Source organism: Lontra canadensis, unplaced genomic scaffold (assembly GCF_010015895.1).
Source record: "Lontra canadensis isolate GAN:19392208 unplaced genomic scaffold, GSC_riverotter_1.0 scaffold86, whole genome shotgun sequence".
Classification (NCBI taxonomy): Eukaryota; Metazoa; Chordata; class Mammalia; order Carnivora; family Mustelidae; genus Lontra; species Lontra canadensis.
Window position 1 is genome coordinate 6296285 of NW_022631080.1, and position 288358 is coordinate 6584642.

Below are 288358 nucleotides of genomic sequence, written 5' to 3' on the forward strand. Positions count from 1 at the left end.
TTATTCAAACCCTGTGAATCATTTCCTTAGGTAACATACACATACACAAGATACTCTTCCAAACCAAAATGGACAATGTCTAGGATCTTGAATAAACTTTTCACTATGCCGGCTAGAAATTTAATATTAACATTTGTAGGGGCTCAGGGCGGGCTGCCCCAAGATGGGCCAATTTGGCATAAGGCTTATTTTGAGTTAAAGGTAATCAAAACCCAGCAGATGCTGGAAAAGCTCTCTGCCTTCCCCCTCAACTGCCTACATTTACATTGGAAAGGAGAGCCTGTAGCAGGAGAACTATTAAGAGAGACTCCCCTTCACCTAAAAACCTTATCTGCATCATAGGGCAACCTTTGTTTTTCCAAAAATCCCCTTTCACCTTCTTGCTAATGCTCTTTCTCCCCCTTTGTATTCTCAGACCCTACTCTTCTCCTTAACTCACTTTGCTTCCTTGTCTTTGGACTTCCACTCAGATACTTATTAAATGTGATTTTCTCCTGTTAATCTGTTTCTTGTCAATTTGATTCTAAGTCCAGCTAGAAGGACCATAATCCAAAGGAAGGTCATCCTTCCTGACAACATAGTACTCTGGACCCAGAAACAAGAAAAGGGGGAGAAAATGTGAATCTTCAATTGAAAAACCCCAGGGAGAGAAACTTGGGTATCTGACTGTTGATTTTTGGCTCAAGTCATGGTCTCAGGCTTGTGAGATCTAGCCTAGAGTCCAGCTCACACTGGACGTGGAGCCTACTTAAGAATTTCTCTCCTTTCTCTGCCCCTCCTACTCCTTTCTCCCTCTTATAAAAAAAAAAAAAAAGGAAATATCGTAGGTTTTAGATGTAGTCAGGGGTTGTAGATTCTTTTTATTTTTTTTAAGACTTTTTTTTTTTTAAGCAGTTTTAGGTTCATAGAAAAATCGAGGGGAAGGTACAGAAGTTTCCCATATACCCCCTGTCCAGTGGTTGCAGATTCTTACCACAGAAAAATGACAGGACAGTTTTTATAGTTGAATGACTACATGACAAAAGACAGAAGCTGCCTTTGAAATAAAGCTTCTCGTAGGCATAGTTTTCATTCAGGAAACCAGAGTGTTCTATCCTGGTCATTATTTAGAACAATGAGGAAAATGAGTACAGCAGAAAATGTCGAATGCTGTGAGCATTTGACACAGGCCAGACCTCTGAAGTGATTACTTATTAACTTTTTTCTTGCCTGAATTTGTTTAGGTTTGTTTTTTGAGTTTTGTTTTGTTTTGCTTTGCTTTGCTTTGTGCCTGACCAAGATGTGAGGATCATTTTCCTTCATCTACATGAAACATTAGCATCAAGGCTCCATTTCTTTCATAGTGCAGGAGAGGGTTGTGGCAGGATCCTTAGAGATGTTAATTTGGCTTATGTCTCAGAGCTTCACACTTCAGGAAAGATCTTCCTCCTTTTCTTGAGTAAAGTAAATTATAGTTAATATCTATATCTCCTGTGTTTTTGCCTGGCTGTGGGCTGCTTTAAGCAACTTCTGTCAGAGTGCGAAAGACTGGCTAGAAGTCCTATTTCTCCTTTTTGCGGAAACAAAAGAGAGATTCGGGCACCACGTTTTCTGTTTGGCCTAGCAAGTGTACCAGAAACACGTATTTTGCATAGCTGTTCTGTGGATATCTTAATTTCAAGAGCAGTATCCCCTATTAGGATCAGTTGTGGTACAAAATGTTGTCAGGGTGGTAAATTGTTGTTGCTCTTTCTTTATATTACAGACAGGTATTTATAGCTTTGATTGACGTCTCATCTTGACCTTTGGCAAATGTAAGTTGTAGCTGTCTATTCATAACGTGGTGGACTGGCAGGATGGAGCCTCCAATAGGCACATGCTTTGAGGCTTCATGGCTTGTGGGGCAGAGGGAAAGGCTACATGTGCCAGAGCCTGTGAGGCTAGTCCTGTGAGATTGGTTCCTTCGAAGATCCAAGTGAACATGACTCTAGTTTCACTGCCTCCAGTCTGGCCCCATAGTCCACCCTCAATCCAGGGTTGAAATTGGAATCAGATCACGTCACCCCACTGCTTCGCTGCTTCCCTTGGGTTTTCATTTCGTTCAGAGTAAAGACAAAGTCTTCACAATGGCCTGAAAAGCCCTCCTTGGTCAGACTGATACCTTCCTTTTACCTATCCAAACACTTCCCTACTTTTTTTTGGTTTTTTCTTCCTTTTTTTTTTTTGTTTTTAATTAACCTCTTCTCTTCTTCTTTTGTTTTTAATTAACCCTCCACTTCCCTCACTGCACTTGGATTACACTTGCCTTCTTGCTGGTCCTAGAACACATCAAGCACACGTCCTCTGCCAGTCCTTTCCATCTGCTTTTCCCTTTGCCTGGAATTCTCTTCCCTCAGATTTCCTTATGGTGCCCTCCCTTGTCCTCTCTAAGTGTCTACTCAGAAGTCACCTTCTCAGTGAAGCTTACCCAGACCACCACATTATATGATTCAGTCTAAGAGTCTGTATTTTTCTTTTTTTTTTTGTTGTTTTTAAAGTAGTCTCTACACCCTGCGTGGGGCTTGAACTCAAAACCCTGAGATCAAGAGTCATATGCTCTACTGACTGAGCCAGCCAGGCCCTTCCAACCGTCACTGCCTTGTGTGTGTGTGTGTGTGTGCACACGCAAGCGTGCACACACACACTCACACACTCACACACACAGATTCTCTTTTCTTTGCTTTATTTTTCCCATAGCCCTTTATCACTATTTAAGATTCTAGATCATTTTCCTTAATTACTATATTGTCTGTCTTCCCTTCTAGAATATATGCTCCAAGAAGGCACTGATTTTTGCCTTGTCTGCACTGCTCTTTGCTGTAATCCAAGCCCCTGGAATAGCACTCAGAATACTGTCAGGTTAAACATCCATACTGGTTTGCCAGGACAATTCCAGTTATGCCTCTTATCCTGGCATGTGTATTCACTGCACCCCCTTCACTGCACAGTGTTGGATGATTAGATTTCTGGTCACTGCACATGGGAGAGATGCTCCATAAATACATTTTAATTGAGAAGCTGGTCTCTTGGGGACAGAGTTTCTCTAGTTGGCATTTCAGGCAAAGAGTCAGTACTGGGGGAAAAAGCAGAACACCCGCCAATATGAGGCACCTGAGGCTCAGAAAGGGTGGGAGAGAAGAGCAGTTAGCATCTGGAAGGTTAGTCTTTGGACAACGGTCCATCAGTCTCTGATATTCACAGGCAGTGTTCCAGTCTCCCAACAAAGCACAGCGGAGTGGCAGTTCCTACAATAAGACTTGGGGACCAGAAGGTTGACTGGAGCTGAAATACAGAGTAGCATTGTGAGGGCAAAGGCATTTCCTCTGACTAGGAATCAAATGGACATGACACGGATTAATGGGAGAAAATCAAATTTCATTTCACACATGTGGGCAATCCACACAGACGTGGAAATCCCAAAGACAGTCAGCCAAAATGAGGCATATATGTCATCGTCAACTAAGGAGAAGCAGGTAGGGGTCCACAACTTAGAAGAAATGCAATTCACAAGAAGGTGAAAAGGAGCACATGTTTCATAAGCAAATGTTTGCTGGGCCACTCTGAAACCATGGGACACAGAGGACTTTGATCAAACAGGCCTTGTAAGGTTCCTTCCTGTCCATCATACCTAGTTTGTATCATAGTGTAGTTATTTGTGGTGATAGCTCTCTTCCTGGAACAGGTCCTCTGTCTGAATTCTTTTGAGGCAGTTGGCAGGGTGGCAAAGACCTTTTCCTGAATCTGCAGGGTTTCAATTGCTTTTTTTTTTTTTAGATTTTTTTTCTTTAATTCATTTGAGAGAGATACAGAGACAGAGACAGCACAAGCAGGGGAAGGGGCAGAGGGAGAGGAAGAAGCAGACTCCCCGCTGAGCAGGGAGCCCGACATGGGGCTCAGTCCCAGGACCTAGAGATCATGACCCGAGCCGAAGGCAGATGCTTAACCATCTGAGCCACCCAGGTGCCCCTTTTAATTGCTTTTTGACTCAAAATAATTTTCATGCCAAAGTGACCCATCTTGTGGTAGCCTGCCCTTGACCCCTATACAGGGAATGTGGGCAGCCTCCAGAAGCTGAGAACAACTCCCAGACAACAGCCAGCAAGGCAACAAGACCTCAGTACTGAAACAGCATAGAGCTGAAATCTGCTAAAAACCTAAATATGCCTAGAAGGGGAATATCTCTCAGAGCCTCAAGATAAGGTTAGCCAATAACTTGATTTCAACCTTGTCAGCCCAGAGTAGAGAAATCTGCTGATCCAACCCATACTTTTGACCTACAGAACTGTGAGATAATAAATTTATGTTGTTTTAAGCTGCTAGCTAAATTTGTGGCAATCTCCTAGGTCAGCAATAGAAAACTAATACCGGGAATAACAAAAGGCAAAGTGAAATACACATTTAAAAAGATATTCAAGTGGGGCACCTGGGTGGCTCAGTGGGTTAAAGCCTCTGCCTTTGGCTCAGGTTGTGATCCCAGGGTCCTGGGATCGAGCCCCGCATCGGGCTCTCTGCTCTGTGGGGAGTCTGCTTCCCTCTCTCTCTGCTTGCCTCTCTGCCTACTTGTGATCTCTCTGTCAAATAAAATAACTAAAATCTTTAAAAAAAAAAGATATTCAAGTATATATTTTGAAAAAAGAAAAAGTCACAGATAACAAGGTCAACAGAAGAGGAGCCACTGTCTTCATTAAGAAAAGAATGATTTTGAGTATATGAAAAGGATTCAGATAGGCTCACTCACCTTTAGGGGGCCAGGAAGGAAGGGTTTGGCCCTAGAAACTGCAGTGTGATGTGATTTGAGATTCTGCCCAGAACTGGCATCATGGCCGTGTGCCTGGTCATCCCCAGCATAGATAGCCACTGTGCACATCCACAAGTACGGTAACGGGGCAAGAAGAAAAGGGTTGCCTATTATCCCTATCAGTGGAGTTTGATGGAAAGAGATAGGCCCATCTCTGAAGTTAATCATTACTATGTGTCAAACGGTTTGGAGAATATCGATTAAGGAAGCCTTTTCCTGATTGATGAAAGATAACTCAGTTATTCTCCTCTGCCTCTTCTAGAAGGTTATGCAGTATATTAATGTAGTGCATAATAAAAACAAAAAAAGGTTTTTAAAAAAGAGTTCAAGAGTAGAGCATTAAGGATTTTTTTTGTTCGCTGAGTTTGTAACTGAACTTGTAATGGCTAGGCAGCCACCCTCCTCAGCCCCAGTTTATAAAGCTAGATTTCTGTTTTGGGTGCTGAAGGGGCCTTAGACCTATTGAATCAGAAACCCTGGGGATAGGGTCCAGGTGATTCTGAAGCAGCCTAAAGGGATTTCAAAAGTGATTTCAGGGGCACCTGGGTGGCTCAGTGGGTTAAGCCTCTGCCTTCGGCTCAGGTCATGATCCCAGGGTCCTGGGATCGAGCCCCACATCAGCCTATCTGCTCAGCAGGGGGCCTGCTTCCCCCACCCCCCCGCCTACTTGTGATCTCTCTCTCTCTGTCTGTCAAATAAATATATATAATCTTAAAAAAACAGTGATTTCAAAGGGATACCAATGTGGTTCCCCTTTCTAAAGAAGGTTGCTTTCAAGATAATGGCAGGAGAGGAAACACAAGTTTGCTCTCTGGTGGAGTGCCCTTCTATTAGTCTACCACATTACAGAATAAACTGAGACACATTATCTGAAGCAGGTAAAGATATAGTGTAAAAGTATTATAGAGATTCTCAATGACCTTCTATGCGTAACACGGTGTTAGTGATTTTCCAAGGAGATGTGCACACAGAATTATTAACTCTAGAAGTTTATAAATAAGACAGAGTTTCCTAACACCAGATTGGAACATTTCCTCTAGAAGAGGAGTTTTCACTGCCTGGAATTTCTGGGGTTATTTTCAAACTATGACAATCTAGTGTTATCTATACTTCGTGCTCTGGGGCAGGAATATTTAAATTTTGAAAAGTATTCCCCCAAGAAATTCTGATGGATTTCATCCTTTCTTCCTGGTGAAAGCCCCTAAGGCAAGGGTGTTAACGTTAGCATTCCACCCAAATTTCCAACCTGAGTTGAATATATTCCTAAGTCCTTCAACTGGAGCCCTTCACTAGTGACCCAGGGTGTGGAGGGCAGTGTTACTAAGGTGGCTGCTAAATGGCTAAAGCTGGATAAAAATAAGGGTCTGAATTGCAACATCGAGTCCTATCTCTCTACACAGGGAGCTCTTCCTTGGGTTGAACTTGGATGCCAGGCCGCCAAACTGCCCAGCCCATCAGAGAATGAACAAATTTATTGTGAGTGAATGTGGGAGGCAAAGGGAGTGGAGAACATCGAAGAGGGCATTGAAGAGCTCATCCATCTGCCTAGCTTCTAAAAGCAAGGAGTGGACTGTTCTTTAAAGAAATTGAGACTTTGTCCTCTTTATCTTTGTTTGCTACGCTTTTCACTGAGACTATATACTTTGTTTTTATTTCCCTTCGTTTTGTTTTTTGGTTGATCTGGAAGCTCTAAAATGGGAAGTAATGGCTTTTCTTGATGTCTTGACATGCAAATTTTGATATTGCCAATTAGCAACTCCTGAAACCTGTTCCTTGAAAACTGCTGAGACCCCAGCTCTGCCATTTCCAAAAACTCCATAAGCTTGGGCAAGTAAGTCACTTAGCATCTCAGTGCCTCATCTGTAAAATGTAAATATAATAGTTCTTACCTCACTGGGTACTTTTCAGGACTAAATGAGTTCATAAATGTCACACGCTTAACAACTGTGCCCTCCATAGGATAAGGACAAAACAAATGGAAATTATTATTGATATTGTGGTGACTGTTTTCCTTGTCCTGGATCTTTGACCTTTCACACTTTCCATTCCTCACCTGATATGTACCACATGCATGGTGAGTATAACTAGGGGAGAATACAGAGGCTATTGATTGGAGGTGAAATGAACATTGAGATTCCATGAAATGCCACACCCCATCTGTGCACACAGTATTTCCAGTCTTTTCTCACTGACCATGGGTTCATTAATGAAGTGGCAGGAAAGTGAAAGAATACCAAAGAGTTACTTTAATGACCTGGATATATAGCCTTTTAGCATTTAGATATGCAAAGAGTAGAAACCAGTAAAAATAAATTCTAGGTCGCACCGACATAATATATCGACTGTATCAGTCAGGATAGGCCAAGTCTTGTGTAGTAACAAAGAAGCTCAGCCTTGTGACAATGTATAAAAGCAAGGGCTTATTTCTTGCTCATATAACCCGTCTGTCATGGGAAGGCTGGGTCTCTACTCCACAGCTCTCTTCTCTGGCTGACTTAGGCTGAGAGAGAGCAGTCAGCACCTGGAGAATTTCTATACTATCACCATGGCGCATAAAAAGGGGATGAGGCTATTAAAGTTGTAGCCCAAAAATGAGTCACTTCCACTCACATTCTTTTGGCTAAAACAAGTTGGATCTTTATGCTAACTTCAACAGGGTATATGAAATCTTTGAAGTCCTATTTTAAAAACCATAAAGATGATGAACTGTTGCTTCAAAAGTCGTAATTTAAAATATTTAGCATTTCACATTGTAAAAATACAAATCAGCCAGAAATAAATAATTTCAACCCTTTAACTCAAGTTATACAAATTCAATTTTTTCAGTCTTTAAAATTTCATAATCAGTGTACTTTTGTAAAACCATGATCACAGGCATAATTACCACTCTATATAATTTTCAAACATTTTAGTTGTCTAAGACAATGCTGAGATAAGTGCAATATACCCCTGAGTGGTTTGTATTATCTTAAATTCATAGATATTTAATTCCTAAAGTACATTTTTCTGTAATGTCTTTTGTTCCTGGTATTCACTGTGCGTATTAGTATTCAGATTGCTGGCTTTAATCCAGAGTAATACCTTAAAAATGTACTTTGACTAAGAAGTATATTCTATATTTAATCTATATATAACCTATATCATACCTATATATAACCTGTCAAGTTTACTAGATTGTAAGCATGGACTATATATGTATTTTTTAAATTAACATTAGTAATACCAACTGTACAATTCAGTGTTTGCATTCAAAGCCAACTCTGAATTAGCAATAGTCATGGAATCATTATCACCATCACCATCATCAGAACAATATCTTAACTTGCTGGAATGAGCACTGAGTGTTAATAAATGCAACTGATGAATCACTAATCACTAAATTCTACCTCTGAAACAGTAATACACTATATGTTAATTAGATGGAATTGAAATAAAGATTTAAAAAATTAAAAATTAAAAAAAGGCAAAAAAATAAAAACAAAATATAAAAAAATCAGTATCTTAATTTACTAAGTTTTATGTGCTTATTTAATCCTTTCAATGCTCAGAAAGAGAAACTATTATTTCCCCTCCATTTTACACATTTGGAGAATGAGGAGAGATTAAGAGACTTAACCAGGATCACATAATAGATGGCAGAGAAAGCACTTATAACAGGTGCTTCTAAGTACTACTTATGCTCAGTCTGACCAAACCCCAGAAAGTGAAATAACACAGTTTTCTTTTTTTTTTAAGATTTTATTTATTTATTTATTTGTCAGAGAGAGAGAGAGAGAGAGCACAAGCAGGCAGAGCGGCAGGCAGAGGCAGAGAGAGAAGCAGGCTCCCCACTGAGCAAGGAGCCCGATGTGGGACTCGATCCCAGGACCCTGGGATCATGACCTGAGCCGAAGGCAGCGGCTTAACCAACTGAGCCACCCAGGCTTCCCCACAGTTTTCATTATTGAACTGAACTTACCCCCATGGAATCCCTGATAAATAACTTTTTAAAGGTTACTTAGGGCCAAACAAAATATCCCAATGAGATAAGAGTAGGAATAACTTGCCCAAAGTGTCATTTGTCACTTACCCACTAGTAGAATGAGTTCAATACCATGATGTCTACATTTAAAGTATGTAAGTAGTGAGTAGCCAACTTTTTGGATTAAAAGAATGAAAAAAACAGTTGTGCTTAAAGATAAACAGCTAAATTCTAACATTAAAGGAAAAATAACTATAAAAAATAATTGAGTTATGGGGCACCTGGGTGGCTCAGTGGGTTAAGTGTCTGCCTTCAGCTCAGGTCATGAACTCAGGGTCCTGGGATCGAGCCCCTGGAGGACCAGGGGCTCCCTGCTCAGCAGGGAGTCTGCTTCTCCCTCTGTCCCTTCCCCTGCTCATGCTCTCACATTTGTGTGCTCTCTCTCACAAATAAATAAATAAAATCTTTACAAAAAAAATAATTGAATTAAACTGAAAGGTACGTCAAAAACTTCTTTATTAAATATAGAGATGAGTGACAAAGAACATGCAGTAGCTTCAACTCACCTATTAAAAGGTGAAACTCCAGGCATGCCAGGAGACTTACAGTAGCCAGAGTATCTATTAAGCTTTTAGTTTTCAATAGGATCGGAGATGAATTACATTGTAACTCTTATTGATGCCGGCATCCTGTTAACTGAATGCCTTGACAAGACGGTTAATGAAACCATTGACAGAAGACTGTTAGATCAATTGTTTTTTGGTTTTTTTTTAATTAAAAATTTTAAATTTTTTTTATAAACATATAATGTATTTTTAGCCCCAGGGGTACAGGTCTGTGATTCACCAGGTTTACACACTTCACAGCAGATCAATTGTTTTTTAATGTGGCTTTTCAGTTTACATTCCCTTCATAAAGAAAAGCTGATAAATTGCATTGCAAAATCAATTTGCAACCAGAAAATAAATTGCTATTTCAATAACTTTGCTGAGGTGGGTAGCCTACGGTATAAAGGGCATTTGTTTGTAGGTGAATTGCTGGTGTTCAAGAATTTTCTATTTGCAAGGCTAGCTTCGTTAGCCACTGTACAGAAGAACAGTTAAGATACCATGCTTGAGGGCCACCTGGGTGGCTCAGTGGGTTAAGCCTCTGCCTTCGGCTCAGGTCATGATCTCAGGATCCTGGGATGGAGCTTTCTGCTCGGCGGGGAGCATGCTTCCTCCTCTCTCTCTGCCTGCCTCTCTGACTACTTATGATCGCTCTCTCTTTCTCTGTCAAATAAATAAATAAAAATTTAAAAAAAAAAAAAGGTACCATGCTTGAGACTGCTATCTGAAGAACAGTCTGTTTATGACGTTGGATCTTGACTGGCATCTGGGAACTTGGATTTCAGGAGGGCTCCCACCATTCCCAGAACTGATAAGAGTAGCTTGCTGGGACTAAATTATTCATGCAAATGATGTGGTTTATGCTGAACTCCTGCTTCCCTTCTGGGAATCTGGAAACTTGATATGTGATTGGTAGAGAGTACCTATGTGACCAACCCCCAGTAAAAACCCCAGATGATGAGTCTCTAATGGGCTTCCCAGGGCAGAGACATCATGTACACATTGCTCCATTTTTGTTGTGGGGGATGGGGCGGTGCTCTGAGGGGGCCAAAGAAAGCAAAAGGAAGTGGGCACATGGATTCTTCCAGATTCTGCCTGTGTTTTTCCCTCATGATCTGGCTGTATATCCTGCTACACTGAAATACACTATGCTGAAATAAATCTTAGCCATGTGTACAACTATACGCCGTGTCCCATGAGTCCTCTTAGTGAATCTCTGGCTGCCGGGGTGGTCTTGGAGATGGTGGGCATAGCCACTTTCCAAAGGCAGTTTACTTCTACAGGCTTTAATTTAAAAAGCAGTACAGCGTTAATGTGTTTCATCATTCAGAAAGTTGTGGAAAGACTTGGCATTTCACTCCTATTCTGACAAGATAAACAAAACGCCAAATATATTTGCAATCTGTGATTTCAATACATCAGCTTGTAACAAACATTTTACACAGTAAGAAATTCTGGAAGGGAATCAGGAAGGCAGGGGAATGTACACAGCAGAAACAATAGTGCACTTCTAAAGAAAAATAAGCAGAAGTGTCATTGTTCCTTTAGCCTTGAGGCACAATTATTCTTTGTTCTGAGAATTGTGAGGAAAAAAAAAATCCAAGAAGCCACAGGAAGATCTCCTGCGGACTTCCAAAAACAGCAGCCATGGGAGGAAGTAAGCAGAGAGCAAGGGATCATGTTATTAATGAATGTCATCTTTTTAAATTATAGTAACATTACCTTTACTACAACATCAGTCTGTGTTTTGTCTAGGCTTCTTTTTAGGTGCTGGAGGGCTGTTAAATATTTGTGAACAAAGGGAGGAAAAATATTCACACAGTATGTTCTGAAATTGAATTGAAAACAAAAGAACAAAGCAGTGTTCATTGAGGTCATCACATTAAAAGAAAAGATCCCTGACATCAGATAGAATTAAAATGCCAATGCCTGACATCAGATAGAATTAAAATGCCAATTCCATAATAAATATGTCATGAAGAGCTACTGTAACACAATATAAAATGTTGGAAAACAATAATGCAATGTATATCTTCTAAGCACCACTGTGAAGTTTTCTCATCCTTTGAAGCAATGTGATTTTTCAGAATGTATAAAATGCAATGTTATGACAGTGTGTAACCCATTTTATATAGCTTCACAGGGTGTACTCAGAAAATGAGTAATAATTTAAGGAAGAGTTTTCATCTGTTCATAGTACGCCTCGAGATTCTTTCCCCTTCCTCTAAGAGTCCTGTGACATTTATGCATCTTTAGCATCTGACCTCCCCTTATCTTTTTTTTTGCCACCCACTTACTACTTGATAATTTATTTTTTTCCTATAAACTAAATGGTTTCTTTTCTTTCTTTTTTTTTAAAGATTTTATTTATTTATTTGATAGAGATCACAAGTAGGCAGAGAGGCAGGCAGAGAGAGAGAGGAAGGGAAGCAGACTCCCTGAGCAGAGAGCCCGACGCGGGGCTCGATCCCAGGACCCTGAGATCATGACCTGAGCCGGAGGCAGAGGCTTTAACCCACTGAGCAATCCAGGCACCCCGGTTTCTTTTCTTTTTTTAATTTTTTATTAACGTATAATATATTAGCTCCAGGGGTACAGGTCTGTGAATCGCCAGGTTTACACACTTCACAGCACTCACCATAGCACATACCTTCCCCAATGTCCATAACCCCACCACCCTCTCTCTACCTCCCTCCCCCCAGCAACCATCAGTATGTTTTGTGAGATTGAGAGTCTCTTACAGTTTGTCTCCCTCCCGATCCCATCTTGTTTCATTTACTCCTTTCTTACCCCGCAAACCCCCCCACATTGCCTCTCAACTTCCTCATATCAGGGAGATCATATGATAATTGTCTTTCTCTGATTGACTTATTTCACTTATCATAATACCCTCTAGTTCCATCCACGTCGTTGCAAATGGCAAGATTTCATTTCTTTTGATGGCTGCATCGTATTCCATTGTACATATATACCACATCTTCTTTATCCATTCATCTGTTGATGGACATCTAAGTTCTTTCCATAGTTTGGCTATTGTGGACATTGCTGCTATAAACATTCGGGTGCACGTGCCCCTTCAGATCACTACATTTGTATCTTTAGGTAAATACCCAGTAGTGCAATTGCTGGGTCGTAGGGTAGCTCTATTTTCAGCTTTTTGAGGAAACTTCATGCTGTTTAAATGGTTTCTTAAGAGAAGAGAAATTAAAAGACTGGCCTTACGGAGAAATGGGGTTTGAGAGAAGGTTGTGCTGGGAACCAAGAATTTCCTGTTTCTCTTCACTGTCCTTCTAGATAAGGAATGAAACAAATTACCAGGAGAAAATAAAATTTAACAGTGTATCTACAGGAATCCACCCAGATGTGGAAATTCCAAGGACAGGCAAAACGAGGTATATATGTCATCATCAACTAAGGAGAAGCGGGTAGGGGTCCACAACTTAAAAGAGAAGGAATGCAATTCACAAGAAGGTGAAAAGGAGCACATGTTTGGTAAGCAAATGTTTGCTGGGCCACTCTGAAACCATGGGACACAGAGGACTTTGGTTAAACAGGCCTTGCTAGGTTCCTCCCTGTCCACCATACCTAGTTCATATCATAATGTAGTTATTTGTGGTGATAGCTCTCCACTGGAGCAGCTCCTCTGTCTAAATTCTTTTGAGGCAGTTGGGGATGGGAACAAAGAGCTTTTCCTGAATCTGCAGGGTTTCAGTTGCTTTTTAACTTGAAATAATGTTCTTGCCCATGGGGCCCATCTTGGGGAGGCCTGCACTTGGTCTCTACAGTTGGAAGATGATAGGATTAAAAGAAGAAAAGTAGTGAGAATGATGAATAATTTGAGGACTGTGTATAGGTTTTTATCACTAGCAGAGAGTTACTCTAATGTGTAAGCCTATTGAATGACGTGTCATTAAAACAGAAGTGAGGGGCACTTGGGTGGCTCAGTCGTTAAGCATCTGTCTTTGGCTCAGGTCTATGATCCCAGGGTCTTGGGATCGAGCCCCACATCTGGCTCTCTGCTTGGCAGGAAGCCTGCTTCTCCCTCTCCTACTCCCCCTGCTTGTGTTCCTGCTCTTGCTGTCTCTCTCTCTCTGTCAAACAAATAAATAAAATCTTAAAAAAAAAAGAGAAGTGATATGACAAATAACTATGTCTATTAGAAAATTTCAATATTGTCACAGAAAGGATTCTTTTCCCATACTCTCAGTCCAGTTAAAATATGTAAATAATTTGTAATGAAGACATTTTTGTTTCATTTCTCATAATGAAGGTGAGTGGATTTAGCTTCACAAATTTTTTTAAAGATTTTATTTATTTATTTGACAGAGAGAGATCACAAGTAGGCAGAGAGAGAGAGAGAGAGGAGGAAGCAGGCTCCCCACTGAGCAGAGAGCCCGATGCGGGGCTCGATCCCAGGACCCTGAGATCATGACCTAAGCTGAAGGCAGAGGCTTAACCCACTGCCACCCAGGTGCCCTCATAATTCTTTACTTACATTTTTCTCCCCACACCCTCAGACTGTTCTCACTGTTTACTCCAGAATAGGAATTTGGAGAAAAGGGTACGGGGTGACGGAGAGTGCCTTTCTCCTTCTGTTGCTCTGTTATGAAAAATTAATTTTACTTTGTAGGTCATAAGTAAGAGTTAGACTGGAACTTTATATGATTTCAGTTCTAGAATTTCCACTGGATTCTTTTTTTATAGTTCCTATTTCTTTGCTGAGATTCCCTGTCTTCTTATATTCAGTGTGGGGATATTTTTATTCACTTCCCTGAACATAACTAAAATAACTTATTTCATACTCTTGACTAATAATTTGGACAACTGGGTCATCTTAGGATTGATCTTTGTTGATTGTCTTTTTCTTAAAAATTGGACCATGTCTTTTCTGCTTTGTGCTTTGCTTTGTTCTAATCTTGAATTTTACCCAGGATATTGTAAATGTTCTGTCATGGAGACTCTACATTCTATTATAGTCCTGAAGAGCTGATTTTGACATTGTGTTTGTTTGTTTTTAAATCAGGTGCATCATTTGGTTGGTTTCAGGCTTCATGGTTTGAATCTGAGGTGACAACATCACAAATTTTCAGGGTTTTTTTAGATTTAGCTGTGTAATTGGAGCTTCCCCTGGCACATGTATGATTCCGGGGTCAGCCACAGAATTGAGCCAAGTTTATAGGGAGAAACTGGCACATTCCCCCTCTGTCTCCTTTCCAGTGTCACCTCCTTGCTATCCAGGAGCTGTGATTGCTCTGGACTCTGGCCTCTGGTTCTTCAGGCCTGAAATACTGCAGATTTTCTATCAGAGTTTTAGCCACTTCATGTAGTGATATCTTTGTTCCATCCTCAAGGTGAAAGAATGGGAAACTGGCACTGTGCCCTGTTTCTTCTTCCAAGTTTCAGATCTCCTCCGGGATCTACCTGTTTTTGTTTATTCTGCTATGCCTCTCAGCCACTGTTTTATATTATTTTTTAATATTTTCCCTGAGTTTTTAATTACTTCCTGTTGTAGGGTTGGATCTTGTAGAGCTACTAAGCTAAGCTAGTAGCAAAACTTTATAGCTCTATGTGATTTCAGGTATTACAAATCTCAGACAAACTTCGTGACTGTAAAAGTTTCTATGGCGTTTTTGCTAATGGGATATTATAATACAAATATTCTAGCTGGTGAAGATGAGCCTACCAAAGATGACCATTCTATAAGCTATTTAAATACAGAAGAAAATAGAATTTCTCAGAAGGCTGTAAAATAAAAATAACGAGTAATTAGAAAGATAATTACTTAGAAATTCAGATTATACATTAAGGACATTTGATGAAAGAATAAATGGCATTACAGAAAGCATAAGGTAAGAGGCAAATACAAACTCTGTGGCCTTGATTCTAAGTCATTATATATAAAGACATTGGGCCTTGGTATATGTTTTTCCCCTCAAAGTCTGATGTGTGTTGGCAGGGGCTCTCTTCCACTTAATGACTCAGGGATCTAGTTGCCCACCATATTGTGATGTTGCCAGGTGAATGTGGGGCTTGCATATCTGCTACAGGGAAAGAAAGAACCAGAGAGCTGCTTACCTACAGGTTTTCCATACCCAGACCAGGAAATGGCATGCATTTCTGTCTATAACCCTTTGGCTAGAACTCAGTGAAGTGGTCCCAATCCGTCTGCAAGGGAGGTTGGAAATGTTCTTTCTGTGTGTATCCAGGAAAAGAAAGGTGTATGATGAACACATGTCATTGTGTGTACCGCATTCTCCTTTTAATCAATGCTATTAAAAAAAGAGGGAGATGATTTTTTTAAGAGAGATGTGATTTTTACTCCGCATTTCTCTTCTTAATAAGAGAGAGATAATACTTTCCACATTGCTGCTACTTGCATATTTCAAGAATACCAATAGGACCAGGATCATCTCATTTATGCAGTTGATCTAAACAAGCAAAAGGGCTGACTTACCATGAAGAATAATATCTTTATTTACAGACAGAATGATATTTGGGGGGTTTCTGGTATTTTAGATGTTATATCTACTTCCCTTTCTTAGTAGTCTTAGCAACCTGCTCTATATTATAAGGATTATATAGACTGGGGGTTGGTGTACAAGAAGAGATACAGTACATGTAGTTTTTATATACAGGAGGGAGGTATTCCACAGCCTAGATGGAGGGTAGGAGCACAGGGGCCCTGTCACTGAGGGTTGCTGCACCCGGGGCTGCCTTCATGCCGATTGCCCTTTATCCCTAGGAAGGCTAGTAGACAGAGCTTTGACCTTCCTCTGTGGGGGCTATCTGCCCTAACATGTGGGAAAGCACCACAGTGATGTCCATTCAGGAATCCCAAAGCCTGAAAGGTTCTCCACTCATTACCGATTCTCCCTTTAAAAGTATTTCCTACCTTGGATTTTGGACTTACTAGGCACAGATTGTTTCACTGTTATAGTTGGGTTTTCATTTTTTTTAATTCTTCTTTTTTTAAGATTTTGTTTATTTATTTGACAAAGAGAGAGAGATCACAAGTAGGCAGAGAGGCAGGCAGAGAGAGGAAGAAACAGGCTCCCTGCTGAGCAGAGAGCCTGATGTGGGTCTCGATCCCTGGACCCTGAGACCATGACCTGAGCCAAAGGCAGAGGTTTAACCCTCTGAGCCACCCAGGTGCCCCGGGTTTTAATTTTTTTTTAATTTACGATATCTTACCTAATCTTTCGTAGTTTATCCAGTGTTTTTCTTTTTTCTTTATATTTTTGAAACTAACTTCAAACTCTTTCTTCAGTTTTACTAAATTTTTAGCATACTTAGTTTTATGTATTTTTTAGCTCCTTTCATACATATATACAGAGAGGGAGAGGAGAGAGACTACGATATACAGGAATAGACTAGACTTCTGTACACAGTGCAGTATTTTTTTTTAAAAGATTTTATTTATTTATTTGAGAGCGAGACAGTGAGAGAGAACATGAGCGAGGAGAAGGTCAGAGGGAGAAGCAGACTCCCCATGGAGCTGGGAGCCCGATATGGGACTCGATCCCGGGATCCCGGGATCAGGACCTGAGCTAAAGGCAGTCGTCCAACCAACTGAGCCACCCAGGCGTCCCCACAGTGCAGTATTTTAAGTGCAGAAATCATCAAAAGCTATTTTCTAAAAGAATCAATATCTCTATGACCGTAGGTAATTTTAGCAAAATAACTATTATTTTAATAAAAGATATAGTATTTTCTAAACAGATATACATTATATATAAAATTATAATATAATATAAATTGACTTACTAAATAATTAATTTATACTAATGTACATTACTATATTAATACTACATTATATTATATATAGTATTTTCTAGAATATATACACTATAAAGTGCATGAAAAAATACCCCAGAGTCAAAAGAAAACAAAAATCACTGAGTCCTGTCATTCAATCTCCGTTCACAATTTTAAAGCTTCTCACTGAAAACTTAATGATGTTTTTAAGTAGATAGAGAGCAATCCACTACAAAATCATGAACAGCTGAGGAGGCCATATGTAGAAATGGAGAGAATGGAAGATTTGAGACATTGACATTAGAAGAGCATAAAATAAGTAAATGGAGTAAAAATATTATAAAGGTATAATTTTAACATTTTTAAGGGGAAAGAAAGGAAGTGATAAACCACAAGCAAAATCTCTTAGATCAAGAAAAATCCCTAATGCTAGTTTCTTGATAGGAAAGAGCTAGAGATACTAGAGATAGCTTATAAGCCCCTAATGTAGAAAAACTGATGTCACTCTCAAAGGCTAATAACAGTAGCCCTAAGAGCCCTGTGGAACTTCAGAGTAACCAGAGTGCTTCCAAGTGTTCTTCCTGATGGAAATAAACAGCATGAGGTAAAACTAATTAATCTGATTTTACAGCCCAAGTTGGGAAAGAGCAATCTGGCAATTTTCCCACTAGAAGCAGAAATGAAGAAATAAATAAATAATTCCGTTTGTATTTATTTTGGCTATATATATATATTTTTTTTTGGCCATATATTTTGTACATAAGTCTAGCACCTTTTTTTTTTAAATAAGCACTGCCCTTCCATTTAGGATTTATACCAGAAAATGCATATTCAGGCTGGAGGTTTATTTATTATTGAGTTCCAAATTGAATAAGAAATGATTGTAAAAGCTCAAGAACTTATATAGAACCATTAAATAATTTATGGAGGAGCATAACTGAGAGAAGGAAGGCGAGAAGACTAGGGAGAGGCTAAGAGCAAAGAAGAGAAAGAGGGAAGGCAGGTGGGAGGGAGGATTTTTCCTTAAGTTTTAAATAGATTTTGGTTTTGAAAGAAATGGGCCATGTATGCTACACATTCCCAAGTTCAATCTAAAAGTCTCCATTCCCAAAGTTCTTAAATTGCTTTTAAAAGTTAAGTTGCTGTTTAATTTCTCATAGTTTAGGCATTCTAGGCATTCCTGTTGGAAACATTGACCTGATTAGTTTTTCAGTTTACTTTTGGAAATTAGTTCATTAGTCTCTAATTAAGCCAAGTATGGTAAGCTGAATAATGACCCCCAAAGATATCCATCTCCTAATCTCTGGAACCTGTGACTATATTCTCTAACAGGGCAAAAGGGTCTTTGCAGAAGTGATTAAGTTAAGGATGGTGGATGGGGAGCTTAGCCTGCATTAGATAAGTGGGCCTTAAATGTAATCACAAGTGTTCCTGCAAGAGGGAGGCAGAGGGAGTTTTGGCAACAGAATAGGAAGTGTGACAATGGAAGCAGATGTTGGAGAAAAGGGAGAGATTGGAGCTGCAAATGTAAAGGAAGATGAAAGGAGCCACTAACCAAACAATACAACTGACCTCCAAAGACGGAAGTGCAAGAAAACAAGTCCTTCCCTCAAGTCTCCAGAAAACACAATCCTGACAACACCTTGATTTTAGACTTTTTAAACATTTTAGACAGTTCTGCGATCAAGAACTATAGGAAAATAAATATATATTGTTTCAAGTCAAGTACATAAATTTGTGGTAATTTGTTACAACAACAATAAGAAACCTATTATAGTGAGCCAGTTTAAATAGATATGAAAGCTAAAGAAAAGGCTCTTTCCATATATTCATATATATAATATATAAAGGCTATATATATAAAAGCTATTGACATGAATATAAAAAACTATGCATATATATGTGTGTATATATGTATGTACGTACATACATACATACACACATATATATGAAATCAAATATCTGATATGTTAGGCGTTTAATAAAAACAGAAAATACAGGTGCCTGGATAGCTCAGTTAGTTGGGCATCTGCCTTCAGATTTGGTTGTGGTCGTCAGCAGGGCGCCTGCTTCTTCCTCTCCCTCTGCCTGCCACTCCCCTGCTTGTACTCTCTCTCTCTCTGTCTCAAATAAATAAATAAAATCTTTAGAAAAAAACAGAAAATACAACACATTCCACTGGAAACATATGAAGGTACTCTTCAGACATATAACATCAGGGGCATCTGGATGGCTCAGTAAGTTAAGTGTCTTACTTTTGGTTTCAGCTCGGGTCATGATCTTAGGGCCCTAGGATTGAGCCTTGAGTAAGGCTCCACGCTGGTTGAGAAGCCTGATTAAGATTCTCTCTCTCCATTGGGGAGGGTATGTGCTATGGTGAGTGCTGTGAAGTGTGTAAACCTGGCGATTCACAGACCTGTACCCCTGGGGAAAAAAATATATGTTTATAAAAAATAAAAAAAATTTAAAAAAAAAGATTCTCTCTCTCTCCCGCTGTGTGCCTGGGTGGCTCAGTCAGGTAAGCATCTGCCTTTAGCTCAGGTCATGATCTAGGGGTCCCAGGATTGAGCCCCACATTGGGCTCCCTGCTCAGTGGGGAGCCTGCTTTTTCCTCTCTCTCTGCCCTCCCCCCTGCTTGTGAGCTCTCTCTCTCTCAAATAAATAAATAAATAAAATCTTTTTTTTAAAAAGAGAGAGCTGCCCCTCCCCAGCTTTCTCTCTCTCTCTCTCTCAAATAAATAAATCTTTAAAAAAATACATAACATCATTATACTACTTGTACTACACTTGGACTCAGCTGAAAAGCCATTACTATATCACTTGTGATTGTGCTAAAACACAGATGAAATTGAAATGTGGCAGAAACTCTCTTAACTGACCTCCTCCTCAAGTAGTTATAGATTAATTGATAATCTCCATTTCAGCTGTAAAAGATACTAGCCGATGTCCAAACCATATTGAATATTCCTTGGTAATAATACTCATGCCTACTTCTGGTCCCACCAGTTAAGCTGTCTGCTCTAAAAATAGCTGTGCTTTTCCCCAAACAGATTCATTTCAATAAATTATTTCAATAAATAATATAAATCCAGAATTTGATAACAAAGATTGTAATTCTTGTTTTTTTTTTTTAAAGATTTTATTTATTTTTGTGAGAGAGAGAGAGAGGGTGAGCACACACACAAGTGGATGGGAGGGGCAGAGGGAGAATTAGACTGCCCACTGAGCTGGGATCCCAACCAGGAACCCCATCCTAGGACCCTAGGATCATGACCTGAGCAGAAGGCAGACACTTAACCAACTGAGCCACCCAGGTGCCCTGCAAGTCTTGTGTTTTTTTTTTTTTTAAGATATTATTTTCAAGTAATCTCTATACACATTGTGGGGCTCAAACTCACAATCCTGAGATCAAGCGTTGCATGCTCTACCAACTGAGCCAGCCAGGTACCCTACAAAGATTGTGATTGTATCCATACAGTTTTTGTTTTGTTTTGTTTTAGTAAGCTCTATGCCCAGTGTGGGGCTTAAACTCACAACCCCAAGATCCCAAGTCAAATGTGACTGACTGAACCAGTCAGGCACCCCACACCCCTATATGTATAGTTGTAATTTCACACTTTGACCAAATGTTTCATAAGTTGATGCAATATATATTGGGACAAAAAAACCCTTGCTTTCATGAAGATGCTTTGGAAAAATTTCATACAAATGAATAGCTAATAAGAACTGCTGTTAAAGTATGAATGGGGGATACAACTTAAAAGTTTTGAAAAAAATCATAAAAATATGGAAGGATTCTTAGATTGCTTCATAATTGTCTTCATTTTCTTAAAGCCCTTCCCTAAGGACATTCAGAAGTGGAGACTAAAGATGAGGGTGCTGGTTAAGAGTGTAAACTTGGGAGCCAGACAACCTGTGTTTTAATCTTATCTCTACCATTTACTGACTGTGTATCCTTAGGCAAGTTTCTTAACCTCATATAAAAAATGAGAATGATAATAATTGGTGCCTCCAAGAGATATTGGGAGGACTGATAGTGCCTGACACATAGCAAGTGCCCAACTATTATTAATACTATTACTGCTACGATATATGTGGTTTATTCGAGAATGACTATCTGGCCCATCTATTGGTAGAACCGTAGTCAAAGAAGAGTCCTAGGCTTTATGTCAAGAGACTGATAACTAAATGTTCATACAGTTTTATGTTAAAATAAATTTTTCAAGAGGCGCCTGGGTGGCTCAGTCAGTTAAGCATCTGCCTTTGGCTCAGGTCATGATCCCAGGGTCCTGGGATCAAGTCCTGTGTTGGGCTCCCTGCTCAGCAGAGTCTGTTTCTCCCTTTTTCTATCCCTATGCCTCTCTCCCCGCTTGTGCTCTCTCTCTCCCTCTTTCTCAAATAAATAAATACATAAATAAAAATAAAATTTTCAATTCTCTACTTTAGCCAACTTTGCCAGTTAACCAATTCTAATCCTAATCGCCTCTAATGAGGGATTCTCCCATAGGTTGGTTTCTTTTTCTGTAAGTTAATAGCTTATAAATACATATATAAGACCCAAATCCTATGAAAATTAAAAGCTCCCATGACATACAAGTATCACTTGACTCAATCCTTTCTTCATAAACATTTTTTTTTAAGAGTAAGCCTAAAACAATAAGACAATCTGCCTGTGGCCCATGGCATCCTGTACCACACTGGTTTTGCTGTTCTGTCTCTGTGTTATGATAATAAGGGCTAGGGTCCTTTCAAGCTGAGATTGCCTCCTGTAGCTGGTACAGAAGGATCCATTAGCATCTGCTTTCTAACATTTCAGTGTTGTTGCATCTCATGGTTACCTACAGAATCATATTGAAGTAGATGGTATTAGAACTCTTCTGAGACCTAGCCCATTGTATTGCCCTGGGTCACCTAGGGAGGCCTACCCACCAGAAATGAGAGAAGTGAATCACTGCCTTCTGACAAAATAAATGGAATTTCCTTTTTCTTTTCTTTTTTTTTTTTTTTAAGATTTGCTTATTTATTTGAGTGAGAGAGAGAGTATAGGGGAAGGGGCAGTAGGAGAGGGAGAGAGACAATCCTTTTTTTTTTATGTTTTATTAATTCATTTGAGAGAGAGGCAGAGGGAGAGGGAGAGGCAGGCTCCCTGCTGAGCCAGCTAGGAGCCCAAAGTGGAGCTCATCCCAGGACCTGGAGATCATGACCTGAGCAGAAGGCAGACACCCAACCATCTAAGCCACCTAGATGCCCCCACTTTTTCTTTAAAGGTTGTATTTAGAGGCACTTGGGTAGCTCAGTCATTAAGCATCTGCCTTCAGCTTGGGTCATGATCCCAGAGATAATAGATTTATGAAAATCAATTCAGATTGTGATGAAACTAAAGGTATATTTGAGCTGAAGACAAAATGGCCAACAAACATTCACACTAAATAGAGAGCAAATAGAAAATCATTAAATGTTGCCTCTATTTTTCTGTCTAAAACCTGGATGTTTATTTGACTAAAGGAATTCAGGATCCATCAAACATCTTAGATTAAGAATCATGACTTCTGGCATTAATAAGGGATACTTAGAGGAAAGAGCACAATATGAGATGTCCAAAGACCTGGATTCCAATCCCAGCTTCACTAAGTATTAAGGTGAAGATACATAACCTCTCAGAGATGAGTGAACTGGAATCAGACACTTATTGATCCTGACCTTTATCAGCTGTGACCTTGAGCACCATGCTTAACCTTCCCTGGCCTTGGATTTGCTATTTGTAAAACAGAACCAAACTCCCATGGGTAGAAGTAATAATTACATGGAATAACATGTAAAGAGCATAGCACTGTGTCTGGCATACAAGTGCTCAACAAATATTAGCTGTGATTTACTTATTCATTTGTTAAGGAGGAGGTGAAGGACACTGGCAGGAAGGAAAGAGTGTCAGAATTGGTGTCATTAGCTTATTGAAAGGGAGCTACTTTTAAGAATTCTTATTTACAGTTCTTCAGTCTGTAAAGAAACGTTGGTACTCTAACGTAACCACATTTTACTCTAACGTAAAACCCCGAGTAACCATACCCTAGCCAATCAAATCTTTCATCATATATCTTGCTCTTTTATAGGTCTGTGAGTATTTTTTATGTAGTAAACATCTTGTCAAATCATAAACAATTAGCCTTGGAAATAAAAGAATATGCAGAGAGGCAGTTCATAGTTACAGCAATTGTTTTAGCTTTTATTCTAATATTAGCAACACTAACATTGATTATACTTCCCCAACAATTAAGAACAGTTTAGCCACCAAAAAAATTATCCAAGTCCAATGAGGTTAGGACTTAGAGTACCTGTTTGGGTCCTCCAGGGAGCCAACTCTGACGTAATCAGGATTACAGGAGGTTTGGGGGAAGAATGGAAAAGAAACATTTGTGAAAGGTAGATGGGTAAATGTAAAGGTAAAAGGACTGGGCAGAGAAAACCTTGAGCCTGAGATGCTGATTTGACCCTTTCGAAAGGCAAGTGGGGAAAAGCAGGTCAGAGAAAACCTCGGATCAAGATGCAGATCAATAAAGTCTCAGCCAACCCAAGAGGGAGCTCCAGAACAAGGATTGCTCCTTAGAGGAGTGCTGCATTGGGTAGGAATGGCCAGGTGCCAGTGGCCCCCCCCCATGCCCAACCACTTGGTGGGGTTTGCCCATGAAACATGCATCACCCTCCCTGCCCCCCATCCAAAGTTGAGGCCCATCCTGTAGGTGATATAGCATGAGGTTGCCAGCTAACTCTGCTCCTCGTATCTGAATAATTTTATTTTTTGAAGGAAGATTTGAATGGTATACCAATGAGAGCTCCCATAATATATAAATCCTCAATGTATTTTATTAGGATAAAAATCTATTTTTCATGCCCTGTATAAGTTAAAATTTTATAATTTAAAGCTTTTGTATCTTTTTTTGAATATATTTTACCAAATTCTTGAGTTGTTAATTTTAAATCAATTACAAATTGTAAAGGATTTAAAAATATATATATTTAAAAGTTGATTTATTTTCTTTTTACAGGCAAGTAAATATTCATTCCTGTGTTCCCAAATATAACAATAAACTTGGCATTTAAAAATGCTGACATACCTAGCCATTAAATTTTACTCATAATTTACATTGAACTAAAATTCATAATTTTGAAGTCAGAGTTGTGTTACTGTGAGCACATGTTAGATACAAAAACAGCATCCTCTATTAGTTTTCAAGTTCTTTGAGGGTAAACATAGTATCCATATTGCCAAGTATACTCCAAGAGGTTCTATACTGCCTAATTATAATGTAATGAGGGATTATTTAAAATATACCTTTCAACTACTCTATAATCCAGTAATTACACTACTAGGTATTTACCCCCAAAATACAAAAACACTAATTCAAAGGGATACATGCACCCTTATGTTTATTGCAGCATTATTTACAATAGCCAAACTATGGAAGCAGCCCAAGTGTCCATCGATAGATAAAGAGATAAATAAGGTATAATATACATATAATGTGTGTGTGTGTACACACACACACACACACACACACACACACACACTGGAATATTATTCAGCCATAAAAAAGAATGAGATCTTGCCATTTGCAATGACAAGGATGGAGCTAGAGAGTATAATGCTAAGCGAAAAAAGTCAGAGAAAGACAAATGCAATATGATTTTACTCATATGTGGAATTTAAGAAACACAACAACAGAGCAAAGGAAACAAAAAAGAGAAAGTGAGAGACAAACCAAGAAACAGACTCTTAACTGAGAAAAAAACCTATGGTTACCAGAATGGAGAGAGGCGAGGAGAATGGGTGAAATAGGTGATGGGAGTTAAGGAGGGCACTTACTGTGATGAGCACTGGGTGTTGTATGAAGTGTTGAATCACTATATTATACACCTGAAACTAATATAACACTGTATGTTAACTATACTGAAATAAAGTAAAAACCTTTCATGTCCATCTGATATATAAAACATTCATTGAAATTGAATAGGTTTTTTTAATATATCCTTTTTACTAAATTCAGGAGGATGATAGACTGTGCTTTTGAATTACTCCATAATCAAAACAAACCATGGACATTAGAAATGTAAAGCCATGCTGAATTCATCATGACAGCAAACCAGAAGACGGTCTCTCACATATATTTTTACAGAGTTATATGGACAGGCAGCTTGAATCTTGTGGATATATACTGGAATTTCAAATTCGTTTTTTAAAAGATTTATTAAGGGGCACCTGGGTGGCTCAGTGGGTTAAGCCTCTGCCTTCAGCTCAGGTCATGATCTCAGGATCCTGGGATCGAGCCCTGCATCGGGCTCTCTGCTCAGCTGGCTGCCTGCTTCCTCCTCTCTCTCTGCCTGCCTCTCTGCCTACTTGTGGTCTCTCTCTGTCAAATAAATAAATAAAATCTTTTAAAAAAAAGATTTATTAATATTATTTATTTATTTGACAGACAGAGATCACAAGTAGGTGGAGAGGCAGGCAGAGAGATAGGGGGAAGAAGGCTCTCTGCTCAGCAGAGAGCCCAATGTGGGGCTTAATCCCAGGACCCTGGGATCATGACCTGAGCTGAAGGCAGAGGCTTTAACCCACTGAGCCACCCAGGCACCCCTCAAATTCATTTTAAGACATTTTAAGAAACATGAATATTGGTTCCCTGGATAATCTAAAAATTTAAGTAAGTTATTTCCATATAAATGGCAGTCATAGTTATTATGTAACTAACTTTGGTACTCTGTAGCCAAAAGACATTCCCTGTGTTCTCATGAGATCTAGTAAATATGTGTAACAAAAAGGGGAGTTCATTTATTTAACATCTCCTAAGTATGCTACACTTTATTCAATCTTTTCCCCACATTTTACTATACATTTTTCAAACATACAGAAAAGTGGGAAGAATTGTATTATGAACACTCCCCACCTCGATTCTACAGATAACATTTACATTCACTTGCTTTATCACATTTCTCAGTCTATCCATTTCTCTATCCTTGTATCAGTCCAAATTATGTTTAATGTATTTGAAAGTAAATTGAATACATCATTATATTTCCCCAAAATACACTAGATTTAATTCAAGTTAAATATTTGGTTGTATTTTTTTGAGGTAAAATATCTATACAGTGTAACGCACATGTCTTGAGTGTTACCATTCAAGGAGTTTCCACAACAGCATAAATCTGTGCAATTAGAATACAGAATGCTAAGTTCACCTCATAAAGTTATCTCCTGTCCCCTTACTACTTCCCAGTCTTCCAGCACTCCACAGGAAAATACTGTTCTCTTTTTTCCTGCCACAGATGAGTTTTAACTGCTCTAGAACTTCACGTAAATACATACTCTTTCATGTAAATACATACTCTTTCATGTAAGGCTTTCTTTTTTCAGGATATTTTGTTTCCAGATTCATCCACATTGTTACTTTTTTTCAGTAGTTCTTTCTTTTTTATTGCTGAGTAATATCCCATTGTGTGAAGATACCTGAGCTTGTTTATCCATTGTCTTACTGATGGGTGCCTATGTTTCCAATTTCAGCCTGCTATGAATCTTCTTGTACTAGCCTTTTTTGGTATATATTTGTTTTCATTTCTCTTGATGAGGGGACTTGTTGGGTTATAGAGTAGGCATATGTCTTGTTTTAGAAGAAATTGCCGGATCTTTCTCCAAAGTAATTGTATGGTATTACACTCCACCAACCATGCATGAGTGTTCCAGTGGCTCCATATCTTCACTAACATTCAGTGATGTTAGTTTTTACAATTTTGACCAAACTTGTGGGTGTGTTTTGTTAGTTGATTATGCTTTTATTGTGCATTTCCATGATGACTAATGATGTTGAACTCATTGCCATGTGCTTTTTTGTTCATTTTCTTTTTATTTAAAAAAATTTTATTCTTTTTTTGAAGATTTTATTTATTTACTTGGGAGAGCAGGAACGGGGGGTGAAGAGCAGAGAGGGAGGGAGAGGGACAAGCAGACTCTGCACTGAACATGGAGCCCAACATGGGGCTTGATCCCAAACCCTGAGATCATGAGCTAAAACCAAGAGTCCGATGTTCAACAGACTAAATCACCCAGGCACCCCTTTTGTTCATTTTCAAAGCATTTATTTCTTTTTATTATTTCCAGAATTTTTTGCATGCATATTGATACCAGTATTTTGTCAGATATATGTCTTGCAGGTATTTCTCCCTGCCTGAAGATTGTTCATTAATTTTCTAAATAATGTCTTTCAATGAGCAAAAGTTTTAAATTTTTATGAAGACCAATTTATCATTATTTTCATTTAGGTTATTGCTTTCTCCCATGTTAGAACCTTTGTCTACCCCCGAGTAACAAAGATAGTCTATGTTTTCACATAAAAGATTTATAATTTTGTTTTTTACATTTAGGTCTATGTTCCATCTCAAATTAATTTTGTTTATGGTGTGAGGTAGGAACTACGTTTTATTTCTTTGCATATGAATACCCAGTTGTTCCAACATTACTCATAGAAAAGGCTTTTCCTGTTCCCAAAGTAGCTAATGGCTTTAGCTATTATCAAAATCAATGTCAAAATCAATGACCAGGGATGCCTGGTCAGTGGGGAGCCTGCTTCTCCCTCTGCCTCTGCCTACTGCTTCCCTTGCTTATACTCTCACTCTCCCTCTGGCAAATAAATAAATGAATTCTTAAAAAAAAATCAAAGATCAGACAAGTGAGAGAACATTTCTGGGCTCTCTATTCAATTCTGTTGATAGTTTTATTGATCTTCATGCCACATTATCTTGATTACTATGACATTATAGTAGGTCTTAAAAGTCAATTATTGTAAGTCCCATAAGTTTGTTCTTCCTTTCAAAATTGCTTTGGATAATGTAGATGCTCCCATATACATTTTATAATCAGCTTGCCTATTTTTTTAAGTCTACTGGGATTATGACTGGGAGTGTGTTGATGCTAAAATCAAAATTGGGAGAAATATATCTTAACATTACTGAGTCTTATAATCCGTGAACATGGTATATCGTTCCATTTAGTTAGGACTTGCTGAATTTCTGTCAGCAGTGTCTTGTACTTCATAATAAACAGGTCTTGCTCCTTTTCCTAAGCATTTAATAGTTTCTGATGTTATTGTTAATCAAACAGCGTTTAAATTTTATTTTCTAATTGTATGATACCATATAAAACATAATTGATTTTTCTATTATTTAATTTCAAATATAGTCGATCCTTGAACAACATGAGCTTGAACTGCACAGGTCCACTTGTATGAAATTTTTTTTAAATGCACATACTTTTTTTTCCTTAGATTTTCTTTTCTTAAGGTAATCTCTACACCCAGTGTGGGGCTCAAACTCACAACTTTGAGATCAAGAGTTGCATGCTCTACCAGGTACTCCACAATTTTTATTTATTTTTTTGATAAATAAAGGACAGTACTGTAATTGAACTTTCCCTTCCTTATGATCTTCTTAATAACTTTATTTCCTTCTGCTTCTTTTATTGTAAGAACACAGTATATACATATAACATGCAAAATGTGTTCATTGACCATTTTATGTTATTGGTAAGGCTGCTGTTCAACAGTAGGCTATTAATAGTTTAAGTTTTGGGGGAGTCAAAAGTTATACTGGTTTTTCAACTACACAGTGTGGGGCTGGTCAGTGCCCAACCCCCTGTGTTGTTCAAGGGTCAAGTATATGTGAATTTTGTCTGGCTATCATATTGTATTTATTCCTAATTTAATTCCACTGTAGTCAGAGGACATGCTCTGTGTGATTTCAGTTCTTTTAAGTTTATTGATGCTAGTTTTATGGTGTATCATATGACATATCATGTTACCTGTGTTTATGAAGATTTTTCAAGACAAAACAGAAGAAATACAAAATTAAACCCTTTCTTGCAGTTTATCAACCACTTGGGAATTAACAGTATAAACACGTGGAACAATAGGAGAAAGATAGGAAAAGTTAAAATTATATCATTAGTACGGATTAAGCCATAAGTGTTGAAAAGTTCTAAAGGAAAGGATTTGTTAGAGTAGGGACTCGATCAGGGTGTATACCCCTCCACTCTTTGTAGACATGAGTGTTGGTTTGAAAGTTGTATAACTAATAAATGAAATGACTGTTAACACAAGGGGTTGAAAAAAGATTCGGCAAGTCATCAACAGAAAATAGCATGGAATCTCCCTCTTCCTTCTATATGTTTCTTCTTCTTTTTCCACAAGAATTTTTTTTCTGATCTACTATGTGTCAGGCTTTGTGATTAATATCAGAGCTACACTGTCCTTCCTCTCAAAGAAGTCTCAGTAAAGAGGGAGATTCAGGCATAAGTGCATTAACACATAAGCCTTAAGAAAAAGGGGGATGCAAATACTATGGTAGCAAGGCTAGTGGGATAACTGATTTACTTTGCATGGTATGCCACTAGGAAGACTTTACACAGTGGGTGTCTTTTGAACTGGGTCTTTTTTTTAAAGATTTTAATTTATTCATTTGAGAAACAGAGCACAAACAGGGGGAGCAGCAAGCAGAGGGAGTGGGAGAAGCAGACTCCCCACTTCTGGGAGCTGGGGGCGCATCAACATGGGGCTTGATCCCAGGACCTGGAGATCATAACCTAAACCGAAGGCAGATGCTTAGCCATGACCTGGGTCTTTAAGAATATGTCTGCCATACAGAGAGAACAGAAAAGTCATAGCAGCATGAAAATGTAAGATAAATATAGAGAGTAGCTTATCATGTATGATTAGTAGGGGGGTGAGTTTGCAAAGATGTGCTAGAGCCAAATAATTAGAAAATTTGATTGTGGTTAAGGAGTTTGTATTTTATGATAAAGTAGGTGGGAGTCATGAAATGTTTTTAAGAAGTGCAATGGCTTAATCCTATTTGTGTTTATAGAGCTATCTGGTATAATTCAGAAGGGTGGGTTGGATTCAGAAGAAACTAAAGACAGGGAAACTAGTTGGGAGACCATGTCAGACAATTGATAATGAATCTGAAGTGAGGCAGGACAGAGATTAATGTGAGACGTGTACAAGGTAGACTGAATCAACTGAGGATAGAAAAGAAGGGGTCATGGGTGACTTCACTGTTTCTAATGTGTGTGATGGGGTACATTGTGGTTTCATGAAGAGGGAAAGAAAATGCAGAGGAAAAGGCAGAGTGTGGAAGAAAAATTGAGTTTTGTGTCTTATAATTTGAGGTGGCAGGATCAATTCATCAGCTGTAACTATAGATCTGAAAATGAGGAGAAGGCTGAGGGCTAGAGATTTGATTTGCAAATCGTTAAGATTTACTTGACATTAGTTAAGCTGAGAACTGGATCTGTACCCAACTGGTGTGCCCTGGGGAGACTAGTGAATGAAGATTAGACTGAGATAACTTGTGAGGCCTCTCTGGGCCTTTGAGTAAATATTAAGAGGAAGGAGGATTTGAAGAATATGGGATAACCAGGAGATGTGCTAGTGACGTAGACAGTTCTGGAATTCCAACTCTGACAGTTTGGTTCTTCAACTTGCCTTATTTCTTAAACAAGAGGTATATTATAAAAAAATAGAGAACTATTAAGCTCACATCATGTATTAATTAGAACATTTTGGGCTTTATGCGAGAGGAAACAATTCGAACTAGCTTCAGACTTTCTTTTTTTTCTAATAAAATAATATATTTACAGATAAACTTTAGAACCACTTTGGCAACTCTCTCATCTCCTAATTTTGTTGCAATTTCTTAATTAACATATAATTTATTATTTGTTTCAGGGGTACAGGTCTGTGATTCATCAGTCTTACACGATTCACAGCACTCACCATAGCACATACCCTCCCCAATGTCCATCACCCAGCCACCCCATCCCTTCAACCCCTCTCCCTTCCAGCAGCCTTCAATTTGTTTCCTGAGATTAAGAGTCTCTTATATTCTGTCTCCCTCTCTGGGTTCATTTTGTTTCATTTTTCCCTCCCTTCCCTATGATCCTCTGCCTTGTTTCTTAAATCCCACATATCAGTGAGATCACGTCTTTCTCTGATTGACTTATTTTGCTTAGCATAATACCCTCTAGTTCTATCCACATCCTTGCAAATGGCAAGATTTAGTTTTCGATGGCTGCATAATATTCCACTGCATATATACATAACACACCTTCTTTATCCATTCATCTGTCAATGGACATCTGAGTTCTTTCCATAGTTTGGCTATTGTGGACATTGCTGCTATAAACATTGGGGTGCAGGTGCCCCTTCAGATCACTACATTTGTATCTTTGGGGTATGTACTCAATAGTGCGATTGTTGGGTCATAGGGTAACTCTATTTTCAATTTTCTGAGGAACCTCCATGCTGTTTTCCAGAGTGGCTGCACAAGCTTGCACTCCCACCAAGAGTGTAGGGGGTTCCCCTTTCTCCACATCCTCACCAACATCTATTATTTCCTGACTTGTTAATTTTAGCCATTCATTTCCCTGATGCTGTGTGATGTGGAGCACTTCTTCATGTGTCTGTTGGCCATTTGTATGTCTTCATTGGAGAAATGTCTGTTCATCCCTTCTGCCCATTTCCTAACTGGATTATTTATTTTTTGGGTGTTCAATTTGATAAGTTTTTTTTTTATAGATTTTGGATGCTAACCCTTTATCTCATAACACATTTGCAAATATCTTCTCCCATTCAGTAGGTTGTCTTTTGGTTTTGTCAGCTGTTTCTTTTGCTGTGTGAAAGCTTTTTATCTCAATGAAGTCACAATAGTTCATTTCCGCCTTTGTTTCCCTTGCCTGTGGAGACACATCTAGAAAGAAGTTGCTGCAGCTGAGGTTGAAGAGGTTGCTGCCTATGTTCTTCTCTAGGATTTTGATGGATTCCTGTCTCATATTTAGGTCTTTTATCCATTTTGAGTCTATTTTTGTGTATGATACAAGGAAATGGTCCAGTTTCATTCTTCTGCATGTGACTGTCCAATTTTCCCAACACCATTTATTGAAGAGACTATCTTTTTTCCATTGGATATTCTTTTCTCCTTTGTTGAAGAAATAAGACTTTCTTATGAGAATGTAGTGATACCTCATAGAAGCCACGGGAAAGAATGCTACTGTAATCAAGAGGCAGACAGCCATTGAGGATCTAGGCTCAGCTCCACTCTATCTACTTCTTTTCTCTGTCTCTTTTCTCTCTTCTATCCTCTCCAGACTTGTTTTTTCTATTTCTCCTGATGGCATAGCCCCTACATTGTTGTTATAGCCCAGACACCCAGTCTTACCAATTCCCTCTCCCCATTCTAAATCCCTAGGGAAGTTCTCTGATTGCCCTAACCTACCTGAGATACTCCCTCCCCATCCATCCTGATCCAGTCAACTGTGTGTGTGTGTGTCTGTGTGTGTGTATTTAGAGGGCTCGTGGACTCCAGTCTAATGAAATAATAATAGATGGGGGTGGTATCCAGATAAGACATCAGTATTTTTTATAAGCACCCCAGACTGGGAACCAATGATTTAGGCTCTGTTGTTTTTATGAAAATAAAGACTGTGGTAGGAATTATAATGTAGACCGCCCCCCTCCACCACAATGCTAATATCCAGGACATGTGGAAATATTATGTTACATAGTAAAGGAGAATTAAAGTTATAAATGGAATTAAGGTTGCTAATCAACTGACCTTAGAATAAGAGTATATGAGATTATCTGGTTGGGCCAAATATAATCACAAAGGTCCTTAAATGTGGAAGAGGTAGGCAGAATTGTCAGTGTGTCAGAGTAATGTCTTTGCTGGCTTTGAAGATGGAACGGGGCCATGAACCAAGGAGGTAGTCTCTAGAATGTGGAAAGTCAAGAAAAAGGATTCTGCCTGGCACCTCCATAAAGGAATTCAATGCTGCTGACACTGTGATTTTAGCCCAGTGTGACACTTTTCAGACTTCTGATTCCTAGAGCTATAATAAACTTGTGTTGTATTAAGCCATGAAGTGTGGGTTTTTTGTTTTTTTGTTTTTATTTTTACAGCAGCCACAGAAAACTATTATTAAGAAGAATGGTTAATACATGAATAAGAGAGGTAAAAGATAATCCCAAGGCTATATTCCTTAAATACATTTGTTCCATTGTGAACTTTTTTAAAAATCTGTCTAGCACTTTTCTCTTGTTCTGAAAATGGCAACTTCCCCTATTCTTTTTCCCCCCCCTCCAACTAAGTGGTTCTACTGGGTGTACCATTCTTACGTCACACATGTACTTTTAATCCAAGAATGATTATGTTACTTGATCTTACCCAATCATGCTCTTTATCTGGTGTTCTAAAAATTGGAACTGAGGGAAGAGAGGCTCATTCTCTGTGGTAACAGCTTGATAGGTATGAACCCACAGTTTGTCAGAGGCCATGGTTCTAAGCCTACAGAACTTGCCTTTCAGACATTCTCAAAGAATGACCCTGTCTAAAAGAGGCAGGTTTGAGAGCCTAACCTGGAATTTGAAGCATTCCCTTTATTTGTTCCATTTATTATGAAAGTCATTCATATACTTACCCTTTTCACAGCTTGGGTTACACAATAACTTTCTCTTTTTGCCTAAGCTACTTTGTTGGACTTTTAGTCACTTCCATCAAAATATCCTGACAGTTTCTGTAGTGTAGTGGTTATCACGTTCACCTCACAAAATATCCTGACAAATTCAGACACAGAAGAAGAAAATAAACCCAGTAATCAAATGAAAGTTCATGCACATATATACACATCTATTAAGAAAGCAGACATTACCTTTACTAACCTAGTGGGGGTTTTTTAGGCATCTTCTGTATGTGAAACATTTTCAGTGAAATGAACAAGACAAAATCCTACTTCCAGGCATTTACAGATTTATTCATCCTACAGTCTGTGTTTATATTTACCAATACGCATACCCTCTTCCAATATGGCCTCACTACAATCTCCCATACTTATTTGACAAATGCAAAATAGAAATGAGTTCAAGAAAGTCTGGTTTGTAAAATACACAAATGGAAGAACCACAAAGGTTAATGGGAAGAATTTCAGGATATTCAGATCTCTAGGGGCAGTTACCAGACTCTCCCCAAAAATGCTGCCATCACAGTCAAAACAGTTGCTGGGCAGGACTAGGGGTGTGGCCCTGTGGCAGTTCTTTTATTCTTAGCCAAATGTTTCTCAATTCCATCATAACTAAAGCAAAAAGAAGAAAGGAAAAGTAATTTGGAATAAATCACTTTAGGCCCACAGGCCTATTCACGTTGGATGCACTCAGGTGTGTTTATTTTAATAGCTGATCCAAAGGCACGTGAGATAGCACAGCTGACCAGATTTTAAACATAAAAGCATAGAACTTAAAACTAAGCACGCATGCATCATGGAATAATAATCAAGTTGGGCTTCTCAAAATGCTAAACGCCAGAAAACCCGAAACCATTAGGGCAAAGTCCATACAACATAGGCTGAATATTCTGTTTCTCCGAGGGGCTTTTAGAAGGCTCAAATTCTAAGGTGGCTACCTAAAAAGCAGGATCAAAGATGCCTCTTCTTGGAAACCTGTGTTCTTCTTCCCAAGAAATTCAGGTAGGCTTACTCAAGAATCTTTTTAAGAAAAAAGTATATTATTGTCACCAAAAGTGCAGAAACAAAAGCAGAGTTTGTTCTCAGGAAAACCAATGCGTTTTGGGTTAGTACACATCAAAGAGACACGTTAACCAGGATACGCTGCATAGACGGTATGTGGGTGAGAAATGTCTAACCCCTCACCTCTGGAGGGCTGAGGATTGCGCGTGCGAGAAGGAAAAATGCGCGGAGGGTTGAGGTGGGGGAATAAGACGTGGGGAGATAGGCGTGCAAAGAGTGAAAGACTAGCTAGGGAGGATCTAGGGTGGCTCCAAGGAGAGTCCTTGTGACTCCCGGGGACTGGCTAGCTTGGTTCCACGCCAAGCGGGCTTTCTCGAGGATGAGTGTGAAGGTGCACCGAGGGGACCAGAAAACTTCTCTGACTACGTTATCAACAGACCTCGAGAGTGGAAAACTCCAGCCGTGTGTCCAGAGCACTAGGTTTTCCGGACTAAGGCGGCGGAGGCTCCGCCCGTCGGTTTCCCACCCCGCCTGGCCACGCCCCTCCTCTCCTAACACCGCCCGGGCCCCGCCCCCTCCGCTTCCCACCACCCTTCCCATCTGCTCCTGGTTCCAGTCTCCAGGCTCCTACTAGGTTCGTCGGCGGTGGGAGCGCGCAGGCGCGGCTGGCAGCTTGCAGAGCGCGGAGTAGCGGCGCGGAACGCGCGGTGAGTGAGGTGGAATCGTGGGGCTGGTGGCCGGAGAACCTGGTTCCCGCCGAACATCCCGGGAGGGTTCGGGGAGTGCGCGGGTGAGTGCCCGGGGAGTCTTCGGTCCCGTGAGTAGGCACTGGTAGGACGTGAGGCAGGGGAGTTGGCCGCACTGCTTAAGAGTGTCCAGCCCCGGCCGCGTGCGGAGCGGAGTGCGTGGTGGCGGGTGTGGGTGAGCGTTTGTGTAAGGAGGAAAATAGAAGGGAAGGGCTCCGGAGACTGGAAGTCCTTACTCAGGCTTGGCAGGACCGGGAGGCTCGCCAAAGGCGCTGGAGGGTGTCCCAGCTTCAAGTTCAGTATCCCCCGCTGGGTGCCCCTGAGCGTCGTCCCGGGCCCATCCCTTCCCCGGCGCTGCGGTCTTAAGAGTGCGGAGTTGCCAGGAACATTCCTTGTCGTGGGGAGAGAGGATTTGGGAAAGGTGGGCTTTCACCCCAGGCTAGTGCCAAAGAGGGTGTGGCGTTCGTGTGACTTTCCTTCACCCCGCCCCCGGGAATGTGTCCGTCTTCTGGTACATTGTGCTCATGGACATTTTAACAAAGGCTATGACTGTTTTCTAGGCAGTGGCGGGTGGCAGCGGGGGCGGGTCGGTGGAGGGGGGAGCGTACGAGGTCGCAGTGTGGCCCTGGTGGGGGGGCGGGGGCAGGCATGGAGGGAGTGGAAGGAAGGGAATAACCTTCCTGCCTCAGCTTTTTCTTTCTTCCTGGCCCGCTGATTTTGATCAGTGGTAGGAACAGCCTCGAGAGGGATCTGATTGGCAATCAGTGTGTGTGTTCGGACTCTGGCTGCACCCATTGGTTTTTATAATTGTGCTGTTGATGTATTTTTTAAGTGTTCCTTCAGTAGAAAAGCGAAACTAATGAAATTGAAGAGGAAATAATTGAGCGAAAGGGTGGAGAGGCGGGGTGTCAAAACTTAGAGCTAAATTACTACCTTCTGATAGTCGTAGTATAAATAAAGCCAGATTCTGAAGGGTGTGAAGGTGCGCAAGTGGGGTAAGTGCAAAGTTGATTAGGGTGCTGTTGATTGGGTCAGTCAAGAGGGGATTATTGGATGCGTGTGTGGAGGTGCTGCCAAGTTCTTGGGTAGACTCACTTTAGAACCTTTAAAAATGATATCGGGACGGGGCGCCTGGGTGGCTCAGTGGATTAAAGCCTCTGCCTCTGGCTCAGGTCATGATCCCAGGGTCCTGGGATCAAGCCCCCCACATCGGGCTCTCTGCTCAGCGGGGAGCCTGCTTCCCCCTCTCTCTCCGCCTGCCTCTCTGCCTACTTGTGACCTCTCTCTCTCTCTGTCAAATAAATTTAAAAAATATTTTAAAAAATGATATCGGGAGTACAAAACACTGGGGCAAAGAACTGTAATATTGGATAAAGTTCCAAGGCTTTCATTTGCAAAATTAGGAACTTTAGGAAAGGCGGTATATGTGTTTTGAAGCATAAATGTTGATTTTTTTACTCATCTGTTTTAACTGAATACAACAACTTCTTCCTCCTCCACCCCTTTCCCTTGATTGTGAATCCTGTTTTATAAACATTTAACTTTCAAATCTGAAGTGTGTTTAAAGGCACAATCCTCCCCCCGCCCCATGAAGTGAATAGGATTTCTTGTGTTGTCATTTTACTCTTTCTTTTCCTGTCATTTTAAGTTAAATGCCATGAACATTACCAGTTTGGGGGAGAGAGGTGTTAGTAATACCTTTTCCATTTTCTAGTGCCTAATGAACCCTATTCATCCTTTCAGATTCAGCCCGTTTGTCTTGGAAAAATTTGCCATCTCCTCCAGAATGAATTAATCACCCTCTTTTCTGTTAAACTGTACCACTGGTCTTATTTTTCTCTTGCAACTAGAATCTCAGTCTTCTGTGTTACCCCAATACCTAGGGCTGCTGGGTATGTACTAAATGCCTAATAAATGCACTTAAAATAAAGGAACTATAAATAATAGTTCATGGGGTAATAGAAGAAATTCAGAATGCTGAAATTATATATCATATTTGAACAACATTATGTGGAATGTAGATTAGAAAAAGTATGGAAACAAGTCTCCATGGTATTAGTCTGGTTTATCCTTCTAAAAGAGGTGCAAAAAAAAAAACAACAACAAAAAAGAGAGATGCAAAATCTTTGCATATATAGAATATATAGACAAGGTGTCATGAAAAGGCCAAATTTTAAAACAGGTCAACTTCTGATACTGAAACTAGCGAAAAGTTAAAGTGAAACAGAAGATTAATCATTTGTAGACCAACACTAACAGGGCACTGCTGGAATTTAGGAATTTACAAGTGAATCAAGTTGGCCAGATGGTATCCTTGGAAGGCTAATACAATTAAAGAAACTGTAACATGTTAGACCAATTAAAGAGACTAATTAGTTGCATTATACTCCTAAATCTTAAGGTGGTTTGAGCACTTGGCTAATGGGCCTCTTTATGTTATAGTGTGCCCCATAGGCTTGGCCAATTTCTGCAGCCTTATCTCTGACATCTGTCCTAACTCTACCAGGATCGTTGGCTTTACAGTCACCTTTGGCTCATGAAGGGAATTATTTTCCCTTTGCTTCTTACTACTCAAACTCATCACCCCCACACCTAGGGTGGTTTTACCAACTGGAGAAAATATCATGAGCAAATGATCACTCAGTTTATAAGTGAGTAGAACTCAGTCTAAAAATGAGTCAGGATTGACTTCTTGGTTAGTCTACCTGTGCCAGCAAAGCAGAGAACTACTTTGGGCTATTAGTAACTTATGTTTTTCTCCTCTCAATCTATCCCCTCTCTACCTAAATGTAAAAGCACTTTTTCCCCACATCTCTCTCTTTTTTTTTTTTCTTTCTCTTTTTAAAAAAAATTTTATTTAGTTATTTGACAGCTCAAGCAGGGGAAGCAGCAGGCAGAGGGAGAGGGGGAAGCAGGCTGTCCACTGAGCAGGAGCCCGATGTGGGACTCGATCTGTAGACCTGCGACCATGACCTGAGCCGGAGGCAGATGCTTAACTGATTGGTCCACCCAATCACTCCCTCCACATCACTTAAAAAAAAAAAAAAAAAAAGAATGTTAACCATTGTTCACGCCAAAACACTTCAAGTTAGTGCCTGGTTTTTATGAGAAAAACTTGGGTGTCAGAGAGGATGAATAGTCCATAAAACTTCTTTTTTAAGAAATTCTACATACATCCTCTGTGGTCTTTAGATTCACTTACTGAAAAAGATATTCCAGACCATTGTGGTTAAGGCTTCCTTCTTAAACTTCCCTCATCTAGACTTCCTCTTCATATTTCTGATTTTTTACTCTCATTCTTTGACAGCTACTTCCTCTGAGTCATCTTCTTAGGGTTCTGTCCAAGACTCTTTCCCAGTCTATGTAGGAGACAATAATATGGCAGTCAAGGGCATGGAATTTGGAGGCATTTGTTAAACTTCTTTAAGTATCAGTTTCCTCATTTATAAAAGTAATGAGTATAATATTTACCTCATAAGTGAGATCAGGTATATTTACTGCTTATCATAATATTTAGCATATACTAATTGCCCTAAAAATGGTAGCTGTTATCGGTAATTGCCATTTCTTATAAGGAATGTAATTTCAGTAGCAGTTAATTTCAAAATGGGAATGTATTGGCATTCCCTACTCTTTTCAAACTCTTAGTCCTGTATTTGTAGATTCCTCCTATATATCTAAAACAGGTGGCTTTGCGCAATCGTTCTCAAACATCAGCTTGCACAATAATCACAAGAATGTTCACCTAATTGAAGTAGGATTGGCCGGGGAGTTTGACAAAGGATGAGTCAAGGACTCATGATGCCAAGTGTTTTGGTCTGAGCAACTGGAAGGATAGAGTAGCCATTTAGTGAGATACGAAAGATTACAGGAGGAGAAAATTTGAGAGGAGGATCAAGAATTCAGTACTAAGCTTGCTGAGTTCAAGATGACTTTGAAATCTGGGTAGAATTCAAGAGAGAGGTATGGGTGGGCAGGAAGCTCTGGGAATAGATCAGATCATTACAAGGGAAGAGAAGAGGTCATTCCTTTGCTTTAAAAAGTATTAATGAACTATTTTTAGAGGATTTTAGGTTCACAGCAAAATTGAGAAGTACAGAGAGTTCCATATGCCTGCTTTCCACCAACACAACCACCCCCATTGTTGACATCTTATAACACAGCGGTACATTTGAACTTACAATGATACATTTTTATTACCTCAAGTCCATAGTTTGAATTAAGGTTCACTCTTGGTGTTGTACACTTTGTGGGTTTTGACAAACACTTAATGACCTGTATCTGCTATTGTGGTGTCTTACAAAATAGATTTATTGCCCTAAAAAAATCCTGTGTTCTGGGGTGCCTACATGGCTCAGTTTCTTAAGTGTCTGCCTTCGGCTCAGGTCGTGATCTTCAGGTTCTGGAATTAAGCTCCACATCTGGCTTCCTGCTCAGCGGAAGAGAGTCTGCTTCTCCCTCTGCCCCACCCCCCCAACACTTGTGTGCTTGTGCACTCGCTCTCAAATAAATAAATACACTCTTAAAAAAAATCCTGTGTCCAATTATCTATCTCCCCACCCCCCCCAATCCCCACAGCCACTGAATTTTTGACTGTTTCTATAGTTTTGCCTTTTCTGTATTGTCAGTCATATCATTGGAATCATAGTATGTCGCCTTTTCAGATTGACTTCTTTCACTTAGCAATATGCATTTAAGATTTCTCCATGTCTTTGCATGGCTTGATAGCTCATTTCTTTTTAGCACTGATTAATATTCCATTGTCTGGATGTACCACAATTTATTTATACATTAACCTACTGAAGGGCATCTTGGTTACTTCCAAATTTTGACACTTGTGAATAAAGATGCTATAAACATCTATGTGCAGGTTTTTGTGTGAACACGAGTTTTTTTTTTTAACTCTTTTGGAAAAATGCTAAGCATAACTGCTAGATCATATGTTAAGAGTATGTTTGCTTTTTTAAGAAACAGGCAGACTTTTTCAAAGTGGCTATACCATTTTGCATTCTCACTTGTACTGAGAATTCCTGTTGCTCCACATCTCCACCAGCATTTAGTTTTGTCATTGTTTTGGATTTTGGCCATTCAAATAGGTGTGTAGTGGTATCTCGTTTTAGTTTGGAATTCACTAATTACATGATATTAAACATCTTCTCATATGTTTACTTGCTTTGTGTATATCTTCTTTGATGAGGTATCTTTTCAGGTCCTTTGCCTATTTTTAAAATCCGGTTGTTCATTTTTTATTGTTTTAAGAGTTCCTTATATATTTTGGATAACATGCCATTACATGTCTTTTTTTCTCTCAGTCTGTGGCTTGTCCTCTCATTCTTTTGACATTGCTTCTCACAGAAAGGAAGTTTTAAATTTTTTAAAAAAGATTTTATTTATGTATTAGAGAGCGAGAGAGTGAGAGAGCAAGAGAAAGATCATGAGCAGGTGAAAGGGTAGAGGGAGAAGCAGACTCCCTACTGAGGAGGGAGCCCAACATCGGACTTGATCCCAGGACACCAGGATCATGACCTGAGCTGAGGGCAGACATTTAACTGACTGAGTCACCCAAGTGCCCCAGAAATACTTAATTTTAATGAAATCTAGCTTATCAGTTATTTCTTCCACAGATCATATCTTTAGTGTTGTGTCTAAAAGTCATCACCATGCCCAAGGTCAGTTAGGTTTTCACCTATGTTATATTCCAGAAGTTATAGTTTTGCATTATATGTAGCCTACGACCCATTTTGAGTTAAAAATTTTGAAGGGTGTAAGGTCTATGTTTAGATTCTTTTTTGTAAGTTGTTCCAGCACATTTGGTGAAAGGACTGTCTTTGCTCCATTGTATTGCCTTTGCTCCTTTGTCAACAATCAGTTGACTGTATTTATGTGGGTCTCTTTCTGGGCTCTTTTTTCTGTTCCATTAATGTCTTAGTAATCTTTACCAATACCACACTGTATTGATTACTGTACCTTTATAATAAATATGTAAATAGGGTAGTGTCAGTCTTCTGACTTTGTTCTCCTTCAGTGTTGAGTTGGCAATTCTAGGTCTTTTGCCTCTCTATATAAATTTTGAATAGGTTTGTCAATATCCACAAAATAACTGGCTGAATTTTTATTGGAATTGTGTTGAATCTATGGGTCAACTTGAGAAGAGCTGACATCTTGACAATATTGAGTCCTTCTATTCATGAACAGGGAATATTTCCCCATTTATTTAGTTCTTTGATATCTTTCATCACAATTTTGTAGTTTTTCTCAAATACTTTATATACTATTAGATTTCTACATAATTCATTTTGGGGTGCTAATGTAAATAGTAATGTATTTTTAAAAATATTTTATTTATTTTTTTGACAAAGAGAGATCACAAGTAGATAGACAGGCAGAGAGAGAGGGGGAAGCAGGCTCCCTGCCGAGCAGGGAGCCCAATGTGGGACTCCATCCCAGAACCCCAAGATCATGTCCTGAGCCAAAGGCAGAGGCTTAACCCACTGAGCCACCCAGGCGCCTAGTAATGTATTTTTAATTTTGAATTCCACTGATTTATTGGTGGTATATAGGAAATCAATTAATTTTTATATGTTAATCTTATACAACATTGCAGTAATTGCTTATTCTTGGAATTTTTTTGTTGATTCTTTCAGATTTTCTACATTGATGATAATGTCATCTGGAAACAGTTTGGTTTATTTCCCAGTCTTCTATAACTTTTATTTACTTTTCTTGTCCTATTGCATTAGCTAGGACTTCCAATATAATGTGGAAAAGGAGTGGTGAGGGGACATTGTTGCCTTGTTCCTCCTGACAGGGAGAAAATTTTGAGTTTCTCACTATTAAGTATGATGTTAGCTGTAGGATTTTCGTAGATGTTCTTAACAAATCGACAACTTCTCTATTCCTAATTTGCTGAGGTTTTTTTTTTTTTAAATCATGAATGAGTTTTGAATTTTGTCAGGTCCTTCGCTGGCATCTTTTTTTTTTTTTTAAGATTTTGTTTATTTGACAGACACAGTGAGAGAGGGAACACAAGCAGGGGGACTAGGAGAGGGAAAGTAGGCTTCCTGCAGGGCAGGGAGCCCAATGAGGGGCCCAATCCCAGGACCCTGGGATCAGGACCTGAGCCTAGGCAGCTGAGGCAGACGGTTAATGACTAAGCTACCCAGGCACCCCTTTTTTGGCATCATTTGATGATTTTTCTTTTTTAGCCTGTTGATGTGGTGGATTACATTAATTGGTCTTTGTTGAAACAACCTTGCATACCTGAGAAATCTCACTTGGTTATGGCATATAATTCTTTTTACTGATTATTGGATTTGATTTACTAATATTTTGTTGAGGATTTTTGCATGTTATGTTCATAAGAGGTATTGATTGGTCTGTAGTTTTCTTGTAATGTCTTTGTCTGGTTTGGCATTAGGATAATTCTGGCTTCATGAGTTAGGAAGTATTCCCTTGGTTTCTATCTTCTGGAGACTGTAGAAATTTGGTATAATCTTCCCTTCAGTATTTGATAGAGTTCACAGGTAAGCCCAACTGGGGCCCATCACGTTCTGTTTTGGAAGGTTGTTAATTATTGATTCAATTTCTTTGATATAGACCCATTCATATTGTCTTTTTTTTTCTTCTGTGAGTTTTGGCAGATTGTCTCTTTCAAGGAATTGCTTCATTTCATTGAGGTTATCAAATTTGTAGGCATAGATTTATTTATAATAATCCTTTATTAACCCTTTAATAGCCATGTCATCTTTAGTGATGTCTCTGCTTTCATTTCTAATACTGTAATTTGTTTCTTCTCTTAGCATGGCTAGTGTTTTATCAATTTTATGGATCTTTGCAAAGAATCATGTTTTGGTTTTATTTATTTTCTTTATTGATTTCTTGTTTGTAATTTCATTGATACTCTAATTTTTATTTCCTTTTAATTTGCTCTTTTTCTAGTTTTCTGAGGTGGAAGCTTAGATTGTTGATTTTAGATCTTTCTTCTTTTCAAATATATGCATTCAGTGCTATAAATTTCCCCCAAGCACTGCTTTCATTGCATCCCATAGTATTTGATAAGTTGTATTCTGATTTCATTTAGTTCAAAATATTTTTTAAAGATTTATTTGAGGGGCTTCTAGGTGGCTCAGTCGTTAAGCATCTGCCTTCTGGATCAGGTCATGATCCCAGCTCTGGGATCAAGCCCTGCATCAGGCTCCCTGCTCAGCAGGGAACCTGCTTCTCCCTCTCCCACTCCCCCTGCTTGTGTTCCCTCTCTTGCTGTCTCTGTCTCTTTGTCAAATAAATAATATCTTTAAAAAAATAAAGATTTATTAGAGTAAGAGTGCATGTGAGTGAGCAGAGGGAGAGAGAGAGAGAGAGAGAATCATCTATGTGCACTTTGTAGGATGAAGTAGTCTGTAGATACCAGTTACATCCAGTTGGTTGATAGTGCTTTTTAACGATGTATTTACTGAATTTCTACCTGCTGAATCTGTCCATCTCTGTTGGAAGGGTGTTAAAGTCTGCAGTTGTAATAGGGGATTATTCCCTTTCTCCTTAACAGTTGCATTCGTTTTTGCCTCATATATATTGACATTTCATTATTATATGCATATACATTAAGGATTATTATGTCTTCTTAAAGAATTGGACCCTGTATCATTATGTAATGATCTTTTTTTATCTCTGATAACTTTCCTTGCCCAGAAGTCTGCTGCATCTGAAATTCATATAAGCTACTTCTGCCTTCTTTTGATTAATTGATAACATGGTATATCTTTCTCCATCCCTTTACTTTTTATCAATATAGCTCTTTATACTTAAAATGTTTTTCTTGTATACAACATAGAATTGGGTTTTGTTTTTTCAACCAGCTCTGACATTCTCTTTTAATTGGTGTATTTCAATCATTGTTGGGTTAATATCTACCATATTTGTTACTGTTTTCTATTCATTGCCCTGTTCTTTGTTTTTGTCTTCCATGTTGTTTCTGCCTTTTGTGGTTTTAACTGAGCATTTTATATGATTTCATTTTCTCTCATTTCCTACCATATTAATTATGCATCTTTTTTTAAACCTTTTTAGTTGTTGCCCTAGCATTTGCAAAATGGATTTTTTCCAACTAATCCAATTCCACTTTTTTTTTTAAAGGTTTTATTTATTTATTTGACAGACAGAGATCACAAGTAGGCAGAGAGGCAGGCAAAGAGAGAGGAGGAAGCAGGCTCCCTGCTGAGCAGAGAGCCCGACGTGGGGCTCGATCCCAAGACCCTGGGATCATGACCTGAGCCGAAGGCAGAGGCTTTAACCCACTGAGCCACCCAGGCGCCCCTCCAATTCCACTTTTGAATAATACTGTACCATTCATGGGTAATGCAAGTATCTTATAATAACAAAATATTTCAAATTCCTCTTTCCTGTCCTTGTATCATTGTTGTCATTCATATCAGTTCTACATAAGTATATTATAAACATAACCAGTCATAATTGAATACATTGTTGCTGTTTAGAACAAACTGTTCTCTTTTTTTAATTTTTTTTTTCAAACTGTAATTCTTTAGGTCAATTAAGAATAAGAAAAGGTTTTTTGTGTTTTTTTTTTTAAGATTTTATTTATTTGTTTGACAGAGAGATCACAAGTAGGCAGAGAGGCAGTCAGAGAGCGAGGGGGAAGCAGACTCCCCGCCAAGCAGAGAACCCAATGTGGGGCTCGATCTCAGGACCCTGAGATCATGACCTGAGCCAAAAGCAGAGGCTTAACCCACTGAGCCACCCAGGTGCCCCCCAAATAAGAAAAGTTTTGAAGTGTTACCTTTAGCTATTCATTTTTTGATGCTCTTTCTTTTTTTTTTTTTTAATGTAGATCTGACCTATATTATTTTCCTTCTCTCTAAACTTCTAACATATCTTGCCAGGCAGATGTACTTGGCAAAAAATTCCCTAAATTTTTGTTTGTTGAGAAAGTCTCTTTCTCCTTCCTTTTCAAAAGATAATTTTTCAGGGTACAAAATTCTGTGTTTGTGGATTTTTTTCTCCCAACACTATAAATACTTCACTCACTCCCTTCTTGCTTATGTGGTTCCCGAGGGGAAGTCAGTTGTAATTTTTACCTTTGCTCCTTTATAGCCAAGGTGTTTTTTTCCCCTCTGGTTTCTTTAAATATTTTTTTTAATCTTTGATTTTCTGCAGTTTGACTATGATTGCCTACTTGTAGTTGAGTTTGTTTGTTTTAGCATTTATCCTGCTTGGTGTTCTCTGGGCTTCCTGAGTCTATGATTTGGTATCTGACATTTATTGGGGAAATTCTCAGTCATTATTGCTTCAGATATTGCTTCTGTTCCTTTCTCTATTTCTGCTTTCTGGTATTCTGAATATGCATATGTTACCTTGTATACTTGTCCCACATTTCTTTCTTGGCTAGTTTGTTCTTTTTTATTTTATTTATTTAAAGATTTTATTTATTTATTTGACAGAGAGAGATCACAAGTAGGCGGAGAGGCAGGCAGAGAGAGGGGGGGGAAGCAGGCTCCCCGCGGAGCAGAGAGCCCGATGCGGGACTTGATCCCAGGACCCTGAGATCATGACCTGAGCCCTAAGCAGAGGGTTAACCCACTGAGCCACCCAGGCGCCCTCTTTTTTTATTTTAAAGCCTCTTCTTCCCTTTTCATTTTTGGAAATTGCTCCTCTTCCATTTTCAAGTTTAGAGACCGTTTCCTCAGCCATGTCTGATCTACTAATGATCCATCAAAGGCATTCTTTATTTCTGTTACAGTGTTTTTGATTGGTAGTATTTTTAAAAATTCTTTCTTGGAACTTCCATCTCTCTGCTTCTGTTACATTTATTCTCACATGTTGCTTATTTTTTCCACTAGTGCCCATAGCATATTAATCCTAATATTTTAAAATTCCTGCTCTGATAATTCCAACATTCCTGCCATATCTACCTCTGGTTCTGATGTTTGTTCAGTCTCTTCATACTGTGATTTTTTTCCTTTTCATATGCCTTGCAATTTTTGTTGAATAGTAAGTACGATGTACTGGGTAAAAGGAACTGCTGTAAGTAGGCCTTTAGTAATGTTGTAGTAAGCGTGGGGGTAGGGGAAATGTGTGTGTCTTTTGTCTCGTAGTTTGGTCCCAGTGGTTGGTGAGCCTGTAATGCCTGGACCGTGAACTTTGCCAGTGCTGCTGTTCTTATTCCCCCTTAGGTGGTGGTATGATTAGAGGGGGCTGGTATTGTGTATTTCTCTACTCCCGGGGAGGTGTGGCTCTTTTAGGCTCTGGTAAAATAGGTTCTCCTGAGGGAAGTCCTTGTTACGAAGAACAGAGTGCTCTGGCATATTTCAAAGACTCCTTTTCCCCTCCCTGCACTGGAAGCACAAGGGAATTTTCCCCCACCATTTAATGTGAGAACCAGTTCTAGCCCCTGAAGGTAAATCTCACAGATATATGGGGCCCCCCAGGACCTGTTCCGCCTGAGGGGTTTAACTCTTGTACTTGTCTAGATGCATCCCCACCCAGCACTCCATCACTTTCAGTGCAGGTTGTTCTACCTTGGCACTGGTTCCCTTTGAGGTTTCTGCTCTTGGGCTTCTGCTTGGTTAAGCTGAGATTCTCTTTTTCTGCTTGTCTTTCCAGTTTGGGGGCAGTGGTTTGTCCCGTCCTCTCACTTCTCTGATGGATTTAAGAAAAGTTGTATTTTCAGTTTGATCAACTTTATACTTATTAACAGAGAGTCGTGATTTCTGAGCTTGTGTGCCAGTCTGGAAGCTAAAGTCCCCTGTTGCTTTTCATTAGACTTTTACCATCTAATTGTCTCCATATATTAGTTATTGTTTGCTTGTTTTGACCTTTATGTGAATTGGATCATATATATACATTTTTTTTTGCTCATTACATTTGTGGGATAAATTCATAAGTTTGATACTTCTCAAACATTGCTGTGAATGTGCATCCTTTGGGAATTTTGTTAAAGTGTAGATTCTGATTCAGAAGGTCTGGAATGTACCCTGGAAATTTGCCTTTTTAACAAGATTTCATGTGATGCCGATGTTGCTCTTCTGTAGACATTACTTGGAATAATAATAAGGCTCTACTGCATCCCGTTTTCAACTGCTTCATATGCTTTGAATACCTCAGGTAATTTACTGTATAGACTTTTTGCTGGAGTAGGAAAAATGGGAAACTGTCCTTTGCTAAGTATCATTTTCCAGAATTGGGAGCTTAGAGGAAACAAGTTGTTTCATATTTAAAAGATATTTTCACCAACATGATTGTAAATTGAACATAATGTTTGAATAAAATATTAGCAATATAGTCCTGTAAAATTTCTCACATTGCATTTCTAGTTGTAGATAAGGTTTTGTTGATATTATTTTGTGTAGGTAATTTTTAGGTCAGGCAGAATTCCAAAGGACAAATTGGTGCACATGTGTGCATATACGTGTGCTCACTTGGGCATGTATTGGAGTAATAGACAAGGTAAAAAATTTTTTTTGAGCTTTTGACAGGAAGTAATTACTCAGATGCTCCCCTTCCCCGCCGCCGCATTCACAGGCTTTAGAAGACAGCCTCTTGGTATTGTAACACCTTTCCCACAATGACAAAGTAATTTAGTTATCCTGAAAACCTTGGGAGCCATACAAATAATATTGTCAGCGTAAGTGGACTTTTAGAGTCTCCTAAGGAAATGGCGTTATACAATATATGTCATACTTTAATTCAGCATTTACTGAACACCTTTGTTGTGTAAAGAGTGTGTTCTAGCTTTACTGTTTGTAAAATAGAAACCTGAATACTTCTGAAGAATGCTTCTTTTAAGATTTATTTATTTTAGAGAGCAAGAGTGCAAGTGCATGTAAGCGGGTTGGGGTAGGGACAGAGGCAGAGGGAGAGAATCTCAAGCAAACTCCCTGTTGAGTGCAGAGCCCAACACAGAGCTCTATCTCAGGACCCTGAGATCATGACCTGAGGTAAAATCAAGTCAGCCTCTTAACTGAGTCCCCCAGGTACCCCTCTCAAGAATGTTACTGAGAAAGAAAAAAGAGTATTATTGAGCATAATGAAGTGAGAAATAAAGTGCCACTGTCTTGTGGGATAATCAGAGCTCTTAAAAATTCTCAATGGTTGCTTTGCTTTCTCCATTATTGGGTGGTAATAACTGGTATACTTACTTTCAAGCTTATTCAGATACTAATGATGAGTTTTTCATAGCACTCATTATCTTCTTGAAAGCCTCGGCAGCTAAATGGGTTATAATTTAAATAACAGTTTGAAGTTCTTCGGTTCAGTGTCTCAGGATTTCTTTAGGAAAATGTGTTATATTTTATATTCCTGACTTGCAGTAAATTCCTTGTGTTTTATTTTTTTCCCTTCTTTCAAAAACTGAGTCTTAGAACATATGTGTTATTCTGGAGTCCTCAGTAATCAATCCCTTCCTTTTCGAGTGGCAAAGTCTTGTTGTTCAAGGCACTGTATGTTCTGTGTATTTGCTCCAATCTGTCTCCAGTTTGCCTGTTCTTTGTGGTTTGGTTTCTAATGTTATGCATTCCAGTTTTGTTAAAAAAAAAAAATCCATATGACTAACTTGCCACAGTAATCCTCTTTGACATGTTTGCTTCAGAGAGAAAGCTGGCAAAGTTAGAAACATATGCCTAGTTTTAAAATTTGCTGTCATTGGGGAAAAAAAGGGAAGCTAATGGAATAATTCTAGTTTCTTTCTCTGTGTTAGTCTTACTCATGGGACCAGAATAATGACTTTGGTAAGGATATATTTATTTTCCCATGTAATTTTATCATGCCTGAGTATCTCACTCATTTTTTTTTTCTTTAGGATTAACCAAGAAAATATTACATAGAGAAGTAAAAAATACTTCTTTAGGCTCATGAGCAATCTTTATTTTTTTTAAAAAGATTTATTTGAGAGAGAGAGAGATTGTGCATGCGTGGGGTGAGAGAAGAGGGGCAGAATGAGAGGGAGAGAGAGAACCTCAAGCAAACTCCCCACTGAGCATGGAGCCTAATGATGCAGGGTTTGATCCCACAACCTCTGAGATCATGAACTGAGCCACAATCAAGAGTTGGGTGCTTAACCAACTGAGCCTCCCAGGTGCCCCCATTAGCAGTCTTTAAATGTCAGTGTTCAGATGTTTTTGTTGCATTAGTATTAATTATATTGCAAAATCAATGTGTTCTTTGAATTTAAAAATTTCTTTATTTTATTTTTATTTATTTTTTAAATTTTGTTTATTTGACGGACAGAGATCACAAGTAGGCAGAGAGGCAGGCAGAGAGAGAGAGGGAAGCAGGCTCCCTGCTGAGCAGAGAGCCCGATATGGGACTTGATCCCAGGACCCCGAGATCATGACCTGAGCCGAAGGCAGTGGCTTAACCCACTGAGCCACCCAGGCGCCCCCTTTATTTATTTATTTTTTAAATTTTGTTTATTTGACGGACAGAGATCACAAGTAGGCAGAGAGGCAGGCAGAGAGAGAGAGGGAAGCAGGCTCCCCGCCGAGCAGAGGGCCCGATGTGGGGCTCGATCCCAGGACCCTGAGATCATGACCTGAGCTGAAGGCAGAGGCTCAACCCACTGAGCCACCCAGGCGCCCCTAAAAATTTCTTTAAAATGTAAATGGTAGGTGTTAGCATTTATTATTAGCGTTTTATATATATATATATATATATATTTTATTCTCTATACTGTGAATATTCACTCAATTTATAGAACTGACCTTTGCAAAGTTCACTAGTCCATTCCCACTGCTATTATCCTAGTTCAGAGATTATTACTTCTTTCCTGACACTGTAATCATATCTCTTTTGGTGGTCTACCCAGTCATTTATTACCAGTCTTTAACTCAAATCTGCCCATCTACAGATACTCAAAGCCTCCAACTGAAGGGCACCACACTTCAGAGTGCTTTTATCTTTTTTTTAAGATTTTATTTATTTATTTGACAGATCACAAGTAGGCAGAGAGGCAGGCAGGGGAGGGGAGCAGGCTCCCCGCCGAGCAGAGGGCCCGATGTGGGGCTCGATCCCAGGACCCTGAGATCATGACCTGAGCTGAAGGCAGAGGCTCAACCCACTGAGCCACCCAGGCGCCCCTTCACACTGCTTCTTGAAAGTCCCATCCACCGTTATAGACTCAACTATTTTACTTTCTCAAGGGTTCCATATGCCTAACCTTTCTGAGTTGGCTTCTGCCTTTTCTGTTTAGGTTCCTCAGGTGCATTTTGGTTCTTAACCGTTTAACTGGGGCTGTTTCTGTGCCACAATCTCAGCCTTAGAACCAGGTGTCAGAGCTTCTGTATTGTTTTTATCTACTTGATCTCTGCCTGGTTCCCAACACCAAGAGTCAGGATGATGAATATTCTTGGACTCCTTGCATCTATATTGGGTATTCTCTAGTCTGCTTCAACAGGGCTAGTGTCAGGGCCCTCAGAAGACCATGAAGGGGACTGGGGCAAATCCTGTGTAGAGTGGGATTTTGTTTTTTCTCTAGAAGCCAAACCCATTCTTGGCCAGTCTGTTCTTCACAAGAGTATATTGGGTTTAATATTCAGAAGATTGTCCGAACTATTTTTTTTCTCATCTTTTGGCCATGGGGCTTATGTTCTTTAATAATAATAATAATAATAGCAGTAATAAGTAACTCCTGGCTACATGGGTTATCTTTCTTGATAGTAATAATTACAACAGGAGCAGTAGCAGCAATGACAATAACCCTTCTGTGTTGTACCAGATGTGTTACTTCCATTATTTTTATTACCCTGTATGGTATGTGATATTTATCTCAGTTTTATAGGAGGACACTGCATTTCAGAGAGGTTAAATGCCTCAGGTCACTTTGGGATATGTGGTAGAGCTGGAACTCTAATCTAGGTCTCCCTGACACTAAGTCTTGGAGCTTTTCTCAGGAGGTCTCATTGCATGAAGCATGCTTCTGAGCTGCCTCTTCTCATTCTCAGTTTACAGAGTGAGCACACTGTGAAACTGTGTTTAGGAAGAGAAAGTGTATATCAAATGTGAATTGTGTATGCGTTTTAAGCATCAACCATCAATGGTCTAATAAGCATTAAGTGCTTAATAAATGTTGAAGGAATGAATGAATGAGAGCGTACTAGGTAAATTACTTAGAAAGGGTAATCACCCTGTTCTTAACACCATGGCTGGCATGCAATAGGTACTGGAGAAATATTTGTTGATTTGATGAGATTATCGATTCAAATATTGTTGACTTAGATTATTTACCATACTCTTCTGTTAAAACATGATAATGAATGTAAGTATTTAAGTCCTAGATCTAGTCTTCTGGTGAAGTAAAAAATATGTTTTAATGGATGCTTTTTCCTTTGGATCCCTCAAAATATTAATTCATATCATCTGATGAACTCTACTTCCCGAAGACTTCATTTACCTACTGCATCTCACTGGGTCTCTTACTTATTGAGTCCCTAAAACTCCTTCCTTGTTTTTGCCCTTTCCTTGGTTAATGCCCTTTCCTTGGATGATGCCACCATGCCCAGGACTTCAGCTTCATTCTGCGCACTGACAGTTCCCACAGTGATACCCAGTCAGAATTTTTCCTTTAAGATCCAGGTTTGTATAAATGACAGTGTACCTTAAACTGACATGTCTTAAAACTTTTGCCCCTGCCCACTGATGTGATGGTAGGAATCTGGGAGCGAATGGTCAAGAAAGAATTCCTGAGACCTTTTCAGTGCAAAAAGTTGGTTTTATTGAAGGGAGGATGGAGGGAGGGATCAACAGGACCTGTGAGCAGAAAGAGCTCCCTGGGTTTGTGACAAGCCATTGATTATATACTTTTAAGTTGGGAGGGGCAGAGAATAAAAGAAGTTTCCAAAAGGATTTTCATATGTTAAAGAAGACTTACAGGATTCTGGAGGTCTGGCTATTGTCAAGGTAAGCTTGCTTTTTGCCTCTAGCAAAGCATTAATGTTCAAGCAGTTGTGAGTTCCTGGAGGAATGTCTCAGGTATTTGTCAGTGGACTGCAGGATGTAAGGAGATTTAATTTTGTCTGCATTTCTTTGGCCTTGGTTCTCCGCATCCCCCATTACTCACTCTCCTTTTGTATCTGCTACTTCTTTGTGTCCCACGTTGTTAAAAGGGAAGGAGGCCGTGTATTCAGAAGACGGACTTCTGGGTAAGAAGCAGCCTGAGTATAAACATGAATGTGACACTTGAGGTTTCCTTGGTCATTTCTTTGGAGAAATTGCAGTCTTGGTCTTAGCCTTCTGGGCTCTACATTAAGGGGCTAACAGGACTCTGCATCACCCTCTTCACAGAAGTTTTTCTCTTTTGGTGCTTTTCTGTACCCTTTTGACTTTCTCCCCCTTCTTGCTGATGCAATCAGGGATGGTAGGAGGAGGGCCTTGTTCTCATTATACCTTCTTTCCTCAAGCATAATGTTTGAGAGAATGTACTCCGATTACCATTTATAACAAGACTCATTCCAAATTTTATCTAAAATACAAGTCTTGGCATTAAATTCTTATTTTTCATCTAATACTTAATTGACTAAAGTAATCTTATGACTTGGTAAATTACTTTCAGTGCTTATACTGGATTACAAGTTTAACTTATCCCACTGTCTGTCGGTAGCCCTTAATTAGGACAGTTACATTATTTTGAATTTTCATTGTGGTTTCACATCACAGAACTCTCACTAGGTTTGTGTGGATTTTTCTTCCATTGTCTGTTTCTTTCTTAACTGGATGACAGACCATAGATTGTTTTGGGGGTTATTTTTCCTTCCAGTCCTCACAAAGGTCCTGCCCAGTGACATTGTACTGTTAACTTTTACCTGCTTCTCCGGGCCTATCCATGGTTTCCTCTTCTTGCGCTACAGTTACTGGACTTAAGCGGATAGTGTTATTTTTTTTCCTATTACATTACTACAATGGCATGCGGTTTCGCTTCTTTTTTCTCCGTCACACACTGGCTGGGACCTGTTTTCTAAACAGTATATGAATTGTCTCCAAACAACTTTAATTAAGTTAAATGTTGTCTCTGTATAATGTTGCCGACAAAATCTTAAACATTCCCTTCCTACATTTAGTCATATTAAAGAGAAATTTATAAGGAGTATTTCATTCTTTTTGTTCAAGCCCTTATGTAGTATTGATGGAAGATCAATTCTTTTAAGATCAAAAGTTTCTTTTAAGATTCTTTTAATATCAAAAATGGATTTTTTTAAGATCAAAAGTTTCTGCATTTCTAACTTTCATTTTTGTCTAGGTAAATCTTAGTTGCTGTATGAACTTCCATTTTCTGTCTGCTCATATCTGTAAAGAAATGTAATTCACACTCATTTTGTTGTGGTAGATTCCCCAGTTAGCCAGGACGAGGGCATGCTGTTTCAGAAAGCTCTGATACAAGTTTGTTTACAGCCTAAGGTTCCAGCACTCTCTGGTGTAAATGTTTCTGATTATAATGCACTGGTTGTTTCTGAACCACAGCCTTTGACTGACCCTAGTCTATGTAACGAGCATTTAAGCAGCATTAATTTCAGAGAGTATTACCAGATCCCGAGAATATCTTGTAGGACCAAGAGTGAGTGGTTACGGAAGTCATCCACCTGGTATCCTGCTTCCTTCTTTGTGCACTACACATACCTCCCACATACAGGCCCCCTGCTTCAAGGGTGCTTGTATATGGGGTGGTTAATTCCATTATCCTGTACAGATAGATGACAGAGGATATTCTGTTAAAAACTTCACACTCATCCTACTTCACCATGACTTTTTGTTTTTGTTTTTGTTTAATTAATTTAGGCCCCAACTGAAATACTCTGTCACCTCTTAGTAGGTGCTTCAGAAATCTTGGCATTGAACATCATTCTTGTACTTCTGATTTCCAGAGAAGCGGATAGGTTCAGCATTTTGTAGAAAAGCTTCAGTGTGCGGCACCTTGGCGGCCTTGTATGTCTTCATTCAGGCCACGGGGGCAACGTTTGACATTAATCTGACTTAAGTCTCGGCAAAACTCCCTGTGATGCCTCCCAGAACAAGGGGAGATGAGCAGTTGGTGAGGAGCTGCTGTGAGGTAGCTTCTCATACTGCATCTTGTGGGAAACTACTATCAAGACATTTCTCACCCATCTCCTGGTTTCAGCTGAGTTCAGGACTTTCCACCTTGTACCCTGTAGGGTACAACTTCAGGTGTTTTTGTAAGTTTATAAAACTGCTTGGGTTCATTTTAGAGTTAGCTCCTTGACAACAGCATGACACATTCGCTTCTAGATTGTCTGTCATCTGGCTCCTCTTGTTTGATGTCATCATGTAGGAACTAGGAAAATTGACACGATGCTGGTTTTCATTTTGCTATCTATGTAAGTAGTAAATTTTGTGAATCCATTTGAGCTCATTGTCCCTTTACCTGCTGAATCTATGGAAGTGTGGCAAGGCTGTCCAATAACTGTGGTGGTAATAAACTTGGTGGCCCCATCAGCCATGGTGTTGCTCATTTGGGTATGTGTGACTGTGTGACACACTGGAACTCTCACTGGACAAATACTCAGTTACTTTATGTACCATGAGCCTTATACTGGTCTCTGGGCAGAATGGGGTCCCTGGAGTGCAGGTGGATAGAAGCCAGGACTTTCTAATGGAATTACCCTTTTCTCACATATGCAGGCTAATGAAAATACCAAGACCTGCTCGTTAGGAAGTCTTATTTATACAACTGGAAGAACCACAAAGTTTCTGAGGCTGCCTCCCTGGCTATCCCCACCACTCAACCCTCAGTGTGGTAGGAGACAAAACATAATCACAGTATTTGGACCTCCTCAGAACTGTCTACTTAAAATGGTGCGTTCCTACTCAGGAGGTGGTTGCCTCCTGCTCTTAGATCCTGTGGTTTCTTCAGTCTGTAGTATTTTGGTTTCCAAAGAAACGAAATGTTTTACCATACAAGCATCTATAAAGCATTCGTATTCTGTCCTCAGATCTGGAAAATATAGAAGCGGGTAATTTCTGCTTACGTATCTTTGGAAAGTTTTTCATAATACTTTTTGGTTTTGCATTGTTATTTTTAATGTAGGCGTTTAAGGGTATAAAGTTCCCTCTAAGCGCTACTTTAACTGCATTTCACAGATTTTGATGTTTCATTACCACTTAGTTCAAAATATTGTCCAGTTTCTCTTATAACTTATTTCTTGGTCCAATTATTATTTTGAGTTTTATTGTTTACTTTCCAAATATGTAGGATTTTCCTGGTTTTCATATTGCTGTTTGTGAGGAAAATGCTAACACAGTGGGGCTGGTTGCTAACTCCATGACTGTGAGGCAACCTGGAATCATGGTTGACTCTTGGTCAACCCCTGGGAATATGGCCCTTTGAATGTTTTTATTTTAATGCTTGGTTTTGTTTTATACATTAGGAGCAACAGACCGTGCTCTGCCAGTTTGTCTGAATTGCTTTGTACAAACATGCAGATTGATCGATCATGTGTACCTGGTTTCATTACTGGGGTCCTGAGTTTCACTTACCATGGCTGGTTGCATAGCAGGATATGCCTACCTGACCAGCCTTCTGTAGAAGCCATTAACGCCGAAACTCAGATGCTCTTTCTGCCCTTTCGTGGGCAGAGATATTTTGTACATGTCCCTCTATCTTGCTTCTAGAAAGAAAGCAGATCTAAGAAGCTTATGTCTAGCCTTTCTGGGTTCTACCCAATGTATATCTTTTTCCTGATGCTTTTATTTTGTACCCTTTGATGTGATATATCGTAGCCTCGAGTAGAACCTGCTGTTGAGTCCTGATGAGTCATAAACTTGAGGGTGGTCTTGTGCCCTAAAAGTATATTCTTTTTTTTTAAAGATTTTATTTATTTATTTGACAGAGATCACAAGTAGGCAGAGAGGCAGGCAGAGAGAGAGGAGGAAGCAGGCTCCCTACTGAGCAGAAAGCCCAAGCTGGAGCTCTTGATCCCAGGACCCAGAGATCATGACCTGAGCCGAAGGCAGAGGCTTAACTCACTGAGCCACCCAGGCGACCTCTTAAAAGTGTATTCTAATTTAATTTTATTGTGGTCAGAGAACATACTCCATATGATTTCATTTTCTAAAAATTGAGACTTATTTTCTAACCTAGAATATGGCCTGTCCTGGTAAGTATACCATGTAAACCTGAAAAGAATATGTATTCTGGAATTATTGGGTATGTTCTATAAATATAGGTCAAAGTGGCTGGTAATGTTCTTTAATTCTATGCCTTTTTTGATCCTCCCTCCCCCCCAGTTCAGTCTGTTGCTGAGGCGCAGGGGTTAAAGTCCCCAACTATGATTGGGGGATTATCTATTCCTCTCTTAAAAAAAAAAGATTTATTTATTTTACAGAGAGAGAAGGATTGCATACAAGTGTGGGGAGAGGAAGAAGGACAGAGAGAAAAAGTCTTAAGTAGGCTCCCTGCTGAGTGCAGAACCCAACATGGGGCTCAATCTTAGGACCCTGAGATCAAACCAGAGTCAGATGCTTAACCGAACACCACCCAAGTACACCAGTCTGTTTCTCTCTTTAATTCTGTTGGTCTTGATTTATATATTTGAAATTCTGTTGTAGGATTCATGCCCATTTGAGATGATGCCTTCTTGTTGAATTGAACCCTTTATCATTGAAGGCTCCTTCTTTATCTTTAGTAATACATTTAATTTTAAAAATTGTCTTGCAATATTAAAGGTCATTCCAGCCTTTTGCTTATTGTTTGCAAGGTATATATTTTCATCTTTTCACACTGAACCTGTCTATTTATATTTAAAATGAATGTCTTATAAGAAGTAGATATTTGTGTGGTTTGTTTTACTTTGGCTCCTTGACAATCACTGGAACATTTAATTTGGTAATCTTTAATGTAGTTACTGATATGATTGGGCTTAGGGCTAGTATATTATTTTGTATTTTCTGTACATCTCTGTTTTTCCTTCCCCTCTTCCTCCTTCCTGCTTGTTTTTAGAATATTTGAATATGTTTTTAGAATTCTGTCTCGTTTTTTCTGTTGATATTTCAGCTATTCTTTTTTTATACTGTTTGTACTTTTTTTTTAAATGGTAGCTGCCCTAGGGATTATAATGTACAGACATAACTTTTCACAGTCCACTTAATTAATGTACTTCTCAGTACGTTAGTTAATAATGTACTACAAGTGGAACATGGAAGTGTTAAAGTTACAGGCACACATCCCTGTCCTTTTGTTACATTTGTTACACACACACACACACACACACACACACACACACGGCCCTGTTTTAGTTTAGTTTAGTTTTGTTTTTTAAGGTTTTATTTATTTGACAGAGACGCAGCAAGAGAGGGAACACAAGCTTGGGGAGTGGGAAAAGGAGAAACAGGTTTCCTGCTGAGTAGGGAGCCCAACTCGGGGCTCCATCCCAGGACCCTGGGTCCATGACCTGAGCTGAAGGCAGACGCTTAACGAGTGAGCCACCCAGGCGCCCCTGCACTGTTTTACTTGTTTTTTTTTTTTGTTTTTTTTTTTTTTAAGATTTTATTTACTTATTTGACAGAGATCACAGGTAGGCAGAGAGACAGGCAGAGAGAGAGGGGGAAGGAGGCTCCCTGCTGAGCAGAGAACCCCATGCAGGGCTCGATCCCAGGACCCTGAGATCATGACCTGAGCCAAAGGCAGAGGCTTATTAACCCACTGAGCCACCCAGACACCCCACTGTTTTAGTTTTAAAGAGTTACTTGGTTTATAAAGAAAAGTAAAGGAAAAAAGCAAAAAATAGTCTTTTACATTTACCCATTTACTCAGTCATTTACCATTTTGGATGCTCTTTATTCATTTCTGAGTATCTCAATTCCGTTAGGTATTATTTCCTTTCCATATAAATAACTTCTAGCATTCCTTACAGTGCAGGTCTGCTGCCAACGAATGTACTTACAGAGCCAATCTCCCAGTGACAAATGCTTTTGGTTTCTTTTAATATGTAAATATCTTTACTTCATTTTCACTCTTCAATTATATCTTTGCTGGACAACATTCTGGGAGAACATTTGTCCATGTCAGTCCCCCCTGTCTCCCGCCCCCAAGACTTTCAATAATGCTGTTCCAGTCTTTCCTCCGTGGTTTCTAGTAAAGGTTAACCATTAATTAGAACATTGTTATCTTGACTATGATATGTAATTTTTCCCTTGCTGCCTTTAAGGTTTGCTCTTTATCTTTGACTTACAGTGATTTACTATGTACTTTGGGCTTCTCTGTGTTTTTCTGTTTTGTGTTCATTTAGTATTGTGTATCTGTGAATTTCTGTCTTTCATCAATTTGGGCAAATTTTTATCCATTATTTCTTTAAATATTTTTTCTCTCTCCTCTTCATCTGATATTCTAATTACACTTATTTTTGACTGTTTAGTATCATCTAACAGATCTCTAGGCTTCTGTTCATTTTGTTTCAGTTTTCCTCCCTATTCACTTTTGTGATTTTTAAAAAAAAAAAATTTTTAAGAGGGAGGGGGAAGAGGGGCAGAGAGAGAGAGACTCTTAAGCAGGCTCCATGCCCACCATGGAGCCTGACATGGGGCTTGATTTCAGAACCCTGAGATCATGACCTGAGCTGAAATCAAGAATTGGATGCTTAACCCAATCTGTCTTTAGTTCACTTACCTCTCTGTCATGTCCATTTAGCTATAAATTCAATCTACAGGTTTTTAATTTTTCTTTCCAGAAATTATTTTTTTGGGGACACCTGGGTGGCTCAGTTGGTTAAACATTTGTCATGATCCCAGGGTTCTGGGATTGAGTCCCGCATCGGGCTCCTTGCTTAGTGGGGAGCCTGCTTCTCTGTCTGCCTGCTACTCCCCCTGCTTGTGCATGTGTGCGGCCTCTCTTCCTCTCTCTGAAAAATAAAATCTTCATTTATTTATTTATTTATTTATTTCATTTGACAGACAGAGATCACAAGTAGGCAGAGAGGCAGCAGAGAGAGAGAGAGAGGAGGAAGCAGGCTCCCTGCTGAGCAGAGAGCCCGATGTGGGGCTCGATCCCAGCACCCTGGAATCATGACCCGAGCTGAAAGCAGAGGCTTTAACCCACTGAGCCACCCAGGCGCCCCATCTGAAAAATAAAGTCTTGAAAAAAAATTTATTTTTTTGTTTTAAAATTTCTTTCTTAATTGTTTCTCTCTGCTGGGTTTTCATGAATTGATCATTCCAAATATCTCGTCATAATTAAGTATGGTTCTGATGCTTTCTCTGTCTCATCAAACTGGTTTGGTTTTGTTTTCATTTGGTTGGTTTTATTATGCCTTGGAAGTTTTTGTTGAAAGCTGGACATGATGTACTACTGGGTAAATAAGCTTTTAGTACAACGTTTGATGTTTATCTGGTTAAAGGTTAGATGGTGCTTTGTGTTTGCTGTAGCTATAGGTATCAAAGGATAAAATTTCCCAGGTCGTCTTTGTTTTTGACTCCTCTGTTTTGGGGTTCCCCTGGAGACTTTTTTTTGTCTTTAAGATTTTATTTATTTGACAGAGAGAACACAAGCAGGGGGAGCAGCAGAGGGAGAGGGAGAAGTAGGCTCTCTGCTCAGCAGGGTGCCCTATATAGGGCTCGATCCCAGGACCCTAGGATCATAACCTTAGCTGAAGGCAGACTTTGTTTAACCCACTGAGCCACCCAGGCACCCTGGGACTTGTTCTTAAATGAAGTCTGAGATGTGCAGTTCTTTCGGTTGTGTTCCTCTGTTATTATATAGGAGTCATATTGATGTGATGGCAAGGTGTGGAAAGAGAGGAAGTGTTCTGTAATCTTACAGTTGGGTCTCAGTCTTTTAATGAGCCTGTGCCCCTGGGTTATGACTTTCACAAGTGCTTCTTCCCCTTGAGTGAGACAGGAAGGTTAGATAGGTGCTAGAATTGGGTATTTCCCTTTCTTCATGTGGAAGGCTAGAGAAGGTTAGAACCAGCTGGGTATTTGGGTATTTTGAGCCAGTTTGAGTACTTGACTTCTTCAGGGTTGGTTAAGGTTTGGTAAATAATTTCTCTTAAGGGCAGGTCTTGTTAAGAAGAGAATGTTCTGAGCATGTTAAAAAAAATGCCTACTTCTCCCCCACTTGAAAACCTGAGGCAAGTTTTCTCTGATCTTCACTGGAGAACCTGGAAGGGGTTGTGGAGGTGAAACTCACAAAAATTTCAGGGGGTCCCCAAGATGGGGACCCCCTGAAGTTTTTAACTCTCACACTGTTCACACTGAGCCTCCAGCTATCAGTGATGCTAGTAGTACTGGTTCTAGACTTTTCTGTTTCTGGGTTTCTGCTTTGGTGAGTTGGATTTTCTGTATCTTCCTGTCTGTTACTACAATTATGGGGGCAGTGGTTTGCCTTGTGACCTCATTTGTCTGATGGATCTAGGAAGAGTTGTTTGTTTTTAGTTTGTTCACCCTTTCTCTTGCTGTAAGAATGGGACGATGATTTCCAAGGTCCTTATATACAGACCAGAAACTGTAAATCAAGTTTTTATGAATTAAAAACATCCCTCCTTGTATCTCATTGAGGCTAGCCAATTAACATTCTCCTCTTTTAATTACAACATCTGGTTTATCTTTGAGTTAGACAAGAATGACTTTCTTTTCTCCTGATAATGTGTTATATATTCCTGAATCCTAGTATACTGAGTACTTTTGGATTGTATCTTGGATATTATGAATGTTAAAGTGAGATTCTGGACTGTGTATTTTTTCCCCAATAAGTATTACTTTCTTTGTTTTAGAAGGTAGTTGTTTTGGCTGGGCTTGAACAGCTAACTTTTTCTAGTGCGGTAGCTCTTGTCTTTGTTCAGATCTGTTCCGGGATGGGCTTCTAAGAGTCTAGTCTGTGCAAGTATTGTTCAGGGTTTAGTCAAAGATATGGGTAATCAGGGCTTAGGGATCTACTCTTTGGCCCTTTCTCTTCAATGCTCATGATTTTCTGGATTTTTTATGTGGTTATCTAGGCCTGAATGACTGTTGTGTTGTTTTTTTTTTTTAAAGATTTTATTTATTTATTTGACAGATCACAAGTAGGCAGAGAGGCAGGGGGGTACGGGGGGGTGAGGTGGGGTGGAGAAGCAGGCTCCCTGCTGAGCAGAGAGCCCAATGCGGGGCTTGAGCCCAGGACCCTGAGATCATGACCCAAGTCGAAGGCAGAGGCTTAACCCACTGAGCCACGCAGGTGCCCCTGACTGGGTTTTTTTTTTTTTTTTAAGATTTTATTTATTTATTTGACAGAGAGACAGTGAGAGAGAGCATGAGAGAGGAGGAGGTCAGAGGGAGGAGCATACTCCCCATGGAGCTGGGAGCCCGATTGACTGGGTTTTTTAATATGTGCTCACTTCCGCTATGGACTGTATACCTGGTCCCAGACTAAAAGGCACACCATCTCCCCTCTTCACACTGAGTGCACAATCTGCCGCTTTTCATTCTCTAGTACCTTCTGGGTGGCAGCTATTGTCTAGTTCATAATTTGTTCTCATGCTTTGCATTTGTTTAACACCAGTATGGTCCAGGGTCCACTTAAAGATGTGGGTAGACAGAATTTGGGCATTGTCTCTGTAGCTCTCTAGCATTTTCCCAACTCAACTTTTCTGATTCCATAGACCTGAATAATGACTTTTTCCCCCATGTGTGCCCCTCTAACTGCTGTTCACTACAAGTGCTATACTTACCCACAGGCTAAAAGCCATGGTGATGAAAATTAGTTTAGCTCCGTGTCTGTGTTCCTCATAGCAAGTATGAGTCCCCCGTGAGAGCCTGTATGCTTTTGTTCACTGTCCAGTACCTTAAGATTGTTTTTCTTTCTACTAAAACCAGGTTTTATAGTTGCTTTCTGTGTTTATATGTGCAGGGGATGGAGAGAGTCCTATAGATTCTGTGTTTATCATACCTGTCATATTTCCTTGAGGGCAAAAAATTTTTTTCTGACTAACCTCTTAGAAACCAAGACCAGGTGTTCCTTTGATGAGTGTCTGTAAGATTGAATCTCATGATGTCCTATCCTCTTGTATTCCATACAAAAGGGAGTAGGATGCATATAGAAAACCTGAAAGATTCCACCAAAAAATGGCTAGAACTGAAAAAATGAATTTAGCAAAGTCAGAGGATACAAAATCAATGTACAGAAGTCTGTTGCATTTCTACACACTAATAATGAAGCAGGAGAAAGAGAAATTAAGGAATCATTCCCATTTATAATTGCAACAAAAACAATAAGGTACCTAAGAATAAACCTAACCAAAGAGGTGAAAGTCCTGTACTCTGAAAACTGTAAAACAGTGATGACAGAAATTGATGATAACACAAAGAAATGGAAAGACATTCCATGCTCATGGATTGGAAGAACAAATAATGTTAAAATGTCTATACTACCCAAAGCAATCTACCTATTTGATACAATCCCTGTCAAAATACTAACAGCATTGTTCACAGAGCTTAGAACAAACAGCCCTAAAATTTGTATGGAACCACAAAAGACCCCAAATGGTAAAGCAACCTTGAAAATGACAAGCACTTTAATTCCAGGCTTCAAGTTATATTACAAGGCTGTAGTATTCAAAACAGTATGGTACCAGCTCAGAAATAGGCATACAGCTACATTGAACAGAGTATAAAACCCAGAAATGAGCCCACAATTATATGGTCAATTAATCTTTGAGAAATCAGGAAAGAATATCCAGTGGGAAAATGACAGTCTCTTCAACAAATGGTGTTGGGAAAACTGGACAGCTACATGCAAAAGAATGGAAGTAGACCTCTTTCTTAAACCATACAGAAAAATGCATTCAAAATGGATGAAAGACTTAAATGTGAGGCCCTAAAAATCCTAGAAGAGAACACAGGCAGTAACTTATTTGATATCAGCCATAGCAACTTCTTTCTAAACATGTCTCCTGAGGCAAGGGAAACAAAAGAAAAAATAAACTATTAGGACTATATCAAAACCAAAAAGCATCTGCACAGTGAGGAAAACAGTGAACCAAACTAAAAGGCAGCTACAGAACAAAGGAAAATATTTGCAAATGACATATCCAAAAAAGGGTTAGTATCCAAAATATATAAAGAACTTATAAAACTCAACACCCAAAAAACAAACCAATTAAAAAATGGGCAGAAGACATGGATAGACATGTTTCCAAAGAAGTCGTACAGATGGCCAACAGACATGAAAAGGCACTCAGCATTAATAATCATCAAGGAAATGCAAATCAAAACAACAGTGAGGTATCACCACACACCTGTCGGAATAGCTAAAGTCAACACAGGAAACAAGAAGTGTTGGTGAAGATTTGGATAAAAGGGAACCCTCTTGCACTGTTGGTGGGAATGCAGAGTAGTACAGCCATTGTAGAAAACAGTGTCAGCTTCCTCAAAAAGTTAAAAATAGAACTGCCTTCTGATCCAGCAATTGTACTACTAGGTATTCACCTAAAGAATACAAAAATACTAATTCAAGGGGATACATGCACCCCAGTGTTTATAGCAGCATTATCTGCAGTAGCCAAATTGTGGAAACAGCCCAAGTGTCCATCAACTGGTGAATGGATTAGGAAGAAGTGGTATGTATATATACACAATGGAATATTACTCAACCATGAAAAGGAATGAAATCTTGCCAGTTGGAATGACATGGATGAAGCTAGACAGTATTAGGTTAAGTGAAATAAGTCAGTCAGAGAAAAATAAATTATCATATAATTTGAATCAAATGTGGAATTTAATAAAGAAAATGAAGGAAATGGGGGGGGAAGAGAGCCAGAGGCAAACCAAGAAACAGACTTTTTTTTTTAATATTTCTTATTTATTTATTCGACAGACTGAGATCACAAGTAGGCAGAGAGGCAGGCAGAGAGAGAGGAGGGAGCAGGCTCCCCGCTGAGCAGAGAGCCCGATGCGGGGCTCGATCCCAGGACCCCGGGACCATGACCCAAGCTGAAGGCAGAGGCTTTAACCCACTGAGCCACCCAGGCGCCCCAAGAAACAGACTCTTAACTATAGAGAACAAACTGATGGTTACCAGAAGAGAGATGGGTGGGGGGAATAGGTGAAATAGATGATGGGAGTTAAGGAGTTCACTTGTTGTAATGAGCACTAGGTGTTGCATGAAACTGTTGAATCACTGTATTATACACCCAAAACTAATATTACACTGTATTTTAACTAAAATTTAAATAAAAACCTAAGAAAAATAACATGCAAAAAAAATTGGAAACTTGTATCTAATGACAAAAAGAGAGAGTAGGAGAGGGAGACATTTTAGAATTAAGCAGAATTCTTTGGGGACTGTGCATTACCTATGTGATCCCACCTCACTAAGTTGTTCTGAAAATAGAGTAACATTTTGTAAAGCCTGGGAATTTTTTAAAAACATATTATGAGTTTTTTGAGCTAAATGCTAGATTCTACTTTGCTACAGTGCCTGCTGTAAATATTCAGTAAATGCTATTTGAATCCATAAATTATGGATTCACCATAACAAATCACTCATCATTAATAAATTAGGCAAGAGTATTTTGATTATGTCAAATAAGATGATTAAAGAAAAATATTTGTCACACATACATATATGTGTGTGTGTGTATTTTTTTTTAGAGAGAGAGAAGGAGTGTGTGAGAGGGAGTGTGGTGGGGGAGGAACATAGGGAGAGGGAAAGAGAATCCCAAGCAGGCTCCACGCCCAACTGGCTGAGCTACCCAATTGCCCCTGTATATGTTTCTTTTACTTGTATGGATAAATGTCTAATAATATTTCAAGCCATTTAAAAGATGAATTTGTCTATGATATACTTTGTTATATAGTGCTATATATACGAATTGTTTGGGGGAAAATCCCTGTAATGGTTATTTCTTACTTCTGTTTGAACTCATTTATTGAAGGACTATAGGCAATAGTGAGCTAAGTAATAAAAAGTTCATTTTATAGTTTCTACCTGATATGACAATCACAGTAAATGAGATTATTAACTTGAATACCTTAAAAATGCATATAGCAAGTAGGTTTATAGAAAAATAGGCAAACTGTAGGCAAACTGGTGAGTCCTAAGAAGGCTTAGGACTGCTATGGGGCTGTGGTGGTGGCTTTGCTTTTGGCTCTAGTGACCCATAACTACAGATCCCCCTGTTTGCAACCCGTTTCTTCTTCACATAACCTGGGGTGAAATCCAGTGCCCCCAAGCTGCTTTGAGGCCCTAATTGCATGAGTGAGCAGTAAATGTGAAAATAATCATAGACCAGAATAACAGGTAAGTAAAGCCAAAAAATATTTTTATGGATACTCATGCATGTTGCCAACAGGATTCAGTTTTTTTCCAAGTGATTCTCAGAGATCATTTATAATTTAACGAATTTGTGTTAGGTTCTTTTGAGCACCCTGTTGCATTTCTGTTGCTTCTGTACCAGACCACCTTCATTACTACCCTTTGTCTTACTCTCATATCTCTGAGGTAGTTGAATACTTCAGTTGAATGGGATATAAGGAGGTGTATTTTTAAGAAACTATGCCTCATGTTCAATGGTGTCTGTGTGATAAGGACAGGGAGGAAGTCTGTTTTAGAGTAAGCTGCATGAGTTATTAAAATCCTATAATGCTTATGTGAAATTTGGTGAAATGTTTTTCCAAGAAGAATTTTCTCTTTAGATTAATAACTTAGTTGGTTTATGGAAGGAGCCTTCCCTAAGACTGACTTATCGTGGTAGCTAGAACTGCAGCTAGACATTTCAGAAGCAGCTTCCAAGGAGGTGTATAGATGGTAAGGTAATTTTCTTAAGTACTTGGATCCTGGTTGTCTCCAGAGGCTTTGAAGCCATGAGTTACAAAATAGACTGATTTCATCGCCTGGGATTTTTGCCAGATTAATAACTGCACTGAGATTTTTAATACTCAAAAATGACAACATGGTATTCGTCCTTTTACTTTAAGAGAGAGGGGATTCCTAGATGATAAGGAAACAAGAGTAAGTTTTAGGTTGGAGGACTTGGAAGATCAGACTTCTTATAGGCCAAACACAGCAGTGTATCTAAGCTATAGTTCTGTAGCCACTGAGTTGTCACTACTTGTTGTTTGAGATAGCCTTGAAAATGTCCATTTGACTGTGAGCAACATGAGGGTAGGTTTAATGTCATTTTGGTAATCACTGAGTCCTGGCACAATGCTTGGCTGTGGTAGGGAAGAATGAGAATGTACTGTATTGCAATGTGCTGCATTTCTTTACTTGTTTTAGCTTAGGAACAGAGGTAGCCATGTTGGACAGAAGACAAGGTAGGATGGATATTCTGTTTCTTCTGCTTCTAACAAACAACGCATCATATTTCAAGACTCAAATGTTGCCTTGTCTGTGAAGCCTTCATGTCTTTTCTGGGTACAACTGACTTGACCACTTTTCCCTTAACGTATCCTTTGCTGCTTTTACAGCATGGATGACATTTTTATTGCATTTTTGGTGTGTATCCTTCTCTTTCTATCATAGTGGAGAACTCAGTTACTCTATTCCTAATATATTAGTAGGAATGAGTTTGGCTGCAATTAGCAGGAAATGTGGTTAATAGAAGTTTAGGTAAGGGTGTATTTATCTTAAAAGTTTTGGAGATAGACAGTTCAGGTGTAGGTGTCTTCAAGGGCACGTGTATTTCCGTTTTTCTGGCCCACCAAGCTTAGCATATGGTTCTCATTCTCATGTTCGTACAGTGGCTGTTCTCCACATCTCATATTTGTATACCAAGCAGAAGAAAGAGCAAATGGCAGAAGGGCTTGCCAGAAGTGTGTCCTCTTGAAAGAAGGACTTTCCCTTTATATCACATTGGCTAGAACTGGGTTACATGGCCACACTTTTCTAGTACTTATATTGGAGAAGGTCAGGGGGCCAAGGCAGTATGGATGGCTTTTGTGTAGGTAGTCTGCAATCTCATATTCGGGATTGGGATTGCCCTCAAAAATGTTTTGGTACAGGGGCACCTGGGTGGCTCAGTCAGTTACGCATCTGCCTTTGGCTCAGGTCGTGATCTCAGAGTCCTGGGATCGAGCCCCTCTTCAGGCTCCCTGCTCAGCAGGGAGTCTGCCCCTCCCTCTGCCCCTACCCCTGCTCATGCTTCCTTGTTTGCTCACGCTCTCTCTCTCTCTCTCTCTCTCTCAAATAGATAAATAAAATCTTTATTTTTTTTAAGATTTTATTTATTTATTTGACAGAGAGAGGTTACAAGTAGTCAGAGAGGCAGGCAGAGAGAGAGGGGAAAGCAGGGTCCCTGCTGAGCAGAGAGCCCGATGTGGGGCTCGATCCCAGGACCCTGAGATCATGACGCGAGCTGAAGGCAGAAGCTTAACCTGCTGAGCCACCCAGGCGCCCCAATAAATAAAATCTTAAAAAAATGTTTTGGTACATGTCCAATCAATTATGTCACATATTGAACGTAATTTAGCAGTAAGTTTACCATCTTAAATGTCAAGGAGAAAATCTGTTTCTTTGCTATTTCTTCAGACTCTTTGTTATCTGTTTGTTTTTTGGTTTTTTTTTTAAGATTTCATTTCTTTATTTGACAGAGAACACAAGCAGGGGGAGCAGGAGAAGGAGAGGGAAAAGCAGGCTCCCCACTGAGCAAGGAGCCCGATGTGGGGCTCCATTCCAGGACCTGGGGATCATGACCTGAGCTGAAGGCAGATGCTTTTTTTCCTTTCTTTTCAGTGTAACGGAATTCATTGTTTATGCACCACACCCAGTGCTCCATGTAATACGTGCCCTCTATAATACCCACCACCTGGCTCCCCCAACCTCCCGTCCCCCGCCCCTTCAAAACCCTCAGATTGTTTTTCATAGTCCATAGTGTCTCATGGTTCACCTCCCCTTCCACTTTCCCTCAACTCCCTTCTCCTCTCCATCTCCCCATGTCCTCCATGTTATTTGTTATGCTCCACAAATAAGTGAAATGATATGATAATTGACTCTCTCTGCTTGACTTATTTCCCTCAGCATAATCTCTTCCAGTCCCGTCCATGTTGATACAAAAGTTGGGTATTCATCCTTTCTGGTGGAGGCATAATACTCCATAGTGTATCCAGGATCTACAAAGAACTTCTTAAACTCAACACACACAAAACAGATAATCATGTCAAAAAATGGGCAGAAGACATGAACAGATACTTCTCCAATGAAGACAGACAAATGGCTATCAGAGACATGAAAAAATGTTCATCATCACTAGCCATCAAGGAAATTCAAATTAAAACCACATTGAGATACCACCTTACACCAGTTAGAATGGCCAAAATTAGCAAGACAGGAAACAACATGTGTTGGAGAGGATGTGGAGAAAGGGGAACCTTCTTACACTGTTGGTGGGAATGCAAGTTGGTGCAGCCACTTTGGAAAACAGTGTGGAGATTCCTTAAGAAATTAAGAATAGAGCTTCCCTCTGACCCTGTGACTGCACTGCTGGGTATTTACCCCAAAGATACAGATGTAGTGAAAAGAAGGGCCATCTGTACCCCAATGTTTATAGCAGCAATGGCCACGGTCACCAAACTGTGGAAAGAACCAAGATGCCCTTCAACGGACGAATAGTTAAGGAAGATGTGGTCCATATACACTATGAAGGCAGATGCTTAACCGACTAAGCCAGCCAGGCACCTCTTTTGTTACCTGTTTTAAAAGTATGGCCTGACTTGTGGTTTCAAGTTAAACTTACTTTAGCCATTTCCAAAGTGAAGGATATGGTCAGGGATGGAAATAAGGAGAAGTACAAGAGAATTTAATTCCAGGAACTTGGCTCCAGCAGCATGGAAACCATTTAATTCTGTAAGTGGTGGACTCCATAAATAATATATCTGTTTCCTAGGATTCTGTGATTTTTTTTTTTAGATGTTCTTCAGCTCTCAATTTCTTCCTCTGTGAATTGCATTTGATAGAGTGAGAGGCTGCAATTCTTGTTGTGTCCCCTTATTTATAGTGTGAGTTTATGTAATTTCCTTATCAACAAAGGTGTCCTCTTAAGCTTTACGAATGAAGTTGAGGGTAGCTGGGAACCGTTAGGGCTCTAATCCTTGCTGCTTCCCCCCACTGTTACTCTATGTTGCTTTCTTAGGGCCCTCCTTCCCTGTGATTCATGAGTTTACATGTGTCCCTTACTGTGTTCTCTAGATAGTTGTGAATGTTAATGTCTCTTGATCTAAATACAGAACATTTGTTTTCAGCCATAAATTCTCTTCTTACCACAGCAACTGAAAACTCGGCAGTCATATATATTAGATCCCTTTCCTCAGAGACCAAACTTTCCTCCACAGTCCTTCCATTTAACGGTTCTAGGAGAGGCAGGAGCTTTTCTGCAGTTTTCTTTATTTTTGAGTTACATCTAGGAAATTTATGTCCAATTTGGTAGTGGAGAATTTTTTTTTTCCTTTGAGGGCCACATATATAAAAAGGAAGAGATCAAATAAGGGCCACACATGTTAAGATCTTATGTAGAGGTTCATTCTTTTGGGTAGGAGCTTAAAGTTTGAGAGAAAATGTTCCTTATGTGTGCTTTTAAAATTAAAAACAGTGCACACACCCATAAAGAACAGAGAGCACAAAATTTTCTTAAAACTCCATGCCCAACATGGGGCTTGAACTTACAATCCCAAGATCAAGAGTTGCATGTAGTACTGACTGAGCCAGCCAGGGGCCCCAGAGAGCCCAAAATCTTAACTAAAAGCTATAGGTTAGAAGAACATATAGGTAGGTAGGTAATACATACATACATACATACATACATACATACATACGTATGTACATACATACATACATATTCAACCTGGCTGGTGATCAAGGAGTTATAAACTAAAGCATTGAAATAGCATTTTTAATTCATTGAATTCACAGATTTGAAAAACAAAATATTCATACTCATTGTTGACAAGTAGGGAATAGACAGTCTTTAAAAGTTTTTTGTAATTAAGAAAAATAAACGTACAAAGAATAGGCCAATATAATAAAAACATACATGTCTACCCTTTTTTTTCAGCTCTTTTAAAAAAAGGCCTGACCCTCCCTAATCTGATTCTTTTCTCTTTACATCATTGTTATTCCCCACCGAAGGCAACATCAGGCAACCACTCTTCGTAAACAAGCACCGTTGTACATTGGCGGGGAAAATGAAATTGCTTCAAACTTTCTGGAAAGTTAGCAATACATATCATCTTAGGAATTTAATCTCAGAAAATAATAAGAGATATGCATATAAATGTAGGTAGGTGGATTTATCAGCGTTATTTATGATAAAGAAATAGAACCATCCTAAATAAAGATCAATAGAGGACTAATAAAATCAAGGAAAAAATTATATGATGAATTGTAAAGCAGCAATGACAATTTATGTATGTTCAAAGTTGTTTGCTTTAAGTATACTTCAGTTTGGTGAATAGAAATTATTCCCCATAGATGTCATGTAAGAATCTGTAGTCAATCCAGTGTTAAAAAAAAGCATGTAATTTGGGTTTGTGTTATGGGCAGTTAAAATTAGAAAAAGAAAGGTGAAAGTGAAATTGGGAAATTGAAAGACTGGTTGAGTTTATAATGAAAGGTAGTGAAGTAGGGCAGCTGGTTGTTTTGGCTGTTCAGGGAACTTGAAGTCTCAGCCATCAGTTAAGTATTTTCTCTGTGTCAGCTGGGTGCTAGATATTATCATCACCGCAGAAAGGTCAAGCGATGGCCTCATCCGTCAGGCAGCTTATAGTCCGGGAAGAGATAATATGTACACAGAAAACCAGTGAGTAAACAAGTGAAAGTAATATTTAACCAATGAGTACTACAGATTTGAATACTATAGAAATTTAGAGGACAGAGAGATTATATCCTTTTAAGCTAATAGAGCTATATTTATTTCTAAGGAGATGAGGGTATACTGTCATTAATAATGGCTTTAGGGTAAAAAGAAGCCAAAAGGAAGGGATACCGTATTGATTTGATTGTTTATATTCAATCTCTCTACCCCACATGGGGCTCACACTCACAACCCCGATATTAGTCACACGTTCCTCCAACTGAGCCAGCCAGGTGGCCCATGGGGACATCATATTTAAATTAAGGGGAATGGTATTAACAAAGCCTTGAAAGTGAGAAAATATATAGTAATGTTTAGAGAGCTAGCCTGACTTGATTTGTAGGATTCCTGTTGGAGTGGAAAAGCAAATAAAAGAAACTACAACTCAACCTAAATGTCAATCTTGTTTGTCTTAGGACCTCTCTCTTCAGGTTTGCATGCAGGTGTATTTATTTTATTTGTTGCTTTTAATTGTAAGTTGCAAAAACAGCCATTTTAGTATTAGAAAGGACTCATGAAATTAAGCTGATAGTAAGCAAAACTTAACATTCTTGGTTCGTTACCTCAGTGGGGAAAGTATTAGAGTGCGAATCAGACCTGGAATGTGCTACAGGTTCTACCAAGTAGTGACAGTGTAACCAAACCAAGGCTTGATTTCCTCATCTGTAAGACAGGTATGATATTATTCACCTTACTGGACTCACAGGGTTCCTAATATACAGATCGAGTAAATGATATATCATTTTACTTAATCTGTATATTAGGAACCCTGTGAGGTCTTCTTGTTGTAGTGCTGACAGAGCAAAAAACCCTTCAGATAGAGCCCCCTCTGGACCCTCTGCTTCCTCATCTCAACTTTGGCGAAAAGATGTATAACTAGGAGAAATAAACCAATGATAAAGAAATTTGAACCCATCCGAAAATTGAGTACTAAAGGGATGATAGTCCAGAAAAATGTGCCCCTTCTCCAGTACCACAATCCTCAGTGCATTGTCCCCAGACAGTTGGACTCCAGTATTGTAAGGTTTTGGGTTTACTTTTCAGCCATTACTGTATCATAACAAACATCTTTTTTGGGCTGATTGATTACTTATTTGGTAAACCAATTTAGCAGGCTTTCCACAACATACTTGCAAGGAGTAGTAATTCTTAGGGACCCAAAGCTACCCATGGGTAAACTATAGTCCCTCTCTCTTAATTATTTAGAATAGAATGATATTCTGAATTCTCTTGGCCCCTGGGGTTGCTTATAAGCATGTCTTTCAGGGCTGCCACTGTGTTTTGGAGAAGGGTCAGTACGGTGAGTCAGATCATGTAGGTTTTGGGTAGGAAGTGCCCATCAGGGTATTTGCATGGATCAGCTAGGTGCAACAAGTTTCCTTTGGCATAGGTATCCCACTGGGCCTGGGGCGTTTTCAGTTGTATCTAGGCAGTTTTAGCAAGCCATTTGGATTGGGTCAATTTCTAAATATATTACACAAATGTAGGGTACGCGGCTTCTGTGCTATCTTGTCATTGGCCTATTTGAAAAAGCTACAAGAGATGTTGAAGATGCTCATTATATTTCTTCTTTTGACATTAGGAATAATTTTTCTATTTAATGTGAAAATCATAGGTAATGAGGCTTCTGGGGAATTGCTTTACTGCTTTATTTTTATCTTAGGGATACTGTGGCTCATGTAACTAATTGTGTTTTTCTTTTGGCATTGGCTGCTCGGAGGTTTATCTCTTTATTTAACGAAGATTCAACCTAAAAAAAAAAAATTCAGCCTTTCAGCAAGTTTTTTATATGCAAACGTGGGTCCTCTCTATTCCTCTGAATCCCTTCTTGATTTTTTTCCTTTGTCACATTTTCCCTCAAATCCTTTTTATATTTACATTTTATTTTATCTTATATGGTATTTTATATAAATCATCTTTATTTCTTTCCAGAACTGGGTAGGGTACGAGTAAATAAAATGAATTTGATACTGAGATGTTAAGTTTAATGTGTTGAATTGGTATCTGTTTTGCTTTTTTATCATGATTTGGTGATTACCTTGGTGCCAGATTGGGTGATGTCCAGAAGTATCTAACTATTGAACCTTTAGATAAGCTAGCATGAGAGGTAAAGCAAGAAGTGATTATGTGCCTACAATAACCCATGTGAATACCTCAAGGTGTTCCCAAGATATATCTTGGCCTTTTCCTCTCAAGCTTCTCCAATTCTCAGTTCATTTCACCAGGAAACCTCTTATAAGAGAGTGAACAAGGTCCCAGAAATGTCTTGTAGCTGGTTAAGTAACAGAACAAAAACTTAAGTGCAATGCGTAGTCTCTGGTCAGGATCAGTTCTCCCATACCCACCCTATATAATCCAACTCTTTCACTGCCAGACCATCTCCACCATAGGAAAACTCCCAATTTTTATAGTCTATTACAGCTAGGTATTAAGTAAGCTGATTAAATTAATTTATACATGTGTGAAGAGCTGGTAACCTCCTCTGATTTTCTCAGTGGTATATATTTGTTTGCCCCAAAGGATAAGATAGTTCTGTCTTTAGATGAGTAAATCCATCTTCTCCCACTTATCTGTCCCAAGAAAATATAAAAAATGAAAATAACTTTATATTTTAAGAATGCACTATTACTTATGACAGCAAGAAATAGAATAAATTATTCATGAATGCATAATTTTTTATTGTATGAGATGGAACAAAGTTTATTTCTGAATGATAGAATATTTAGGAAATGGTTAAGTTATAGTACATGAATATAATGCAGTTGTTAAGAATTATGTTCATGAAGGGGCACCTGGGTGGCTCAGTGGGTTAAAGCCTCTGCCTTCGGCTCAGGTCATGGTCCCAGGGTCCTGGGATCAAGCCTTGCATCGGGCCCTCTGCTCAGCAGGGAACCTGCTTCCTCCTCTCTGCCTGCTTCTATGCCTGCTTCTCTGCCTACTTGTGATCTCTGTCTCTCAAATAAATAAATAAAATCTAAAAAAAAAAGAATTATGTTCATGAAGTATTTAATTTTATAGAAAGATTATTGCAATATATGAATAAAGCCAGTTTGACACAAAATGGAATATCATATGAGCTCAACTTGTTAAAATACAATATTTTATTTATTCAATAAATTTTGCATGTCTAGTATGTGCCAAGTGTAGTGACGAGTATGGGAATATAGCATCAAACAAGATATACATGATCCTTGCCCAGCATTAAGCAAAATAGGATATCATTATGAAATTAAATCTCCCTTTGGGGATTGGTGAGTTCTAGTCTAATGTGATTAAGCTCATTTTCTAGTTTGTGGACGCTCCAGGACCTTGGTTTCATTTCTCTTCTGCTTTTTGTCTGAGAATTCAGAGCTCTCCAGTTCAATTAGATTGAACAGTGGAGTTTAAAAACAGTAGCAACAGACAATTCAAGCCTAGCATTCCCTGTCATCTTTAGATTTTTTTTTCCTATGTATGTGATCACTGTTGCCCAACAACATCAGTGTAATAGCTTCTCATAGGAATCCATTCTTGAGATTTTGTCTGGGCTGCTCTTATAGGAGAAGGTACTAAGTAATAAAGGAAAAAAGCATTTCTGCATAGGCCTTTTTATTTTTCCTTACAAACAAACTCATACTCATGCTTTCATAGAATGTAATTCTTATTGTTATGTAGCATTATGAACTTAATTTTGTTCTTGAGACAAATTTCCTTTAAAAAATTTGAATGGTACTTATAGGAAATGGACCTTTACTTAGGAATAATTTTTTTGAAGAAGGCTGTAAATCTTGTTTATTTAAGAAATTCATCCTACAAGGGCACCTGGGTGGCTCAGTGGGTTAAAGCCTCTGTCTTTGGCTCAGGTCATGATCCCAGGGTCCTGGGATCGAGCCCCACATCGGGCTCTCTGCTCAGCAGGGAGCCTGCTTCCTCCGTCTCTCTCTGTCTGCCTCTCTGCCTACTTGTGATCTCTGTCTGTCAAACAAATAAATAAATAAAATCTTACCCAAAAAAAAAAACTTCATCCTACAAAATATACCTTCTTCAGAGTTGAGTTTAATGTTTTGTCTGTGTTAAACCATTAAATTGTGGTTCTCTCAGCAGCTTTCATATAATGTCCTTTAACATACTCACTACAGTGATATGTTTTGTTAGTGATGCAACAGTATTACATGTTATAGAAATAATTCTTCTTGTAAAGCCTCAGAGTATATCACATTTGTTCCATATACTATTTATGGTTATTTTTCAGTGCCATTTTTTTTTGTGATGTGCATGCACAGTAGGACTGTGGGATTACTAACTATGTGAGAATGTATTTTTTTTTTCTGCTTGAATTGTAAATGTTGGGCTCTTGAAGTTATGTAAGTATATCTGATCTCATTTATTTAAAAAAATGGAATAGTGGAACTTATGTGATCACATTTAAAGCACCAGTTTGTTACATTAGGAGCTAAGATTCTGTGCTGTGGTGTGCCTAAAATAATGCATCCAAAGCCACATTATTTATTCTTCTACTTTTTCGCTCACACATGGTGTCCATTATGCATTGATCTTGTCCAACAGTATTAACTTTCTTTAACTGATTGTTCTGCTATCTGAAGAGTCTTATTAAAATTTAATCAGTAAACTAAAAATAAGCAGCTAATGCCATAGTGCATTCTGGTAACTCATAAAGGAAAAAAAACGTAAAGCCTAATGTAGCTTGTGAGGTTAAAGGAAAGTGAGTGTATATATTTTATTGGCTGTTCAAGGGTATATGTATGTTACCATTTTTCCTCTCCTCGGAAGTATGATGTAGTGGGACCTCACTTACAGGTGATACACATTTTCATTTGCAGAATATTTAGTGCTTTCCCTGTACCAGCACTGAACTGCCCTGAATTATATAACACTGCATAATAGGGTTAAAGCCCATCTGTGCCCCTTGTTTTCCTCAGAAAAGCTTTTGTAGATAGTGACTATGGCTAACGGGATCCTTGAGCTATGTCCTATGTATGCTGTACTTCCTTCCCATCCCCCAAAATGAAGCAAACCCTACCCACGTGCATCATCTTCATAATGGCCTCTCTTTTTTTGTCTCATGCCTACATTAAGGGTTCCTTTTGCTTTACTGCTTTTGTCGTTTCTCTTCTCAAAACATTTCTAAATTTAGAAGGGGTACCTAACCACATTCCTGCTCTATTAGGTTTGTCTTTCTTTTTGATGACTCTGTTCTGCTCGAAAGTACTTGTTTTCACAATTATACAAATAACTCATTATTTTAGAAAATTATCATGGCATTTTGCTGATCTTAAAAGTAATATTTCTTTAAATGAACTGATGACTTGGAACAGGCATTACAAAAAAAAAAGATGCCCAGTGGCCAGTTAATGTACAAAGAGATGTTCAACTTCACTCATTAGGAAAATGACAAAATACCATTAACATCTGTAAGAATAGCAAAGACGAAAAAGATAGTACCAAGAGTCTGTAAGAATGTGGAGCAATTAGAACTCCACTATACTGCTGTTGGGAGTGTATACTAGTACAACCACCTTGGAAATGTGTTTATCAAGTAATGGATAGAGCTGAATATAGGCATCCCTGTGACCCAGTAATTCCACTTCTAGGAATATACACAACAGAAATAGAGATACAGGTTCATAAAAAGACATGTACAGGAATGTTCACAGCATTGAGCATTGTTTCTAATAAACCTAAGCCCGAGACAACCCAAATGTCCATCAAGTGATAGAATGAACACATTAATGGGGATATATACCTAATACAGAATCAGTAGTGAGAATGAACGAGCTATAATTACATGCAGCAGTGTGGATGAACCTTACAAACATCATGTTGAACAAAAGAAGCTAGACCCAAGAGTATACACTATGATTCCATTAATATGAAGTTCACAAACATGTGAACCTCATTTTTTTTTAAAAGATTTATTTGTTTTAGAGAGAGAAATAACACGAGTGGGAGGTGTAGAAGGAGAAGAAGAGAATCTCACGTAGACTCTGCACTGAGTGTGGATCCCGACAAGGGGCTTGATCCCAGGACCCTGAGATCATGACCTAAGCTGAAAATAAGAGTGGGAGGCTTAACTGACTATGCCACTGAAGCACCCCAAATCCCGCTTATGATATAAGACATCAGGGTAGTGGCTATCCATCGTTGTTGGGAGATAGTGACCAGACAGGAGGCACAAGGAGTTGTTTATGGGGTGCTGGTAATGTTCTGTTTTGTGTCATGATGTGGGTATTAGTTAAATGAGTGTGCTCACTTGATGAAAGGTATACTCCATTCAATTTGGAGTGCACTTATAATTTGTACACTTTTCTGTATGGATGCTATATTTTATATAAAATACTATATTATATATAGTATATAAAATATATAAAATTATATACTATATTACATATAGTATATAAAATATATAAAAATACTATATTACTTATCTACTGCCACGTAACAAGTTTCACCCCAACCTGGCAGCTTAAAATTATGAACATTTATTATCTCACATAGGTTTTGAGAGTCAGCAACGAAGTAGCTGATAAGCTGGGTAGTTTTGGGTCAAGGTCTCTCATGAAGTTGCTATTAAGATGGCCTTCAGGCCAGCAGTCATGTGAAGGCTTGAATGGTGCTGGAAGATTTCATTCAACGTGGCTCTGTCACCTTTCTGTTGACAGAAAACCTCAGTGAAAACTCCTTCTATTACCACAGACTAAAATATAGAACCCACAGGTAACAGTGTGTATATGTATCTATAAAGTATATTTTTACATGTGTTTACATGTTTTTAGCAAATTATATCTCAAAAATTCTCATAATAGTTTTCTCCACTCAATATATTGTGGGCATCATTTTCTTTTTAATGGTTGGCTCATCTATATTTCTATTTCATCCTTTTCGCATATAGCTTCATTGAGGTATAATTGACATATATTATTGACATACATGCACATATTTAAAGAGTGTAGTTGGGTAAGTTTTTATATATGTATACACCCATAAAATTGTCATCACAGTCAAGGTAATGAGTAATCTATCACTCTAAAAAGTTTCCTCATCTCACCCTTTTTAATGGCTGAAAAACTTTATTTACGTGTGTAAAGTGTCTTTAAAATCCATACTTAAAATTTCCCCCTGATAGGTCTAAATTTTTTGTTTAGATTGTAAAACTTTCATGTCATTTGAAGAAAGAAATCTCCCCTCCCCAGTTACCTGGGTTAGAATGGAATCTTAGCTCTTCCACTTTACAAACCATATGAGCAAATTGCTTAACTACTTTGCCTCAAATTTCTTTATCTGTACCTCTAGTACTAATGATAGTACTATACGTAACTCATAAGACTGCAAAGATTAAAGAATTATGTACATACTGATGTGATAACCAACCAGGCACTATGTTATTGTCTGCTGTTATTATTCTCATGGTTGTTATTGCTAAAAGCTTAGATTGTCAAGCTTCTGAGTCACAACTGAGTTGTTGTGATAGGGTCCTGTGTTCTAATATTCTACCAACACTTACCTCTTCCTTTTGCTCCCATATCACATCGCTGTGAGCTCCTAACTAAAGAAGAGGAGAGGTATGTACTTAATGTTAGGATCTTTTAGTATTTAGGTAGTACCTTTGGGACATTTTGTATTCTGAGAAGTACCTAAAATAGTATGTTAAAAAAAATCCCAATAATATAGGATGATAAAGTGCCACTTACATGTCTACATTGAAAGTCATTAGTGATCACTTAGATAGTAGTGATGGTACATGTATAATAGCTATTACTTTTATACAAACTAAGTATATATTCTATAAAAGATTCAGAGAATTAAGATATTTTCTGTCCTTTTGAAGCTTACTATTAACATGAAGAAATATGATTAGATTTTGCAGTGGTGAGTATGGAAAGACTAGGATCAGTTATTAGAGATACAATAAAGGAAGACTGAGTAGGTCTTACTGATTGGTTATGTTAGATTGAGCTAAGGAGGAAGGGGGCAAGATGGCAGAGGAGTAGGGACCTCATTTCATCTGGTCCCTTGAATTTAGCTAGATAACTGTCAAATCATTCTGAACACCTATGAATTCAACCTGAGATACAAGAAAAGAATTGCAGGAATTCTACAAATAGAAAAGCACCCACTTTTTGCCAGGTAAGAGGTGTGGAGAAGTTAATCTGGGGGGATATATCATAGATAAACATCGAGGGAGGGAGCCTCAGTAGGCTGTTTTCTGCAAAGTGATAGAGCTCTAGAGTGCAAAACTGGAGCTTTTAGAACTCTCTCCAGTGAGAGCCTTCCCTGCATGAAGGGTGTTCCCAGTGGTGAAGCAGGGCAGAATCTTAGGTGGGACAGTGTGGTCTCAGGATCTTCAGGGTCATGGAAAGAATGGGGGTGCCTGAGCTGGCAGAGTTCCTAAAGATTGGAGTGGGGAAACTGGCTATGGTCAGTGAGCCCAGGAGTGGGCTCTCAGCTCAGTTTGCAAGAAACCACAACTGTGGCAGGATCGGGTAACCTCTTTCTGAGGGGGGGCAGCCTGTAAGCAGCAGAATCATGGCAATTCCCCCCAATCCCCACCCCAGGATATGCGCCGGTGAGCAGTGCAGGAGTCTGCAGAGTTTGACACACATAAAAGTGAAGACTGCTTTTCCCTGAGGGTTTACTGATGAGAGGGGCCTGCAGTCTTTCAGCTCTGAGGATGGAGATTGGGGCAGGGCCATTTTTAACATTTTTATCCTCTCGAGTAGCACAGAAAGCCTTCAGGGAACAAAAGCCACACAGAGCAACCCTCACAAGTTTACACTGAGCCCAGCTCCAGGCAAGGGACAGTGGAACTCCTATCCAGGCAAAGACACTTGTGAATCAGCACAGCAGGCCCCCTCCCCCGGAAGACCAGCTGGAACATCAGACAAATACCAAGTTTATGGAACACACATAACTGCAAAACTCCAGTGCTAGGGGAGAAAAGTATATAGAATTTGAGTTTTTTCTCATGATACTTTGACCTTTCAGTTTACAATTTTCCTTTTCAATTAGTTTCTTATTTTATCAACTTGTTTTTAAGTGTTTTTTAAACGTTCATTTTTACATTTATATTTTATAGATATATCCATTTTTTACTTCCTTTCACTATGTTCAGTTTTACTTTTCCATATATATAAGTTTTGCTGTCTTTATAATTTTGGGATTTAGTGTAATCTAACCTACAGGCCAAAATACACCCAGATCACCTGGTTTTTGTCTCTTTAAGAGATTATAGTCTCCCTTTTAACTTTTTTTTTCTTTTCTAGTTTCTGACCTCTTTGGATTTGTCTAGTGTGTATTTCGTTTGGGTCATGGTTAGTATTTTTGATTTTGTTGTCTTGTTCATCCATTCTTCTCTGGACAAAATGACTAAAAGGAGAAAGTCACAAAAAAAGAAAGAGAGCTAATACTCTTGGCACAGATCTAATCGATATGGATAGAAGTGAAATGTCCGAGCTGGATTCAGGATAATGATTATAAAGTTACTAGCTGGGCTTGAAAAAAGCATAAATGACACTGTAGAATCTCTTACCACAGAGATAAGATCTAATCAGGCCAAAATTTAAAATTTAAAATTTAAAATTTAATCAGGCTGTAACTGAGATGAATTCTAAAATGGGTGCTTTGACAGCTTGGGTAAGTGAGGCAGAAGAAAGTCAGTGACATAGAAGACAAGCTGATGGAAAGGAAGGAAGCTGAGAAAAAGAGAAAAAACCCTAATGGACCATGAGGGGAGTCCTCAAGAAATCAGTTATACCATAGCTTTATGATAATAACAGTATTAGAATTACTGGGGTCTCAGAGGAATAAGAAAGAGGGGGGCTGCAGAAGGTATATTTGAGCAAATCATAGCTGAGAACTATCCTAATCTGGGGAAGGAAAGAGGTGTTCAAGTCTAAGAGGTAGCGAGAACCCCCCTCAAAAATCAATTAAAGTAAGTCAACATTCCAGCATATAATAGGAAAGCTTGCAGATTTCACAGATACAGAGAAAACCCTCTTAAGCAGCCTAGGACAAGAGATTCCTAACCTACAGGGGTAGGAACATTAGACAAGCAGTAGGCCTAGCCACAGAGACCTGGCAGACCACAAAGGGCTGGCATGATACATATAGGGTACCAAATGAGAAAAATATGCAGCCAAGAATATTTTATCCAGCAAGGTTTTTATTTAGAGTGGAAGGAGAGATTAAAAGCTTCCAGGACAAAGAGAAACAAAAAGAATTTGTGATCACTAAACTAGCCCTGCGAGAAATATTAAAGGGAATCCTGTAAGCGAAAAGAGAGCCCCAAAGTAACATAGACCAGAAAGAAAGAGATGATCTACAGAAACAGGGACTTTGTAGGTAATACAATGGCACTAAATTCATATCTTTCAATAGTTACTCTGAAGATAAATGGGCTAAATGTTCCCATCAAAAGACACAGGTTATCAGATTGTATAAAAAAGCAAGACCTATCCATATGCTGGCTGCAAGAGACTCGTTTTAGACCTAAAGTTACCTTCAGATTGAAAGTGAGGCTGTGGAGAACCATTTTCCAAGCTAATGGACCTCAAAAGAAAGCTGAGGTAGCAATCCTCATATCAGATAAATTAGATTTTATTTTTTTAAAGATTTTATTTATTTATTTGATAGAGATCACAGGTAGGCAGAGAGAGAGGAAGGGAAGCAGGCTCCCTGCTGAGCAGAGAGCCTGATGCGGGGCTCAATCCCAGGACCCCAGGATCACAACCTGAGCCGAAGGCAGAGGCTTTAACCCACTGAGCCACCCAGGCGCCCCAATAAAATAGATATTAAACCAAAGACTGTAGTAAGTGATGAAGAGGGACACTATATCATACTTAAAAGGATCCATCCAACAGGATGATCTAACAATTATAAATATTTATGCTCCTAACTTGGTAGCAGCCAATTTTATCAACCAATTGATAACCAAATTAAAGAAACAATGATAGTGATACAATAATAATAGGGGACTTCAACATCCCACTCACAGCAATGGACAAGCCATCTAAGCAGAAGACCAACAGGGAAACAAGGGCTTTGAATGACACACTGGACCAGATGGACTTCACAGATATATAGAGTATTCCATCCTAAAGCAACAGAATACACATTCTTCTCGAGTGCATATGGAACATTCCTCCAAATAGATTCCATACTGGGTCAAAATCAGGTCTCAAACCATACCAAAAATTGGGATTATTCCATGCATATTTTCAGACCACAGTGCTTTGAAACTTGAACTCAATCATGAGAGAAACTTTGGAAGGAACTCGAAACACATGGAGGTTAAAGAGCATCCTACTAAAGAATGAATGGGTCAACTAGGAAATTAAAGAATTAAAAAATTCATGGAAACAAATGAAAATGAAAGCACAATGAAAGCTTACGGGATCCAGCAAAGGCAGTCCTGAGAGGGAAGTACATAGCAATACAAGGCTTTCTTAAAAAATTGGAAAAGTCTCAAATACACATACTAACTTTATACCTAATGGAGCTGGAGAAAGAACACCAAAGCCTAAACCAAGCAGGAGAAGAGAACTAATAAAGATTAGAGCAGAAATCAGTGAAGTAGAAACCAAAAGAACAGTAGAACAGATCAGCAATACTAGGACCTTGTTCTTTCAAGGATTAATAAGATTGATAAACCCCTGGCCAGACTTATTGAAAAGAAAAGTGAAAGGACTGAAATTAATAAAATCGTGAATGAAGGAGGAGAGATCACAGTCAACACCAAGGAAATATAAACAATTTTAGGAACATATTATGAGTAACTATAGGCCAACAAATTAGGCAGTCTGAAAGAAATGGATGCATTTTACTTATAAACTACCAAAACTGTGCCAGGAAGACATGGAAAATCTGAAAACACCATTAACCAGCAAGGAAACTGAGACAGTAAGCAAAAATCTCCCAACAAATAAGAGTCCAAAGCTAGCTGGCTTCCCAGAGGAATTCTACCAAATAGTTAAAGAAGAACTGATACCTATTCTTCTGAAGCTGTTTCAACAGAAAGGGAAGGAAAACTTCCAAACTCATTCTATGAGGCCAGCATTACCTTGATCCTATAACCAGAGAAAGATCCCACCAAAAAGAAGAATCACAGACCAATATCCCTGATGAACGTGGATGCCAAAATACTCACCAAGATAGTAACCAATAGGATCCAACAATACATTAAAAGGATTATTCACCGTGACCAATTGGGATTTATTCCTTGGTTGTAAGGGTGGGTCAGCATTCATAAATCAATCAGTGTGATACATCACATTAATAAAAGAAAGGATGAGAACCATATGATCCTCTCAATACATGCAGAAAAAGCACTTGACAAAACACAGTATCCTTTCTTGGTTAAAACTGTCCACAGTGTAGGGATAGAGAGAACATACCTCAATATCATAAAAGCCATCTATGGAAAGCCCACAACGAATATCATTCTCATTGGGGGAAAAACAGAGCTTTCCCCCTAAGGTCAAGAATGTGACAGGGTGCTCACTCTTACTACTGTTGTTCAACATAATACTAGAAGTCCTATCCTTAGCAATCAGAAAACAAAAAAGAGGGATGCCTGGGTGGCTCAGTTGGTTAAGTGTCTTCCTTTGGTTCAGGTCATGATCCCAGGGTCCTGGGATCAAGCCCAACTTCAGGGTCCCTGCTCAGTGGGGAGTCTGCTTCTCTCTCTCTCCCCCTGCCTCTCTCCCTGGCCTTTACTCTCTCTCTCAAATAAATAAATTAGATTTTTAACAAAATTTAACCCCCTTCCCCAGAAAAGCATTCAGATTGGCAGAGAAGTCGTCAAACTCTCACTCTTTGCAGATGACATGATGCTTTATGTGGAAAACCCAAAAGGCTCCACCTCAAAATTGCTAGAACTCATACAGCAGTTCAGCAACATGGCAGAATATAAAATCAGTGCATGGAAATCTTTTGCATTTCTCTATACTAACAGTGAGACAGAAGAAGAAGAAATTAAGGAATTGATCCCATTTATAATTGCATCAAAAACCATAAGATACCTAGGAGTAAACCTAACCAAAGAGGTAAAGGATCTGTGTTCTAAAAACCACTGAACACTTATGAAAGGAATTGAGGAAGACACAAAGAAATGGAAAAACATTCCATGGTCCTGGGTTGGAAGAATAAATACTGTTAAAATGTCTGTGCTACCCAGAGCAATCTACACATTCAGTGCAATCCCTATCAAAATAACACTGACAGTTTTTCACAGAGCTTGAACAAACAGTCCTAAAATTTGTATGGAATCAGGAAAATTTGTATGGAATAGCCAGAGAAATGTTGAAAAAGAAAACCAAAGCTGGTAGCATCACAGTGCCAGAATGGAAGCTGTGATGCAAGAATGAAAGCTCTCTTACAAAGCTGTAATCATCAAGACAGTATGGTACTGGCACAAAAACAGACACGTAGGTCAATGGAACAGAATAGAGACCCCCAAAATGGATCCTTAACTGTATGGCCAACTAATCTTCCACAAAGTAGGAAAGAATATGCAATGGAAAAAGGGCAGTCTCTTCAATAAATAGTGTTAGGAAAATTGGACACCCATATATAGAAGAATGAAACTGGACCATTTTCTTACAACATACACAAAGATAAAATGAAAATGGGTGAAAGACCTAGACTGAGACAGGAGTCTATCAAAATTCTAGAGAAGAACATAGCCAGCAACCTCTGTGACCTCGACTTCTGTAACTTCTTGCTAGACACTTCTCCAAAGGCAAGGGAAACAAAAGCAAAAATGAACTATTGGGACTTCATCAAGATAAAAAGCTTCTGCACAGCAATGGAAACAGTCAACAAAGCTAAATGGCAACCTACAGAATGGGAGAAAGTATTTGCAAGTAACATATCTGATAAAGGGCTAGTAGCTACGATCTATAAAGAATTTAACAAACTCAACACCCAAAAAACAAAGAAATGTCAAGAAATGGGCAGACGATATGAACAGACATTTCTCCAAAGAAGACATACAAATAGCCAACAGACACATGAAAAAATACTCCACATCACTTGGTGTCTGGGAAGTACAAATCAAAACCACAATGACATACCACCTCACACCAGTCAGAATGCCTAAAATGAACAAAACAGGAAACAACAGATGTTGGTAAGGATGCAGAGAAAGGGGAACCCTCTTACACTGTTGGTGGGAATGTAAGCTGGTACAGCTACTCTGGAAAACAGTATGGAGGTTCCTCAAGGAGTTAAAAACAGAGTGGTACCTGGGTTGCTCAGTTAGTTAAGCATCTGCTTTCAGCTCAGGTCATGGTCCCAGGGTCCTGGGATTGAGCCGTACATCAGGTTCCCTGCTCAGTGGGGGGCCTGCCTCTCCCTCTGCCCCTCTCCCCTACTTGTGCTTTCTCTCTCTCTCTCTTTCAAATAGATAAGTAAAATCTTTAAAAAAGTACTTATGTAGACAATCATCTTTAAATAATTTTTGTCTTCCTTTCCAGTCTTATTTTTTATTGGAATGTACCACTATTTGTCACAATTTAACATGTGGGACATTTTTTTTGTTTGTCTAAACAAGCACAGGTGAATTAGTTCTTCCCATCTAGATTATAACTTCCATGAGAGCAGAGATTGTTTTTTTGTCTTTTGTTTGCTGTTGTATCCCTAGAACCTAGGCAAGTAGGAGAAACACAGTGTGTGTTTGAGAGTTACACAGTATTTATTTGTTGAATTGAAAAGATGACTGTGCTGAATCTGCTGTATACTACTTAACCCAAATCTCAGGATAACTGGCAAGCAGATGGAAACAAAATGTTATTTTCTTCATTTGCATAATTTTCCTAATTTTGTTTTCTGGATTCTAAAAAAGGTAAGTATCCATGGAATTCAATAATATCTGACAGCACTTGTGATACTGCTGCCTTGTGTATATCACTGGAAGGAACAGTATCTATAAATATTAATACATTGCATATATTTCAAAAAACTTTTATATATTATATCTTTCTAATTTATTAATTTTGTCATATATTAGTACATGCTACTTACATGTTTCTCAAGCCTTTATGTCATTTGTTACACATTGAAGTTAATGGACTTGGGAAAGTGAATGGCATATAGTAAGTACCTGAAGGTTAGGGTAATTGAAGAATTAACTAAGCAGGCTTTTGGGGAATAGTTTCTTTATGAATGCAGAGGTATTTAGTGGCTTCCCACTATATTTAGAATAAAATCCGAGCTTTTCACCCAGTAAAGCTTTATATAATTTGACCTATTGTCTCTGACTCCCAGCTTCTCTCTTGCTGGTCATGCTGAAGCCATACAAAACTTCTTTCAGTTTCTTTAATACCTTTTGTTCCTTTATGTATATTTAAAAAGTTTTAAATTAGGTTTTTAAAATTTAATTAATTAATTTAATCAATTTATTAATTAATAATTAATAATTATTATTTATTATTATAAAATAATAATAATGAATTTAATTAAATTTAAATTTAAATTTAAATTAGAGGCTTCCCCAGAGCCTCTAAGCTTTATTAGGGTACATCTCTTTTATTTACCATCAAATCCCTACTGCTAACAAAATTACTCAAATGTAGTAAGCAGTAAGTAAATATGTGTGGAGTGACTATATACATGATTGAAAGAGCACTGGACTTGGTGTCAGGAACTCTAGATTAAAATCCTGGATTGTGTTCTGACTCTTAATCTGGATGCCAGTTACACAGATATGTTTGTGAAGTCATTGAGGTATACAGTTATAATGTGAGCACTTTTGATGTGAATATGTTGATAAGTTAAAGACAACAATCATGGGGTGCCCCTACTTACTAACTGTGTGAACATGAGTGAGTCACTTCCTCTGAAATTTAGTTTTATCATTTATCAATAGGTATTAGTGTACTTACCTCATAAGGTTGTTGCAAGCACTGATAAGATGATATATGTGAAGCTGCCTTATGGTTGTGGAGATATAATATATACCAGTGGAATCATTATTATTTCAAGTGGAGAAGATGCAGAGGGCAAGCACTCAGAAACCTAGTAGAACCCATCTGTTACAGAAAAGCCCTTAGGCAGCTGACCAGAGCTGGGGCTTTAAAAGTTACTGAGGGAAGGGGCGCCCGGGTGGCTCAGTGGTCATGATCCCAGGATCAGGATCCCCTTTGGCTCAGGTCATGATCCCAGGATCCTGGGATCGAGTCCTGCATCAGGCTCTCTGCACAGCGGGGAGCCTGCCTCCCCCATTCTCTCTGCCTGCCTCTCTCCCTACTTGAGATCTCTGTCAAATAAATAAATAAATCTTAAAAAAAAAGTTGCTGAGGGAAGAATGGACTTCATCTCATCTCTAGAGTATGCAACAGGACCCTTAGTCCTTAGTCTTAAAAATGAGAACGGGGTGGGGCACCAGTGGCTCAGTCGTTAAGCTTCTGCCTTTGGCTCAGGTCATGATCCCAGAGTCCTGTGATGGAGCCCTACATTGGGCTCCCTGCTAAGCGGGAAGCCTGCTTCTCCCTCTCCCACTCCCCCTGCTTGTGTTCCCTTTCTCACTGTGTCTCTTTCTGTCAAATAAATAAATAAAGTCTTTAAAAAAAAATGAGAAGGGGCTTTGGGACTTAAGGAAGAGCAGGAGACTAGGACAGGCAAAGGCTTTAGTAGGGTGGCCAGAAATTAATGTAATGGTGTATTTGAGTACCAGGGAGGATAGTGAAGTGATTGACCTACCTAACCAGTCATGAGAGACCCATGCGGCTGAAAATTAAAGCCAGCATTGAAGTGCTTCTCTACATATTAAAATGTAGCTTGCAGGGTTTCAAAAATAATGAAGAGCTAGATATATTGAATCTCAAACGATCACTAGAAAAAGAATCACTCCCAGGGTTAGGAGTTTCCAGACTATGATTGTCACTGGAAGGCTGGGAAAAGAGGAGTAAGTGCATGTAAAGGGACCTAAAAGATGGGAAGGGAAGCTCTTAGAAAACTGGTGGTACACATTCCAAATTTTAATAGTACATGCAGCTAAAGCTGCAGCTTTAAAATCAGATTTTATTGTTAAAAATTCAGCTCATAAAATATATTCTATTCTGTATCTTAAGTAGTTATCATTATACTTAATGTATTGAACCAGATTGATCAACTAGAAAATAAACTACCAGAACTAGACTGAACCAAGACATTTTAGCAGAAGAAAATTATTGTCATTCTCCTAAGTCCTGCCAAACGCATGTTTATTGTTATCAATAACTGTTCTGGTATCATTTCATGTTCTTTCAAAGCCTATGAAATTAGGGCTACCATTAATAACCCCGTTATGGATGAAGAACCTGAGGCTTAAAGAAGTTAATTCACCCAAGGTCGGGTAGTAATTGGGAAGGCAGACCCCACACCGTGGCTTGTGTGGTGACAAAACCCATACTCTGACCTGTTGATGGAACTCACATCAGGATGTGTATAAGCTACTGTTACTTAAGAGGCCCTGATACTAGAAATCAGCTTAGTGCCGGCATGCCTTCCATATATAAGAAATAACACACAGGGGTACCTGGGTGGCTCAGTGGGTTAAGCCTCTGCTTTCGGCTCAGGTCATGATCTTAGGGTCCTGGGATCGAGTCCTGCATCAGGCTCTCTGCTCGGCAGGGAGCCTGCTTCCTCTTCCTCCCTCTCTCTGACTGCCTCTCTGCCTACTCTCTGTCTGTCAAATAAATACAATCTTAGGGGGAAAAAAAAAGAAATAACACACAAAGAAGATGTCCTGTCAGTTGTAGACTAAGGAATCTTACTTGAACATACTGGAAGAGACTATCATCTATGATATTGTCTTAATGGATTTTAAGTTCCAGAAAAGCAGAGAATTTGTCTCTTTTCTTTCCTACTGTTTCTCTAAAGCAAAGTTTCTCATCCTTGACCCTATTGACATTTTGGACTGAATAATTCTTTGTTGTGGGAGGGCTGTTCTGCATATTGTAGGATGTTTAGCAGTATCCCTGTCCTCAGCCCACTAGATGCTTGTAGCACTCCTCCCCAGTTGTGACAAATGAAAATATCTCTAGACATTGCAAAGTGTCCTGCGGGGAGAAAATTGCCCATAGTTGAGAACAACTGTCCTAAAGAATAGAGCGGTGCCTGGCAAGTAAAAGACACTCAATAAATATTTTATTTATTTACTTTTTTATTAATTTTAAAATTTTTTAATAAACATATAATGTATTTTTATCCCCAGGGGTACAGGTCTGTGAATCGCCAGGTTTACACATTTCACAGTACTCACCATAGCACATACCCTCCCCAATGTCCATAACCCCACCCCCCTCTCCTGACCCCCCTCCCCCCAGCAACCCTCAGCCTGTTTTGTGAGATTGAGTCTTTTATGGTTTGTCTCCCTCCCGATCCCATCTTCTTTCATTTTTTCTTTTCCTACCCCCCAAGCCCCCACATTGCATCTCCACTTCCCCATATCAGGGAGACCATATGATAGTTGTCTTTCTCTGAAAGACAACTGACAGAATGGGAGAAGATATTTGCAAACGGCATATCAGATAAAGGGCTAGTGTCCAAAATCTATAAAGAACTTAGCAAACTCAACACCCAAAGAACAAATAGTCCAATCAAGAAATGGGCAGAGGACATGAACAGACATTTCTGCAAAGAAGACATCCAGATGGCCAACAGACACAAGAAAAAGTGCTCCACATCACTCGGCATCAGGGAAATCCAAATTAAAACCACAGTGTGAGGTGAGATACCACCTCACACCAGCAGAAAGGCTAAAATTAACAAGTCAGGAAATGACAGATGCTGGCGAGGATGCAGAGAAAGGGGAACCCTCCTACACTGTTGGTGGGAATGCAAGCTGGTGCAACCACTCTGGAAAACAGCGTGGAGGTTCCTTAAAAAGCTGAAAATAGAGCTACCCTATGATCCAGCGATTGCACTACTGGGTATACACCCTAACGATACAAACGTGGTGCTCCAAAGGGGCACATGCACCCGAATGTTTATAGCAGCAATGTCCACAATAGCCAAACTACGGAAAGAACCTAGATGCCCATCAACAGATGAATGGATAAAGAAGATGTGGTATATATATATATATATATATATATATATACAATGGAATACTATGCAGCCATCAAAAGAAATGAAATCTTGCCATTTGCGATGATGTGGATGGAACTAGAGGGTATTATGCTTAGCAAAATAAGTCAATTATGGGGCGCCTGGGTGGCTCAGTGGGTTAAGCCACTGCCTTCGGCTCAGGTCATGATCTCGGGGTCCTGGGATCGAGTCCCGCGTCGGGCTCTCTGCTCAGCGGGGAGCCTGCTTCCCTCTCTCTCTCTCTCTCTGCCTGCCTCTCTGTCTACCTGTGATCTCTCTCTGTCAAATCAATAAATAAAATATTTAAAAAAAAAAAATAAGTCAATTAGAGAAAGACGACTATCAATAAATATTTTTTGATTAATGACAGGAATGAACATTGTTCTACAAAGTGTACTGCTTGTGGTATGCAAAATAACTGTAGGAAATCCTAAAAAAGTTTGAGAATTTTAATAGTTATACATTTTATATGCATTAGAAAAATAAAATATAATCGAACCCATGCTTTCCTGTTCTATTTTATAGGACAGGACTAAAGTGGATACTGAAGTAAAAAAATAGGAAGGAAGTATAGATGATAAATGCATCTAGCAAAAATCATGAAATTGATTAAAATGGTATGTAAATGACTATAATTTGATGCAGTGATCAATACTAAGGGAAACTTAGGCAAACATAATGTGTCCCAAATACACTTGGTATGGGAGCTTCCCCTAAGTCTGGTTTGTGTAGGGCACTAGAACCCTCCCAGGGAATGATCTAGTGCCCTGCGCAAACTAGACAAGAAGTAGAAGACAAATCATTTACCCTCTGAGAATTGGACAGTCTGAGATATACTGTAATATATGCACATCTGTATGAGATAGCACCTAAATTCCATATTATACAAGAGAACAAAGGAAAAAGAGATTACTTCCTGTTCAGGTAATGAGGAAAGTCTTCAATGATGTTGAGGGATGGGTGGAATTTGAGTAGGTGTCGATAATGCAGAGAAGAGCAGAGACATAGAATTGGAACAGTTTAAAGCATATTTAAGGGATGGGTGGAGGCCAATTTGACCAGAGTATGGTGTAACAGTTAAGAGAGGTGGAACCTGGTTATAGAGAGTGTTTAATGTCAGGCTGGGTAAAACCATGGAACAGTGATTTTTATTTCCTAATGTCTGGCTAACACCTGCTCTGCTGACATTGTTTTTTGTTTGTTTGTTCATTTTTTCAAGTGTGTTGCTATTACTCTGGAATTGATGTTTGGGATGGGGACCTGAGAATCAAGTTTGACAAATACTCCTACTTAGAGAGGTATAAAAACTAGAACACACACACACACACACACACACACACACACACGGCTGAAAAAAAAAAAAAAGAAAACAGAAAAAAACAGAGTGGAAAGAGCAGGCTATACCCTGGCATCAGAAGCATGGTGGTAACCTGTGACTGCGGGAGTTCGGGGTTTGGGAGTAATGTGGACAGTAGGCCTTGAACCTCTTACCTCTGTAAGGAAGTTGTCTTTCGTAAAATAAGGTTCTGGTTGTTGGAGGTTTGCTCCTGGAACACTAGGTGAGGCAGCTGACAGGAAACAGTGATTCTTGCCTCCTGAGTTTCATCTGCTTTCGATGCCTTTCCACTCCACCATGTTGACCTCTAGAGAAGCAAGTCCTCTTTGAAAGTCCTGGCCCATGCATGACAAACCTTTCCTTTGTGGTTCCTCTGACACAAATGCAAGGGGCTTGATTCTTTTCAAAAAAGCTTTATTAAATATTAAGGAAGAAAGAAGAAATAAAATACAAGAAGTTCTACCAGATTTACCTAGTGTCTGGTATCACTGTACTCTCACCAATCAGAGCTCCTTTCCCTACTGCCATCAGAGATACTGTCTCTAAATCGAAATTTAACCATATGACTCCTGTGCTTAACTCTTTCATGATTTCTCACACAGGGATTGCGTTTTAGTACAATAGCTTTCATAGAGTTTTTCCTGGAGTGAGGTCGGTTTTGTAGTTCTTTTTACATAATAGTGATTTTATTTATCTGACTTGGAGGGATTACAATGAAAGTTAAGGTGATACTTGAGAAGGGTAAAAGACGTTCTATGAATAAGTATGAGAATTCCAGCTCTTTCCTAGAGCCTTCCCCGAATAGCTTCATCTGAAGGTTCAGGGGGTCACTAAATTTCAGACTCTGCTTCCTGTGGTGCTGGCTTTCTCATGAGGTATATCTGTGCTGCCTCAAGGAGAAATCCCAGTGGGTGGGACTACAGCTGTCCGCCTCAAGTGAACCTTCAGAGTTTGGCCCTGACCCATTTTATATACTGGTATTCTGTATAAGATTTTTCTGAGAGTGGTTTGCAGCTTTAAATAAAAGGGGTGGGGGCAGTTGTGAGAGAAACCATTAGATCTCTAAAGTTCCTTTTGGTTCCAAAATTCTCTGAGAATCTAACCCCCCTGACTTCTTTCTTCATTCACTTTATGTTAATTTTGTTCTGTACAATTACTACCTTGTTAGAAAATAATGAAATTTCAGAGCTGCAAGAGGCTTTCGTAATTGCCTTGTCCAGTTTCCCAAACTGAGCTCCAAAGAAAAGGACTCCTGAGAAATATTGATTACTTACAAATGGATTAAGTAGCCAAATACTCTTGAGAGACTATACTTTGATCACATTGCTAATTAGCATTTTTAAGACTCTGGAAAGTCTTATAATAAACCCATTTAACTTTAACATAGCATTTCTTACATTTATTTGATCAGAGCCCTGATTTTGAATAATACACTTTTAACATCCTGTGGAGGACAATTTGGGAAACACATGTAGTTCAGTGCCCTTCATTTGTAAGGAATTTGAGATAGAAAGTTATTTTCCAGCGTCACACAACTAGTTATCAGGTCTCAGTCTCATATATTTCCCTAATTGTCTCTGTTTCATATATTTCTTTTTTTTTTTTTTATTTGACAGACAGAGATCACAAGTAGGCAGAGAGGCAGGCAGAGAGAGAGGAAGGGAAGCAGGCTCCCCACTGAGCAGAGAGCCCGATGCGATGCGGGGCTCTATCCCAGGACCCTGGGATCATGACCTGAGCCGAAGGCAGAGGCCTTAACCCATTGAGCCACCCAGGCACTTTCTTTTTATAGCTTTTTTTGAGATATAGTTGACATAAAGCATTGTGTAAGTTTAAGGTATATGAGATGTTGATTTGAGGGGCGCCAGGCCTTTGCCTTCAGGTCATGTTTTCAGTGCATAGATTGTTCACTTCCTTGGTTAAATTTATTCCTGTATTTTTTTTTTCTTTTTGATGCCATTATAAGTGGGGTTATTCTTTATTTTTCAGACAGTTCATCGCTAGGCTCTGTAAACAACTTTTTTTTGTATGTTGATTTTTAATCCTGCAATTTTACTGAATTCTTTTATTCTGACAGGTTTGTTTGTTTGTTTGTTTGGAGAATCTTTAGGATTTTCTGTATATAGGATCGTATCATCTTCAACCAGGGAGAATTTTACTTATTCCTTTCTGAGTTAGTTGCTTTTTTTTCTTTTCTTCCCTTGCCTGATCACTCTGGCTAGGACCTCAGTACTATGTTGGGTAGGAGTGGGGAATATGGGCATCCTTGGGAATGTAAGACCATTCCTGATCTTAGAGGAAAAGCATTTGACTTTCATCATTAAGTATGATGTTAACTGTGTGCTTCTCTTACATGGCCTTTATTATATTGAGGTATATTCCTTGTGTACCCAGTTCGTTGAGCGGTTTTTTTTTTAATCATGAATGAATGTTGAATTTTATCAAATGCTTTTTCTGCATCTATTGAGATGATTATATGATTTTTATCTTTTTTTTTTGAAGAGTTTGAACAGGATTGACTAATTCTTTAAATATTAGAATTCACAGGGTCGAATCGGGCTCTCTGCTTAGCACCTGCTTCCCCCTGCCTCTGCCTGCTTGTGATCTCTCTCTCTCTATCAAATAAAAAAATAAAATCTTTAAAAAAAATTAGAATTCACCACAGAGACCATCTAATCCATGACTTTTCTTTTTTGAGAGATTTTTGATTACTGATTCTATCTCCTTACTCATTAGTCTGTTCACATTTTCTATTCATGATTTAGCCTTGGTGGGTTATATGTTTCTAAGAATGCATCAGTTTTTTCTAGGTTGTCCAATTTGTTGGTGTATAGCTGTTTGTAGTAGTCTCATTTTCCTTTGCATTTGTGGTATGACTTGTAATGTGTCCTCTTTCATTTCTGATCTTATTTTTTTTCCTTGGTCTAGCTAAAGATTTGTCCATTTTTTTCATCTTTTTAATGAATCAACTCTCAGTTTTGTTAATTTTTTCTTTTTTCCTATCTTTTATTTCTGCCTTATATTTAGTATTTATTTCTTCTACTAACTTAGGGCTTGTTTTTTTTTTTTTTTCCTTGAAAGTTCACTGCTATAAATTCCCCTCTTAGAACTGCTTTTCCTGCATTCCATTGTTTTTCTTTTGCTGTGTTTCTATTTTTTTGTATCTCAAGACTTTTTTTTTAAATTTTCCCTTTGCTTTCTTCTTTGGTCCATTGGTTGGTCAGGAGTATGTTGTTTAACTCCCATGCATGAGAATTTTACAGCTTTCCTCCCATTCTTGATTTCTAGTTTCATACCATTGTGCCTATAAAGGGTAGGTGATATAATCTGTTTACTTGAATTTGTTGAGACTTGTGGCCTGCCATATGATCTATCATAGAAAACATTTCATGTGTACTTGAGAAGAATGTGTATTCTACTGTTAGATGGAATGCTCTGTTTATGTCTGTTTGGTCCCTTTGGTCTATACTGTTGTTCAAATCTGCTGTTTCCTGATTGGATTCTCTGTCTGTACAATCTACTGATCACTGAAAGTGGATATTAAAGTCCCCAACTATTATTGTATTGCTGTTTCTTTCTCCTTTTAGTTGTGTTGGCATTTGCTTTATGTATTCACATGTTTCAGTATTGGGTGAATAAATATTTATGATTGTTATATCTTTTTAATGAATTGACCCTTTTTCATTATATAATGACCTTCTTTGTCTCTTGTGACCATTTTTAGCTTAAAGTCTATCTTGTCTCGTAACAAATATAGCTATCTCTACTCTTTGGTTATCATTTGCTTGCAATATCTGTTTCTGTCTCTTCATTTTATATGTGTCCTTAAAACTAAAGTCTCTCATAGACAGTATGTCATTTGGACCCTGGTTTTGTTTTGTTTTTTTTTTAATATCCATTCAGCCTTTCTGTGTTTTTTGGCTGGTGAATTTAATCCATTTATATTAAAAGTAATTATTGATAGGTAAGCTGTTCTGTTGAATTCTGCAGTTCTATTTTTAGCTGTAAGATTTCTGATTTTGATGGTTTCTCTTTCTTTGTTGTACTTCTCCTTTTGTTCATGGCATTGTTTTCCTATTTTCATGTATCTGTGTATTGTAGTTTATTAAAGTTCTTTAAGAGGATTATTCTGAATTCCTTTTCAGGCAATCTATAAATCTATTTTGTTAGGGTCACTTATTGAAGCTTTATTAGTTTCCTTTGGTGATGTTATGTTTACCTTTTTATTCATGATTCTTTGCATTGGTGTCTCTGCATTTGCTTAAGCAATCTCCTCTTTCACACTTTAAAAGTTCATTTTAGCACGGAAAGACCTTCACCAGTCACTAAAGTTTGGGAGTACTGGACAGGTCATCTGGTAGCCTCTGTGGGAAGGCAGGGCTTGCTCTTGGGGTTTCTAGTTGGGCAAAGCCATTGTCCATGCTCTGAGGTTGGGGGGAATGATGCTTGGTTGGGCTCCACAGTTGGGTGGGCCTGCTGACTGGGCTCCATGTTCAAGCAGGATTAGTGGGCAACCATCTCCTTGTTTGGGTGGGGCTATTGACTGTGCTCTGCAGTCAGGTGGGGCCACTAGCTAGGCTCTGCAATCACCTCTAGTTGGTCAACGTCCCAGGCTGTGTTCCATGGCAGTGTGGCGCCACTGGATGAACTCCTTGATTGTACAGGACTGCAGGATGGACTCTGCAATCACCCCTGGTTGTATGGGATCTCAGGTTGTGCTTCACAACCAGATGGTGCCACTGGCTGAAGTCTGTGTTTACACAGGGCCCACAGTTTATGCCCTGAAGTTGAGTGGGGTATGCTCATCTTCCTGATCATGTAATCCATGGGCTGTGCTCACCTGGAAGGCAAAGTCATTGGCTGGATTTCCTTGTCTGGTGGGATCACAGGCAGTGCTCCTTGACTGGATGGGGTTACCAGCTTGGTTTCCTACCTGGGCAAGGCTATAGGCTGTTTTCAACAATTGGGCAGGGCCAGTATTATGGGGTCCTCTGCTTACCAGGGTTGTAAAGTGAGCTCCATGACTGGATGAGATTGTAGGCTGGGCTGTGTCTCACAGTACAATAGGCTGTGCTCCCACGTTTCCCGGATCACTACTCAGGCTCCTTGGCTATATGGGCCCAGCGGCTATGCTGAACTGTTGTGCATGGCTGCTGGCTTGACTTCCTGACCAGGGCTATAGGATGAGCTCTGTGGCTACTCTAGTTCTCTGGCTGGGCCTCCTGGGTGGGCAGAGCTGGAGGCTATGTTCAGCACTAAGGTGGGGCTGGGAATTTGCGTCCCTTCTTGGGCAGGGTGGTAGAACAGTCTCCCCTACCAGTATGGCTCAGTGACTGGGGATCCAAATCAGGCAAAACCGCCAACCAAGTTCCCTAGCCAGAGAGGACCACTGGCTCAACTCTGCAGGTGGCCAGAGCTGCTGGCTAGGATCTCTGCTCAGCAGTGTTGCTGCAAGCACGAATGCCTTCTGCCAAGACCTGCTGTAAGCCCCATGCCCTTCTCCCTCTTTAGCTGATCAGTGTGGAGATTCTTCCACTGACCCCTATGAGGCAAGACATGCGTGGACTTCCTACAAAGGGGCCCATGTGCCGGGGGAGCTAGATGTCTGCCTTGGGCTCTCTTTTCCCACTGTAGTAACCATCATTCCTGGGCGGAGGTGGTGGTGGGGAAACCCTCTCAGTGTGGCACTGTAGGGGAAAGGCAGTGGGGTCAGAATGTGTCCAGTCCTCTTCTAATGTCGGATTTTCACACTGATGTTTCTATGGATAGTTGCCGGTTGGTCTTCTTGTGAGGGATATTATAGTTGGGAATGACCTATATGGCCGTCTTGATGATATCATTCTCTCGTACATGCTTAACTTCAAGTAGGTTATACATTCATTATTGGGCAGATAGATGATGTCTTATAATTTTGCCTCTGGTGCTTAGCTCCATGTTGGGAATGTGGCAGGTAAATAATAAATGTGCAATAATTCTGTGATTGAACCCTGTAAGAAAATGAAGCATTATGGTATGAATTAGCTTTTGTGTAATGTATTTTCATCTTTTTAAAAAAGAATTGCTTTTCTTCCATGCATACCTGCATTTGGATTATGTGGTTTTTTTCCTACAAAATTTCCATTGTCAGTAATTCATGGTTATTGATTCATACTGTTTATTGGTAATAGCTCTGTGGGCTGTTTTGCTTCAGGGATAATTTAATTAGGGGTACTGCTGTTTGACACCATTCAGGAAAATGTTACACTGTAAAGGGTATTGGATTTGTCACAGAGTGACACTGAAGAGAAGCCAGGGATAGGCAAACTAATAACATGCTGCTTGGTTATTAAAATTGGACCTTTCGTCATTTTGTTTAACATTTTTTGTTTATGTCACTGCCTTCCTAAGAAATGAGCGTGTGACCAATTTGATGACTTTTATTTGGCAAGGGCAGAAACTAATGCTAGACAAACAAGGACATAGTAAGTCGATACAGATAGAGTCCGTGCTTTCAGAATGCTGTGTTTCTGTTCTCTGAAGTTAGATACCTATTTGTGATGAAGAATACATTTGTGTAGGGGGCAAGATTGGAATGCACTAAAATGAAATGCTCATGTTGACCACATCGGCTTTAATGGAACTTACTCGATGTAGTGACTCAACCTCTGTGAATCTGACTGTGTGTATGTGCTGTGTTTTATACAGGGAGTCATCATCCAGGAACCTGCCAGAGACCACAAGAAAACATGGGGAAGAGTAAGTTTCTGTTTGCTTTTTAATAATTCATACTTTCCCCATGTTAATCTATGTATCCAGGAAATTAAATTTGCAACTCAGGAGTATTTTGTGGACATCTAAATTGTATTTCTGGTTAGTGTTAGAAAGTTACTGTCTGAAGCAGGGCAGTGCAGAGAAAAACCAACAGACCACATGCTGCTCATTGGCTAGGGTCTTTTGTTTTCCTTCCTTCTGCTCTTTTCTGAACGTCTCCCAGTAGAGGGAGAGAAGGCTCAAACTTGATATATATAGACCTGTCCTAATCCCAGCTTCTTTACAACTCTTAGCAAAGTTACCCATATGCTTCCAGTGGTTTCTAAGCCTTGTTGATAATTGACAGAAACAAAAAGATGATTCTGCTGTGCAGCCAGTGACAGTATTAAAAAATTCATCTGTGAGGTTGATTTATAAATGGTTTTGATTTCCCCTAAAATGTTAAAGCCTGGCATTTAAGAACCATTAGATGAATTCCTTTGATATTTCCTTTTTCATGAGGCTATTTATGGGCAGTAGACAACAGACAAATTCAAGGTCATTTTGTTATTAATATTACCAGCCACCAGTGACTCCATAAAAAATCCTAATCAACATAGACCATAAAACCATATGCATAAAGGACCTCAGAGGGAGACTTCGTGTTGTGTAGTATAACGAGAAGAGTATTGGTCATAGAGTTAGAGGCCTGAATTCAAATTCTACTCCTACTACCATGATCATGTCCTAGAGTTCCCCTGTATTTGCTTGTCCATATCCCAAGTGGGATTTATATATTCTTGGAAAGCTGTGGCTGTCATAATGTCATGACGCCTATACAAGTGTGTTAAGAACTCTATAGAAGAGAGCAGTGCAATCTGTTCTCAGCTGTCCTTATTGAATAAGTATACTTTCATTGGTTCTTTTTTTTTTTTAAAGATTTATTTATTTTAGAGGGAGAGAGTGTGTGCACAAGCAGGAGGAAGGGCAGAGGGAAAAGGAGAGAGAATGCTTAGCAGACTCTGCACTGAGTGCAGATCTTGATGCAGGGTTCCATCTGTGACCATGAGATCATGACCTGAACCGAAATCAAAGAGGCAGCCGCTTAACTGATTGAGCCACCCAGACACCCCCCCTTGGTTCTGTCTTCTAACAGTTAAAATGAAGTGGTTTGGTCAGATGCTTGTGTAGGCAGCAGTGCTTGGGACCAGGGTTATGCAACGGACAACGAGTGCCTCCTTAGGTTTTGTGCTCTAAGCACTTTGCTTGCCACTCCTTGGTATGGGCCCCCTGGTAAGCAGCCACAAGGATTATGGATCAATCATGAAAAATTTCTTCCTGAACCTTGTTGAGTCAGATTTTGCCTGTTTTCTGCAGTGATTTCCTGGGGGATTGATTAGCCCCAGGGATTCTAGTTCTTTCTCAGCCTCCACAAAATACAGCAATCTCTTGATAGTTTAGAAATGTAAAAAACATGAGTAAATTTGAAAAGAACTGGTGAAAGTTCTGGGACTGAATCCATGCCATGTCCTAACTCCAAGTCAGCTATCAACAGAAGTTTCCAGAGTAACTCACTGTGGCTTGGTCCTCACCTAATTTCAAGCTTCAGGTGGATGTGAAGAATGTTTGGATTGTTGGATTTCATCATGACCACAGGGAGAAGTTGCACTGAGAGCAACACATTCCTTATTGTGTCCTCTCTTCCTTTTCAGAATGATCGTCAGGTCATTAGCAAGATCATTAGGAGCTTACTTTAAAAGGTTCTTCAGCAAGTCTTTGTTTAAATGGTCAGGCAACTAAAAGGAGTTCTTGCTAAAGGATAGGACATGGTAATGTTATCTGCAAGGATGGGTATATTTCCAGTCTGGAGATGAGATAAGGGAAGTGCTCCAAAAAATGCTACTTTACAAACATATGGAAGCTTATAATAGCATTTTGACTGTTTGTGTTGGCCACTTTAAAAACATCCTTCACATCCTGAATCTCAAAGACTATCCTTTACTCTCTAAGCTTTACTTAGCTTGCCTGATTTCACTTGCTAATTGCTGTCACTGTTAGTGGGGGGAAAAAGATGCTACTATGTGGTAATTTTTTTTCTCTTCTGGAAACATACAATGAAGTTTTTTTTTACTGGATTTGGCAAAGATTCTCACAAACATAGCTCAATGTGTCATACAAAGGGACAGCAGAGGAAAATATCACAAAGACATGGCACTAGCCTCATTAACAAGGAGGCATGAAAACAAAGAACACAGCTGGAAAACCATACAGTGTAGGTGAAAAGTTAAAATTCATATTGGCATGAATTTCTTTAAATATTCTTTGATACTAGATGAAGAAATTATTTATGAATATGTGTTAGATGAATCATTCTTTTATGTGACATGAAAAAAGTGTGAGCCAAGTCTTAAACGTGGTGGTAGGAGGATGAGAACACACTTGTCTATTTAATTTTTTTATTAGACCACCATCTGTGTCCATTTATGTCATTGAAATCACATTTACTACAGATATATGAGTTCTGAGCTAGAGCTTCGTATTTAGGACTTAAGAATATATAATTATTTTGAGATCAACAAGTGTCTATGGAACACTTCATAACTTACAGATATTTCTCATACATTATCTTAATTTGAGTTGTCAGAGAACACTATGATGTAAATAGGGATATTATCTTTATTTTATGGATTACAAAACTGAAGGTAATCTAAACTCCACAGCCTATAAAATGGAGATCCATAATGCAAACCTAGGTTTCCTGATGGCCTGTGCAGTTTTTCTTGTCTTCTAGTAGGCCATGTTTTGAATACCTTAGTCATTAGTAGTGTATAAAGTCAATTAAAAACTTAAGAGCTCTCTGTTGATTTGATAGGTATGGAAGAAAATATTTTCTCGGATCTATGACAATGTTCATATAATCCATGGGGGACTGGACAGATGGGCAAAGAGAATTGACTCATTGTTTATCACCATTTATGATAACAGCTAAAAGACATGTATCAGGTAGTGGAGTGCCTCAAATACCAAAGTCTTCTGAGCAGCGAGGGACACGTCCCATACTGCAAGGTGCCCAAAGTAAGGGGTTTAAAATACCACTTAAGCTGGTGAAAGCCACCCTTTCTGATCAATAAGTTTTTGTCCTTGTGGTTTTTCTTCTTTTCTTTTCTTTTCTTTTCTTTTCTCTTTTCTTTTATTTATTTGACAGACAGAGATCACAAGTAGGCAGAGAGGCAGGCAGAGAGAAAGGGGGAAGCAGGCTCCCTGCTGAGCAGAGAGCCCGATGTGATGCGGGGCTGTGATGCGGGGCTGTGATGCGCGGCTGTGATGCGGAGCTCGATCCCAGGATGCTTAGATCATGACCTGAGCCGAAGACAGAGGCTTTAACCCACTGAGCCACCCAGGCAACCCCCTTGAGGTTTTTCTTAACAGGAAGAGTAGAATACATTATGGAACACCAGAATAGTAGGAGACAACAAGGGGAGATGCTGTTACAAAAAGGAGCAGCGTATGTAAATAAAATCGTGTATAACATTTAATTGGAGAATGAACATTTTCACAAGGAAGAGAATGTGGGGATTATATAAATATGTATGTATTGGCTCACAAAATATTATGTACACAATGCTGGAATATTTATCGTCTTTGGATGGAAATTAAAACTTTATTCTATGCTTTCATCCCCCACCCCCTACCCCCTGAGCAACTGGTGTATTCATGACAAAATGACACAAGTCTTAGTACTCCACAAAGCAATTCCTTGGGATTTTTCTTGCTAAAAATTTTTGGAGCTATTGTTTCATTATAATGTTCTTGTTTTTTTTTTTTTAAGATTTAGAAAGAGAATGAGAGCATAGGGTGGGGAGGGGCAGAGGGAGAAGGGAGAGAGAATCCAAGCAGACTCCCTTCTGAGTGCAGAGCCCGGTGCAGGGCTCAGTCCCACAACCCTGAGATCATGACCTGAGCCGAAATCAAGAGTTGGTCATCCAAGCAACTGAGCGACTCAGGCACCCCTGTTTTGTTACGATGTTTGTATAGAATATGATTTTTAAGTCATACTTGTTTTCCATGTGAATTTTCTTTATAACAGAACACACTTCTCTTACTGAATGTTCTAAGTGCTAGAGCAGCAATTCATGGTATGTATTAGCCTAATACAGTTATTGATGGTGAATGTCACTGTCTTTACCTTAAAAACAGAGCTTCTGGAAGAAATTCATTATGTTGTCACCATAGTAGCTGGCTACAAGATGCCCCTGTACCTGTTATACAAAATGGGAATAGTATTTAGCCATGAATCTTCAAAAGGATTAATTTTGCTTCATTGTGTAGAAAACAGTATTGGGAATAACTGAATGATGACAAGCAGACAGGGCTTATTTGTGGAGAATAATTAAAATGACGTAGCTTTGCATTTTTTGTTTCTCCTCTTTCAGTAGCCTTTAGAGATCTACCTAGCCTAGAAGAAAATCCTGGGTCTCTAAGGTCTGAATGTGAAAAGTCAGTTTCTGTCTTCATTTTCTATACCTAATGGTAACTTAATGCCCTTGATGTTCTCATATCCACGAACATAAACAGCGGCAGTGTGCCAGTTACAGTCTGTTTTTTATTAAAACGTAGCAGCATAATTTCTTTGGGTCACAGGATGTACTTGGCTCCTTTAGCCCAAGAAACGCAAACACGTTACCCCACTTACCAAGACTTAGCAGAAGGTAAGATGGTTTAGAGCCGTCACAGTAAATTTCGAAGCTCTTCGATCTGCTGCTGAACTACTGCTCAGTTGAGGCCAGTCCTAAACTTTAACTCTGAGCATACAGCTCTATATTTTCAACCAAGGAATGAACATGCAAAGTGACAAGCCTTGTAAAGTAACTTTCTCTTAGTGTAGTGTCTGCTTTTATTTGACAGCTCCTTGGTTTATAGTTCAAGTAAAGGCACACAGTTAAAGCCAATTAATTATTTCCTTTTCTGGCCTGCATTAAATTTCAGAGTCTCTTCATTACGGCAGCATGTTCATGCCTCTGCCATTTAGATGAGGTCACCAATTTATTGTAAACCCTTATCTTCATAATTTTATAACAGTAATACAGATCTGCTTGGGGTTGACAGCAGCCATTATTTTTTCCTGGCCAGTCTTTTCCACTAGGAAAATGAGGTAACTCTTTAAGAAGGGTCAAGCCTCTTAAAAAATAAACAAAACAAAGTCATTATAGTTCTGGATGCTTTTTGTCTTTGATACAATCCTCTCTGCCACAAAATAACCTTTGGTACATAAGTTAGGTTTGCACTGTTGACATTTTTTCTCATAGCATAGAATTCACCATGTTCAAGTATACAATTCGGTGACAGTAATTCACAATGTTATGTTACTATTTATTTCCGAAAATGTTCATTACCTCCACAGGAGATTCCAGACCGATGAAGTAGTCAATCTTCATTCTTCCCTCTCCCTAGGCCCTGGCAACCTGTAATCTGCTTTCTTTCTCTATAGATTTACCTATTCTGGATATTTCATATGAAGGGAATAACACAATATTAGACCTTTTGTGTCTAGCTTTGCCCTGCTTTTTTAAGGTTTTTCCATGTTGTATTCGTGTTAGTACCTTATCCCTTTTGTGGCTGAATAATATCCCATTGTATAAATATACCACATTTTGATGATCTCTTCATCAGTTGGTGGGCATTTGGATTGTTTCCACTCTTGCTATTGTAAGTAATGCTGCTGTGAACATTGTTATACAAGTTTTTGTTGGAATATCTGTTTTCAGTTCTTTTTTTTTTTAAGATTTTATTTATTTATTTGAAAGAGAGGCAGTGAGAGAGAGCATGAGCTAGGAGAAGGTCAGAGGGAGAAGCAGACTCCCCGTGGAGCTGGGAGCCCGATGTGGGACTCGATCCTGGGACTCCGAGATCATGACCTGAGCTGAAAGCAGTCGTCCAACCAACTGAGCCACCCAGGCGTCCCTGTTTTCAGTTCTTTGAGATGTATATCTAGAAGTGACTGTTGACATTTTTGGCTGGATAATTCTTTGTATGTGGGGGGTGCTGTCCTGTGTGTTATTAGATGTTTAGCAACATTGTTGGCCTGTCCACACTAGATGCCAGTGGTTCCTTCCTTTCCAAGTTGTGACAATGAAAAATGTATCCAGACATTGCTAAACATTCCCTAGGGGTGCAAAATTGCTCTGGGCTGGGAACCACTGATTTGGAATAAAGAAAAGTAAATCTTTAGAGACAAGCCATAATACACATATTATGATGTTTTTCATAGAAGTAATTTGAGTCTAAAGAAGAACATTACATGGTTCTGGAAACCAAGGTATAGCCCTGATTCTATAATCAAGCAGTTGTGTCCTTGGGTGAGTCACTTAACTTCTGGATTTCAGTTTTCTTGTCAGTAAAATGAAGGGATTGAGACGATCAGTGGTTTCCAATGTATTGCTCAGTGAAGCCCCAGGTTTTCTAAAGGGATCCCTGAGGAGCCACCATGAGGAAAAGGAAGAAAACCAAGTAATCCTGATAATTAGCACCTTCCCTTTAGGCAGAGCAAGCAAAAGGTTGCATTCTGTTGTCATTCCTGGAGAAAATTCACATATAAACAATATTAATTCCACCAGTAAAAAGTCATTTCTGGAGTCCGTGTCCTAATTACCAAAGGCACTAATTTGTCAGAGAGACTCCATTTCCTAAACCCATTATGCTCTGCCGTTGTTGGCAGGAGAAAGAGGTAGCTGAGTGTTCTCTTTTAAGTGCTATCTGAATAGCCACCTCTGCAATGTGGCTTTTTTTTTTAAGATTGTATTTATTTATTTGACAGACAGAGATCACAAGTAGTCAGAGAGGCAGGCAGAGAGAGAGAGGGAAGCAGGCTCCCCACTGAGCAGAGAGCCCGATGCGGGGCTCCATCCCAGGACCCTGTGATCATGACCTGAGCTGAAGGCAGAGGCTTTAACCCACTGAGCCACCCAGGTGCCCCTGGAATGTGGCTTTTTGATGAGCTGTAGAACATGTTCTGTTAGGCCAACCATCCACTCCTGGATCTAGATTGCAGCTAACTATCACAGAGGTAATATCATATTGTCTATGCTGACAGGTTGTAAAGCATTGAGTATAACATAGAGTTTAGTATTTAAAACCGTATTTCGTATTTGGTGACTTCGTCTACCTGCCTTTTTCCCCATTAAATGGCTATTATCAGTTACAGTTCTTTCCATATTCTTCCATATGGGACAGAACTATAATCAGTGTAGATAGGATCCATAAATTAAAAAGAAACTTTTATGTCTAAGAACTGTAAACACTAAGACAAATGATACCCTTGCTAATATAATTGAGGCACTAGTGACAGGAGAAATACCTATCTTCTGTTTTGATGATTCCACCCAATTGTGTGCTTAATTTTATATAAATTAGAGCATGTGCTAATTCTGTATTTGTTTTCTATGGGTAAGGTGTACCCCCTCATCCATAAATATCATGTATTAGAATATTCTACCTTTAAATCAGTTCTTGGGCGCCCGGGTGGCTCAGTGGTTGAAGCCTCTGCCTTCGGCTCGGGTCATGATCTCAGGGTCCTGGGATCAAGTCCCGCATCGGGCTCTCTGCTCAGCGGGGAGCCTGCCTCCTCCTCCTCTCTCTCTCTGCCTGCCTCTCTGCCTACTTGTGATCTGTCTTTCAAAAAAAAAAAATCAGTTCTTAATGATTGCTGGCAACTTGATTGCTGCCATCTACCATCTCAGAAAAATTCTTTAATAAGGAGTTATGAATTGTGAAATTCCTTCAAAAGAAAATTTGGCCTTCTACCTTTTTATGTGAGACAATCTGTTAGGCCATTTCTCTGTATCTCTTTATTCCTTATTAAGCTTAAGATCATTGGACAAGAGACACTTGAATATTCTACGCTGTAAATTTTGGTTTTACAAGAAAACCATGTTGAGTTAGTAAGACTCACTCTTGGGGACACCATGTTTGTTTTGTCTTTAGAGAATACTGACTTTATAGACATACATTACCTCTGTTGTTTTCTCTTGTAGAAATCCATTTCTGGCATTTGTGCCAGATGTATTCCTGGAAACCTGCCTGTTATCAGCTGGCATTTTGTCACATACCTCTGGAGGCACAAAGATATATATTTTTTAAGTGTTAGCTAGTGATCATAACCACCACATTGTCCTTAAGAAGCAGCTTCAGGATATTTTCTTCTCTCAAACACTGAGGCTTCCCACTCTCACTAGCTCAGTCCTGTAACTTCAAATTAATTTTTTAAATATCTGACTTCCTATATAGGCTTTAACTCCCTAATTCCCATGGGGGAAAAAAAAATATATATATATATATACACACACACACACACACACACACACACACACACTACATGCCACCCTAAGCTGTACACTTGTGACATATTGATTGGGTATATGAACACCTCGACTATACAACAAATTCTGAATTAGAAAACCTACCCCCTATGAAAAAATTAATTATAAGTTCCTCAAATAGGTTACAGAGGCGAGATACAATTGGGAAATGCCTTTTTCCGACCTTATCAAGAAATAGGAAGATGGTCCAAATGGCATCTTTTTAGTTTACATGACTTTGTTTTTTGTAAATGAAATGTCACTTTGGAATGTGAGAATTTTGTTTTTCTAGGAAAAGTTATTTCCATCAGTCTGTGATAAGAACTACTTCTTACCTTTTTCAGCCAGAAAAAACCTTGAAGGCATTGTATGCATGACCAACTGAGTAAATAATAGTGTCAAAATGGCTCAGAAGTAAGAAAACAAGGAATTCTGAATATGATGCATCATAGATTTTTTTTTAAAGATTTATGTATTTATTTGACAGAGAGGTCATAAGTAGGCAGAGAGAGGCAGGCAGAGAGAGAGTGGGAAGCAGGCTCCCTGCTGAGCAGAGAGCCTGATGTTGGGCTCAATCCCAGGACCCTGAGATCATGACCTGAGCCAAAAGCAGAGACTTAACCCACTGAGCCATCCAGGTGCCCCAATAGATTTTTATATAAATCTTAGCACAGGGTTGGGTGGGGCGGATGTGCCTTGTTGGTATTCTCTTCTATTTATTTATTTGCTTTTGGTTTAGGGGATGGTGGCTGGTTGGCTGGAAAATAGTGTATTCATATCTCAAAAGGATTTGGATACAATAAACTATGCCTACACAACAAAAATCTTCCCAGTTATAAAACTTCACAGTTACAACTGAAAAGGCCTAAGAAATAATATACAACACCTTAGCTTCACAAATTAGGAGACAGGACCAGATAAATTAAGCAACAAAATAAAGAACCATGCAGCCAGTTTAATGTCGGAGCTGGAACAGGAATCTGCATATCGTGACTGCAAATTCAGGACCTTTTCACCATATTACACTCCTCTCTTTTCTTGCAGTTTCACTAGTCTTAAGTCAGGGTTGGTGAAAGTGGTGAACAGATTATTGGCTTCGAAAAGATTGTTTCCAAAGTCAGTGTTCATGTGACAAACAGGAGGCTTATATAAGTGGATAGCTTAGCATATTCTGCAGTCATATGAGAAATTCACAACTGAACAAGGTATTAGAGATTTATTCAGAAAAGAAAAACAGCTTCCTGGTTAGTGTGTGGACCCATTATAGATTCAGTTGTTGCTATGCCAACATTTACACAACATTCTCTAGGAATAAACTTTCCATTTGAATAAATACATTTTGCAAATTGCTGATGCTTACCTTTTTAATAAGTGTTTAAAAACACTTATTAAGAAGTATTTTTTTGGAAATAGTTCTAAAACAGATCATGTAATCTACTTCCTTCCTAAACAATATCCTGAACATCATGGTCCTTTCTTGATGACTCAGATTCATCATTATAAACATAATCACCGATGCCTACAGCTTTGGGAGTTGTTAGTATGGGGGAAGGGTGAGGTTAAAGCCTATTCCAAATAATCCTCAAAGGGCCTTCTGTCTCTCTTTTCTCTTGCCTTCAGATTAATCAGCTTTCACTTCTTGTTTCTCTCAGCATGTTGAAGTAGTTCAGCCCATCCTACCCCTTCTGCTTTTCAGCTTTAATGTGCAGTGAGGCTTTCAAGTGAGGCTTTCAAGTTTTCAACCATAGCCAGGCTCATGGTTGAGAGTTGCATGAATTGATCCTTGATGAATCTAAGGGAGCTGAGGCTTCCTGCACATAAAGCGTAAGATAAATTGTAATGTGCGACCTTGGTCATCTCTTGTTTCTAAGTTCATGAGATTGGGTTTATTTGAGTGTTTTCTGCATAAATGATGTATTACAGTCAGTATCCACAATGATCATGTAAAATATTGAATAGCTACCTAAACTATCAGATAACCTAAAAATGAATAGAAAATAATTTAATTATTCAGTGTATTTTGTTGTAGCTTCTCCTGATTCTCTTCATAATAAGTCATGTGTATAATTTTCATTTCTTATTCTAGCCTTCTTAAGATCTTCTTTGTGATCTATTGTTAAAATTCTAATGATAATAGGCTGTCAGCGTACATTTGACCAAACTTGAAGTTAATAAACGTAAGCATATAAGTTATTGTAAAAGATGCTTCCTTATGATTTTGTTACAGATGTCAGATCTGTATAATAAGGACCAGAAATAGACCTTGATATACATTCCAAAGAATTTCTGATGTTTTAAAATCTCTTTATCTCCCAAATATTTATTAATCATCAAAGTATTTTGTGGCTACTACATGACATTAGATAATTGAAAGAACCTGTGAGATTCTCATAAGGCTTTAATGTGGCTAAAGATACGGTACAGCAGGAGAAAAATGGCTAAGGTGATTTTTTAGTTGCATGGGATAACTTTGTCTTCTAATTGTGAACCACTGAGATATGTCTAAGATAACCTTGGTTTCAGGGGAAACAAGCAAGGCACAAGTTCACTGGGAATCTTTGACACTCTGCCAGTCATATAGCTGAAGGGAGGCTGCATAATCAGTTAAGTCAGATGCACACCATCAATCTATTCATTTTCAATAAGCAGTCTAGACAGTCTAGTACGGAGTGCCTCCAAGGGAGTTTCAGACTTAAAATAGCACTTTATGAAGCTAGCACATTTCATCCTAAACTTGACCAGGGGGACCAAACTCCCAGGCATCCCTAGATTTAAGCATACAGATTCACTGCACGTTAACCCAGTCCTTATTCATTCTGTATTTTCTGAGTGTCTTTATTATCCGTTTGGCAGATCTCTTGTTTTTCCCTTTATGCAATAACTGCCACTGTGATGGTGACAAGTCATACCACTATTTATTGAGCATTCTTTTTTTTTTTTTTTGCCAAGCTGTGAGTTAATTATGTTATATACATTACCTCATTTACAACCATGAGATTGGTGCTATTATTCCAATCTTACAGATAAAGAAAGCAAGCTTAGGGTTTTTTGCTTTTCTCCCATAGCTGTTTGCTGTAACAACTTTTTCTTACTTTCTGAATATGTAACTGATGTGTACCAGTGAACAACCTTGGGATACCAATGAGATCACATTTGTTACTCAAACAACCACAGGCCCTGGTAATACAAGAATGTCTTCCTTCCCTGACCAACCTTGTTCCCAGGGGAAATTTGAGAACTCTAGGATTACACATTAGGTCTAGAAGAGTAGGTCTTGACTCTTGCATTGAAGAAAAGGTAATGGAATGCTAGATTAATTGTGCAAAGTTCCCATTCTCTGTTGCTCCTGATAGTCTTGCTACTGTCGCCAGGATGTAGTCTTATATTAGAACCAGGGCAAATAACCAGGTGTTCTGGTACCCAGAACAGTTCCAAGTACACTAAAGGAATCAGTTAAAGTAATTGAATAAATTGCCCTAGCTGGGCTGGTAGTAATTTTCAGCAGTTCTGGGAAAAGAAAAGAGTACCTTTCTATTTAGCATTTCACTTACCTTTGCCCACCCACTCCATAATATAGTAGGCCTGCTTTCCCAGTGTTTCAGCTATTTAATGACCTTGTTGTTTCAGTTTTTGTATTCCTGGTCTCTTCTACAGACAAGCTCATAGAACCAGAGGGGATAATTGAGAAAGGGCTAACTTAGTATAATCTACAACTGAATGATGTGACTAGGGGAACTACACTGTATTCTTTTCTTGCTACCTGTAACTCTTATGAGGGCTGCAGTAACCCATATGACAGGTTTCTGTAACTTTGGATCTTCAAAATGATTATGGTATGGTTTCCTTTCTCAGAGAAGGAACTTCCCACCCATTTAAGCTTAGAGTACCAAATAGATTTGGAAGAGCAGTGGCAAGATTCCATGTCTCCAGAACATGTAGGTCAGAGTCTCCCTCTTCCTGAGTTTATGGTGCCCTTAATTGTCAGAGTGATTTTTTTTTATAGCAGCCATAGGCCGAAAGAAGTACCTAATAATTCCATTTATTACATAATTAGGTCCAGACAACTTAATAAATATTTCTATCCTGACAGCTTAGTAGCCATATAAAAAAGTAATATACCTAAATTGAAAGAAAGTAACATTTTTATTTCAATCTTAAATAGCCATGCATAGGATGTGTGTTCCTGTTGGGCACTATCCAACTTCTCACACCTTGGAATCTAATTGGATACTGCCACCTCCATTTCCTGTTCCATATTGATTTTTCACACAGCATATTTTTAAAATCACAGCTGAAATCCAGCTTCACAAAGGAAGTGGGCATAGAACTTTCTAATGATGAAACTGTTAATTACCTTAAGCTGGTAGTTTGTGTGGCCAACAGTTGTTGAGTATCAATGCATTTCCTTTAAAAATATAAAATATCTTCACATTCTCCATGAATTTGCTGCAGCACCCTAGGGGCCCTTGGTACACAGGTTGGGTACCGAGGTGCTAGTTCTTTGCCAAGCCAAAAAGCATCTGGCTATGTCCTCTTCCCCAAAACAGTATGCGTCTAGCTACTTCACCTCTATTAGGGGAAATGAGATGGTTCTTCTAGAACAAAAAGTGCTCTTTAGAACAAAAATGTGTTCTTTTAGAACAAAAAGTGTTCCTCCAAAGGGAGCACAAATAGAAGTATTCTACACATTTCAAAAGATAGTTTCTCTTGCTAAAAAATGGATATTTAAGTGCTGTCTCACTAGAAACTTTGCTGTCAATGTATTTATTTCACAGTTGTATATTAAGTTTTCAGTACTACTTTATAATCAGAGGCACAGTCCATGGTTTCCTAGGTTCTAGTTACTTAATCTTTAAGTTCTTCCCATTCTGCCTTTTCATTTATTCCACACTTATTGAATCCTATTCTTAACCAAGTTCTTTACCAGGTGTTACAAAAGACAGGTTAGGTAGGTCAAAATATTAATAATATATGGAGCTCTGCCCTCAGGAAGCTTACCGTCTTCAGGGGGAACCAGATAGGCATACCAAAAATTACAATACAGTTTAATTAATTGCTGTAATTGGATTATTCACAAATACTGAGAGTCAATAGCACCTCTGTCTAATGAAGTGGGTAGTAGAATCTGGGGAAAGTTTTTAGAGGCTGTTACATCTAAATGGAATAGTTCATTAGGCAGAGGAAATATTAGTTACAAAATTAGGGAGGCATAAAGAAATGATGAATGATAAGATACGGTTTGACAGGGGTAAGGTGCATGGTGGGTGTAGTGGCCGAAAAAAACCACCCAGTAGCTGTATTTTTGCCATCTTTCCCCTTCTTTCCATTCCTATTACCACCACTCTAATGCATGAGCTCATTATTTCTTAATCTGGTCTATTTTAAGTAGCCTTTTACCTGGCCTTTATCCCTCCGTTTTCTCTTAAGCCTACTCCCAAATCTGTTATATCTATACATTTTTCTAAATAATGAAGTAGTATTCTAAAATCCTGAGTGCTATTGAATAGTTTAAATATTGTAGTTTAATACTGAGTGCCTCTATGACATGGCTATTGGCCCCCATTTCCAGTTTCACTTTCCACTCCTCCTCTTTTGAATCTTATACTCAGGCCCTACTGACCAAGCTCACTGTACCTTATCTATGTCCCTTGCTTTATTCAGTTGGAAACTCTCATTCAATATTTTGTTTTCCTAGGATGTCTTTCCTCGTCATTTGCACATCCTGATCCTACCAATCCTTAAAAGGCCAGCCCAGAAAAACTTTCCAAGACTCCCCCTCCAGGTTACTTTCCCACCCCCAAACATATGTACCCAGTAGAGCTATGCCTGCCTTCTGACCTTGAAGAGCATCCACCATAGTCTGTCCTTCATTAGATTTCATTGTGTTTCTTTTATCCTTATTATCTTTTACACTGAAGAACCTTGAGGGCAGAGGCCATCTGCTAGTCATCTTTGTAATTTGTCATGATCTCCTACATGGTCTATATTCGGTAAGAATGTCCTAAGAAAAAGAATTGTGTTCACTTAAAAAAATGTAAATATTTGCAACTTTAAATAGTGGCTACTTCAGTGAAATCAGACCCAACGTGAGAGAACTGGTTGGATAATTAGACATTTTTTGGAAGTGGTTCTTAATTTGCAGGCCTTATTGTCTGCTGTTTTTCAGCAAATGTTTGTATGTGACTACACTTGCGCTAAAGATTTTTTTGGCATTAAAATACCAGTTTTAGTGTCCTACAATGCATTAAGAACTATATTCTACAATGACATATTTTGTTTAAGGCAGTAATTTAGGTAGTTACTTGAGCCATTCTCATTTATTTTTATCCTTCTCTTTTGAAGAGAAGGCATAGGTGAGAGCTATTTATTTTGAAATTATGAAAAAGTAGTTACATTTTAAAAATAAATAGACTTATTTAGTAGGTACGTATGTATCAGTGTTAGATTTTAAATATTTTTACTAGTAAGGGTGTTTTCTAATTGAATCTAAAGAAAACAGTTTAGGTTTTTCTTTATTTCCTTAATGAGAGAAGTACATGTTTCAATAACACCTCAGTGTTCTAGTCTCAAAATAAATTTACATCCTGTATACTTGTCATATCATTTACTCTCTGGTGCAGGTATACAAATGATTCCAGATAGCTGTGGGCTGGCTCACACCCTTTGATGAGAAGGAAGCAGAGGAAAGTGATCAACGTTAGTTTTAAACATCACTGCCTTAGTTTTGGAAGTCCACATATAAGCCCTTGCATCTTGGGAAGTGCCCAGTGTTTTACGAAAATGTAGTCTGATCTTATCCTATAGGTCCACGCTGCTACCTTCCCTTATTTTGTTTCCACTTTGAAACACTCCTAATTCTGGTATCATCCATTAGATTTCCAAATTGCTTTGATGAGGACCTGACACAACTTCCTGTTCCTAACATATGGCAGACATAACTAACCTATAACAATATCATTCCTACTGGTCAGATACTTACTGTGGGTGGTATCTTTTACTTTTTAATTTTTTTTTAAGATTTTATTTATTTTTTTGACCAAGAGGTCACAAGTAGGCAGAGAGGCAGGCAGAGGGGCAGGCAGAGGGGGTGGGGGAAGCAGGCTCCCTGCTGAGCAGAGAGCCAGATGCGGGCCTCAGTCCCAGGACCCTGAAATCATGACCTGAGCCAAAGGCAGAGGCTTAACCCACTGAGCCACCTAAGCACCCTACTTTTTAATTTTTAAAAAAATCTTTATTTTTTCATTTAAATTAAAGTTGGTTAACATATAGTATAATATTGGTTTGATGAGTAGAATTTAGTGATTCATCACTTACATATAACACCCAGTGCTCATCCCAACAAAACCCCCCTCCCCTCCTCCCCTCCAGCAACCCTCAATTTGTTCTCTATATTGAAGGATCTCTTACGGTTTGCCTCTTTCTTTTTATCTTACATTATTTTTCCTTCCCTTCCCCTATGTTCATCTGTTTTGTTTCTTAAAACCCACATATAAGTGAAATCATGCTATTTGTGTTTCTTTGAGTTATTTTGCTTAGCATAAATACCTTCTAGTTCTATCCATCTTGATGTAAATAGCATGATTTCATTCTTTCTGATGGCTGAGTAATATTCCATTGTATATATACCACCTCTAATTTATCCGTTGATCTGTTGATGGACATCTGGACTCTTTGTATAGTTTGGCTCTTGTGGACATTGCTGATATAAACCTGTACCTTATGGGGCGCCCGGGTGGCTCAGTGGGTTAAAACCTCTGCCTTCAGCTCAGGTGATGATCCCAGGGTCCTGGGATCGAGCCCAGCATCAGGCTCTCTGCTCAGCGGGGAGCCTGCTTCCCCCTCTCTCTCTGCCTGCCTCTCTGCCTACTTGTGGTCTCTGTCTGTCAAATAAATAAACCTGTGCCTTTTCCAGTCCCTGTGTTTGGAACCTATGTTCGTATCCTTTGGACAAATATGAGTAGAGCAAATTCTTGATTGTAGGGTGCTCTATATTTAACTTTTTGAGGGACCTCTATACTGTTTTCCAGAATAGTTGTACCAGTTTGCATTCCCACCAATAGTGTAAAAGTTTTCCCCTTTCTCCGTACTCTCCTTGCCAACATTTGTTGTTTCCTGTCTTGTTCATTTTAGCCATTCTGACTGGTGTGACATGGTATGTCATTGTGGCTTTCATTTGTATTTCCCTGATGCTGAGTAATGTTGAAGCATTTTTTCATGTGACTCTGAGCCATTTGTATGTCTTCTTTGGAGAACTCTCTGTTCATGTAATCTGCCCATTTCTTGACTGGATTTGTTCTTTTTCGGGCGTTGAGTTCTTTATAGATTTTGGATACTAGCCCTTTATTTGATAAGACATTTGCAAATATCTTCTCCAATTCTGTAGGTTGTCTTTTAGTTTTGTCGACTGTTTCCTTTGCTGTGCAAAAGCTTTTTATCTTGATGAGATCCCAATAGTTCATTTTTGCTTTGTTTCCCTTGCTTTTGAAGACATGTGTAGTAAGAATTCGTTGTGACTGAGGCCAGAGTGATTGCTGCCTGTTTTCTCACTCCAGGATTTTGATGGATTCCTGTCTCACATTTAGGTCTTTCATCCATTTTGAGTTCATTTTTGTATATAGTATAAGAAAGTGGTCCAGATTCAGTCTTCTACATGTGGTTTTCCACTATTCTCAATATCATTTGTTGAAGAGACTGCCTTTTTGCTATTGGATATTCTTTCCTGCTCTGTCAAAGATTAGTCGACCATGGAGCCGAGGGTCCATTTTTGGGTTCTGTATTCTGTTCCATTGATCTAGGTGTCTGTTTTTGTGCCAGTACCATACTTTTTTTTTTTTAATTTTATTTATTTGACAGAGATCACAAGTAGGCAGCGAGGCAGGCAGAGAGAGAGGGGGAAGGAGGCTCCCCGCCGAGCAGAGAGTCTGATGTGGGGCTCGATCCCAGGACCCTGGGATCATGACCCAAGCCGAAGGCAGAGGCTTTAACCCACTGAGCCACCCGGGCACCCCGAGTACCATACTGTCTTGATGATTACAGCTTTGTAATAGAGCTTGAAGTCCAGGATTGTGATGCCTCCTGCTTTGCTTTTCTTCTCAACATTCATTTGGCTATTTGGGGCCTTTTCTGTTTCCATATACATTTTAGGATTATTTGTTCTAGCTCTGAAAAATGTTGGTGTTATTTTGATGGGAATTGTATTGAATGTGTAGATTGCTTTGGGTAGTATAGACACTTTAATTATATTTATTCTTCCAGTCCAGGAGCATGGTATGTTTTCCCATTTTTTTGTGTCTTCCTCAGTCTCTTTCATAAGTATTCCATAGATTTCAGCATACAGATCTTTGGTTAGGTTTATTCCTAGGTATCTTAGGTTTTTGGTGGAACTGTAAATGGGATCAATGTCTTGGTTTCTCTTTCTGCTGTTTCATTATTGGTGTATAGAAATGCAACAGATTTCTGTACACTGATTTTATGTCCTGGAACTTTGCTGAATTCATCACTTCTAGCAATTTTTGGCAGTCTATTGCGTTTTCTACAGAGTATCATGTCTTCTGTGAAGAGTGCAAGTTTGACTTCTTCCTTGCCAATTTGGATGCTTTTTATTTCTTTTTGTTGTCTGATTGCTGTGGCTAGGACTTCTGTTACTGTGTTGAACAACAGTGGTGAAAGTGGGCATCCCTGTTGTGTTACTGACCTTAGCGGATAAGCTCTCAGGTTTTCCTCACTGAGGGTATTAGCTGTAGGTCTTTCATATATGGCCTTTATGATCCTGAGGTATGTTCTTCTATCCTAGTTTCTTGAGGGGTTTTTATCAAGAAAAGATGCTGTATTTTGTCATGCTTTTTCTCCATCCGTTGAGAGATGCAGAACCATTATATGGTTCTTATCCTTTCTTTTATTAATGTGATGTATCACGTTGATTGATTTGCAGATACTGAACCACCTTTGCATCCCAGGGATAGAGCCCACTGGGTCATGTTGAATAATTCTTTTAATGTACTGTTAGGTCCTATTGGCTGATATCTTTTTGAGAATTTTGACATCCATGTTCATCAGGGATATTGGTCTGGAATTCTCCTTTTTTGTGGGGTCTTTGTCTGGTTTTGGAATCAAGGTAATGCTTGCCTTGTAGAATGAGTTTGGAAGTTTTCCTGCCGTTTCTGTTGTTTTGGAATAGCTTCAGAAGAACAGGTATTCATTCTTCTTTAAATGTTTGGTAGAATTTCCCTGGGAAGCCACCTGGCCCTGGACTCTAGTTTTTTGGGAGATTTTTGATTACTGACTCAATTTCTTTGCTGGTTATGGGTGTGTTCAGATTTTGTATTTCTTCCTGTCTCAGTTTTGGTAGTTTTTATGTTTCTAGGAATTTATCCATTTCTTCCAAATTGCCTAATCTGTTGACATATAATTGCCCATGATATTATCTTATACTTGTTTGTATTTATTCGGTGTTGACTGCGATCTCTCCTTTTTCTTTCATGATTTATTGTGGGTTCTTTCTCTTTTCTTTTTGATAAATCTGGGTAAGGGTTTGTTAATCTTGTTAATTGTTTCAAAGAACTACCTCCTAGTTTTATTGATCTGTTGTACTGTGTTTTTTTAAAAAATCTCTGTATCATTGATTTCTGCTTTAATCTTTAGTATTTTCCTTCTCCTGCTGGTTTTAGGCTTTATTTGCTGTTTTTTTCCAGTTCTTTAGGTTCAAGTTTACGTTGTGTTTTGGAGACTCTTCTTGCTTCCTGAGAAAGACCTCTATTGCTATATACTTACACTTATGTCCACCTTTGCTGCATCCTAAAGGTTTTGGATTATCACGTTTTCATTTTTGTTTGCTTCCATATACTTATTTATTTCTTCTTTAATTTCCTGGTTAACTCACTAATTCTTTAGTAGGATATTCTTTAACCTCCATGTATTTGTGGTCTTTCCAAGCTTTCTTCTTGTGTTTGACTTCAAGTTTCATAGCACTGTGGTCTGAAAATATGCCTGGTATGATCTCAATATTTTTGTGCTGCTTGAAGCCTGATTTGTGACCCAGTATGTGGTCTTTTCTGGAGAATGTTCCATGTGCACTCAAAAAGAAGGTGTACCCTGGTGTTTTAGGATGAAATGCTCTGAATGTATCTGTGAAGTCCATCTGGTCCAGAGTGTCATTCAAAGCTATTATTTCCTTGTTGGTCTGTTTTAATGAGTTTAAGTTTGTTATTAATTGGTTGATATAATTGGCTGCTTCCAAGGTGGGGGCATAAATATTTATAATTGTTAGATCTTCTTTTTGGATAGACCCCTTTATTATGATATAGTGTCCTTCTTCATCTCTTACTACAGTCTTTAGTTTAAAATCTAGTTTGTCTGATATAAGGATTGCTAGTCCAGCTTTCTCTTGATGTCCATTATCATGATAAATATTTCTCTACCCTCCTCACTTGCAGTCCGGAGGTGTGTTTGGTTCTAGAATAAGTCTATTGTAAGTAGCATATTTAATCTATTCTAATACCCTATGTCTTTTGATTGGAACATTGAAGTCCATTTACATTCAGAATAATTATTAATAGTTGTGAATTTAATGCCTTTGTATTACTTGTAAAGATCCTTTCTGTAGATTATGTCTGTTCCTTTCTAATCTGTTTCTTTTGGTCTCTCTTTCCCACTTCAAGGGTCCCCTTTAATATCTCTTGCAGAGCTGGCTTAGTGTTCACTAATTCCTTTAGTTTTTGGTTATCTTAGAAACTAAACTCTTTATCTCTCCTTCTATTCTGAATGACAGCTTTGCTGGATATAGTATTCTTATCCACATATTTTTCCCATTCAGCATGTTGAATACATCATAACATTTTTTTTTAAAGATTTTATTTATTTGACAGACAGAGATCACAAGTAGGCAGAGAGGCAGGCAGAGAGAGAGGAGGAAGCAGGCTCCCCGCTGAGCAGAGAGTCCGATGTGGGGCTCGATCCCAGGACCCCGGGATCATGACCTGAGCCGAAGGCAGAGGCTTAACCCACTGAGCCACCCAGGCGCCCCTAGATCCATTTTTGATATACATAATTTTAACTTCTTGACAATAAGATGCCTGAGTTAATAGTTTTGCCTGAGTTAAAAGTAATGGAATACTCTCTTTGCAGACCACCGTACAGTTACCAGAAACTTCTTTTTGGTTGTAGTGATGGTTTTAACGCATTTGTGAACTTCATCAACATCCAACCATTTTCCAGACCACTTACTTTCATTTTTTTGTCAAAGCTTATGCTCCTTTTCAAAATAGGTCTCTGCTCTTTCAAATATTAAAATATTAGACCACCTCTAATCATCTCAGTTTATGATCCTCGTCAGTTGGTTTGTTACCTACCAATAGTCTTACCTTTCCTGTTGCAGCCAGTATTGAGAAATTCTAGCAGAAACTTCTAAGTCTGGTTTGAGGGCTCAAATTGCTGGGTTTTTTTTTTAAAGATTTTATGTATTTATTTGACAGAGATCACAAGTAGGCAGAGAGGCAGGCAAAGAGAGACGGAGGAAAGCAGGCTCCCTGCCGAGCAGAAAGCCTGATGCGGGGCTTGATCCCAGGACCCTGAGATCATGACCCAAGCCGAAGGCAGAGGCTTTAACCCACTGAGCCACCCAGGTGCCCCTCAAATTGCTGTTTTGAGGTTAGCTTCCACCATGGCTCTTAATTGATCTTTATTTAAAACAGATTTGGGTCTCCCTTGAGGTTCATTTTTCAGACTCACATCTCCAGAATAAAATTTTTCAAACCAGCAGCGTATAGTCTTTTCACTAACAGAGCCTTCTCCAAAGACAGAATTGATGTTTTTTACTTGGTATGGCTGCACTATATCCTAGTTTAAATTAATATAAAAACAGTATTCACAAATATTTCAAAGATATGGTACTATTCACTTATGTAAAAAGTGATGATTTCTCTGAGTGTTTTACTTGTCCCACCCTGTGGGACAAGATTTACATGCAGCAGTCACCTGTTGGTCACACTCGGTGCATGACTTGACCAACTTCACTTTCTTGGTGTGAGTTGAAGACTTGGTCATCTTTAGCGGCGGTGACGGTGGCAGCAGCAGCAACTTGGGCTCCTTTAAGCCTAGCTAGTATTCTTATGGCTGTTGTTCTAAATTCTTGTTTAGATACAGTGCTTATATCTGTTTGGAGCAAATCCCTGGCTGTGATTTCTTCTTGATCTTTGTTTTGGAGAGATTCCTTCCATCTTGTCATTAAGTCTAGGTTTCTGTCTTGCATTTTGAAAGCTTGTTATGTTTCCTGCTCCTTAGTGTGGGACTATATTAAGGGTTCATACACTGTCTAGGGCCTGGTGCTTCAGGAAGTGTTTCCAGTGTGTGCTGTGTGCACTCAGCCATTGTGTTTTTGGCTGCTATTTCCCACAGGTCAGTCCTCTGCAGAGCTCCTCCTTGTTTACAGTGGGGAGTGTTTGGACCTTTATGTAGGTGTGCTTTTATTTGTTTGATAAGATAAGCCTGATTTAAAAAAAATAAAGAAGAAGAACGCTGATCCAAGAAAAGAGTAAAGGAAAAAGAACAAAACAACAAAGAAACAAAAAATTGTAAGCCTGATTCCAAAGAAAAAGAAAGGAAGAAGGAATAAAGAAAGAAAAGAAGCCTGAATCAAAAAATTTAAAAAAGTCAACAAGTAAAACAACATTTGAACAAAAAACTATAAGCCTGTTTTGAAAGACAAAAAAAAAAAAAAAGTAAAATAAATTTTAAAAAATTTAAAAATAATTTAAAAAAGAAAGTCTGGTCCTATTTCCACCAGAACTAAAGCTGATGCTTTGGAGCACTCTCTGATCAGTAGACTTGGTACATGCAGAGGACCTGTGTTGGTCTTCTGAGGGAGAGGCCGGCTGCACTGGCTCACAGACAGACCTGCCTTACTATGGGTGCCCTGGCCTGGTGCAGGGGCATGGGGTTTGGTGTAAGCAACTGCAGTCTCCACTGGAGGTGCTGTGTTTTTCTCTCTGAAGTCGGACCTTGCTGGTAGGAGCTGGGGTGGAAGATGGTGTCACCCACCTTCTCAACCTGGGGGGAGGGGAATTTACAGCTGCTGCTGTTCGGGAGGCCCTCACAGAAAAGCAAACAATCTCCCCTCCTTTGTTCCAGGCTTTTTTCAGATCCCTGAACTGAAAGCAGTTCTGTGTTTTATCTCTGGCCAGTGGCTGGGATTCAAAATTCCAAATCTTAAGTGACCTGGCAAGGTGCAGGCCCGCTGCCCTTCCCTAGAGGAGAGGCTTACAGCACTGCATCCAGCACCATTCTGCCCCATAAAAGCAGTCCCACGGCTGCGCTGGTGTCGGGAGAATGTGGTGAAGCACAGCAAAAAGTTGTCCCCTGCTGTTTAATGGCTGCTCTATGGCTCCTGGCAGGCCTTTTGTCTTTGGAGAGGCAATACACACTCTTGCAAATGTACCACAGGAAGGGGAGCGTTCTCTCTCAGTGTGACCCAGGGGCTCCCCACTCCACAGTGTTTTGCAGGAACCCTACCAGTCTCTCTGCTTTCTCCCTCTCTCCTTAACTTCTCTCTGCGAAAAGGGCTTCCTCCTCTCGGAGGCACAGCGGCTTTTCTCTTTCTCAGTTCATGTCCACGAACCTCTTATCTGCCCCATTCTCTTCCTCCAATTGTGCAGATTGTTTGCTTAATCCTTAGATCGATTTCCTGGTTGTTCAAAATGACGTGGTGTTGATCTAGCTCTGTTCAGGGGATGAGGCCAGCTTAAGAGTCCCCCTACTACTCTGCCACCAGAACTCTCTGGGTGGTATCTTCTAATTGACAAAATTTATTTGGCAAATGAGATAAAATCTACTTGTGAGCATATTCTACGTAGACTTCTCAGTATTATCTTACCCTGTCGCCCAGCACAAGAAGTACAAATACGATGTTTGTGGAATGCTCTTGGTAATTTGACTAGGCTGGGATTAGAGAGCTGCGTTCTGCTATACATTACCTTAGAGCTGCTGAACTTTCTGAATTAGCCTGCTTTCTGGTTACAAGGGTTGGCTGCTTTCCTTGACCCCCTTTTCCATGTAGATAGTACATAAGAACATTGTTTCTGAGGAGAATTGTTTTTTCTCTTAAAGTCCTAAACTACATCGTTGTTGATTATTTGGTTTGTTTTCAAGAAAACTGCCCCAAATCCAGGGATATCTTAGACTGTATTAAGGAATCTATTGCATTTAAAAACAAGGAAGCAGACAGTCTGGACCAGTTTTACACTTGTCAGACCACTCATAGAATACTGCACTCAGTGTAGGACACTATTTTATGAAATAAAGATGGTGTAGACTCCTGTCTATTTTATATAGCCAACAGATGAAGAATCCAAACAGGTCTACTAAGTATCAAAAGAGAAGCCTCAGCGGAAATCAGTTACTGTCTTCATGTATTAGGTGGTCTGTTTATGGAAGGGAATTGTATGTCATTTCAGAAGGCATAAATAAGACCAACGGCTAGAAAGTTGTTAATTCAGTGAAATGTCCTTTGATAAAGGGCTCTGTAATCAAACAAATATGACAAATGTATGTATCATATTTCTGTTCTAGAATTTTGCAGATACAGATTAAATACATGTTAGGGTCCCTAAAAAGTCATGCAGTGAAATATCTTGTTAAATTTGTTAATGCCAACATTCCATTGTAGTTAGACCAGCAGCACCAGCATTACCTGGAAATGTATTAGAATTGTATCTTTTGGGGCGCCTGGGTGGCTCAGTGGGTTAAAGCCTCTGCCTTCAGCTTAGGTCATGATCTCAGGGTCCTGGGATCGAGCCCCACATCTGGCTCTCTGCTCAGCGGGGAGCCTGACTCCCCCACCCCTCTGCCTACTTGTGATTTCTGTCAAATAAATAAATAAAATCTTAAAAAAAAAAAAAGAAATGTATCTTTCTTAGCTCTACCCCAGACCTATAGAATCAGAAACTCTGGGAGCTGGGCCCAGTAACCTCAGTGATAATAAGTCCTCAAGGGGATTCTGATGCTGCAAATGTGAGAAGTACTGCTAGAAAATTTCTCTGCTTTTTTTTCCCCAATTCAGCAGCACCCTTTTCATTTCTTTTGTACTACTTGCCACAGTTTTTGTTTTTTACAATTTCTTCTAATGATATTCTTTGACTCAGCAGTTCATTTTTATAGTTATCCTTATGTGGTATAGAAAGAAGGAAACTCTTATGAAAGGCTTACCATAGTTTTCAGCCTAATGTAGGTGCCATCCAGGTGGTTTGGATACTGTAAAGAATCCTAAGTAATGAATCCATATCTTCTATGAAGTGAAATACTCATTTCTCTGAGGTAAACCTTAAGTTCATTGGTATTGTTGCCATTTTTAAAAGAACGCTTATTGTTTTTCATTTACTTTAAAATGTTCTTTGTGAAATGTAGACTTTAACATCTTAAAATAATCTGTAATGTGCCCTTTCTTTTGTTAAAAATCAATAAGATTAGAGACTTTTCTGATTTCCTTGCATTAGCAGAGATTAAATTCTTGTAGCATTGTATTTATCTATACAAAGAAGTATGAATGGCACTTTCAGAACAATGAAATTACAGTTTAAAATGATTATGTAAAATTAAAAGTAATTCCCCATAGGTCTACCTATAACTAGTGCCTTATTTTTTTCAGGGGGTATCATAAATGTGTATTTTGAGTGTTTATATGAAATGCTTCTATAAGTCATATGGAAGAATTTTCTTTTCTATAGGACAGTGAAATTGGGTTGATTTATTAAAATATCACAATATATTTAACTTAAATGTATTTGGGACAAAAGTATTAGTGTTCCTTGGAATGAATTATGGCCAAATTCATCTAAATTTCTTTTTTTTTTTTTTTGGTTTTTTTTTTTTTTTCTTTTCTTTTTTATTTTATTTTATTTTTTATTTTCAGCATAACAGTATTCATTCTGAATTTCTTGATACTGTTTTGTCAGCTTTTCTTTTCATACAAGTAAGGGTTCCCTGGTTTATATTACTAGGGCAGTTGGAACTTTATTTTTATTTAGGGGGACAGAGACTGGTAGTCTGGAGATTGGATTTTGATTTGGTTGCTGGTGTCCAACAGCACAATGCCTGGATGCATCCACTTACAACACCGGGTATAAGTGGTGCACTATTACTATATTTAGACACCGACGGTTAGGGGCGCCTGGGTGGCTCAGTGGGTTAAAGCCCCTGCCTTCGGCTCAGGTCATGATCTTAGGGTCCTGGGATCGAGCCCCACATCCGGCTCTCTGCTTAGCAGGGAGCCTGCTTCCCCCCGTCTCTCTGCCTGCCTCTCTGCCTACTTGTGATCTCCGCCTATCAAATAAATAAATAAAATATTAAAAAATAAATAAATAAACACCAATGGTTGGTAGGAATGTGCTAAAGTCTGAATCTAACCACGAATTATGTCCCTGTCCCTGTCCTTGCCCAGGGCAACTGCTACTGTGAAAGGACATGCTCACAAGAGGAGGAGGGCAGCAGAGGTGGTGGTTTGGAGTTAATGTTACATCGTTGCTGACTCAGGGAAAGAGGTTGAGGATGTTGGCCGTGGTTTCTAAAGAGTACCTAGCAGTTGTCACCTTGTGCATTAAGCTTCTGCATGTTTCTCAAATTATAATTTTATGCTTATGATTTTATCTCTGCTTAGTTTTCGTCACAGGAGAAAAAGCCAATTCAGTATTGAAACGCTACCCAAGAGCAAATGGACTTTTTGAAGAAATAAGACAGGGCAACATTGATCGTGAGTGCAAGGAAGAAATCTGCACATTTGAAGAAGCAAGAGAAGCTTTTGAAAATACGGAGAAAACTGTAAGTATCTTGGCAGTTTTTAAGAAACGTTCACAGCTTTGCCTACCTTTAGTTGGATGTAGGTTTGCAATCTGCATTCCCGAATTGTGGGCACTGCTATCAGTTACAGATCAATCCCAAATTACATTTGCAAAGAACTCTGGAATGGCATCGAGGTAAGGATACTCTGTGGATGGGAGGCGGGTTCACTTCCCCGTGTGTTGGTCTGTCTTTGAGGGCCCCTGTTTCCCCAGGACCCTGCTGAGCCGAGACTGATCATCCTAGCAAGGGGGGAGGGCTTGTGTCACATGAGGCTGTGATGGGGAAAGTCACCGTATCATCACCTTACTCTGCCACATCAGTGAGAAAGTGTGGAGGAACCTAATATATACTGACACTGTTTTAAAATCTCTCACTTCTTGGGGCATTGGGGTGGTTCAGTTGGTTAAGTGTCCAGCTCTTGGATTTCAGCTCAGGTCATGATCTCAGGGTCCTGGGATTGAGCCCACATCAGGCTCCACACTCAGCAGGGAGTCTGCTTAAGGATTCTATCTCCCCCTCTGCCCCTCCTCCACGCTCTCTCTCTAAAATAAATAAATCTTTAAAAAATATCTTTTACTTTATGTACAAAAGAGAACATATCCATATTCAAACTCCTTGCCCCACTCTGAAGAATACTCCTTACTTCTTTTTACTCTAGATGACATGCTATTCAAGGAGAGCAGGAATGGGAAAGCAAAAGGCAGTGGTATAAATTCTGTGGCACTGCTCTGCAGTTGAAAATGGCATTATCAGGGGGTAGCCATTATATAAAGATCCATTTTTGTGCACTGACCAAGAAAGTAACACTAGGTGCTAAACACGTGATGTCAGATGTGCTTAGCGGGATATCAATTGTGTCTCAGAAGCAGCCAAAATAGCAGTTTTGAAGAAAAGGGTTTGTTTGCTTTTAAAGATTTATTTATTTATTAGAGAGAGAGAGAGAGAGAGAGAGAGACTATGAGTGGGGGGAGGGGCAGAGGGAGAGAGAATCTCAAGCAGACTGTCTGCTTGCCATGGAGCCTAGCCCAGGGTTTGATCCCACAACTCATGAGATCACAAGTTGGATGCTTAACCCACTGAGCCACCCAGGTGCCCCAGAGAAAGGGGTTCTGATCTTTTGTTAGGTAGAAAAGGACCCAGAAATTACGAGGAAGGAGTTCGAGGAGAGAGGATCAGGGAAGCACCATCATTGGATTCCAGTGTGCAAAGCAGAAGCAAAGTCAGTGTATAAATTGATAAGCTGTGAGCATCAGTTTTTAAATTTGTACTTATTTTTTATTGATGTATAATTGACATATTCTGTTAGTTTCAGGTATACACCATAGCAACTGGACAGTTGCATACATTACTTAATGGTCACCACCATAGTAGGCATCTTCTGTCACCATACAGTGTTGTCACAGTATTACTGGCTGTATTCCCTCTGCTGTACTTTTTATCACTGTGACTTAGTTTATATCTGGAAGTTTGTGCCTCTTAATCCTTTTTATCTATTTTGCTCATCCCCCATTTACCTCCCCTCTGGCAACCACCAGTTTGTTGTCCATATTTAGGGTCTGTTTGCTTGTTTTTCAGGTTCCATATATAAGTGAAATCATATAGTGTTTATCTTTCTCTGCCTCATTTATTTCACTTAGTTCCATACCGTCTAGGCCTATTCATGTTGTTGCAAATGACAAGATCGCATTCTGGCTTATGGCTGAGTAGTATTCCACTGTGTGTGTGTATACCACATCTTCTTTGTCTTTTTTAATTTTTATTGTATTATGTTAGTCACCATAAAATACATCATTACTTATCTGTTTGTTTATCCTTGAACACTTAGGTTGCTTCTGTATCTTGGCTACTGTAAATGATGTTCTAGTAAACATTGGCATGCATATATCTTTTTGTATTAGGGTTTTTGTGTTCTTTGGGTAAACACCTAGTAGTGGAATTACTGGGTCATATGATATTTCTTGCTTAATTTTTTTTAAAGATTTTATGTGAGAGAGAGTACGAGTAGGGGAAGGAGGTGGAGACCGAGGAAGAGGGAGAAGCAGACTTCTCACAGAGCAGGAAGCCTGATGTGGGGCTCCAACCTAGGACCCTAAGTTCATGACCTGAGCCAAAGGCAGATGCTTAATTGACTGAACCACCTAGGTGCCCCCTGTTTTTAATTTTTTGAGGAGCCTCTATACTGTCTTCCACAGTGGTTGCATCAGTTTACATTTCCACCAACAGTGCATGAGGCTTTCTTCTCTCCACATCCTTTGAAAACATTATTTCTTGTCTTGTGGATACAAGCCGATCTGACAGCTATGTGATGATATCTCATTGTGGTTACGATTTGCATTTCCCTTATGATGAGTGATGTTGGGCATCTTTTCATGTCTCTATTGGCCATCTGGATGTCTTTTTTTGGCAAAATGCTTTTTCAGGTTCTCAGCCCATTTTTAAAATTTGATTATGTGTTTGTTTAAAGTGGTTTTTATTTTTTTATTTTAAATCAAATTTATTTCTTTAGTGACAGAGAGCATGAGTTGGGGGAGGGGCAGAGGGAAGAGAGAAGAGTGCACTGAGCATGAAACCTGACTCAGGGCTCAGTCTCACAACCCTGAGATCATGATCTCTGCCAAAATCAAAGTCGGATGTTTAACCAACGGAGCCCCCCAGGTACCCCTAAAGTATTTTTAAAATTTTAAATCCCACAGTTATAAATGAAAAAAAAAAAAATCATCTCCAGTCCTGTCATGCAATCACAAAGCACTGTTGGCCTTTTAGTTTCTTTCTAGCTATTTTGCCTTGCACCTGCTTAGTTCTCATTTGTTTTATTTTACACGTTTTTATTTTTCTTCTTATGAAATTAATATATGGTCATTATAGGGAAATTTAAATTATAGTAAAACAGGAATAAAATCATTTCAATTTTTAGCACTGTCAGTTTTCAAATTTTGGCATATATTATTCTAGCCTATTTTTAATATATAGATAATTTTTAAATAACAGTAAGATTGTAGTATAAATAGTGCTTTATAGCATGCAGCCTTTAATAAAATCTGGTTCGTGTTTTTCAAACAAGCAAAGCTTAGTTTTTGATTTTACCTTTTTTCAAAAAATACAAATTTTAGATATTCTACCATCATTTTCATAAAGCTAGTGACTTTTTTTTTTAAAGATTTTATTTATTTATTTGATAGAGATCACAAGTAGGCAGAGAGGCAGGCAGAGAGAGAGGAAGAAGCAGGCTCCCCACTGAGCAGAGAGCCTGATGCGGTGCTTGATCCCAGGACCCTGGGATCATGACCTGAGCTGAAGGCAGAGGCTTTAACCCACTGAGCCACCCAGGCGCCCCAAGCTAGTGACTTTTCTTCCTACTTTATCATTCTTCTGTAATGGAAAGGTAAGAACTTTAGTGGGAAGATATTTTGAAATTATGTAAATCTTCTCTTCTTCATCAGCCTATTACTCAGTAGTTTTAACATCTTCTATTGATGGTTCTTGACCAAATCAATAAAATCATAGTTGCTAAATGGTGATTTCTAACTCCATCATATGTACATTTATTGGTTGGCATTCCACTATGGGCAGAAACTTTCCCATTATCTAGCTGTCTGTCTATCTGTCTATCTATCTTTTAGTACAGACTCAAGGATTACTTTATAACAATGAATTGTAATCTCTTACTGTCACTGTTTTGATCAGATTGTCCCAACTTTGGCTAATGGAAGTTTCTTTAATTTCAAACTGGCTTCTCTGTCTCTTTGACATTATCATTTTATTTACTTATTTTTTTTTATTTGAGAGCAAGCACATGCATGTGCACACAGTGAGGGGAGAGAGAGAGAGAGAGAATCTTATGCAGGCTACACACCCAGAGCAAAGTCTGACTTGGAGCTTGATCTCACAACCCTGAGGTCTTGACCTGAGCTGAAATCGAGTCAGACGCTTAACCCACTGAGCCACTCAGGCATCCCTGCTTAGGGCTTTTTTTAAATGCAATTTTTTTTTTTTTTTAGGTGGGCACCACACACAATGTGGGGTTTGAAATTTCAACCCTGGGATCAAGAGTTAGATACTCTACTGAATGAGCCACCCGGGTGTCCCTTCAAGTGTTTTTTCCATTTTTATTGTAGCCATAAATTAAACACATTTTATTGAATGTGGATTTTTGTTCATAGTGGAAAAGCCTTCTACACCATAGTTAGAGAGGAATTCACAGTTTCTTCTCATATACTTGAGTTTTTACATTTAGATCTCTGATTCACTCACTAGTTTATTCTTTTTGTTTAAAGATTTTATTTATTTATTTGACAGAGATCACAAGTAGACAGAGAGGCAGGCAGAGAGAGAGAGAGAGGAGGAAGCAGACCCCCTGCTGAGCAGAGAGCCCGATGCGGGGCTCGATCCCAGGACCCTGAGATCATGACCTGAGCCGAAGGCAGAGGCTTTAACCCACTGAGCCACCCAGGCGCCCCTCACTAGTTTATTCTTGAGTATAGTGTGAGTTATGGATATGATTTTTTTTCACATGGCTATAGAGTTGTCCAAAGACCATTTCTTAAAAAAAAAAAAAAAAAAGATCCCTCTTTGCTCCAGTGATTTTTCGTTGTCCTTATGCATCTTAGCGCTTCTCTGTATCTTCCCGCCCACAGAGATAGGATGCTGCATTTCAGCAGTCTCTGAAGCAAAGAGAAGAAACTCCTTCAGCAGTTGCTCAAGCAGTTCTCTGTCCTCTCCAGCATCACCTTTCTTCTCTGTAGATTCATTCTCATTAGTCTACACACCTTTAAAAAGAACTCCCTTCACCCCTCATCCCGCTCCAACAACTCCCTCATATCTTGAAACTCTGTTCTGTCTGTACTCAGCTCCCCGGTGCCATGGTTGGGAAGGCTAACGATCCAAATTTATATCGTGGAGGGCCACCCTGAACTGCAGAACTGTGTGACTCACTGCTTACTCAGCATCTCCTCCAGGATTTGAATACGTTTCTTAAAGTCAGCCTAAAAAATTCATGTCCCGGGGCGCCTGGGTGGCTCAGTGGGTTAAAGCCTCTGCCTTCGGCCCGGGTCGTGATCCCAGGTCCTGGGATCGAGCCCCACATCGGGCTCTCTGCTCTGCGGAGAGCCTGCTTCCTCCTCTCTCTCTGCCTGCGTCTCTGCCTACTTGTGATCTCTGTCTGTCAAATTAAAAAAAAAAAATTCATGTCCCTTCCCCCCAAATCTGCTTCTGCCACAGCCCTCCTGATTTCAGTGAGTGGTAACTCTGTCTGTCCATCTCTTTGCTAAGCCCCCAAACCTTGTTGTCATCCCTGACTCTTCTCTGTTTCACATGCACATCCCATCTGCTGATAGTGTTGATTCTAACATGAAAATGTATTCAGAATCTAACCACCTTTCACTTCTCTCTGTTACCACTTTACATTCCAAGCCACCGTCCCTCATCTGTATGATTTCTTGGCGCCCTAAAAACAGCAGGCCAGAGTGATCCTTTAAAGTGTCTTCTCTGAAATGTTCCGTCTTCCTCAGTTAACGTCGGAGTGCTCAGCCACAAGGCACTGTACTGGCAGTCCCCGTCCCTCTCCTCCACACCTTCGGTGTGGTTGCAGTTATTTCTTTACCACATCTCCTCTGACACTCCGCCCCTCCATCACTTTGCTGTGGCTTTCTTGTGGCTCCTTGGACATACACAGCGCACGTCCTGCCGGTGTACTCACAGTGCATGACTTTGGCACTTGTGCTTTTCTCTTCCAGATAGCTATGTCTGAGCTCCCTCACCACTCTCAGATCAAGTTCACTTTCTCAGCAAGAACGCATCCTACCTTAAATTGTAACCTCTTGCCCCTTCTCTGAATTATTTTTCTTCCGGCGCTTCTCACCAGCTGACAGTTGATTTTATTTATTGTTGCTTTCTCGTGAGAACTGTTAGCTCTACGACAGCAGCATTTCTTGTCTGTTTTAGTCATAGCTGTGGTCCTTAGCATATAGAACAGTGCTGGCATATAATAGGAATTAATTAAATATTTGATGTATGAATGAAGAATGAACGACTGGATTGGCATATTATGGGGTATGTTTATTTCATAGGAAGTAGTGATTTAAAACTTATTCACAAATTAGCTGATAGATGTGGGCTTAATTTTAAAAGCTTTTTTATTATTATACTGGTATTAGGTTCCTTTCCTTTATGGTTTATAGCTTGTCCTCTGAGTTAGTTTATGCCATGAAAGCCATACCATTCACAATAAGATGTGCCTAAAGTTTTTTGGTTTAATAAATATAGTAGAAGTAGCATTCTGGTCCTTGATCTGCTTCAGAATAGTGTTTGTTACATGTTAAGAAGGATCTGCTCTGTGTTAAGAAGTACTGAACACAGTTTCATCTTTGAAGTTCATGACTGATGAATTCTGGCAGTGCAGAAAATGATTGACTTTTGGGATTTGCATTTCGCACTTAGACTACTTATTAACTCTCTTTTTGTTTACTAAAATGTATCTCTTATTTGTACATATGTACGAATATGTATTATTCATACATATTTTCATCACCTCCAAATCTGAACTGTGTTAATTTAGAAGTATGCTTTCAGTAGGATATGGTAGGGGTTTTTTGGGGGGTAAGTCTAATTATAACATATAGTGGAAGAAAATGTAGTTCATGGTTCTCATTTTATTCTCACCATGTAGAAATTTGGTCAGATTTAATCAGATTTGTCTGCTGAGTACCTGCTATAGGAAAGACATGGGACATAAAACAGTGAATAAGCTGACCCATCGTGGCATTTGAGATATGACAGAGACAGCGAACATACACACAGAATCTCACATAGGCGGTAGTTATCAGAATTCTATGCCACAATCTTCTGCTTTGAGAGTGACGTGGACCTGATTTGGTGTCTCAACTCTGCCACCTACTGACTCTAGTGCTTTGTGCAAACATTTTACCTTTCTAGGCATCGATTTCTGTGTCTTTTAAAAAGTAGAAATTATACCTACACCATTAGGTTTGAGGCTGTGCACTTAGCTTAGTGCTTGGCACACAGGATGCTCTCAATAAATAAATTCTGTTCTAGTTTTTAAGGTCCTGCATTATAGTCACTTTATTTCAGAATCATTATTTGATCTCTTCCATTATCTCTTGTTTTCCTCTCTATTGGCCCATCAAAGTACTTTGCATGCTAGAATTTTAAATTTTGATCTAACATAAATAAAATATAAGTAATTCTTTAAAACAACTATTTGAGGACTTTTCTTCACGTATTAATTCTGGTTTATTTGTGCTTGACTTTTCAAAACGGTTGTCCTCAAACTTGACCAGATTGCCTAAGACTCAGATTGGCTACTTGTCAAAACTGCATAGTTCCACTTAGCATCCAGATCTGGGTTTCCAATACTATTTCAAGTAAAAGGAACCATGACTGTTTAGGGAAATGGCCAATTCTAGGGCTGGGGCAGGGAGAATACAAGATGAACTGGAGTATACTGTAGTATTAGAAAGTAAGGAAGTGCAAAAAACAACAAATGGGAGCATGTCCCAGGGACATAGGAGCCAGTATGAAGGAAGTCTCAGTAGTCATAGCTGGAACAATTTGAGTCACAGAGCAAGTAATACAGTATCGAATTATAACCCAAAGCATACAGTAAATGCATATGTGTCCACAATGATATGAATGAATGAAAAAATAAATAGCTATGAAAAATACACAGTACACAAGGATTCCAAATTATATATGAGATACTCCCCTTTCGAGGAGGCAGATTCTCTGCTTTTCTTGTGTGTGGTTTGGACTTAATGATCTGCTCCCAAATAACAGTATGGGAAGTGCTGGAAAATAACTACCATGGAGAAACCTGGCGAACACTACCTTGACCATGTGATCAAGGTTCGCACCATCAGTGATAAGTCATGTATAGCATGTGATGAGAAGGAATTCACTTCTGTGGTATTTTCCCCCACATAATCCCAGTGGGATCATGAGAGAATTACCAAAGACTTCCAAATTGAGAGACATTCTACAAAATACCTGGCTCCTCAAAACAAGATCATAAAAAAGAAGACTGAGAAACTGTCACAGACTAGAGGAGACTAAATAAATGATTAAATGAAATATGGGTCAAAAGGTCTTTAATGGAAAAACTAGTGAAATCCAAATCTGTTGTTAATACTAATGGATGGGTACTGGTTCACTGTTTCTTTTTTTTTTTAAGATTTTATTTATTTATTTGAGAGAGAATGAGTGAGAGAGAGCATGAGAGAGGAGAAGGTCTGAGGGAGAAGCAGACTCCCCAAGGAGCTGGGAGCCCAATGCGGGACTCGATCCTAGAAGTCCAGGATCCTGACCTGAGCCGAAGGCAGTCCCTCAACCAACTGAGCCACCCAGGCACCCTGGTTCACTATTTCTAAGAAATATACTATCCCAATGTAGGATGCTTATGTTCGGGGATCCTGGTTGAGGAGTATAGGAAAATGCTCTGTACTATCTTTGCAACTTTGCTGTAATATAAAATTACTGCAAAATAAAAAAGCTTAGTTTTAAAATTCATAGTTCAGGGTCCACAGGTCTCCATGGGGCAAGGAAACCTGCTTTAAAGAGCAGTCTTAGGTATTCTAATGCACATGGTCAGCAGATCACACTTTATAAGATCGTAAAGCACGTTGTTGAACTAAAACCACGTAGCTGGAGTACTCAGAGAGCTTTGCAGTGTGTGGTATTCTCAGGGTTGTGGATGACTGGGGTGTCCTGACTAGGAGCATCATGCCAAGTCTTTATCCCATTCCCTGTGTCCTCCATGCTCCACTCTACCCCCATGCTGTGGTTGCATCTTAGAAACTGAGTCAGTAATATCCAAGGGTTTTAGATCTAGGCCAGTGATTGCATTTTAGATTATACCTATCATTCCAAAGTGTTGCTATTTAAATTGGTCTTATATGAAAATTGCTGAAAGAGTAAGTGAAGAACTCTGCAGAGCCCCTCACTAGATGTCGTTAACAAAAGCTACACTGGAAATCTCTGAATTTAGAGCCCATGGCAAGAGGTAGCATGTGGACACCTTTGTGTGCAGACAACAATTACAAGAAGTGTTCCGTGTCTGAGGTGTTTCAGACTTGGTCACTAGTTACCCAGAGATTTCTCATCACACGTGCGGGCAGAAACTCAGATTCTTTGGCATTGTTGAGGAAGCTCCTATTTCACTAAGCCTCTGATGGCACTTGAGCCACTTACTCACAGCTTTGCCCTTTGAGGGATGAGGGCCTTCGGGAAGGAAAGGAGGTAGGAGTTGAGTTTGGGCATAGACGTGTAGGGGCAGACGTGGAGCATTGCTGCCACCATCTCCCAGCCATACTCTGCATTTTCTTTTTTTTTTTAATTTTTAATTTTTTATAAACATATGTTTTTATCTTCAGGGGTACAGGTCTGTGAATTGCCAGGTTTACACACTTCACAGCACTCACCTTAACACATACCCTTGCCAATGTCCATAACCCCACCCCCCTCTCCCAACTCCCCTCCCCCCAGCAACCCTCAGTTTGTTTTGTGAGATTAAGAGTCACTTATGGTTTGTCTCATACTCTGCATTTTCATCCACATCTTCCCACACGTTCTCTAGACCTATCCCAAGACCCTCTGGGGGGGGCCAGATGTGAAATTTCCCTTCAACCACATGAGAATCGTTTCCTGGGGCTCCTGCAGGTATCCTCACTACTTCTTTTGGGATCTCTTGAGAATAAGATAATAAGTTATGCAGGGCCAAAGTATGTTTGTGTGTATTTTGAAAATCCTCATCTTGTTCCTGGTCTTAGAGGAAAAGTCTCAATTTTTCACCACCGAGTATGATTTTAGCTGTGAGTCTGTCACATATGGCCTTTATTATGTTGAGGTGTGTTCCCTCTAAATCCACTTTGTTGAGAGTTTTTATCATGAATGGTGTTGGATTTTGTCAAATGCTTTTTCTGCATCTATTGTGATGTAAAGATTTTATTTATTTGAGAGAGCAAAAACGTGTGTGTGTGCACATGTGAGTAGGGGGAGGTTCGGAGGGAGAGGAAAGAGCAGGCTGAACTCAATCCCAGGACTCTGGGATCAGTGACCTGAGCCAAAGGCAGATACTTAAACCGACTGAGCCATGTGGTATATCATATCAGTTGATTTGAAAACACTGAACCATCCTTACAAGCCCGGAATAAATCCTACTTGATGGTGAATGATCCTTTTAATGCCCTGTTGTATTCAGTTTGCTAATATTTTGTTGAGGATTATTGTATCTATGTTCGTCAGGGATATTGGCCTGTAGTTTTTTTGTTTTGTTTTTTAGTGTCTTTGTCTTGATTTCATATCAGAGTAATGCTGGCCTCCTAGAATGAATTGGAAGTGTTAATTCCTCTTCAATTTTTGGAATAGCTTGAGGAGAATAAGGATTAACTCCATTTTATTTTATTTTATTTTTTTTTTTAAAAGATTTTATTTATTTATTTATTTGACAGAGAGAGATCACAAGCAGGCAGAGAGGCAGGCAGAGAGAGAGGAGGAAGCAGGCTCCCTGCTGAGCAGAGAGCCCGATGCGGGGCTCGATCCCAGGACTTCGAGATCATGGCCTGAGCCGAAGGCAGCGGCTTAACCCACTGAGCCACCCAGGCGCCCCAGATTAACTCCATTTTAAATGTTTGCTAAAATTCACCTGTGAAGCCATCTGGACTTTTGTTGTTGGAAGTGTTTGGACTACAAAAGTCAATTTCCGCACTAGTAATCAGTCTGTTCAGATTTTTTCTTTCTGAGTCAGTTTTGGAAGATTGTATATTTCTAGATATTTATCCATTTTATGTTCACTTCGTTGGCATAAATTTTTCATAGCAATCTGTTATAATCATTGTGTTTCTGTGCTGTCAGTTGTTACTTCTCCGTTTCTGATTTTATTTGTGTCCTCCCCCCCCCTTGGTGAATCTGGCTGAACATTTATCATTTTTGTTTCTTTTTTTCAAAGAACCAGCTCTTAGTTTCATTGATCCTTTCTTTTTCTTTTCTTAGTCTCTGTCATCTACTTCCACTCTCTGTCATCTACTTCCACTCTGATTTTTATTATTTCCTTTATTCCACTAACTTTGGGCTTTGTTCTTTTTCTGTTCCCTTTAGATGTAAGGTTAGATTGTTAGAGATTTTCCTTATTTCTTGAGGTAGGCCTCTATTACTATAAACTTTCCTCTTAGAAATGCTTTCACTGTGTCCCAAATATTTTGGACTGCTGTGTGGGTTTTTTTCTTTTGAAGATTTTATTTACTTATTTATTTGAAAGAGAGAGGAGGGGCAGAGGGAGAGAGAATATGAAGTGGATTCCACACTGAGTGCAGACCTCAATGAGGGACTCAGTTTCATGACCCCCGAGATCATGACCTGAGCTGAAATCAAGAGTTGGACACTTAACCAACTGAGCCACCCAGGTGCCCCAAGGGACTATTGTGTTTTTATTTTCATTAATCTCCATGTATTTTTTTAATTTCCTTTTTTTAAAAGATTTTATTTATTCATTTGACAGAGATCACAAGCAGACAGAGGGTTATAAGCAGGCCCCCTGTTGAGCAGAGAGCCCGATGCAGGGCTCGATCACAGAACCCCAAGACCACCATCCGAGCTGAAGGCAGAAGCTTAACTCACTGAACCACCCAGGCGCCCCTTTTATTTCCTTTTGATTAATTCATTGACCCCTTGGTTGTTTAGCAGCATTTTGTTTAGCCTCCACATTTTTGTGTTTTTTCCAGTTTTCTTCTTGTATATGCTTTCTAGTTTCATACTGTTATGGTCAAAAAAGACGCTTGAGATGATTTCATCTTATTAAATTTATTGAGACTTGTTCTGTGGCCTAACCTATGATCTGTCCTGGAGAATTTTCCCTGTGAACTTGAAAAGACTGTATATTCTGATGTTTTTGGATGGAATGTTCTGTATATATCTATTAGGTCCATCTGGTCTAGTGTGTCATTCAGAGTCACTATATCCTTCTTACTTTTCTGTCTGGATCATCTGTGCATTGATGTAAGTGGGTTAAAATCCTCTACTATTAATTTTGTATTACTTTCAGTTTCTCCCTTTATGTCTGCTAATATTTGCTTAATGTACTTAGGCGCTCCCATGTTGGATGAACACATATTTGCAATTGTTCTATCCTCCTGTTGGATTGATCCCCTTATCCTTGTGTAATGCCCTTCTTTGTTGCTGGCTATAGTCTCTTTTGTCTAATATAAGTATTGGTGTTCTGGCTTCTTTTTTGGTTCCATTTGCGTGGAGAATTTTCAGTCTTTATGTGTCTTTAGATCTGAAGTAAATCTCTTTTTTACAGAGAGTTCACAAGTAGGGAGGGGCAGAGGGAGAGAGAATCTTAAGCAGGTTCCATGCCCATCATGAAGCCTGACACGGGGCTCCATCTCACAACCCTGAGATCATGACCTGAGCCAAATTCAAGAATCGGATGTTTAACCAACTGAGTCACCCAGGTGCCCCTGAAGTGAGTCTCTTATAGGAAGTATATGGATGGATCTTTTTTAAAAAATCCATTCATTTACCCTGTGTCTTTTGATTGAGGCATTTAGACCATTTACATGGAAAGTAATGATTCATAGATATGTACTTATTGCCGTTTGTCAATTTTTTCTAGTTGTTTTAGTACTACTTCTCTATTCATTTCTTATTCTCTTGCTGTCTTTCCTTGTAATCGATGACTTTATTTAACGTTATGGTCAGATTCATTTCTTTTAATTTTTAGTGTATCTATTATAGGTTTTTGGTTTGTGGTTACCATAAGGTTCATATATCCCAAGTATATAGCAGTCTATATTATGTTGACGGTTGCTTAAATCAGAGCACATACTAAGAGAACTTTATTTTTACTTTTTCCTCCACGTTTTATATATATGTTGTCATATTTTATATCTTTACTTTGTGACTCCCCTTAAGTATTTTTTAGATATCATTGACTTTACTATTTTTGTCATTAACCTTCATACTAGCTTTATAAGTGACTGATCTACTACCTTTATCACATGTATGCTTTTACTTGTGAAATTTTTTTCCTTTCATAATTTTTTTCTAATTATGGTCTTCTCTGCTTAAAGTCCCTTTAATCTTTCTTGTAAGGCCATTTTATTGGTGATGAACTCCTTTAACTTGTTTGTCTGGGAAACTCTTTCTCCCCACAATTCTGAATGATAACCTTGCTGGGTAGAGTGCTCTTGGTTGTGGGTTTTTTTTTTTCCCCTTTCAGCACTTTGAATATATCATGCCATTCTCTTCTGGCCTGTCAAGTTTCTGCTGAAAAATCAGCTAACAGCCTATGGGGTTTCCCTACTACATAACTGGTTGCTTCTGTCTTGGTGCTTTTAAGACTCCCAATTTATCTTTAATCTTTGATGTTTTAATTATTGTATGTCTTGGTGTAGACCTCTTTGAGTTCATCTTGTTTGGTGCTCTCTTTATTCCAGAACTTGGATGTCCATTTCCTTCCCCAGGTTAGGGAAGTTTTCAACTATTACTTCTTCACATAATTTTCTGTCCCTTTCTCTCTTCTTCTTCTGGGATCTCTGTCATGCAAATGTTACTATGTTTGATATTGTCCTAAAGAGCCCTTAGCCTGTTCTCATTTTGTAGAATTCTTCTTTTCCTCATTTTGTTTGACTTTCTGTGTTTGTGTCTATGAATTAGGTAGAATATCTACCTATAAACTTCAAGAATGGCCTTGTGTAGGGACATCCCCTGTTCAGACTCTGTGCACCTGGCAGCTTTGGCTGGTTGGCTGGAGTTTTAACAGGCATGGGCTAGAAGTCCCAGGGCACTCCAGGCTGGGGCCACCCTGCTTGGACAGCTGGAACTGAAGTGGGCACAGGCTGTGGGGCCCTGGGGCTCTCTGGGTAGGGGGCAACCTGACAGCACAGCTGGAGCTGTAACAGGTGTGGTCTGGGAAGTCCCTGGGGCACTCTGCATAAGGGGTACCCTGGCGAGTCCCCTGGAGCTAAAGTGGGTACAAGGCTGGGCTGTCTTGGGATGCTTGATACCTGTGTTGCCTTGGTAAGATGACTAGAGCTATAGTGGACATTGTCTAGCAATGTCTGGGTACATGTGATGCTGGGGTCACTTCAGTGGGAAGGCTGGGGCTGATGCAGGCTAGGGGCTCAGGGCTTACTAAGGTAGCTCATTGGCAAGAGCAGCCAGACACTACTCCCATCTGTGCAGCCAAGGTGGAGAGAGAATGTAAACAGTGGTGCTTACCAACCCTTTCAACCCAAACAGCCGGGAAGCTTCCTCCTGTTTGACAGAGTTCTAAGACTGGTTCCTTTATATTCTAGTTGCTTGTTTAAACTGTGCCTTCTTTTCTTGTCCCCAGGGCAGACAAATCTTGTTTCTGATCCCTCAGTACTATCCCTCCCCACTGTAGTTCACAGCATGGGAGGTGGGAGTTCTGGTCTTTTTCTGTCCTTGCTGTTTGGTATGTTGTCCCTCTATCCTTTGTTGTGCAGAAGCTGTTCAGTCCATCCTCAGTTCTTCAGGAGGAATTGCTTTATATGTAGGTGTAGATTTGGTGTGTCCATAGAGGAGTGAGTTAAGAGTCTTCCTATGTCACCATCTTGGACCCTTTGAAAAACCTTATATGACCAATTAAAGTAAGTTTTTATTCATTAAATTGTTGATATTTTTAAATTAGTGGTGCTTTATTCTCTGGCATTTGGGCCCTTTTCTAGATTATAAATCCTTTGAAGTCCCAGTTATTCTTTTCGGGTTACAGTAAGAACTTAATCTGGAGGGTTTCAGACTGTGTATTACCAAAACAGTGGATTTGTTCCAGTATGGGTCTCTCCTGCTCATGCCAGCAGTCTTTTAACCTTGGCCTGAAGTTACCTCAGCAGGTTTCCCTTCCCAGTACAGAGTTACTCTTTTTCAGATCTGCCCTCATAGATTGGGTACTGGTGGGAGTAATGGCCCCAATTTTTTGTCACTTGTACAATCATTTGGATCATAGATTTAATGTAACTGCATGTTATTGTAGGCAACAATGTTAGTGATGCCCTATTTAACCTCTAAATATGCTGTTTACCTATGATTATACTAAAGACACATAGAAAATTTCAGAATTCATCACTGTTTCTTATTAGAATTATTATTCTTATTAGAATCTACCAGAAGATGTTCTTCCAGTGGATATGGTGGCAATCCAAGGATCCCATGACAATACTGCACCAGAGTTTCAAGTCACATAAATGACGAGTCGGGTGTCTAAAAAGACCCTGCTTTGTGTAGCTACTCTAGTTTGACAGTCTCAACCCCTATTCCTTAGTGATAGGCAGATCGCCTACCTTTCTGGGCACTTCTGGGCATAAAAACTTCTACCCATTCTCTTCCATTTAATACTTCAGTGTTGGATTTCCTTTATGCTCACTTTTTTCTCCTTTGCTTCTTCAGCTCCTGCTAGACCTTAACCTTAAGATGTGGAGTGAGGAGATGAGCATGATCTGCTCTTTAACCCTTACCCCTTCCCATCTCTCTCCTTAAGTATTTTGGGGAGGAAGGAAGGGGAAAGAGGATGGATGTCTCTAACATAACTGGTATTGCTCTGTCCCCTTTTTGGCTGTCACTAATTCTTTGGTGAGCCTAATTATAAATTGGGTAGGAAGTGCACAGTGTTCTTCAAGGGGTCCCTAAAAGAAACCTCTGTACAACATAGTTCCAGGAATAGGAGTTATAACTTCTTGTTGGCCTCTTCCACCCGCTTCCCCAGCTGGCTTCTATCCTAGTATGCATGCCTCATATCCTTGTTGTTGGGGCCTTTTGGCTGGCAGACGGCCCTCTGGGACAGAGTAGCTGCACCATGGCTCAGTTTTTCCACAGTATCCTCCTAACTGGTGAAAAATCCTTAAACCCTTTTTTTTAATCTTTAGGAAAGTTCTCTACCAGCACTGACCCTGTTCTCTACCTTGCTTTCCTCATATCCACCCTGCCCTTCCTATGTGCACAGGGGGCAGGAGTGGGGTATATCAGCCATTCCACTGCTTAAGCAGATGTCCACTCGGGGACTGCAGTGTCAGTGGTTTCTACATACATATATCCTAACAGCTGGCTTTCTTAGAGCTCCCCTCAGTAGTTCAGAGTCTTAGGGTCTAAACAGTAACTGTGACTCTGAAATGTGACATGCTAACCTAGCATGTGCAGCAGTGATTCTAGTGGCCTTGTCTGCTACCATGCTGCTGCTTTGGGATGGGTAATTGCTTGGTAAGTGGTACTATCCTTGTTAGAAATGGCTCACATTTTGTAATAGTGAGCTGCAATCATGAGAATAAAACTTCCACATTCAATTTGGGATTTGAGTAGAAACCTAGATCAGCAACTTTGCTTGTTAAATGGTTATGTATCTGTTATTTCATTTGAAAGATGATATCACATGCCTCCCATAGCATGCCAGGAGGAGGTTAGCCATGAATTCAAAGAACAGGGGTTTACCTGTTTCCCAAGGAATTATATTCCTTGGCCTAATCACTAAACCTCTCCCTCCACAAAAGGAAAAGAAAAAAAGTCAGAAACCACCCATTGTAGGATGAGACTGAAATGTAAAATGACACAATATCCAAGACAAAATGCAAATTTCTTCCTTATTAATATTTTCTCTCTGTATATAATACTGTAGACTATAGGGCCACAAATAAGTTACCAAAAAGTATTTAAAAATTATGAATATTTTTGAAAGTAGCTACTTTGATCAATGTATTCAGACAAGCATATGAAAAAAATATTAACCGCATTTCACTGATTGTCTGATCACTTATTCACATTTTAACATCTCTGAAAAATTGAAGTGCAGCTTACAATCAATGACCTGTCATGGCTTAGTTGAAAGCATTTTTTTGTTTTTTTTTTCTTTTTTAATACATAAAAAAATAGTGTGCTTTTCAGTTCATGGTATACTTGATAAAATACAGCAACAAATCACCACTCATGCCCACTCAGAGATTCCCATCTGGGTGCAGCAACCACTCTAAATCACTTTCCGTTATAGTAGATCGTTGCCGATTCCTTTAATATTTGGGGTTTTCACTGTTCCACCCACTGTTAGGCCATAGTCTCCCTAGGACAAGGCTGACAGTGGCTCTCATAGGTAGAATATCAGTAACTGTAGAAATAAGATTTTGTTTAGCTACTTCCAAGATACAATAAAATCAGTGGCAAAGGGATTGGAACTTTGCAATAGCCCTGTATTGTTAGCCCTAGGTCTTGGGTACTATCAAGCTGAAACAGACCATTTATTCTCTCACTGCACATAAACAACCGACTGAGCAAAGAGGGCTATGCCTTTTCTTCAGGTGTATGCTTTAAAGACTTGCACTAATGCCATAAATTAAAACAGCATTATTATTTGAACATTAAGGTATTGTCCCATTCCCAAAGCTAATATTTGATACCAACCACTGCTTGTCATGAATAGACTAAAGGCTGATTTTTCCTTCCATTCCACAGCTGAAGAAGGACTCATAGAATAGGCTCCAGTAATATTTATAATTGATAGGGTCCATGAAAACCAAATAGGTCAAGCTCTTCATTTGTCAAATAATAGCCTCAAGGAAGTCAATTTACTTTTTCCCATAGCAAGATACTGATTGGTGCAGCCTAAAATAGGACCCAGGTCTCCTAATTCAGTGTCTTCTCCACCCCTCCTTCCCCTTTCCTTGCTTTGCATTGAACACAGTTCCCTCCTAATTTAAGTAGTGATGGTTATGGCAGGGGTTTTACAATGAAAAAACTTACCTCTAGATTCTTATTAGACCATTTTTAGGCCATAAAGACACCTCACAATATACTTATTCAAGTTCAGATATGATTGAAATGGAAAAATTGGTGGCTGGTACCTACTCTTAGCTGGAATTTTAATTTTACTGTTTTAAAAAGCTTGAGAAAAGTACCATTTGGGACAGGCAAATCAGGTACTATTCTTTCCATCCCTGCACTAATATTGTCAATGCCAAAAAGACCAATGATACACCTGACAAGGAGGAAACCACTCTCTTATTGATAATACTTTGCCTTCCTGTTCCAAGGAAAAGCCTGTTAGTGAAATGGACATCACAACTGTGGATCAGATACATGCTAATTACATAGGTTAATCAAATGTGCCCTTTATTCCTAAGTATGCATGGACAAAGTTTTGCAAAATACTTGAGAAAAGTGCAAGGGAAGGTCATGATGAACAAACTGAACAATTTCTGAGGTTAAAAAATACAGGAAACAGAAGAGAATTTTACCAAAAATTCAAATTCATACCCAGAATTTTGAGAATATGAATTTGAATATATGTTAATAAAAAATTAGAAATTTTAAAAAAGAATATGAATTTGAATTGAATAAGACTGAATTGGAATAAGTATATATTTGAATTTAAATAAGAGGCTGTAATAGAGGGGATCAGTTAGAGAACCAAAAAAAGTACTTGGAAAATAGACACATTATCACATAATTAAAAACAGAATAAATGCTAAGTGCCCAGTGCAGGGTTGCCCTGCATCATTTAAGCTCCAGCAGAACCTGGAACACATCACTTAGGCCCCGCCCCCAACCCCACCCAAACTGGAAGCTCGCCCCCTCCCTTCCCTGGACCCCATTTCCGGTCCGATCCCAGAGCTCGCCCAACATCCCAACGGACACTTCCCTGAGGTCTCAAACCGCCTCTGGTTCTGCCTCTGGCCTCCCTTGCTTCTCAAGCTGGGGAATCTCCGAGGCCACCACCGCCTTCGGCCCCACCGCCGCCCGCCGCGCAGCCCTCGTTTCCGCACCGCCTTCGCCTTGGTGCTGGTGCCCGGGCCGCCAGCCATGGCCACCCCGCAGCTCTCCCAAGTGCGCCAGAACTACCACCCCGACTGCGAGGCCGCCATCAACAGCCAGATCAACCTGGAGCTCCACGCCTCCTACGTGTACCTGTCCATGGCCTTCTACTTCGACCGCGACGACGTGGCCTTGAAGAACTTCGCCCGCTTCTTCCTGCGCCAGTCCCGCGAGGAGACCCAGCGTGCCGAGAAGCTGATGGAGCTGCAGAACCAGCGCGGGGGCCACATCCGCCTCCGCGACATCAAGAGGCCGGACCGCGACGACTGGGAGGGCGGCCTGAAGGCCATGGAGTGCGCCCTGCACCTGGAGAAGAGCGTGAACCAGAGCCTGCTCGACCTGCACCAGCTGGCCACCGACAAGAACGACGCCCAGCTCTGCGACTTCCTGGAGAGCCACTACCTGCACCAGCAAGTCGAGGCCATCAAAGAGCTGGGGGGCTATGTCACCAACCTGAGCAGGACGTGGGCCCCCGAAGCTGGCCTGGCAGAGTACCTGTTTGACAAGCTCACCCTGGGCGACAGCGACAAAAAGAACTGAGTTGGGACTGTTTCCCCGTAGCCCCAGGCGCATGGTGACTTTCCCTGATCACCATGCCGAGCATGCGTATTGCAGTATTGCCTTTGCAAGAGGTTCCAATTCTTTTCTTCCAGTTTTTCCACGAATAAGTTAATTTGGTTTAAATAAAGTTATTTGGTTCTTAAATAAAGGTCTCTGGTTGATTTGTATGCATATCTCTCACCTTTTTAAGTTTTAAAACGTATTCAGGAATCTCTCCACCCACCCAACCCCATCCACATGCAGCTCAGGATCTCTGAAAATAAGAGGGAGAAGATACTTCATGGGCCCATGGAAAACACAGAATTAATCTTACCCTTATAAACAGTGTTGTGGTGGATGGGTGATCTAGGGCCCTGATGAATGTGGGATCCTGTGCATAGTAAAGGTATAAAAATATGGCTTGAAAATTATGATTGGGGATGATCTGGGGAAAGAGTGACGGAAATGGGTTTGGGCAGGGATTAAAGTAAAGGAGGTCTTTAGCTTTACCTGAAAACTTTTAGTTTGTTAAAATATATAAATACTAATGTTTGTTGATTCTAGATAGCAAAAAAGGGATTCCAGAAGCCATGGCAGGATACCTCTTTGACAAGCTCACCATGGACAACAGTGATAAGAGAAACTGAATATTAGGCTGGCTTCCCCCACGATATGAGAGTGATTACCTTTGGACCCCTGTGCAGGACATGCATATTGTCATTAGGAAACTTCTGTTTCCCCTTATAAACAGTGTAGGTATGTGGGATGAGGTCAGATGGGTGATTTGGAGCCCTAGTTGCTGTAGATGGGGGTATTTGACAAAAGTATAGAAAAAACATGGTCTAGAATTTATAATAGTTGCTTCTGGGAAAGAAGTGAAAAATGGGGTTGGGTAGGGATTAAAATAAATGGGAGTCAACTTTATCTGAATCTTTTTTAGCTCATTAAGTCAGACAAATGTTAATGTTTGTTGTTTCTCAGTAACAGTTTGGGGGCCCTGGAAACTGGCATAGTGGATTACGGGCTTGGCAGGTTCACCCTTGTCAGTCAGTGACTACCAGAACTGTGTTTCAGACTCTGTAGAGATACAGGTGTGATTTCAAGTGGCCATCACTGCCAGGCATGCATGCTGCCAATGCAAAACCTCCAGTTATCGATTTTTAGGTACACTTTCTAATAGTTTGGTATACAAAGAAGACCCTACCAGTTTAAGAGTTGAAAATTTAACAAAGATGCTGAACATCAAAATACTTGATACTATGAAGTAGATCAAATCTCCAAGAAAGAAATAATTCATAACAATAGTAATTCATAGTCATAAAAGGACCCTATACAACAACCACTCAGTAGAAAATCCAGAAGGAGAAAACAAGGGGTGGTTCAGAGGGAGTACACAATAATCAAGAAATAATTTTTTTTTAAAGTATAATCCAAATGCTACTATCTTATATGCTTTCTTGTTTAATCTACTAATGTTCTGAATTACATTAATAGATATTCCTGTGTGGGGCACCTGGGTGGCTCAGTGGGTTAAAGCCTCTGCCTTCGGCTCAGATCATGATCTCAGGGTCCTGGGATGGAGCCCCGCATCGGGCTCTCTGCTCAGCAGGGAGCCTTGTTCCTCCTCTCTCTCTGCCTACTTGTGATCTCTGTCAAATAATTAAATAAAATCTTTTTAAAAAATAGATTTTCCTGTGTGGAATTATTTTTTTAATTCATAGAGTGAAACTTATTTGGTTACTGTTGAGTTGTTTTACTACAGTTCTTTGAGATATAATTTAGGGATGTAACATTGTGTAATTTGAAGGTATACACTGTGTTGATTTGATACACTTATATGTTGGGAAATGATTGCCTCAAAACCTTAGCAAAAACCTCCATCACTTCATATAATTACCATTTCTTTTTGGTGGTGAGATTATTTAAGGTTTATTCTCTTAGCAATATTCAGTGATATAATATTGTTAACTATAAGGGCCATCATACTATACATTAGATCTCCAAAGTTTGTACCATTTGATCAATATTTCCCCATTTCCTTTAACCTCCAGGTTGTGGTAACCACCATTCTACTCTGTTTCTGAGTTCGGCTTTTTTAAGTTCCTTATATAATTGATAGATTACAGTATTTGTCTTTTCCTGACTTATTTCACATAACGTCCTCAAGTTTCATCTAAGTTGTTGCAAAGGGCAGCATTTCTTTCTTTCTTATAGCAGAATAATATTCCGTTTTATATATCATATCTTCTTTATCTGTTTATCCACTGACCAACACTTCCACTGTTTCTGTACATGGCCTATTGTGAATAATGTTGCAGTGAACAGTAGGAAATAGTTATCTCTTTGAGATCCTGTTTTCGTTTCTTTGGGATAAATACCCAGAAAATAAATTGCTAGATCATATAGCAATTCTGTTTTTAATTTTTCGAGGAACGTCCGTATCAGTTTATACTCCCACCAACAGTGCAAAGGGGTGTCCTTTTCTCCACATCCTTGCCAACAATTGATATTTCTTTTTAATGATGACCGTTCTAACACATATGAGGTGATATCTCATCGTGACTTTGATTTGCATTTCCCTGATGACTATTGCTATTGAGTACCTTTTCATATATGCATTAGCCATCTGTATGTCTTCTTTGGGAAAATGTCTATTCAGGGCCTCGGCCCATTTTTTAATTGTGTTGTATAAATTCTTTCTATATTTTGGATATTAATCCCTTATCAGATATATGCTTTCTAGATACTCCCCCCCCCAAGCTCATATTTATTTGAGAGAGGTCACAAGTAGGCAGAGAGGCAGGCAGAGAGAGAGGGGAAGCAGGCTCCCTGCTGTGCAGAGAGCCCAATTTGGGGCTCGATCCCACGACCCTGGGATCATGACCTGAGCCGAAGGCAGAGGCTTAACCCACTGAGCCACCCAGGCACCTGGATACTGTCTTCTATTCCATAGTTTGCCTTTTTGCTTTACGGATTGTTTCTTTTGCTGTGCAGAAGTTTTATAGATTAATGTAGTCCCACTGATTTATTTTTTGCTTTTGTTGCTTCTGCCTTTGGTGTCATATCCAGAAAATCATTTCTAGGACCAATATCAAAGAACCTTTTTACTATGTTATCTTCTGGGAGTTTTATGGCTTCAGATCTTAGGTTTAAGTCTTTAATCCTTTTTGTGTTAATTTTTGGTTTTGGTATAAGATAGGGGTCCAGTTTCATTCTTCTGCATGCGGTTATTCAGTTTTCCCACCACAATTTATCAAAGACACTGTCCTTTACCCATTCCTTGCTCCCTTGTCAAATATTAGTTGATCATTTGTGTGTAAGTTTATTTCTGAACTTTTGATTATGTTCCATTGGACTGTGTGTGTTTTTTCATGCCAGTACCATACTGTTTTGATTTATAAGGTTTAGTAGTATTGTTCGAATTCAGGAAGTACAATCCCTCCAGCTATGTTCTTTCTTAAGATTGCTTTGGATATTCACGGTCTTTTGTTGCTCCATAGGAATTTTAGGATTGTTTTTCTATTTCTGTAAAAAATGCCATTGGAATTTTGATAGGGTTTACAGTAAATCTGTAGATGACTTTGGGGAGTATGGACATTTTAACCACATCAGTTCTGATCAATGAACACAGGACATCTTTCTATTTATCTGTGTCATCTTTAATTTCTTTCATGAAATTCTTCAAGTTTTCAGTGTACAGATCTTTTACTTCCTTGGTTAAATTTATCCCTAATATTTTATTGTTTTTGATGTTAATGTAAATGGGATTGTTTTGTTTCTTTTTCTTGTTGTTAGTGTATAGAAATGCAACTGTGTTGATTTTGTAACCTATAACTTTTCTGAATTCATTATTTCTGACAGGTTTTTGGTGGAGTCTTTAAGACTTTATAGATATAAAAGCATATCCTCTGAAAAGACAATTTAACTTCTTCTTTTCTAATATGGATGCCTTTTATTTTTTTCTTGCCTGAATGCTCTGACTAGGACTTCCAGTACTATGATGAATGTAAGTGGTGAAAGTGGGCACCTTTGTCCCATTCCTGCTCTTAAAGGAAAAGCTTTCACCATTGTGGATGTTACAGCTTGTCCTTTGTGACCTTTATTATGTTGAGGTATCTTTTTTTTCTTCTTAAGATTTTATCCATTCGCTTGACAGAGAGAGATCACAAGTAGGCATAGAGACAGGCAGAGAGGCAGGGGTAGGTTGGGGTGGCGGGAAGCAGGTTCCCCACTGAGCAGAGAGTTGGATGCTGGACTCCATCCCAAGACCCTGAGATCATGACCTGAGCCCAAGGCAAAAGCTTAACCCACTGAACCACCCAGGCACCCCTATTCGAGGTATCTTTTTATACTAAATTTGTTGAGAGTTTTTAATCATAAATAGATGTTGAATTTTGCCATATCCTTTTTTCTGCATCTATTGAAATGATCGTATGATTTTTATCCTTCAGTTTATTAAAATGGTGTATAACGTTGATTGATTTATGGGTGTTGAACCATCATTGCATCCCTGGAATAAATGCCCCTTGATAATGGTATATAATCCTATTAAAGTTTTGTTTAATTTGTTTTGCTAATATTTAGTTGAGTTTTGCATCTGTGTTTTTCAGAGAGATTGGCTTGTAATTTTCTTGTGGTGTCCTTTTCTGGCTTTAGTATCAAAATGTTAGCCTTGTAAAATGAATTTGAAGTGTTCTGTCATATTTTTTGGGAATTGTTTGAAAAGAATTAATATTCTTTTTTAAATGTTTGGCAGAATCCACCAGTAAAACTGGTACTGGCCTTTTGTTTGTTGGGAGGTTTTTGATTACTGATTCAATCTCATTACTAGTAATTGGTCTCAGATTTTCTAGTTCTTCATGATTCTGTTTCGGTAGGCTGTATGTCTCTCCAAAATTATCCATTTTTTCCTAGTTTGTCCAATTTGTTGGTGCATATAGTTGAAAGGGAGTTAAGTGCACCAACCCCACCCCCACCCCATGCAGTCCAAAATCTGAATATAACTTTTGACTCCCCAGAAACCTTACTGCTATAGCCTACTATTAACCAGATGCCTTACCAATAACATAAATAGCCAATTAACACATATTTTTATGTTAAATGCATATAATACTATATTCTTACAATAAAGTAGAGAATATACAGTGTTACTAAGAAAATCATAAGGAAGAGGAAATACACTTCAAGTACTGTAGAAAGTCCACATATAAGTGGACTTTTGCAGTTCAAATTCATGTTTAAGTGTCAACTGTAATTGTAGCAGTCTCTTAAGTTCATTTGTATTTTTGTTGTAATTGTCTCCTGTTTCTGATTTTGTTTGAATCTTTTTTTCCTTAGCCAAGCCAAAGTTTATTGATTTTTTAAAATTTTCATTTCATTTTCTGAACATCCTGTAATGTAATATCCACATTTATAAATTTAAAAAATCTTCTAAAATCATTCCAAAATAAATAACATTCCATATATCCTGCCTTTTTTTTTAACTTTCAGAGTAATAGCAGTATCTTGGGCGTGTCCTGCCAAGTAACTATTGGAGGACAAAGTTCATAGTGATCCATAAGCACTGATTTGAGTGTGGGAAAGGGTCTTGTGATCTCAGATACATTTGTAATATTCCAGCAACAAAACCTATTTCCTACACTTGAGACCAGTCTTTCCTAAATCCATAGAAAGTGCTTCTGTCACAAGGTGCCCAAATGAAGCCAACTATAGGAGTATTAGCAGGGACTCAGAGTAAGCATCATCATGGACAGCAGCTGTCGCCACTGACTCCATGCAGTGGGCAGAGTTGTTCTTGCTCGAAGATCTCCTAACAGAAGGGATGAGCATTTTTCCCCCAGAGGTTTGAGAACTGAAAGTATAGATGAATGAATGAAGTGGTGGTTGAAGAATGCCAGAGGGGGTGTTCTGACCATTTGATTTTATTTATCCTTTCCAAAAACGAGCTGTTAATTTTCTTGACCTTTTTAAATTTTTTTCTGATCTCTATTTCACCTTTTTCTCCTATGATATTTTTTTTATTTACTTCTTTGTACTAACTTTGGGCTTAGTTTGTTCTTTTCTCTAGTTCCTTGATATGTAAAGTTAAGTTGTTTATTTAAGAGCTTTATATTTTGATCTTTTTTTCGTGATGTAGACATTTATCAGTATATACTTGTCTCTTAGAATTGCTTTTCCTTACTATGCAGCCATCAAAAAACAAAAACAAACAAACAAAAAAACAACCGAAATCTTGCCACTTGCAATAATGTGGCCCCGTGGAACTAGAGGGTATTTTGCTAAGTGAAATAAGTCAGTCAGAGAAAGACAATTATCATATGATCTCTCCGTTATGAGGAATTTGAGAGGCAGGGTGGGGGGGGTCCTGAAGGGTAGGGAGGGAAAAATGGAACAAGATGGGATCGGGAGGGAGACAGACCATAAGAGACTCTTAACCTCAGGAAACAAATTGAGGGTTGCTGAGCCGGGGGGGGGGGGGACTGGTCTTTGGATACTGGGGAGGGTATGTGGTATGGTCAGTGCAGTGAATTGTGTAAGACTGATGATTCACAGACCTGTACCCCTGAAGCAAATAATACATTATATGTTATTTAAAAAAAATTTTTTTTAATTTTAAAAAACTGCTTTTCCTGCATCCCATCTTTTTGGTAGGTTGTATTTCCTTTAGATATATTACTCTGATTCCCTTTTGAATTCTCCTTTGACCCACAGGTTGCTCAGGAGTGTATTCTTTTGTTGTTGTTATTTTTAAGTTTTTATTTTATTTTTTTAAGATTTTATTTATTTATTTGGCAGAGAGAGATCACAAGTAGGCAGAGAGGCAAGCAGAGAGAGAGAGAGGAAGAAGCAGGCTCCCTGCTGAGCAGAGAGCCTGATGTGGGACTCGATCCCAGGACCCTGAGATCACAATCTGAGCTGAAGGCAGAGGCTTAATCCACTCAGCCACCCAGGTGCCCCTAAGTTTTTATTTTTAACTAATCTCTACACCCAACATCGGGATCGAACTTAAAACCCTGAGATCAAGTGTTGCACACTGCACATACTGAGTTAGCCAGGCACACCAAGGAGCATGTGTGTGTTTGTTTTTAATTTCCACATATTTGTGAATTTCCCAGCTTCCCTTTTGTTATTGACTTCTAGCTTCATACAGTTGTGTTCAAAAAAGATAATTGATGAAGCGCCTAGATGGCACAGTCGGTTAAGCATCTGACTCTTGGTTTCTGCTCAGGTCATGATCTCAGAGTACTGGGATCAAGCCCCACGTTGGGCTCTCTGCTCAACAGAGAGTCTGCTTGAGATTCTCTCTTCCTCTACCCCACCTGCTCATGCTCTCTCTCGCTTTCTCTGAAATAAATAAATCTTTTTAAAAAGAGAGAGAAAAGAAAAGATAACTTGGTGTGATTTTGGTCTTAAATTTGCTAAAAATTGTTACATGACCTATCACGTGGTCTATCCCCATGTGATATGTTTTGTGTGTACTTGAGAAGAATGTGTATTTTCTTGTTGTTGGATGGAATGTTCTGTAGATTTCTGTTAGGTCCCTGTGGTCTAAAGTGTAGTTCAAGTCCAGCATTTCCTTTTTTTTTTTCTGGATATGGTATGCATTTTTGATAGTGGAAGCTTAAAATTCCCAGCTTATTGTATTACTGTTTATTTCTCCTTTTAGTAGTATTTGGTTTATATCTTTAGGTGTTCTGTTGTTGGTTGCCTAAATATTTACATATACCTTCTTTATCTTTTTATAATGACCTTCTTTGTGTGGATCATTTTTAGCTTCAAGTCTGTTTTGTGTGATAGAAGTATAGCTGCCCCTGCTTTCCTTTGGGTACCTTTTGTTTGAAATGTCTTTTTCCCACTTAATTCACTCTCTACATGTGTCCTTAAAGCTAAAATAAACCTTTTTAAAAAAATATTTTATTTTGGGGGCATCTAGGTGGCTCATTTGGTTAAGCTTCCAACTCTTGATTTTGGCTCAGGTCATAGTCTCGAGCCCACATCAAGCTCTGTTCTGTGCATGGAGCCTGCTTAAGATTCTTTCTCCCTTTCTCTCTGCTCCTCTTCCTCCTCACTCTTGTGCACATGCTCTCTCTACTCTCTCTAAAAATAAATAAAAATGAAAGAATAAAAAATTTTATTTTTAAGTAACCTGTACACCCATTGTGGGGCTTGAATTTATGACCCCCAGGTCAAGATTTGCACACTCCTCTGACGATGCCAGCTAGGAGCCCCTAAAATAAGTCTCTTATGGGCAGCGTATCTTTGGACCTTGTTGTTTTGTTTTGTTTTTGTTTTTTGTTTGTTGTGTTTTGTCCCTTCAGCCATTCTGTGTCTTTTGATTGGAGAATTTAATCCTTTCAGAATTTAAAATAATTATTGACAGGTTAAGGGCTTATTATTGCCATTTTGTTTTGCAGATCCTTTGTTCCTTGTTTTCTCTCTTGCTGTGTTCCTTTGTGATTTGATGACTATTTGTAGTGGTATTCTTTGACTCTTTTATCATAATTTTTTTTTTTTTTGTATCTAACACAGTTTTTTCCTTTTGTCTTTGGGGTTGGTTACTGGAAGATTATTGTATCCTTTGGTTGTGTCATGTTTCCTTGATTTTTTTCATGTTCCTTGAAGTTTTGCATTGCACTGTTCTCATTTGAAGTAGCAGTCTTTTACAATCTTTGCTAACTGCCTTCAGGAGAGAAATACTTGCTATTAGCCCTGATAGTGGTTCTCGGACTTTCTCAGACTTTCTATGGATACAGCTGCTCTGCACTTCTTACTCCCTCTTGTGGCAGAATTCTTGAGCTCTCTTAGGCCTTCTCTCCATCCTGCAATGCACCAGGCCAGGTGTTGACATTCTCACTTTTGTTTTCCGGAGAGTGGTACTAAAGCTTAAGTTTATGGTAACTAGCCATTTGCCCAAGCTCACTTTTGCCACTGCTGACATGAATGTGCTAATGATAATGAGGAAGCACAGAAAACCACCAGAATCTGCAGGTCAGAGACCACAAATTTGAGCTATAGTGCCACCTTTTGGAAGACCAAAGGGTGAAGCACGCACACAGGGAGCTGACCAGTGTGGCAGAAGTGTGTGGTGGAGGCATTCTGAGTGCTAGGCAGACGCATGGGCCAGTTGAGGTCATCTGTGGGTTTTACCAGCAACTCATGGGCAGGCTTCTTGATGAAATGTAAGACACAGTTGGTCAATCTGTGTCCCCTTAATACCCTCTGAGAGTCTTATGTGCTGGCTCTCCTAGCTTCTTCCTGATCCCCAGTCATGGACCTGAAGATTGGTACTTCTCTCCAGTGTGTCCTACATTTGTATTTTGTACCATTGGTGTACAGAAGTTCTCTGGAAACCTGAACTTCTATAAAGGTTCTCCAATCTGTGGATGCTTGTGTAAGTAAATCATTGTTTTCCAGGGGCTCCTGAACTGTAGCCAGGATGGACTAGAATGAGTTCACAGGCCACTGCACGGTCCATAGCTGGGAACAAATTCTATATGCCTTTACCTAATGCATAAGTGGTTGAGATTCCTTCTGAGTCATCTGGTATATGGAGCTGGATCATTCCATAGCTCTCACAAAGGCACTTCTGTCTGTGAATGGATGCCAAATGGTGGTTGGGGTGGGGCAGAGCAAAAACAAAGGGCTGTCTTAGTACACCATGATGCTGACATCACTCTTGCTAATATTTCTATTCAGGACTTTGCATCTCCCTACCTCAAGATGTAGTTTTCTTTTCAGGTGTGTGAGTACCATCTTTGTCCTATTTTGGTTTTAGGCTTATTCTGGCCCTGTAAAACAAATTGAGATTTTTTTTTCATTTTTATGTGCTCTGGAATAGTTTTCATATTATAGGTTGTCTTGTTCTAAGAAGATTTAGTAGAATTCATATTAAAATTATCTGAGACTCCTCTCAAAGATAGATGATTTTATTTCTGTAAAAAATGGCTTTGGGATTTTGATAGGGATAACATTGAATCTGTAGGTTGTTTTGGGTAACACAGGTATTTTAACAGTATTAAGTCTTCTAATTCCATGAACATGATCTGTCTTTATATGTATTTATTTCTTTAATTTTCATCAATGTTTTGTGTCACATTGATGATCATGTGCTCAACTCTCCTCATGCCCCAAGGATAAATCCCACTTGCTGAGGTTTGTTGCATCTGTATTCATCACAAATGTTGGCATGTAGTTTTCTTTTATTGTAGTGTCTTTTTCTGGCTTTGCAAACAGAATAACACTGGCCTCATAAATGTGAAAGGGTCCCCTCTTTTTCAGTTTCTTGGAAGACTTTGAGAAGGATGGTAGTAATTCCTCTTAAATTCATTTAGAACCAAGAAAGGCCACAATAGCCAAACAATCTTGAGAAAGAGGAACAAAGCTGGAGGCCTCACACTTTCTGAATTAAAAACATATTACAAACTTACAGTAACAAAAACATTACGGTACTAGCATAAAGACAGACAAATAGAACTGAATCAAGAGCCCAGAAATATAACCCACAGATACACACTCAAATGATGTTCAACAAGGGTGCCAAAATACACAATGGGGAATGTATAGTCTGCTCAAAAAATAGTGTTGGGAAAATTAGATACCCATATGTGTTAGAATGAAAAAGAAACTCTGTATTACACCAGAGACAAAAATCAACCCAAATGGATTAAAGACTTTGACATAAGAGGAAGGTTGGGCAGTGGGGATCACATTAGAGCTACTGATAAAATTATAATAAAAACTGATAAATCATAATGCGTGTTGCCATGGAGAGTCCCTTCATTACAAATTAGAATTACCACCAGCTACATCCCAAACCAATTACATCAGTCTCTGGGGGCAGGACTTAGGCATTCCAGGCTGTCAAACCAGTGTAAGCACCTTGCTCCTTAAAGTGTGCTCTATGGCAAGCAGTCACCTGAGAGCCTGTTACAAATGCAGAATCCCAAGCCCCACTCCAGACCTACAGTATCAGAATCTCCATTTTCATAAGGCCCCAGCTGATGAATATGCCCCTTGATGTTTTTGAAGCATTGCTTTATCACCCTGGTTTTCAACTGTGGCAACACATTGGGATAACCTGGGATGCTGGAAAATAGTACCCGTGCTCAGACTTAAGCAACTTACCCAGTTACATCCTTCTGGATATACTGGAAGAAACACACTAAAAACTTACTGTAACTTCAGCAGCTATCATTGAATGAGCACATATTTAAAAAGACTTGAAAACCTTATCTAATTTCCATTGATGTTGGATATATGCACACACACTAACTTTTTAATTTTTTTAAATTCCAGTATACTTAACATACAGTGTTATTTTTAGGTGTACAATATAGTGATTCAACAATTCCTTACATTACTCACTGCTCATCCTGATAAGTATATTCTTAATCCCCCTTTACTTATTCCACCGATCCTCCCCTCCCCCTCTCCACTGGTAACCATCTATTCTTTATAGTTGAGAGTCTGGTTTTTTGTCTCTTTTTTCCTTTGTTCATTTGTTTTGTTTCTTAAATTCCAAATATGAGTGAAGTCATATGGTATTTGTCTTTCTCTGCCTAACTTCTTTCACTTAGCATTATACCTTCTAGATCCATCCATGTTGCAAATCACAAGATTTCATTCCTTTTTTTTAAGATTTGTTTATTTATTTTTGAGAGAGAAAGAGAAAGTGCTCATGCACATGAGCTGGGGGGAGGGGCAGAAGGAAAGGGAGAAGGAGAGAAGCAGATTCCCTGCTGAGTATGGATTGCGACATGGGGCTTTCTCTCAGGACCCTGAGATCAGGACCTGAGCCTAAATCATGAGTCAGATGCTCAACTTACTGAGCCACTGCCCCAAGATTTCATTCTCTTTTATGCCTGAGTAATACCCTATTATTTATGTGCTACATCTTTATCCATTCATCTGTCAGTGAACACTTCGGTTTTTTCCATATATTGGCTCCAATACACTGGGATGCATGTCTCTTTGAATTAGTGTTTTTGTTTTCTTTGGGTAAATACCCAATAGTGGAATTATTGGATCATATGTAATTCTGTTTTTAATTTTTGAAGACCCTTCATACTGTTTTCTACAGTGGCTCCAACAGTTTGCATTTCCAACAGTGCATGAGTGTTCCTGTTTCTGTACATCCTCTCCAGCACTTGTTTCTTGTATTTGTAATTTTAGGCATTTTGACAGGTGTGAGGTAATATCTCGTTGTAGTTTTGATTTGCATTTCCATGGTAACTAGTGATGGTGTACATCTTTTCATGTGTCTTCTGGCCATCAGGATGTCTTCTTTGGAGAAATGTCCATGTCTTAACTGGATTATTTGATTTCTTGGTGTTGAGTTGTGTAAGTTCTTTTTACATTTTGGATACTCCCCCTTTATCAAATAAGTCATTTGTGAGTATCTTCTCCCATTTACTGGGTTGTCTTTTAGTTTTGCGGGTTGCTTCCATTGCTGTGCAAAAGCTTTTTATTTTGACGTAGTCCCAATAGTTTATTTTTGCTTTTATTTCCTTTGCCTCAGGAGACATATCCAGAAAGATGTTATGGCCCATGTCAGGGAAATAACAGCCTATGCCCTCTTCTAGGATTTTTATGATTTCAGGTCTCACATTTAGGTCCTTAACCCATTTTGAGTTCATTTTTGTGTATTGTGAAAGAAATTGGTCCGTTTTCCCAGCACCATTTGTTGAACTTTTTCCCATTGCATATTCTTGCGTCCTTTGTCAAAGATTAATGGACCATAACATCATGGGTTTATTACTGGGCTTTCTATTCATTGATATATGTATCTGTTGTCATGCCAGTACCATCCTATTAAGATTACTATAGCTGTGTAATATAACTTCAAATCTGTAATTGTGATACCTCCAACTTTGTTCTTCCTTTTCAAGATTGTTTTGGTTATTTGGGGTCTTTTGTAGTTCCATACAAATTTTAGGATTGTTTTAGTTCTATGAAAAATACTGTTGGTAATTTGATAGGGATTACATTAAATCTGTACATTGCTTTGGGTAGAATGGAAATTTAAACAATATTTTTTTCTTCTAACCAATGAGCACAGAATGTTCTTCCATTTGTGTCTTCAATTTCTTTCATAAATATTTTATATTTTTCAGAATACAAGTCTTTCACTTCCTTGTTTATCTCTTATTATTTTTGGTGCAATTATAAATGGGATTGTTTTCTTAATTTTTCTTTCTGATGTTTCATTATTAATGTATAGAAATGCAGTGGATTTCTGTACATTGATTTTGTATCCTGCAATCTTACTGAATTCATTTGTCTGTCCAGCAGTATTTTGGTGGAGTTTTCAGTATATCATATCTTGTCATCTGCAGATGGTCAAAACTTTGCTTCTTCCTTACCAATTTGGATGCGTCTTATTCCATTTTTCTTGTCTCCTTTCTGTGGCTTGGACTTCCAGTACAGTGTAGAATAGAAGTGGTGAGAGAGGACATCCCTGTCTTGTTCTTGATCTTAGGGGAAAAGTTCTGTTTTCACCATTGAGTGTGATGTTAGTTGTGGGTTTTTCAAAGATGGCTTTTATTATGTTGAGGTATGTTTCCTCTAAACCTACCTTGTTGAAGGTTTCTATCATGAATAAATGTACTTGGGCAAAAGCTTTTTCTTCAGTTATTGAAATGATCATATAGTTTTTATCCTTTTCTCTTATTGATGTAATATATCACTTTGATTGATTTGCAAATACTGAACCATCCTTGCAACCCAGGAATAAATCCCACTTGGTCATGGTGAATGATCTTTTAAATACAATTGTTGTTTTTGGTTTGCCAATACTTTGTTGAGGATTTTTGCATCTATGTTCATCAGAGGTACTAGCCTATAGTTCTTTTTTGTGGTCTCTTTATCTGGTTTTGGTATCAAAGTAATACTGGACTCATAGAATTTGTAAGTTTCCTTCCTCTTCGAATTTTTGGAATGGTTTAAGAAGAATAGGTATTAACTCTTCCTTAAATGTTTGGTAGAATTCACTTGTGAAGCCAGGGCACTTTGGTGGCTCAGTCTGTTAAGTGTCCAACTCTTGGTTTTGGCTCAGGTCATGATCTCAGGGTTGTGGGATCCCTCATGGGGCTCTGTGCTCATTGCTGAGTCTGCTGGAGAGTCTCTCCCTCTCCCTCTGCTCTTCCTCCTACCCACAATCTCTTTCTTTTTCTCTCTCCGGTAAATTTTTTTTTTTTTTTAAGAATTTACTTATGAAGCCATCTATTTTGACTTTTGTTTGTTGAGAGTTTTTTGATTACTGATCCAGTGTCCTTGCTGGTAATTGGTCTGTTCAAATTTTCTATTTCTTCCTACTTCATTCTTGGTAGGTTATATGTTTGTAGGAATTTATCTTTTTCCTATAGTTTGTCTGATTTCATGGGATATTATTTTTCATAACATTCTCGTTATAGCCCTTTGTATTTCTGTGGTGTCTGTTATTTCACCTCTTTCATTTCTGATTTTGTTTGAGTCCTTTCTCTTTTTTCTTGTTGAGTCTGGCTAAGGGTTTGTCAGTTTTGTTGATTTTTTTTTTTTTTTTTTAAGAACCGGCTCCTGGTTTCAGTGATCTGTTCTGTGGGGTTTTTTTGGTTTGTTTGTTTTAGTTATATAATTTATTTCTGTACTAATCATTATTTCCTTCCTTATACTGGTTTTGGGTTTTACTTTTTCTTGTTTTTTTTCTGCCCCTTTAGGTGTAAACTTGGGATTTTTGAAATTTTTCTTGCTTCTTGCCTGCCTTGCTATAAACTTCCCTCTTACTACTGATTTTGCTGCATCTGAAAGATTTTGGACTGTTAGGTTTTCATTTTCATTTGTGTCCATGTATTTTTTTATTTTCTCTTTGATTTTACAGTTGACCCTTCATTGTTTAATAGCATGTTACTTACCCTCTATGTATTTGTGCTCTTTCCAGATTTTTTTCTTGTTGATTTCTAGTTTCATAACATTGTGGTCATAAGAGATGCGTGGTATGACTCCGATCTTTCTGATTTGTTGAGGCTTGTTTTGTGGTCTATTATGTGGTCTATTCTGCAGAATGTTCCATGTGCACTTGCAAAGAATATGTATTCTGCTGTTTTAGAATGAAATGTTCTCAATATATCTGTTAAAAACATCTGGTCCACTGTGTCATTGAGAGGTACTCTTTTCCTTGTTGATTTTCTGTTCGGATGATCTGTCCATTGATAAAAGTGGTGTTATAGTCCCCTACTATTATTGTATTACTATCAATTAATTCCTTTATATTTAACTCTTTTATGTATTTCGGTGCTTCCATGTTGGGTGCATAAATATTTACAACTATTATATCTTCTTATTGGATTGTCCCCTTAATGAGTGTATAGTGTTCTTCTTTGTCTCTTGTTAGGGTCTTTTTTAAAGTCTATTTGTCCAATATAAGTATTGCTACCCAGCTTTCTTTTCACAGCCATTTGCATGATAAATATTTCTTCGTTTCACTTTCAGTTTGCATGTGTCTAGATCTGAAATGAGTGTCCTATAGGCAGTGTATAGATGGATCTTGGATTTTTTTTATCCATTTCATCACCCCATCTTTTACTTTGAGCATTTAGCTCATATACCTTCAAAGTAATTACTGATAGGTATGTATTTATTGCCATTTTGTTACATGCTTTATGGTTGTTTTTGTAGTTCTTCTCTGTCCGATTCTTGCCGTGCTCACTGCTCTCATGACTAGTTGGCTTTCTTTAGTGATACACTTGGATTCCTTTGTCTTTGTTTGCATCTGTGACTGGATTTTGACTTGTGTTAACCATTAGGTTTGTATATAACATCTTCTGCATATAACAGTCTGTATTAAGTTTGTAGTCACTTGAGATTGAACCCATTTTTTACTCCTCTACCTCTCACCATGTTTTAGGTATATGGTGTCCTACTTTATATCCTTTTGTGAGTCGTTTGATTGATTTTTATAGATATACTTATTTTTACTGCTTTTGTACTTCCTCCCTTTCTTACTCTTATTTCTAGTCTTTCCTTTCCAAAGAGTCCCCTTTATCATTTCTTGCATGGCTAGTTTAGTGGTCATGAGTTCCTTTAGCTTTTGTTTGATGGGGGAACTCTGTCTCTTATATTCTGAATTATAGCCTTGTTCGATATTCTTATTCTTGGCAGCAGATTTTTCCCTTTCAGGTTTTTGAATGTATCATGCCACTTTATTCTGGCCTGCAAGGTTTCTGCTGAAAAATCAGCTGATAGCCTTATGAGGTTCCCCTTCCATTTAACGATTTTCTTTTCTCTTGGTGCGTTTACAATTCTCTGTTTATCACTACTTTTTGCCATTTTAATCACTGTGTGTCTTGGTGTGGACTCCTTGGGTTGATTTTGTTCGGGGCTCTCTGTTTTTTCCTGCCTCTGAATTTCTGTTTCCTTTCTGATTTGTGAAGTTTTCAGCTATTCTTTCTTCAAATAAATTTTCTGCCTCCTTTTCGCTCTTTTCTTTCTGGGGTCTCTGTAATGTGAATGTTATTACCCTTGATGGAAACACTGAGCTCCCTCAATCTGTTCTTGTTTTGCCTAGTTTTTTGGTTTTTGTTTTTTCTGACCTGCTGAGCTTGATTGCTTTCCATTACTCTGTCCTCCAGGTTCCTGATTTGTTCTTTCACTTCTTCTAATCTACTGTTTATTCCATCTAGTGTGTTTTAAATTTTATTAATTATCTTCTTCATTTCTGATTCTTTTGCATCTCTTTGTTAAGGATCTCACTGGTTTTCTCCACTATTTCTCAAATCAAGTAGTATCTTTATGATCATTACTTTAAATGATCAGACGTATTACTTATCTCTATGGTTTTGTCTGGTTCTTTCATTTGGGATATATTCTTATGTTTCCTCATTTTGTCTAACGCTGTGTCTCTTTCTGTTAGGAAAGTCAGCTATGTCTCCTGCTCTTGAAAGTAGTGGTCTTATGAAGAAGAGCTCTTATAGTGCCCTGCAGTGCACTGTCCCCTCTTTACTGGAATCTGGCACTTCAGGGGTGCCCCCTATGTGTGTAGCATGTGCCCTGCTGTTGTGAGCCACATTTTCCTCAGTCCAGTTGTCTGCAGTGGCCTTCTTTGCCTGTTGTGGACAGCGTTTTGTCCCTCTAGTTTAGTGGAACATCTGGGGCCGCCAGGAGCTCGAGTTGAGCCAGACCAAGCATTTGCCAGAGATGCAGTAGCACCAAACTGCAGGGCGTTTACCCTGCGTTGTCCTCTTGAGAAGCTTTCATTGTGAGCTTTAATCAGACCAGCTGTCTGCTCCTAGCCCACTGCTGGGTCCACAATCTGACTGGTTTGTGTAGTTATCTTTCCCTCTCCCTAGGGCAGGAGTTAACTTTGGCGTGGTATTGGCTCCTATCAGGGCTTCCTGCATGCTGCCAGGCTTCTAGCCCTGGTTTAAATGGTCTCTGGCTAGGAGCATTCTGGAAGAGGCAGATCTGCAATGTGTGGGGAGGTGGGGGTTAGTTGGGCAGTCATGTTAGCAAGCTTCACATTCCCCAGGTGTTCTGTGAGAGGGGCCTTGCAGACTCTAGACTGAAGTGGGCCTATCTGAAAGGGGCAGATTTGTGGGTTGGGGGCTGGTATAAGTTAGGTAGTGGATGTCAGCTCCTTGCTATTTCCTGCAGGGGGGAGGGGGAGGGAAATGGTGCCTGCCAAGCTGCTTTGTTCTTGGAGACGTCCCTAAGGGATCCCTGCCCCTCCAAGACAGGCTCTGAGATGAGTAAACAACTCTCCCTCCGGTATGACTCAGGGGTTTTTCAAACTGGTGCTTCTGTGCTATATTTCAGGGGCTGTTTGTTCTGTCTCTATAAATGTGGGAACTCAGCTTCCTCTCACTTTTCAGGCTCTCCCAGAGCCAAGCCTATTGATTTTTAAAATTCTAGGTTTTAGGTCCCACTGATTGTTATGAACTTACAAAATTTGGTCCCTCTGGTTTTCAGAGTCAGATAAAGAATAATTTTTGCTGCACGGCCTCCCTGGTGTAGTAGCCTTATTCTTCTCCCTTCCCTGTGCCTAGGGGTCCCTCCCTCCTATGGTCCACTTGCAGGCTGTTTAGCTCCTTACCACATCTCCACCCTTCCTGCCCTCTTTGATGTGGCCCTTTCTCTGCGTTTACTTGTGGAGTTTGTTCTGCCAGTCTTTGGGTCATTTTCTGGGTTATTTACACTGGTATGTGTATTATCTAGTTGTATCTATGGGACAAGGTGACCTTATTAGGGTCTTCCTACTCTACCAACTTCCCCCATAATCCCATACTTTATACCTTTTCTTAACCAATGCACATCGTACTTTTCTTGCATCGAGATGTTCTTGTATTATTTTGAGTAGATCTAATTACAGGTACTATAATTCTTAAGCCTTAGAACCTTTACTTCTAATAAAAACTAAGAAGTAAGAAATTGTGAATTGTTAGACCACATTTAGAGTAGATTGGCAAATTTATGAGTAGATTTCATTATTTTTGGTAGCATGTGCTTTCTAACAGTACAAAATGTGGCACAAGAAATGTTTGCTGACACGTCCAAATATCTTTAGGTAATGAGAGCCAAAAGCAGATACATCTATGTTTAGTAATTAATGTTTCAGTATTTTATCTTACTTGGAAATGATCTATATATTCAATGAATTTCCATCACAACCGAGAAAAACTCTAAAGTTCCAGGTTACCAAAAATAATTGGGTAATTATTTTTCAGTAGGCATACCATAAAACATTGTTATTGGAAAGTACTGTTGTAAGCTTTTATCCCAATTATATGTTTAACATATTTTTAACAGTCATATTCAGATTACTTATGCAAATTTCATGAGAGAGTAAAACAGCCATCGTGACAAAGTTCGCAAAACATATGGAGTGAGCTTATTTGACTTACCAGCTCAGGTAGAATACAAGATATATGATTACATTCAATGCTGACAACTCTGACAATATCTCTATTTTAGTTAAACCAAAATAAACTAGCTTTAATTTACCAAATATTATCCCAGATCACATAAATTTATAAAGCATTTTGGTTTGTTTCTATATTCTGGAGAGTTTAGAAATACTAAATTTGATAAGTGCTTATTCTTCTGAGTCGATTAAATCAAACTTCTTTACAAAGTAATTTTGGCAGTACCATCCAGGGGAAGAAAAATATGTCACATATGTATCATACACCCACAGACATAGGCAGAAACACAGACCACCCTGTAGCTTCCATTCAAAATTTTAGCTATGAATCAGGTACAATACAAACTCCACTAGTTGATAATAACATTTGAATTCAAATTCTGTTCCAGGCAGACCAAGTTAAAGTTACCTGCTTCAGCGGCTAAGGCTTTTTACTAATATTTGTGGAAAAAATTATGAAGATGTGTATTTTTCCTTCACAAGCAATCTTTTGGAAGGTATGGACTAGATTTGGGCAAAGGAGTGTTTATAGCAGGTTGTATTTTAAAAGGCCTCTTTCCTCCACTGTTTATCCATTCTTGGGTGATTGAGGGCAGTATCTTATTTACCTTCTTGGGTATTTACATTTCAAAGATGTAAAATTTACATCTTCAAGGGACAGAGAAAGAATGTAAGTTTTCTCCTGTTAGTTTTGGTGCCATTTGGATAACTTCAGCAGTTGTAATAAAATGTTGCAGTGAAGACCCATAATTAGGAGGAGTGTCTGGTCAAAGGAATTCTCTGGACTGAGGGTCAAATAGGTCATCTTTAGGGTTGCAATTGAAGGAGGTCATTTGGGTCACTAAACACAGGGAAATGGTAAGCCCATTGGATCTTGCCCATTTTGCACAGCTGGAGACAGACTTTGTCTGAATGTTTTGCCTTCACTGTGATCCTTAGCAGTGATCACTGTGGGAAGGATGGGCACAGCACCAGGCAGTAAATTATCTATGTGAGGAGAGGAAGGCCCCTTATACAAATAACTGGCTCCCAGGGCCTTTCTTTGCCTTCTCTTTTCCTCCTCACTGGAGGCTTTGATAACCCTGTCTACTTTTTCCTTGGTTTCATGGACCCCTTATGAATCACTTTTCTTGCTTTCGCTCAGTTCATGGGAAAGCTGAGAGGGCTCACGATCTGTGGTATATCTCAGAGGAAACAAGCATATAGCTCATATGGATCTTTAAGAACATTGTGGATTTTAAAGCCTTTAGAGATGCGGACCGTTTGGACCATTTTGGCCACCATGAATAACAGTCCATAGCCCCTTCCAAAACACAAAACAACCTGCGAGAGCCAGTTAGCTTCCTTCTATCTTATGCAGTCCTGCTGCATAAAATCTTTTAAAAGTTTTGACTTCCAGTTAGCTTCTGATCTGTTTCCACTTCTTCATTTTCTCCCATTACCTCAATCTTACGTGTTGTTAATCAGTAAGTTTTGGATGATGCTACTGTGCACCCCCTTCATAGGCAGTTGCTTTCCAGGGTGTCCCAATCAACCTGTCCAGGAATTGGGTCCACTTCTACTAGCCTGATATACGCAAGGTCTTTGGGAAAAGCCCATGGGTGTCTAGAATGTAGTGCCAGAGCCTTGGCATGTTGGTATGCTGCAGCACTGAGCAATTCCCAGGAATCATCCATGGGGTTCTACATTTACCAAGGAGCTAGTGCACCTCCTCAAGGTTCTTAGGGGGTGCTGCCAATAGATGTTCAGGAAATTTATTTACTTTTTTTTTTTTTAAGCAACTTTGAACCAGGGATTAACCCATGATAGTTCATCAGGTCAGAGGACAAAGAGCAACAACACACTGTGTTAAATGGCAGCATAGAGACCATAGGCCTCTGTTACATTTGCCTTTTCATTGGGCCACTGGTTTGCTGTTGGAAGGCTCTTTCCTCTCTGGGTTAGGACGTACCATCTAGGCACAACCCACTGACTCAGCTGTTATAGACAGAGGCTGCTTATCCTCTTCAACTACAGGAATCCTTTCTTCCTGCTTTATTCCACAGCCTCTCCTTGGGCAGTGGAAATGGCTTTGCAGTCCACTCCACCCGACTTAGTTCTCCTCGGACTTGAGGCATAGAGGACCCTTGTGCACATCAATAGTCAGTTAAGGCCCTTATAATCAATGGTTTGATCATCTGGTTAGACCATTTGATCTTCATCAGGCTGCTCTGGGAAGAACATTAAATTATCAGAGCAGCTGGGATATTTTGGGTTCCACACCACAGGCAGCACATGACAGAGACAATGTGTAAGTGAAAGCACAGAGTGGAGCAGCAGACCTCCAGGAAGCAGTGTTCTTTTCTCGGATGAGGTTCCCCACTTGAGTTAGGTGGTTTTTAAGCAAGTTACAGCTAAATGGCATTCAGTTAACTGCAAGGGCAAACACTCAGTCCTGCTGACTACCTCAGTTGTGTGCAGGTCTCGGGCTACAAGTAACCAGTATGGAGGCCGGACCAGCCCTTGTGGTTTTTATTATGATTGCAGATGCCCTCAGCAAGACCATCAAGAAAGTTGGAAACAAACAAGATTTATTGCTTACAGGTTCCGGAAAGCACACAGCAAGGTCATGGAAGGAGAGAGAATACAGGGCTAGGATTTTGTGTGTTCACTCTTTATTTGTGAATTTAAAACACAGGAAGAGAAAAGCCATCCAAATGGTCAGTTATCGAAATCAGCGAAGATCTCTAAAACAAAGGAGGAGGAAAGGAGTTGTGGGGGTGGCTCTTTATCTAAATGTATAGCAGGCAATATATTTATTCAAGATAGCCATCTTTTAAAGTGGATGCCCCTGCAATCAAACCTCAAGTCAGATGCTTGCATCACAGAAAGGAAAAACTATCAGGGCTCACACTATAATATCTTAGAGGTTTCAGAATACAGGTTATCTCCTTGGTTAAATTTGTTCCTAGGTATTTGGTTCAATGAAATTGAAAATGGGATTGTTTCCTTATTTTCTGATAGTTATTAGTGTATAGAAATGCAACATACTTTTGTATATTGATTTTGCATCCTGCAACCACACTGAATTTGTTCATTAGTTCTAACGGTTTTGGGCAGTCTTTAGCATTTTCTATATATAATATGTCATCTACAAATACAGTTTTGCTTTTTCCTTTCCATTTTGGGTGCTTTTCGTTTCTTTTTCTTGCCTAATTGCTCTGCCTAGGACTTCCAAAATTACCTTGAGTAAAAATGGTGAGAATGGTCATCTTTGTCCTGATCTTAAAGGAAAAGCTCTCAACTTTTTGACATTGAGTATGATGCTAGCTGTGAGCTCTTTATATATGGTCTTTATTAAGTTGAGGTAAGTTCCCTCTAAACCCACTTCGTTGAGAGTTTTTAATCACAAATTGCCATTGAATTTTTTCCCATGCTCTCTGCATCTCTTGAGATACAGATGCAGGGATATAAGATTTTTATGCTTCAGTTTGTTAAAGTGGTATATCATACTGATTAATTTACAGATGCTGAACCATCCTTGCATCCCTGGAATAATACCTACTTATTTATGGTGTATGGCCCATTTAATGTACAGTTAAATCTTGTTTGCTAATTCTGTGTTTGGGAGCTACATCTATGCTTATCAGGGATATTGGCCTGTAATTTTCTTTTCGTGTGATGTCCTTGTCTGCTTTTAGTATGAGGATAATGCTTAGTCTTGTAAAATGAGTTTGGAAGTGTTCTCTTCTGTTTCTTGGAGTGGTTTGAGAAGGATCTGTATTCATTCTTCTTTAAATGTTTGGTACAGTTCACCAGCGAAACCATCTGGTCCTGGATTTTTGTTGGTTGGGAGGTTTTGGTTACTGATGTGGTCTTCTACCTAGTAACTTGTCTGTTCAGACTTTCTGTTTCTTGATGATTCAGTCTTGGTAGGTTGTATATTTCTAGGAAATAATCAATTTCTTCTAGGTTGTCCAATCTGTTGATGTTTAATTGTTCATAGTACTCTTTTATGATCTTTTGTATTTATGTGTTATCTGATTTTAACTTCTCTTTTAATCCTTTCAGAAAACCACCTTTAAGTTTCATTGATCTTTTCTGTTGTCTTTAGTGTCTTTTTTATTTCCAGTCTGGTCTTTGTGACTTCCTAACTTTGGGCTTTGTTTTCCTTTCCCAGTTCTTTGAGGTATAAGGTTAGGTTGTTTAGGGTTTTTTTCTTGTTTCTTCTTAATGTACACATTTAGCACCATGAACTTTCCTCTTAGAACTGCTTTTGCTGCATCCCATAACTTCTGGTATGTTGTGTTTCCATTTTCATTTGGCTAGAGATTTTTTTTTAAGATTTTATTTATTTGGCAGACAGAGATCACAAGTAGGCAGAGAGGCAGAGAGAGAGACAGAGAGAGAGAGAGGCAGGCTCTCTGCTTAGCAGAGAGCCTGATGTGGGGCTCGATCCCAGGACCCTGAGATCATGACCTGAGCCGAAGGCAGCGGCTTAACCCACTGAGCCGTCCAGGTGCCCCTGTCTAGAGATATTTTAAAATTTCTTTTCTTCTTTGATCCATTGGTTGTTCAGGAACATGTTTAATCTCTACCTGCTTGTGAATTTTTCAGTTTTAATTGATTTCTAGTTTCTTACCATTGTGGTTGGAAAAGATGGGTGGTATGATTTGTCTTCTTAAATTTATTAAAACTTGCTTTGTGCCATTATATGTGATCCTGGAGAATGTTCCACGTGTGCTTGAGAAGAATGTGTATTTTATTGCTTTTGAGTGGAATGTTCTGTATATACCTGTTAACTCCATCTTGTCTAATGTGTCATAGAATACCTTTTCCCATTCCTACACTTTCTACTGTGTGTGTGTGTGTGTGTGTGTGTGCGCTTACATCTGGAGTGAGTCTCTGATAGGCAGCATATAGATAGGTCTTTTTTTTCCTTAATCCATTCAGTTATCTCATGTCTTTTGATTGGAACATTTAATATATTTGAAGTAATTACTGATACGTATATACTTAATGCATTCTTACTGTTTTCTGGTTGTTTTTGGAGTTCTTCTTTGCTTCTTTCTTTTTCTCTTCCTCTCTTCCCTTGTGCTTTGATGACTTTCTTTATTGTTACAGAAAAAAAAATATAAAGAAAGGAATCCAAGCAAATCTGTTACAGGTTTTTTGGTGTGTGGTAACCATGATGTTCATATATCACATTCTCTGTAGATAGTAGACTGTATTTTTGTATTTGTGTTTTTCTGATGGGGTGAATTCCATTATATTTCAGCTCACTGATCCATTCTTCTGCTTTTTCCAGTCTGTTCTTGAACATCTCTCATGTATTTTTCAGTTCAATTATTGCATTCTTTAGCTCTGTGACTTCTATTTGGCACTGTCTTCTATTTTCTGCCCCTTTGTCAAAGTCCTCACTGTCCATCCATTCCTCTCCTGAGCTCTGTGAGCATCTATGACTGTTACTTTGAACTCTTTATCAGGTACAGCACTCAACTCTGCTTTACCAAGGTCTTGTTCTGAGGTTTTATCCTTGTTACTTCATTTGGAGCATACTCCTGTTTCTCTCTTTTGCTTCACTCTCTATGCTGATTTCTATGCATGAGATGAAACAGCCACCTCTTCCGATCTTAAAGAAGTGGCCCCTGCACCAGCTTTTGATGACTCTCAGACCTTTGTGACTGTCCAAGCAGCCTATTTTTAGTGCCTCCTAGTAGTTGAGGATATGCCAAGACATGCCAGTATCCCTAAGGGCAGGATGTCAGCCAGCATCAAGATCAAAGCTCACTGGAAGCAGAACCTCAGATGGCAGCTTTTAAAGTATGCAGGCATAGTTCTTTGGGACCACAGATGTAAGTTCTGCTGGCCACCAGTGCCAGGCAATAGGGCAGAAGCTACCAAAGTCAGAGCACCAGAAAAAGAAACAGTGTCCTTTCCAGGTAATACTGATGAGTTGAAACAAGGCAGAGAGAGCATGCAAAGATGTTGTCCCCTATCCTCCATCCCGAGAGGATTTCAGTAAGCCCCTAGATGCATCTTAAATTAGATGCCTGCCTCTCCTGCTCCTCTTGCCAGTGCATTAAGATTAAGCAAGTAGGGCAATTTCCTTTTTTTTAATTTTTATTTTTTTTTAAGATTTTATTTATTTATTTGACAGAGATTGCAAGTAGGCAGAGAGGCAGGTGGCGCACGGGGTCGGGGGTGGGGGCAGGCTCCCTGCTGAGCAGAGAGCCCAACACAGGGTTGGATCCCAGGACCCTGAGATCACTACCCGAGCTGAAGGCAGAGACTTTAACCCACTGAGCCACCCAGGTGCCTCAGGTCATTTTCAAAGAAAGTCTGAGTGCTTTTCGGTTGGCTGCATCTATACTCAATGGGGAGTCCATTCATATGAGCCCTTTCAGAACCTTTTCTCAATTTTCCATAGCCTTATAGGTCTTGTGGATGTAAGTCCCTTTAGCTTTCAAAGATCTCAGGTGATGTGTTAAAAACTGGGTATCTGATGTAGGGTTCCAACTTTTCACTCCTCAGGGAAAAGCAGCTCATGGTTTTGAGTTCCCTTACTCTTGGTTGCGGGTCACAGCACCACAGGTCGGGTTTTATGGTGCTTTCATGTGGGTTTTTTCTCATTTGCCCAATGCGTACAAGGTGCTGTTAGTTTTTAGGTGTTTTTCATAGGAATTTTTTTTTCATATGTAGCTATAGATTTAGTGTGTCTGTGGAAGGAGGTGAGTTCTAAATCTTGCTATAAGTTGCTCTCTTGAACTAGAGCCCTGAAAGAATAAATTTTTAACAAATTTTAATACTGGGCATTAGGGGTATTTTGGATCTTGAGATTGCTCCTGTTGCCTCATATGCCAGGACGACTATCCATTTACTCCTCAAGTATCCTGACTCGTGACTCTAACAGTTTACAAAAAATTACATGTAAATTAAGAGGGTCTATTTTCTGTTTGCCACCTTGCAAAATAATAGTCCCCATAATTAATTTTAAAAAGACAACAAAACTGTACCATCTTCTTTCTCCCTCAGCTATACCATTTTCAACTCATAGTAAAATAAACTGAATTGGGGCACCTGGGTGTCTCAGTTGGTTAAGCATCTGCCTTCAATTCAGGTCATGATCCCAGGGTCCTGGGATTAAGCCTCACATCGGGGTCCCTACTCTGAAAGGAGTGTGCTTCTCCCTCTCCCTCTCCCTGCTCCTGCTTTCTCTCTCAATCTCTCTGTCTCTCAAATAAATAAATTTATTATTTTTTTAAGATTTTATTTATTTATTTGGCAGACAGAGATCACAAGTAGGCAGAGAGGCAGGCAGAGGGAGATAGGGGAGGCAGACTCCCTGCAGAGCAGGGAGCCTGATGCGGGGCTTGATCCCAAGACCCTGAGATCATGACCTGAGCTGAAGGCAGAGGCTTAACCCACTGAGCCACCCAGGGGCCCCAAGAAATTTACTTTAAAGACTGAGTTGACACCATACTCAGCAGAAATATTGTTTCTCAATAATTTGCACACTAGTGGCAGTTTCAAGATAATGCCTTACTTTTCCTAATGTAATTTACAGTTTATAAATGTTCTACCTTTTCTTAGAAGTTATATCCATATATTCCTATCCTATTGATGAAGGAATTAACACAAAGATGTTAAGTGACGTTTGTGTAATGCCAGCTGTTTTCTGTAGAACATCAATCATCCTTGGTAAAGCATCTCTTGCTGGAGTGCCCCAACTTGTTCTCACTTGAGGCAGCTTTTGGAGTTAGGATTGTGATTTTTGTCCCACCTCTCTGATAGTCTTTCCCTTTCATACTGCAGAGACATTGTGGGTTCAATTCCAGACCACCATAATAAACTGAATACTTCAATAAAGCTAGTCAGAGGAAGTTTTTAGTTTCCCAGTGCATATAAAAGTCATGTTTACCGTACACTGTAGCTTATTAAGTGTGAAACAGCATTATGTATAAAGAGATCATGTGCACACCTTAACTTAAAAATATATTATTGCTAGAAAATGCTAACCATCATCTGAGCTTTTAATGAATCATAATCTTTTTGCTAGTGGAGGGGCTTGTTCTGATGTTGCGTGCTGACTGATCAGGATGGTGGTTGTGGCACACTGATTGACTCTTCCTTTCATGAACAGTCTCTCCGTAGTATGTAGTGCTGTCTCATAGTGTATGACCCACAGAACCGCTTTCAAAATTGGAGTCAGTCTTCTCAAACCCTAGTGCTGCTCTATCAACTAAGTTTATGTCCTATTCTAAATCCCTTGTCATTTCAACAATCTTCATAGCCCCTTGAGCCGTAATTCCATCTTTAGCAACCACGTTTTGGCTCATCCATAACATAATCACGAGATTGCAAAAATTCAGTCACATCTTCAAGTTCCGCCCCTAATTTTAGTTCTCTGGCTCTTTCCACCATATTTGCAGTTACTCCGTCCACTGAAGTCTTGAACGCCTCAAAGTTATCCGTGAGGGTGTACTTTTTCCAAACTCCCAACATTGTGGATATTCTGACCTCTTCTCCTTAATCACAGATGTTCTTACTGGCATCTAGAATGGGGATTCCTTTCCAGAATGTTTTCTTTTTCAAGTTTCAGTGGTAGAGTTTAGTGATTCATCAGTTGCATATAACACTCAGTGCTTATTATACCACATGCCCACCTTAATGCCCATCACCCAGTTACTCCATTCCCCAACCTACCTCCCCTCCAGCAGCCCTCAGTGTGTTTCCTATAGTTAAGAGTCTCTTATGGTTTGTCTCTCTGACTTTGTCTTATTTTATTTTTCCAGCCTTTCCCCTTTGTTCATTTGTTTCATTTCTTAAACTCCACATACGGAGGAATCATATGATACTTTTCTTTCTCTGACTTATTTCACTTAGCATAATACCCTCTAGTTCATCCATGTCATTGCAAATGGCAAGATTTCATTCTTTTTGATGGCTAATACTCCACTGTATGTATGTATGTGTGTGTGTGTGTATATACACATCAATCACCTCTTTTTATCCATTCATCTGTTGATGGACCTCTGGGCTTTTCCCATAGTTTGGCTACTGTGGACATTGCTGCTATAAACATTGGGATGCATGTGCCCCTTTGACTCATTAAGTTTATATTCTTTGGATAAATACCTAGTAGTGCAGTTGCTGGGTCATAGGTAACTCTAATTTTTTGAGGAACGTCCATACTGCTTTCCAAAGTAGTTGTACCTGTTTGCATTCCCACTAACAGTGTAAGAAGGTTCCCCTCCAACATCTGTCATTTCCTGAGTTGTTAATTTTAGCCATTCTGAACTGATGTGAGGTGGTAGCTCATTGTGGTTTTCGTTTGTATTTCCCTGATGCTGGATGATTTTGAGCAATTTTTTTCATGTGACTGTGGACCATTTGTATGTCTTCAGAGTCTTCTGCCCATTTCTTGACTGGATTTTTGTTTTGTTTTGTTTTGTGGGTGCTGAGTTTGATAAGTTCTCTATAGATTTTGGTTACTAGTCCTGTATCTGATAAGATGTTTGCAAATATCTTCTCCCATTCTGTAGGTTGCCTTTTAGTTTGTTCACTGTTTTCTTTGCTTTGTAAAAACTTTTTCTCTTGATGATGTCCCAATTTTTGCTTTTCTTTCCCTTGCCTTTGGAGACATGTCTAGCAAGAAGTTGCTGCAGCCAAGGTCAAAGAGGTTGCTGCCTGTGTTCTCCTCTAGGATTTTGATGGATTCCTGTCTCACACTTAGGTCTTTCATCCATTTTTGAGCTTATTTTTGTGTATGGTGTAAGAAAGTGGTCCAGATTCATTCTTCTGCATGTGGCTGTCCAATATTCCCAGCACCATTTTTTAAAAGATTTTATTTATTTGCCAGAGAAAGAGAGTACACACAAGCAGGCAGAGAGGCAGCGAGAGAAGCAGGCTCCCCACCGAGCAAGGAGCCCGATGTGGGACTCGATCCCAGGACCCCAGGATCATGACCTGAGCCAAAGGCAGCGGCTCAACCAACTGAGCCACCCAGGCATCCCCCCAGCACCATTTATTGAAGAGACTGTCTCCCCCCCTGCCTTTGGATATTTTCCTGCTTTGTCAAAGATTAGTGGACCATGGAGTTCAGGGTCCGTTTCTGGGTTCTCTATTCCTTTTTTTTTTTTTTTTTTTAAGATTCATTCATTTGACAGACATCACAAGTAGGCAGAAAGGCAGGCAGAGAGAGAGAGAGAGGAGGAAGCAGGCTCCCTGCTGAGAAGAGAGCCCGATGTGGGGCTTGATCCCAGGACCCTGGGATCATGACGTGAGCCGAAGGCAGAGGCTTTAACCCACTGAGCCACCCAGGCGCCCCTGAGTTCTCTATTCTGTTCCATTGATCTAGGTATCTGGTTTTTTGCCAGTACCACACTGTTTTGATGATTACAGCTTTGTAATAGAGCTTGAAGTCCAGAATTGTGATGCCTCCAGTTTCGGTTTTCTTTTTCAACATTATTTTGGCTATCGGGGGTCTTTTCTGGTTCCATACAAATTTTAGGATTGTTTGTTCCAGCTCTGTGAAAAATACTGATAGTATTTTGCTAGGAATTGCTTTGAATGAATAGATTGCTTTGGGTAGCACAGACATTTTAACAATATTTTTTTCTTTCAATCCAGGAGCATGGAATGTTTTTCCATCTCTTTATGTCTTTGTCAATTTCTTTCATAAGTGTTCTGTAGTTTTCACAGCACAGATCCTTTACCTCTTCGGTTAGGCTTATTCCTAGGCAGCCTAAGGTTTTTGGTACAATTTTAAGTGGGATCAATTCCTTGATGTCTCTTTCTTCTGCATCATTGTTAGTCTATAGAAACGCAAGTGAATTCTGTGCATTGATTATATATCCTGCCACTTTGCTGAATTCTGGTATGAGTTCTAGCAATTTTAGGGTGGAGTCTTCTGGGTTTTCTTCATGAAGTATCATGTCATTTGTGAAGAGTGAAAGTTTGACTTTTTTCTTGCTGATTTGGATGCCTTTTATTTCTTTTTGTTTTCTGAATGCTGAGGCTAGGACTTCCAGTACTATGTTGAACAACAGTGGTGAGTTATGAAATTGAGGTGTGTTCCTTCTATCCCGACTTTGTTGAGAGTTTTTATCAGGAAAGGATGCTGTATTTTGTCAACTGCTTTTTCTGCGTCTGTTGAGAGGATCACATGGTTCTTTCCTTTCTTTCATTAATGTGGTGCATCAAATTGATTTGCAGATGTTGAACCGCCCTTGCAGTTCACGACTAAATCCCACTTGCTCGTGGTGAATAATACTTTTAATGTACTGTTGGATCCTTTTAGCCAATAGCTTGGTAAGAATTTTTGCATCCATGTTCATCAGGGATATTGGTATATAATTCTTCTTTTTGGTGGGGTCTTTGGTTTTAGGATCAAGATAATGTTGGCCTCATAGAATGAGTATGGAAGTTTTCCTGCCATTTCTATTTTTTGAAACAACTTCAGAAGAATAGGTATTAAGTCTTCTCTGCTGGGAGGCCATCTGGCCCTAGACTCCTGTTTGTTGGGAAATTTTCAATTTCCTTGCTGGTTATTGGTCTGTTCAGATTTTCTATTTCTGCCTGTTTCAGTTTTGGCAGTTTATAGGTTTCTAGGATTTTACCTATTTCTTCCAGATTGCCTAATTTAGTGGTACATAATTGCTCATAATATTCTCTTATAATTGTACTTCTTCGGTGTCAGTTGTGATCTCTCCTGTTTCATTCATCATTTTGTTTATTTGGGTCCTTTCTCTTTTCTTTTTGGTAAGTCTGGCTAGAGGTGTAGCAATCTTGTTAATTGTTTCAAAGAACCAGCTTCTAGTTTCGTTAATCTGTTCTACTGTTTTGTTTTTTAAATTTCTGTATCACTGATTTTGGCCCTAATTTTTATTATTTCTCTTCTCCTGCTGGATTTAGGTTTTATTTGTTGTTCCTTTTCTAGCTCCCTTTAAGTGTAAGGTTAAGTTGTATATTTGAGACTTTTCTTACTTCTTGAGAAAGGCCAGTATTGCTATATACTTCCCTCTTAGGACCACCTTTGATGCCTCCCAGAGGTTCTGAACTGTCATGTTTTCATTTTCATTTGCTTCCATGTATTGTTTTAGTTCTTTAATTTCTTGGTTGACCCATTCATTCTTTAGTAGGATGTTCTTTAACTTCCATTTACTTGTGTTCCTTCCAAATTTTCTCTTGTGATTGAGATAAAGTCTTAAAACATTGTGTTCTGAAAATATCCATGGTATAATCTCAGTCTCTGTGTACACATTCTGTAGCACCCCAAAACAATTACAATAGTGATATCAAAGATCAGTGATTACCATAATAAATATAAGTTTGAAATATTCCGAGAATTACCGAAATGCAAGAGACACACAATCATTGTTGGAAGACTTGCTCCGTGCATGGTTGCTACAAACCATCAATTTAAAAAAACACGGTATCTATGAAGTACTTAATAAAGCAATGTGCATTACAACGAAATATTGCCTAGACTTATTCAGAAAAGGAAGAAGCCACGTGAGTGCTGTGTATAAAGACTGCTCAGCCCTTTTCAGCAATACACACCCACTGAAAGCATCACCCACTTCCAGATGATTAATCAGATTGTTAAGACATGTTTATCTCTGTTCCTTCCAATTATGAATAGAGTCCTTCAGGTCTTGAGTCACAGTCTGAGTGACTGGAATACAGTTTGACTGTTCAAAAACAGAAGTGAGAAAATTCTCAACCGAAAAGCACACATGGCCTGATAGAATCTTGTACATACTGAATTTTGTTCTGAAACCCACCTGTGGTGAAACATTTACTTTGGGGCTCCTCCCTCTGAAATGGTTCAGATCTCTCTGGCAGCTTCAGATTACATTCATTATTTATATAATTTGAACCTTATCTAAAACTACTGAGACCCTTTAAGGATATTTTATTCATTAAGCAAATTTCCATTTCCTCTAAAAGCACTGCTTTACCAAGTATTGAAATCATAAGCTCTTTCTGAATATCTTTTGGCTGTCTTCTGTATAGCTTACAGATCTATATAGATATACAAACTTGGATTTTTTGGTTTGAATAACAATTATAATATTAGTCTTTATTTCATGTAGATTTTCATGTGATTCTCTAGGAAAAGGGCCAGACAGGTTCAAAATATCTTATAGATCAAGGCAAATTGCTTTTTGGCTTGTTCTAATGCCTGGCCTGTTCAAGTTCTAGTCCAACGTTTATTATTTTTAAAAGATTTGATTGACTGAACACATGAGCAAGGGGAGAGGGAATCTCATCAGGAGTTGGGCAGTTAACTGAGCCACCTAGGCACCCCACCTTTGGTTTGTTATTAGGTAACCTCTCTGTGCCCTCATTTTCGCATCTTCAAGTATGGATAACAATTGCCTTTGCTATTGGGTGTGGATTGAGTCACTATAGATAAAGTAGAAATCTGATTTTATAGGGGCACCTGGGCTGTTCAGTGGGTTAAGTGTCAATTTTTTTTTTTTTAAAGAATTTATTTGACAGAGAGAGATCATAAGTAGGCAGAGAGGCAGGCAGAGAGAGGGAAGCAGGCTCCCTGCTGAGCAGAGAGCCCGATGCGGGGCTCGATCCCAGAACCCTGAGATCATGACCTGAGCCGAAGGCAGAGGCTTAAACCACTGAGCCACCCAGGTGCCCCTCAACTCTTTATTTATTTATTTATTTATTTGAGAGAGAGCGAGCAAACATAAGAGGGGAGAAGGTCAGAGGGAGAAGCAGACTCCCTATGGAGCTGGGAGCCCAAAGTGGGACTCAATCCCAGGACTCCAGGATCATGACATGAGCCGAAGGCAGTTGCCCAACCAATTGAGCCACCCAGGCACCCAAGTGTCAACTCTTTATTTCAGATCAGATCATCATCTCGGGGTCATGAGATCGAGCCCTGTGTCAGGCTCTGTGTGGGGTGTGAAGCCTACTTAAGAGTCTCTCTCTCCCTCTGCCCCACCCACTGCTTGCTCAATTTCTCTCAAAAACAAAAATCTGGTTTTATACTTTCATTTTTGTCTAAGCTTTGTAACACTTCAAAATAAAAGCTGATTGTTTTAGTCTGTAGATTATTTGCTAGGATGCCAAATAAGCCAGAAAAATTTAATTATACAAACCAACCATAAAAAAGGGTCATTTTTATGTGCATTATTAATGTTTATCACAAAGTGATAGGACAGTATTAAAAAGCCACTTTTTATTGTATTTGTCTAAGGCTAGCATTACATAATTATTTGAAATCACCATCTGCCCCATTTAATATTACCCACAAAGAGCAAGTACATGTGATTTGAGAGATTAGGAGGAAATGGGAAATTGTCATCTGCAGCTAAAGAAAATTTACTACAAATCAGATATTTGATAGGTATCCATAAATACACGATTATTAAATTAGAATAAAATCTAGTTTGTGTAGGGATTCAAATGTGAGTTGAGAAAAGCATATTTAAACATTTGTTTATAGTGACAATATCTTTGTTTTTGCAGATTTGTATTTTTTTAGATGTTTAAAGTTGGCTATCTTAAAGTGACAATTTTACACAAAAATTTAATAGAGTACACCTTTAGAAGCACACCTACTTTCTTCTAAATATCATTAGTTTTGACCTGTGATTAAATTTTTATTAGTGAAAAAATGAATCACTTGATGGTTTAAGGTTTTTGGTATTGTCCTATAACAAATGCTGTGTTCTTGGGAGTGTGCTATTTCTACATTTGGCTTATTTTAATATTGAACCTTGTATATTTTCATCTGTATATAACCATTAAGAGATCATGCAATATTATAACATGTGCAAATCTAGAGTCACAGAATATAAGAGTAATAATGTACCTTTTAGAAAATCTAGTTCAAGGGTAGAACATAACTATCTTTGGGTCTTTTTTATGCCCAGAGTACTTTCAAAGCCTGTGTGGGAGGGGATTCATGATGGTAGCATAGAAAGACCTAGAACTCACTTCCTCACACAGATACCACAAGTTTCTAGGAAAATTATTCCCTATGTAGCTGTAAAGTACCTGAAAACTAGACGAACTTCACCGTCACAATAAAAGAGATGGATCAAGAAGGGTAGCTGAGGCAGAGACATGGCCTCACCTGGGAACCCACCCCAGATGCGGGAATCCCACAGCCAGAACTGTCCCTTGAGAAGTGAAGCTGTTGTGCCACCCTGAGGGCCGGCATTGGAGAGATGAACCTCTAAAACATCTGGTTTTAAAAATCAATGGAGATTAAGACCGGAAGAATCATAGAACTATGGGGAATGGAGATTCTGCTCTTAAATCCACTTACCCTGATAATCAGCATCAAAGTAACAGATTGAAAAGTACCCAGACTATAGTGAGGGAGCCCCGCTTAGTAAGTGTAAAGTGACTGCAGAAGCAGCAGGAACCGACAGGGGTTTCATGTGAGGCTGGAAGTGCCGGCAGACACTATTTCTGCAATCGCATCCTAACTTGCTGATCATGGGCATAACAGAATTATTAAGGGTCAGTCCAACAACAGGATAGAACATATTATTATTTGCTTTATACATTTAGGTACCTCAATGTCGGGTGCATAAATTTTAACAGGAATAAAAGGGGAAATAGCAGTATGATAATAAGAAGGGACATTAATACACCACTTTCATCAATGGACAGTAATAAGGAATCACTGGCCTTAAATAAGATATTAGACAAGATGGACTTAATAGATATGTATTATGCTATTTAGGGATGGAATGTTCTATATATAATTCTTTTCAAGTAAACATGGAACATCTTTAGGATTGGTCACCTGTTGGGCCATAAAACATTTCTCAATACATTAGAAATCAGTTATGAGAAGAAAAGTGGAAAACGCACAAACAACACATGGAGACTTAACATGCTATTGGACAACTAATGCATCAGTGAAGAAATAAAAGAGGAAAAAATAATACCATGAAATAAATGGATATAAAATGTTTCAAACTCTTTGGGATGAAGCAAAAGCAAATCTAAGAGGGAAGTTCAGAGCAATACAGGCTAACCCCAAAACAAAGAAAAATCTTAATCTAAGCCCAAAGTTAGTAGAAGGAAATAAATGAAAGACTTAGATCCATGAAACTAAAAGCTGGTTCTTTGAAAAGATAGACAAAATTGATAAACTTTAGCCAGACTCATTAAAAAAAAAACTATAAGCCATACTTCAGATATAAAAGGGATAAGAGAATACTATGAACAATTACATGCCAACAAATTAGACAACTAGAAGAAATGGATATATTCCTAGAAACATACAATATTCCTAGACTGAATCAAGAAACAATATAAAATCTGAAGAGACTTTAGTAACAAAATTGAATTAATAATGAAAAAACTCCCAATAAACTCCATATCCAGATGGTTTCACAGTTGAATTCCAGCAAACTTTTTTTTAAAGATTTTTATTTATTTATTTGACAGACACTGAGAGAGGGAACACAAGCAGTGGGAGAGGGAGAACCAGGCTTCCCGCTGAGTAGGGAACCCAATGCAGGGCAGGAGCCTGGGATCATGACCTGAGCCGAAGGCAGCTACTTAACAACTGAGCCACCCAGGCACCACTCCAGCAAACATTTGAAAATTAATACCTTCCCTTCTTACATATTCCCCCAAAATTTGAAGGAACACTTCCAAACTAATTTTACAAGGCCAGCATTACTCTAATACTGAAATCAGACAGTGACACTACAAAAAAAACCACAAAATTACACACCAATATCTCTGATGAACATAGATGCAAGAATCCTCAATAAAATGAGCAAACTAAGTTCAAAAATACACTAAAAATCACACAGTGTGACCAAGTGGGATTCATTCCAGGCACGCAAAGATGCTTTATCATTCACGAATCAATGTGATACCCTCTATTAGCAAAATGAAGGATAAAATTTATATGATTATTAAAATAGACAAAAAACACTTGAGAAAATTCAACATCCATTTAGGATTAAAAACTCTCAACAAAGTTTGTACAGAGGAAATATACCTCAACATAATAAAGGCCATATATGACAAATCCACCGGAAACATTATACTCAATGGTGAAAAGCTGATACCTTTTCCTCTTGATCAGGAACAAGACAAGGATGCCCACTGTCAACACTTTTATTCAATATGGTATTGGAATTCCTAGCCACGCCAATTAGACAAGACATAAAAGGTATCTAAATTAGGATGGAGGAAGTAAAGCTTTCACTATTTGCTGTGGACATGATACTATATACATAGAAAATCCTGAAGACTCCACCAAAAAACTATTAGAATAAATGAATTCAGTAAAGTTGCAGGATACAAAATTAATATACAGAAGTCTGTTGGATTTCTACACACTATACTTCTAACAAAGTAGCAGAAAGAATAAATGAAGAAAACAATCCCATTTACAATCACATCAAAAAAATACCTATGAATAAATTTAACAAAGGAAATAAAAGATGTATACTCTGAAAACTTAAGAACACTGAAGAAGTTGAAGACAACACAAATAAATAAAAAGATATACTATCCTCATGGAGTGAGAGAATACTGTTAAAATGTCCATACTACCCACAGCAGAATGCCAGTGGCATTTTTCAAAAAACTAGGACAAATAATCCCCCAATTTTTTTAAAAAAGATTTTATCTATTCACTCGACAGAGATCACAAGTAGAGAGAGAGAGAGGGGGAAGCAGGCTCCCTGTGGAGCAGAGAGCCCGATGTGGGGCTCGATTCCAGGACCCCAGGATCATGACCTGAGCTGAAGGCAGAGGCTTAACCCATTGAGCCACCCAGGCGCCCCTAATCCCAAAATTTGTATGGAACCACAAAAGACCCCAAACAGCCAAAGCTAATCTTAAGAAAGAAGAACAAAGCTGGAGAGTCATGATCTCTTATAACTGTACTATAAAGCTATAGTACTCAGAACAGTATGGTATTTGCATGAAGACAGGCACATAGATCAATAGAACAGCCTAGAAATAAACCCACGCTTACATGGTCAACTAAACTATGACAAAGAAGGCAAGATCATACAATGGCAAAAAGTCTCTTCAATAAATAGTGTCATAAACACTGGACAGCTACATGCAAAAGAAAGAAACTGGACCACATTTTTACACCACAGGCAAAAATCAACTCAAAGTGGATTAAAGAATGCAGTGTGGGGCACCTGGGTGGCTCAAATCATGATCTCGGGGTTACAGGACTGGACCCTGTGTTGGAATCCACGCTAAGTGTGGAGCCTACTTAATGAAGAAGTAAAGGAAGTAAGGGATGTAAAGGGTGGGGTGGGAGACAATGGAAGGAAAGGAAGGAAGGAATGGGAGGGAAGGAAGGAAGAGAAAAGAAAAAAAAAGAGAAAGAATGGAATGTAAGACCTGAAACTATAAAACTACAAGAAAACATAGGTAGTAACCTCTATGTCAGTCTAAGCAATTTTTCCTGGTTGGGGAGGAATCTGTCTCTTCTGGCAAGGGCAACAAAAGCAAAATAAACAAATGGGATTACATCAAGCTAGAAAGCTTTCCCACAGCAAAGAAAACCACCAACAAAAGAAAAAGGCAACCTACTAAATGGGAGAAGATACTTGGAAATGATATATCTGATATGGGGTTGATATCTAAAATATATGAAGAACTCATACAACTAAGTAATGGCAAAGAAAAACCAACCCAATTTAAAAATGGGCAAATCACTGAGATAGACATTTTTCCAAAGAAGATATATGGCCAACAAACACATGAAAAGATGTTCAACAACATTCTGCATCAGGGAAACGCAAATCAAAATTACAAATGAGATACCACTTCACACCTGCCAGAATGGCTAGTATCAAAAAGGTAAGTATTGGTGAGCATGCGCACTGTCGTTGGGAATGTAAATTGATGCAGCTACTATGGAAAACAATACAGAGGTTTCACAAAAAATTACAAATAGAACTACCATTTGATCCAACAGTTCCACTTCTAGGGATTTATCTGAAGCAAACGAGAATACTAATTCAAAAACACATATGGACCTCTGTTCATTACAGCATTATTTGTAATAGCCCAGATATGGAAGCAACCTAAGTGTCCATCCACAGATGAATGGATAAAGATACACACACACACATACAATGGACTATTAACCATAGAAAAGAATGAAATCTTGCCATTTGTGACAACATGGATGGACCTTGATATTATGCTAAGTCAAAGAATGACAAATACCATAAAATTTCACTTACATATGGAATCAAAGAAAAAACAAAACAGAAACAGACTCATGGAAACAGAACTGGTGGTTGCCAGAGGGGAGGGAGAGCAGATGAAATAGGTGAAGGGGATTAAAACATACAACTTCCAATTACAAAATAAGTCATGGGGATGTAGCGTACAGCAGAGGGAATATAGTCAATAATACTATAATAACTTTGTATGGTAAAAGATGGTAACTAGACCTACCTGATCATTTTGTAATGTATACAAGTATCAAATTATTGCATACCTAATAATAATATTGCTTATCAATTAGAATCTAATAAAAAATAAAAGTGATAGAAAACAAAAACCAAAAGCTTCAGCCTGGTGAAAAGAAGGATAAAAATAAAATCTTACAAATAAGAAATAATAAAGTCCCATGAACAAGTATAGGATTTCTCAGCTGCACACTGGAAACTGCAGTACCATGGAACATTACCTAGACTTCTTAGGGGAAAAAAGATAGCTATGACCTGAAAGCCTGAAATATCATTAGGATAACATTTACTAATCAGGGTGAAGGAATGTTATTCATAGAGCTGCAAAATTTTATAGACTATTTCCCATGTGCCTCATCTATGGAACATTCTTCAAAAAGGACTATTCAACTGCAAAATAAGCCAGAACAGCAACTTCAAAATCAGGGAAGATGAAGATAACAAATAGTAATGAGCAATGACTCATGCAATGTATGAATAATTAAGTCTGAATAGGTAATAGTATAGTGACTAGGAATTGGTAATGTTGTAAATGCTAAATATTCTTTGAAAAAAAAAAAACCTGTGTGACTAATATAGGACTATAAAACACCCAGCTTTAGTGCTCAGAGTCTTACTTTGAATAACCAGACTCCCAGATTTACGTTAACTCCATGCTATCATGGGACATCCGGCATGACAATCCCCAGTCTAGTCCGACTCCCTCTATTTGCGCATTTGGATAATGACCTGGTTCCCTCCTTGATGCCAGCTGTGTACTATCAATGATGTGTAGTGCCTGCACATAAATAGGATTGTGAGAAAAGCACTTACTGGTTAGGTTTAAGCATTGAAAAGAGAGTCAATAGCACTGGGATTGGGGGTGGTCTCTACACCAAGGTATGGGCTAGATTAATCAGTGAATTTGAGGCAGTGATTTGATTACGATATACAAAAATTATAATAACTACTCTTTGAGTGTTTCTATGGCAAGGACTTAATTAGATGTGTTATATATGTTATTTCATATGATGCTTAGACAGCCTATAAGGACAGATTAGTATTATCCTGTTTTTCAGGTGAGGAAACTTTAAGACTCAAAAGAGTAACTTGTCCAGGTCTCATAGCTGGTAACTGTGTCAGGTGACCTTTTTATGTTTTCAGTACTTCCCCCTATACAGATACGAAAGATTTTAACTACTAGGTCACGTGTCTTTGGGGATTACAGTCTATGTTTGGAAATAACCTAACACAATTTCTTCACTTGCCTGAGCTTTCTACTAGGTGCAGTGTGTAATTACGACAGTCAGTGGACATCTGTGTACTAAACTTTGAGGGCTGGAGAGGGAGTTGAGGAGTAAGGTCTGGGGGAAGGGGACCTCAAACAGAACCATTAGAAAACAAAGCATTCATCTGTAAATTTTTGACCACTGAAAGCCTACAACAGCCTAAAATAGCACATACCATTAATGATGATGGGGATTAGGGATCAGAAACTTCATAGTTGGACATGGGAAATGATATTTGACATTTTAAGGGAATACTATTTGGTTTAATTGGGAAACAGGAAATCTCTTATGCTTTGTTTTTCCTTCTAAAATGTCATAGCTGAAAATATAAATAACTTCCAAGTCTTGAAAAAGACTCTGGGTTCTCACTGACCATTTTAGGAAGGATAGAGAGAACATTATGCTTTATTTGTAATTTCTTGTCATGGAAAATATAAGCAGTAAGTCATTTAAACCAACAAATCTGGTTTTGGGTTTTGGTTCGTTATGTTAACAGAACCCAGACGTCCGTTCATTTGATATTTCCCATCTTTTGATCATACTGATTTTTATTTTGTCTTTTATTTTCAGAAGGAATTTTGGAACACCTACACAAAAGCACAACAAGGAGAGAGTAACAGAGGAAGTGACTGGTTTCAGTTTTACCTTACCTTTCCATTAATCTTTGGCCTCTTTATTATCCTTCTGGTCATTTTTCTAATTTGGAGATGCTTCCTCAGAAACAAAACCCGCAGACAGACAGTAACTGAAGGCCACATTCCTTTCCCACAGCACCTTAATATCATCACTCCGCCTCCCCCACCAGATGAAGTGTTTGATAGCAGTGGATTGTCACCAGGCTTTCTGGAATATGTAGTTGGGCGCTCAGATTCCGTCTCCACTCGTCTATCCAACTGTGATCCCCCACCCACCTACGAGGAAGCCACTGGCCAGGCGAACCTCCGGAGGAGTGAAACAGAACCTCACTTAGACCCACCCCCAGAGTATGAGGACATCATTAATTCCAACTCAGCCAGTGCCATTGCTATGGTGCCTGTGGTCACCACCATCAAATGAAACTGCAACCTTCTTTTTACTATAATCATTTTTAAAATACTAATGAAAGAACTTTCTAGCACTTTACCACCACATAAATGTGCATTGACTTATTTTATCAGACTGACAGCATACCACTTCTCATTTTCTGATTTGATTTTCAGGAGTTTTGTTTCCTACTATAAAATCATTATCCATGCCCATTTTCTCTAATGGAAATGTGTGAAGAGGGAAAAACCTTAGTGGAGGTCTTCACGTGATGTGATGAGACATACATACATGTCTATACACATGTGTGTATGGGCACATCAGCCCAGTACATGTACAAGTATCTTAAAAAGTCATTACCTTCTGTCTAAATCACCTATAAAGAGAATATTCCTCCAAAATTGGGGGGTGGCGGGGAGACACTAACCATTTGTGTATAGCCGGCCACATGCTGTCGAATTTTGAAAATAAGATGAACTTGGCATATTCTTCAGTTCTTACTGGCTTTTGTTAACATCCCCTTTTCTTCAAATACCTTAAAAAATGCATGTATTCTATCTTGATTCTAGGAACATCTCAGAGAGAGAGAGAAGGAAGGCAAAATAAACAATTATTTACTTACAGTGTACAGCAAGAATATCATTGGCCACTAGTGACATTTGGCTAGTTTTAGAGGAAGGATTTTGTTGTTGACCGCCTTTCTCCACCCTCCCTACCCCAAATTAAACAGTCTTTGCTTGTGTCTTTGAATGTCTCATGCTATTTGTATTAACATCTTGGTAGAGAGGATTTCCTGGTAACAGAATAGTGTCTGAAGCAGTTACATGTATTAATGACAGGGAATAGATACAGATTTCTCCTTAGCTCATTTGTGACAATAATTATTTTCTTTTTGCTGTTTTATTGCCTTTTACTCTGTCTACTCTCTCTCCTACCACCACAGAATCTGTAAGAACCTAAGAATTTAGTTAAAATTCTTGAAATTATTTTCTTAGTTGTTTTATAGACTGAAGTCTTTGCCATGAGATGATTAGGAGGTATTTTTCCATTAAATTAAGAACTGTGATTTTATATTGCTCTCCAGTTGGTGGAGGAAAACTGCAAAGTCTGTGTTGTGCCAGGTGCACAATAAATCTGTTCTAGTTTCACATAGATCTCATTATTGTTGCTATTTCATTTTGTATTTTCATCCTTTTTTTTAAGTGCAGGATTTTTCTTTTCCCTTGGAGTAGAGGTAACAGGCTGTGAATGAACTGCCAACATAAACTGGCTCGGAAAGAAGGGTTGTTTCGTACAGAGTGCCATTATGTATGCACTGATGGAAAACTCATTATATTGGTCGGGGGAATGTCTGTGCCACTCCCAAGCCTCCTTAGTGTCGGAGAACATGGTTAATTGAGGCAGAAGGAATGCAGGTCTGGAAGCATCAGCCATATCCCGTTGCCTCCATCTCCATCCCCGCGGGCCCCTCCCTCAAATCCTGCCCTGGAGCCCAAAAAGGAGGAATGCTGGGGGAAAACCCTGATCTAGGAGTCAGATGACCTGACTTCTCATCCCGTTCTATAAAAAAGGTATTTGCCATGGTACCCTGGGAAAGACTCCTATCTGCACCTGATTCCTTAACTCTGAAACAGATAATGTCATTTGTCCTGCCCATCTCCAGGGGCTTTAAAAGGATCTAATGAGATGGTTTGTATGAAAGTAATTTCCAAGATGCGAAGAGCTATGTGTGAGGTCATAGCATTGTTCTTACTGTGCTTAAAGGAGACTTTTCTCCATTTCCCTAAAATTTATCAGAGCTTTCACATAGTGTGAAATAGAGGCGGCTGCTCCATTAACGGCTAACATGCTCCTGAACTGAGTATCTGGGCTATTAAACGTCTGTCACTCTCTGGTCTATACCAATGCTGTGCCAGTTCAAGAGACGACAGCCAGCTTAGCGCAAACAAGATTAAGCAGATGCTGGAAAGGGAACTAAGACATAGGTGTTTAGTTAATAGGGTTTGTAGCTTTCATGAACTAAAAATTAATAAATCTTGACCCTAGTCTCAGTAGAAATGGCCATATTATTTTGAATTTTACTGTGAGCACATGGTGACTTTGGGCTCCTAGTTACAGCTAAAAGTGGGAGTGTTTGATCCAGTGACTTCTGTGTGCATGAACGGCTATTTTGGTTTATTTTTAAAGGAAAATTAAGTTTCCTTTTGTGTGGGCTTTTTTTTTGGGGGGGGGGGGTCATTAACATTAGACCTTAGATGAAACCAGCAGTTTTAAAGTGTGGCTGACTCTTGAACCCCTGGGAATCCTTGAGAGCCTTGCAGGGAATCTGTGAGATCAAAACTTTTCATAATACAAAGGCATTAGTTGTCTTTTCACTCCATGTCTCAAAAAGCAGTTGAAAATGTAAAACAGTGCCATTTCCCACAAATTTTTTTTTCTGTTTTAGGAAATACAGCTATTTTCTTAAAAATGTTATTTATGTTAGCATGTAATAAACTTTAATTTTTGAATACTTAATATTTTTCAGTTTTATTTCCTAATATGGCAAATATTGATGGATATAAATTATATAAACAAAAGCTCTTTGACATCCAGGTATCTAATAAATTTTAAAAGAGTATAAAGAGGTCTGGAGATCAAAAGTTAGAATTATAGGATTAGAAAAGGGAGGATATTCTATTACTATGTATATATTCTTGCAACTTTATTTTACATTTTAAAGTCCTGATATCGGATTTAATGCTGCCTCTTAGAAATACCTGCATTGCAATATAAGAATGGATGTTGGTTCTTGAAGCAAAAGCCAAATGCTTAATCTAATCAACAGCTACAGTTTTTTCACCTGTCGGTCAAAGAAAACACACCACTCTGTAGTAGTAACTGACACCAGCCACAGCTCTCATGGCAGCATTCATCGGATAATGACAAGATAAACAAAAATAACACTTTCTTCAAGAAATATTCTCTTAGATTCATTTTGTTTGATTTTGACCTAGGTTTTACATTTTTCGAAACCCTTTTGCTATCCCATCTGGTTTTATAAACTGAGTTTCTTAACATTTGTTATAATTAAAGAGGCTTGTCTGGAATAATATCTATTTTTTATGCTTTTGCCTTTCTTACATGATTGATATTACATTCACCTTTGGTCATTTTAACAAAGGTTTATTTTTGCAGATATATTTAGTATCTTTATTAAGCAGTAACTAAATTATATCAACCAGTTTGCATTTAAATGAGAGAATGGGCTTAATGGTCTTCCAGTGGAATGATTTCCAGGCCTCCACATGCAGTGGCTGTGTCTGGAATCCTAGAACTGGCACTTTCTAGCTTTCTGCTTGGAATTATATCTGTTTAAAGTGAATTAAAGGATTTCTTTTTTTTTTATTGACCAGTACAAATACAAATGCTGTGTTTGATTCATTGTTAATGAGGACTTCAAGATTGATGATCTGATACAATAACTTGGTTCTGTGTAAATAGCATGTATTTTACTATAATTCACATTTTTAAACACCTGGTTTACATTAAATTATGGTATTTAACTATTTTTATGTTTATACTAGGTAAGTTTTTTCTTATGTTTCTGTGTTTTTGGTATGCTAAATAAAGCTATTTTTAAACCCAAGAGATTTTTTCTGCCATGTATTAATTATGGTTAGGTAAGAATCATGCTTCATAAGCATTTATTAATTATGGTCTTTTTAACAAGAGAAAATGGTTTCTTTTCTTTCTTATGAAGTTAAGAAATATTGCTCAGCAAAGAAATCAGAAATTATCTGGTGAAAACTTCAGGGTGTTTTCAGCATAAGAAAGAATTTTTTGTACTAACTTTTGAATGATGTGGGCATGATACAAAATGGGGCCACTCACTCCAGGGAGACCTTCCTGCTGTAGTATAGTTTGTTAAGTCTTGGGCATAGTGTTGTCTGCAGATACCAAGGAACTGCTTTTTTCCCTCCGTAGCAGCTTGCATTTGACATTTGAGAAGATAAGAAAGGAAAGCATAAGATGGAATCATTTATGACCACAGGACATCTTCCTAAGCGTAGTCACCAAAAAGACTAAAAGGTGATGTGATGAGTCATTGATTAAGCAAATGTAAATATGATTTGATCTTTATGGTATAAATATTAAAATGTTTTACTTATAATCTGTCTTAACATTTCTCCTTGACTATAACTGTGAGTATTCATTTTGTAAGCATAAATCCCAGAGAGTTGTCCAAAACATCATAAAAAGGTAATTTTAAAAATATACAGCAATTTCTAAAAATTATGTGACTTATAGATTAATACATCCATGAAACCCAACACCTAGATCAAGATATTTCTAGTACCCCAGAAGGCTCCCTCATACACCTCTCCCTAAAGATAACACTGTTCTCACATCTATCATAAAAGATCAAGATTTTAAATTTCATACTTGGCTGTAGCCATAAGCCAAAAGACTTGACTTGTCCTTTTTTAAGTTCTTATTTCAGAAAACTTCAAAGTAGATGTTCGAAAGCTGCTCATCCATCTCTTGGCTCTCCTTGAATCTACTCCTTCTCTCTAAGCCTTTTCTACATACCTGAAGCTCTTTGAAGTCAAGAATTATGTTTACTCCTTTTAACTCCCTTCCCCCCAATACATGAAATACCTAAAAGTGAGGGCTTTTTTAAGCCCATGTATTGACCAAAATATAAGTAGTTTTCTGTCTTAATGCTTATTTCTGCTGTAATTCTTAGCACCGACCATTTCCTTAAACTTTGTATGAGGACATTTTGTTCTTGGTAATTTTATTTTGTATTTTTTTCAGACTTCAAAATCCACTATTATCTGGTCCCACAGGCTTATCTAACCTTATTTCCTTACACAGCTAACATAACAGATATTTACAACGTGCCTACTTTGTGTGAAGCTAAGGTGGTAAGAAAATAATGGTGCCTATAGACATCATCTCTAGGGGTTTTGCAATCAGGTTAAGACTGGGAAAAACTAGGGCACCTGGGTGGCTCAGTGGGTTAAGCCGCTGCCTTCGGCTCGGGTCATGATCTTAGGGTCCTGGGATCAAGTCCCGCATCGGGCTCTCTGCTAAGCAGGGAGCCTGCTTCCCTCTCTCTCTCTCTCTCTCTCTCTGCCTGCCTCTCCGTCTACTTGAGATCTCTCTCTGTCAAATAAATAAAATCTTTAAAAAATAAAGACTGGGAAAAATTTTTAATGTAGTGTAACCCTAATTCCATTCCAGCTCACAGAGATTCTTTTTGCCCAAAGTCCTCTGGTATTTACAACCAGGCATATTTATCAGGCAGTCCTGTATATCAGTCTATTTGTTATTTTTACAAGTTTTTAGCAGTGAAAGCTAACTTCCAGAAAAATTCATAGAATCCTAATATAATCTACAGAATTCTAGTGGTGGTTGACTAAGAAGTGGGAAGCTTGGAACCTTCCCATCTGTGACCCTCCTTGTCAATCCCCCTTCAAGTCAGTCCAAGTTGCAGAAAACAATAGAACTTTATGAACATATTAGACAACCACTAGGATATAACATCTATTGATAACACAGTTTCATAGCTTCTCATCTTTACACACACACACACACATACACACACACACAATCTCTAGAATCTCCTCCACTAACAGACTATTTAGGGTTCAAAGTGCTCTTTTGAGTCCAGTTGTTCCTAATTCATAAGTATACTGCACTTATAGCCACTAATCTACACTATCTGTAAAAATGATATTTGAAGAGAGCCATGGAATGTTAATAGTTCTGATTCTTTGTTTATATCACTTCAACATCACCATACTTCTTGCTACTTTCAATACTCAGTCCCTTTGTATTTGTGGTTAATGATGGTTTTAATAAATTTATAAATCATATTTAAAAATAAGCACACAGTGATGTCAATGAAAACAGTATGGAGTAGGGAATTCCAAAAGCATGTTTTTCCACAAAAGCAGCAAATAAACTGGCAAAAACTGCCAGCATCAACTTCATCAGAACACTAGAAACTAATTACAATTTACAGCAACCAGGAAAGGAAAAGAGCCTTTAAAAGCCTGGCCTTATCCCCTGCCTCCCTTCTCAGCGACATCTTGGAAGACAACAGCCCACATTCTAGGTATAGGTTCCTCGTAGGAGAGGGAGGAACATGGGCCTTATTATCAAAGAACTGAGGTTGACTGTTTAGTCCTGTATTTTGGCTTCCTGAGCTCTAAGGCTTGCCTTTATTTTTTCTTACTGGGTACTCTCAAATTGGAGGCAACTAGCTGGGGATGTTTTTCAAAAACACTTAAATGCATTAGCTGCTACCACCTGGATAAGGCATGAAATCTGAAGTAAACAACAGACAAACTGAAAAGCTTGGGAATAAAAAGAATAAGGACTTTGGAAAACTTCCACATAGGAATCTAGATGGCTAAACACACATAAAGAGCTCAGTGAATGCTCTAAAAAATCTGATGGACTCTACACTCTCAATTTTGACCTTCAGATTCTCTATAAGCAGAAAGTGAAGGTTCTGGTAGCATTGTATGTTGCCTGGCTGAAAGTTGAAAGTTTTCTCCAAAACACACAGAGAGCCCATCTGCTAAAAATAGGGTACTTTCAAGGAGAGGGGGCACAAGGTGTCTAATGAGCTCTGTCAACTCACTAGCTGACCACTATAGTAACAAGACCACAGGGGTCACATGTGACAAAGAACACAGACTTTACAAAATGAGTTAAAAACGTCATTAAACCAACTAATACCTCAAACAGGTAGCAAAACAAACCCTGAAGAAAAAGGAAAACTGCATTTCCAGAGTTGCCATTCTGTAATATTAATTCATAGCCCTGTGCACTGCTGAGAATAGTACCCAGCCCTGAACATCTACAAGCCTGACCAGAGAACCTAGGAAACCACAAAGCCAAGCCCATAGCCTTGCTTATCCAGCGGTCCACATGTTCTCAGCTAGTGGCATCCCCTACCCCCATGCCAACCTCAGAGCTTGGGCAGTGGCCTCACCCAAAAATAGACCCTGACAGCAAGCCTCACCTACCCAAGGATGTTACCAGCAGACATGTCCAGAAACCCACAACAAGTTTCTACAAATTCAAAAAGATCAAAGTCATACTGTGCCTCTTTTCTGACCACAATGCTATGAAGCTAGAAATCAACCACAAGAAAAAGTCTGGAAAGAGCAAAAATACATGGAAATTAAATAATATGCTACTACACAATGGGTCAACCAAGAAAAGAAAAAAAAAATCAAAAAGTACATGGAAACAAATGAAAATACAATGGTCCAAAATCTGTGGGGTACACCAAAAGTGCTTCTAAGAGGGATATTTATAGGAATATAGGCCTACCTCAAGGAGTAATAAAAATCTCTAATAAATGACCTAAACTTATACATAAAGGAGCTAGAAAAAGAACAAAGACCCAAACCGTCAAAAGGAAGGCAACAGTAAGTATTAGAGCAAAGATAAATGATAAAGAAACTAAAAACAAAAACAATAGAACAGATCAACAAAACCAGGAGCTGGTTCTTTGAAAAGATAAACAAAACTGATAGACCTCTACCCAGACTCATCAAGAGAGAGACAGGCAGGGGGAGAGAGAGAGAGAGAAAATTCAAATATACAAAATCAGAAATGAAAGAGGAAAATTAACCAACACCAAAGAACGAGAAAAGATTGTAAGAGAATATGATGAAAAATTTTATGCCAACAAATTGAACAACCTAGAAGAAATGGATAAATTCCTAGAAAAATATAACTTCCCAAAACTGAATGAAGAAATAGAAATTTTAAACAAACCGGGCACCTAGGTGGCTCAGTGGGTTAAGCCTCTGCCTTCGGCTCAGGTCATGATCTCAGGGTCCTGGGATCAAGCCCCGCATCAGGCCCTCTGCTCAACGGGGAGCCTGCTTCCCCACTCTCTCTGCCTTCTTGTGATCTCTCCGTGTCAAATAAATAAATAAATAAATAAATAAATACATTTATAATAAAAAAAAAAGAAATTTTAAACCAATTACCAGCAATAAAAAGAAGAATTAATGTGTATTCCTCTCAAAATATTCCAAAAAATAGAAGGGGAAAGAAAACTTCCAAATTCATTCCATGAGGCTAGTATTACCCTGATACCAAAGGCAGATAAAATGACACGCAAAAAAAGAGAAAGAGAGAGAGAGAGAGAACCACAGGCCAATACCTCTGATGCACACAGATGCAAAAATCCTCAACAAAAACATCAGAAACAAAAAACAAGATATAACAACTGAAACCACAATAATACAAATGATTACAAGAGAATGCAATGAAAAATTATATGCCAACAAAGTGGACAACCTAGAAGAAACAGATAAAATTTTAGGATCATACAACCTTAAAAATACTGAATCAGGAGGACATAAAAAATCTGAAGAGATGAACTACTAGTAATGAAACTGAATTGGTAATCAAAAATCTACCAAAAAGTAAAAATCCAGAATCGGATGACTTCACAGGTGAATTCCACCAGACATCTAAAGAATAGTCATTATCTATACTCCTCAAAATATTCCAAAAATACAAGAGGAAGGAAAGCTTGCAACCAAATTCTACAGGGGCATCATTACCCTGAAAACAAAAGACAAAGATACTACAAAAAAGAAAACTATAGGTCAATTATTCATGATGAACACAGATGCAAAAATTCTCAGCAAGGTATTAATAAATTGCATTCAACAATACATTATAAGGATCATTCACCACAGTCAAGTGGGATTTTTTTCCAGGGATGTAAGGATTGTTTAATATTCACAAATCAATGAACACTATACTCATTAACAAAGAATAACAATCATATAATCATCTCAAAAGATGCAGAGAAAACACTTAATAGAATTCAACATCTGTTCATGATAAAAACTCTCAACAAACTGAGTTTAGAGGGACCATATCTCAACATAATAAAAGCCATATATGAAAAACCCACAGCAAATAGCATACATAATGGTGAAAAACTGAGATTTTTCCTGTAAGATCAGGAACAAGACAAGGATGTCCACTCTTGCCACTTTTATTCCACATAGTCCTGGAAGTCCTAGCCACAGCAATCAAAGAAGTAAAAGAAATAAAAGCCATCTATATTGGAAAGGAATAAGTTAAACTGTCACCACAGAAAACCCTACAGACTCCACCCAAAAACTAAGAATAAATGAGGTCAGTAAAGTACAGAACACAAAACTAAAACTGAGAAATCAAGTGCCTTTCTATATACTAATGACAGAGTTGCAGGAAGAGAAATTGAGAAAATTCTTCCATTTATAATTGCACCAAAAAGAATAAAAGTCCTAGGAATATACTTAACCAAAGAGGCGCAAGAACCTGTACTCTAACGACTATAAAACACTGATGAAAGAAATTGAAGATGACACAAATAAACAGAAAGATATGCCATACTCATGGATTGGAATTAACATTGTTAAAATGTTCATACTACCTAAAAGCAATCTATAGATCCGATGCAATCCCTATCAAAATACCAACAGCATTTTTCACAAAACTAGAACAAATACTAGAATTTGTATGAAACCACTAAAGACCCCAAATAATCAAAGCAATCTTGAGCAAGAATAAATCTAGAGATATCACAATCCCAGATTTCAAGATATACTACAAAGCTGTAGTAATCAAAACAGCATGGTTCTGGCACCAAAATGGACACAAAAGCTCAAGAGAACAGGATAGAGAAGTAATCGCACACATATATGGCCAATTAATCATGACAAAGGAGGCAAGAACATACAGCGGGGAAAAGACAGTCTCTTCAATAAGCGGTACTGGGAAAACTGGACAGCTACACGCAAAATAATGAAACTGGACCACCTCCTAACACCATGCACGAAAATAAATTCAAAATGGATTAGCAACCGAAATGTGAGACTTGAAACCATAAAACTCGTAGAAAAGACCACAGACAGTAATTTCTTTGACATCAGCCATAGAAACATTTTTCTAGATATGTTTCTTAAGGCAAGAGAAGCAAAGCATTTCCTTCTGCACAGCGAAGGAATCCATCAACAAAACAAAAAGCAACCTACTGAATGGGAGAAGATATTCTCAAACGATGTGTCCGATAAGGAGTTATTACCCAAAATATACAAATAACTTATACAATTCAACACCAAATTAAACAATTAAAAAATGAGCAGAGGACCTGAATAGACATTTTTCCAGAGAAGACATCTGGATGGCCAAAAAACAAATGAAAAAAATACTCAGCATTACTAATGATCAGGGAAATGTAAATCAAAACCAAAATGTGATATCACCTCACACCTGTCAGATTGGCTAGAATCAAAAAGATAAGGATGAAGAGAAAGGGGAACCCTCATGCACTGTTGGTAGTAATGTATACTGGTACAGCCACTGTGGAAAACTCTATGGAGATTCCTCAAACAATTAAAAAGAGAAATATCATAGGATCCAATCATTCCACTATTGGGTATTTACCCAAAGGAAATGAAAACACTAATTTGAAAAGATATCTGTGTCCATATGATTACTGCTGAATTATTTACAATAGCCAAGATACAAGAGCAAGTGTTCACTGATAGATGAATAAATTAAAAAAAGAAGTGGAGTACATACACAATGGAATATTACTCGGCCATGAAAAGGGATGCAATATCGCCATTTGCAACAATACAGATAGACCTAGAAGGTAATATGCTAAGTGAAATAAGTCAGACTGAGAAAGACAAATAACAGTATGATTTCATTTATAGGTGAAATCTAAAAAACAAATCAATAGACAAATAGAAAGCAGAATTAGACCTATAAACACAGAGAGCAAACTGATTTTTGCCAGAAGGGAGGAGGGTTGGGAGACAGGCAACATGGATAAAGGGGAGAAGGCAGTACAGGCTTCCAATTATGAAATGAATAAGTCACAGAATAAAAGGTACAGCATAGGGAATATAGTCAATGATATTGTAATAGTGTTGTATGGTGACAGATGGTAGCTACACCTATGGTGGGCATTGCACAATGTATAGACTTGAATCACTGGGTTGTACCCCTAAAACTAGTGTAACGTTTTTTGGCAACTATACTTAAAAAAAAAAAAAAAAGATGAAATTAGACTCCTATTTTATACCACTTACAAAAATGAACTAGAAATGGATTAAATGCTTAAAAATAAGCCCCCAAACCATAAGACTACTAGAAGGAAACATAGGAAAAAGTTCCTTAACATGGGTCTCAGTAATGATTTTTTGTATAAAATACCTAGAGCATAATCAAAGCAAAAAATAAACAATTGAGACTACGTCAAACTAAAAAGCTTCTGCACAGCAATATTAAAAAATCAACAAAATGAGCAGAAAATATGTAGAATGGGAAAAAAATTTGCAAACCATATATATGATAAGGGGTTAATATCCAAAATATATAAATAACTCATAAAGGTTAATAGCAAACAAAACAATACAATCTAGTTTCAAATTAGGAAAGGACCTACATAGACATTTTTTGACACTTCTCGAAAGAAGATATATGAATGACCAGGAGGTACATGAACCCTAATCATCAGGAAAATGCAAATCAAATCCACAGCAAAATATCGCCTCATGCCTGTTAGAATGTTTAGCATCAAAAAGAAAAGTTAACAAAGATAACAAATGCTGGCCATAATGTGTGCAGAAGGGAATCCTTGTTCACTATTGGTGGGATGTAAATTGGTACCATTGTGGAAAATCTAGATATATATCTATATAGATATTATATATATCTATGTATAGATATAATATATATGGAAATTCCTCAAAAATAAAAAAAAAACCTATAGTATGATTAGCATTTCTACTTCTGAGAATATATCTGAGGGAAATGAAAAACTATGTTGAAGAGGTATCTGCCCCCCATGTTCATGGCATCATTATTTATAATAACCAAGGTATGGAAAAAATCCCAAATGGCCCATTGATGGTTGAATGAATAAAAAAGACTTGATATATATACACAATGAAGTATTAGTCAGCCATAAAAAAGGGAAATCTTACCATATGAGACAAGGGGGATGGACTTTGATAGCATTATGCTAAATGACCTAAGTCAGACAGAGAAAAACAAATACTGTACGATCTCATGTATATGAGGAATCCAAAAACAAACTCCTAAAAATAAGACATTAGATTTATGGTTGCCAGGGGTGGGGAGGCCAGGGAAATGGAAATTCTATAAAGGAGGTCAAAAAGTATAAACTTCCAGTTGTAAGATAAAGAATTACCAGGGATGTAATTTACAACGTGATGATTATAGCTAATGCTGCTGTAGGATTTACAAGCTGTTAAGAAGAGTAAATCCTAAGTGTTCTCATTGCCAGGAAAAAATGTTTTTCCTTTTTTTTGTACTTACATGTGACGATGGATATTAACTAAACTTGTAGTGGTATCATTTAATATAAGCTATATATTATATATATAAGATATTCTATTTAAATATATAAGATATGCTATATAAGATATTATATATAAAAGTATATAATATCTTATATAAGATATTATATATAAAATGTTATATATATATATAAAATCATGCTGTGTAACTTAAACTTATACAATGCCATATGTGAATTATGTCTAAGTAAAACTGGGGGAAAATCATACAGCATTTACGCATTTCAAGCACACCCTTGTTCCCTCAACCATTTTTGCGACCAATCCTTGCCTTAGAGGATGTAAAATGAGATGTGGCACTTTTCTATAGATAACATAAAGGCCAGTCTTGTATATTGTAATGCATGTACCTCACAGCAAGCTTTTGATTGCTGAGACATTCACTTCAAAGACACCTATCTTGAAGAAACACAGGACCAGCCACTCGGATAAAGAGCCATGCCACCTACCCCTGAAGTTTCCTTTGTTTTAGAGATCTCTGGTTGACTTAGAAAACTGTCTATTTGACACTTGTTTGTTCCTTCCCACATTTTAATTGCTGCTCTTATGTTTTAAATTCACAAGTAGGGAGGAGGCAAGATGGCAGAGGAGTAAGGGACCTCATTTCATCTGGTCCCTTGAATTTAGCTAGATAACTGTCAAACCATTCCAAACACCCATGATTTCAGCCTGAGATGTAAGAAAAAAAAAATCTGGAACTCTCTAAGTAGAAAAGCAACCACTTTTTGCAAAGTAGGATGTGCAGAGAAGTGAATCTGAGGGGAGATATCAGAAGATAAATGGAGAGGGGAGGGAGACTCTGTAAACCAGCTACCGGAAAGTGGTAGAGCACCAGAGGGCAAAATCCCAATCCTTAGTAATCTGTTCCAGTGAGAGACATCCCTGCCTGAAAGGGGTCCAGGAGCTAAAATGGGCAGAATTCTAGGTGGGTCAATGTGGGTTCAGGATCCCAGGAGTCACAGAACGGGAGTGCCTGAGCCAGTAGAGTTCCCAAGCAATGGAGCAGGGAATCTGGTTACAGTCAGTAAGCCCAGAAAGGGGCTCTCAGCTCAGTTAGCCATAAACCAAGAGCCAGGCCTGATCAGGTGACCGCTTTCTCCCTGGGCACCCTGCAGCGGACTGGAATGTGGGGGCCCTCTGCCATCCCTTAGGAGGGGTGGGAGGGGTTTGCCTATGACTGGGTAACAGCTCTCAGGGCAGTGGCCAAGTAAAGGAACGGATGGGTGATCCTCTGCCTTCCGCTGGAAGGTTCGCTATGGCCACACACCACGAGAGTCTGCAGTTTGAAACACATAAAACTGAAGACAGTTTTTCCCAGAGGGTTTACTAAAAGAGGGGACCATGAACCTTTGGCTCTGGAGCTTGAGACTGGGCATGGCCATTTTTATTTTGATCCTCTAAAGAGGTGCAGAAAGCCTTCGGGTAACAAAAGCCACAGAGAGGATCAGCTTACACTGAGCCCAGCCCCCTTGCAAAGGGGAGATGCAACTCCACCCAGGCAAAGACACCTGAGAAGCAGCACAGCAGGCCCCTCCCCACCAAGACCAACTGGAAGAACAGGTACACAACTAGTTTCCAAGACTGTAAAACTCTGGTGCTAGAGAAAAACAGTACATAGAACTCGGGGGTTTTTTCCCTCATGATTTATCTTTCAATCTAAAATTTTCCATTTCTCTTTTTTCGTTTTTTCCCATTTCTACTAGTTTCTTATTTTATCACCTCTTTGTTTTTAAGTCACTTTTCAACTTTGATTTCTTACATCTATATTTGGTAGGTATATTCTTTATTTTTGGCCTCCTTTCACTCTATTCAATTTTATTTTTGTATATGTAAGTTTTATTTCTTTGCAATTTGGAGATTTGGTGTCTTCTAACACAGAGACCAAAATACACTAAGGAGCAACTGGATCACCCTGTTTTGTCCCCCCTGTGAGATTATATCCTCCCCTCCCCACTCTTTACTTTGTCTTTTGTTTTTGTCTTTCTGTTTTGGTTTCTGACCTCTTCAGATTTCTCTAGTGTGGATTTTGCTTGGGTCATGGTTGATATTTTTGATTCTGCTCACCCAGTCACCCATTCTTCCCTGATCAAAATGACTAGAAGGAGCAAGTCATAACAAAAGAAAGAACCAGAGGTATTGCTCTCTGCCACAGATCTAATTGATATGGATATAAGTAAGATGTCAGAGATGGAATTCAGGATAACAAAGTTCATAGCTGGGTTTGAAAAAGGCACAAAAGACCCTAGAGAATCTCTTAGTGCAGAAATGAGATCTAATCAGGCCAAAATTAAAAATGCTCAGAGATGCGATCTAAATTGGATGCTCTAACAGCTAGGGCAAGTTAGGCAGGAGAGAGAATAAGTGCTCTAGAAGACAGGTTGATGGAAAGGAAAGAAGCTGAGGAAAAGAGAGAAAAACAACTAACAACCAATGAAGAGGCTTCGAGAAATCAGTGATGCCATAAAACGATCCAACATCAGAATTACGGGGATGCCTGAGGGTGAAGAGAGGGCCAGAAAGTATATTTGAGCAAATCGTAGCTGAGCACTTCCCTAATCTGGGGAAGGAAACAAGCATTCAAATCCAAGAAGTAGAGAGGACCCCTCCCAAAATCAATAAAAATAGATCAACACCAACATATAATAGTGAAGCTTGCAGATTTCGGAGACAAAGAGAAAATTCTGAAAGCAGCTCAAGACAAGAGTTTTTAACCTACAGAGGAACATCAGACTAACATTAGACCTATCCACAGAGACCTGGCAGGCCAGAATGGGTTGGCATGATATATTCAGGGTATTAAATGAAAAGAACATGGAGCCTAGGATAATTTATCCAGCAAGGCTGTCATTTAGAATGGAAGGAGAGATAAAGAGCTTCCAGGCAGAGAGAGCCCAAGAGTAACATAGACCAGAAAGAAACAGCGACAATCTACAGAAACAGGAACTTTACAGACAATACAACGGCACTAAATTTATATTTTACGACAGTTACTCTGAATGTAAATGGGCTAAATGCTCCCATCAAAAGACACAGGGTATCAGATTGGATAAAAAAGCAAGACTGATCCACATGATGTCTACAAGAGACTATTATTATATCATATTTTTTTGAGTTTTGACAGAGAGAGACAGACAGCAAGAGAGGGAACACAAGCGGGGAAAGTGGGAGAGGTAGAAGCAGGTTTCCCACTGAGCAGGGAGCCCAATGCAGGGCTCGCTCCCAGGACTCTGGGATCATGACCTGAGCTGAAGGCAGACACTTAATGACTGAGCCAAGCAAGCACTCCAAGAGACTCATTTTAGACCCCAAAACACATCCAGACTGAAAATAAGGGGGGTGAAGGACCATTTACCACAGTAATGGACCTCAAAAGAAAGCAAGGGATGCAAGGGTGGTTCAACATTCACAAATCAATCAGTGTCCTATACCACATCAATAAAAGAAAAGAACCATATGATCCTCTCAACTGATGCAGAAAAAACACTTGACAAAATACAGTACTTTTTTAAAAAAGATTTATTTATTTGACAGACAGAGATCACAAGTAGGCAGAGAGGCAGGCAGAGAGAGAGGGGGGGGGGGAAGCAGGCTCCCTGCTGAGCAGAAAGCCCAATGCAGGGCTCGATCCCAGGACCCCGGGATCATGACCTGAGCCGAAGGCAGAGGCTTTAACCCACTGAGCCACCCAGGTGCCCCGACAGCATTCTTTCTTGATTAAAATTCTTCATCATGTAGGGATAGACGGAATATAGCTCAATATTGTAAAAGTCATCCATGTAAAGCCCACATTGAATATCATTCTCAATGGGGAAAAAATGAGAGCTTTTCCCTTAAGGTCAGGAGCATGACAGGGACGCCCACTCTCACCACGACTGTTCAACATAATGCTAGAAGTCCTAGCCTCAGCAATCAGACAACAAAAAGAAATAAAAGGCATTCAAATTGGCAAAGAAGAGGTAAAACTCTTCACAGAGTTTTACTTGACACTTTATAGTGGAAAACCCAAAAGACTCCACTCCAAAATTGCTAGAACTCATACAGGAATTCAGCAACATAGTAGGATACAAAAAAATCAATGCACAGAAATCAGTGGCATTTCTATACACTAAATATGTGACTGAAGAAAGGGAAATTAAGGAATTGCACCAAAACCCATAAGATACTTAGGAATAAACCTAACCAAATGGCAAAGAATCTATATTCAGAAAACTATAGAACACTCATGAAAGAAATTGAAAAGACTCTAAGAGATGGAAAAACATTCCATGCTCCTGGATTGGAAGAATAAATTCGTTAAAATGTCTGTGCTACCCAGAGCAATCTACACATTCAGGGCAATCCCTATCAAAATACCATCAACATTTTTCCCAGAGCTGGAACAAACAATCCTAAAATTTGTATGGAACCAGAGAAAACCCTGAATCGCCAGGGGATTGTTGAAAAAGAAAACCAAAGTTGGCAGCATCACAATTCCAAACTTCAAGCTCTATTACAAAGCTGTCATCATCAAGACAGTATGGTACTGGCACAAAAACAGACACACAGATCAACAGAACAGAAGAGAGAACCCAGAAATGGACCCTCAATTCTATGATCAACTCATCTTCGACAAAGCAGGAAACAATGTCCAATGGAAAAAGGCCAGTCTCTTCAATAAATGGTGCTGGGAATACTGGATAGCTGCATGCAGAAGAATGAAACTGGACCTTTCTCTTACACCACACACAAAGATAAAACCAAAATGGATGAAAGACCTAATAGGAGACAGGAATCCATCAGTATCCTAGAGGAGAACACAGGCAGCAACCTCTTTGACCTAGGCCACAGCAACTTCTTGTTAGACACCTCTCCAACGTCAAGGGACAAAAGCAAAAATGAAGTATCAGAACTTCATCAAGAGAAAAAGCTCTGCAGTGAACGAAATAAAAGGCAACATACAGCATGGGAGAAGATATTTGCAAATGACATATCAGATAAAGGGCTAGTAGCCACGATCTATAAAGAACTTATCAAACTCAACACCCAAAGAACAAAAACTCCAGTCAAAAAATGGGCAGACAACATGAACAGACACTTCTCCAAAGACATCCCAAATGGCCTACAGACACACCAAAAAATGCTCCATATCACTTGGCATCAGGGAAATACAAATCAAAACCACAATGAGATACCACCTCACACCAGTTAGAATGGCTAAAATTAACAACACAGGGAACAACAAATGTTGGCAAAGCTTGTGGAGAAAGGGGAACCCTCTTACACTGTTGGTGGGAATGCAAGCTGGTGCAGCCACTCCGGAAAACAGTGTGGAGGTTCCTCAAGGAGTTAAAAATAGAGCTACCTTCTGACCCAGCAATTGCACTACTGGGTATTTACCCTAAAGATACAGATGTAGTGAAAAGAAGGGGCACCTGCACCCCAGTGTTCATAGCAGCAATAGCCACAATAGCCACACTGTGGAAGGAGGTAAGATGTCCTTTGACAGCTGAATGGATGAAGATGTGGTTTATACCTACAATGGCATATTACTCAGCCATCAGAAAGGATCCATACGTACCGTTTACATCAATGTGGATAGAACTGGAGGTACTAAGTAAAATATGTCAAGTGAAGTAAGTGAATCAGAAAAAGACAATTATCAGATGGTTTTACTCATATGTAGAATATAAGAAATAGCGCAGAGGACCATAGGGGAAGGGAGGGAACACTGAATGGTAAGAAATCAGAGAGGGATGGATGCCTGGGTGGCTCAGTGGGTTAAGCCCCTGCCTTCAGCTCAGGTCACGATCCCAGGATCCTGGGATTGATTCCCGCATCGGGCTCCTTCCTTGGCAGGGAGCCTGCTTCTCTCTCTGCCTCTACCTGCCTCTCTGCCTGCTTGTATGCCCACTCTCTCTCTTTCTCTCTCTGTCTCTGACAAATGAATAAATAAATAAAATCTTAAAAAAAAAAGAAATCAGAGAGGGAGACAAACCATGAGAGTCTCTTAACTCTGGGGGAAAAAAAAACTGAGGGTTGGTGGAGGGGAGGTGGGTGGGGGGATGGGGTAACTGGCTAATGGGCATTAAGGAGGGCACATGATGGGATGAACACTGGGTGTTAACCGCAACTGGTGAATTATTGAACACTGCATCTGAAACTAATGATGTACTCTATGTTGGCTAACTGAATTTTAAATAAATAAATTCACCACTAGTAAACCTGCATAACTCTAGGCACCCCACCCTAAGCTCTAGTAAAAGCAGAACCCCAGATCTTTGTATGTGTGTGCTCTTACACTCTCACGCTGTCTACCACAACCCCACTGTATGGGCCCACGCATATAATGTGTTCTCCAGGATTTGAGAGTAATAAGTTGTATTGTTTTTTTTTGAAGTTCCCTGATGTTTGTTGCCTAGGTAGGCCTGATAATCATAAGAAGAACCACAAGGGCTGGTCTAGCTTACGACATTGGCTCTGAAAGGGGAAACGCCTGTGAGGGTTCACCTCGGGCCCAGCAGGGTGCCCCTAGGCATTTCAGAACAGCATTACTGGGCTGAGGCTGGCCCCAAACAGTTGGCTAGTTGGTAGGACTGCATGACTGTTGTTGCAGTTAACTGAAGGGAATGCATGTTACTTACAACTGGCTGACTGACTCACCCGGGGCAGGGGGGGGGGGCTGGCTAGCGCCCTCTGCAAAAGGAGCATCGCCGGTTGGAGGTCTGTCCCGCCGCCGTGTGCTTTTGCATATTGCCTGCACCATGTGCTGCCTGCGCATCCATCCTCAAACGTCACTGCTGCTGGAATAGGTCAACAATCTCCCCAGAGCAGCATGACCAAGGCCACGTGGTCTAATAAGCCAATCAGACCATGAATTATGAAGGCCTTAATGCACTATTCATGTGCCTGAGGGTCCTTCACGCCTTGAGGCCAAGCGGAGCTAAGGAGGTTGAACTGAATCTCAAGGCTATTGTCACTGTCCCAGGAAAGGCCCTTAGCTAAAGGCACAATGTAAGGATGTTCCCATAGGCAAGGAGGGTGGGAGACCCCCACCAGAGACCACTGGGTCGGTGGGTTGTGCCTGGACTGTAAGTCTCAACCCAGAACTTACAACCTTGCAACAGGAAACCAGTGGCACGATGAAAGGGGGAATGCAAATACAAGAGAGGCCTCACGTCTGTGTCATCAACTCACTCTTGATCTCACTTTCTATCCCCTGATCTGATAGGATATCATGGGTCCAATTCCTGGTGGAATATTACTAAAAAAACAAATCAGTGGACAAATGTAGGTATCCTGAACTGCTGGCGGCAGTGCCTGCAAAGGACCTTGAGGAGATGCCCGAGCTCCTTGATAAATTCCTAGGAATTCCTGGAAAACTCCTAGGTGTTGCTCAGAGCCGACTACACTCCAGAGGCCCTGGGGGGCTTTTCTCACAGACCCTGTAAATACTGCACTAGTGTAGGCAGACTCCAGTCCTGCAGATGTCCATTAGGATAACCTGGGAAAAGAATGTGGCCACCTACGAGGAGGGCTCACAGGGTATCATCCACAATTGTTTTCTGGTAACAACATGTAAGATTAAGGTAGCAGGAGAAACTGTAAAGTAGAAACTGCCATCAAAAAGTGTATCTGAGGGGCGCCTGGGTGGCTCAGTGGGTTAAAGCCTCTGCCTTCGGCTCAGGTCATGATCCCAGGGTCCTGGGATCGAGCCCCGCATCGGGCTCTCTGCTCAGCGGGGAGCCTGCTTTCTCCTCTCTCTCTCTGCCTGCCTCTCTGCCTACTAGTGATCTCTGTCTGTCGAATAAATAAATAAAAATTTAAAAAAAAAAAGTGTATCTGAGGGGCGCCTGGGTGGCTCAGTGGTTGAGCCTCTGCCTTTGGCTCAGGTCATGATCTCAGGGTCCTGAGATCGAGCCCCGCATCGGGCTCTCTGCTCAGCGGGGAGCCTGCTTCCCCCTCTCTCTCTGCCTGCTGCTCTGCCTACTTGTGATCTCTCTCTGTCAAATAAATAAGTAAAATCTTTTAAAAAAGTGTATCTGAAAAAGTCAAACCTTTCTTAAACGTTTTGTGCAGCAGGAAGGAGAAAAGGGAACTTACAGGCCATTTTGTGTTTTCAGAACAGGCCCTGAATTGTTACCCAAGGCTGCCAACATGCATTATCCTGGCCAGGATCCCTAAAGATCTAAAATCCATAATCTTATAAGAGGTCCTCTGGGCTCTATGCTTATGTCCTCTGAGAGGACAGAGATCCTGAGCCCCCTCAGCTTTCCCCTGACAGGGAAGAACCATGTTTGACAATGCGTCCTGGCCACCAAGGGAAGAGCTGATAGGGTTATGGAGGTCTCTTGTGAGGAGAAAGAGGGAAATGGAAGGCAAAAGCCTCTAGAGCCACCAGTATTTGTACAAGGGCCCTCCCTTTCCTCATTTGGATTATTTACTGCCTGGCGCCACGCCCATCCTTCTATCACAGCAATCACTGCTAAGGCTCTCAGGTAATGGAAAACATTAGATGATCCTCATCTCCTATTGTACAAAACCGGCACAGTCCAATGGGTTTATCATTTCCACGATCATCATGACCCCTTCCTTCATTTCCCACCGTGAAGAGGCCCCATTTTGACCCGGAGTCCAGAGAATGCTTTTTAAAGGGTACTCCTCCTAATTACAGGATGGCACTACTATATTTTATTGCAACTGCTGAAACCATCCCAAAGGCCCTGAGGGCACTGACATGGTTGATAGACCTAAAGGGGATTCTCACCCAGATACTTTAGACTCCTACCCTCTGCTGCCACTGCCCCAGAAAGGTCTCACCCAAACAAATTTCCCTCAATAGAAAGAGTTCCCCACTCCTTCCTTAATGAACTCTGATCTAATTTTGTCCTTTATGGGAATACACAGGTATATTCCCACTGGGAGTTATAAAATCTCCTGGATCCTGACACCTAATCTCCAGACAGCAGGTTTCTAAACCGCAGGCCCCAAAACTAGCATTTTCCCAACCACAACCTTCTTCAGCCATCCATCTTCTTGACACGTAACTTCCCTTTAACCCCTCTGGCCCCAACCCAGTTTGTACTTTTCCCCCTTCCCTAATCTCAAGGACTGGCAGCCCTTAAGCCCTACACTTGAAAATTCGTGACTCCCCAGGGCTTGTCCCATCTCCCGAGGTCAAGTGTCCCATACCACTCCAAGGGGCCATTGGGACAATAAAAACGCACAGTTCTTTGTGGCCCTATTAGACACCAAGTCACTGTCATTACACGTGACCCAAGTCGCTGCCAGTCAATTTCTTTAAATTTCCAAAAGGGGAGCCCTTCTACTTACAGGTCTTCACCAGTAAAATAGTCAAAAGCCCACAGATCCATTCAGATGTAACTATTGGGACCCCATTCACCTCAAAAACCTTCCTCTGGTTGTGCCCCCCTGGCTCTTTTTTTTCCCTATTATAGGCATGGATGTACTGACACAATGTCATGCCACAAGGAACAAGACCAGGTTTTTGGCCCTCCTGGTGGGACTTGCCAAATGGACACTAGTGACTTTCCCTCCCCCAGTCAAGATGGTAAACACTCCCGAATACCAATTTAAATGAGGCACTGAGAGCCTATGCTCAGTCATTAAAGATATTCTTGAGGCAAGAGTCATTAAGCCCACAATCCCCGCCTTTCAATAACCCCATCTGGACAGTACTAATGAACGGCACCACACCACTGACTAGAAAGAAGACCCTCACTGCTCAGCTCTAATTAAGGCTCTAATTCCTAATACTATAGAACTGATTGAGGACAAACAACGGGCCCAAGGAGCATCCTTCACGGTCACTGACCTAGCTAATACGCTCTATTCTGTTCTTACCATGGAGGAATCCCAAACTCGATTTACTTTCACTTTGGAAGGGACTCAGTATACATTTTTGAGATTCCTAATGGCATATTTAAACAGTCTTGAAACTGCACATAATCTCTGCCACTAGGATTTAAATACCTTATAATTGGAAAGGTGCCAATTTGGGCATTATATTGTTGACATGATTGTGAGGGGTCCCTCCGAGGAAGAAGTGTGGGCAGTTTAGCACACCCTCACACACTACTTAAACAAATGCAACTGGGCAATTGCCCCCCCCACCCCGCCAAGGTCTAATGCCCAGCCTCATCTGTCAAGTTTCTGGGCATCATGTAGCCCTCTAAAGGCCAAGAAATTCCTAAACGTCCATTAGTCACCATTAAGCCACCTACTACACTCAGCCACAACACATACTAGGTCTCCTTGTGCTCTGGATGCAACACATCCCTCACCTCTCACTAATTCTTCACTCTGTATATGCAGTCACACCTGGCACCTACCACTGGGGTGGGGCCCGACACTATGCTTTGGAAGTTGCCCAGCAGGCAGCCCAACAAGACTTACCTTAGTCCCCTCTGCTTCCAAATAGGAGGTTAAGACCTTGGTCTCCTGGGGTCTCTGAACCAAACATGGGTCTGCCTGGCTTCCTATGGGGTTTTGGACTAAGTGCTTACCCTTAGTGACAGCACAATATACTCCCATTGAGTGCCAGCTTTGGGCATCCTACTGGTCTCTTTTAGAAGCTGAGGCCCTAACTAGCTCCCACCCAATACTACTCTGCACACAAGTTCCTATGATGCCCTGAGTTAGAGATGTATCCCAGCAGAAGGTCAGCACAGCCACTGATGCCTCCTTGGTAAATGGTAAATGGTAGCTTCAGGAAAGGGCTAAACCAAACATCAAAGGCCTTTCCAAATTATAGGATGTTGTGGCTTCCCTCATGCCGAGCCATGAGATCCTTGAGGAAGGAATAGTGGCACCCCTGCTTCCTCCTCCTCTATCTGGGAAGCTCCCTGGGACTCAATGTCTGAGATGGACAAGGACTTGGTATTCTTCATGGATGGCGGCATCACCACCCTACACAACGCAGCTCACCAGAGAGCCACAGCATCCCACCTGGCCTCAGGTACCTCTCCACTCAAGGAGGGCCCTCCCAGCTCAGGCCGACTGGCAGAACTTGTAGCTGTTCACCTAGTCCTTGGGGACACCAGAAAATGGGGCCTTTTGCAGAGCCACATTATATGGGCTGTTCCTATCGGTCTTATGGTTTGGTCTGGCCAATGGCTAAGGGACAATTTTCTCACACAAGCCCAACTGGGGTGCCCAGATGTAAAAGGAATTAGCAGAGTCTCCAATTCCTATCATTGTTATTCACACTTCTGCACAACTAACCACTCTACCACTCTACACCAAAAGCCATTTTCAACAATATCACAGACTCCTTTCAGTCGGTTAAGTGGCCGGCTCTTGGTTTTGGCTCATGTCATGAGCTCAGGGTCCTGGGATCAAGCCCTATGTCAGGCACCATGCTCAGTGCAAAGTATGCTTCAGGATTCTCTTGCTCTGCCCCTCCCCCAGCTTGCTTGTGCTTGCTCTAAAATAATCTCTTTTTTTTTAGATTTTATTTATTTTTCAGAGAGAGAGAGAGAGAATAGACACAAGCAAGGGGAACAGCAGGCAGAAGGAGAAGCGGTTTCTCTGCTGAGCAAGGAGCCTGATGCAAGACTCGATTCTAAGACCCTGGGATCATGACCTGAGCCAAAGGCAGACACTTAACTGACTGAGCCACCCAGGTGTCCCTAAAATAATCTTCTAAAAAAATTAAACACACACACATACACACACACCCCAGTATCACAGACTCCCTCACTAAATCCTCCACAGTTTGCCCAGTACAGATAGCTCAGGGTACTGACCCTTGCCAACAGCTCACAAAAGGGGCCCACATAACCTTGGGTCTTGGGGAATTCATGCTTTAGTAACTTGGGCTCAAGTGAGGAGACTCGTCCTCTCCTCAGCAGCAGCCGAGGCTATGATGGATACGTTCTCTGCTTCCAGACCAAGCAATGGAGGCTATCTACATGGGGACATGTCCCCTGGAGAGACAAACTATACTGCCTCTGGCAGATTGATTTCATCTACCTTCTGCCCCCTTCTGCTGAAGCTTCCAGATAGGTCATCGCAATCATCAGTACTTACACGGGACTCCTCCTGGTGACCCCCACCTGGAATTCCTTCCTTCTTGCTAAAATGTATTCTTGTTCCCTCTAACTGCCAGACACACTGACTCTGACCAGGTGCCCACTTTGCCTCCTAGGAGGCTCAGCGATGGGCTCTCCAAATAAGAGTCTTTGCAACTTCCATCTAGGTTACCACCTGTCAGGTGGCTAGGCTCACAGAGCATGCTAACAGCCTTCTTAAAGAGACACTACTTGAAATACTTTCAAGCAAGTAGTCCCCTACATGGATCGAACTCTTGCCCCAGCCCCTCATCTTGCTTAATTCTGACGCCCAGAGCCTCCATGTCTCACATACCAATTATTATACACCTTGCAAAATCGCACATCTGGTCATCTCTGGCAACCTCCAAGCTTTTGCACTCCAAGACAATGTGCGCTTTATTTCACCCTCTGACTCCACTGCCCCTTCCACTCTGAGTTTTCAGTCATCTCGCCATCTGCTTCATGCTGGCAATCTGTCTGAGGGCGTATAGTTCAATAAGAATCCTTCATCACTGAGTGTCCCCCAGGACGAAAGCCCACCAGGTAAGTGCAAGTTCATTTGTTTGGAAACCCTGATAAGAGTGAGGACTTTCCAAAAGGAGCCGCCTCCATGCTGGCCACCTTCACTGAATACAGTGGTTATAAGGGCTGGCTAATGAAACGTAATCCCCTTACTAATCTATAGGTAGTATAAACACCCTGCAAGTAACCAGTGACAGAGTTTAGGTGTCTGAAAGAGGGAAAGACATTCTCCAGTTGGTAGACATGAGTCATAGTTAGAGAGGAGTATGGAGGGAAAGCTGCAGGTCATGGCCTTATCCCACACTAGACCAGGTAATCCAGTACTTTCTCACCAAGAACCACCACGCTCACCCATTAACCAATACGCAAATAGCTCACGCAGAAGGAACCCGACCCAACCTCATGCTCTATATGGCTATGGCTGTTCTCACTGCTTTGTATGGCTGGGTGATAGGGTTGCTTGGTAGATCCCTCAGGCCTAACCACCGCAGACAGATATAATGCTGGGACAGTACCAGTCCAGCCCACAACTGTACCACAAGAAAAGTGGGCTTCCAGTGTACAGTGAACGTAGCAGAGCATGCAATGTTTTCTGGGAATAATGGGCTAACCGTACCGCCCTGATGGAAGAGGAGGATGACCCACTGGAACAGTTTTTTGCAGAATTTGCCATGTGACTGCTGACTGACCCTACCCTATACCAAGAGGCCTCTCAGACCATTAGGATTTTCCTTGCTGACTGCAGGGCAGCGCTGAATCATATTTTCCCATTACAGCCAGCCAAAGTGTGCCCTCAGAACCAGACCGCTCTCCTGCCTACAAATACTGCAGGTTGTTAATATCCTCACCCTTAATTCTGATGCCTCAGCATCACATGGTAGATCATAGTGTAAGCACATGGCAGGTTTTTTTTTTTTTATTGTAACCCAAGTGCCTGACATTGAGCTTTTGATTGCTTAAATAGCCACAAACACATCCTAAATCAACACACTGCCAGCTACATGACTAGATAGAAAACCAGGCTGCCCCACCCCTAAGGTTTCCTTTGTTTTAGAGAGCTCTGGTTGGTTTAGATAACTCACCACTTGACTACTTGTTTTTCTCTTCCCCCATTTTAATTCCCACTCTTGTGTTTTAAATTCACCAATAAAGAGTGCATTTATGAAACCCTAGGTACTCAGCCTAGACCACAATAGAGTAGAGCCCCAGGCCTGCATGCTTTCTTTCTCTACCTACAACCTCACTGTGTGGCCCTAGGACTTGTGAATAAGAAACATTTTTTCTCCAAATTTCCCTGATGGCTGTTGCTGACGTGTCTCAATCATAAGAATCACAAGGGGCCAGTCCAGCCACAATATTGGCTTTGAATGGGGGAATGTCTATGAGGGCTCATCACAAATATATGGGTCCAGGTGAGTGCCCCAGGCATTTCTAGCCAATAGCATCACTACAGATAGGCTGAGAGGGACCCAAAACAGTAGGGCAGCCCCCATCACCAAGACTTCTGCTGTTCACTTTCCACAGGTAGTGGTTCTTCCACACTGCTCCTTGGGTGAAATTGGTCATTGGATAAGCAGTAAGTGGTCACTGAGGCCACTGTCAGCCTAGAACCTTCCCCAAGAAAGTCACAGTCTCTGGCCATATGTGACAGAGGAATCATCTGAGGTCCTTCCAGAATAAAAAGTACAACTGGGGTACTGGATACTTGAACCACAAGTGCTCAATCAGAAAATAACTGTCAAGAGAGTATTGATAATAACCCCTATCACTCTGTGCTAGTTTCTAAACAAAATGGGTATGAGTCTGTTGCTAGCCACTAAATGCAGAACACAGACCCTAAAAATTATCTGACATACGACTTCACCCCTCACCTCCAGATTCAAAAACTGGGTGTGAAGAATTACGGCTCATTTGAGGAGTGTTGGCTTGGTTAAGCCAAATAGGTACACATAACCAGTAAAGAATTACTTGGGACTTGTGTGCACCGAACTGTTGAGAGGTGGAATGGGCAGATATTCCTAAGACCTCACAAAACACAGTCTAGGAGCACCTGGGTGGCTCAGTGGGTTAAAGCCTCTGCCTTCGGCTCAGGTCATGATCCCAGGATACTGGGATCGAGCCCTGCATCAGGCTCTCTGCTCAGTGGGGAGCCTGCCTCTCCCTCTCTCTCTGCCTGCCTCTCTGCCTACTTGTGATCTCTCTCTCTCTGTGTCAAATAAATAAATAAAATCTTTTAAAAAATAAACACAGTCTAGTTCAAAATAAGCATACACAAATATCATGGCTGTCTGGAGTACTGACTGAGGACAATAGCTTGGGAGACAGATGCTAAATAACCCCCTAGAAAACATTTTAATCCCATGAGGAAAAGCAATCTGAGTATCTTTTCTACTCTTAGGATGAAATATTCATTATACTCAATGAAAAAGGATGAGAGACCACAACCTTATAAGGAAATGTCACCTACAAATCAGACCAGTGGAATGTAAATCAAGAACAATCCAGACAGAAGGCTGGGAAGATGGCAGAGTAGGAGAATCCTAAGCTTGCCTCATCTCACAGATAAAATAAGAGAACACTCACATCAGCATAAACAACCCAGAAAACGACCTGAAGACTGGCAGAACAAACTCCATAATTAAAGGTAGAGAAGCCACATCAAAGAAGGAAGGAAGGGCTAGGATATACTTGGGGGTGAAATATGGACCATGGGCATCCATGGTGGGGAAGGAGCTGGTGGCACTGAGATGAGAAAAACAAACAAAAAACAAAAACAAAAACACCAAGCAGATTGCCATACCAGGAAGCCTTCACAGGGAAGACAAATCCCCATAATGTTTGGCTTTTTGAAAGCAATAGGGGCTGAATTCTGTGAGTTCCTGCAATCAGCAGGACATAAAGCCTGGAATTTAAAAAATGTGTGGTCTCAGCTCTGGTACAGCTGGGAGGGCCTTAGAAAGTGAAGTTCCCACCCTTAAAGAGACAGCAGGCAAAACAGCCCATGGAAATATAATTTAGAACCAGCAGTTTGAAAAACGCCAGGGGCAGATGGCAGGGAGAGTGATTTACTTATCTTGGAACATGTCGTACAAAGGCAGGGATCATGAGAAGACCTTGCCAGGAACACAGGAGAGATGGCAAGTGTCATTTCCCTCCCCTGTCCCCTCCTTAGAATAAACACGTAGCCACCTGTGAGAACCAGAGCTGTACCAACTTGCTTACACCAAGCCCTGCCCCCAACACTTCAGTGCATCCACCTTTCCCAGTCACATTTGCCTCAGTCACAGCACATCAGGTCTCCTTCCCCAGAAGATGGCTGTAACCCCCATCAACACCTTATCTTCCAACCACACATCTTGCTGGACCTCAGTTCCAGTGGTGGTGGTGGCAGTGGCAGGTCTCATTTCACAAGGAGATCAACGCACACCTTATTAAAACATTCCCCACCCAGTCAGGGACCAAACACTGCCTACAACAGGCAAAGAGAGCCTTGGCAGACAACTGGCCTGAGGGAAAAAGAGGCCAGGGCACAACAACAGAGCCGACACAGCACACATTTGGAGACACTTCCTGAAGTTCCAGGTCCTGGGAAACAGGTGGCACTGCACTGCAGGGCACCACAGGACACCTGCTTCATAAAGCCATTGTGACAAGAGCAGGAGAAGTAGCCAACTTGCCTAACACACAGAAACAGGCACAACGAATTAGACAAAGTGAGGAGACAGAGAAGTGTATGTCCAAAATGAAAGAAAAAGACCAAGAGCCAGCGAGAGCAGCAGAGACTTAAATGAAATGGATATAGGAAATATGCCTGATAGAGAACATAACATAATGATCATAAGGATGTACACTGGACTTGAGAAAAGAGTGGAGGACAGCAGTGAGACCCTTAACAAAGAGATTAAAAAAAGAACCAATCAGAGATTAAGAACACAATAAATGAAATTAAAAATAAACCTAATAGAATAGTAGGTCAGAGGAAGAAGAGGAATGAATTAGTGACCTGAAAGAGAGAGTAATGGAAAGTACTCAAGCAGAAGAAATTAAAGGAAAAACTTATGCAAATTGTGAATAGTCTTAGGGAACCCAGTGACTCCATTGAGCATAATAACATTAGCATTACAGGAAGAAAAAGAAGAGAGAAAAGAGGGCAGAAAATTTACCTAAAGGAAAAATAGCTCAAACTTCTCTAATCTGGGAAGGAAACAGAAATCCAGATTCAGGCAGCACAGAGATTCCCCCAACAAAATCAACCAAAGGAGGTCGATGGCAAAACCTGTAGTGATTAAAATGGCAAAAAGTAGTAATACAGAAATATATTTTAAAGTAGCAAGAAAAAAGAAGACAGTTATGTACAAGGGAAACCCCATATGGTTCAGTGGATTTTTCATCAAAAACTTTATAGGCAAGAAGGGAATGGCAGGATACCTTCAAAATGCTGAATGGGGAAAAATCCGCAGCCAAGAATACACTATCCATCAAGGGTATCATTCAGAATAGAAGAAGAGAGAAAGAATTTCCTAGACAAACAGAAACTAAAGGAATTCATGACCACTAAACCACCCCTACGAGAAATATTAACGGTGATTTTTTGAGAGGAAAGGAAACCCCATAAATGAGAGTAGGAAAAATATGTGTCTCTGTAAGAATCAGGCAAGGGATGCCCAAAATAAAAGGATGTAAAGTATGGCACTCTATACCTAAAACATGGGAGGAATAAAACTAAAGAATGGGTTCAAACTTAAATGACTATCAACTTACTGTAGACATTATAGGCAGAAGATGTTATATACAACTCTAATGGTTAACCACAAATCAAAAACCAGTAATAGATAAGAATAAAGAGAAAGGAATTCAAGTATATCACTAAAGAAAACCTGCAAACCATGAAAGAGAGCAAGAGAAAGATCAGAGAAAATCTACAGAAACAATGACAAAACAAGTAACAAAAGGGCAATAAATACATATCAATAATTACTTTGAATGTAAATGGGCTAAACGCTCAATCAAAAGACATAGCATGATAGAATGGATAAAAAAACAGGACCCATCTCAATGCTGCCTACAAGAGACTCATTTCAGACCTAAAGACACTTGCAGATGAAAAGTGAGGGGATGGCAAAACATTTATCATGCAAATGGAAGTCAAAAGAAAGCTGGGGTAGCAATACATCTATCACACAAAATAGACTTTAAAACAAAAACCATAACAAGGGATAAAGGACACTATATAAATAATAAAGGGGACAATCCAACAAGAAGATATAACATAATTGTAAATATTTATACACCCAACATGGGAGCACCCAAATACACAAAACACTTAGTACCAAACATAAAGGAATTAACCAATAATGATATAATAATAGTAGGGGACTTTAACACTCCACTTATATCAATGGACAAATCACCCAAACAGAAAATCAACAAGAAAAGAGTGGTTTGGAATAATACCCTGGACCAGATAGAGTTAACAGATATATTTAGAACATTCCATCCTAAAACAGCAGAATACACATTCTCTTCAAGTGCACATGGAACATTCTCTAGAACAGAGCACACAGTAGGCCATAAAATAAGTCTCAACAAATTCAAAGAGAACAAAGTTTTACCATGCATTCTTTCTGACCATGATGCTATAAAACTAGAAATCAACCACAAAAACTCTGGAAAGAGTACAGACACATGGAAATTAAATAATATGCTGCTAGATGATGAAGGGGTCAAGCAAGAAATCAAAGAAATCAAAAAGTACATAGAAACAAATGAAAATAAAAATACAATGATCCAAAATCTTTGGGACACAGCAACAGTGGCTCTAAGAAGGAAGTTTATAGCAAGACAGGCCTAACTCAAGAAATAAGAAAAATCTCAAATGAACAACTTAAACTTACACCTAATGGAGCTAGAAAAAGAAAACCAAACAAAACCCAAACCAGTAGAAGGAAAGAAATAAAGGTTACAACAGAAAAAAAAATGATATAGAAACCAAAAAAATAATAAACTAGATTGCTTAAATCAGGAGCTTGTTCACTGATAAAGTTCTAGCTAGACTCCTCAAAAAAAAAGAGAGAGAGAGAGAGAGAGAGGACTTAAACAAAATCACAAATGAGAAATAAAAACAAACATCCCCAATATACAATCAAGAGAATATATATGAGAGAGAGAGAGAGAGAGAGGACTTAAACAAAATCACAAATGAGAAATAAAAACAAACATCCCCAATATACAATCAAGAGAATATTATAAAAAATGGTATGCCAACAAATTGGACAACCTAGAAGAAATATGTAAATCTCTAGAAACACATAACCTAGCAAGGAAATTGAATAAGTAATCAAAAAACTCAAAAAACAAAAGTCCAGGACTAGACAGCTTCTCGGGTTAATTCTACTAAACATTTAAAGAAGAATTAATATGTATTCTTCTCAAACTATCCCTAAAAATAGAAGAGAAAGGCAAATTTCCCAATTCATTCTGTGAAGTCAGCATTACCCTGATATCAAAACCAGATAAAGATACCACACAAAAAAGGGTAAAAACAGGCCACTATCACTGATGAACATAGATGCAAAAATCCTCAGCAAAATATTAGCAAACTGAATCCAGCAATATATTAAAAAAAATTCATTCACCACAATCAAGTGGGATTCATTCTTCGGATACAAGCATGGTTCAATAATTACAAATCAATCAACATGATACATTCCATCAATAAAAGGAAAAAAAGATCATTTCAATAGATGCAGAAAAAGCATTTGACAAAGAACAACATCCATTCATGATAAAAACCTTCAACAAAGTAGATTTAAAGGGAACATATCTCAACATAATAAAATTCTTGTGTGAGAAACCCACAGCAAACATCACACTCAATGGGGGAACACTGAGCACCTCCCCCAAGGTCAGGCACAAGACAAGGATGTCCACTCTCACCACTTTTATTCAACATAGTACTAGAAGTCATAGCCACATAGCCACAACAATCAGACAACAAAAAGACTTAAAAGGCATCCAAACTAGTAAGGAAGAAGCAAAACTATCACTATTTCCAGATGACATGATACTGTATATAAAAAAACCCTAAAAACTCCACCAAAAAACTATTAGAACTGATACACGAATTCTGTAAAGTCACAGGATACAAAATCAACATACAGAAATCTGTTGCATACTAATAATGAAGCAGCAGAAAGAGAAATTAAGAAAACAATCCCATTTGCAATGCACCAAAAATAAAATACATAGAAATCAACTTAACCAAGGAGGTCAAAGATCTGTACTCTGAAAACTATAAAACATTGACAAAAGAAATTGAAGAAGACATAAAGAAATGGAAAGACATTCCATGCTCATGGTTTGGAAGAACAAATATTGTTAAAATGTCTTTCAACAGATTTAATGCCATCCCTATCAAAATACTAAGCATTTTTCACAGAGCTAGAACAAAAAAATTCTACAATTTGTATGGACCACAAAAGACCCTGAATAGCCAAAACAATTTTAAAAATGAACAATGAAACTGGAGGTATCACAATTCCAGACTGAAAGTTATATTACAAAGCTGTAGTATCAAAACAGAATGGTCCTGGCACAAAAACAGACACATAGATCAATGGAACAGGATAGAAAACCCAGAAATAAACCCACAATTATATAATCAATTAATCTTCAACAAAAGGCACAAGAGTATGTAATGGGAAAAATACTATCTCTTCAACAAATGGTGTTGAGAAAACTGGATAGCAACATGCAAAAGAATGAAACTGGACCGCTTTCTTACATTACACACGAAAATTCAAAATGGGTGAAAGACAAAAACGTGAAATCTGAAACCTTAAAAATCCTTGAAGACAAGACAGGCAATAATCTCTTGGACATAAGCTGTAGCAACACTTTTCTAGATAGTCTCCTGAGACAAGGGAAACAAAAGCAAAAAAAAAAACTATTCAACTTGACCAAAATAAAAAGCTCCTGCACAGTGAAAGGAACAAACAACAAAACTAAAAGGCAACACTGCTCAGTGGGAGAAGGTATTTGCAAATGACATATCCAATGAACGGTGAGTATCCAAAATCTATAAAGAACTGATATCACTCAGCACCCAAAAAAGAAGCCAATTTATTATTATTTTTTTAAAGATTTTATTTATTTGACAGAGAGAGATCACAAGTAGACAGAGAGGCAGGCAGAGAGAGAGAGAGAGGGAAGCAGGCTCCCTGCCGAGCAGAGAGCCCGATGCGGGACTCGATCCCAGGACCCTGAGATCATGACCTGAGCTGAAGGCAATGGCTTAACACACTGAGCCACCCAGCACCCCAATTTATTATTTTTTTTAAAGATTTTATTTCTTTATTTGACAGAGAGAGAGATCACAAGTAGGCAGATAGGCAGGCAGAGAGAGAGGGGGAAGCAGGCTCCCCGCCGAGCAGACAGCCCGATATGGGGCTTGATCCCAGGACCCCGAGATCGTGATCTGAGCCGAAGGCATCGGCTTAACCCACTGAGCCACCCAGGTGCCCCAAGAAGCCAATTTAAAAATGGGCAGAAGAATAGACATTTCTCCCAAGAAGACATCAGATGGCCAAGACGCACGTGGAAAGAGGCTCAACATCACTTACTATCAGCAAAATACAAATGAAAACAACAATGCGATATCATTTCACACGTGTCAGACCGGCTAAAATCAACAACACAAGAAACAAGTATTGTGAGGTGAGGATGCGGAGATAAAGGAACCCTTTTCAGCTGTTGCTGGAAATGCAAACTGGTGCAGCCACTGTGGAAAAGAGTGGAGTTTCTGCAAAAAGTTAGAAATAGAACTACCCTACAGTCCAGCAATTACACAACTGGGTATTTACCCAAAGGATACAAAAATACTGATTTGAAGGGATACATGCAACCCAATGTTACAGCAGCATTATCAACAACAGCCAAATTATGGGAAGAGTCCAAAAGTCCATCGAGTAGTAAATGGATAAAGATGTGGTATATATGTACAATGGAATATTACTTCACCATAAAAATAATGAGATCTTGCCATTTGCAACAACATGGATGGAGCTAGAGAGTATAATGCTAAATGAAGCCAGAGAAAGACAAACACCGTAACAACTTCATTCATATGTGGAGTTTAAGAAACAAAACAGATGAACATAGGCAGAAAAACAAAAGAGGGCAAACCATAAAAGAGACTCTTAAATATAGAGAACAAACTGAGGGTTACTGGTGGTGAGATGGGCAGGTGGATGGATTAAATGGGTGATGGGCATTAAGGAGAGCACTTGTGATGAGCACCTGATGTTATATGTAAGTGATGAATCGCTAATTCTACACCTGAAACTAATATTAAACCACCTGTTAACTGGAATTTAAATAAAAACTTGAGGGGCACCTGGGTGGCTCAATCATTAGGCGTCTGCTTTTGGCTCAGGTCATGACCCCCGGGGTCCTGGGATGGAGCTCCACATTGGGCTCCCTGCTCAGTGGGAAACCTACTTCTCCTTCTCCCACTACCCCCGCTTGGGTTCTCTCTCTGTGTCTCGCTCTGCCAAATGAATGAATAAAATCTTTAAAAAATTTTTTTTAAAAAAGAACTTAAAAAAAAAAGAAAAATGGCAAGATTTTGGCATTTGCAATGGTCCCTATCCTACTTGCAAGCCCCAAACCATGTATCCCAAAGATAAAATGCACCTTTATTGACACACACTGCCCCCCATTCAGATAAGAAGCCTGTTAGTCAAACAGATATCACACCTGTACCTTAGAACTATGTTAATTACCTAAGCTAATCAAACAAGCCTTTTATTACTAAATATGTATATGCAAAGTTTTAAGTACTCCAGGAAAGTGAAAATCATGATAAACCATACAATTATATATGTGTTAATTTGTATATAAATTAGAGGAGAAGCAACTCTATCAAAAAGTCCAAATGTTTTCAAAATTTTTAAGGAGGACAAGGAGGTTTAAAATGAGAACAGGGTTCTATAAAAGGGAGTAATTTGAAAGCAGGAGCAAATCCTTGGAAAATAGAAATATTGTGGCAAAATTAAAAATTTAATAGATGTCATATGCTCAAAACAGAGTCGCCCTGCCTCACCCAGGCGCTGACGATGGAACCTGGAACACAGAGCTCACGCCGGGCCCCCTTTCCATCTTCTCCCCTCCCCCCACCCCATACTTCCTCCCCCGGGGAATGTAACTAATCCTCCCTCCTCTACCCCCCCTTAACGGACCCCATTCCCTATCTCAACGCAGAGCGGCAGCCAGACCCTACCGTCATCTGAGGGTGCCCTCCTCTTCCACTCCGACAGTTCCCGGAGGTTCCCGCCATCATCACCGGCCTCCCTCGTCGCCCTCCCTGAAAAGGCACTGAGGACCTGCTGCCGCGACTGCCTTCAGCCCTGCAGCTCTCGCTTCCGCGCCGCCTTCGCCTTGGTGCTGGTGCCCGGGCCGCCAGCCATGGCCACCCCGCAGCTCTCCCAAGTGCGCCAGAACTACCACCCCGACTGCGAGGCCGCCATCAACAGCCAGATCAACCTGGAGCTCCACGCCTCCTACGTGTACCTGTCCATGGCCTTCTACTTCGACCGCGACGACGTGGCCTTGAAGAACTTCGCCCGCTTCTTCCTGCGCCAGTCCCGCGAGGAGACCCAGCGTGCCGAGAAGCTGATGGAGCTGCAGAACCAGCGCGGGGGCCACATCCGCCTCCGCGACATCAAGAGGCCGGACCGCGACGACTGGGAGGGCGGCCTGAAGGCCATGGAGTGCGCCCTGCACCTGGAGAAGAGCGTGAACCAGAGCCTGCTCGACCTGCACCAGCTGGCCACCGACAAGAACGACGCCCAGCTCTGCGACTTCCTGGAGAGCCACTACCTGCACGAGCAAGTCGAGGCCATCAAAGAGCTGGGGGGCTATGTGACCAGCCTGCGCAAGATGGGGGCCCCCGAAGCCGGCCTGGCAGAGTACCTGTTTGACAAGCTCACCCTGGGCGACAGCGACAAAAAGAACTGAGTTGGGACTGTTTCCCCGTAGCCCCAGGCGCATGGTGACTTTCCCTGATCACCATGCCGAGCATGCGTATTGCAGTATTGCCTTTGCAAAAGGTTCAAGTTCTTTTCTCCCAGTTTTTCCACGAATAAAGTTAATTTGGTTTAAATAAATTATTTGGTTCTTAAAGAAATAAAGGTCTCTGATTCGTGTGTGCAAATGTCTCACCTTTTAAGTTTTAAAGCAGGTATCTAGGCCACACGTAGCTCAGGATCTCCATGGATGGAGGGAGAAGGTATTCCACGGGACCCTGGAAAACACAAAAGTAATCTTCCCCTTACAAACAATGTGGGTAGATGGGGGTGTGGTGGGGCTCTGGTGAGTGTGTGATCCGGTGCATGGTAAAAGTAGAAAAACACGGCTTTACTATCATGATTGAGATAGATCAGAAGTGAAGGGGATGAGACTGGGCAGGATTGAAAGAAAGTGTATCTTTGCTTTATTTGAAATATTAACGTTTAATTCTGGTAGTAAGATGGAAGACTTGGAAGCCAGAAAGGAAAAGTACCAGTTCGACAAGTTCACCATTGGCAACAGTGGTGTAATTAGCAGAGGACTGGCTTTCCCATAGACAGGGGTGAGGGGTGACTTACTGTGGTCACCAGACTGGACCTGCATGCTGGCCTTACAAAACATCCACATTACAGTTTTACTTCAACTGTATCGTCTTGCATTAAAGCAACATGGTACCCTAAAAATGTTTACCTCAATAGAAGGGCTGAAAAATATAAAATCAAAGTTTTTTATATATAAATATAAATCATTTATATATATATTTATATATATAAATCAATTTATATATCAATTTATATATATAAATATATATAAATATAAAATCAAAGTTTTTATATATCAAAATATAAAATCAAAGTTCAAATTTGTGATACTGAATATGAAGTAGAATAAATCCCCCTAAATGTTAAGCCAGTGAGTCTTGCTGCTTTGAGGAGTGTAGGGATGGGGGAGAGTTGAAGCTGGGAGGCCAGTCAGGAGATTTTGGGGTAGGAGGGATGGGGTGGCTAGGTAATGGACATTGGGGAGGGTTTGTGCTGTGGTGAGTGCTGTGAAGTGTGTAAGCCTGATGGTTCACAGACCTGTACCCCTAAAGCAAATAACATATTATATGTTCATAATATAAAAATAAATAAAATATAAAAATACATAAATATGCCATTTTTAAGAACTTGTTTTTAAATGTCTTAGACAATTATTGTATACATAATGTGGCAAAAATATTGGTAAGTGTTTAATGACTATGTGGGAACACATCAAGCCCCCTCCCTACCTTGCTGCCATCACATTTCTTGTGGCTACAGTTAGAGATATTTTTGTGTACTTGCCCTTTTAAAACTCTACTTAGAGCACTCCTTAGAATAGACTTTCTATCTCCTCGTCATCAGGATCATTAACAGATATGGTGTCAGCATTTCCCTGTTGTTCTGTTGATATTTCCATTCTCCTTGAAACATAAACATCTTACAATACTGTCTTATTAACTACATTCACCATGCTATTCATTATATCCATGACTGATTTATTTTAAAACTGGAAGTTTGTACATTTTGAACCCCTTCACCCATTTTGCCCATCCCCTGATCCCCACCTCTGCTCTGGCAATCACCACTCTGTTCTCTGTATCTATGAGCTTGAGGTATTTTTGCTTAAGATTCCACGTGTAAGTGACACCATACGGTATTTGTCTTTTTCTGACTTATTTCGCTAGCCTAATGCCCTCAAGGTCCATTCATATTGTCACAAATGGCAAAGTTTCCTTCTTTCTATGACTGAGTAATATTCTGTTGTGTGTGTATGTAAAATAACATTTTCTTTATCTATTCATCCAGCAATGGACACTTGGGTTTCTTCCATATCCTTGCTACTGTAAATAATGCTACAAAGAATATGTGAATGTAAATATATTTTTAAGATTTTATTTACTTATTTGAAAGAGAGAGAGAGAGAGAGAACAAGTAGGCAGAGAGGCAGGTGGGGGGGTGCGGGAAGCAGGCCTCCCATTGAGCAGGGAGCCCAATGAGGGGCTCAATCCCAGGACTCTGAAATCACGACCTGAGCCAAAGGCAGAGGCCCAACCCACTGAGCCACCCAGGCGCCCCTGAATGTAAATATCTTTACCACTTATTGTCTTCCCTCTCTTTGGATAAATACCCAGAAGTGGGATTGCAGGATCATATGGTAGTTCTGTTTTTCTTGTTGTTTTTTTTTTTTTAAGAAATTTGCATTAGTTTACATTCTCACCAAAAGTGCACAAAGGTTCCCTTTTCTCCACATCCTCTCCAAAACTTGTTTTACTTGTTTTGTTTTTTGTTTTTTGTTTTTTTTTTTTTTTTTGATCACAGTCATTCTGACAGGTGTGAGGTGACATCTCACTGTGGTTTCGATTTGCATTTCCCTGATGATGGGTGATGCCAACCGTCTTCTCACATGTCTGTTGGCCATCTGGATTTCTTCTTCGGAAAAATGTCTGTTCAGATCCTCTAGCTATTTTTTTTTAAAGCAGCTGATTTTATTTTTATTTATTTAAGATTTTATTTCATTTTAAAAATTTTAAGTAGCCTCCACACCCAACATGGGGCTTGAACTCAAAGCCCCAAGATCAAGAGTCACGTGCTCCACTGACTGAGCCAGCCAGGCACCCCAGATCCTCTGCCCATTTTTAAATAGGACTGTATTTTTGTTTTTTAGTTATATGAATTCTTTATATATCTTGGATATTAGTCCCTTGTGAAATGTGATTTGTAAATATATTCTTCCATTTAGTAGGTTGTCTTTTCATTTTGTTGATGGTCTCCTTTGCTGTACAGAAGCTTTGTAGTTTGAAGTAGTCCCACTTGCCTATTTTTTCTTTTGCTGCCTTTGCCTTTGGTATCAAATCCAAAAATTCATCACCAAGTCTAAAGTCAAGGAGGAGCTTACTCTCTATGTTTTCTAGGAGTTTTAGGGCTTCAGGTCTTATGTTCAAGTCTCTAATTTATTTTGAGTTGATTTTTGTGTATGGTGTAAGAAAGTGGCCCCATTTCATTCTTTTGCCTGTAGCTGTCCAGTTTTCCCCACACCGTTTGTTGGAGAAACTGTATTTTTCCCATTGCATAGTCTTGCCTCCTTTGTCATAGACTATTAGCCCACATAATCATGGGTTTCTTTCTGGGATCTCTATTCTATTCTATTGTTCTATGTGTCTATTTTTGTGCCAGTACCATACTGTTTTAATTACTACAGTTTTGTGGGATATCTTGAAATCTGGGATTGTGATGACTCTAGTTTTGTTCTTCTTTTTCAAGATTGGTTTGGCTCTTCAGGGTCTTTCGTGGTTTCACACAAATTTTAGGATTATTTGTTCCAGTTCTGTGAAAAATGCTATAGATATTTTGATAGGGATTGCATCAAATCTATAGATCGCTTTGGGTAGTACAGACACTTTAATAATATTTGTTCTTCCAACCCATGAGCATGGAATACCCTTTCATTTGTATCATCTTCAGTTTTTTACATCAGTGTTTTAATTTTCAGACTACAGGTCTTTCACTCCTTGGTTAAGTTTATTCATAGGTATTTTACTGTTTTTTGTGCAATTGTATATGCTTTTGTTATTTTTTGTTTGTTTGACAGAGAAAGAGCAAGCGGGGCAGGAGGGGCAGAGGTTGAAGAGAATTTTAAGCAGACGCCATGCTGAGTGTGAACCTGATGTGGGGCTTGATCTCAGGACCTTGGGATCATGATCTGGGGCATGGTATATTCCTTCTATCCCTACTTGCTCAAGGGTTTTTATCAAGAAGGGATGTCATATTTTATCAAATGCTTTTTCTACATTTATTGAGAGGATCATATGGTTCTTATTCTTTCTTTTATTGATGTGGTGTATCATGTTGATCGATTTGCAGATGTTGAATCACCCTTGCATCCCAGGAATAAATCTCACTTGGTCGTGGTGAATAATCCCTTTAATGTACTGTTGGATCCTATTAGCCAGTATCTTAGCGAGAATTTTTACATACACATTCATCAGGGATGCCAGTCTGTAATTCCCCTTTTCAGTAGGGTATTCGTCTGGTTTTGGGATCAAGGTAATGCTGGCCTCATAGAATGACTTTGGAAGTTTTCCTTCCATTTCAACTTTTTTGAACAGTTTCAGAAGAATAGGTATTAATTCTTCTTTAAATGTTTGGTAGAATTCCTCTTGAAAGCCATCGGGTCCTGAACTCTTGTTTGTTGGGAGATTTTTGATTACTTATTCTAATCCTTTGCTGGTTATGGGTCTGTTCAAATTTTTTATTTCTTCATGTTTCAGTTTTGGTAGTTTATATATTTCTAGGAATGCATCCATTTCTTCCAGATTGCTCAATTTGTTGGCATATAATAGTTCATAATAATTACTTATAATTGCATATCTTCAGTGTTGGTTGTGGTCTCTCCTCTTTCATTCATGATTTTATTAATTTGGGTCCTTTCTCTTTTCTTTTTGATAAGTCTGGCTAGGGGTTTATCAACCTTGCTAATTCAAAGAACCAACTCCTAGTTTCACTGATCTGTTCTACTTTTTTTTTTTTATTTCTAGATCATCGATTTCTGCTCTAATCTTTATTATTTCACTTCTCTTGCTAGTTTTAGGCTTTATCTGCTGTTCATTTTCCATTTAGGTGTAAGGTTAGGTTGTGTATTTGAGACGTTTCTTGCTTCTTGAGGTAGGCCTGTATTGCAACATACTTCCCTCTTAGGACTGCTTTTGCTGTATCCAAAGGTTTTATACTGTTGTGTTTTCATTTTCATTTCATTCCATGTATTTTTAAAAATTTCTTCTTTCATTTTCCAGTTAACCCATTTATTCTTTAGTGGGATGTTCTTTAACCTCCATGTATTTGTGGTCTTTCCAAATATTTTCTTATGGTCGACTTCAAGTTTCATAGTGTGTGGTCTGAAATATGCATGATATGATCTCAATCTTTTTGTACTCAGGGATGATTTGTGACCCAGTATGTGTTCTATTCTGGAGAATATTCCATGTACACTCAAAAAAAAATGTGAATTCTGCTGCTTTAGGATGAAATGCTCTGAATATATTTGTTAAGTCCATCCAGTCAGTATGTCATTCAAAGCTATTGTTCCTTTGTTGATTTTCTGCTTAGATGATCTGTCCATTGCTCTAAGTGTGGGGTTAAAGTCCCCTACTATTATTATGTTCTTATCAATGAGTTTCTTTATGTTTATTATTAATTTATTTATTATTAATTGATATTTGTGTGCTTCCAAGTTGGGGGCATAAATATTCACAATTGTTCAATCTTCTTGATGGGTAGACCTCTTAAGTATGATATAGTGTGCTTCTTCCTGTCTTGTTGCAGTCTTTGTTTTAAAATCTAGTTTGTCTGAATATGCGTGGTTTCTCTGGCTTTCTTCTGACATCTATTAGCATGATAGATGGTTTGCCATCCTCTCTCTTTCAGTCTGCAGATGTCATTAGGTCTAAAATGGGTCTCTTGTAGGCCACATATAGATGGATCTTGTTTTTCTTTAAGATTTTTTATTTATTCATTTGAGAGAGAAAGAGAACACGAGAAGGGGAGAGAGGCAGAGGAGAAAGCAGACTCTCCACTGAGCAGGGAGCCCGATGTGGGGCTCGATCCCAGGAACCTGGGATTATGACCCAAGCCGAAGGCAGATGCCCAACCATCTGAGCCACCCAGGCGCCCCGGATCTTTTTTTTTTTTAAATCCATTCTGATATCTTATGTCTTTTGATTGAAGCATTTAGTCCATTTACATTCAGAACAATTATTGAAAGAAATGAATTTAGTGCCATTGTGTTACCTGTAGAGTTGGTGTTTCTGTTGATGTTCTCTGGTCCTTTCTAGTCTTTCTTGCTTTTGGACTTTTTTTCCCCTCCCCTCAAAGAATCCCATTTTAACATTTCTTGTAGGGCTGATTTCGTGGTCACAAACTCCTTTAGTTTTTGTTCATCTGGGAAACTCTTTATCTCTCCTTCTATTCTGAATGACAGGCTTGTTGAATAGAATAGTCTTGGCTACATATTTTTCCCACTTAGCACATTGAATATTTCCTGTCATTCCTTTCTGGACTGCCAAGTTTTGGTGGACAAATCTGCTGCAAACCTGATCTGTCTTCCCTTGTAGGTAAAGGACTTTTTTTCCCCTTGCCACTTTCAGGATTCTTCCCATATCTGTGTATTTTATAAATTTGACTATGATGTGCTTAGGTGATGGTCAGCTTGTGTTGACTTTACTGGGAGTTCTTTGTGCTTCTTAGATTTTGATGACTGTGTCCTTTCCCAGATTAGGGAAGTTTGCAGTTATTATTTGTTCAAATAAAACTTCTGCCCCCTTTTCTGTCTGTCTTCTGGGACTCCTATGATACAAATGTTATTATATTTTAATAAGTCACTGAGTTCCCACAGTCTACCTTCATGTTGCATTACTTTTCTTTCCCTCTTCTTTTCAGCTTCATTATTTTCCATAATTTTAGCTTCTATATCTGATTCCTCTACTTTGTCGATTCTCATTTTCAGGGAATCCCCTTGGGATTGCATCTCAGTTATAGGATTTTTAATTTTGATCTAACTAGATTTTAGGACTTTTATCTCTGCAGTAAGGGATTCTCTACTGTCTTCAGTGCTTTTTTCAAGTCCAGCTAGTATCTTTAAAATTGGTGTTTTAAATTCTAGTTTGGACATCTTATTTATATCTCTGTTGATTCAATCCCTGGCCATGAGTACTACTTCTTATTCTATCTTTTGGGGTGAATTTTTTCATCTCTTCATTTTGTCCAGAAAGAAAAAAAAAAAAGAAAGAAAAAGAAAAACAAAACAAGAAAACCCAAAAATCCAAAACAAACTAGACCCTGGGTATATTTTGTTCCGCTTGTTAAAAGAATCTAGGGGCACCTGGGTGGCTCAGTGGGTTAAAGCCTTCAGCTCAGGTCATGATCCCAGGGTCCTGAGATCGAGCCCCGCACCAGACTCTCTGCTCAGCGGGGAGCCTGCTTCCCCCTCCCCTCTCTCTCTGCCTGCCTCTCTGCCTACTTGTGATCTATCAAATAAATAAATAAAATCTTAAAAAAAAGAATCTAGATCCCAAAATAAAATAAAAGTAAACAAAAATAAAAATATATATTTATATATATTTTAAAAATTGATAAAAAATTTTAAAAGGAATTGGAAAAAAAGTAAAAGTAAGCAGGAAGATAGATCTTATTTTTCCCCTAGAGCTGAAGCTTTGTAGTGCTCTATGATCAGTTAACTTGGTGCGAAGGAGTTGTTGGTACTGGGCTTCTGGGAGAGAAGCCTGCTACACTGGTTCTCAGGCTGACTTGTTTCAATGGAAATGTGCCTCCAGGGCTCAGGAGGGTGAGCCTTGCTGTGAATGGCTTAGGCCTCCACTAGGTTTTTGCTCCCCAAAGGTTTTCAGCGCTGATGGGCAGGATGAATATGGTGCCCCACCCCCTCTAGCCCCACAGCTGAAAGTTTGCACTCCCCACTCTTCAGTGAGCCCTCACAGAAGAGCAATCAATCACTCTTGTATCCTTGGTTTCCATCAGTACCTTGCATTTGCTCTGCCTGTGTCCAGCTTCTTTATCTCAGGTGCACAACTGAGTTTCAAAACTCCAAATTTTAGGGACTCTTGAGGTGTGGATCTCACTGTTTTTCTGAGGGAGGGTCTCACCACACTTTTGCTGCCAGGTGCATCCCAGGAAAGCAGAGGCATGACCGTGCAGCTGTCCACAGTTTATGGCAAAATAGAGCAGAAAGCCGGCACCAGGACCTGCTGCTCTCAGCTGGCTTCCATGCCCCCATGCCTGGGAACAGGGAAGCACTTAGGTGCCACCCATTCTTCTTGTGACCCAGGGGATCCAGAGACCACTTGGGATTCTTTCCCAGTTTGCCACCAGAGCACCTTTAAGCCAGGCACAACCCCCATGGTAAACAGATTTCTAAAAGTTCAGATTTTGTGCTCTGCTATTTCTAATACTTTGCAGCAGCTGCCATAAGCAGTCTCCCTCCTTGCCACTGTATCCACAACTATATCTCCCCCCACATCAACTCCCTGCATCTCCTACCTTCCAAAAGGTGGTTTTTTTCTACTTGTAGACTTGCAGTTTTTGTTCTCTCAGACCTCTGGTTGATTTCTTGGGTGTTCAGAATGATTTGGTAACTATTTACCTGTGTTGGAGGGACAACACAAGCTTAGGGTCCCCCAGTCCTCTACCATCTTAACTCCCCCAAGGCATTAGTTTAGCCAGATTCATAGATTTATGTTAATTTCATGCCCCTGTGGGACATCAGAGATTGCAATCCCAGATCCAGTCCAACTCCCTCTATATGCCTATTTGGATGACCTAACTCCCTTCTCCAACTCCACTTTTTCCAGTTTGGATTCCAAGAGCTTCCTCCACTGATGCTAGATATTTAAATAACATCACTACCTGTAGTGTCTGCAAATAAATTTAATTTGTGAAAAGCACTGGTTGGCTAAATTCAAAAATTGAAAATAAAGTCAATAGCATTGGGATTGGGGGTGATCTTTGCACCATGGTATGGGATAGATTCATCAGCCAATATGAGGGAGAGACTTAGTTACTATATGCAAAAACTAGTTATAATCATTACTACCTACTGACTATATGCCAGTGATTTCGTTAGATGTGTTATATATGTTATCTCCTATGATACCCAGACAGTCCATAAGATAGGATGATATTATCCAGTTTTTTCTCTTTTTAGATTTGAGAGAGAGAGAGAGAGGGAGGGAGAGAGAGAGAATATGAAGCAGACTCTGCACTGAGCACAGAGCCCAATGAGGAGCTCAATCTCACAATCGCAAGACCATGACCTGAGCTGAAACCAAGAGTTAAATGCTTAACTGATTGAGCCACTCAGGTGCCCCTATTATTATCCAGTTTTACAAGTGAGGAAACTAAGACTCAAAGGAGTAACTTGTTCAGGTCTCATAGCTAGTAATTACATCAGGTGACCTTTTTATGATTTCAGTATTTCCCCCATACAAATATTAAAGATTTGAACTACTAGGTCTCATGTCTTTTAGGATTACAGTCTATGTTTGGAAATAACCTAACACAGTTTCCTCACTAGCCTGAGCTTTCTACTAGGGGCAATGTGTAATTACAACATTCAGTGAACATCTATGTGCTAAACTTTGGGGGTGGAGAGGGAGTTGAGGAATAGGGTCTGGTGGAAGGGGACCTCAAACAGAACCATTAGAAAACAAAGCATTCAGGGTATCTGAGTGGCTCAGTCAGTTAAAGCATCCAACTCTTGATTTCAGCTCAGGTCATGATCCCAGGGTTCTGGAATCCAGCCCTGCATTGGGTACCACACTCAGCAGGAAGTCTGGTTAAGGATTCTCTCCCTCCCTCTTGGCCCCTCACTCTACTCATGCACTCTCTCTAAAATAAATAAATCTTCTTCTTTTTTAAAGCATTCATCTTTAAAGTGTTTGTCTACTGAAAGCCTACAACAGCCTAAAATAGCATATACCATTAATGATGATGGAGATTAGGGATGAGAAACTTCATAGTTAGACATATAAGATAATTTTTTAAAGGTTATTTATTTATTTATTTGACAGACAGAGATCACAAGTAGGCAGAGAGGCAGGCAGAGAGAGAGAGAGAGGGAAGCAGGCTCCCCACTGAGCAGAGAGCCTGATGCGGGACTCGGTCCCAGGACCCTGGGATCATGACCTGAGCTGAAAGCAGAGACTTTAACCCACTGAGCCACCCAGGTGCCCAGATAAGATTATTTTTAAAAAGATTTTACTTATTTCTTTTAGAGAGAGGATTGGGAGAGAGAAAGCACATGAGCAGGAGGGAAAAGCAGACTCTCTGCTGAGCAGGGAGCCCAATTTGGGGCTCAGTCCCAGGGCCCTGAGATCATGACCTGAGCTGAAGACAACAGCTTAACAAACTGAGCTACCTAGGCATCCCTAAAATAATTTTTAAATAGTAGAATTCTTTTTAAAATATTTTTTATTGTTGTAAGGGGAAAAGAAAACCCTCATTTCTTTCACCCCATAAAATGTCACAGCTGGAAATGTAAATAGCTCCAAATCTTGAAAAAGATTCATGGGTTCTGAATGACTATATTAGGGAGGACCCAGAATGGGTACCAAAATTTATGTGTAATTTCTTGTCATGGAAATTATAGGTGGCAAGGTGTTTGAAACAACAAATCTGGTTTTGGGTTTTGCTCATTATGCTAATTGAAGTCAGACATTTGTTTATAAGATATTCTTCATTTCTTTAAAAATTATACTGATTTTCAATTTATCTTGTCTTGTATCTTCAGAAGGAATTTTGAAGCACCTGTATAAATGCTGCTCCAGAGAGTAGGTGATCTATGGAGGAAGACTGCAATGTCTTTGTTGTGCCAGGTGCACACTAAATCTAGTTATAGCCCCACATAAATTTCATGACTGTTTCTATTTCATTTTTGTATTTTCATCAGATTTTTTTAAATGGAGAATTTTAACTCCTCTTGGAATGGAAGAAACGGTTTGTGGTTGAACTCTCACTGTATTCACTGCCTCAGGAAGAAAAAAATAGACTGTTGTTTCATATGAAGGTCCAGGCAGTGAGGAACAGGAGAGGAAACAGGACCACAATGGGTTCCCGGGTGTGTGCCTCTGGCTGCTTCTTCTCCGTGGCACTCTCCTGTCTCTCCACAGGCTGCAGCAGGCTGTGCTTCCACAGCCAGAGGCCCAGGCACCCCGCCTTCATGGGAAAGCCAGGCCCAGGGGTGCTTGGGAAACACCCCTAAGCCTCTGGTCTACAGGGAGGGAAAGACAGGCAGCTACTCATTAAGGACACACTTGGTGCCGGGCGCCGCGCTCTGCCACAGCTTCCAAGCACACATTAACTTAATCTTTGCGAAAATCCAAAGATGGAGGAACTCTTACTACTCCCATTTCACACATGAGGACAGTGCTGCTCAGAGGGAGCCAATGAATGTCAAAGATCACATGGCCATATGTGTTGAACTGGGAGGGCTAACCCAGTTCCTCTGATCCTGTTCTGAGTGCATCATATCCTGCTGCCTCCATCTCCATCTCCCCAGAGACCCCTCTCCCAATCCCGCCCTGGAATCCGACGAGGGAGGTATGCTGGGGGGAAACCCTGAACTAGGAGTCAGGCGACCTGAATCCTTATCCCCTTCTATAATATACTTGCCATGGGTCTTTGGGAAAGATTCATATCTGAATATCTAATTCCCCAACCATGAAAAGGGAATAATACCATTTGTCCTGCTATTCTCCAGGGCTTTAAAAGGATCTAATGAGATGGTGTGTATGAAAGTAATTTTTAAAATGTCAAGAGCTGTCTATGTGTGAGGTCATAGCATTGTTCTTATTGTGCTTAAGGGAGAATTTTCTTTCTCACTCTGTTTCTGCAAAATTTGTTGGTTTTCACATAGTGAGAAACAGAGTAGGCTGTTTCAGAAATGGCTAACATGCTCCTGATCTGAGTGTCTGGGCTATTAGTTAAACTCCTGTCATTCTCTGGTCTATACCAATATTGTGCCAGCTTAGCGATAACAGCCAGCTCGCAGGGGGCATGTGGATATTCTCTGTACCTTCCCCCTCAGTTTTGCTGTGTACCTAAAATGGCTCTAAAGATAAAGTCCTAATAAAAAAACAAACAAACATGTCTCATTATCTTCAGACTGCAAGTAGAGTCTCATTTACATATAATTATAATATTTATGCATAGTCAAGTCTATTTCGCAGAAAAATAAGGGGTGGGTAATTTATACTGTCTATAATTCCAGTGAACTAGCACAGTTCAGAATATGAACAACCCAGCTTTCTATATTGGCATATGTCCCTTATCCAATTTCTCAACACAGCAGAAACAAACGTTTATTGAAATACACAAAGATATATCCTCCCTAGCATATACAGTAAGAATCAGAAGTATATAAACTTATCATAAAATTCCTAGAAGAAAACATAAGCAGTAATTTCTTTGGTATCAGCTATAGAAACATTTTTCTAGATATGTCTCCTCTGGCAAAGGAAACAAAAGCAAAATCAAGGTATTGGAACCACACCAAAATAAAAAGCTTTTGCACAGTGAAGGAAATCATCAACAAAACAAAAAGGCAACTTATTTAATGGGAGAAGGTATTTGCAAATAGTATACACAATAAGGGGTTAATGCCCCAAACTGAACATCAAAAAAAAAAAAAAAAAAGTAATCCAATTAAAAAGTGGGCAGAGGACCTAAATGGACATTTTTCCAAAGAGGATATACAGATGGCCAACAGTCATATAAAAAGATGCTCAACATCTCTAATCATCAGGGAAATGCAAGTCAAAACCGCAATGAGATACCACCTTACACCCAACAGAATGAAAAAGACAAGGATGTGGAGAAAAGGGAACAATCATGCACTATTGGTGGGAATGTAAATTGGTATGGCCACTGTGGAAAACAGTATGGAGGCCCCTCAAAAAACTAAAAGTGGAAATACCATATGATCCACCAGTTCCACTACTGGGTATTTACCCAAAGAAAATGAAAACACAAATTATAAAAGATATCTGCACCCCTATATTTGTTGCAACATTATTACAACAGCCAAGACATGGAAACAGCCCAAGTGTCCATTGATAGGTGAATGGATAAAGAAAAAATATATATATATTATGGAATATTACTCAGCTATAGAAAAGAATAAAATCTTGCCATTTGCAACCACATTAATCCTACAGTTTACCTAAGGAAAGGGAGCAAACTGTGAGGGAAGCAGATATGGTGGGTTCTATCTTGATTTTTCTGCCTAAAAATGTCTTGTTTTATGGATTTGACCTAGGAATACAGAATATTTTATATAATTTTAAAACAAAAATAATTTTTTGTAAGAGCAATCTTTAAAAACAAAACCAAAATTAAATAAATAAATCTAACTGTGTGACAGTTGGTGGCTTAATGACAGAGAGAGTAATTTTCTGAATGTCTTTAAAACACAAAAACTGACTATAACCCTTTTAAGAGATATCTTAAGAGGCGCCTGGGTGGCTGTCATTAAGCATCTGCCGTCAGCTAGGGTTATGATCTGGTCATCCTGGGATCAAGCCCTGCCTGGGGTTCCCTGCTCAGTGGGAAGCCTGCTTCTCCCTCTCCCACTCCCCCTGCTTGTGTTCCCTCTCTTGCTGTCTCTCTCTCTCTTTCTCTGTCAAATATATAAATAAAATCTTTTAAAAAATTAAAATAAAATAAAATTACAATGTTTAAAAAAAGATATATCTTAAGTCAAAAAGAGCTACAAAAAATCAAATTTTAAAACATTAAACTGTTTAATTCTAAGACTGCTGTATGTGTGTATTGTGAGTGATTTTATTGATATCAGTAGAAACTTAGATTTTCAACTTGGGAGAAAGGAGATACAGATCAATGAAATTAAGAAAAAGTCATATAGTTCTGAATTAAAGAATTTACTTAAAGAATCACATGATTTCATTAGGTATGTTATCATTACATATAGATATATCCCCTGAAAATTCCTTGGAAGAATCACAATGCAGTAGGAATGAACACCCACAGGACCTCAACTGGGGTCTCTAAATACCATTTTCCCCCAGAAGGAACTAGGGCTCCTTGGAGAAATGGCTGATTTCAGATTTGGGGTTAGAATTTCTTGTCATACAGAACGCAAAAAAGTATCATTGACAAATGGGTCATATCAAAGAGACTTGAAAGCCAATTTGAAGAGGATTCCAGAATCATTATTGCAATGAACTATAAATGCCAATACCAAATACGTCTAAATCCAAGATTTCATATTGATATATGAAAAAAATCTTTGGAAGATGATAGAGAATCAAAATATTATTTGGAAAATAGGAACTTAGTGAAAATAAATAAATAAATAAAATAAATAGTGAAAAATAGAAGCATTTATCCTAACTTCCTATACAAATTTAAATCTCAGGTTAGCCAAAGCCTTTAAAATTATTGATTTATATGAAACATAGGGCAGGGCAGCATATTAAATGACATCATAGGAATCCAACTAACAAAACCTTGATGATGAAAAATCTATAGGACAACCGACCATGTTCCTTTAACAAATAATTTACAAAGAAAAAGATCAAAGAGGGAGCGGGAACCTAGAGATTAAAAGAGACTTAAGAGACATATTAACAAACTATAAAACAAATATGTATAAGATGTTTTGGGCACATTGTTTGTATACCTCAAGGAGGCTCCTTTTCTTATTTTAGCCATTGCATATACATGCTCGTATTATCTGACAGGGACTTGCCTTGGCCCTTGGCAGTGCATATCTCATTTCCTGCCAGAAGCTTCTCTGACACTAAATCATGGGACAACTCATACACCAACAGACACTCAGGCAAGTACAAACTGCAAGTGTGGGACAATTAAAACATGTGGGATTATCCTGAGTAATGAGACATGGGAGTTATTGAGTAACTCTTTCCCTGATATGTCTCTTAAGCAGACAATTATAAGATGTATTTCAAGAGGCAACTAAGAAGTTTACCAAGATCACATACCTCCTACCTTAGCAATGTCCAACTTACTTATACATTCCTGTATTGGCCTTCTCTTCCTTCGTTAACACTCCTCTTCTACTTCATTCCTGCTCTCTGGAGAGAGCTTTTTGTCTCTTTGGGACAAAACTTAAGCTAAGACATGAACAGTGAGAAACCTGTACGTGCAAACTGGGTATTTGCTGTTATTAAGAAATTTGTATATGTTTTTAAGTTTGATAGTGATATTGTGGTTGTGGTAGATAATGTCCAAAGATGGCTCCAGTGATATTCAGGCCTTTGAGTAGTTCCTCCCTCATTGAATTCAGACCAAAATGTGATTTAGTTTAACCATTCAAATGTGGCAGAAATGATGCTATGTCAGCTCAGTGTCTAAGCTTCTGGAAGAGCTGGAAGCCTCCACTTCTACACTTTGGGGAACCCCGAGTTTTCATGAAAGAAGTCTAGCTGCCCCACCAGAGTGATAACATACAGTGACCATATAGAATGACCACATAGAGAGGCAGAGGCTCTGAGATTACAATGAAATAGAGAGGCCCAGCCACCCCAGCATCCTATCTGAGCTTCTTCCAGCCATATCTGCCAGTGTGCCAGTCATATGAATAAGACATCTTGGATATTCTAGCCCACTCAAATCTTCACATGAAATCTGTCCCAGCTGACATCAAAGGTAAGCCATCATGCTGTGCCCTGTCTGAGCTTTTGACCAAAAGAATTATTAAAAATAATAAATTAGCTGTTGTTTTAAGGTTCTAAATTTTGTAGAAGAGGAAAGAGAACTTCCAAACTCATTCTATGAGGCCAACAGTACCCACATACCAAAATCAGGTAAAGACACCACAAAAAAAGAGAACTACAGGTCAATAACTCTCATGAATATAGATGTAAAAATCCTCAATAAAATATTGGCAAAATGAATCCAACAATACATTTTTAAAAAATCATGCACCATGATCAAGTGGGATTTATTCCCGGGATGCAAGGGTGGTTCAATATTCACAAAACAATCAAAGTGATACATCACATCAGTAAGAGGAAGGGTAAAACCCATAGGTCAATTCAATTGATACAGGAAAAGCATTCAAAAAAGTACAACATCCATTCACAATAAAAACCCTCTGCGCACTAGGTCTAGAGAGAATATACCTCAACATAATAAAGGCCTGGTTTTAAAAAAACCCACAGCCAGCATCAGACTCAATGGGGAAAAACTGAGGAATTTTCATCTAAGGTCAGGAACAAGACAAGCATGTCCACTCTCACCACTTTTATTCAACATAGTAGTGGAAGTCCTAGCCACAGCAATTAGACAACATAAAGAAACAAAAGGCATCCAAACTTCTAAGAAAAAAGTAAAACTCTTACGTATTTGCAGATGACATGATACTATATACAGAAAATGCCTAAGACTCTACCAAAAAAACTACTAACTGATGAATGAATTTAGTAAAGCTGAAGGATACAAAATCACTGTGTAGGAATCTGTTGAGTTCCTATACACTACGAATGAAGTAGGAGAAAGTGTAATTACGAAAACAATCTAATCGAAAATTGCACCAAAACAGGGGAGCGCATGGCTGGCTCAGTCAGTAGAGCATGTGACTCTTGATCTTGGGGTTCTAAGTTTGAGCCCCACATTGGGTGTAGAGATCACTTAAAAATAGAATCTAAAAAATAAAATAAAATAAGGGGCACCTGGGTGGTTCAATCAGTTAAGCATGCAATTCTTGATTTTGGCTCAGGTCATGATCTCAGGGTCATAAAATCAAGCCCCACATCGAGCTCCATGCTAGGCTGGAGCCTGCTTAAGATTCTCTCTCTCCATCTCCCTCTGCCCCTCCTCACGCTCTCTCTCTCTCTAAAAATAAAATAAAATAAAACAGCACCAAAACAATAAAATATCTAGGAATAAACTTAATCAAAGATGTGAAAGACATGTACTCTGAAAACTATAAAACATTGTTGAAAGAAATTCAAGATGATGCAAAGAAATGTAAAGACATACAAAACTCAAGGGTTAGAGAGGAGTCAAGATGGCGGAGAAGTAGCAGGCTGAGACTAATTCAGGTAGCAGGAGATCAGCTAGATAGTTTATCTAAAGATTGCAAACACCTACAAATCCAACGGGAGATCGAAGAGAAGAAGAATAGCAATTCTAGAAATAGAAAATCAACCACTTTCTGAAAGGTAGGACTGGCGGAGAAGTGAATCCAAAGCGACGGGAAGATAGACCGCGTGGGGAGGGGCCGGCTCCCGGCAAGCGGCGGAGCAACGGAGCACAAAATCAGGACTTTTAAAAGTCTGTTCCGCTGAGGGACATCCCTCCAGAGGCTAAACCGGGGTGAAGCCCACGCGGGGTCAGCGTGGCCTCAGATGCCACAGGGTCACAGAAGGATCAGGGGTGTCTGAGTGTGGCAGAGCTTACAGGTATTAGAATGGGGAAGCCGGTTACAGAGAGCCGAGGAGTGAGCTCTCAGCTCGGGGTTACCTTGAACCGGTCGCAGCCTCCGTCAGCTCGGAGCGTGGCCGGAGGCCAGGGTGACGGGAGTAATTGGGCACTATTCTCTGAGGGCGCACTGAGGAATGGGGCCCCGGGCTCTTGGCTCCTCCGGGCCGGAGACTGGGAGGCCGCCATCTTCACTCCTGTCCTCCGGAACTCTACGGAAAGCGCTCAGGGAACAAAAGCTCCCGAAAGCAAACCCGAGCAGATTACTCAGCCCGACCCCTAGTAAGGGCGGTGCAATTCCGCCTGGGGCAAAGACACTTGAGAATCACTACAACAGGCCCCTCCCCCAGAAGATCAACAGGAAACCCAGCCAGGACCAAGTTCACCTACCAAGGAGTGCAGTTTCAATACCAAGGAGAGTGGCGGAATTCCAGAGGAGGAGAAAGCAAAGCACGGAGCTCATGCCTTTCTCCCCATGATTCTTTAGCCTTGCAGTTAATTTAATTTTTTTTTCTTTTTCAATTTTTTTCTCTTCTTCTGCTAAATTTTTTTAACTTTTACCCTTTCCTTTTTTAAGGTTTTTTAACTAGTTTATCTAATACATATATATTTTTTTTCCTTTTTATATTTTTTCTTTATTCGTTTTCTTCTCTTAATTGTTTCATTTTTTTTTCTTTCTGAACCTCTTTTTATCCCCTTTCTCTCCCCTCACAATTTGGGATCTCTTCTGATTTGGTTAAAGCATATTTTCCTGGGGTTGTTGCCACCCTTTTAGTATTTTACTTGCTCCTTCATATACTCTTATCTGGACAAAATGACAAGGAGGAAAAATTCACCACAAAAAAAAAGAACAAGAGGCAGTACCAAAGGCTAGGGATCTAATCAATATAGACATTGGTAATATGTCAGAACTAGAGTTCAGAATGACGATTCTCAAGGTTCTAGCCGGGCTCGAAAAAGGCATAGAAGATATTAGAGAAACCATCTCGGGAGATATAAAAGCCCTTTCTGGAGAAATAAAAGAACTAAAATCTAATCAAGTTGAAATAAAAAAAGCTATTAATGAGGAGCAGTCAAAAATGGAGGCTCTCACTGCTAGGATAAATGAGGCAGAAGAAAGAATTAGCAATATAGACGACCAAATGACAGAGAATAATGAAGCTGAGCAAAACAGGGACAAACAGCTACTGGACCACGAGGGGAGAATTCGAGAGATAAGTGGCACCATAAGACGAAACCACGTTAGAATAATTGGGATTCCAGAAGAAGAAGAAAGAGAGAGGGGAGCAGAAGGTATATTGGAGAGAATTATTGGAGAGAATTTCCCCAATATGGCAAAGGGAACAAGCATCAAAATCCAGGAGGTTCAGAGAACCCCCCTCAAAATCAATAAGAATAGGTCCACACCCCGTCACCTAATAGTAAAATTTACAAGTCTTAGTGACAAAGAGAAAATCCTGAAAGCAGCCCGGGGAAAAAAGTCTGTAACATACAATGGTAAAAATATTAGATTGGCAGCAGACTTATCCACAGAGACCTGGCAGGCCAGAAAGAACGGGCATGATATATTCAGAGCACTAAATGAGAAAAACATGCAGCCAAGAATACTATATCCAGCTAGGCTATCACTGAAAATAGAAGGAGAGATTAAAAGCTTCCAGGACAAACAAAAACTGAAAGAATTTGCAAACACCAAACCAGCTCTACAGGAAATATTGAAAGGGGTCCTCTAAGCAAAGAGAGAGCCTAAAAGTACTAGATCAGAAAGGAACAGAGACAATATACAATAACAGTAACCGTACAGGCAACACAATGGCACTAAATTCATATCTCTCAATAGTTACCCTGAATGTTAATGGGCTAAATGCCCCAATCGAAAGACACAGGATATCAGAATGGATAAAAAAACAAAACCCATCTATATGTTGCCTACAAGAAACTCATTTTAAACCCGAAGACACCACCAGATTTAAAGTGAGGGGGTGGAAAAGAATTTACCATGCTAATGGACATCAGAAGAAAGCTGGGGTGGCAATCCTTATATCAGATCAATTAGATTTTAAGCCAAAGACTATAATAAGAGATGAGGAAGGACACTATATCATACTCAAAGGGTCTGTCCAACAAGAAGATCTAACAATTTTAAATATCTATGCCCCTAATGTGGGAGCAGCCAACTATATAAACCAATTAATAACAAAATCAAAGAAACACATCAACAATAATACAATAATAGTAGGGGACTTTAACACTCCCCTCACTGAAATGGACAGATCATCCAAGCAAAAGATCAACAAGGAAATCAAGGCCTTAAATGACACACTGGACCAGATGGACATCACAGATATATTCAGAACATTTCATCCCAAAGCAGCAGAATACACATTCTTCTCTAGTGCACATGGAACATTCTCCAGAATAGATCACATCCTCGGTCCTAAATCAGGTCTCAACCGGTATCAAAAGATTGGGATCATTCCCTGCATATTTTCAGACCACAATGCTCTGAAGCTAGAACTCAATCACAAGAGGAAATTTGGAAAGAACCCAAATACATGGAGACTAAACAGCATCCTTCTAAAGAATGAATGGGTCAACCAGGAAATTAAAGAAGAATTGAAAAAATTCATGGAAACAAATGATAATGAAAACACAACGGTTCAAAATCTGTGGGACACAACAAAGGCAGTCCTGAGAGGAAAATATATAGCGGTACAAGCCTTTCTCAAGAAACAAGAAAGGTCTCAGGTACACAACCTAACCCTACACCTAAAGGAGCTGGAGAAAGAACAAGAAAGAAACCCTAAACCCAGCAGGAGAAGAGAAATCATAAAGATCAGAGCAGAAATCAATGAAATAGAAACCAAAAAAACAATAGAACAAATCAATGAATCTAGGAGCTGGTTCTTTGAAAGAATTAATAAGATCACAAAACCCCTGGCCAGACTTATCAAAAAGAAAAGAGAAAGGACCCAAATAAATAAAATCATGAATGAAAGAGGAGAGATCACAGCTAACACCAAAGAAATACAGACAATTATAAGAACATACTATGAGCAACTCTATGCCAACAAATTTGACAATCTGGAAGAAATGGATGCATTCCCAGAGACATATAAACTACCACAACTGAACCAGGAAGAAATAGAAAGCCTGAACAGACCCATAACCAGTAAGGAGATTGAAACAGTCATCAAAAATCTCCAAACAAACAAAAGCCCAGGGCCAGACGGCTTCCCGGGGGAATTCTACCAAACATTTAAAGAAGAACTAATTCTTATTTCCCTGAAACTGTTCCAAAAAATAGAAATGGAAGGAAAGCTTCCAAACTCATTTTATGAGGCCAGCATCACCTTGATCCCAAAACCAGACAAGGATCCCATCAAAAAAGAGAACTACAGACCAATATCCTTGATGAACACAGATGCAAAAATTCTCACCAAAATACTAGCCAATAGGATTCAACAGTACATTAGAAGGATTATTCACCACGACCAAGTGGGATTTATTCCAGGGCTGTAAGGTTGGTTCAACATCTGCAAATCAATCAATGTGACACAACACATTAATAAAAGAAAGAACAAGAACCATATGATACTCTCAATAGATGCTGAAAAAGCATTTGATAAAGTACAGCATCTCTTCCTGATCAAAACTCTTCAAAGTGTAGGGATAGAGGGCACATACCTCAATATTATCAAAACGATCTATGAAAAACCCACCACAAATATCATTCTCAATGGAGAAAAACTGAAAGCTTTTCCGCTAAGGTCAGGAACACGGCAAGGATGTCCATTATCACCACTGCTATTCAACATAGTACTAGAAGTCCTAGCCTCAGCAATCAGACAACGAAAGGAAAATAAAGGCATCCAAATCGGCAAAGAAGAAGTCAAACTATCACTCTTCGCAGATGATATGATACTATATGTGGAAAACCCAAAAGACTCCACTCCAAAACTGCTAGAACTTGTACAGGAATTCAGTAAAGTGTCAGGATATAAAATCAATGCACAGAAATCAGTTGCATTTCTATACACCAACAGCAAGACAGAAGAAAGAGAAATTAAGGAGTCAATCCAATTTACAATTGCACCCAAAACTATAAGATACCTAGGAATAAACCTAACCAAAGAGGCTAAGAATCTATACTCAGAAAACTATAAAAGTACTCACAAAAGAAATTGAGGAATACACAAAGAAATGGGAAAATGTTCCATGCTCCTGGATTGGAAGAATAAATATTGTGAAAATGTCAATGCTACCTAAAGCAATCTACACATTTAATGCAATTCCTATCAAAGTACCATCCATTTTTTTCAAAGAAATGGAACAAATAATCCTAAAATTTATATGGAACCAGAAAAGACCTCGAATAGCCAAAGGAATATTGAAAAAGAAAGCCAAAGTTGGTGGCATCACAATCCCAAACTTCAAGCTCTATTACAAAGCTGTCATCATCAAGACAGCATGGTACTGGCACAAAACAGACACATAGATCAATGGAACAGAATAGAGAGCCCAGAAATAGACCCTCAACTCTATGGTCAACTAATCTTCGACAAAGCAAGAAAGAATGTCCAATGGAAAAAAGACAGCTTCTTCAATAAATGGTGCTGGGAAAATTGGACAGCCACATGTAGAAAAATGAAATTGGATCATTTCCTTACACCACACATGAAAATAGACTCAAAATGGATGAAGGACCTCAATGTGAGAAAGGAATCCATCAAAATCCTTGAGGAGAACACAGGCAGCAACCTCTTTGACCTCAACCGCAGCAACATCTTCCTAGGAACATCACCAAAGGCAAGGGAAGCAAGAGCAAAAATGAACTATTGGGATTTTATCAAGATCAAAAGCTTTTGCACAGCAAAGGAAACAGTTAACAAAACCAAAAGACAACTGACAGAATGGGAGAAGATATTTGCAAACGACATATCAGATAAAGGGCTAGTGTCCAAAATCTATAAAGAACTAATCAAACTCAACACCCAAAGAACAAATAATCCAATCAAGAAATGGGCAGAAGGGCGCCTGGGTGGCTCAGTGGGTTAAGCCGCTGCCTTCGGCTCAGGTCATGATCTCAGGGTTCTGGGATCGAGTCCCGCATGGGGCTCTCTGCGCAGCAGGGAGCCTGCTTCCCTCTCTCTCTCTCTCTGCCTGCCTCTGTCTACTGTGATATCTCTCTGTCAAATAAATAAATAAAATCTTTAAAAAAAAAAAAAAAAAAAAAAAAAGAAATGGGCAGAAGACATGAACAGACATTTCTGCAAAGAAGACATCCAGATGGCCAACAGACACATGAAAAAGTGCTCCACATCAGTCGGCATCAGGGAAATACAAATCAAAACCACAATGAGATACCACCTCACACCAGCCAGAATGGCTAAAATTAACAAGTCAGGAAATGACAGATGCTGGCGAGGATGCGGAGAAAGGGGAACCCTCCTACACTGTTGGTGGGAATGCAAGCTGGTGCAACCACTCTGGAAAACAGCATGGAGGTTCCTCAAAATGTTGAAAATAGAGCTACCCTATGACCCAGCAATTGCACTACTGGGTATTTACCCTAAAGATACAAACGTAGTGATCCGAAGGGGCACGTGCACCTGAATGTTTATAGCAGCAATGTCTGCAATAGCCAAACTATGGAAAGAACCTAGATATCCATCAACAGATGAATGGATAAAGAAGAAGTGGTATATATACACAATGGAATACTATGCAGCCATTAAAAGAAATGAAATCTTGCCATTTGCGACGACATGGATGGAATTAGAGGGTATCATGCTTAGCGAAATAAGTCAATCAGAGAAAGACAACTATCATATGATCTCCCTGATATGAGGGAGAGGAGATGCAACATGGGGGGTTAAGGGGGTAGGAGAAGAGTAAATGAAACAAGATGGGATTGGGAGGGAGACAAACCATAAGTGACTCTTAATCTCACAAAACAAACTGAGGGTTGATGGGGGGAGGCGGGTTGGGGGGTGGGGTGGGGTTATGGACATTGGGGAGGGTATGTGCTATGGTGATTGCTGTGAAGTGTGTAAACCTGGCGATTCACAGACCTGTACCCCTGGGGATAAAAATATATGTTTAAAAAAAATAAAATTAATTAAAAAAAACCTCAAGGGTTAGAAGAAAAAATATTGTTAAAGTGTCTATACTATCTAAAGGAATCAACAGATTCAATGTAATCCCTATCAAAATACTAACAGCATTTCTCACAGAACTGGAACAAATAATCCTAAACTTTGTATGGAACCACAAAAGACCTCGAATAGCCAAAACAATTTTGAAAAAGAAAAGCAAAACTAGAGCTCTCATAACTCCAGACTTAAGTTGTATTACAAAGTGGTAGTAATTAAAATAGTATGGTACTGGCACAAAAACAGGCACATAGAGCAAAAAAACAGAATAAAGAACCCACAAATAAACCCACAATTATATGGTTAATAGTCTAAGGCAAACGTATGCAATGATGAAAATATAGTCAAATGGTACAGGGAAAACTGGACAGCTAAGTGCAAAAGAATGAAACTGGACCACTTTCTTACACCATGCACAAAAGTAAACTCAAAATGGATTAAGGACCTAAATATGAGACCTGACACCATAAAAATCCTAGTAGAATCCAAAGGCAGTAATTTCTCTGGCATTGGCTGTAGCAACATTTTTCTAGATATGTCTCTGGAGGCAAGGGAAACAAAAGCAAAATAAACTGTTGGGACTAGGGGCACCTGGGTGGCTCAGTGTGTTAAAGCCTCTGCCTTTGGCCCAGGTCATGATCCCAGGACCTTGGGATTGAGCCCCACATTGGGCTCTCTGCTCAGCAGGGAGCCTGCTTTCTCCTCTTTCTCTGCCTGCCTCTCTGCCTACTTGTGACCTCTGCCTGTCAAATAAATAAATAAAATCTTAAAATAAATAAATAAACTACTGGGACTATATCAAAATAAAATTTCTGCACAGTGAAGGAAATAATCAACAAAACTAAAAGGCAGCCTACTCAATGGGAGAAAATATTTGTAAATGACATATCCAATAAAGGGTTAGTATCCACAATGTATAAAGAACTGATACAACTCAACAAACAAAAAACAAAAGCCAATTAAAAATGGACAGAAGACATAAACATTTCTCCAAAGAAGACATAGAGATGGCCAATGGACACATGGAAAGATACTCAACATCACTCATCATTAGGCAAAAGCAAATCAAAACTACAATGAGCTATCACCTCACACCTGTCAGGATGGCTAAAATAAAAAACACAGAAAACAACAAGTGTTGGTGAGGATGTAGAGAAAAAGGAACCTTCTTGCACTGTTGGTGGGAATGAAAACTGGTGCAGCCACTCTGGAAAACAGTATGGAGGTTCCTCAAAAAGTTAAAAATAGAACTACCCTCTAATCTAGCCACTGCACTCATAGATATTTACCCAAAGAATACAAAAATACTAATTCAAAGGGATACATGTATCTTTATGGTTATAGCAGTATTATCTATAATAGCCAAATTATGGAAAGAGCTCATATGTCCATCAACTAATGAATGGATAAAAAATGTGGTATATGCATATAATGGAATATCACTCAACCATGAAAAAGAATGAAATCTTGTCATTTGCAATGGCATGGATGGAACTAGAGAATATTATGCCAAGTGAAATAAGTCAGAGAAAGACAAATACCCTGTGATTTCACTCATATGTGGAATTTAAGAAACAAAACAAATGAGCAAAGGTAAAAAGAAGAGAGAGTGACAAACCAAGAAACAGACTCTTAACTATAGAGAACAAACTGATGATTACCAGAAGGAGGTGGGTGGGAGGATGGGGGAAATAGGGGATGGGGATTAAAGAGTACTCTTACCATGATGAAAGAAAAAATAAAAGTGAACAAGTAAAAAAACAAAACAAAACAAAAATAAAATCATGGTTGCCAGAGGGGAGGTAGATGGGGGATGGACAAAATGGAGGAAGGGGAATGGGAGATACAGGCTTCCATTTATGGAACAGATACGTCATGGGAATAAAAGGCACAGCATAAGGAATATAGTCAGTGATATTCTAATAGCATTATATGGTGACAGATGGGAGCTACCCTTGTGGTGATCATAGCATAATGTTTGAACTTCTCGAATCATCATTTTGTACCCCTGACACTCATGTAACATTGTGTGTCAACTACATTCAAATAAAAAATTTTTCAGTTAAAATTTAATGAAAAGAAATATGTGAGTATTTTTGTTAGACATATGCCTAAGAATGGAATTGTTGGGTCATAAGGCATGCACATGCTCAGCTTACTAGATACTGCCAAGCTACCTTCCAAACTGTACAAAAGTACCCTCCCAGCAGCAGCCTTTGAAGTTCACTTCCTAGATAAGCCTTGCTTTTAAGTCCTATGCTATGATGACATCTATTGGTGGTTAGTGTGACCCTCTCGCACTGAAGCTGTTAAAACAGGAAACAACCGTTCTTTTTAAGATATGAAGATTTTACCTTTTCCAAACTAGATTCAGTTGAATGTATCCATTTTTATGTTTTATGTTATAAATCTTGAGGGGAAAATTCAAGTGCAGAAAGAATACACATGAAACATGTACAGAACTTTCTACAACAGAGCCCCTATAACATCAAGCCTCCTGGTGAGGGTCAGAAGAGGTTAGCATAGGATTATTGTTAGATATTCTGCATTTCAAATTTTGGTCTTACCAAATTTTCCCTGCCAAAAGGTACTCAGGTGCTATTGGCAATTCATTTGGTGTAGAACATATTTGGAGAAAGCCTATTATGTACTACAAATGGAGTAGTTGGAGGACTCTGTGCTGAATAATGTAAATTTGGCCCCTTCTCTCTGGGAGTTTACTATCTAGCTGGTAGAGAATTATACAAGTTCTACTTAAAAAGTGTGACGATCAGTCCATCTATTGTTGGTTAAAGATGTAGTCTCAAGCTGGACTGCTGGGGTTTGGAGTCTACCCCATATTTAATAGCTTAATGAGGTAGAGCATTTCTTTCTTTTTTTTTTTAACTACTTTGTACCTTGGTTTCTTCCCTAAATGGGGATAATAACAGAACAGACCTCCAAATGGTTTTGTGAAGATTAAATGAGTGTAAATGTACTTAGCTTTAATGGCTAGCACATAAGTGCCATTTGAAGTTGTTGCAGTACATATCATTGTCTTTAGGGAAATTTAGGGGTTAGAGAAGTTAGAAAGTTAGAAAGGTAGAAAGATCGCATTTGAATGTCTGGGTCAGGTAGACTTTGGTTAAAAAGAGGGAAGGAGACAATTTCCTTGATCAAGTAATGCATATGAAACTTGCTAATTGCAAGCATTAGTGAAGGAGTGGAATTCTGCACACCTTCTTAGTTCTATCTCAGTTCCAATTATCCATTGCTGCAAAACAAATCATCCTAAAACTTACTAGCTGAAGACAACAATGTATTATAGTCCCTCATGGCTCTATATGTAGATTCCGCTTAGCTGGATGTAACTCACTTAGAGCCTCTCATTTGACTGGAATCAGATGTTGGCTAAGGCTAGAGCTTTCAGAAAGCCCTATTGGGAGGGATGTCCAAGATGTTGCACTCACAAAGCTGGCAGTTAATGTTTGGCTGTTGACCTGGAACATAACTAAGTCTATTGACTAGAGCATCTATAAGTCATCCACGTGGCTCAAGCTTCTAACAGAATGGCAATGGGGTCCAGGGAAAAGGTTTCCCCAAAGTGAGCATTCCAGGGCCTCAGGTGGAAGCAGTAAGGCTTCTGAGACCTGGCTACAGGTTTTATGTCCCAGAAGACCACTTCCATCACATTCCACTGGTCACACAGAACCGGACCAGATTCAGTGTGGAATGTCGCTGCACAGGGGCAGGAATACCAGGAGGTGAGGATTCATGGGGGCCATCTTGTCGACTGGCTACTGTTACCAGGAATTCATACTCTGGAGGTGAAGTCAGAGTCACAGGTTGTAACTCAGACCCTATCAATTAGCTAATCATTCTAGGACTCAACTTTCTCATTTGTAAGTTGAAAGGACTAGAAGAGATGACCACTACTATCCCTTGTGACTATGATTTTCCATCACTCAGTATCTTTTTATCTTAATGCCCTTTTGTTTTTAGCCCATTTAATAACACTCATCTTCATTTCATGAGGATGTTGTTTATATTTTTAGATGCCATTTGTAAAAGCCTACAAAATTTTGTAAAAGCAATGAATAATTGGGTTCAAATATGTTCTTTATGGAGAACTTCAAAGCACCTAATTTAGGTATGCAGCCTTATTATCTTACTAAAATTAAAAATTGTATCAGATTGGAAGGGGAGATGAACCATGAGAGACTCTGGACTCTGAAAAACAATCTGAGGGTTTTGAAGGGGCAGGGGGTGGGAGGTTGGGGGAGCCAGGTGGTGGGTATTATGAAGGGCACGGATTGCATGGAGCACTGGGTGTGGTACATAAACAATGAATTCTGTTACACTGAAAATAAATAAATAAAAAAATTGTATCAGATAAATGGTAGATAAATTGGCAGGTGATCCTAAATTTTTGTAATAATAATTAGTCTTAAACTCCAGTGTGCATGCCTATATCATTGATTCTCAGAATTTTGAGTTCCAGTGTTAGAGTTTTGCTGTTTATATTTTAAGTTTAAACTAACAAAATCAACATTTATCGGAAACATAAACAGGACTAGGAATAGCTTGAAGTACTGTACACAGTATAGAACATAGCACTAAGTAACTATCTGCCAAAAATACCATTTTCACAGACAGTGATATTTTCACAAATTGACAATGAATTCATTACGTGGAAGTGGGATACCTCTGGAACTTGTTTCTCTTTATTCTGCCAGCTCAGTTTCCCACCATTTTGCCCCACGTTTCCCAAGGTTTGATTCACTTGTTTGGATGCATGAGGCAGCCTGTGGATTTTCTATAAACAAAGAAATCACTTTGTGCTCAACTTCTTGCAGTCTTATGGGCAGAAAACTACAGGTGCTCCTTTGAGGTCTGGTTATAATGTTCATCAGAAAAAATTTTCCCTTTATTGATGTCGTGGCCTCAGAGCTGGAAACAATGAAAAGTTGGGTTATTTCCGGAATGCTTCTCTTAGGCCAGACAGACACCGTTATCATCACCTTCCTCTTTCCACTCTCCTGCTCGGTATACCACACTCTACACTCTCTACACAGAGACTTTCTTTACTTCTCAGAATTTCAGTGTCCCACATCACACGTACTGGGATTGTTTTAGATTCTGCCATGAAACTTCTCTCTCTCTTTTTTTAAGATTTTATTTATTTATTTGACAGACAGAGATCACAAGTAGGCAGAGAGGCAGGCAGAGAGAGAGGGAGAAGCAGGCTCCCCGCTGAGCAGAGAGCTCGATGCGGGGCTCGATCCCAGGACCCTGAGATCATGACCTGAGACAAAGGCAGAGGCTTAACCCGCTGAGCCATTCAGGTGCCCCGCCATGAAACTTTTCTAAGGTTGTCCCTATCTCCTTAGAATCTTATTTTGTAAGAAAGTTATTTACAAATTTTGCTGTTACTGCTTTCAAAGAAAACCTGTGTTACAGTATTTTTTTGTTCAAACCAAATAAACTTTAGTTCAATTTAGTAAATGGGTGAGATTTTTGTAGGCCTGCCAATTAGCAAACCAACTTCCCTAATATGGTACAATTTGGAATGCCTGCAACACTTACCTACTTTCCTACTCCTAAACTGGCATGTGAAATTAAGAGCTAAAGTATAAATCTTTCAGGGTTTTAGACATTTTATTAAGAGATAAATAGCCTGCCTTTGCCTTCTGAACCATTTACATAAAGGTACTTCATATAAAGAATAACGCACCCTAATGAGCCACCCCACCGATGTTCACACTCAGGCACATGCATATATTAATCCCACTAAAGTATACTTTCAAGTCCCTGCCACCAGTTTCAAACTGATTTTAAATATTAAACTCTATTTTAGGGGCACCTGGGTGGCTCAGTGGGTTAAGCCTCTGCCTTCGGCTCAGGTCATGATCCCAGGGTTCTGGGATGGAGCCCCGCGTAGGGCTCTCTGCTCAGCGGGGAGCCTGCTTCCCCTCCCTCTCTGCCTGCCTCTCTGCCTACTTGTGATCTCTGTCTGTCAAATAAATAAATAAAATCTTAAAAAAAAATTCTTTAAACTCTATTTTAGGTACTCGTCAGTCTTTGGTGATGACTAAGATTGATTTCTTTAACATTTTATGCATTTATTTGAAAGAGAGCACAAGCCAGATAGAGGAAGAGAATCATCAAGCAGAATCCCCACTGGGCAGAGAGCCTGATGTGGGGTTCAATCTCATGAGATCATGTCCTCATCCAAAAACCAAGAGTTAGATGCTTAACCGACTGAGTGACCCAGGCACCCCAACTACAATTTATTATTTAGAAACTAATACATATATGTTCATTTACCTAAAAAGAACCACAACAGATGGAACACTTGACTACCAAAATTTATTAGCTCCAGAGACAATGTCAACTTTAGGGAAGAGGTTGGATGACTTATCCAACCCACACCCAAATTTGACAGAAGTAAGTTCATCTTGATTATTGCCCTCAGGCTGTTTAGAGTAAGTTAAGCCAACTGTAATATTTAAAATCCTACAAGCATATTCTACCATCCATTAGTTCCATTTTTATGATCAAAGAAATTTAAACACAATGCTATAAACTTGAGAAGGGCAATTATAAAATGAAATTTACATGTAGCAGGGAAACTCAAGAATTTAATGTCTAATATTTTATTGTGCTTGAGTAAAAACATCTAATTTAGTTCAAAACTCCATTCTTTGTGGAAGAACATTATCAATAATAAATAAAAGCAGTAGTTTAAATTTCAAAGTGACTTTTTTACATGTAATTCTTGTGTGTAAGTGGTCTCATTTTCACAGAGACGATAGAAGATGAGAAACGAGCATTGAACTCAAAGGCCTGAATTAGACTCTAAGAACTGCCATACTGGCTAACTGATTCTGGGCAAGTTCACCTCTCTGAGTTTTTGTTTTGTCACTTATAAACTGAGAGCATTAGACTAGTATATTAGTTAGGACATAAGTTATCTCTTTCTCTCAAGTAGATGTCTGAGTATAAGCATCCCAGGGTAGTATGGTAACTTCAGGTAACAGGGCCCCAGATTCCTCCCATCTTGCTAGTCCCTTTGTAGGGTGTTGTCATCCCCTACATGGTCCAAGATGGCTCGCCACTACCACCTCTGCACTCCACCTAGCAGATAAAAGGAATAGAAAGGGGAGGAAACCTATTACTTCAGCTCACATCCCATTGGTCAGAACTTAGTTACCGGCCCAATTAGCTGCAAGGGATACATGGCATACAACTGTTTGTACTGGGTGGCCCTGTGCTCAGCTAAATATGGGAATTTCTATGAAGTAGAAAGAAGAGATAGCAAAAAATACTGGGGACAAATGGCAGTGTTTACCACAATGAGATAGCCTTTGAAGTCTCACTTAAGGCTACACTTCTTAGGTTCTAAGTTGTGATTTTTGTTTTTACATATAGTGTTTGCACTTGTAAATTCTGCTCTTAGGAGATAGTTTATGAACTAATTAAAAAATTAAGATATGCTACTAACAGATGAAAAGTGGTATTTTATATGAATATAAGCAGACTTCCCTCTGGTATAGATTGAGAAGACATGCCAGGCTTTCCCTCCAATGGTCACTAATGTGTACACTGAGCTATGTGGATTTGCCAATATTTAAATATTTTGATAGACAAAAGAGGAATTCCATATGATTCAAACTTAATATATTCATATACTTCATATAGAAGGAGTATGCCAAACATCTAAGGATAATTATAAAATAGCATTGCCAATCATAATTAAATAGTTATGACTATTTCAAGAAAAATGAAAAAGTGGGTTCTTCACAGTATAGTTAACCCCTGAACAACATGGCTTTAAACTGCATGGATCTGCTTATACATGGATTTTTTTTCAATAAATATATTAGATAAGTTTTTGGAGATTTGTGACAATTTGAAAAAAAATCTCTCAGACAAACCATGTAGCAGGGACATATAAAAAATTATTTAAAAGTTATGCATATCATGAATTTATAATATATATACAGACAATTTTATCATTTACTATCATATATACAAAGCTATTATAAAAAGTTAACATTTATTGAAACTTACACACACATAGGGACCATACATGGCACCATTTGCAGTTGAAAGAAATGGAAACAAACATAAAGTTGTAGTATCAATCGTAACCACAAAAAATTAACCATAGTAAACGTGTACTACTGTAATAATTTCATAGCCACCTCCTGTTGCTACTGCTGTGAGCTCAATTGTTGTGAGCTTGAACTTAAACTTAAAACACCATACATTGCTAACCAGATCCACGTGAGCAGTTCATCTCTCCAGTAAATTGTGTACCACAGCAAGAAGTGATCTCTTGTGTTTCTCATGTATTTTTCATTGTGTTGTGTGTAATACCTCAAACCTTGAATAATACCACGTGATGCTGGAAGTGCTCCCAAGAAGCAGAGAAAAGCCATGACATCACAAGAAAAAGTTGAATTGCTTGATATGTACTATTGATTGAGGTCTGCTCCTGCAGGTACCCACCATTTCAAGATAAATGCATCCAGTATCAAGATCATTGTAAAAATAGAAAAGGAAATTTGTGAAGCCATGACTGCAGCAATGCCAGCATGTATGAAAACCTTGCACTTTTTGCAAAATATCTTTTTATCTTGTATTGAAAGCGTGACTTTTATGTAGGTACAGGGTTGTTATAAGAAAGGCATACCTATAGATTTTAATATGATTTGAGAAAAAGCAAATCATTATATGACATTTATTCATATTTGACAACTTAAAGCAAAAGGAAGGCGAAGGATTTAAAGCTGGAGAATTTAATGCTAGTGAAGGATGGTTTGATAGTTTTAGAAAGAGCTTTGGCTTAAAAAAATGTCAAGATAAGGGGAGATGCAGCTTCTGCTGACAAAGAGGCATAAGATGAATTCCCAGACACCTCTAAGAAAATCATTGAGGAGAAAGGATATCTGCCTGAACAGTTTTTTAAGCAGATGAAACTGCTCTATTCTGAGAAAAAAAAAAATGCCACAAAGGACGTTTATTAGGAAGGAAAAGAAAAGAGCACCAGGATTTAAGGAAGGAAGGGATAAGTTAACTACTGTTTTGTGCAAATGAGGTTAGGTTTATGATCAGGACTGTCTTTATTTATAAAGCTGCTAATCCCAAGACTTGAAGGGAAAGATAAACACTGGCTGCTAGTTTTCTAGTTGTACCACAAGAAGACCTGGACAATGAGAAGCCTTTTTCTGGATTGGTTCCATTGATGCTTGTCTTTGAAGTTCTTTTAATACTGGGCAGTGTTCCTGGCTACCCAGAACCCCATGAGTTCAACATCAATGGGGTCAAAGTGATCTACTTGTCCCCAAACACAATGTCTCTAATTCAACCTCTAGATGAGGGTCACAAGGACACTAGAGGCTCATTACACACATATTCTATGGGAAGGATTGTCAATGCTATGGAAAAGAACCCCAATAGAAAACATCATGAAAGTACGGAAGGATTACACCATTGAAGATGCCATCATTGTTATAGGAAAATCATGAAAGCCATTAAGCCCAGAACAATATATTCCTGCTGGAGAAAACTGTGTCCAGATGTTTTCCATGACTTCCCAGGACTGCTACAGAGCCAGTCAGGGAAATCCTGAAAGAGACTGTGGCTATGGGAAAAAAAAAAAAAAGGTGGGGAGAAAAGGGTTTTAAGGTATAGATCTTGGACAAATCCAAGACCTAACAGACATCACACCAGAGGAACGAACAGAAGATGACCTGATGGAGATGAGTGCTTCCTAACCAGTGCCAGACGATGAGAAAGAAAATGTAGAGGTAGTGGTGCCAGAAAACAAATGGATATTAGACAGCCTGGCAGAAGGGTTTCAATTATTCAAGACTGCTTTTGACTTCTTCTACAACACAGACCCTTCTATGTGTCAGCACAGAATGAACAAACCTTTTAGAATCTGTAAAAGGAAGAAAGTGAGTTTTACTCAAGCCCAAGTTAGGACAGCTGCCCAAGATACACAATCTTCACAAAGAAGAGAGCGCTTTGGGGAAGGCATATCCAGTGTAGGGTTATTTACTTTTTTTTACATAAAAAGTTACAAATCATCATGACAAAAGACATTGCAGAAAGTTATAGACTAAGCTTTTAGTATGAGCAGGTCTGTATGATGTCACTTCACTGTCATGGGAACCAGGGAGGTCTTACTTATTTTTAAGTTTGGGATGTTCTTTTTTAGGTCATTTGACAACAAAGCAGATGTACAATGTTGTGCTTGGGGCAGAAAGAGATCCCATGCACTGAGGTTTTGCCTAGTCATTCTGACCGTGGTAAATGTTAAAGCATAGCTCCCCTAAGAGCCCATGAGCAGGGCCAACAAATATTAAAAGTTGAAAATTTCCTTTATTTTATCAAATGATACAGACACTGGTTTTGTAAAGCAAAATGACTAAAGAGTGAATGAAGGATTGGTACCATACAGAAACATTTTAAGAGAAATCAAAAAAGTCACACAGGGGCGCCTGGGTGGCTCAGTGGGTTAAGCCTCTGCCTATGGCTCAGGTCGTGATCCCAGGTTCCTGGGATGGAGCCTCGCATTGCATTGGGCTCTCTGCTCAGCAGGCAGCCTGCTTCCCCCCTCTCTCTCTGCCTGCCTCTCTGCCTACTTGTGATCTCTGTCTGTCAAATAAGTAAATAAAATCTTAAAAAAAAATCAGACAGAAATTACAATGTATTTCTGGAAAGTTACACCCAGGGGGCCTGTTGCTCTTTCCTTCCCTTCTACCTCCTCCATCTCTGCCACCCCTGAGACAGCAAGACCAACCCCTCCTCTTCCTCTTCCTCCTCAGCCCACTCAACACAGAGAGACAAGGATGAAGACCTTTATGATGATCTGCTGGTACTTAACAAATAGTAAATAATCGTCATGCTGTACAGTTAATGAATGTACCTGTTGTGTAGTTGTGTGTCTTCTAATAACTATATGCCAAGAAATAGATGAGATTTTTTTTTCATCATCATTGCTTAAGTATCCATCATGTAGAACATCGTGTGCAAATCTTGGAAGTGGATAACCTATCCTTTCATAGGCATAAGGTGAGTGGTATTTAATATAAAAATAATAATGTGTATGTTTTTCATTTTCTAACTTTGCTTTCAAAGAATTCTATTACCATACAGTATGCATCCCATCATAATTGGAGAAACTGTATCAGCCTATCATCACAGGTAGTTTTTTTAAATGTAATGATGTTTCCAACATTTTATTATGAATATTATTATAATACTGTATGCCATAAAATTTTATAATGATTCATTCATTAGTGTATAGGCTAGGCTACTGTGAAGCAATCCATATCAATTTTGCTGGCTATCATAAAGCAATTGTTTTGCTGCTTCATTATCAATATATGAATGTGTTATACCCATAAATATTTATTTTTCACATTATCTTTTCATGTTTGATGTCCAGTACTAATAATATGAATAGCATCTACAGTGTTTTGTATCATATAAGACAATGCTGATGCAAGTACTGACAAAAAAAAATGATTCATCTTGTAACAGACAACATAATCTTATGGTATGGATAAATACATATAGTACTAGAAATATATTTTCTCTTTTTTTGGGGAAGATTTTATTTATTTGACAGACAGAGAGATCACAAGTAGGCAGAGAGACAGGCAGAGGGGGAGGGGCAAGCAGGCTCCTTGCTGAGCAGAGAGCCCGATGCGGGGCTCGATCCCTGGACCCTGAGATCATGACCTGAGCCAAAGGCAGAGGCTTAACCCAAAGAGCCACCCAGGTGCCCCAGGAAATATATTTTCTCTCATAATTTTCTTAACATTTTTTCTCTAGCTTACTTTAAAAATATAATATATAAAATATATAACATACAAAATATGTGTTAATTGACTATTTATATTTTCAGCAAGGCTTCTGGTCAACAGTAGGCTATCAGCAGTTAAGTTTTTGCAGAGTCCAAAGTTATACGTGGATTTTTAACTATGCAGAGGGTTAATGCTCCTAACTCCCATGTTGTTCAAGGGTCAGCTGTGCTTTGTTTTTTTTGTTTGTTTGTTTTTTTTTTTTTTTTTTTTTTCACAAACACATGATGTTAAGTAACACTTTTTATATAGCTCTTGTGTACTTGGGCTGGAAATATGAAACTCTTAAGAACCAGTCTTCCCAGAATATATTTATGACTGGACCAGTATTGCAAGATACTCTCTTTCTAAGATAAGTAAATAAAATCTTTAAAAAATACATTTACAAAGGGGACCTACAAATTATTCTTTTTTTTTTTCTTTTAACATAGCAAATATAAAAAAAAAAACTTGAGCAGGTGCTTCATTACCTCCATATTTACTGGTATGAACTCGGAAATTGTATTTCTCCAATCAGAAGAGGAAAGCATAGCTCATGACCTTTTGCAGACTACAGTGCATCGTTCTTTAGAGCTGTTTCTCATGTAACTGCCAATTTACATGAAATAGTCTCTTGGCAATAATCACTCATCCAGAGCAAGACACTATTTTTGATGCACTCTTTCTAAGACAGCAAAGTTTTCATCTTTGAAAGGGATCAGTTTGCCTTTCCATTTATAAATACAAAAATTTAAAAGTACATTTAAGGATACTATGGTATTATTTAACAAAGAGTTCTCAATTTTAGAGATACATACTGAAATATTTATGGGTAAAAAGAGATAACATCTTACAGTTTCTTCAAAATAAGAGAGGAAGGGGAGAAATATTGTCATGAATTAATAATTGTTGAAGGTGGAAGACAGGAACAAGGGAATTTATGGTAATATTCTGTCTATTTTTATATACAATTGAAATTGACCATAACCAAAAGATAATTCATGCCCCCCACAGCACATATAGCTGGAACAAAGCATATTATTTCATACAAGGATAATGTTATCACAAAGTATTACAAAAACAAATTTAGTTGTTTATATTTATTGTTAAGCTTAGTATATGGTACTATTTAAGGGTCATAAATCTTATTTATAATAAGCAAAATAACCTGAGAATAAAATCTAGTTAGTTCTCCCTAACATTTACACTCTTATAAGAAATGAGTTTCTAGTATTTACACCATTTTTATAGTATATTCCAGAACTTTCCCTGGTAACTTTTTTCAATATTTATATACCACCATTGTTGGATCACTGAATCTTGAGAAAATTTTTCTACTCCTGACAGAAACAACAATGCATAAATCTTTCATTGCATACAAAAACTACCTTAGAGATTTGAAGAAAATGGGAAAGTATGTACTTTTGTTTTTATGTATAAGAAACATATGGTTATGCTTTTGGGGGGAATTGTTGATTGACAATATGAGAAGTGATTTAAATGTAACTTCCAAAATTAACTTTATTCCAAACAATTCCCTTTGGCAATTAAGACTTCAAAAGCAGATAAGAGGTAATGATTTGATTTCCCACTTAAAAATGTAACTTTACTGGGGTGCCTGGGTGGCTCAGTGGGTTAAAGCCTCTGCCTTCAGCTCGGGTTGTGATCCCAGGGTTCTGGGATGGAGCCCCACATCGGGCTCTCTGCTCCATGGGGAGCCTGCTTCCTCTTCTCTCTCTGCCTGCCTCTCTGCCTACTTGTGATCTCTGTCTGTCAAATAAATAAATAATTTTTTTAAAAAAAGTAACTTTACAAGTTATTACCTTAAATAACAAATGTAGGGACACCTGGGTGGCTCAGTCGGTTAAGCCTCTGCCTTCAGCTCAGGTCATGATCCCAAGGTTCTGGGATCCAGTCCACACTGGGCTCCTTGCTCAGCAGGGAGCCTGTTTCTCCCTCTCCCTCTGCCACTACCCCCTGCCTGTGTGCTCAGTCTCTCTCTCTCTCTCTTTCTCTCTCTGCCTGCCACTTTACCTGCTTGTGCTCTCTCTCTCTCTCTCTGACAAATAAATAAAATTAAGTTAAATTTTTAAAAAAAATATAGTATGTAGATCACGGCCACTTAAACCATTTCCCAGTTTTACAAAGCAACCATTTTATTCAGCACCATTGACTAAAGAGGTTAGCATTGAATTTGGAAACATGATTTGAAACTTGTCTCCTCATGGAAGAGTCTTGGAAGTATATTTTATTTCTAAACTGTAAACAAATATAAAGGATCCAACTGATTAATGTGAACGTGACTTCAGACCCTAAGCAGCTTTTCTCCCATGTAAAGATGTATTCTCTCCTCAGAGACAGTATAGCTCAGGGTCCTCAATCACCATCACCACCATTTTCTCCCCCACTTTGTCTCCCCCAGCAGATGTGGTCATGTGACATTTTCCTGCACAACCCCAACCCAGAAATTTGAATTCTATGGTGCAATTAGATGGTCATAATTGAAGAGAGTCAGGGCAGTTAATACAATGGGTTTGGTATATGATCCAATAATGTGACTTATTTCCAGCATGCATGCCCACAGACTTATAGCTACTTTCACACATGCCCTTTATTATCTCATTCTCTACACACTGTCTATAGCCTTTTATCACATTTGCAAAAAGGTCTATATTATTAATCACTTTCTTCAGGACACAGCAACATAACATGAAATACCACACACTATCTAACCAGTATTCCAGATGATATTAATGGTACCAAATTGAAGTTTGACACTATTTGGTACTTTTCTCTCTTTGATTTTAAAAGCCCAGTCATGCCTGAAACCTCCCTTACTTGTCTTAGTAATCTCCACCCATGAGTTCATCTAATACTTTATTAAAGTATTAAAGTATTCCCGCCCAGAAAACATGTCTTTCACATTTACTGTCTACTAGGTAAAGTATGCATTGCCACCTTTAATTGGAACTAAAATATCTTTTCCAAGTTCTAAAGGGTGACTCTTCACTCCAGAATTTGAAAAACAAACAAGGCGTAAATTAATTTTCTCTGTATTACTCAGATTTTATAAGCTTCAATCTTGCACTCATATTAGGATCTGTCTTTGAAGACTGAAGAGTTCTTACTTAGAAAATCTACTCAGTAGAGTTCTCCAGCCCCTCAGTTATACAAATTGCTGTTACTGAAGATGTTTCCAGTACTGCTAATGTCCTGCTTGAAGTCTGTGATCAAAATTGAACAAGGAAATATATGTGGGGGAAAAAAATCAGTGTGCACAAATTCACTCTGCACCCAGCTGCAGCCCCAGGGGGGTGCCTTTTCTGTATTCTATAGAAACATCCCCAAGTGGTGTGATCACCTTAACCCATCAAGGGCGATGCAACCTTGTGGGGACACGGGGAGAAGAAGAAATGTAAATCACTGTGGATTTCTGTTGGGTGCTATGACGTGTGGAAGCTTACATTTTGAGAGAGATACTGCCTTGATCAGACCAACATCAAGTCTAAAGCATATGATTTCATTCATTAGTCAATTGGTTTGTTGACTTGTTCAATCATTCATTTTTTAAAATCCAATATTTATTGAGCTGCTACTATGTGCTACTATGTGACCTGCATGTTGTTGAAAGAATGGTGACCCTACCTTCATGGCATTTATGGTATAGGTAGTTATATATGTCTTTCTCTTTCTGAAAAAAAATGTAATTGGCTAGCACTCATGTATATTTGAGGGTTGTATGTTAGAGGGCTGTTAAAAATGCATAACCAAATAATAAGGAAGAGGAAGACCGGGAACAAGTTTACTTAGGCTTAGTAGCAGAGGTATCCAGGTATTGCTAAACATCATGCCCAAAAAAGTTTTAGCTGTAAGAACACTTGTGAGGACCAAATAGTCAATTTTCTTGGAGTCCATACTCCTAATTTTACTGTGTTTAACGACTCCTTTTACACTAAAACAAGATTCATATCCATTCCCTAGCCACACACAGAGAATAAAGAGTAATGTTTGTCATACCTATATAAGAAGGCCCATAATAAGGAACATTTCCTAGTAATGAATAAGGTTTCGTCTTAGGGTTCCCTCAAGTATACCCTTGAAACAAAGATTGGACTGCAAGTAGTTTGTTTTGGAGATAACACCAAAACACATAATAGGGAATGAGGAAGTAAGGCAGGGAAAGGAAAGAATCCAATAGAATAAGTTCATGGGCAGGTTGCCACTGTAGATGACTGGGACTCAATCCCAATGAGGAGTCTCAGAGATACTATGAACCATGCACCTCAGAATTATCCCTTCCATGAGAACGAACCTGGACTATTTATGCACCAACTACTGTTCCTCCTTGTATGAGGGTAGTTCCTATGGGCGTTAACTCTCCAGCCTTTCTGACTTGCCATCCATGAACTGAGCTCACCCCTGGGGACAGAGAGAACTCTCTGGCAGAGAGCACAGGAACTATCTTCGGGTGACCCCAGGGTAGGCATATGGGCAGTTGCCAGCAACAAATTTTTAAATAAATTTGTATTTTCTTAATCGCAAGAGTATTTACATACTTATGAAAACAGAAGTCCATTGTGAGCCATTATTCAGCCTTCAGACAAAGCTCTTCCAAGGTCTACAACTCAAAGATTAGGACTATTGTCCTATATAACTTAAGAAACAATAAAATAGAAATGTTTCTCTTCTCAAAACATCATAAAAAAATCATACTGCATACTTATTTCTTTAGAGGATAATCCTATTCCTTCAGTCATTTATTTGCAAGCAAACTCTGCCTTAGAGGATGCAAAATAAGATGTGGCACCTTCACGTAGGGCAGCTCTTACCAACAAGATTTTTGATATTCACCTTTCTCCTATAGTGATTCTTCCACACTCCTCCTTGGGTCAAACTGACCATTACACTAAGTAGTAAGAGGTCAACGGAGTCATTCCTAGTCTAGAACTTTCCATGAGAAAGTCACAGTCTCTGGCCACATGTGACAGAGGAAGCATTTGAACTCCTTCTAGAATAAAAAGTACAATTGGGTTATTAGGTATTTGAACCACATGCACTCAATAATAAAATAACTGTCAGGAGAGTATTAAGGACCAGTAATGATCCCCCATGGCTCTTTGAGCTCATTTCTGCAAGAATTGAGTTTGAGTCTATTGGGAGCTAGAAAATGCTGAAAGCAGGCTATAATTTTTCTTTTTTTTTTTTCAGCTTTCTCACCCCACTTCTCACTCCTAGACTAAAAAATGGCAGTGGGCACTCAGGAGCCACATTTGAAGTGTTAGTTTACTTAATCCAAGCAGTAGGTATAACCATTAGGCAATTATTTGAGACCTATTATGTGTACTAAACCATTTAGAGGGGAAAGAGGGAAGGAAATATTGTCAAGACCACACAAAATTACATTCTTCTTGAAAATCAGCATACACAAATAGCAATGGTTATTAGTTGAATTGACCAAGGAAAAACAGGTTAGGAAAGAGGGGCTGAATAACTTTCTAGAAAACTAGTTTGAGTTCTACAAGGAAAAGAGATCTAAATATCTTTTTTATCCTGACAATGAAATATTGATCTTTCCAAATGAAGGATGGAAGACCGTCATATGTGGAAATGCCACCTATAAAACAGAAACACAATATTGAAATCAAGAATAACAAAAAAGGGGTCACCTGGATGGCTCAGTAGTTAAGCATCTGCCTTCAGCTCAGGTCATGAGGGGAGCGGAAGCCCCGCATGGGACGGAGCCCCGCATCAGGCTCTCTGCTCGGCAGGAGGCCTGCTTCTCCCTCTCCCACTCCCCCTGCTTGTGTTCCCTCTCTCTCTGTGTCTATCTCTGTCAAATAAATAAAATAAAATCTAAAAAAAAAAACAACAAAAAAGTGTGATGTTCTAACCAGCACATGAGAGGAGAGTCTGCAAAACCTAATTACCCTTGTCCAATCCATGATTAGAGGCTTGGCAGCCCACTGAGGAAAAGCATTGTTCATTCTCAAACTACAGTCCTTCATTATTTTTAAAACTTTAAACTAATTTTCTAGTAGAAACTGAGCAAGGAAAGACTATTCCATGTAGCTGAATAAGAGAAAACTGGCCTTGCCAAAGGTTAGGAAAGTCCCAAGAAAGCTGGGGCAGGGAGCAGGTGGTGTTACTGTGCTACTATGGAATCACAACAGCTTTTTCCTGGTTGTGTCTGTACTTTTCTGTTCTCACATTACTTAAGCTGAAGAAAGTACATGGCCCAGTGTCCTGTTTATACTCCGTTTATTAGAGAGATGATTGAGGTCACTAGGGGGTACAGTTGAGAGTCGGATCTAACTTTATTCAGTGTTCATGTCATCTTGGGCAAATAATTTATAATCCGGATTTCCGTTTCCTCATGCTAGAAAATTATAAAGAAGCAATTCCTACCTCACAGGATTGTGAAGCTTAGCAAAAATGCAGGAAATAAATTAGTCTGGTAAGGACTCATCACATCTTTCATTTATTATCTGGTCGTAGCACTGGGACTGGCTCCCTGGTCATCTCTATTAACCAGGGCTCACTGGGGCCAGTCTCCTGAGGAGACTCACAGCTAATAGCACTATAACTCATTTCTGAAGAAGTTTATCTACCACATGTATTCTCTGTAAGGCACATCACAGCCTTCTTGAACTTAAGAACATTCGCAGTCCTTCAGCACTACACGCAGGGGCCACTTAAAATAGCTAAATCACAAAAAAAAAACCACAAAAGGGGGCAAAAAACCGGTACAACATAGACCATGACTAGAACACTTGTCACATTATGAAAGCTAAGTCAAGAAGGCAGAGTGGAGGTCCTGGTTCAAGATGGTGACACAGGAAGACCCTGAATTCACCTTCTCCACAGGCACATCAAGTGATACCTACAGAACTATTCCTCCTGAAGAAGAATTGAGGGTGACTGAGCAACCACAGACAAAGAGAATGGCAAGAGCACAGCAAGAGAAATGAAGAAATCGTAACAAAGGTAACCCCAACCCCCAACACTGTGAATGGCAGTGGGGATAGTACTGAGAGACCAGGAACAGATCCCTGTCCTAAGGCACAGAGGAAAACCTTCAGTTTAAAGGGGCCACTAGTATATAAAAAAAAAAAAAAACAATGCTAAAACTCTGCCAAGCGGTGGAGGAGCTATGGGAAAGCTCTCCAGTCAGAGGGACCGGAGAACCACACAGCTTACATTCCCACCTCACCTGAAATACCTAGACCAGAACACAGTCCAGATACCATAAAGGACCATGCTAGTCATCTAGGTGAACTTGCTAACTTCAGTGATCTGAGGGCCCACAAGTCCACACCTGCTCTAGACCTGCTGGGACACAGAAATAAGCTGCAGTTTAAAAGGGCTGAAGAAGTGCAGGAAGGTTCTCTCTCCCATCCCTTCGAAAGCTCAGACCAGAGAGGTTCTGGCTCACAGTGAGCCTGTGACCTCAGTGAGCCCAAGCTCCTCAAGCCCACACCAATAGAACTGTGGTGCTAGGGCAAAGAAAACAAGCTGTGATAGTGTTTGTGTGTGTGTGTGTGTGTGTGTGTGTGTGTGAGATAGTTTTTACCTTTTTTTTTTAGATTTATTTATTTATTATTTGACAGACAGAGATCACAAGGAAGCTGAGAAGCAGGCAGAGAGAGGGGAGGGTGGGAAGCAGGCTCCCTGTGGAGCAGAGAGCCCGATGTGGGGCTCGATCCCAGGAGCTCGGGACCATGATCCGAGCCGAAGGCAAAGGCTTTAACCCACTGAGCCACCCAGGTGCCCCTAGTTTTTACTTTTTAATTTCATTTTTTTTTTTTTTACTTTTAAAAATTCGTCTTATTTTATTTTGTTTTAATTTTGGTTTTTTTTTCTTGTTTTTTTTCGTTTTTTTCCTTTACACCTTTTATTCTTTTCTTTTCTTTTTTCTTTTATTATCGCTCTTTCCTCATTCTCTCTGTAAAAAGCCAGGGTTTAAAAGAGTAACTAACATAAACTGCCACAGCTCCTGCTAGCCAGCAAAAGTCACCAATCACACACCATCTGCACGGGGGACACCATACACAAGACCATTCCAACTTTAGAATTAGCCCTCCCACCAAATCCATAGAAACCATCACAGAAAATCAAGCAAAATGGGGAGACAGAGAAATATGCTCCAAAGAAAGAACAAGAAAAAAAAATTAGTGAAACAGAAATAAGCAATATACTTGATAAGGAATTTAAAGTAGTGATCATAAAGATACTCACCAAGCTGGAGGAAAGAATGGAAGAAATCGGAGACCTCTAATAAAGTGATAGAAAATATTAAGAAGAGCCAATCAGAGTTGAAGAATAAAATAACTGAAAAAGAAAAACACACTAGAGAGAATCAATAGTAGATTAGAGGATACAGAAGCATGGGTCAGCACGCTAGAAGAAGAGAGGGGAATGAAAAGCACACAAGCTGAAGAGCAAAAAGAAGAAAGAATTTTTTAAAATGAGGATTAAGAGTTCTTTTAGAGAACATTCACATTATAGGGGAAGAAAGAAGAATATACAATGGGGGAAAGACAGTGTTTTCAATAAATGGTTCTGGAAAAACTGAATGGCTACACATAAAAGAATGAAACTGGACTACTTTTGAAGATCATGCACAGAACTAAATTCAAAATGTATGAATGACCTAAATGTGAGACCTAAAACCTTAAAAATCCTAGAAGAGAACACAGGTAGTAATTTCTTTGACATCAGCCATAGCGACATTTTTTCTAGATGCATCTCCTAAGGCAAGGGAAACAAAAGCAAAATTAAGCTGTGAAAAAAGTTTTTTCACAGCAAAGGAAATAATCTATTAAAAAAAGACAACCTCCTGAATGGGAGAAGGTATTTGCAAGTGATATTTCCATTAAGAGGTTAATACTTAAAATATATAAAGAAGTTGTACAACTGAACAACAACAAAAAATCCGATTAAAAAATGAGCAGAGGACCTAAATATTTTTCCAAAGAAGACATACAATGCTAACAGATACATGAAAAGATGCTCAACATCACTCATCATCGGGGAAATACAAATCAAAATCATAATGAGATACCATCTCACATGTCAGAATGGCTAAAATTAACAATACAGGGAACAACAGACATTGGCAAGGATGTGAAGAAGGTGGAAGCCTCTTACACACTGTTGGTGGGAATGCAAGCTGGTGCAGCCACTCTGGAAAACAGTATGGAGGTTCCTCAAAAAGATCAAAATAGAACTACCTATGACCCAGCAATTGCACTTCTAGGCATTTACCCAAAGGATACAAAACTGGTGATTTGAAGGGGCACATGCACCCTGATATTTATAGCAGCACTAATCCACAATAGACAGATTATGGAAAGAGCCTAAATGTCTATTAACTGAGGAATAGATAAAGGAGGAATGGTATATATATAATGTGTGTGTGTGTGTGTGTGTGTGTGTGTATGGAATATATGATGGAATATTACTCAGCCATCAAAAACAATGAAATCTTGCCATTTGCAATGACATGAATGAAGCTAGGTGTATTACGCTAAGCAAAATAAGTCAGAGAAACACAAATACCATATAATTTCACTCATACATGGAATTTAAGAAACAAAACAGCTGAATATAGGGGAAGGGAAAAAAGGAGGGAAACAAACCATAAGAGACTCTACAATAGAGATCAAACTGAGGGTTGATGGAGGGAGGTGGGTGAGGGATGTGCTAAATGAGTGATGGGCATTAAGGAGGGCACTCGTTGTGATGAGCACTGGGTGTTGTATGTAAGTGATGAATCATTTGATTCTAGACCTGAAACCAATTTTACCATATGTGTTAACTAACTAGAATTCAAATAAAAACTTGAAATAAAAAAAACTACAAAAAGATATCACCTTGTGCCTGTTAGAATGGTTAAAAATCAAGAAAACAAGAAACAAGTGATGAGGATGTGGAGAAGAAAAAGGAACCCTCACATACTGTTGATGGGATGTAAACTAGTACAGCCACTTGGAAAATAGTATGGAGGTTCCTCAGAAAATTAAAAATAGAAATACTATATGACTGAATAATTCCACTGTTCAGTGTTTACCCAGGGAAAACAAAAACACTAACTCAAATACCATATGATTCCATTCATAAACAGAATCTTAAAATGCATAATAAAACAAGAAGCAATCAGAGAGAGAGAAACCAAAAGAGATTCTTAACCATAGGAAACAAACTGAGGGTTGCTGGAGGGGGTAGGGGTGGGAGGATGGGGTAACTGGTTGATGGACATTAAGGAGGGCACATGATGTAATGAGCACTGGGAGTTATATACAACTGATGAATCATTGAACTCCACCTCTGAAACTAATAATATACGATATGTTAATTAATTGAATATAAATTAAATTAAAAATAAAATAAAATCTTCAGTGGTATGTAAAAAAAAAAAACAGAATCAGAACTATAAATACAGAGAAAAAACTGATAGTTGCCAGAGGGGAGGGGTGTTTGGTTTGGGCAAAATGGGTGAAAGGGAGTGGGAGATACAGGACTCCAGGTATGGAATGAATAAGTCGGGAACAAAAGGCAGAGCATGAGGAATACAGTCAGAGATGTTGTGATAGCGATATAACAGGACAGATGATAGCTACACTTGTGGCGAACATACATAATGCACAAACTTGTCAAATCACTAAATGATACACCTGAAACTAATATAACACTGTGTGTGAGCTATATTTAAACAAACAAACAAATAAATAAACAGAATTCTGTAGTGGATATTGAGGAATGCAACTGACATATGTAACCCCTGCTTTTATTACTTTGTATTGGTCAGAAGAGACTTTTTATTCCCATTGACTGATTTTATAATAAATTCATTTTATACACTTAAAAAAAAGAAGGCAGAGTGGGCATGTGAATTTGAGAACCTCAAGTATTTTTGCTTCTCTGCATCTGTGAATGCCTATAAAAGTACCGCAAGTATTGATTTTAAGGTTACATATAAATTTTAGTGAACAAATTCACAAATGACAAAATCTTTAAAAAATTAAGAATCACTGCTAATTGCAGAAATGGTATTCAAAGCCAGAGACAGATAACATAAAAGACAACCATAAACGTTTTTAATATGCTTTTTACATTTAGAAAATATTTAAAAGAAAAAAAGTTCACATAAAAAATCCTCAGTACAGGGGTGCCTGGGTGGCTCAGTGGGTTAAGCCTCTGCCTTCAGCTCAGGTCGTGATCTCAGGGTCCTGGGATGGAGCCCCACTTCAGGCTCTTTGCTCAGCGGGGAGCCTGCTTCCTCCTCTCTCTCTGCCTGCCTCTCTGCCTATTTGTGATCTCTGTCAAATAAATAAATAAAATCTTTTCAAAAATCCTCAGTACAGGAGAGAGTTAGTTGATCTAGCCATTTTCTATAATATAGAGATTTAAAGATGAATGCCTCTTAAGAAACTCTTAGTACTTTAAAAACTACCCTTTTGAGAGGAAGTTTGCTGTATGTATTAGTTATTTAGTAATGATGTAACAAATTAAAAGAAAATTTGTGGCTTAAAACAACACAAATTTCTTACCATATGATCCAGTACTTCCACAAAGAGAAAAAAACCACTAATTCAAAAAGATATATGCATTTCTATGTTTACTGCAGCATTATTTACAATATCCAAGATAAGGAAGCAACCACAGTGTCTACTGATAGATGAATGGATGAAGAAGATGTGGTGTAAAAAAAAAAAATGTGGTGTATATATACACTAGAATATTACTCAGCCATAAAAAAGAATACCTTGCCATTTGTGATAACATGGGTGGACAATAAGAGGGTATTATGCTAAGTGAGAAAGACAAATACTATGTGATTTCACTTATATGTGGAATCTAAAAAACAAAACAGACTCTGAAATACAGAGAATAAACTAGTGGTTGCCAGAGGGGAGCTGAGTGGGGGGGATAGGTGAAATAGATGAAGGGGATTAATAGGTATAAACTTCCAGTTATAAAATAAATAAGTCATGGACATGAAAAGCACACTATAGGGAAAATAGTCATTAATATTGTCATAACGTTGTATTACAATATTGGTGATTACACTTATCGTGGTGAGCAGAGTATGGAATTGTTGAATCAACATGTGATACCCCTGAAACTAATATAACATTGTATATTATACAAACTTCTGTATTGGTCAGTTTTGTAGGTCAGAAGTCTGACACAGGTCATAATGGGTTAAATCAATGTGTAAACAGGGCTTAATTCCTTCTGGAGTCTCCAGAGTAAAATCTATTTCTTTGCCTTTTCTAGATTCTAGAAGCTGCCCACATTCCATGGCTTGGAGGCTTCTTCCTCAGTCTTCAATGTCAACAGTGCTCCATCTCTATCTATGACTATTCTTCTTCCACAGTATATCTTTCTCTGACCATAACTGGGCAAATTTCTTCCTTTTTAAGGACTCATGTGATTATATTTGTCCCACCCATATAATTCATCTAATCTCCCTATTTTAAAGGTCTTAATTTGATCATATATGCAAAATCCCTTTTGTCATGTAAGTGACATATTCACAAATTCCAGGGATTGGGGTGTAAATATCCTTGGGAAGTCATTATTCTGTCTACTACATGCTGCTTTATAAAGGAAACTAATTAACACACCTTGTATGAAACTAAAGCCAAATAACTTGCACTTAAAGAGGTATTTTTTCTTTGCACGTATAAAAAGGATTATGGTGCTTCTTGAAGCTTACCAGTTTTCATGGTAATTGGGTCTTGGAAACTACATAAAGTTAAACTTTGGTTCTTTGACAATGTTTTTATTAAAGCATTTACTGAAGTGAATTAGAACCTGAAAATTGACTTTCCAGGCACCAATTTGCAATGACTAATAGCCATTATTTATTTACAGCTGAGAGTAATCAAAATCTGGCCACTATCTTTCTATGTAGGGGGACCACATTAGTAAAAGAACTAGGTATGAAAACTCTTATATTTGGGGGAGTTATCTTAGGTAATTTTGCTACAGAAAAGCTATCTAACAAGAAACTTCAAAATCTTATTCACAGGTCTACAGGATCACTTTTGCAGGACTCAATTGCTATTTTCTAGGCTTGGCTGTGGATTGAATTTAGTTGTGTTGGGTTCATGTCCACTGTACATGTGTCATCATCCTGCAACATGTCCCAGATATGGTCTTCAAATGGTGGATCTAAAAAACATAAGAGGCTAAGCCCAAACATGCAAACACATTTACATCTTTCAGTCAAATCTGGGAAACCAGATGTCTTCTCACATAGCATTAACCAAAATAAATGACAACGGACACACAAAATTAAGGGTCAGGAAAGTAGTCACAGACAGGGAGGGAAGAAATAATTGTGAGTAAATAATACAATCTACCATAAGGGAAAAGAGAGTACAACAGAGTTCCTGGAGTGACATGGAAAAGGTGACTAGTAAGATTCTAGTCTCACTCGATCTTGGGTCTCCAAATCTGTACCATTCCTAGACTGACTTATGGCTTGGATGATCACAATGACTGACAGCAACAGCAATAAGTTACACTGGGAAATTATGCAATAAATACAGATGAAAATTCAGATTTTAAAAGCTAATGACAGCCTTTGTTCATGCCACAAATCTAGCTTGAACAAATCAAGTGATTTTTCCAAAAAGGCACTTGAAAATGTGAATGTTGTTAGGCTTCCATCTAGTGGCCGCCAAGAGCCATTGTTCAAGACAGATGATGAGTAAAGCATGTTAAAGGCAGATAAATGAATAAATAAATAAGTAAATATCTAGAACAGGGAAGATTTTGAAGATGGCAGCATAGTAGGAGGACCCTAAACTCTTATCCCATGAACACAACTAGATAACTATCAAATCATCGCAAATACCCCCAAAATCAACCTGAAGCCTGACAGAAGAGACTCCACAACTAAAGAGAGAAAAGAAGCCACACTGGAGAAGGTAGGAAGTGCAGAGGTGTGGTTCAGGGGAGAAACAGATCACAGATGTTGTGGAGGGGAGGGAGCTGTGGTTGCAGAGAAGGCAGAGGGAGTGAGAGGGAGAAGAGCACACAAGGAAATGGACAAGGAGAACATTTCCCTAAAGCCATTGGTTTGGAAAATGAGAGGGGTTGAATTTTGTGAGTTCTTGCAACCAGCAGGGCTTAAAGCCTGGAGTTTTAAAGATCAGTGAGCTTGGTTGGGATAGAACCTACAGGGTACTGTGCTGCTCCTGTAAAGAAGGCAGGCAAACAACTGGGGGGCAAATAGCATGGAAACAGTGATCTGAAGATCACCTGGGGCATGCAGTGGGAGAGATTATTCAAGCTTCTCAGAGTACATCCCTAACAGGCAGCATTCATACAGATGACTCTCTGGGAACAAAGGAGCTCACTGGTACTATTTCCCTCCCCACCCCTCAGTATAAATACTGAGCCACCTGGGGGAAGCAGCACAGTATCTAAGGGCTGCCTAACTTGCTTACAACAAGCCCCACCCCACTGTGCTCTGACAGGACTGTCCTTCTCAGTCAAGCTTGCATCAGTCTTAGCACAGTGGGCCCCTCACCCAAAAGACCAGCACGAGTTCCTGCCCACACCATGTCTCTAAAGCCTGGAGTTTCAAAGTTCAGCAGTTTTGGATGGGATAAAGCCAGGAGGATACTGCATTATTCCTGGAGAGAAGGCAGGCAAACAACCCAGAGGCAGACAGAGTGGAAACAGTGATCTGAAAAATGCCTGGGACACACAGAAGGGAGATTATTTACTCTTCTCAGAGCATGACCCTGGAAGACAGCATTTATGGAGATACATCTCCAGGAACAAAGGAGTTGGCTGGCACAATTTCTTTCCCCCACCCTTCAGCATAAATATAGAGCCACCTGTGGGAAGCAGTGCAGCACTGATGCTGGATGCCTAACTTGCTTACATCCAGCTCCACCCCTTTGTGCTCTGGTGAGACTGCCCTTCTCAGCCAAGCTTGCCTCAGGCCCAGTGGAACATGCCATTCTCCTGGAAGAGAGTTCTGCAGAACCTCAGTTCTGGTGGAGTTGGTGTTAGGTCTCATTTCACAACCACACCAAAGCACACCTGGTTAAAACTCACCACATTCAGGCCAGGGACCAAACACTGTCCACAGCGGGCAAGGAAAATCTTTGCAGATGACTGGCCTGAGGGATGGAGCAGCCAGAACACAACAGCAGAGCACATGCAGCACATGCTAGAGACCTGCACATGCCAGAGCACATGCACTCCCTGAAGCACCAGGCCCTCTGCACTACAGAGCCTCTTCTTCATAAAGCCATTATTTCCCGAAGCAGGAGACATAACTGGCTAAATAAATAGAAGACATCAATGAAGCCCTTACCACAGAGATAAAAGAGTTAAAAAAGAATCAGTCAGAGATGAAGAATGCAATAAATGAGACCGGAAACAGGTTTGACGCAATAAAAAGCAGGCTGGATGAAGCAAAGTATTAGTGACCCAGAAGATAAAAGAATGGAAAATAATGAAGCTGAACAAAAGAGAGAAAGAAGAATTATGCAACACAAGGAAGACCTGGGAACACAGTGACTCCATTAAATGCAATAATATTCATATTGTAGGAGTCCCAAGAGAAAAAGAGAGAGAAAAGGGAGCAGAAAATTTATTTCAAGAAATAATAGTTGAAAACTTCCCTAATCTGGGGAAGGAAACAGACATCCAGATTTAGAAGGCACAGAGATCCCTCAATAAAAGCAGGCCAACACCAAGACTTACTGTAATTAAATTTGTAAAATATAAGTGATAAAGAAAAAAATTCTAAAAGCAGGAAGATAAAAGAAGACAGTAATATACAAGGGAAGACCCATAAGGCAGCTGGAGATTGTGCAAAAGAGTGGCATGATATATTCCAAGTGCTGAATGGGAAAATTCTGCAGCCAAAAATAATCTATCCAGTAAATCTATCATTCAGAATAGAAGGAGAGATAAAGAGTTTCCCAGACAAGCAAAATGAAAGACATTTGTGACCACTAAACCAGCCTTGCAAGAAATATTAAAGGGTACACTGTGAGTGCAAAGGAGATACCAAAAGTGACAGAGATGAGAAAGAATCAGAGAACATCTCCAGACACAATAACAAGTAATAAAATGGCACTAAATATATATCTATCAATAATTACTCTGAATGTAAATGGACTAAACACTCCAATCAAAAGTTGTAGGGTGTCAGAATGGATTAAAAAAAAAAAAGAAAAGGCACACCTATATGCTCCCTATAAGAGACTCATTTTAGACCTAATGACACATGCAGATTTGAAAGTGAGGGGGTGGAGAAACATCACACAAATGGAGGTCAAAAGAAAACTAAAGTAGCAATATTTATAATGGAAAAACTAGACTTTAAAACAAAGACTGCAAAAAGAGACAAAGAAAGGCATTAGAAATCATAAAGGAGACAATCCAACAAGAAGATATAACAATTTTAAGTAGTTATGGAGCCAACATGGGAGCATCCAAATATATAAAACAATTAATAACAAAAATGAAGGAACTAATTGATAGTAACACAATAATAGTAGAGGACTTTAACACCCCACTTATATCAATGGATTGATCACCTAAACAGAAAATCAACAAGGAAACAAGGTTTTGAATGACACACTGGACCAGATGGATATTTAGAACGTTCTATCCAAAAACAGCAGAGTACACATTCTTTTCAAGTGCACATGGAACATTTTCCAGAATAGACCACATACTAAGTCACAAAACAGGCCTCAATAAATACAAAAAGATTAAAATCATATCATGCACCTTTTTTGACCAAACACTATGAAACTAGAAGTCAACCACAGGAAAAAAGTTTGGAAAGACCACAAATACATGGAGGTTAAGCAACATGCTACCAAACAATGAATGGTTCCAACAGGAAATTAAAAGAATAAATTTTAAAGACATGGAAACAAATGAAAATGAAAACACAATCCAGACCCTTTTGGGTGTAGCAGACGTGGTCCTTAGAAGGAAATATATAGCAATACAGGCCTACCTCAAGAAGCAAGAAAAATCTCAAATATATAACCTAACCTTACACCTAAAGGAGCTAGAAAAGAACAACCTAAAGCCAGCAGAAGAAGGGAAACAATAAAGATAAGAGCAAAAATAAATAATACAGACACTGGAAAAAAAAAAAACGATAAAACAAATCAATGAAACCAGGAGCTGGTTGGTTAAAAAGATCAACAAAGTTGATAAACCTCTAACTAGACTTGTCCAAAAGAAAAAAGAAAAGAGAAAGGACCCAAATAAATAAAATCCCAAATGAGAGAGGAGAAATAACAACCAAAACCACAGAAATACAAACAATTATAGAGAATATTATTAAAACTCTTACCACTGTTATTTACCATAGAACTGGCAGTCCTAGCATCAGTAATCAGACAAAAGAAAGAAAGAAAGAGAGGGAGGGAAGGAGGGAGGAAGGGAGGAAAGAGAGAGGGAGGGGAGGTGGGTGGGAGGGAAGGAAAGAAGGAAGGAAGGAAGGAAGGAATAAAAGAAAAGAAAGGAAGGAAAGAAGGAAGAAAAAAGAAAGAAAAATCATCCAAATCATCAAGGAAGAAGTAAACTCTTACTATTTGCAGACAACATAATTCTCTCTATAGAAACCCAAACACTCCACCAAGAAACAGAATTCAGTAAAGTCGCAGGATACAGAATCAATGTACAGAAATCTATTGCATTTCTATATGCCAATAAAGAAGCAACAGAATGAGAAACTGAGGAATCAATCCCATTTAAAATTAAGATACCTAGGAAGAAATCTAACTGAAGTGATAAAAGTCCTGTATTCTGAAAACTATAAAACACTGATAAAAAGAATTGAAGATGACAAAGAAATGGAAAAACATTCCATTCTCATAGATTGGAAGAACAAATATTGTTAAAATGTCTATACTACCCAAAGCAATCTACACATGTCATGCAATCTCTATCAAAATACCAACAGCATGTTTCACAGATCTGGAACAAACAATCCTAAAATTTGTATGGAACTAGGAAAGACCCCGAATAGCCAAAGTAATGTTGAAAAAGAAAAGCAAAGCTGGAGGCATCACAATTTCAGACTTCAAGTTATTTCACAAAGTGGTAGTAATCAAAACAGTATTGTACTGGCACAAAAATAAACACATAGATCAATGGAAGAGAATAGAAAATCCAGAAATGAACCCACAACTACATGGTGAATTAATCTTTGACAAAGCAGGAGAGAATATCCAATGGGAAAAAGACTGTCTCTTCAACAAATAGTATTGGGAAAACTGAACAATTACACGGAAAAGAATGAAATGGGGCCACTTTCCTTTTTTTAAATTTTCTTAAAAAGATTTTATTTATTTATTTATTTATTTATTTATTTGACAGAGAGGGAGAGACAGTGAGAGACGGAACACAAGCAGGGGGAGTGAGAGAGGGAGAAGCAGACTTCCTGCTGAGCAGGGAGCCCAATGTGCAGCTCCATCCCAGGACCCTGGGATCATGACCTGAGCTGAAGGCAGACACTTATCTAACTGAGCCACCCAGGCACCCCAAATGGGACCACTTTCTTAGACCACACACAGAAATAAATTCAAAATTGTGGAAAGACCTAAATGTGAGCCAGGAAACCATCAAACTCCTAAAGGAGACACAGGCAGTAACCTCTTTGACACCAGCTATAGCCACTTCTTTCTAAATATATCTCCTGAGGCAAGGGAAACAAAAGCAAAAATAAACTATAGTGACTTCATCAAAATAAAAAGCTCCTGCACAGCAAAGGGAACAATCAACAAAACTAAAAGGCGACCTATGGAATGCGAGAAGATATTTGCAAATGACATATCTAATAAAGAGTTAGTATTCAAAATATATAAAGAACTTATCAAACTCAATGACCCCCAAAATGAATAATCCAATTTAAAAAATGGGCAGAAGACATGAATAGACATTTTTCCCAAAAAGACATACAGATGTCCAACAGACACATGAAAAGATACTCAACATCCCTGATCATCAGGGAACTGCAACTCGAGACTACAGTGAGTTATCACCACACACCTGTCAGAACGGCTTTAAACACAAGAAGCAACAAGTATTGGCAAGGCTTTGGGGAACGGGGAACTCATGCACTGTTAGTGGGAATGCAAACTGGTGCAGCCGCTCTGGAAAAAAAGTATGAAGATTGCTCAAAAGGATCCTGAGATCATGACCTGAGCCGAAGACAGATTTTTTTTTTAAGATTTTATTTATTTATTTGACACACAAAGAGAGATCACAAGTAGGCAGACAGGCAGGCGGGGGCAGGGGGGAAGCAGGTTCCCCACTGAGCAGAGAGCCCAATGCAGGTTCCCCACTGAGCAGAGGCTCAATCTGAGGACCCTGACACCATGACCTGAGCTGAAGGCAGAGTAACCCTCTGAGCCACCCAGGTGCCCAAGGGCATATATTTTCAAGTCTCTGTGGATATAAACATAGGAGTAGAATTGCTGAGCCTTATGGTAACATCTATTTAACATTTTGAGGGGCTGCCAGACTGTTTTCTAAGTATCATATAATTTTACAACCCCACTGACAAGGTATGAGAGTTCCAATTTCTCCACATCTTCATCAATACTTGTTGGTACCTATCTTTTTTATTTTTGCTATCTTGATGTGGGTGAAGAGGTTTCTCATTGTGGTTTTGATTGTCTTTTCTGGTGGCTACTGATGTTAAGCATCATTTAATGTGATTTTGGGTCTTCTGAATGTCTTAAGTCTATCTAAATCCTTTGCATATTTTTATTGGATTATTTTATTTCTATCGCTTAGATGTGAGTTCCTTACACATTGTGGATACAAATTCTTTATAAGTTATGTGTTTTGCAAATGTTTTCTCCTATTCAGTGCATTCTTTTCCTTTTCTTTTGAATTGCAGAAGTTTTTAATATTGTTCTAGTCCTATCTTTTTCTTCAGTTTCTTATGCTTTTCATGTCATATGTAAGAAACCAGTGTCTAGTCCAAAGTTATAAAGATTCACTCCTATTTTTTATACAAGTTTTATAGCTCTACCTCTTACATTTAAGTCTATAATTCATTTATGAGTTATTTTTTTTGTATATGGTATGAAGTAGGTGTCTAAGTCTATTCTTCTGAATGTGGTTATGAGTTATCCCAGTATCATTTGTTCAAAAGATTGTTCCTTGTCCACAGGACGGTCTGGGCAATCTTGTAAAATAATCAGTTGGCCATAAATGTATAGTTTTATTTCTGGATCCTCAGTTCTATTCCATTGATCTACATTTCTATCCTTTTTATTAATACCACATAGTCTTTACTAATGTAGCCTCATAGTAAGTTTTGAAGTCAGGAAATATAAGTCCTCTAACTTTGTCCTTTTTCATTGTTGTATGAATTTGAGGTTCTGCTTATCAATTTTTGCAAAAAACCAAAATGACAAACCAAACAAACGGGGTATTGTTAGAGACGTGTTGAATCTGTAGATTGCTTCAAGGATTGCCATCTGATTTTGGGTGGTGAGTATAGAATGAAAGTAAAAAAATGCAGAAAGTAAATATTTCTTAATGAGTAAACCCCAGGTACTAAGGGAGTACAGACAATGTGTACACTATACAGGTATTACTGCGGATATGTTGGTGTTTGATATATGTGAATTATTTGGAGTATAAACTCATGCTGAGGCAGTATTTTTAAGAATTTATATGAGGGGCGCCTGGGTGGTTTAGTTGAAAAAGCATCTGTCTCTTGATTTCAGCTCAGGTCATGGTCTCAGGGTCCTGAGTTTGAGCCCTGAGTGGGGGGGGGGGGGGGGGGGGGGGGTCCCCCGCTCAGCAGGGAGTCTGATTAATATTCTCTCCCTCTGCCTATCCTCCCTCCCAAATAAATAATCTAAAAAAAAAAAAAAAGAATTTGTATGAGGTAGGGTTGAGAATAAATTGATAAAATTAAAAATGCAGTAGCATTAATTTTTACTATGGAATAAATAACATTAATGATGGGAGGTGAATTGCTATCTTAACAGTACTAAGTCTTCTGATCCATGAACATGGAATGTCTTTACATTTATTCAGGTCCTGTTCAGTTTCTTTCAACAATGTTTTGTAGTTTTCTGTGTGTGTCTTTCTCTTCTTTTGTCAATGTATTCCTTAGTATTTTATTCTTTCTGACGCTATAGTGAATGGAATTGTATTAATTTAATTTTCAGATTGTTCATTACTGGTGTTTAAAAACACAACCGATTTTTGTGTATTGATTTTGTATCCTAAAACCTTGCTGAACTTGCTTATTAATTTCTATAACTTTTTTGTGAAATCCTTAGGGATTTCTATATATCATCTGTAAATAAAAATAGTTTTACTTCTTCCTTTCCTATTTGAATGCCTTTTATTTCTTTTGCTCATCTCACTTACCTGGTTAAAACCTCCAGTACGATGTTGAATAGATGTGGAGAGATCAGATATCTTTTTCTTGTTCTTAATCTTAGAAGAAAAATTTCACTTTCACCTTTAAGTATGATATTAGTTGCAGGTTTTTGTATATGTCTTTTTCAGGATTAGGAAGTTTCCTTTTATTCTTAGTTTGTTGGCTGTTTTTATCATAAAAAGATGAAAGATCTTGCAACTTCTTTACCCACATTTATTGAGATGTTGTTTTTGTCCTTTATTCTATTAACATAGTGTATTGCATTGATCAATTTTCATATACTGAAACAGTCTTGCACTCCTTAAATAAATCCCACTTGGTTGTGGTGTTATGATCATTTGTAAATGTTGCTGAATTAAGTTTGCTAGTATTTTGTTCATAACTTTAATAGCTCTGTTCAATAGCACTATTTGTTGCTTTCTTTTATTGTGATGGCTTTGTCTGGTTTTGATACAGTGCCATTTTATTTCTTAACACTTTTTAGATATTGTGCCATTTTAATACTTTTACTTTCCTAAGATGTTCTGTTGTTAAATAAATACGATTTTTCATTTTTCCTCAAAACATTCCCCTTTCTGGATTTCTAGTTACTCACTGAAGGAAAGAGAGTGAAATTATGGAAAAGGAGAGAAAGTAAAACTATGAAACTAAAGCAAAGAAAGGCAAAAATACTCTCAGCATATCATGGACATGTATGATTGATCTCTAAGTAATTTTGACTTGTTAACTAAATTCTGTGGCCTTGTCATAGGTTTTAAGACAGTTGACTAAAACTCTCTAGAGCTCTTTGGACTCCATTTTGTCAAAAGAGAACAAGGTGACTCTGGCCTAGGTACACACGCACACACACACACACACACACACACTAAACCACCACTATGACCATCTCCATCACCACTATACCTCCTTTAAACTCACACTCTGCCAAATTTGGTCTGAGAAGAAACTAACATTTCACCTCTGTAGAGCAGTAGCACTTATCTATTCTTTTTTATTTTTTAATATGAATATGTGGTTCATCTCCAGTGAGAGGACCAGGGCAGAGCCTAGTGAAATAATGCTGATAGTTGTCCTCTCACTCTGAACATATTGACATGGATAAAATCAAATTAAAAGAAACATCAAGGGGGCGCTTGGGTGACTCAATGGCTTAAAGCCTCTGCCTTCAGCTCAGGTCATGATCTCAGAGTCCTGGGATCGAGCCCCACATTGGGCTCTCTGCTCCACGGCGAGCCTGCTTCCTCCTCTCTCCCTCTCTGCCTGCCTCTCTGCCTACTTGTGATCTCTGTCTGTCAAATAAATAAATAAATAAATCTTTTTAAAAAAAGAAACATCAAGGAAAATCTAGAAAGGAGTCTTATTATTCAAGGACAATCTTAGTCTGAAGGTTGGATTTCCATCTTTTTTCTTAGGGGTAGGAAATTAGGAAGGTAACTGACAAGAAAAACATTTGATTTTGAATTGGCTCTTCTTGTTCAGACACCTGGTTCTAGGCATACAGCTACAAGTCATTCAAAGGACAAAGCCTTGGGTAGTCATCTCAATTTGCCCTGGTCCAGAACCTGCCAAGAACCCTCATTCTCCCCGTCTTTGATCCAGTATCCTTTGGCATCATACAGTGGAAACAGAGTTCTCACCTAGACCCCTATTCCAAATGACCAGCCCAACCACAGACCTTATAGCAGACCCATTGGTCTCTCCCTACTCTCAATAGGAGTAGACATGCTTGAAAACCCTTGGTGTTTTCAAGGTGCTCAACGTTTTACTTTTGTCCCGGGCTGTGAAATAGTTTGACTTGTGACAAAGTCTTCCTTACCTCTGCCTAATTGGACTTACTTTATTCTTCATTCTTTTAGGTCTTTTTAAAATTTTTTTAAATTAACATATAATATATTATTTGTTTCAGGGGTACAGGTCTGTGATTCATCAGTCTTACACAACTCATAGCACTCAGCAGAGCATATACCCTCCCAGCATCTGTCACCCCTCCATCTCAACCCTCCCACCCCCTCCCCTCCAGCAACCCTGTTTGTTTCCTGAGATTAAGAGTCTCTTATGGTTTGTCTCCCTCTCTGGTTTCATCTTATTTCTTTTAGTTCTTTTTTAAAGATTATATTTATTTATTTATTTGAAAGACAGTATACGTGAGGAGGGGTGGGGGAAGGGCAGGGAAGGGAGGGAGAAGCAGACTCCCCACTGAGCAGGGAGCCCAATGCAGGGCTCCACCCCAAGACTCCAGGATCATGACCTGAGCCAAAGGCAAACACTTCACCAACTGAGCCACTCAGGTGCCCCTTTATTTTTTAAGGTGGGAAGTTAGATAATTTATTTAAGACTTTTATTCTTTTCTAATATAGGCATTTAGTGCTATTGATTTTCATCCCAACATTGGTTTTACCTGCATCAAAAAAATATTGGTATGCTGTGCTTCACTTACATTGAGTTTCAAATAATTTTTAATACCCCTTGATCTCTTGAGTCATGGATTGCTTAGGTGACTATTGTGTTACTAATTTCCAAAAATTTGGGAATTTTTCAAATACTTTCTATTGATGATTTCTGGTTTAATTCCACTGTGGTCAGAGAACACATCTTGCATGATTTGAATCCATTTAAGCTTATTGAGACTTGTTGTACAGCCCAGAGGATGGTCTGTCTTGGTAAATGCTCCATATGTACTCCAAAGTAATATGCTTGTCAAGAATATGTTTGTAAAGTTTCTTATGTACCTATGATTTTTCTAAACATGACCCTATTTTTTTCTTTTCCTTCCTTTTTTTTTTCTGACTACAACAAGTAATACCCCATTGGTTGCCTGCAGAGAGTAGAACTATGTGGTTTTTGAGCCATGTGAATGCATTCATTATTTTAAAAAATGGGTATTTATATTTTTAAAAAGTAAAAGGTGGTAACTGAACCATGGTGGTGGACCAGACCCAAAGACAATGATATATACAAACACAAACCAGACTGAATATAATTAGGAAACCAGAGGTCATGAAAAATGCTTGGAAGAGTGAAACAGGAGCCACTTTCAGACTGATAAAACCAGAGAATTTAAAATACCTACAGTAGAAAGTCAAGCACACTCAAAGAAGGTTTAAGAAAAGAGTCAATGAAATCAAAGGATAGCAGAAGGTCCTGGGAGGACTGTGAGATTAAAGAGTTACTCTCTGAACAACAAATCTGTTTTCTCCTGCTCTGCTCTGATCCTCCCTTAACCTTACTTACATTCAACAAAGGCACAGTGGCAACTGAACTGCTTTAATCTCTTTAAACTACCCTACAAAGACAGTGAATTACTTGATCAGAAAGGGAACCCAAGTCAGAGCAGGTCTGAGAAAACTGCGGACCTTCAAAGCAGAAGAGAAACTAAACAAAACACATCGACCTAGAAGAGAGAACCACTGAAGTCTTTCAGTGTCAGAGAAATGCCATGCTTTTGGCTTTGGGGATGGTACCTTTCCTAGTTGCAAGCTCCATGACATGTACTTCCAAAGGAGAAAACCACTCCTTAATTGATATATTCCTTCCTCCCCATTCAGAGGAGAAACCTATTAGTGAAATGAACATCACAACTATAAATCCGATCCATGCTAATTACCTAAGCTAATCAAAAATGAATCCTTCGTTACTAAATATGTGCGTGCAGTTTTAAGTATTTCAGGAAAGTCAAAGAGAAGATGATAAGCAGATATATTTATATTTTACAGGAAACAGAAGAGATATTTACCGAAAATTCAAATTCACATTCTCAGAATTTTGGGAGACCATGGTTTTATAAAATAAAACAGGCTTCAAGAAGGAAAGTACTTGGAAAATAGCCACATTATCCCAAAATTAAAAACACCAGGTATACAGCACAGGGTTGCCCTGACTCATCAAGCTCCAGCAGAACCTGAATCATTGCCCTTGTGGCCCGCCTCCACCCCCTATCCCCAAACGGAAGCTCGCCCCCCTTCCCTGGACCCCATTTCCGGTCCGATCCCAGAGCTCGCCCAACATCCCAACGGACACTTCCCTGAGGTCTCAAACCGCCTCTGGTTCTGCCTCTGGCCTCCCTTGCTTCTCAAGCTGGGGAATCTCCGAGGCCACCACCGCCTTCGGCCCCACCGCCGCCCGCCGCGCAGCCCTCGCTTCCGCACCGCCTTCGCCTTGGTGCTGGTGCCCGGGCCGCCAGCCATGGCCACCCCGCAGCTCTCCCAAGTGCGCCAGAACTACCACCCCGACTGCGAGGCCGCCATCAACAGCCAGATCAACCTGGAGCTCCACGCCTCCTGCGTGTACCTGTCCATGGCCTTCTACTTCGACCGCGACGACGTGGCCTTGAAGAACTTCGCCCGCTTCTTCCTGCGCCAGTCCCGCGAGGAGACCCAGCGTGCCGAGAAGCTGATGGAGCTGCAGAACCAGCGCGGGGGCCACATCCGCCTCCGCGACATCAAGAGGCCGGACCGCGACGACTGGGAGGGCGGCCTGAAGGCCATGGAGTGCGCCCTGCACCTGGAGAAGAGCGTGAACCAGAGCCTGCTCGACCTGCACCAGCTGGCCACCGACAAGAACGACGCCCAGCTCTGCGACTTCCTGGAGAGCCACTACCTGCACCAGCAAGTCGAGGCCATCAAAGAGCTGGGGGGCTATGTGACCAGCCTGCGCAAGATCGGGGCCCCCGAAGCTGGCCTGGCAGAGTACCTGTTTGACAAGCTCACCCTGGGTGACAGCGACAAAAAGAACTGAGTTGGGACTGTTTCCCCGTAGCCCCAGGGCCCATGGTGACTTTCCCTGATCACCATGCCGAGCATGCGTATTGCAGTATTGCCTTTGCAAAAAGCTCCCGTTCTTTTCTCCCAATTTTGCCATAAAAAAGTTGTTTGGTTTCAATAAAGTTATTTGGTTCCTAAATTTACAAAAAGGTCTCTGGTTGATTTCCATGCAAATCTTTCACCTTTTAGGTTTTAAAACAGGAATCCAGGAGTCCTTCTATCTCCCTAAGTCCATCCACATGCATCTCAGAATCTCGGGAGGTGGAGGGAGAAGATATTACATACGACCCTGGAAAAACAAATCAGTCTTGCCTTTATCAACGACGTGGGGGCAGAGGGGTGGTGCACTGAGGTGGGTGGTCTGGGGCCCTGGTTGTTAGTGGGTGAATGTGTATGGTAAAAGTATAAAAGGGGGGCGCCTGGGGGGCTCAATGGGTTAAAGCCTCTGCCTTCGGCTCAGGTCATGATCCCAGGGTCCTGGGATTGAGCCCCACATCAGACTGTCTGCTGGGTGGGAACGTGTTTCCCCCCTCTCTCTGCTTGCCTCTGTGCCTACTTGTGATCTCTTGTCTGTCAAATGGATAAATAAAATCTTTTAAAAATTTTTTTAAAATTTTTTAAAAAGCATAAAAGTACATTGTCTACAATTTACAACAGTGATTGTCCCTATGGAAAAAGTGAAGAATGGGATTAGGCTGGTATTAAAGGGAGTCAACCTTACTTGAAAACTTTTAGTTTATTAAAATACACAAATGTTAACAATTGTTGCTTCTGGATAGCAACACTGGGGTCTTAGAAACAAGAATGATACAATATTTCTTTGACAAGCTTGCCCTGGGCAATAGTAACTGTAACTGAGCCTTAGGCTGGCTTCCCATAGACAGGGGAGTGACTTTATAGGTCACTGTTTTAGACGAGCATACTGCCCTTACAAAATATCCAAATATAAAGTTCTCCTTCAATTGTACCCTTTCTCCCACTAATGTAGCAAGAGTATACAAAACCCCAAACTCCATTATTAGAATGGCTGAAAAATACAAGGTCAGGGTTGAAGCTCACATTTGTGATACTGAACGTGAAGTAGAATAAGTCCCCCCAAACGTTAAGCCAGTGAGTCTGGCTACTTCGTCGAATGCAGCCAGTGGGCAAGAGCTGAAGCTGGGAGGCCAGTCGGGAGATCCTACAGCAGATCCAATGAGAGACCTCGGTGGCTGAACTGGAGTGAAAGCTATAGAAAAGGTGACAGACACAAATTCTAGTCGGATTTGGGTGAATCAACAAGATTTGCTCATGGACCACGGGTGAAGAATGAGAAATGAGGAAAATAATCCAGGCCCTGGTGTTTGCACTCGAACCCCTGAGCTGATGGTAATGCTAGTTATTAACTGGAGGATGTTTGCTGGGGGACATGCGGGGAAGGGAAGGCATGTCATGTAAAATCTGAGATGCCTATTAGATATGCCAGTGGAACTGTCAGGCAGGTGGAATCTGCAGCTCAGGTGGGATGTCAGGTTTGGAAATAAACATACGAGAGACATCAGTCCCAGACAGTGTTGAGGTCATGGGACTGGATAAGCTCACAAGAAAGAGTGTGGAGAGAGTGTGGCACAGTCAACCTCATGCTCAGGCAGCTACGGTTAGAGGATGGGTTGAGGTGTTACAACACCCAGAGGGCTGCTGGCCCCACCCTGACCATTATCTCTTCCAGACTGTGACCATGTGTGCCCATCCCCAGTGTCCCTAAATCAGCCTGTTCCTGGTGTAAGTGTGGTTTCAGGTTGCTCCTTTCAAGATGTAGAGAGCAATTAGCCTATTACCTTGTCCTCATGGCTATTAGAAGGAAATTACTTCCCAGTTTTATTTTTTATGTTTTTAAAGATTTTTGTCTATTTATTTGACAGAGAGAGAGCCAGAGAGCACAAGCAAGGTGGGGGCATGGTAGAGGAGAAGGAGAAGCAGGCTCCCCACCGAGCAGGGAGCCTAAGGCAGACACCCAACTAACTGAGACACCCAGGCACCCCTACTTCCTAGTTTAAAAAAAAAAAAAGATTCCTGAAGAAAATGCTGAATCTATTTTTTTTTCTTTCTTTCTGTTTTCTGGGTAGAAAAATTATTTCTCAGTAAAAACATTTCCCAAGGAAATGACAGCGCTGCTTCTCTATGGATTTTTTTCTGTTCTTCTTCAACAACTCAGCTTCTTTTTCTGTCCACGGTATTTGACCAAATGAAATCTGTACCCATATAAATGCTAAGGTTGTCCTTGCCCAGGAAGAATACTCAGAACATGTTTCTTCTGTACCAAGCTGGTTACATAGATGAAGGTTAAAATTTAGATTTTGCATGCCTTGTCAAGGACGCATGGCTAGCTTAGCCTCTTCAAAGCTTGCAGATTGCTTTGAACATTTCCTAAAATATGAACAAGCTTCGCTACACCATAATTACCTTTCATATTTCACCGTGACTATGCTTTAATACTTTCTTAAAAATGAGGATTATGTCCCTTTAAGTTTCCAGGAAATTCTCTTGCCCCTTTCCTCTTCTTAGTCAAACTCAATCCTTCACGCTTTCCTTCTCTGCCTCCTTGGAGGACCTTGAATAAATCGTATGTTTGATCTCATATACGTATGAGACCATACATATGTCGTGTTTATGATCTCGGATCATACATTCGGGTGTTGACCGACGCTCTCCTCTACATATGAGGAAGCATAGGGTGAGCAACAATATATGAGTGCTTAAAAACTATAAATCAAGGATCCTTCTTACTTTCCTATTTTGGAGAAGCAGCTGGTGTAGTGGCTTCTTAAGCTCACGTTGCCTGGGTTCATATCCCAGCTTAACCACTTACTAAATTGGGTGAATTGGGGCATGTTACTTAACTTTTCCCTGCCTCCGTGTCCTCCCACGTAAAAGAGGGATAATAAAAGCGTCAACCCCGCTGGGTTGCTGAGAAGACTAAATGAGTTAATATTTTTAAATGCTTACGTAAGTGCTTCTAAGTTCCTCGTGGTGTTGTTCCTTTGAGAAGATTTCACATCTGTACTTTGCCACTGGGGGTCTCTCTTGCATTTCAACCAACTGGATCATTCTACATACCAAGAAGGAAAAATCCTTGCTAGCTGCTTGGCTGTCAGGTCCTGCCAGGATTCAGGATAGCAGATCACTGTTTTCACTGCCCCAAACTCAGATCCAAGCCTGGAGGTGTGTTTTGCTGCTTCAAACAGCCTCCTCCTCAAATTACCCCCTAGTACTTTTTTTTTTTTTCTTATTCTTCCCAAACCCAGGTTGCCTGAGCTTCTCTTTCCAACTTAACTACATTCCATTCCTCAGAGGTTGGAAAGAAAACATAAAGTGCTAAGCTTGATCCCACCATCATCTTGGTGTGTGACCTGAACTGGAGAGGAAGGGGTGTACTGGGAGGGAAGAATGGGCAAAAGGGCTACTGATAATACAATAACTAAACTTGATAAATCGCTTTAGCACAGAGGTTCTCAAACTGTGCTGCACATTAGAAACATCTGTGGAGTGTTTAGAAATCTCAATATCCAGTCCACATCCCAGGCCAAATATATCAGCCTCCGGGGCAGGACCTGGACATTCTAGGCATGAAAACCAGTTCAAGCTCCTTGCTACTCAAAGTGTGGCCCTCTGACCAACAGGTCAGTGTCATCAGAGAGCTTGTTAGAACAGAGAGGCACCCATTCAACTACCTATTTTCTGTGGTGACGTTTGCACTACAAGGGCACAGTCAGTAGTTGTAACAAAGACCATAGAGCCTGCAAAGCCTAAAACATTTACAGAAAATCTCCACCAGCCCATGTGTTATAGTAGCTTGCCACAGGCCCTAAAATTCATCTAACTCTTCCAAATATTTTAAACTTTTCACCTGCTTTTATGCATCTGTTTGCCTTTTTCTGTTTTATTTTCTCTCAGTTTCAATCAATACTCTGGAATGCTTTGGATGTATACAATCTTTTATAATATTATAAATATTGCCATTGTCACCTACCAGACTGACATCTTTGTGTATTTCAGCAAGTCAACCTGTGGACTTTTGTGTCTTCCGTTTTGCCAGTCCCTCAATGTGCCTTTGTTAATTGAAGGCCATCAGTCATCCTGCTTCTGGGAGCATCGGAGTGGAACAGTGCCTGACTAGCCCTTTTGACTGATTCTCCATAATCACATAGTCATCACAGAGGCTGTTTAAAGTATTCTCATTTTTAAGTTATTGCAATCTATTCCAATCATTTTTCTTACTGTGAGGCATTTAAATTTCATTAATATGCAGAACTACTGCCTTGCCTGAGGAGGAATAGATTCTTTCCCTTTTATCTGTATTTCAGTATTTATTTTTTGTAATGTTGCTTTTGGTTTATAATTTATTACATATGATATTAACTATGTCACACACAACAAGATTTATTCTCTTTTTTCCTGTTGGATATAATAATTCTGCGCATTATTTTTTTCTCCCAAAGTTAAATTCTTCTATAAAGCTTATGGAGAAATAAAAGTTTCAATTTAAAATATATTTTAGATCTATAAATTATAAGATAAACCTGAATTAAAACATTCTAGGAAAGGAGCATTCATGCCGTTTGTGAATTTCTGGGTCAAACAGCCATTCTTTCAACAAATTATATTGAATTCTGTGATGTGTGCTTCACTATACTTGGCACTGGTAATATAAGGTGACTAGGGAACACTTCCCAACACACAGTATGGTGGAAAAGACAGATGCATAAGTAGATACCTCTAATCTAGTTGGGTAAGATCTAAAAGAGGAAGACATGCAAGGTGCTCTATGAGTCCAGGAGAAAAAAGTAGTCTGAATTTTACCTGGGACTTAGGAAATACCCACTGTGGAGGTGACATTGAGTCTTGAAAGATGAATTGGAGTTCTTCAAGTAGAGAAGAGAGGAAAGGGTATCTTAGCCCTTTGCTTTACAGTCAAATGCTCTACCCCTGAGCTATACCCCAAGTTTATTTGCTTTAAAGAAGCCAATTGAGAGGAAAAGGCTATAAATTTAGGAGTGTAAGGGGCTACAGTTAATGAGAGGAGACCCAGAGGAGGTGTCTCCTTTATAAAGTAAATTTACTTTATACAGGAGGAAGGATGGATTTTTCTTTTAAGAAACTCTATAAAAACTCTTCTCTCAGAAGTAATCAATGACTTAGTAATTAACATCTCCATAGGTCTTTACTCAGCACTTGTCCTGCTTAATCACTCTGTAGCAATTCCTGTCTTTTCAAGATTTACCTAAGATATATCTGTAAAGAAATATACAGACCTGGGGTGCCTGGGTGGCTCAGTGGGTTAAGCCGCTGCCTTCGGCTCAGGTCATGATCTCAAAGTCCTGGGATCGAGCCCCGCATCGGGCTCTCTGCTCAGCAGGGGGCCTGCTTCCTCCTCTCTCTCTGCCTGCATGTGATCTCTCTCTGTCAAATAAATAAATAAAATCTTTAAAAAAAAAAAAAGAAATATACAGACCTGACCACTGTTGGGGAGGAAAATTTTTTTCCCACACTTCTAAGTTCTATGGCTGGTCAAACAATTAAAAGGACATAAGACAGATTAACAGGAGAAAAACAAATTTGATTTCATACATATGGGATTCCCAAAGATACAAGGTTCAGAATGTATCCAGATAATTGAGGTTTATATAAAATGTAAGAATGAAAGGGGGTTAGGAGGCTAGAGATACAAAGAGGAGTAAGGCCATTCACAGCAAGGCAAAGAAGCTGTTTGGAAAAGAAAGGTTACCCTGTTAGGCAGATAAATTTCTTAGTAAAAAGGTATATCAGGTAATAGCCCTTTTCCTAATACAAACAGTCAGGTAAAGAGGTTTTCCTAAATCTCCTGGGTTTTGACTGCCTTTAATTCAAAATAATCCTTATGCCAAGGAGGCATATTTTGAGATGGCAGATTCTCTCCTCTTCCCCACCCTTTTAGATTATGCTGCTGACCTTTTCAACTCTTTTTTTTTTTTTTAAGATTTTATTTATTTATTTGACAGAGATCACAAGTAGGCAGAGCAGCAGGCAGAGAGAGAGGAGGAAGCAGGCTCCCCGTGGAGTAGAGAGCCCGATGTGGGGCTCGATCCCAGGACCCTGGGATCATGACCTGAGCCGAAGGCAGAGGCCCAACCCACTGAGCCACCCAGGCGCCCCTCAACTCTTATTTTATATATATACTCCCCTTGAGTTCAGCCACATCCACAGCCAATGTTGGTGTCTCTATCTCTGTCTCTCTTTTTCAGTTTCTCTCTCCTCCCCGATGCTTTTCTTGACTACGAGACTAGCACAGGTACCTGTGAAACATCTTCCTATGGATGTTCTCAGAAAACTCAGGCTTAACAAGTCTCCAGATGATCTCATTGTCCCTTCCCCAAAAGCTCCCTAGATTTGCCACACCTTCTCATAGTCTTACAAAATAAATTTTAGAATTACCCTAGACTTCTGGCTCTTACTCAATCTGGACATACTTGATTTCTCTCCTTTCCATGTGCTCCTCTCCTCACTGCCGCCCCCCCCCCACCATCTTTTTCCTCCCTAACAATTTTTCCCCACCTAACAATTTCTATAATCTCTGAACCTGTCAGGATTCTTGGTAGCACATCACAAAATCTGACTCTGGCTAATAAAAACAGAAAAG

At 39.3% G+C, this 288358-nt stretch overlaps 4 protein-coding genes, 1 non-coding gene and 1 pseudogene across 6 annotated transcripts; all 6 read left to right on the forward strand.

The window, feature by feature from the left end:
* The first annotated feature begins 4804 nt into the window (after positions 1-4804).
* LOC116882644 lies at positions 4805-5050 on the forward strand (annotated as a pseudogene).
* A 30245-nt stretch (positions 5051-35295) lies between these two features.
* Positions 35296-185202, forward strand: PRRG1 (proline rich and Gla domain 1). Of its 2 annotated transcripts, none has more exons than XM_032883135.1 (4): positions 35296-35401; positions 98294-98344; positions 124337-124497; positions 184044-185202. In XM_032883135.1, the coding sequence occupies exons 2-4, from the start codon at positions 98335-98337 to the stop codon at positions 184527-184529; spliced, it is 657 nt and encodes a 218-aa protein (XP_032739026.1). In that variant the 5' UTR covers positions 35296-35401; positions 98294-98334; the 3' UTR covers positions 184530-185202. The 2 variants fall into 2 exon arrangements, with proteins under 2 accessions (XP_032739026.1, XP_032739027.1); XM_032883136.1 differs by lacking the exon at positions 35296-35401 and adding an exon at positions 35428-35484.
* Positions 143314-143880, forward strand: LOC116882616 (ferritin heavy chain-like). The gene has a single exon (XM_032883137.1). It carries the CDS (start codon positions 143329-143331, stop codon positions 143878-143880), a length of 552 nt encoding a protein of 183 aa, XP_032739028.1. The 5' UTR covers positions 143314-143328.
* Positions 185203-219908: 34706 nt separating the features above from the next.
* On the forward strand, positions 219909-220549 carry LOC116882632 (ferritin heavy chain-like). The gene has a single exon (XM_032883161.1). It carries the CDS (start codon positions 219943-219945, stop codon positions 220492-220494), a length of 552 nt encoding a protein of 183 aa, XP_032739052.1. The 5' UTR covers positions 219909-219942; the 3' UTR covers positions 220495-220549.
* A 38256-nt stretch (positions 220550-258805) lies between these two features.
* Positions 258806-258931, forward strand: LOC116882672. Its single transcript, XR_004385681.1, has one exon. It is a non-coding gene; the product is annotated as a small nucleolar RNA SNORA77 (small nucleolar RNA).
* A 22179-nt stretch (positions 258932-281110) lies between these two features.
* LOC116882633 (ferritin heavy chain-like) lies at positions 281111-281729 on the forward strand. Its single transcript, XM_032883162.1, has one exon. The coding sequence runs from the start codon at positions 281126-281128 to the stop codon at positions 281675-281677; it is 552 nt and encodes a 183-aa protein (XP_032739053.1). The 5' UTR covers positions 281111-281125; the 3' UTR covers positions 281678-281729.
* The last annotated feature ends 6629 nt before the right edge of the window (positions 281730-288358 follow it).

Excerpts from the sequence above, each read along its gene's own strand:
- LOC116882616 (XM_032883137.1), top strand. The coding sequence starts at position 143,329 with ATGGCCACCCCGCAGCTCTCCCAAGTGCGCCAGAACTACCACCCCGAC.
- LOC116882633 (XM_032883162.1), top strand. The coding sequence starts at position 281,126 with ATGGCCACCCCGCAGCTCTCCCAAGTGCGCCAGAACTACCACCCCGAC.
- LOC116882632 (XM_032883161.1), top strand. The coding sequence starts at position 219,943 with ATGGCCACCCCGCAGCTCTCCCAAGTGCGCCAGAACTACCACCCCGAC.
- PRRG1 (XM_032883135.1), top strand. Across the intron at positions 124,498-184,043 it reads TTGAAAATACGGAGAAAACT|AAGGAATTTTGGAACACCTA; the intron begins GTAAGTATCTTG and ends TTTTATTTTCAG.